The sequence below is a fragment of the Meles meles genome, chromosome 6 (assembly GCF_922984935.1).
Source record: "Meles meles chromosome 6, mMelMel3.1 paternal haplotype, whole genome shotgun sequence".
In the NCBI taxonomy this organism is placed as follows: Eukaryota; Metazoa; Chordata; class Mammalia; order Carnivora; family Mustelidae; genus Meles; species Meles meles.
In genome coordinates this window covers 52,170,893-52,432,586 of record NC_060071.1, presented here as the reverse complement: position 1 = coordinate 52,432,586, position 261,694 = coordinate 52,170,893, and the positions used below count along the sequence as shown (strand labels likewise).

At 49.8% G+C, this 261,694-nt stretch overlaps 1 protein-coding gene, 1 long non-coding RNA gene and 1 pseudogene across 5 annotated transcripts; 2 read left to right on the top strand and 1 right to left on the bottom strand.

Moving 5' to 3' along the window:
- Positions 1-30,442: 30,442 nt before the first annotated feature.
- CORO2B (coronin 2B) lies at positions 30,443-157,659 on the bottom strand. 4 transcript variants are annotated; one of them, XR_006818725.1, is made up of 13 exons: positions 156,494-157,128; positions 91,704-91,904; positions 52,910-53,026; positions 43,282-43,431; positions 42,477-42,641; positions 40,539-40,655; positions 40,305-40,409; positions 39,704-39,800; positions 36,367-36,479; positions 35,954-36,044; positions 35,609-35,748; positions 31,589-32,413; positions 30,443-31,055 (listed from the first exon to the last, which is right to left on the bottom strand). XR_006818725.1 is itself a non-coding variant. In XM_046008738.1 (12 exons), the coding sequence occupies exons 2-12, from the start codon at positions 91,902-91,904 to the stop codon at positions 32,282-32,284; spliced, it is 1,428 nt and encodes a 475-aa protein (XP_045864694.1). In that variant the 5' UTR covers positions 157,636-157,659; the 3' UTR covers positions 30,443-32,281. The 4 variants fall into 4 exon arrangements, 3 of the variants coding, with proteins under 3 accessions (XP_045864694.1, XP_045864692.1, XP_045864693.1); XM_046008738.1 differs by lacking the exon at positions 156,494-157,128 and adding an exon at positions 157,636-157,659 and having other exon boundaries at positions 30,443-32,413; XM_046008736.1 differs by having other exon boundaries at positions 30,443-32,413.
- LOC123944052 lies at positions 49,735-52,899 on the top strand. The gene is made up of 3 exons (XR_006818726.1): positions 49,735-49,858; positions 50,369-50,534; positions 51,473-52,899. It is a non-coding gene; the product is annotated as an uncharacterized LOC123944052 (long non-coding RNA).
- A 44,421-nt stretch (positions 157,660-202,080) lies between the features above and the next one.
- On the top strand, positions 202,081-209,892 carry LOC123943529 (annotated as a pseudogene).
- The last annotated feature ends 51,802 nt before the right edge of the window (positions 209,893-261,694 follow it).

Genomic DNA, 261,694 nt, shown 5'->3' with positions numbered 1-261,694 from the left:
TTTGCTGACTTGCAAAGGCTGTTTTTATCCTTGTTCAGAACCTCATTGTTCGTGGTTGGAAGGATTCCCACTGTGGGTCCCTAAGAAGCAGCTTTGCACAATGGTGGCCCTGAATCCTTGCACCAGCCCTTAGATAGGCCCCTGTGGTAGGCTGGGCCCCAGGATGAGTGAACAGGGCCAAGGAGAGGGTGGGAGATGGTGCCACGGAGGAGAGCAGGTCAGACCAAATCTGGCGGGCCATGTGTATGCAGGGGAGAGACGAGAAAGACTCCAACCTGAGGGGACATGTGTAGCCTTGCTACTAACAGTGACAGGAAACTGATGTAGGAGATATCTATAGAGTTGGGTCTGGCAACAACACTCTGGGGTCCCCCAGAGGGACTCACATGGATATGGAACCTGAGGTTCAGGTGGGACTACCCTCTCCAGTTCCCGGGATGACCCAGTCCTGGCCAATCAGTGTATTCTGAACTTAGACCACAGTGACCGGTACAAGGAAGGGCCTGGAACACAATCTGGTTAAATGAAGCTTGGTCCTTGGAATTTGGAAAGTGAGAAACTTCCTATTGGAGCTTTGGGGCTGGGAAGTCGGAGACCTGGAGTTGTAGAGGCACACACATCCCTTGGAGAGAGCCTCTGGATCATTCCGTCTCAGCCTGGAAAAGTCCTGACCCACTACGACGGAGTGAAGACACCAGCATATATTTCAAACTTGTCTGTTGGACATCATACATCGTTTTGCTTGTTTCTCATCAGGTAGAGTCATTCTTACCCCATTTTGAAGACTGAACACATACAAATTCTCGATAAATATTAGCCGCTTAGTGCCAGACGCAACAATAAATGCCTTCTAGAAATCAGCCTGGTGTTTTCCCGAATGTCCCTGATAAGAATCCCTGGGGCTGTTCAGACGGCCAGGCCTCACCCCCTGGGAATTTTAGTTCAGTAGCTCTGGATCGAGGCCGGGAATGTGTGTGTTAACAAGTACCCAGAGGATTCTCATCACTGGGGACCTTTGGGAAGTGCTGTGTCAAACTCACTTCCCACAATGGCCTGGTGAGGGAGGCGTGGCCATGCTCAGTTCACGCTGAAAAAGTGAGGATCAGAGTGAGATGAAGTAACCCACCCAAGCTACCACAGGGCAATGGGCAGAACTGGGATTCGAACCCGGGTCTCCGCGACTTTCACATGTGTTACAGAAAGAGGAGGACACTAACTCCTGTGTAGCTCACAGGTTGTGAGGTGACCGGAAAGATGGAAAGAACATTGCAAAGCTGGAGGCCGTCATTGCTATCGAGAAGAGAAGGAGGGGGGAGCCTGCCTGGCTCAGTGGGAAGAACCCGCACCTCTTGATGTCGGGGTTCATGATTTTGAGCCCCATGTTGGGTGTAGAGAGCACTAAAAAATAAATAAGCTTAAAAAAAGATAGAGAGAGAGATGCCAGTTTTATGAAAAAGAGGCCCAAGCAACCCAAATACTTTCTGTAATGAGCAGAAAACAAAGTCCTAAAAGCCACTTGGTAATTAAGATAATCTGTGTGGACGGTCGGGGTGCAGTTCATGCAAGGCGTTAGTTGTAAAAAGAAATGGATTTGTGTTCTCCGGGCAGCCTCCATCTTGCGGACCGCCTTCTGCGGTGTGAGGCGTCTTGGCCAGGCTCAGGAGGGTCAGGAGGCCTGGGTCCCCATCCTGGTTCTGCCCTGAGACTACCTGGCCCCGGGGATGGCAGACATGTGGCCTTTAGGAGCTATTGGAAGAGCAGGGCCGAGTAAGTGACCTCTGACAGCCATGGTCAAGGGTTTGTTGTGATTGTCTTTCCCTCTTGCCCTGAATCTCCCCCCGCCCCCAATCAACTATGCATCATGCCTCTTGGTCATGGCGTTGCCTGCCCAGACTCCGAGGCACCGACCGGAAGGTCACGGTGGGAGAACAGCCTTGCTGCTGAGACAGGTGCACTCTGATGAGCAATCAGCAAAACAAGTTTCTGAGGCCTCACCACACAGACAGATAGCCGGGTCTATACACTCCCAGTACTGCCCGGGTAGCCCAGCTGAGCCAATCAGGAGTTTGGGAGAAACACAATCTGTACTGAGGCCTCACTGTGTGCCCAGAGCCTACCACCTGTGACCTCACTCCATCCTCACAGCGTGATTGTCTTTGATGTGCTCTCCCCATTTTCCAGATGAAGAGACTGAGGTTCAAGGATATCTTGGAACTCGCTTGGGACCCCACAGCCAGGACGGCCCCCTCTGGTAGGAGAACCCGGTGGGCTTCCCGGCCCCAAGGCTGGAGATGTTTCCTCCGTACTCAGCCCCGTGCCGCTGACAAGAACTGCAGTAAGATTCGTCTGCTCCAAATCTTGCTTTGACTAATTTCACACCTTTCCTCAGGAATCTAGCTCTTGTGCCCAGCGCGGTCCTCCCACTCCACTCTGCAGTTCTCCAGACTCCCAAGTCTGTGACAAAACCAGTCTCTCCAGAGTCGCTGGGAACAGATGTCTACAACAAAAATGATCTGGACCTCAGGAACAAGGAGACTGGGTCTCTACCTCTGGAGAGAGGGACACGGGATGTCTTGAAGGAGCAACAGCAGCTCTTTCCCCTGCTTGAAAACCGAGGAAGAGGCAGAAGAGCCGAGGACCCCATCCCAGGCTGGAGCCGGGAGGCCCTGTGACCCGAGATGGGCCACCTCTCTGCATGACCTCCAGCCCAGAGTATCCAGAGGGGCCAAGCACATGTGTGTGTGTTGACAGGAATGATCCAGATGAGAAGGCACATGAAATGGAGAGTGTCTCAGAGAAAGTCAAGATGCAGGGAATCCTGGTTGGCCTCTGGTGGAGGAAAAGCCACTTCCTCCTCTGTAGCTGGGAGAGAAAGGAGAGAAGGGCTGTGATGCAGGAAGATGGGTAGATTGGGTGGAGGGAGGATGGCAGAGTTCCTGTCTGCTCTTGAAGGAAATAGGAAGCAAGCTGGTCAGTGGAGTTCGGGGGCAGAGGGGGCAGAATGGGAGTGAGGGTTTGCAGAGGGATGAGAAGGTGTGAGATGGTTGTCTGTTGTCGGAGAAGGTGGGAAAACTGCACCCCACCCCCCCACACTGTGAAGTCTGGGAGGAGCCGGTGCCCATTTACCTGCACCTGGGGACCCACGACTCTAAAGGGAGATTAGCCAACAGGCGTCAGGGTGGTAGACAGTTGGGTTTCATTAGCGGGATGATTATAATGTGTGAGGCGTGGGACACGGAAGATGGGGTGTTGGGGAGATTGTCAGGACCGACCAGAAATCCAAGTTGGCTAAGGAGGGAAGTGAGTCATGATTGATAGTGAGAAAGCAGGAGAAGCTCTGTGGATTGGAGAACTGCCAGGCTGGAAGGATTGTGGGGATGGGACCACCAAGGCAGGTGAGCTGCAGTGGGAGGGGGCAGCCATCAGAGGGAAGGTCAAGGACCGGGCCGTGGCGGGTGGGTGTCTGAGTCAGATGGAAGAGCAGATCTTCACTAGGGATGAGAAGATGGCAGAGCTGAGAGGCCACGGCATTGGAGGGTTTATTGGCGGGGTCACTGAAGTTACTAAGAATGGTAACAGGAGGGACGCCTGGGTGGTTCAGTTGGTTAAGCGTCTGCCTTTGGCTCAGGTCATGATCCCAAGGACCTGGGATCGAGTCCCACATCAGGGTCCCTGCTCTGCGGGGAGCCAGTTTCTCCGTCTGCCTGCTGCTCCCCCTGCTTGTACTCTCTCTGATAAATAAGTAAAATCTTAAAAAAAAAAAAAAAAAAGGAATGATAACAGGAATCATAAGAGGAAAAGAGATGTGGAACCACCTCCCTGACAAGGAGGCACACGACAGCAAGGAAGAGGCGGTCATAACTGTTTAAAGGAGGAGGAAGGAGAGACAGAGCGGTGATGGAGCACAAGGAAAAAGTCCCCAGTTCCAGGCTTGGGGACCCATCAAGGAGGGGGGTGGCCTCCTCGTGAGGAGATTGCAGGGGACCAGGACTCAGTGGGTTTGGACCAGGTTTGAGTTAGGACAAGGGAGGAGGTCCTTCAGCTGTTTACCGATGGACAGTACACGGTTGCAGAAGGTGTGCGGAGGTGAAAAAGGGGAAGACCAGCCCTCATCCTCCTCAGACCACTTCCGTGTATCTTCATGGCTGGAGCCAGCAAAAGGATCAGGTCTTTTCCATTCTGGTGCTTGTGGGCCACCATGATGGAAGCTTGAACATTCTGTTTGCTGCCTCAGACTCTTTGGAACATGCTGGCTTCTCCCCCCAGGCTGCCGACCCACCACGACCCCAAACACCCGACTTCTCTGTCCTACCCAAGTACAGGTGGTCAGCTCTGCCCCTTGGCTTAGGCCCACTCCCTTCCAGAACAGTCCCGGCAAGAGCTGGTGATAGAGTTTCCACTGGCCAAATATCTAAGCCAGATCTTACACGCCTTGGGCTGGCATTCCAGACTTCATCTCTGGGATTCCAATGGCAGGCAGGACAGCCGGAAGCGCCACCCGAGCCCAGCCCCTCTGGGTCCTAATCCCTCATGGACGACCTAAGAAACAATTCAGAGAATTACAGCAAAGACTTCTTTGTTACTTGGATATGATGGCAGCTCCGGGGCCTGGGCCGTTCAGTGGACTCTGCCGCTGTCTGGACATCACGCCTTCCCTTTCCAGGCAAAAATGTGCTGCCCCGGTGGGCTAGTCACCGGCACTAGGAGACCCCACTATAGGGCTGCTTCTGGCTTGGACCTGGCCTCAGTCATCGGGCCAGGGGACTCTAGCTGTGTGGAAAGAGCTGCCTGGGCCCCGTCTCTCAGGAGGGGCTGTGGGCAAGCAAAGCGCTTGAAGGTTTTAGAGTTGTCAGAGGAATCGAGTTTCCGAGTTTTGTCGCTCATGCTTCGTGCACCTCAGATCCTCCGTGGGCATCTGTCACAGAACCTGCCTTTGCCCACTTCCTTGGACCCTATCCAGATTCCACGAGTTCTCGGCTGCCTGGATTGGCCCCTGGAAGTCTCTTTGATCTCCATAATTTAGGTTCCTGACAGGCTTTTTCCTCCTGACCACCTCCAGGCTGTGCCATTCAATGTGTCTTAGAAGACACAGGGCCCTCATGGCAAGAGGCCTTAAGTAGGATAAACTGATGGTTCTGTTGATACTGGGGAGCCAAATTCTCCCCTACAGGTCAGTATTTCATGAAATGGTCCACACCACAGGAAATCATTGAAAAAGCAGGTATTGACCACCATGGCAGCCATGGTCGGAGCTGCTGACTGGGACTACAAAGTTTAGGGAGGCGCAACTTCTCCCTGATTTCAAGATGGCAGACAGAGGCACCATCCGAATTTGAGCTGTCCCTTGAGATTGTGTGGCGACAAATGAAATTTTGTCCAATTTGATCAGGAGCTACCCAAACTGATAATTCTTAAAACTGTATCAGCATGGTAAAAGGCTTGTGACAAACAGACCAAGTTTCCAGCTGACCAGGAGGAAAAAAGGAGAAATGTTCTATAATTGTTATACAACATTTTTAAAAGAAACCCCAGAAAACAAATCAATATGCATACAAATAAGAAAAATACGTTGTTTATTGCCATAATGAAAAAGATGATATGCTCCATAATTCAATAAGAACAAAAAAACCAATTAAAAAAATGAGTAAAATAAAGATCTCTGGACAGAGCATTTTTCAAAGGAAGAGACAAAGAGCCTATAAGCACACGAAAAATTACCCCATATCATTAGCTATCGGGGAAATGAGTTATCACTCACACCCCTCCGGACAGCTAAAATTAAAAAGACTGACAACAACAAAAGTTGGTGTGGAACAACCAGGCTCTCCTTTATGCTCGATGGTTGTCTAAGATGGTACAGCCTCTTCGGAAAAAGTTTTGCAACTTCTTTTTTTTTTTTTTTAATATTTTATTTATTTGACAGAGAGAAACCACAAGTAGGCAGAGAGGCAGGCAGAGAGAGAGGAGGAAGCAGGCTCCCTGTGGAGCAGAGAGCCCGATGTGGGGCTCAATCCCAGGACCCTGGGATCATGACCTGAGCCTAAGGCAGAGGCTTTAACTCACTGAGCCACCCAGGCGCCCCTGCAACTTCTTTTCGTTTTAAAATTGTATAGCTACCCTCGAATCCAGCAATTCCATCCTAGATAATTACCCAGCAGAAATGAAACATGCGCACAATCAGACTTGTTGACAGAATCTTTGCAATAGCCCCCAAATGGAAACAACTCTAATGTCCAATGAGAGGTGAATAAAGAAACAAACAAAAATAAAGAAACAAAGAATTAAAAAACAGTGTAATGGAATACTCCCCACCAATAAAAATAGATGAATTACTGATAAACACAACAACTCAGAAGAGTATCAGAGCTATCATGCTAACCAAAACCAAGCCAGACACAAAAGAGAACAGACTGTGTGAGGCCCCTTACATAAAATTTAGTAATAAGCAAAACTAATCTATAGGAATAGAAGTCAAACACTGGCTTGCCTCTGGGGCATGGAACTGGGGATTGATTGGAAAGGGGCATCAGGAACATCTGGGGTAATGGGATTATTCTGTATCTTGATTAGAGTGTGGGTTTCAAACATGTGCACATTTGTCAGAGTTCATCAAACAGAAGATTGGTGTATTTCACTGTACGTAAATTTTAACTGAAAAAATTAAGAACCGTAAGTAAATATTGAACTTTAGCTAATGATATGCATGCTGAAGTTTTCAGAAGTGAAGGGCACTGATTTCTGCAAGTTATTTTTAAACGCATAAAAAATTAAGATGGATTGATGGATATGTGATAAAGTAAATATAGCAAAAATGTTAATTATAGAAGCTAAGTAGTAAATATATGAGGTTTCGATGCACAATTTTTTCAGGTTATCTGTATGTAGAAAAATTTCAGGATGGAAAGAATGATGTGAAGATAGCATGCAAAACAAAGATATATTATAGAATTAACATTATGGATTATTTTTTAAATCACCTGAAACATTAACTTTGTATTTTGTATTCAACTAAAATGCTTTAACATAATTCTGTATTGCCAAAGTAAAAAAAAAAAAAAAAAAAAAAGCTTATTATAGTAACTTGGGACTATGCAGAATAGAAACAAAAATTTCTTTTTTTGGAACAAAAATTTTTAAATCTGTATTCCCATGACCCATAGAAAATCACTTAACAACCTATTAGTGTATTTTCTTACTAAACATATCTCCAGCATTTCCCTGTCATTAAATATCCTTGAAAACGTGATTTTTAGATAGTAGTACATTTCATTGTATGTATGTACTATATATAAATTCTTAATCATTCCCTATTGTTAAATGTCGGCTTGTTTCCAGGTTTTTCTACTGCAAACAAAGCAAGGGTGAACGTTATGGTACATACATCTCTGACCACACTTTGGTTTTTCTTTAGGATGGATTCCTTGCAGCTGGGTTACTAGGTCAAAAGTTAGGAATATTTTTTACATGTAATACTAGCAAATTGCTTTCCAGAAGGGTTATAACAATTTATATACATAAGTAGTATGTAAGACTGTTTTTTTCTCCTGCAACTTCATCACCTTTGAATATTTTTTTAATTTAGTTTTTTTTTCTTTGGCCAATTTCATGGAGATTGTATCTTATTATAATTTTAATTTGTAATCCTTTGAATACTATTAAACAATTTTTTCCCCAAATTTTTATTAGTGATTTGTATTTCTTCTCTGAATTAACATCTGCATCCTTTCCCTATTGTTCCGGGGAGATTTTTTACTATATTTAAATTTGTATATTAAAACTTTAAAAAAATATTGGTATTAAAGCTTTTTGTAAAGTGAGCTTATTAATCCCATACCTTATGTGTTTGCTACAGATATTTTTTCCAGGTTATTGAATATTTTTTAATTGAACTTTTTATTTTGAAATAATTGTGGATTTACATGTACTTGCAAAAAATAATGCAAAGAAATTCTGCACACCCTTCACCCAGTTTCCCCTGATGGGAAGATCTTGCAAAATTATAGCTCGATGCTCATCACAAAGATATTAACATGGACGGTCAATCCCCAGGACACTTCCAGCCACAAAGATCCCTCCTCTTACCTTTTTTATAGTTATACCTACTTCCCTCCTGACCCCAATCCCTCCTTAAATCCGGCAGCCGCGATTCTGTCCTCCATTTCTGTAATTCTGTTATTTGAAGAATGTTATGTGAATGAAATACTATAACACGTAACCGTTTGGGGTTGTCTCTTTTCACTCAGTGTAATTCTCTGGAGATCAGTCTCAGTTGTTGCCTTATCGATAACTTACTCCTTTTTAGTTCTCAGTAGTGTTCCACAAAGCAGAGAGATCACAGTTTAACCATTTCCCCCATTCTAGGACATCTGGGTTGTTTCCAGCTTCTGGCTATCATCAGTGAAGCACATACCACATACAGGTTTCTATTGGACATAAGTCTTAATTTCTTTGGGATAAATGCCTCGGAGTGCGTAACTGAATTGCTTGGTAGTTTGCATGGTTAGATCTCGGAGAAAGTGCCAAACTCTTTCCCAGAGAGGCCATCCCATTTTACATTCCCACCAGGATTGTATAAATAGTCCAGTTTCTTGAACTCTCGACTCTGAGATCAAGAGTCACATGATTAACCGACAGCCAGCCAAGCACCCTGGTTTTGTCCCTATTTTTTATTTTAGAAAATTCAGAGAGGTGTGACGAGGTACCTCCTGATGGATTTAATTCGCACTCCCCTAATAATTAGTGATGTTAATCATCTTCTTCCATGCTTGCTTGCCGTCACTTCAACCTCTTTGGTGGCGTATCTTTTCTAACTAGATTGCTTCTTTTTTCTATTTTTTAAGATCTTATTTATTTGGGAAAGACAGAGATAGCGAGAGAGAGCACAAGCAGGGAGGAGAGTGAGAAGGCGGCTTCCCGCTGAGCAGGGAGCCCGATGCGGGGCTCGACCCCAGGAGCCTGGTATCATGACCTGAGCCGAAGGCAGACACTTAATCAACTGAGCCACCCTGGTGCCCCAATTCCGTCAAACATTTAGAGAATTAACACCAAAGCTTCTCAAACTCGTCCAAAAAATAGAAGAGTAGAGAACACCCCCAAACTCATATTACCAGCACAGCACCACCCTGGTACCAAAGCCAGATAAAGACACCAGGAGAAGAGAAAACCATAGGCTATGATGAATATTATCTGAATAAAATTGGATAGAATTGGTGTTAATTCTTTAACATAGGAATTCAATTCCCTTGTAGTGTTGGGCTACTCAAGTTATCTATGCCATAGTAAGTGAATTGTGGCAGCTTGTGGTTTTTGAGGACTTGGTTTTTTCCATCTAAGTGGGCAAACTTATGTGTGTACATTTGTCCATAGTGGCACCTTGGTTTCTTTTTAAGCTCGACTGGGGTCTGCAGCCATATCCTCACATTCGTTCCTGATATTGGTCATTCCCGTGTTCTCTCACTTTTTCTTTTCTTCTTCTGTCTTCCTGATTTTGTCAATTTTACTGATCTTTTCAAAGACCCGGCTCTTTGTTTCATCGATTTTTCTGTTGTTTTTCTGCTTTCAATCTCGTTGGTTTCTCAACTCGTCTTTCTTACGTCCTTCTTCTTGCTTTGAGTTTGTTTTGTTCTTTTTCTAGGTTCTTGACATAAGGTTTTAGATCGCTCATCTGGGATTTTCCCTCTTTTCAAATGTATGCATGGAGTGCTTAAATTTCCCTCTCGGCGCTGCTTTACCTACATTCCACAAATTTTGGTTTGTTTTATTTTCATTTGAATTCAGTTCAATGTATTTTTTTTTAATCTCTCTCGAATGATCTTCTTTGACCGTAGATTTTTATAGTCGCGTGTTGTTTAGTTTCCAATTGTTTGAAAATTTCACCGGTACCTTTTCTTTATCTATTTTGATTCCGTTGTGTTCAAAGAGCAAACTCGGAATGCCTTTAATTCTTAGATTTGTGGAGGCTTGTTTGACCGCCCAGTATGTGGCCTATCCTGGTATATCTCGATATGGGCTCCATGAGTGCTTGAAAAGAATGTCTGCTCTGCTGTTTTTGGTGGAATGTTCTAAAAATGTCCGTGAGGTCCCCCTGCGTATTGTGTTTTTCTCTATCCTTGCTCATCTGCCGGCTCATTTGGTCAGTTGTTGAGAAAGGGGTATTGCTGTCTTCAACACCAAGGGTGAATACGTCTATTTCTCCACTACTTCTATCGATTTTTGCTTCACATATTTTGCAGTATTGTGGTTGGTGAGCACCCACTTAGGACTTCTATGCTTTCTTGGTAGATAGGTCCCATTATCATTGCGTAATGTTCCTGATAAAATTCTTAAACTCTGAGGTCCAGTTTATCTGATAAGAATATTGCCCCTCCTGCCTCTTTTTTTTAATTGATACTTGCACAGGAACTATATTTTATTTTTTCTAAATTAAGCTGTTTTAAAGATTTATTTATTTATTTATTTGAGAACGAGAGAGCACGAGCAGGCAGCGGAAGGGGGCAGAAGGAGAGAGAACCTCCTGCAGACTCTGCTGAGGGCAGATCTCACGTCCTCGAGATCATAGCCTTAGCTGAACTCAAGAGTCGGATGCTTAACTGACCAAGCCACCGAGGGCCTCTCCCCTTTTTTTTTTAATTAAGTTTTTTTTAAGATTTTATTTATTTATTTGACAGACAGAGAGATCACAAGTAGGCAGAGAGGGAGGCAGAGAGAGAGAGGAGGAAGCAGGCTCTCTGCCGAGCAGAGAGCCCACTGCGGGACTCGATCCCAGGATCCTGGGATCATGACCTGAGCTGAAGGCAGAGGCTTTAACCCACCAAGCCACCCAGGCGCCCCTTTTTTATTAAGTTTTAAATTTTAATTCCTGTATAGTTAACATACAGTATTATATTAGTTTCAAGTGTACAATATAGTGATTCCACAATTTCAGACAACACCCAGTCCTCTTCACAGCAAGCACCCTTCTTAATCCCCATCACCTATTTCATCCATCCCCTCCCCCCTCCACCTGCTCATAATCATCTGTTTTCTATAGTTAAGGGTCTGTTTCTTGGTTTGTCTCTCTCTTTTTTGCCTCCTTTGCTCATTTGTATTGTTTCTTAAATCCCACATATGAGTGAAGTCATATGGCCTTTGTCTTTCTCCATCTGGCTTATTTCACTTAGCATTATACACTCTAGCTCCACCCACGTTGTTGCGAATGGCAAGATTTTTTTGTAATGGCTGAGTAATAGTCCATGTATCCATATACCATAACTTCTTTGTCCATTCATCAGTCAATGGACACAGACTGTTTCCATAATTTGGCTATTGTACATAATGCTGCTATAAGCATGCATCACTCTGAATCAGTGCGTTGTATTGTATTTGTATTTTGGGGGGTAAATACCCAGTAGTGTGATTGTTGGATTGCAGGGTAATTCCATTTTTAACTTTTTGGGGAACCTCCATACTATCTCCCGCAGTGGCTGCACCAGCTTGCATTCCCACCAACAGTGCATGCGTGTTCCTTCTTCTCCACATCCTCTCCAACACCTGCCGTTTCTTGTATTTTTGATGTCAGCCCTTCCAACAGGTGCGAGGTGCTCTCTCATTGTAGCCGTGATTTGCATTTCCCTGGTGATGAATGATGCTGAGCATCTTCTCATGTGTCTTTCGGCCTTCTGGATGTCTTCTTTGGAGAAATGTCTGTTCATGTCTTCTGCCCAACAAATTGGATGATTTGTTTTGGGGGTGTTGAGTTCATAAGTTCTTCATATATTTTGGATACTAACCCTTTATCGGAGATGTTGTTTGCAAATATCTTCTCCCATTCAGTAGGTTGCCTTTTAGTTTTGTTGATTGTTTCCTTCTCTGTGCAGAAGCTTCTTATTTTGATATTTTTTTATAGTAGTTTATTTTTGCTTTTGTTTCCCTTGCTACAGGAGAACCCTCTAAGAGGGAAGTTGGCCAATGTCAATGTCAGAGAAATTATTGCCCGTGTTCTCTTCTGGGATTTTTATGATTTCAGGTCTCACATTTAGGTCCTTAATCCACTTTGAATTTACCTTTGTATACGATGTCAGCCAGTGGTCCTGCTCCATTCCTTTGCGCGTAGCCACTGCACGGGAGCCGTTCTTCCTAAAGAGCGTCTTTAAAATGGAAAATGGGTGGTGACATTTCTAATTAAATACTTATACAAAAATATGGTGAACTCTTAGTTGTCCATACCGCAAAAAAGAATCTAAAAGTGCAAAGACGAGGTAGCACTGCTGAATTCACTTACTTTACTCCCTACATGCCATCTTTTGGGCAAACAAATTAATACAAAAAATAGAAACGAATCCCAGAAACTCTGAAATGCCGATTCAAAGCTGGCTTATACCAATCCTTGCAGAACTTATGCCAAAGAGCAGAAGTACTGTCAGGACTCTTCTAATTTCTATTTTGTAGGACTAATTCTCTCCTGCCTCAAGAATTTCGCTGAATTCCCCCAGGCCTCACAGGAACAGACCATCGTAAATATAGAATTTTAATCTTATTTCCAAATGAGATTATACACAGAACCACAGAAACACACCAACAGACTGAGAGAAGATAGTCATCCGGTACCTTCAGAACCTGTGGCCCTTCCCTGGACCACACTGCTGATCATGTGCTATGAGTTAATATTTTTATAAACTCTGTAATTACCTTCAAATTAGTACAACTACATTTTGTTATTTCTGCTTTTTTTATATTCAAAGGACTGACTTAAAAATGTGTGTGTTTTGGGGCGCCTGGGTGGCTCAGTGGGTTAAGCCTCTGCCTTCGGCTCTGGTCATGGTCTCAGGGTTCTGGGATCGAGCCCCGTAATGGCCTCTCTGCTCGGCAGGGAGCCTGCTTCCTCCTCTCTCTCTACCTGCCTCTCTGCCTACTTGTGATCTTTCTCTGTCAAATAAATAAATAAATTCTTTTTTAAAAATGTGTATGTTTTAAATATGCCATAATTTTGTGGCCCCATCTGGGCATTTCTTCATTTTATAGCTTCACCAGGAATCCTAAAAAATGGCATTCGCTAGGTGCCTGGGTGGCTCAGTCAGTTAAACATCTGTCTACGGCTCAGGTCATGATGCCGGGGTCTTGGGATCGAGACCCACATCAGGCTCCCTGCTCAGCGGGGAGTCTGCTTCTCCCTCTCCCTCTGCACCCCCTGTTCTGCTCTCTCTCTTAAGAAAGGCATATGCTGAGGTCTCTTCTGATGGCTTAGGGAATCTACAGCAAGCCCTGAGTCCTTTGAGTACAGTATGCCCTGATCTAGGAATACTGGAATCATATTAACTCATTATTTAGGACTTTATCTAGAAAGAAACAGAATCCAGGTATTCTTGCCTCGAGCTAGAATAGCATGTGGAAAGACTGACATTGGAAGGATGGCTGTCTTCTACCCAGCCCCTGAAGCATCTGGGTGGGGTGCTGAACTACCAACTCCACTGTTTAACAAAACCAAAATGGGGGTGCCTGGGTGGCTCAATTGGTTACGCGACTGCCTTGGGCTCAGGTCATGATCCCGGGGTCCTTGGATAGAACCCCGTGTAGGGCTCCCTGCTAAGCAGGGAGTCTGCCTCTCCCTCTCCCTCTGCCTGCAGCTCCCCCTGCTTGTGTTCTCTCTCTCTCTCAAATAAATAAAAAAAGCTTTAAAAAAAACCCAAAATGTATCATATCATGTACTTATTTATTTGTATTTATTTATTTATTTTTAAATAGGCTCCATGTGCCACATGGGACTTGAACTCAGGACCCTGTGATTGAGAGTCACGTAATCTACTGTCTGAGCCAGCCAGGGACCCGCCCCCATCATGTCCTTCATGTAGGTAGTAGCAGGCAAGCTTCAAAAACTAAATACAAATTAAATGGAGACGTTTTATATCTTTGCTGGAAAGCCAAGGAGTTTGTAAAATTCACTTTACAGCTGAGGCCACAACTGTGTCATATCAATACACGGCAATCCAAGTCCCCATCCTTCAAGGTAGGATTTTGGGGGGAAACCTAGATATTCAAGAGATTCAGATTGTCTGAATTATGATGGAGAAAACTGTCAGGCGAGTCAAGGGCTCCGTACACTGGATGTCATATTGAGTGAAAAGACCTTAAGAAATCAATACACAACGCAGCTGATGTTTGCGTGACTCCATCGTTCATCAGCTGGAACAAAGTGGTCAAAGGGCGGGACGGTGCGTGGTTATGGGCCGCCATCTTGTATTGGCATGGTCTGGCAGAGCCATGGATGTATGTTAGGATAGGACACAAGCCATGAAATCACGGTATCTGTGATGAGGATTGATGGTTTTCCCTTGCTCCTTTAATAACAGTAAAACAAAAATCCTTCTGAGGCTTAAAAGATAGATATTAAAAGAGCAGATGGACAGCGAAATCTGATTCACAGGATACTTAGGACCATATCTCTCCCACCACGGTGTATTAATTTAAAGCAAAGGTAAAATTGTCATTGTGCTCAGTTTAAAGGGGGTAATACACTGCCAGGAGTCAAAAATCAAACAAAAAGGTAGAAGTAGGAAGTTTTGTTTCCCACCCCCTCCCCAGTTGCTCAGCTCCCGCCTACTACCCTACTAATACACTTGTAACTGCTTCTTTGAAGTCTTCTAAGACGCCAATTTGCAAATATGAGTAGAACATTATAACCCCGTCTTTTTATACAAAAGGCAGCATAAAGAGTGCTAAGAGCATGACTCCTGAAGCCAGAGCCCAGTTCCTCGACCCATTAGTTGTGGGGCTTTAAGCAGGTTTCATAACCTGTTAGTGCCTCAGTTTCCTCTTCTGTATAATGAAGACAATACTAGTATCTGTCTCATATGGTAACAGGATTAGATGAGCAAATACAGGTAAGAAGCATTTAGGGCAGGGCCTGGCTCTCGGGAGTCCTCTATATGGGACACGTGGTGCTGTCATCACAGGGAGGTGTGGTATCATGATTCTAAGATACTGGACTCTGGAGCAGGACGGCCCAAGGTCAAATCTCATCTCCTTACCTGTAAAGTGTAGAAAAGAATAGTACTTATTCTCCCAGAGTTGTGGTGAGGCTGAAACGAAGGATGACTTGGGCCTGGTAAGCACTACTATATTTCATCAGATCCAAGACTCCATGGATTGGGAGACATCGTTATTTCACGGGCTACAAAAGAAAAACCATTCCAATTAAATTATGACATGCCTTTGACTATAACGGATCCTTGTTTCAAAAATGTTTAACAAAGTGAACAAAATGCACATTTTAGAATTGATGAAATGTGGGCTCCAAGTGTTAGCTATTATACTCTTGTTTTCACCTAAAAATACATCTGGGATATTGTTCTTTATTGGTATAAAGACAGCTTCTCTCCTTTTAAAAAAGATGGCTGTATAGTAATCCATTGTGTGGGCGAGCCATCAATTACTTAACCGGTCTCCTGTTAGTTTCCCGTCTATTGCTGTTACAAACAATCCCGCAATGAATAACCTTGTAGACATGTCCTTTGGCAAGTCTGTTCGCATGTCTGTAGGATCAGTTCCCAGAATCAGCACTGCTGGATGAAGGAGCACAGGTATTTGAAATTTTGGCAGGTGTTCTAAGCTCCAGTTTAGATTTCCAGGCTGCTCCACACCAACTCAAACTCAGGAATATCTGAGAAGGATAGATCTGAATTCAAAGTCCGAGAGCGGAATTGGAAGAGTGTCACCACAGAGGTAAGGGAGGAAGGACATTCCTGTATATTCCTGGTGGCTGTGCAAATTGGTCAGGCTTCTCAAAAGGCATTTTGGTCAATCACTTAGATTCAACTTCCAGGAAGCTACCTTTCAGAAACACAAGCACCGGTTGCAAAGGTGCAGATAATACCAAGGGCAATTGGGATGTGCAGGTGAACTGACGTTAACGTGTCTGATGGGCAGAGCACTGCAAGGTAGGGCTCTGCTCGCCAGCTTTAAAGATACAAAGGCTTGAGACCCAGAGCTGGTAACTCCAACGGCTGAGACAGGGCTGGACCCAAGCAGTTCAGTACAACTCTTGCGCTCTTAAGCATCATACAAATACCCTATTTGGAAGTTGTAGAAACATATTTGAGAAGCCCGGAGTTCCCAAAGTAGTTAGTTTATATTGTTACAAACCCGCACTGTAGGAGACGGTGATAATGAATGAAGTAAATCTTCCTATATAACAACCTCAACCTATGTCCACCCTGTATTGCCTTGTTAAAAACAATGAAAAGGGAGACTGCTGGGCAGTTTGCATGGCACAAGTACATTTCGATATATGTGATTATGGGATGTATCGATCAGATGGCGGACGGATAGATATTAAAAGGTCTGGAAGGATAATTAAACAATTAAGGATATTCGCTCTAACCACCCCTGGGTGTGAGAAAGGAGAAGGGAAGGGGGACTTCGCTTTGTACACTTGCAAGTTATTTGAGTCTTTTCTACGAAGCCTGTGTTCTTATAGCAGATTTGTTACTGGTTTAGAAAGGAATTCCATTCCAGATTCCTGACATTTGACTTCATTCCCCCACCAACATCGTCAGAAACACCCAAAGTGACTGGATGTGAAGGGACGTGTGGCCACCGTGAGAAAGAAGAACCAACCCATATTCAGGGGTAAATAGCACTGAGCTGCATGACTGTATTCCTGGGCGATAATTGGGTACGATTGCTTACTAAAGTCACTTACCAAATATGAATGTTTTTAAATAATTAAGATATAGTTTAGTTTTCTTTTTAGCAAAGCTTCTAAGTTTTTACTCCCTAGAATCTTCTCAAGCCGATTTGAAACTCTTTAAAGGAAAGTTTAAGATACTTTTCACGAGGATGAGCAGGGTGTATCGATGAGGGATCTTTTTAAAGGGAATCCCTTTTCTGAAAGGTGCAGTCCTGGCTGAGATGGTGGAGGAGGCCTGGTGCACACTGGTGAGGGGGGAGTCATTGCTGAGGTCGGGAGAGCAAGGCGTGGCTGTCCCAGAGGGAGGCGGTCTGGCTCCAAGACAGCCCGGTGCCCCTGGGCACCTCTCTGAGGCTGGTGCAGGGTCAGCTCAGGCTTCTGGGAAGAGAGATGGGCTCTTGAGCTTTCCAGGAAGGAGGAGTGTCATGGAAAAATGATGGTTTGATCTTTGGAAAAAGAGCATTTGAGATGATGTAAAGGGAATGTCTAAGGAATCGGCTCTGTACCAGGAAAGCAGAGAAAGGAGTAAAGTTTCATCTTCTCATAAAGAAGTGTGCTCTGTTTAAAAAAAAAAAAAAAGAAGTGTGCTCTGATGTCTCAGCAGGAAGAATGTTTCAGGATACCTGACCCTCCGACCCCATAGCTTCAGACTCTGGATGGAGCGTCTGGCAGGGGATCCTAATTTTGCAAACCTGCCTTCTTCCTTCCTTTTCTCTCTCTCTCATTCTTCACCTGAGTTTTCTGGAATATTTGGAAATTTTTTTCAGGAGTGAAAGTTTGACCTCCTCCTTTATGGTTGATCTGAAAATGTGGTTTCCTGTATCTCGAGGACCCCATTTTACTGCCCTAAAATTTAGTCTCCTGTTTATTATTCCATGAGATAATTATGCAGTTAGTTTGCAGGTGACTGGAAGGGGTTTCTTGAAATTCCTGAACCTATGAACTCCCTTTGCATCCAGAAGCCAGAGGAATCTGCGGTCTCTGGCCATGGTCGGGGTCCCTCAGCTAGGAGTCAGACCCAGGGCTTTGCAGCAAGAAGGGACAGAATTTTTCATCTTCTTTGAGATTTTTTCCATCACTGCTCAGCCTCGTTGGTAGGATACTTGCTATTTGTGCTTCTTTTCCTTTTTCCTTTTTCCTTTTTCTTGTTTTCTTCATTTCCTTACTTAGTTAAAATATTGTCTATTTTACGGAAGTACTTAAACTATCTGTTCTTTTCAGCTGTTCTTCTCTCATGATGAAAATGGGCAAAGACAGAGCCTGGGAGAAGCCTACTTCCTGGTCCTATGTCATCCCATGAACGTGCTTGTTGGTGGGGAGTCCCGGGCTCGGAGTTTGCCACCTCCCTGGGGAGTGGTACATCCAGCCCCGTCTTCTTCCTCCAAAGCCCCTGCATCTCGTGCAAAGCTTTGCCTCTTACCCTGAGCTCTTTGCTTTGGTAGATCCCTATGCCGAGTCTCAGCAAGGATGTCTGCCTCCTACACTTTTGACTGGAACTCAAACACCACTTCCCGGTTTGCATCTTTCTGTGAAATATGTCACTTCCTGGATTACATCACTTCCTGGAATCTAGCATCTCATTGGGCCCCTGGGACCAAGAACTTCCCTATTTGATTTTGTTCTTGTCACCTACAGGTTGCTTGGAAGTCACTCTTGTGACTTTCAGTCAGGATTAGGGTGTTAAGTGTTCTTATCATTCACAAAGAAACAAACAGAGGGACATATAGGAAACTTAGGGAGGCGACAGATAAGTCTGTTACTTTGTGATAAATGTAGCACGAGTGTTTGCATGTGTCCAAACCCATAAAATTGTACGTATTAAATATGTATAATCCTCTGATATCAATTATGCCTCAATAGGGCTGTTTTACTTATTCATTTTTAAGATTTTATTTATTTATTTGTCAGAGGAGAGAGAGAACAAGGAGGAGGAGCAACAGGCAGAGGGAAAAGCAGGTTCCTGGCTGAGAAAGGACCCCGATGTGGGGCTGGATCCCAGGACCTGGCATCATGACCTGAGCCAAAGAAAGATGCTTAACCGACTGAGCCACCCAGGTATCCCCATAGAGCTGTTTTAAAATAAATAAACTCAACATTGAATAAGATGCAAGCAAACTTGGCCAACCTTTGCCCTGGAGGGACAAGTGACTTTATTTATTTGCCACGGTATCAGTCTTTCTTATTTTTTGCATTTTTCAACCACCTTCTCTTTTTTGAATATTGAATATTGGGGCTTTGGGCCCTCTCCCCCAAAACAGAAAGTCACCCTCAGGCCACCCAACCCTTTTCCCAGGAGTACCCAAAGTAAGTGCTGGACTGTAGGATTCTCTTGTCATCTTTCCACCTTCATTTGAGCTCTGTTTTTTTGAGAAATATTTTGAATATTGCATACATACACACTTGGGGCCAAAGAAATAATCTATATTTTGTCAGTGCTTTTTTTATCACTTAAATTTTTTTTTTTTTTTTTTTTTTTTTACTCTCTCCTAGTTCAATGCTCTGTCCTCCATACCGCAGCTGCCTCCTGGGATGGAAGAAGGAGCCATGGTTTGTCACTGATGTATCAGGTGGCTGCCGGAGCTTCTCCACTTGTCATTCAAGTCCTGGCCTACCTCTTTCCTGACCACCTCCAATTATACTGCTTTCTTTTCTTCCTGATTCCTACATCCATTCATTCATTTCAACCCAATACACTTAAGTGTCTACAACACACTAGGCACAGTGAGAAGTGCTGGAAATGATGAGAAGCTGGACAGACAGACAGACACAGCCCACTCATCAGTGAGTTACAGAGCTACCTTTGCTCTTGGAGAAGACAGTCATAGAAGGGGAAGTCAAAGGTGTTACGAAGGAGCAGGGTGTAGGTGCTTCGGTATGTAGTGATGGGAAGGACCTCTCTTGGGAGGGGGCATGGAAGGAAGACATGAAGGATGGAATGCAATTAGCCGGACCAGGAGTGTGGGCAGGAGTGATGCAGGCAGAAGGGATGACAGGTACAAAGGCCAGGAGGCTGTGGGCCTGGGGGCACAGCTCAGGAAACTGGGAAAGCAAAACAGAACCACCATCTGTCTAGGATGTTTTCTGACACTAACGGATTCTCCACCACCCGCTGCTGTCAATTCTGAAACTAACCACTCAGAGCTCGCACAAACCCCACAGCGGAAGGGCCCAGTCCTAAAAGACTGCCTCCACTTCCGATGCCAGTTACCAAGTCTCACATCACCCATACTTCTCACTAGCTATAAACTGGGAGTTCCCATCACCTTGGGCTCGATCATTTGTTAGATCAGTCCACAGAACTCAGGAAAGCACTTTACTTACCTTCCATGGTTTATTACACAAGAACTTCTATCTAAATGAAGTTGGGGCTGGGGGGAGGGCAGTGCGCCTGGGTGGCTTAGTCCGTTGGGCATCTGCCTTTGGCTCATGCCATGGTCCCAGGGTTCTGGGATGGAGCCTCACATCAGGTTCCCTGCTCAGTGGGGAGCCAGCTTCCTCCTCTCCCCCACTGCTCATACTTGCTCTCTCTCTCTGTTAAATAAATCAATAATCATTTTATTTAAAATAAAAAAGGAAGGAAGCAAGCTGGGGTGCACCACCCTTCCAACACCTGAGTGTGTTTACCCAACATAATCCTCCCAGGGTCTTATCCAGGTTTTTATAGACCTCAACTCCAGCCTCCCCTCCTCAGCTCCCAGGAAGTTGTGAGTGGGGCTGGAGGTGCCAGCCTTCTGATCTCTGGGTCTTTCCGGCGACCAGCCCCATCCTGAGGCAATCTAGCGGCAGCACTCTAAGTCACTTCATTAGCGTAAACTCAGGTGCGACAGGAAGGGACTTCTTACGAAGAAGAAAAGACACTCCTCTCACCCAGGAAATCCCAGATGTTTTAGGAGCTTTGTGCCAGGAAAAGAGACAAAGCCCAGATAATTTTCTTATTACACAGCAGGGTCTGAGGAGCAGAGGATCTCAGGCAACAACTGGCAAGAGAGGAGGCCTGGGAGATGAGAGGACCAGATCAAGACAGGTAGATGAGGCTGAAGAGTTCTACTTGAGATTAGGGCAGTGGGGAGCCCTCTGAAGAAGAGTAGGGAGGGGAGGGAAGGAGTGAATTTGCATGTTGTAAAGGTCATCCTGTTTGGAGTAAACAAAGAAAAGCCTGGAGGGACGCCTGGATGGCTCATGGGTTAAGCATCATCGGACTCTTGATTTGAGCTCAGGTCATGATCTTAGGGTTGTGAGATCAAGCTCCCAGTTGGGCTCCATGCTGAATGTGGAGCCTGCTTAAGACTCTCTGTCTCAAAAAAAAAAAAAAAAAGAAAGAAAAGAAAAAAAGACTCTCTGTCTCCCTCTCCCCATCCCTGACACCTTGTATACTCACTCTCTTAAAAAAAAAAAAAAAAAAAAAGCCTGGAGTCAGAGAGACTAGTGAGGAAGATATTATGGTGATCTTGATGGAGACAATGAAGTCCTTGGGAGGTCATGAAGTTGGCCAGAAATGGGTGGGGTCATGAGAAGGTTGAGCTGACCCCACCGTGATTTTGGATGATAATGACCTCTACCATTTTTCCAGCAATTGTGTTCTTCCTCACAACGTTTTTTAGTTTTAATTTTTTTTAAGATTTTTTTTAAAGTAATCTCTGCACTCATCGCAAAGCTCGAACTCACAACCCTGAGATCAAGAGTCACATGCTCTACCTAGCGAGCCAGCCAAGCCACCCCAACAACATTTATTTTTATATTTATTCCTACTTCTTTAATGCTGTTATTTGGCTTTTCATGCATTTATATTTTTTCAATCTGACATTCCTTAAGATTGGAATTGTTTCTCATACTTATTTAATTTTTTGATTCTTTTGGCTTCAGTGTTCCCATCGTTAACATGAAATTGATAATCCACGTCTTTCCTGCTTTGTACGGTTATTGTGAAGATCCAGTATTCAATGAGCTAAGATGGTGAAGAATTTTAGATAGCATGCAGATACACTGGGATATTATCATAAAGGAATCACCTACCTGCACTGAATTAATACTTCCCAGAGCATATACTGGTCAGGATACAGTCAGAAAAAAAGAAGATAAAAGCCACCGTACTCTCTTGCGTGGTTGATTCTTAAATTATGACTGAAGTTCAATCAATACTAGCCAAAGAATACTGACTTCAGCCTGGAAAAATGGTTCTTGTGATCAGAATCAGATGGCTGAGGGTTTCAGTTACCTACTGTGCTCATCCTAACACCTCCACTCTCCACGGGATTGGTCGGAAGGCCACCTCCCAGCGCAGGGAAAACCCAGGCCTTCTCCAAGATTTCTGTTAATTCCTTGGATTTAGATTTCTCGGTGTCACCTCTGACTCTCAATGTCTTCCTTTGCTGAATTGTGGCCATCCCGTTATTTCTATCCCAGAACCACCCCCGGAGTTGAACACAACCCCTTCTCTTTGACGCCCCCTGACCCTGCTCCCATGAGGTAGCTTTGTGGAATGGATATTCGTTAGTGATCTGGGGAATGGATTGCATTGGAGGGAGGGCTGGATTGCAGAATTGCAGTCAGAGATCTTGCTTTAAAAAATATATATCTATTTTTAATTTATTAAAAATTTATTTATATAATTTAATTTATTTAATATTTAATTTAATGTGTGTGTGGGTGTGTGTGTGTGTATGCACCTGGGGGGCACAGTTGGTTAAGCATCCGACTCTTGGTTTCCTGGGATCGAGCCCTGGGTCAGGCTCCACATGTAGCATAGAGTCTGCTTGAGATTCTCTCTCCCTCTCCCTCTGCCCCTCACCCTGCTTGTGCACATGCTGTCTCTCTCAAAAATAAATAAAAATTTTTAAAAAAGCTTAAAAATAAAAGCTTCCCCAACTTTCCTCTTTTAGTCTTTGACCATTTTGCTTAGTTTTCCTTTTTTTCTCTTTGTTCTTCCTCATCCTCAAATTCTTATTCACGGCCTGGGCGCAGTTATTTAGCTCTCTTTGTCTTTTCCCTTCCCACCCATGTCCTTAGAGCCTCACCTTCTACCCCCCCAAGGGGCCTATCAAGGTATTTTCCCAAACAAAGACATTTCCTTCCCTAAAAGGAACTCTGGTGTCAGCTGATAAAGTAATAGCTTCTCTTATCTGCTGCAACAATGACAAGTTCGCCAAATTGTGTTTACTCTTTGTGAGGTCTGACCTTAGGTTGGGCCTTCCGGCTGGTGGGAAAAGTAATCGGTCTGCCCTCCTGGTAAGTTAGGTGTGACCCCACTGTCATTCGATTTGGTGCTCACAGGTTTGGGAGAAGGGATGGGTGGTTCCGATGCGCTCACTTTATGATGGGCAAAAATGGAGTTTAGAAGTGGTCACTGACCAGATGAATGCATTTCTGAGCCCAAACTTGAACCCAGATCCCAGCTCATTCGGTTCTCTTCCCCTTGAGAGTTTTCCTGACCACGGAAAATGTCCCTTGTTTGTTAGTCAGGTGAACTGTTTGGAGAATGAACTTGATACTCCTGTGGACGAGGTCAAAAGAGACGTGGGTTATGTGCCAAAAGCTTTTGCGGAAGAGCAGGAGGAAAAGAGGAGCTGTCAGCAGATGCCTTTCTGGGTTGAGACCAACTGTCATCCCCCTGAGATAACCATCTCGAGGCTGTTAGAAGGGGCTGAGGCTGGGGAAGGCTCCAGCAGGATGGCTGTGGACCCACCGCTCACGGCCTTCTCTCCACCCTGGACGCTCCCTCCCCTGCTCCCATCCTTCCCCCAGTCTCCTCGGAGGCCCAGTCCCCACTCCACAACACCCTCTGGGGAGCCATCCCTGACAGCCACACACGGATTGAATCTCTCTCTCCTGGGAATCCCACTGGCAATTACTCTCTGCTTTGCACCATTAGCGTGTTCTAGATCAGTGGCTCGCAAATGTGGTTGATGGCGACCCACAGAGAAAAATCCGTCTTTTGCTTTGCATCTCAGTACACATGCCACGCCTCCCCCTCCTGTCTCACACGCACGTGGAGCGGTGCGCACATGTACGCTGCGGAACAGAGTTCCCTGGGCACTGAGCCTTATTTTGTGGGATGCATACCAATATTTCTTTTCTATTCTACTTAATTCTATTCTATTCTACTAAAACATGCTGGTTGCAACCCACTAAATTGATGTCACGACCCACCAAGAATAATTCCTTTAATCTAATTCTCCGCAACACAGCGTGGTGTGTTACTATACACGGCAGCCCACTTCCCTCCCGACCGCTCCTGATCTGCAAATTCACTTCCCCTTCATATCTCACCGGGAACTCCCAGAAGCTTCTTACCAGCCTCCTTGCCTTTAGTCTTTCTCTCTCTTCCACCCTCCCCACTGCTTTTTCTTAAATGTAGATTTCATCTGACTGATCATTCTGATGCTTAAAAACCTCCTGAGGCTTTCCATTGCTTAAAAGTGCACTTCATATAAGTAGCCTAGGCATAAGGCCCTCTGCAGACCGTCTACCCACCTGCCTTCTCCTTGGCTCCAGCAAAAAATCAAGGCCCTTTGTCATTCCCCTGCCAGATGCCAGCCCGTTCCCTTCTGTGACTTTGCACATGCTGTTCCCTGGCTGGAACGCCCCGTTCCCTTCTCTAGTGGCAACTGCTTTCACTTCAATAACTCAGGTTACTAGAAAAAGAAATCCTGTCATTTGTGACAACACAGGTGGACCTTGAGGGCCTTCTGCTAAGTGAGATAAGCCAGACAGAGAAAGACAAACATTATATGATACCACTTCTGTATGGAATCTAAAAATGCTGAACTCGTAGAAATGGAGAGTTACTGGAAGCTGGCAGGTAGGTGGGCTGTGGAGATGTTGGTCAAAGGGTACAAACTTACAACTGGTAGATAAGTCCTGGGGGTCTAAGGGCCATTTATTATACAGGGTAATTGTATATAATATTGCATTGCAATATATTGTAATATGATGCCATATTATATACTTCAAAACTGCTAACAGACTAGGTCTGAAATGTTCTTACCATGAAAAAGAATGACAATTCTGTGAAGGGGCGTAGGTATTAGCTAACGCGATGGTGTGTGTACTTTAAACTTACAGGATGCTCCAGGTAAATCATATCTCCATAAATAAAAAATCAAACTCAGGTTACCTATCACCATGAGGTCTGTCTTCTAGGCTTTGACAGCTCCTCTATACCTCTCTGAGATCCCCCTTACTACCCTGAATTGTGAATCCTCGTGCGCACATCCGCATCCCTCAATAAACCCAAGGCCAACGACTTGTATGTATCTCTGTGTTCTATCCCGGGCACCTAATGGAATGTCATTGTCCAGCAGATGCTGACGGAAAATTAGCAAAAGAGCACTGTTCTCCAGTCGCATGTCCTTGATGCCATTACTCCCTGGGCTGTACGATCTTCTTTCCGGCCACTTGTATGATCCAGTGACATACGTGTGTGTTTGCACGTGCGTGTGTATCGTACAGGGTAGAGCGGGTAGGTTTTGGAAATAACAGTGGTTGACTTGGTAGTCCCTGATGGGCGGAGGACTCTGATCAGATGGGGGGGGGTGGTCCCAAATATGGGGTATCCCAATTGGATGAGAGCTGGTGGCAGGGGCGGTGACTTCACCTAAGGCAGAACAAAAGGAAGTTTGTAGAATGCCCTGCAAGGGAGCAGTGGGCAGAATAGCAGAGGGGAGACTGTGATGAGGCGGTGGCAAGGGGCTCTAGTCATGGGGCAGAGTGAGGGAATATGGGGATCTATGGAATTTTCCCTTTTTTGGAAATCTTAGAAATGGTGCCTGGTTGTAATTGGTCAGTTAGAGCCTATGGGCCGCTTCATGAGCCTGTTTGCATTCAGCTCAGTGGTCGCTGCGGGCCCTTTGCCTTACTCAGGTGGCCTAGAAGTGGCCTCTACTCCATGGACCTCCCCTCCCCCCAACCCCAGCGAGAGGCATTCACTGCCTGCGGAAGATCAGGATTCTGATAGTTGGAAAGCATAAATAAACAGTCAATACTCCGGGCTTTGGGGTTTCCAAACAGATTTTCAAAAATTCATGACCGAGACCATAAATAGTCTTGAAAGCCAAGACTTCTGACTTGAAGGGAAAGGGTTCAATGGCGGGTCATGGGGTTTAGGCTGCAGCAGCAGAAGTTGGGTCAAAAGCCAGCCCAGCCCGCTCCTCCACAGGCAAGATTAGGGATTGGGGGCACTTAGGGTCAAGTGGGAGGAGGTCAGTGGGTGGCACTGGCCCTCAAGGGATCAAGAAAGGCCCAGTCAGCATCAAGAGGATCCAGAGAAGGCTGAGCCGGGGCCCAGGGAAAATCCGTCCCGCCCTTGCTTCTGGAGGCATCCATGTGAGCCTTGCATCTCAGGGGTAGGGAGCTGAGAACCTCTTGGAAAGGACCCTATTCGCCAAGTGGCTGACAGAAGTAACACCTGGCCGGACCTCAGGCCGCTCACCCTGTCCAGCGACTCACAGGGGCCATCTCTTCTGGGCCCCGGGGGCCGTGGTGATATAGTGGGAAAAGCCCCAGCACCCACACCTGGGAGACTGAACATTCAGAGTCTGGAGGTTTCATCCCAAGGCAAACAGTTGGTGGCAAATCCCAAGCTTTTACATGTGTTTAAAATAACCTGAAAAAAAAAAAAACCACCCTCCTCTTTTATTAAAAAAATTTTGTTTATTATGGAAAAATGCAGGTATTAAAAAAGAATTAATCCAAAGGACACTTGCTAAGCAGGGCGCAGCGGTCCTGCTGTTCTCAGTCCCCTACTGGGTGGCGCTAGTTTAACAGAGGTAGGAAGCGCCGTGCCCACCTCTGGGGCCGACCCTGTCTGTTGGCACCCCAGCTCGGGTTCCCCTCCTGGGGGCTCTTCTACCATGTCCCCCTCCCTAGCCCTTATCCCCCTCTTCTCGGCTGCAGCCCCCTGACCCCAGGTGTCCACTCTGAAGGCTGCCCTGACTGCTCTCTGGGCCCCCTACCCCCTACTCCCTGGAATGTCTCACCAGCCCCTGCCAGGCTCCCTGCTTCAGAGCTGCCCTCTGATTCTTTCCCCTCACAGCAGCTGGAAGAACGTGTCCATTCCGGCTTCTATTCCTTCCTTGGCTCCCGGTTGCAGTGAGTGGAGCCCAGACGCCCAGAGCAAGGATTTAGGGCTTCCGTAGTATGGCGGTGACCCCCTCTTCCTGTGCCCCAGGCCGCGCCTGTTACTCTCATCACTAACTTCCTGGACACCGGCAGGGTCGGCACTGGTGAGCCCCAGGGTTGGGCTGGGCTGTCACCAGCGGGCAGCAGAGGTCTGGCCTGGACCCCTGCTCCTCCCACCCCACCTTTTCTTCTTCCCCAGGCTTCCTGTCCCCAGATCTTCCTTCAGTCTCCTCCTCAGGCCCAAGCCTCCTGAAATTGCAGACTCTCCAGGTCCTCCTTGTCATTGTCCCTAAGGAAAGGGGGAGAGCAGGGAATGCTGCTCAAGGTCATAGAACAGGTCAGGTGCTGGGCCGGGACAAGAATCCAGATCCAGCCTCTTTCCAGCTCTGCAGGGCCGGTGGCCTTGGAGGAAGGAGGTGCGAGCGCCCTCCTCTGGCTGCTTCTTGGAGGCAAATGGGCTGGGGCAGTGAGAGGGCCTGGCTGCCCTTTTGAGCTTCCCTTCTTCTGTACTTGGTGCATTTCAGACTCTGGCTCATCCACGTGTCTGCTTTGTCATGGAGTCCTGGTGCCTACCATTGGATCCTTAATTCTGGGGTGGCATGGGAGGTGGCAGAAGGGACCCAGCTCAGGAAAAAATGGGCTTGATAGGAAGGCCATCAGCTGCCACCTGCTGGCTGGATTCAGGCTCCCAGCAAACTCTTCCTGGTCTTTGAATCTTGCCTTCATCACTGTGACCTTGAAATCCCAGATCTCAATCCAGGGTGCCCCCACTGCCCTCCTCCCACTTGAGCCCCACCCCTTTCCACTGCCCCATGTTTTCCTCACGAGGTGTGTTAACCCTGCTCATGCTATCATCCCAAACCCAGGGTCTATGAAGAGGGTACCAGCAAGGGCAGGGCTTAACCCAAAGGGGCTATCTACTAATGGGAAGTAGCTGGCGGTGTGACAGCCAGGTGTAAAGGAGGGGCTCAGAGCCAAGGAGCTTCTTAGGACTGCTCAGACCTGGCCCTGCTCACCTGTGCCAAGTAAGGCTGACCCATTTGTGTTCATGACCGAATTAAAATCCCAAGGCAAGACAGGCTGCAGGTGGTTTCCAAATAGAAACACATGTGCACAGAGAACAAGGAGCTTCTGCCAGCATCCCAGATAGGGCCCTCTTCCCCTCCCTGCTCCACACTCCTGCCGGGGAGGAAAGCAATCTGGTAATGCTTCCTGTGGTCAGGGTGAGTGTCTGCTCCTGCTCTGGGCAGCCCCTGTGAGTGCGTGTGGCCCTTCCAGACAGTAAGGCTGGGAAGCAGGGGCCTCATGGGGGGTGGGAGGTGGGGGGGTGTATTTTCACTATGACGCCATTTCCCAGAGTGAAGAAGCAGCCATATTCCACATGGTCCACGGGCAACTCAGGATATTTTGCTTAGCACCAGTCTAAAAAGAGTCTAGCACCAGTCTAAAAGGAGAGTCTAAAAATGCCTCAAGCCCATCTCAGAATCTCAGGAATCTGGCTGGAAGAACCCAGGTTACGACAAATCCCCAACCACTTACCCCACACTGAACCCAACAGAAGGGGAAGCTTATTCCAGCCTCCAGGGGTTCTGTGTCCCAGGGGGTGCCCATAGATGGACTCAGCCTGGCTGAGTCCAAGGGCAGGCCCGGTTCTTTCCCATTTCTGGGTTCCCAGTGCCCACTACTGAGGAGATCCAGCTACGCAGCATGGGTGGGACTCTGCTGAAAAATCACGTAGGTGCCTGGGGTGCAGAACAAGGAGTTCTAGGCATGCCCAGGAGGGACCTTTCCATAGAAGAGATGGATCTGGAGTTTAGCCTAAGACGTCCTCACCTGGAGCAAAGAAGGAGCAAGTATGTGGTGGGCAACATGGCAATAGAAGCAGGTTCAAAGAGCCATAAAAGGGGCTTGCTTTCCTAGGTTGTTACAGTCACCAAAGCAACATGGTAGGCTAGGCAGTCGTAGCTGGCAGAGGGATCGGCATCACAGACCAGGCTTGGAATGTTTTCTAGTATATGAGAACTAAAGGACCTAAAGACAACCAACGAGGGACTGATGGGTTATTCAACAATGCTGCTGGGGAAATGGGCTCCTTGGGGGAAATGACATTTGACCCTGACCTGGGATAATTTGCTATGATTTTGGTAGTGATTAAAGAGCTGCCCAGCTGGGCTCAGAATTGGGGATTCAGCAGGACAGAGGCATACAGGACACAGTTCTCCTTGTCCATCACCCGCTCCCCTGGACCCGGCGAGGAGGATGTTTCTGTCAAGGTAGAAGGCGTCTCTCTCAGCATCCCAGCCGGGAGCAGGAGCTCTCAACGAACGGACTCTCCGGGACATTAACATTTTTTTTTCAAGCTCAGGACTTGGTGCGTTGATCTAGAGCAGAAACTCTACAGGTGTCTTTGTTCGAACTCATCTTTGACCAAAGTCCTTTCCTGCAACCAAACCCTACAAGATGCCCTTCTGCTGTTTCCCTTCTGACATATTCTGGTTTGCACTAATTGAATTGGACACTGAGTGCTCTTGGTGATTTGTCCCATTCTCTCAACTGCTGGCCTAAAGGAAACTGAAGTGTTAGACCAGGGAGGGACCCTAGAATTGTCTTAGTCCTTCATTTTATAGATGGAGAAAGTGAGCGCCAGAGAGGAGTAGCGAGTTACTCAAGGTCACACAGCAGTCAGAGGCAGAACTGAGCCTGGACCACCCCTCCGGTCTCTGGCATCCTGCCCAATGCTCCTCTGCCCACCCTTTGCCATTTCCTCTCCAGCCCTCTTTTCTAAGACGGTCCTTGCTTTCCTCTGGCTCTGCTGAGCTTCCTGTGGTGTCCACCCTGCCACGTGCAGCCTGACCTCTGCTCCATGACGACCCTGTCTTGGTGAGAGAGGGAGTGTCTCCCGGTGGCCTGGCAGTCCCTGCCTACCATCCCTTGCCTCATGATGGGCCCCAGCCCTCCCTCTTGGACCAGATTCTGCCCAGCACTGAGTCTGGTGGGGGTGGGAGGGGTGGGGGGTGGGAACTGGGAGCATGTCGTCCTCCAGCTCCGGGCTCAGAAAATCTACGTCCTTGTGTGTCTTCCCCATCATGCCAGCTGAGTGACCTTGAGCATGTCATTGGTCTGGAGCTGACTACTCTTCTTGAACATGGAAATAATATTAGAACATAGCATGTAGAGCTGCTGCGAAGATCAGAAGAGCCAAGTAGATGGAAACAGGGAAGCGTCATTCCAGTGTCAAACACCAGTGTCCCCAGACCCCAAGCCAGGGCTGGATACAGAGCAGATGCTCATCGAATAACTGAAGCACAGTGGTCCCCAACTGGGGCAATTTTCATATCTTAGGGGATACTGGGTGATACCTGGAAACATTTTTATTTGTCACAGCTGGGGAGGGGTTGCTGTGGCATCTGATCAGCTGAACAACTTACAGTGACAGGACAGCCCCCACAGCAAAGACTTATCTGGCCCCAAACGTCGGTGGTGTTGGTTCCGAAGCCTTATTGTCGATGACCAAAAGTGTGAAGTGGTATCCATAGGTAGAGACATGATTTGTTGTTCTGGAAAGGCAAGAGTCGCGGCTGGGAGGCTGACCATCAGGATACCACAGTGACCAAGCGCCGCGGCCACCGGGGTTAAATGAGAGTGTCACGCCCACAGGTGGGATAAGTTGAAAACATTTTATTTCAATTCTATCCTTGGGAGGCAGCATAAATAATCACAGAAGACCACAAAGGTCAATGGGGGAAGAAAAAAAAGGTCCAGAAGTGTGAGGAGGGAATGAGAGCAGACACTGTCTAGCTGCAGGGGGCGGCGGGCCCGGAGACCCTGCTGTAGCTGGCCGAGAGGGTGGAGGGTTCTTGGAGGAAAAGTCTGAGGGCTGGGGCTTTCCCTACCCAGGTGACCTGGAGGGGCTGAGGGGGCCCCGGCCTCTGTGGAGGGATGTACTAGAGGGTGGCCACGGGAAAAGCAGGTGTGGGGTAAAATGCGTCTAGTAGTTCCTAGCTAATGAGTGAGGAGTGGACACCCATTTCTTGACCCCCAGGCCAGATCTCGCCCCCGGAACCGTGACTTTTCTGACAGCAGTGTTTACAGACTCTGTGGATAGTGGGAAATGACGGAAGTAAATAAGGAAACAAAAAAGAAAATGCGTAGAAGACCAGATGAAATATGGCGTCTCAGAGAGTCCCGTGACCTTGGGCCACGTCTGTGTCCTCATCGGCAACATGGAGAGAAGGCTCCCCACCTCTTGGAGCAGATGCGAGGCTTGAGTGAGGTCCTACGGGTCAAAGAACCGTGTAAACTTTAAAGTGCTATACGGGCATAAGGGGCTGTGGTCCTTCTACAAGTGTAAGGCTGAAAGTGGCTGAGACGGAAGTGGCGAGGGACAGGGGCGGAGCGGCCCCTGAAGTGATCAGACCCCTTCCGCCCTGCCTTCCCCAGGGCTGAGCCCCCCCTTCTCAGCCCTGGCTTCCAGGGGGAAGGGGCCTCATCGGGAGGGAGTCCCCTGGGGAGGGGGTGCACAGGGCGGGGGCCGGGAGCGCTGGGCGGGAAGGGCCTCAACTGGGCAGTGTGGCACGCTGGCACTACTGGTTTGGGCAGGCGGTAGCAGTGGCTTCCAGTTCTCATTCTCCACAGCGACGTGGGCACAGGGGATGTCCCCATGTGACTGGCATCTTGATGCGGGGGGAAGGGCCCGGGCCCGGAGTCTGGACACGTTGACCTTCTGGGTGACTTAGTAAGTCGCTTCCCCATTGCAATCCTCAGTTCTGGCCTTCGCGAAATGGGGACCCTATTCCCTACCCTGCCTACCTCACAAATTAAACGGGAAACGGGTGTTCCAAGAGCTTTGAAGAGAATCATGGGAAGGCAAGGGGTCCTTATGGCCTTGGTGAGCAATCCTCTTAATTCCCTGAAGACAAGAGAGAGGGGGCAAGAGACAGAAAGGAGCTGGGCTGCTTGCAACCCTTGTCAGGTGAGCCAGGCTTGCGGGGCTGTCAGGGAAGGGAGGGAGATGCGGGGAGGGGAGGCAGAACAGCCCAGGCCTGTAATCCAGCCCTTACTGGGCCAACGGCAAGGGTGCTGCGAGCCCCGGCAGGGAGAGCCGAGATGTCCCTGCAGTCCCTTGGCAGGGGAAAAGTTCAAGTTCTCCGTCTACTGGGGTCCTGGCTTCGCCCTCTGCTCCCTGATCCATTGAGGGTCACCCTGCAAGGAGTCCATGGTCTTCACCCCTCCAAGGGGCCTCTGAGGATCCTGGGGTGGCAGGGAAAAGGGGGGGGGTCTCCAGCAGTGGGTCTCCAGGAGAGGCTGGGGACTTTCCCAGCAGGAGGTCGAGAGGTCAAAGGGCAGCTTCCAGTCCTCAAGGTGGCAGGTGGGCGTCCTCAGGCGGTCCCCAGCTCCAGTCCCGGCTGTGCCTCTGGGGGCGCTGGAGAAGGGGAAGTTAAGGGGCGTGTGGAAACCGCGGAGAGATCAGAGGTCAGCTTAGAAGGCAGCCCTGCCGGGGAGCTAACAGTTCTTGGGACTGTTGCGCAAGTTTTTCAGCTCCAGCTGCAGCTGCCGAATGCGGATGTCCTTCTGGGCCAGCTCCTCTTTCAGCCGCCGGATCTCATCCTGCTGCCGGAAGAACATTCGGAGGAGCTGGGGAGGACGCAGAGGGGCGGCGGCAGACGGGAGAGAGCAGGTGAGAAGGCGATTTCATGAGTGGGTGTCGCGCCTGCCCTACCCCCGACCACCGCGGCCTCCGCCCTTGTCCCCCGGGGCCTGCTTTAGTGTCCCCAGAGGCTCTTGTCCCTGCAGCGTGCGCTTCTCCAGACCCAGCTCACGGCTCCTTCTTCCCCTGGGAGCCCAACACCGCCCACTTTCCCAAATATCTCGAGCTCACCCTTTAAGGGTGCAAACATAATACTCTTATTTACCATTGTGAATGGGAACCTTTCTAAAATGCTTTGTATCCTTCTCTTCTTAAGGAAGCTCAGATACAGAATGGAAGCCAGGTTTTCGTCTGCGGGGGGTGACTGTCACAGCCGCCAATGTGCGCGCTGCGCGGGGATTCCCGGGAGGGTTGGGCATGGGCAAAGCAGAGGGATCGGACAGCCCTTCACTGGGACAAGTCCCTGGATTAACCAGTCTCACCCCTTCCACCAGAAAACAGACTGCCAGATGCCTGCAAGACACTGAGCTCTGCAAGACAGTGGACCCCATGACAACCCCCCGCCTTGAACTAAATGTTCCTGATGCACACTTGTGGGGGTCCCCACACTCCTGGGTGTGAACTGCACGTGTTCTTGTAATTGTATACTTAAGTGAGATAGGATAGACACTGATGAAATGGTTTGAAAATGTCCCCATGAAAACTAAGTTGCACGCATTAGATAAAGGGGATGCTAAAGGAGTTGCTCCTGAGTTGGGTGCCGGTGGTGTAAACACAAGAGATCGGGAGCAGTGTATATCTTGCTTGTCCCATCGTGGTGACCCGGCTGTATGTGTTTGTCAAAACCCACGGAACTGGACACTACAAAGGATGACTTTTACCAGCGGGAAATTACACCCCAATAAATCTGTCTTAAAACAAGAAAAATCGGGGGTCAGCTCTGAAAAAAAAGGGGGTGATTTATTTGTGAATAACATAGCAGGTTCCCAGCCAGGAATCTCCTCAAAGAGAAGTCTTGGTACTGCATCAAAGTGGGATTTTTGTGTGTACGTATGTGTTTATTTTACTGTGTCAGTGTATGTGTGTCAAAGTGAGCACTATTTACTTAATGCATTAAAGGAAAATTAATGGTTTGAAGAATATCTCTATCATTTTGATGATTCTTTAACTGACTTTTTTTTTTTAACCAACAAATTGGTACTGGTTACATCTTTTTGGAGGGATGATGTACTCTTTGCCCCTGCACTCAATGATCCCACACACTCCTGTGACTTCCAAGTTCTGAAAATTCCTCTGCATAATCTTTTGGTCAGCTTTTGTTTAAAAAAGCAAAACAAAGCAGTGTTATTGAGGTATAATTCACATACCATAAATTCCACTCATTTTAAGTGCACAAGGAACTGATTTTTAGTAAGATTCAGCATTGTATTAAGTCTCCTCCCCTGTATCAGGCCACCAGTTTATCTTCCCATGTAGACAATTTCCCATGTAGACACCATTTACAATTTACACAATTTCCCATGTAGACACCATTTACAGTCCAGTTTTCTAACTGGTTGCTCCCAATCGGCTGTGTTCTTCCCAAGAACAAAGTGCATAAGCTTTAGTGCAGACAGATTGTGACATCTATGTTGCCTGCCCAGAGACCCTTGAAAATTTCCCTCTGGATCATTTCTGTTCATGGAAACAAGTGGTAGCAAAATGTTACTTGGTTTCAGTGCTGCTCAACCCTGCCTCCCCCACACTGGGTACTAGAATGGAGCTCAGTCTCTTGTTACGGCCCACCTGGGCTATCCCAGCAACTCACGTACCTTCTATCTTCTCAGGTGATTAAAAAAAATTTTTTTTAATGGAAAATGCCAAATAGATAATCGTAAATTGGTGTGATAAGAAACTTTTAAGATGGCCCCTGTGTTGCCCCTCCCCTCAAGGGTGGGCTGGACTCGGTAACTTGCTTCAAAGGAATAGAATATGGCAGAAGTGATGGGATGTCATTTTCAAGGTCAGGTTACAGAAAGACTGTGACTTCCATCTTGGACACCTTCTCTGGCTCATTCTGAGGGATGCCCAGCTGCTATGATGTGAGCTGTCCTACAGAGGGGTCCATACAGTAAGGACCTGAGGGAGGCCTCTGGCTGAAGTTCTGTGAGGAACTGAGACCCTCGGTCCAACAACCCATGAGAAAATGAGTGCTTTCTTGGCAGCAGATCCTTCCCCGGCTGAGCCTTCAGATGTGGCTGCAGCCCAGTTGCCAGTTTAACTACAAGGTCGCATAGAGACCTTGAACCACAGGCATCCATTCTGAGCTACTAGGAGATAATAGATGTTGGTGGGTTTAAGCCACTAAGTCTGGGGATGATGTTTTACACAGCAACAGATAACTAATATGGGAAGCCTCACTGAACACTTCGTATGGGCCAGGAAGAGTGCTAGACCCTTGGGAAATATCCTGTCTTATTCCTATGTGTTAATTCCTGTCCACACTTCACCATGAGAAAGGTCAGGAAACTTGCTTGGGCCCAGCCGGGAGATGGCAGAGCCCAGATTCAGATGCAGATGGGTCCATGTAGCCTTCTCTACTTCAGCTGCATCAGGCCAAGATCCTGGCCCAGGACATGCATCTGTGAACCCTGGCCTGAGCCAAACTCGGCCCCTGGTATTGGCACCAGGGTCTGGAGGTACGGTGCAAAGGAGACTTTGGGGGACCTGGGTAAGACCCAGCCATGGCTGCCCCTGAATGAGCTGCCCCCATTCTACAGGGTGCAAAGTACTTTCATAAACACAGCCTCTCCCCCAACAAACAGGGGACTGTCAGACCCCGTCCTTGCCACAATGCCAGGGAGGAAGGCAGTGCTGAAAGGCATGAGGCCAGGCTTCCCTCTGTTAGTCTGCAATTTAGAACTCTGGTAACAGCAAATGACAGCCCCTTTCTGGAATGAAACACGGGATTGTGTGGGTTAGTGAGGGCCTGGGTGGGTGTGGGACATCAATATCCCTGCGTATCCCAGCCTCTATTTATTGGGGTCAGAGGCAACGGAAACCAATAGCAGGCTACTTATGGTATTTGTCACAGAGAGAAAAATGCCCCAGATGCAGCTGGCTTAAAGGCCTGAAGCCCATAATTGAAATGTAAAGGTCTCGCTCTTCCAGGACCCGTGGAGGTAATAACTTATATTCCTTACCTCGTTCTCTGTCCTGGGCGGGACATTCTCTAATAAATCTATTCCATTGACCACAACACTCTTCTTTTCTTTGATGGGAGCCTTAAATACCATTTTTGAGGACTTCTTATAGCCTTCCTTCAAAGACATCAGCACGGGATCTACGGAAGGCAAGGGAAACGTTCATGCTGACAGTCTGGTGGCGTGTCAAGTGACGGCCTCTCTCATCACACCATGCTTGACAGCTGGCCGAGTGGGTGTGGGGGGGTCAAGTAGGAGGCTACACAAGGGGGCAAGGGGTGAACCAGACTGAAGGCAAAAGCTGCCATCTCGAAGCCTCTCCTGGGGAGCCCACCCCTGGCATACCTCGGTTGATGCCCCCCAGCCATTCATCGGGGGTCAGAGCTGGCTCCGTGCCTGGTGTCATGGGGTAAATGTCTTCCTGGTAGGAATCCGACTGCAGAGGGGGAGCAGAAGAGAACCAAGAGAACCCCTGCTCTTTGGCAGCCCCTCCTTGCTGACCTGCCCCCGTGCTCCTGCTGTTTTGGCCCCCAAGCCTTAGCACTAGGGCTTGGATTCCCCACCCTGCATTCATCAGCAAGGCAGACTGTCCCCACCCTAGAATGGTCCCCATCTGTTCCCCCGCCACCCCTAAATTGGGCCTGAAGACCCCAGTCCATAGGACTTTCTTCTTCTGGGTTCCTCAGGTTTTAGTCTGTGGCAAGCAAGCTAGGACTCAATGTGGGGGTCCCTCGGAAGCCCAGCGCGGCCTCACTCACCCTCCGGGGCACGATCATGGAGATGGGCTCGATCAGGCCCTTGAGAGTCACCAGCTTGTAGAAGCGGAACACCTCACAGGCCGACACGTCCAGCCCGTGCTTGGGCATGACCCCTGTGGACAGGCACACGCAGCTCCATGGAGTCCTGGGGTGCCCCCGGCAGCGCCCCTGAGCTCTTAGCTCTTAGGCTAAGCTTAGAGCTTAGGAGGCAATGACCTATGCACAGGGCAGCAGGGGGGCTAGGGGCTGGGCTCCGTCCTGGGTCTCAGAGAAGCCCCTCAGGCCAGACCTGCCTCACCAAAGTGCTTTAGAATTGGGGTCTTTTGTACCGGGAAGGAGCTATTGAAATAACTGAGTCTATTCCATTCTTTGGATAGATGGAGCTCCTGCTGGTTGAGGGGAAGGGGCTTGCCTCAGGTCACAGAGTATGGCTAGGGAGGGCCACAGAGCCTATCACCTTGTAAAATAAACCGGCTTCCCTAAGCCTCTGTGTCCTTAGAGAGAACAAAGGAGAGAGAAACCTTCCCAGTTCACCCTCGAGCCTGAGACCCTCAAGCCTGAGACTGCTGTTCCGTTGTACACCTGGGACTGACAGGGAGTGGGTGTGTGTGTGCGTGCGTGTACTACCTATCCACATGTGTGCACTAGCCACTGTTCCGGACAGTGGCGTCTACTGTATACCTACTGAGGAAACTGAGTGGTGTGGGGTTAGGAACGTAAGCTCTGGGGTCGGACACACCTGATTCTGAGTCCTGACTCTGCCCCTCCCTCTGGCTGGGAGATCTGGGGCAAACTACTAGGCCTCTTTGAGCCTTGGGCTCCCTGGCTGGTTAGAGGCAGACAGTATGACTCTTCATGAGTCGGTCAGGAGACTGAATGCGAAGACGCTCCTTGACTGCCCGGCATCATCGTGAGCACAGATAACGTGACCTTCTTTTTCCGGGAGGTGAACCTGAGTCAAGATTCCGGCTCTCCTTGACTGGAATGGAAGGCTGCCCTTCCAGATAAAGGAATTCTAGGAGCTGGAGGGAAGCACTGTAAAGGTACCCAAGCAGGATTTAGAGCCAGCAGACCTGGCTTTGGATTCTGGCTCTGCCACTTAGGATCTATGTGACCTGCCTGGGGTGAGTTACTCAGCCACACTGAACCTATGACATGTGCCTGGCCCTCGATGGATGCTCCACAGTGGCCAGAGGTGGCGGTGGGGGGAGGAGAAACAGTTTTCCTTGGTTCCTCCCTCCCCCATCTCTCTTCCTCAAGTATTGCTGACCCTAATTCCTAAACACCTGCCTTCATCTCCCCATCTTCCTGTTGCCTCTCCAGTTACCATCCTTTCTAGGCTTGAAGCTCCTAGGGGCCTCCGACCTGGTCTCTCGGCCTCCCTCTTGTCCTTTCCAAATCCGTTCTCCCTACCAAAGCCAGAGCAACCTTAGACTCACATTTCAGACCACATCATTCTGTCCCATCGCCCACCTGTCCACCTAAGACAAAGAAAACCCTCCAGAGCATTCCCAGGAAAACCCAAACTCCTTCCCCTGTGTGACAGTTAACTGTATGTGTCTGTGGGCTCAGGTCGCCCTCCCCAGGCTGGATGGCCATCATCCAATCTGCAGATGGCCTGAACAGAACACAGGCAGAGGAAGGAGGGAGTCACTCCTTTTTCTCCTGCCTCACCGTCTGAACTAGGACAGCTCATGTCATCTGCCCTTAGACTGAGGTTCACACCATCAACTCCTTTGCTTCTCGGGTCTTTGGTCTTGAACTGAATGATACCACCAGCTTTTCTGGGTCTCCAGGAAGCCAACAGATCATGGGACTTTTTTTTTTTTTTAAGATTTTATTTATTTATTTGAGAGAGAGAGCATGAGCAGGAGGAGAAGCAGAGGGAGAGGGAGAAGCAGATCCCCTGCTGAGAGGATCCTGGGATCATGACGTGAGTCAAAGGCAGACACTTAACCAACTGAGCCATCCAGGCACCCCAATCATGGGACTTCTCAGCCTTCATAATTGTGTGAACCAGTTCCTCATAAATCCATGTATATATATTTATATGTTTTATATATAAAATATGTTATATATATTTCTGTTTCTCTGGAGACCCCATCACGAATACATCCTTCTAATCCATCCCATGGCATCTGATCCCTGCCCTCAGCTCCAGATTCATGTCCCAACTCTCTCCCCATCTTCTGCTATATTAAAGAGTCTGTACTTAGTCACAGTGACCTCCATTCTGTTTCTAGAACATGCCAGGCTCATTCTTGCCACAGAGACTTTGCATTGACTGTTCCTCCTGCTGGCCCTACTCTTCCCTCTTCCCGCCTTTCAGATCGCGGCTTAAAAGGCCACACCCACAGCCAGGCCTTCCTGGACCACCAGGTCCCAAATAGCCCTAGTCACTCTCTGTTCTATTGCCTTATTTGAATCTCTGCCTAGAATTTATGACCATCCAGGATTTTCCTTCTTTATTTGTTTATTGTCTGTCTCCCTTTAGTGGAATATGAGCCCCACAAGAGAAAGGCTGGGTTCTGTATTATTTACCACTGTGTCTAGGGGCGGCGACCTGGTAAGTGTTTGTTGAATGACTGTGTGAAAGAGCAGGAGGAACAGGTGCTCTGCCAGGTGCTCTATCCAAGCTTTACAACAGCCTTACCTAACAGGCTGATTTTCCTTATTTTACAGATGGAGAAACTGAGCCTCAGTTGAATCCGAATGTAAACTTAGGTCTGACTCTGAAGTCCAGGCTGCTTTTTATTCTACTCGATGAAGAGGTGACGGTGAGGAGGTGGAGAAGACAGAGGTGGGGAAGGCTGAAGTCACTGGGACCTCAGGTATATCTCTGGGCCACCATCTTGCTGTCAGTCACTGAGGTGGGTTCTTGGGCCCTTCCAGCACTGATGACCTGGAAGCTGGCTCTCAGGTCCTATCCATAACACCACATCCCCGGAGGGAACAAGCCAGACTCGGGCTCCAAGGGAAGGAGGGAATGCAGAAGAAAGAAAAGGAAATTGGAAGAAACTTCTTCCAACTGGGTGATTCCGACCCCGAACAGGGAATTGCTGAATGATATGTGATGCCAGTGTTCGTTGACAGGAATGAACGTTTTGCTGCAAGACTTTAGTGGTGGTAGAATGTGGGGTGTGAGGAACATCTCACCCCTGACCTCACTCACTCACGATGTTCTGTCAGTCCCGGGCCCTCTGGGGAGACTGGGGGTGCAGTGATGGGGACCCATAGCTAAACGTCCAGTCTCTTGTTCTATGGTATCATAGCCCGGGAAACCTCCAGACCCCTGAGGTCCTGAAACCCTGGATCATAGCTCTGGACCCCTCCTTACCTAGGCCTTTCTGCGGGGCTGGGGAGCGGAACTCCATGAGGTAACTCAAGAAGGGCTTCTCAGTGCTGATCTCGTAGTACCGGATGTTTCCGTCTCCCTGGGGGGGAGGGAAGGAGGTGAGGAGAGTGAGGGGTGGTCTGAAGAAGCCTCTGATGTGTCTCGGGGGTGGTCAAAAGACCAGGGAGACCTGGCCTCTAGACCCGGGCCGGCCGCCACAGGGCGCTGACAGAGATGAGGGGGTTGGGGCGCCCGTGTGTGGAGACAGCACTTCTGATACATGAGGCCACATTTGCCAAAGGGCGCCTGTCAGGTGCCTCAGATGCTCCCCATGAGTCACTGTCCTCTACACTTCTGGCTCTGATCCTTATTCTGGTGTAAACCCCACCCCCGTGCTCCTCTGAAGTCATTCCCAGACGCTGACCCTTCAGTAGGAATGAATGGCAGACCCGAGGGCAGGTTTGGAAGGAAGGAAGGGAGAGCCTGAGGGGAAGACCAGAGAGGTTAGCCTGCTCTTCTTAGGGGGCAGGGCAGGAGCAGAGGCACAATGGGGGTGGGGTCTCCCACAGGCTGCCCGTGCCTTCCACCACCCATCTTCTACTACCTTTCCAGCCAGGTAGAGCATGTGGGTATCAGCATCGTAGAAGGGGAACAGGAGGCCTGACAGCCCATCAATTTCCTCCTCGATCAGGGGCATGGACAGGTCCTCCTGGGGGGATGGGTAAAGACCGGTATCAGCTTATGTCCAGGCAGGATGGCACCTTACCTTCCCCGACCCCAGCAAAGCCCCGAGAGTGACCACCCTTCCGTGTCACCATCCAATGTCCCCGTGGCTGACCTGGTCCCAGAGGGCGATTTGTCTTGTGTTCCACCTGGAGACCCCGGTTGTGAGAAGACGTTTCATGTTTCCCAGGAACACCACCCGGTTCACTCTGTGGTTTTTACAGTTTGCCTCCTGGTGGGGACAGAGAGAGCTGGTAAGTCAGGGCCCCAGATGCTGGGGAACTGCAGTGGGCTGAATGGGGCTCGCAAAAGATAGGTCCAGGCCTTCATCCCTGGAGCCCGTGAGGGGTCCTTAACTGCCTTGCATTAGACAAGTGGGCCCAAAAGGTCATCACGAGCATCCTTGTGAGAGGTAAGAAAAAGGGAGGCGCTGCCGACACACAGAGGAGGTGATGTGACTCCAGAAGCAGAGACTGGAGTGAATGCGGCTGCAGGCTGGAGGAGGCGGGGAAGAGTTCTCTCCAGGAGCCTCCAGAGGGAGTGCAGCCTTGACTTTGGACTTCTGGTCTCCGGAACTGCAAGGGAAGCACCTGCATTGCTGTAAGCCACTGATGGGGGAACTTCCTTACAGCGCAAGACTTATGCAGGTGCCGGGGAACAAAGGGGCCCTGGGGCCGGGAATCCAGTCCTCTCTGCGGCAGGGGTGGGGTGGGCGGGGTGGGAAGGGAGAGCAAACCAGGTGTTCCCAGCGAGGTCTCTCCTCCAAGCCTCACGACAGTAGCTGCTGGAGGGGACCTCTGAGGATGAGGGTGAGGCTCAGGAGCACAGGGGCCTCCCTGGGTCACTGCTCCACGACGTGCTTCACCTGGGGCTTCTTCTAACAGGGCCATCCTCCGCCTCCTTTCCCCGCTGCCTCTCAGTTCATGACCCTTCCTCCTCCTCCTAACACGTAACAGTCCTTTGCTGGGATGAGTCAGCATCAGGTCAGAAACCAGAGGCTGGTGGAGGAGCAGTGGGGAGACCCAGGCTGGCATCACTTCTGGTGCTGCCCAAGGAGGGTAGCACCCAGGAGGGCCACCTCCACGACCTGTGTCGTGTCTGTGAGGTGGAGCTTGGGTTCTCTGTTCCTCTGCTCAGCGCGGGCTCTGGGGGCCACTGGCTGGGCTTGAATTCTAGCCCCAGATGTAACTGAGCCTCCGTCTCGAACCCTCTCCAAGCCTCGGTTCACCCGTGGGAAGCTGGAAGAGTAGTTGTGCCCACCTTAGCAGGCTGGCAGGAGGATTCAGGGACACGGCGAGCTCGGAGTCAGTGCTGCTGGATACTAATGATGCTAATAACTCTGAGTGTTATTATCTATAATGGTAAGTAGTTGATGACTTTCTGCTCTTGCAATTTCTGACTCTTCCAAGATAAACAGCACCAGGTCAAGTATCAATCCTTTCTCGTGTAGGAGCTAAACCTCACATTTGGTTCAAATTTTCCACCCCATCTAGCCCCGTGACTAGCACACAGCAGGTGCTCAGGAAGTGTTTGTTTCTTACTCCCAGATGGCATCTAATCCCTTCTCCACAGTCAAGACCCAGGAGACCCAATGACCAAGCTGGAGCCAAATTCACCAGTAGCCTCCCCACTTGGAGCTGTCCCCTGGGGCCCGTGCCCTGAGCCATCTCCCTCAGGCTATTCCCATGCAGGGGACTGGGCAGCGAGTCCAAAGCCTCCTCTTCCTGGGCCCATGCTGGGGTTTGGGAAACACCCTGGGATTTGTGTGCTAAAGGGTGTCCCCTGTGCTGCCCCTGAAGGAGGCCAGAAGAATCCCATCTAGGAAGAGGGGTACATTGAGGATGAGAAAGGGTACCAAGGTCCCTCTCCACCCAGACCAAGGCAGGGTTTCTGTGAGTTGAGAAGAACCCAGAACACAGGGGCTGGTCCATGGAGGTGTAGGCCGGGTGCATGGGAGAAGGGGAGCCGGCACAGCCGTTTCCTCTAGGCCTGACCAAAAGCCAAAGCCCAGATCCGACACCTTCCCTTCCCCTCAAAGACTGTGGGGCTTCACCTGCAGGACACGGCCAGAGCGGGGCTCGATCACGCGAAGCTTCTTGTCCTTGCACGTGGTGGTGAGCAGACTGCCGTCTGTGTTGAAGGACATGCAGAGGATCACGTCCGAGTGGCAATCTATCATCTTCACGGGCTCACCCACGTCCAGGTTCCAGATGAGGACCTGCGAGGGTGGGCATGCCAGAGGCATCTGTCCCCGGTCTGCTCCCTAGGGTCCTGGGAGAGACGCCCCATGCTGGGTTGGGGTGTGCTGGGAGGCAGAAGGGGGGCATGAAACTCTGTATCGAAGGCTGAGGCTCCTCATCCAGCAAATCCTCTACCGTCCCTTGGCAGAGCCCAGCCCCAGCCTGGGGAGGAGCTCGGTTTCTGCTACTAGCAAGAAGGATGAATGTCGCTGCCCGGGGTCCCGTGGTTGGCACACCACTTGAGGGCACGCCATTCTCCTCCCTCCAGCAACTTTGATTGCTCCTTTTTCCTACCAAGAGGGCAGTAGCCACTTCTAGATTTAAGAAGTGGCTCTGGAGAGGGTCTGGGCATGGAGTGGGCATTCTCTTCTAATCTCTTAGGGCCAAAGGAGTCAGAGAGGTGGCCGCTGTGGACCCCAGGAATGACAGGGTGCCCCAAAGATGCCCCACTCTGTGGAATGAACGAATGGGTGAACAGACAGGATGATGTTGGTCTACACGTTCAGGAGAGTAACAGTGATCCTTATAGGTGGCTCCTAAAGAGATCCCTGCCAGCACCCCCCTCCCCGCAACCCTGCACTGAGCTGCTCTGGCCACAGTGGCTGCCGGGCTGCTCACCTTATAGTCATAGCCGGCACTGAACAGGATGTTGTTGGTGGTGGGGTGCCACTCAACCAGCCCCACGCGCCGGCTGTGCCCGTGCAGCTCCAGGAGAGCCTCAGTCATGTTCCGCTTCAAACCCCCCTCGGGGATCTCCCAGATCCGCACCTGCAGAGGGGGACGGGGAGCCGAGGCTGGGTGGGCAAAGGCCAGGGGAAGCCCCTGCCGGCCCTCTCCCTCAGACCCCAGGGTCCCCCAGATCTGCGCCATGGGGCACTCCCTGGCTGGTCCGGTGGGCAGAGCCTGACTGAGGCGGGGGGGAGGCTCCAAGGTGCCCGGCACACAGTAAGCAGCTTTTGGTGAGCGTTGTATTAAGTCTGCTTCCCTTCCCACACCCTCCTAAGAGCTCTGATCTCAGCCTCCGCAGCTCTGTTGGTTTCACACGGCCCTGTCACTCACTCTGCTCCTCACCAAGGTGGACTTGAGAGCCCAGGAAAACCCATCTGGGAGGCTGGGAGGCCCAGAGTCTCTCCCGAGAGGTGAGGCTCCAAGGGGTGGAGACCATCTGATGTTTGGAGCCTGTACTAGGAGGATGGGCAGAGCCTGGACACAGCCGCGATCTGCAGTCTTGTGGAAGCTGGGAAAGAAGCAGAGAGAGCAGGGCACCTGGGTGGCTCAGTGGATTAAAGCCTCTGCCTTCAGCTCAGCTCACGATCCCAGGGTCCTGGGATCGAGCTCCGCATTGGGCTCTCTGCTCAGCAGGAAGCCTGCTTCCTCCTCTCTCTCTGCCTGCCTCTCTGCCTACTTGTGATCTCTTTCTGTCAAATAAACGAATAAAATCTTAAAAGAAAATTAAAAAAAAGAAGAAGAAGCAGAGAGAGGGGCACCTGGGGGCTCAATCCGTTAAGCATCTGCCTTCGGCTCAGGGCCTGATCTCCAGGTCCTGGGATGGAGCCCCAAGTTGGGTTCCATGCTCAGTGGGGAGTTTGCTTCTCCCACAGCCTCTCCCTCTGCCTCTCCCCTTCACTTATGCTCTCGCAAATGAATAAGTAAAATCTTTTAAAAGGGGAGGGCAGCAGAAAGAGATGACGAGTTGAGAGGAAGTTGGGATATACGGAGGAGCAGAGAGCAGAGACCATGTGGCCCCAGAGAGAGAGTGAGCAGCCTCTCTGCCATCCTTGAGCACCTCCCGGATCACTGACATCAGCCCCGTGGGTTTCCACCTCCCAGAGGCCAAACGTACTCTGCCTAGTTGCAACTGTTTCATCCACAGATGGGAGAAGAACCCTCTTTGCCTAGCCTTGCCTCCTGGTGGAATAAAATGAGATGCTGGGTGCCCAGGTTTGTAAACGGTGAAGTGTTCGTGAGACCTAAGGAATTCTAATCCTTGTTATAATCGTTGTCATCACGAATGCTATTGATTGTGCCCTGACCAGAGAGGAAAGAGCGCGCGGCTCTACAGCGTAGGGCATCCTTGAAGCAAGTCGTTTGAAAATCTGAACTCCATCCTTGCCAGTAAGGAGAAAACCTGGAAAAACAGCTTTGAGATACCATTTATAATTTTCTAAAGTAGCCAACTGGGAGGTGGGGTGGGGGAGAGCCAGTGCTGGCAAGATCGTACTGGAACTGGTGGATGAAATGGGCGTTGGTAGCATTATAAATCAGAGTCACTCTTTTGGAAGCAATCTGGCAATCTTTAGCAGGAACCATGAAGACATTTATGTCGTATTCCTTGATGTGGTAATTTCACTCTGAAAATCCGATAGAAGCAAAAAATCCCCGTGCATGAAGGTGTTCACCGCCACACGGAAAATTTAGAAATACCAAAGTGACCAACATTAGGGCGACAATTTAATACGTCGTGTTATTATGCAATATTGGCTGGTCAGTGATAATTCTGAAGCCTATGAATAAACGTGGAACTCCAAGGGCAGTCCTTGGAACAGGGGGGATGGCTGGGAACTGGGGGTGCCCCCGAGGCGATTCCTGTGCTGGTTTCCCTTCTTCTTGTGTTCCCCGAAGACCCAGCTTTGCACATTGAGACACAGGAGGCGTCAGGGTGAGAAAGGCAAGTTCAATCAAAGTTTGGGGTTGCCCTTCAGTGAACCCTTCTCAATTTAAAAAACACGGCCATGGGGCGCCTTGGGTGGCTCAGTGGGTTAAAGCCTCTGCCTTCAGTTCAGGTCATGATCTCAAGGTCCTGGGATGGAGCCCCACATCGCATCGGGCTTTCTGCTTAGCGGGGAGCCTGCTTCCCTCTCTCTCTCTCTCTCTCTGCCTGCCTCTCTGCCTACTTGTCTCTGTCTGTCAAATAAGTAAAATCGTAGAAAAAAAAAACCCAAACACAGTCAAGAAAAAGTTTATAATCAGGGGGCAATTTAAAACATGTTTCCAACATTGCAGTCCCCTGTGGTTGCTGCAGTTCTCCACAGAGAGCTGGTGGCTGGGGGAGGGTTGGGGGACCGAGGTGACACAGAGGGGACCCAGCAGGACCCGTGGTTTTCCCCCAGCGGGCCCTGTACAATGGCATTTGAGGTGAGGTCTGATCTGGAAGTGGAGGAGAGGGTGGGACAGGGACCCGTGCAGATGACTGTGTGGTCACCAGCAGTCCTCTTGCTCCCATGCACTAGATGAAAATAACCCTTGAAGAGAGGAGACCAGTGCTCTGGTGGGACACACACACGAGGACACACGCCCGCGTGCACACCTTCCCCTGCCCCCACTTCTTTCTCTTCTACCCGAAGGGAAGCTGTTTGTTTACATGTATTCTCCTGGAACTTGCTTTTCTCCTGTAATAGGTAGCAAGCATCTTTCCCCCCTGGTACCCCTGGATTGACTTTCTCTTAGTGAGCGGCCAGAGGGACATCTGTGGCCTGACTCTGCCATGATGGCTTCACCACTCTCCATTTGCAGACACCCAGGCTCTGCCCACCTTTGTCCCTCTTCCAAGTCACTCTATGCAGAACAGCCCTGTAATACGTGTTTGGGTGCCAGTACTCCTGTAGGGCGTGTGCCTCCAAGTGGCTTCATTTTTTACCAGTTACTATGAGACTGTCCCCGAAGCCCTCCCAGTTTTCGCCAACAGAGTCTGAGAGTGCCTCTTTACCCCGGCTCCGACTATGCCTTCAGAAACAGACTTCTGCCCACCCGACAGGTGGACAGTGCCATCTCACTACCCGGGTTTGCGTTTCTTTGCTTCCCAGAACTACTCGGCATCATTTTCTGGGTTCCTTGTTGGCACGTGAGGAGGGAGCTCTAGAAGTCTTTGGACTCTCGAGGATGAGACTTTGCGGGTCAGAGTGACAGGCCGGTGTGGAAGCGTTTGGGGTTGAGGACACCTTCTACGGTAGCTCGAGGACAGCTGACAAGTGTGTACCCATGAGCACTGAAGCAGTCGGTGACGAAATGTTGACTGAGGCAGGAGAGCGGCCTCCGGACTTTGAGAAAGATCTCCGAAACAGAGAGGAGAGCCTGATTCGTTCCACACTGCCTTCTGTGAGCCAGACTCCTGCTAGCCACGGGGGTCTCGCTGAGCCGGCTCCGTGCCTGCTCTTGAGCAGGGAAGCCATGGACACAGAGCTGGAGGGGCCTTGAATCCAGTCTTGCGGGGGTAGGGGGCAGTCAAGGGTGGGAGGGTCCGGGGAGAGCAAGGCTAGAATACAGCATGTTGGCTTAAGTTTGAAAAGAGAGCTGGGGATGGGGGGAGGAGGAGGAAGGAGACGGAGAAACGAACAGCGCTTGGGTTTGGGCACGGTGGGTGGGGAAAGCGCAGGTGCGTCAGCCTGACAGGTGTGGAGCAGGCTGGCAGGTAGCAGAGGAGGCCGGAAGCCTCATTGACATTGTGTGTCACACCCGGTCACCGAGACCTGAGGAAGTTCTGCTTGGGCGAGTCTCAGGAAAAACCCTTCCCCCCACAACAGCCTAATTCCTGAGTGTCCAGCTAACTGAGGCACATCATCCCTGGGTAATGTCCCCATGCCAGAGAAGGCAGAGGCACAAGGGAAACTGAAGTGAGGGTCCACTCAGGCTCTAAGCCCCCTCACTGGCTGAATGACCTGGGAACACCAGGTGACCTCTCTGAGGCTCAGGCTCCTTGTCCAGATAAGGAACAGAGATATGCCCACCATTGAGAGGCGTGTGGGTTAAACTAAACTGGGCTTTGTGTCCTTGTGAGTGGGAGGCTTTCTAGCCAGATAAGCTGACTCGTTAGGAAGACAGTTCTGCCCAGGAACCCAAGGGCTAAGCTAAGGGGCTGGGGAGGGCGGGCTGCGTCTGTGCCCTGGTTTAGGCTCTGAACTGGATCCAAGTCTCAGGGAGCAGAGGCCCACAGCGGGAAGCCCAAAGAGCCGTTTTCACCAAGAACTGTTAAGATGTATGATCTACTGCTACAGCAAATAGTTGGCCATAGGCACTCCGAGGAGGAGCTGGAGTTCCTAGTGGGCCTAAGTAGCTGGAAAAGGAATTCCAGTCCCTCGGTATTCAAGGGATTTGTTTGAAGCAAAGAGAGGATGGGTGTGGGAGGAGCCCTGTGGATCTGCTCAGAGGCTGCTTCAACAGGAAACTTGATAGGGCCAGACAAACCGGATTTCTGGAAGGAAGGGGTGGAGAACTGTGGCAAAACGCTCCCTCTAGCAAGCCCACAGGGTCCCTTCTCAGGTCCCTGGGTCAAAGTCAATCCAACAAAATATGCTCCGTGTCTGCCTGGGTCCCACATACTAGATGCAGAGCAGCTCACAGTTTCGTGGGGGAGACAGCAGATTGTGCAGACAAGGCTAAGGCAAGATGGCCAATAAGAATGGTGAGTCAAACTACAAAACCAGGGACGCCTGGGTGGCTCAGTCGGCTGGGCGGCTGCCTTTGGCTCAGGTCATGATCCCAGTGTCCTGGGATCGAGTCCCACATCGGGCTCCTTCCTTGGCGGGGAGCCTGCTTCTCCCTCTGCCTCCGCCTACCACTCTGCCTGCCTGTGCGCTCGCTCGCTCCTCGCTGGCTCTCTCTGACAAATAAATAAATAATCCTAAAAAACAAAAAGCAAAAAACAAACCAAAAAAACCCCTAAAACTACAAAACCAAGTGTCTTTGCCCTTGGGGAGGGGTCAACAACCTGAGAGCTTTGCAGTCTGACAAGCTCTGTTCAAATCCAGGCCCCGACAGGCAGCCCAAAGCCTTCCTTCTCCCCTGGATTGAATCTGACACCTTGGAGAGGCCCTGTTATTCCTGCTTATCTATCCCCACAAAGAGAGCAGCTCCCCAGTGCGGGGTATCTAGACATCACCCTCTGCCAAGTCATCACACACTGAACGGCTGACTCCTCCATACAGGGGTGGGATCTTCTAAGTCCCACCTTGGCCTTCCATGCAAGGAACAGGGCCTGGCAAATCCCTTTGGAATTGGAGCCAATGGAAGAATCCTAGAAGCCCAGAAGCCTTGCCTTCACCTCAGCAGCCGGCTCGGCAGTGAATCAGCACCCCGACTTGGAGGGAGCCCACCAGTCCTGGCTCTGGCTGGTGGTGAGCTGGGTAGACGGGGATTCACCCCTGTACTCCTGGTTTAGAAGGGGTGGGGGATTTCTCTCTTGGATTTTGAGGTTCACCATTCAGCTTAGTCCGTCTTTTGGAAACCAGTGACTGAAGGCCTACGCAGGGGCTCAAAGAGCAAAGAATGAGAAGCAGTGGAAGGCGCCCCAGGTGTCTGACTTCAGCTTGCTGACTCCCCAGGGGCCCTAGAGTTCTCAGTAGACAAGAAACACGAACCATTGTGTCTTCGTTCCGCTCTGATGCTAAGTCCAATACGAGCTCCATTTGATGGGAGGGCAACCTGTGCCCAGAGAGGTAGAGAAACCGGTTCAAGGTCACAGGCCTGGGAAGTGGCAGAACCTATAGACCCGTGGACCCCTGAGCCCAGCAGCTGCTTAAGGACAAAGGCACACTGCCACTTGCTCTGCAGTCCCAGGTCTGTGGGTGAGGCCTTGTCAGGCCGTCGACCTCTCTCGGGCCACTGTCCTTCCATCTCTGAAAGGGCCATGGTGCTCCCTTCCAGTTCCAAGCAGTATCAGTTCTCTAGTGTGCATGCGTGTGTGTGTGTGTGTGTGTGCGTGTGTGTGTGTAGAAAAGAAGGGCAGGGTGGTGGGTGGTTTCTGGCTGCTTCCTGCAGGGCTGACATCCTGCCCCATCCCACTCCCAGCTCCTTGGGGAGGGGCATGCTCTCTGGGAGGTGGGGGTGGGCTGGGAGGGCAGCCTTTGGATAAAGAGTGGAGGAAAAACTGCTGAGCTCAGTCCACCAGAGAGAGGGACCTGCCTCCCTCTCGCCTCTGGGACCACTCGTTCCCTCTCCTTAGATGTCAGAAACTTCTCCCTTTCTCTGCAGCTGCTGGCCCTCTGGGAAGGCTAGGAGCACGCGGCTGGAAGCCCGTAGAGCCTTCCCTGCCGCCTGCCATCCACCCTCCCTAGCTGCCGCAGAAGCTATAAAAAGCACAGCCGTTCAACAATAGGTGACATCACCCAGTGGCGGAAAGAACTGGATTCTGCCAGATGCCAGGGAGAGTTATGGCCTCCACCTCTCCCGCGGGACAGGAGCCCACTGGGAAAGGGCCCGGGTATGTGCCCCTGGAGCCCTGGGGGGATGGGGTCAGACTTCTGAGGCCCTCCTCATGCTCTGAGGAGGAGAGGGCATGGGGCATGGATCTCCCTGGAGGTTTTTCAGGGGTGGGGGGGTATGGAAAAGGAGCTGGGGAGCAGGGAGGGCTGGCTGGCTCCCTTCAGTGTCCAGGCAGAGGGCAGTAGAGGGGTGGGGGGTGAGCAGAGACATGGAGACCTGCGCCAGACCCGCTTCAACAGCGACTCCCCAGCCCCCATGAGGAGCACGGTGCCTGGCACTTTGTTCTGCTGACTGACCTCAGCCTGGTTCTGGATGTCATGTCTGCCGGGCAGTAAGTTGACCATTTGGGCCAGCACGGGTTGAGGGAGGCCGTCCCAGGGGCTCGCCCCTCGAGGCGCTCTGATGGCAGCAGGGATGTCAGTCCCAACAGCGCTGGTGGTGTGGACAGGCCTCCTCACCTGAGCTGGGGAGCTGCAGGCTCCTTCCCCTTCCATGCCATCCCTCCCAGGCCCTGCGGAGGATGCCTGCCCCCGCCGTGTACCCTTGGTGGGTGTGCAGGCCAGGCCGAGCTCGGAGAAGCCTCAGAGACGTCGCTACCGGGTGGTTGCTGGACCCGAGCTGCCAGCCCTGGCGACTGCGCCTCAGTTCCCTCACCTGGAAACCCAGGACCGTTGGTAAGGAGCTGAGGGGGGCCGGCCCTGCCTGTGACCTGCCTCCCCATGGAACCGCAGGCCTCAAGGACCTTCTCCAGGAGGGGCTACTCCAGCCTGGGGGCCTGTTAGCTCCCCTGACCCTTGGGCCGGGTGAGACCTGATGGGGCTAAGCTGGGCTCCGAGCTGCTGCTTTAGGACCAGCTGGACCGGCGGCCAGAGCCACAGCTTGGTTCCTCTCTGGACCAAAGACTTAATCCCCTTCTCTATGGCTCGGTGGCCTCCAACCAGCCCTCCCTGCTGTGCCCTCAGGCCTGGGGTCCTCTCCCTTCATCTCCCACCCCTGCCAGCCACGCTCCTCCCCAGGTAACCCCCTCCTCTTGGCTGAGCCACATCCCAGAGCTGGTTTGGCTCAGGGCGCGGGGTGGTGGGGCCCTCCTCCACAAAGGCAGCTGTGACCCCCACCCTGGCCCATTAGCTTCCCTTCCCTTCCCCTTCCCCGGCGCATGCACTGTCCCTTACATATGTTGAGATCCTGCCCCCTAAGCTGCGAGTATTTGCTGGATGTCTGGGAGGTGACAAGGTCATGAGGTGGAACCCTCAGGAACAGGATTAGTGCCCTTATCAGAGAGTCTCCAGGGAGACCCCACACCCTCTTGCTGCCATGTGGACATAGGACAAAAACAGGCCCTCCCCGACCACACTGGCTCCTGATCTCGGACTTTTGCCTCCAGAACTGGGAACAGTGAACCCCTGCTGTTTACAAGCCCCCCAGCCTGGTGTTTTGTTACAGAGGCTGGGGGGCTGAGACCCTCCCCCAAGACCTATGCCCTCTCCCCTGGCCTCCTTCCACCCCTTCTCTGCCAGCAGCCCTGCTTCCCCAGGGCCCAGCTTTCTCACATTCCCTCCCCCCAACACGAACCCCACTTCCCCAAGCACTAGCCCTCATCTGACCTCCACAGCCACAGTGACTTCAGTCTGTGTGGACCTTCAGCACATGGCGTGTGACCCTACCCTCCTACCGGTGGTGTTTCTGGAGAAGGACAGAGACCAGCAGGCACAGTGTTAGGCACAGACCCCTTTTCCTCCTCATGGCAACTGCCAACAGCACATCTCACCACTGCTGTGACACGGAGGTGCAAAACTAAGGCCCAGAGAGGGGTCACCTTGGTCACCCAGCTGGCAAGTGGGTAAGCTGAGGTTTCATCCCAGTCCGTGAGATCCCACAGCTGAGATCCGTTTGAAGAAGGACACCCCCGGGAGCGTGGAGGGCACACTGCCGTCCTCCCGTCAGTGTGTGCAGACCTGAAGACAGCTGCTCGGCTAGCATGGTGGGCGCCGGGACCTAGCACTTTTCCTGAATCCACAGCGTGGACACCTGGTTTATGAGCCGAGTCCCTGGAGAAATAGGCACCTGACTCACTCCCGGGTGAAATAAGGTGCTGAGTGAGAACCAGGCAGGGCCGTCTTGGTGAGTGACCCTCCCGGCCTTGCCCTCAGTCAGGCAGAGATCTGGACCAGACCTGGAGCCTGGGCGGCCAGTGACTCTGAGAGGCCTGGTTTATCTGTCCCTCCCTTCATCGAGCTGCCCGCTGCTTACCTCCTTCCCAGCTGGCTGCCCTGGTGAGAGGGCCAGGAGCTTCTAGCCTGGACCGTGAGGTTTGATGTCCTGACGAGGGTGGGTGGAGCAGGGAGAGCAGGGGCTGGATGGCCGGCAGCCTTCCTGTACTTCCTAGCCTGGCCTTGCCTGACCCTCAGCGTGGGGGTGGCAGTGGCCGTGAGGACCAACGACACTCCAGCTCAGAGTGAGTGGAGGAGCTTGGTATGAGGCAGAGCGTGTCTGCTTCCTCATGGCTGGTGACAGGGGCCCAGCACCTCGGCAGGCAGAGACGGAGCCAGCTGTGGTCACCGCACACCTCCTTGAGCTCCCTGTGCCCCAAAGAGTAGGACTGGCCGCTCCTCCACCTGCCGTCTCTCCCGCTGGGCCCCTGTGCTCCCGGCCCTGACCGCTGCACCCTCCAGAGCCCGAGCTTCAGTGGCATCCTGCCCAGCCCAGGAAGGGCAGGAGGGAAAACATGGACAGGGAGGAAGGTCTTCTCTTGAGATGAGCGCTGAATCACATCCCTAAACTTCGTGTTTTAATCCTCACCTACAAAATCAACACCTCCAAACTGTGTCACACTAAAGGCACAAGATGTGTGAAATATTCATGGATCCGCTCTCTCGGTCCTTTTCCTAACTCCCTCCCCATCCTGGGCCTGGCTGGAAGGATGAAAAGAAGTCAGAAGTAGGGCAAAGGCAGGAGAAAGAGAGGAGGTTAGGAAGGGAGGCCTCCAGGAGAAAGCAGGGAGGAGCCCCCTGGGGGTCCACCCTCGTTGGGGATCACCCCTCCTGCTCACCGATGTGTCCTCTGAGCACGAGGCAATGATGTTGTCAATGAATGGGTTCCACTTGATGTCCAGCACGTTGCCTTGGTGACCACAGACCTTGGGGTAGTTGGGTTCAATCCTGCCCGTCTGCCAAGGAGAAAGAGAGGGAGAGAAGAGGATGAGTTTGATGGTCCTAGGGTGACCCTGAAACGAGAGCCTTTATTGTGGTCTTCTAAACTGGACTGGAAGGTCCCCAAGGACCTCCCATTGTCTTATTCACCTTTGCATCCTTGCCTCAGGCTGGTCCAAATTGTTCCGTGGCTGTGTCCCCCCCAACACCGAAAGGTAATGGGGAAGGGGACACACAGCAGAGCAATAAGGCAGGTCTGCTATTCGTCCACATGAGTTCTTTGTGCAAATCAGGAAAAGGTACCTCTTCCTCAAGTAAAAAAGTTTAAAAGATGCTCTTATTCGCCTGAACAACCAAAGCCTAGTGGGCAGCAGTCCTGGCAGCCTATATCTCCAGACACGGGGGCATATGTACTCTCCCCAGTGTCCATAGTGCCCCCTGCCCTCCAGGGGAGGATGTCCTTCCTGCTGCTCCAGGAGTCAGCGAAGAGGCCTAAGTCTCTGGGTCCACCTGAACACCGTCACATAAGTCACTCTGCCTACGATGTGAACAATGCTGCTGCTAGATATGGAGCCTTGTTCAGTGTGCATCTTAAACAGCTGTACACAGTGCCATGTGGTTCAAAGCATGGTCTACGGAGGCACACAGGCCTGTGTTTGAGTTACAGCTCAGCTACCTTTTAGCTGCATGGCCGTGAGAAAGTCAGTGAAGTTCTGTGAGCTTCAGTTTCCTCATTTTTTGAAATGAGGAGAGTAACACCAGCCTCTTAGTCTTCAGGTGAAGACTGAATGAGCTAACGCTTAGCAAAGTACTTTGTGTGGAGATTATCATTACCGTAAATGCTTAGTATGTGTTAGTAGTAGTATTATCATACAGATTAGATAATAACACCTCCTCCAGGAAGTCTTCCCTGATTTCTCAAGGAGGAGGAGCTCCTGCTCTGTGTGCTCAGAGCATTCTAGGCCTCCTTCTATTACAGACACCATCAGGTGCAATTGCAGCCTGTTTCCATTTGTCTTCGAGGAACTGAGGACAGAATCCGTCTCTTGTCTGATTACCCAGCTCCTCACAAGCCTGGCACATGCTTCGTGCTAGGTGCAGGGCCTGAAAGGCGATCTTCAAAGGGATGGATTCCACAAAAGATGAAACAAAGAATGTGGGGGAGGGGGAAAGGAATAGAGGTCCATGTTTAACAAAGGGAAGAGAATTATAGGCAGAAGCTGTGTTTCCATCCCCAGGACTTTTTAAATACTAGGTTTTGGGGAGCATCTGAGGAAATAGGGAGGATTTTCCCAGTCACAGCCCACCGGCTGATGGTGGTTAGGTCATTGGAGGCCCCTCAGGCAGGCCATACCTCACCCCCCTTTTTGGCCCCTCCATAGACTAATGAAGAAGAGAATTTTTGCAAAGCCTCTGCTTCATGTGCCTTACGCTTCACCAGCACGATGTGGCAAGAGTGATTTCAGAGTGTCCTGCTGTAACCTCTCCCCACCCAAGTCCTGCCCGCATCTTTAGCCACTCATTTCCAGATCCTCTGACTTTTTGTGACACAGCAATGGCGAGATGGGTGGAGAAGAAACAGACCCAAGAGCAAATGGCAACAGCACAGAGCGTGAGAGATGAAGTGGAGAAACGGGGGAGGGAGCATCGGAGGTGTACAAAGGGGAGTTTCGTGGATGCTATGCATTGTGGGAAAATTACAGAATGGAGGCGAAGGTCAGCTGGGGAGTACCACCAGCAGTTAGGAATGGGGCCCCCTTTGCCATTCTATGGGGGAAGCAGTTAGAATGGGGATACCTTTTCAGTTACCTTTGGGCTGTTGGACTCTTTCTTTAAATGAGACTCTGAGCAGAGACTGAGCCACATGTGCCCGTGGCATTTATCAGGGTTACACATGACCTTCTTCAACTCTCGCACATCCCGCGACTTAGGTCTGAAGAACTTAAGGCCCAGGAAGCTTCAGCCACTTGCCCCAAGGTTACCCAGCTGAAAGCAAATCAGGGGTTCCTGCCTAGGTGTGACCCTCAAGGCTGAGCTCTTTGAATCCCACTGGTCCTTTGGGCCAACTCCTCTCCTCCAGCCCTGACTCCCAAGGGTAGATAGGCCTTGCCTTGTCTGCTCCCACAGCTCACACACTCTCTGACGGCACCATCCCTTCCATTTGATCCCAAAGGCTGCAACTGCATGATCCCTGAGCAAAGCTGTGTGCATGATACTTTTGGCTCCCAGCCCAGCCCAGGCATATCTGAGGGGCACTGAATCAGCCAATAGGTGGCCATCAGCTAACAGCAGCTTCTGGCCCACAGCCTGTGTGGGTTATGCACTGGAAGGACAGGTTAAGCAACATCCCTGGAACCTATTCAGAATGGAGTGAGGTCAGAGCCCTGCACTGGGGAGGGAATAAATCTTTTTAAAGCCGAGAATGATCCTGATGTAATGTATACTCCCAGGCGGACCTTGCCTTACACAATGGAAGCATTCCCCAGTAGGGTGGAGAGTTATGATTGTCGTGACTGAATCACATTTTTGCTTACGTGAATGGTAACCCCTACCATTGTACAGTGTACAACCTACTTAGCTGTACATGGCAGCCCTCAGGGGAAGAACCCCCTTTCGATGTGGCAGCTCTGCTTTTCCTGTTTTATACTATAAGATTCCACATAACATTTTGTTTGAAAGAAAAGTTCTACTACTAAGAAAAAATGTCTGAAAACAACTGTTCTATGGAGAAATCAAGTAAATAAAAAAACACAATTATTAACTCCAGGAAAAAGGTTCTATAAGAAAGCAAATGTAAACCACAGTGATAATGATTTATGTACAATATTTGCATAGCTGTAATCATGTAAATCTTAAATATTTATTGAAACAGGAGTTATACTATAGGGGCACCTGGGAGGCTCAGTGGGTTGAAGCCTCTGCCTTCGACTCAGGTCATGATCCCAGGGTCCTGGGATCGAGCCCCGCATTGGGCTCTCTGCTCCGCGGGGAGCCTGCTTCCCCCTCTCTCTCTGCCTGCCTCTCTGCCTACTTGTGATCTCTGTCACATTAATAAATAAAATATTTTTTTTTTAAAAAAGAGTTATACTATAGCATCCTGGGAGCACAGAGGTAGGGAAAGTGTGTGTGTGTGTGTGTGTGTGTGTGTGTGTGTGTGTGTAGTAAGAGGGGAGACTGAGCTGGAAGAGAGCCAGATGCTCATTTTCCATAACAGGAAGTCAACATACAATGTCTAAGATTTAAAAATCTAGACATGGCGGTGAAAGCATGTAATTAAGAAATATGGGGATAAGTGCAAAAGGAAACAGCTAAAAGTCAGGAACAGAGCTCCCTTTTGGGGAATGTCGCGAAGTTGGGCGGGGGGATACTGAAGTTACAGGCAGTGGTGTGCTGGTAACTGTTTACCTGCTTTTCCAGGAAAAAAAAAAAGGCCCTATTTGGAGCATTTGCCAATTTCAGTGGTGTAAATATTCCCACCAGGCTAACTTTGATCTACCAAGTTGATGTCAGCAACAGTAGAGTCAGAGAGACTCGCAAGAGTCCACGGTCATGTGAACTTTCTACCACGGATATAATAGACAGCAGTCACCTGGAGAGCACAGAGAGCAATTAAATAACTAGGGAGTAACGAATTGTTAACACTCAGTACCTTTGTTTTTTGTTTTGTTTTTGTTTTTTTAAAGATTTTATTTATTTATTTGACAGAGAGAGAGACATCACAAGTAGGCAGAGAAGCAGGCAGAGAGAGAGGGGAGGAAGCAGGCTCCCTGCAGAGCAGAGAGCCCAATGCGGGGCTCAATCCCCGACCCTGGGATCATGACCTGAGCCGAAGGCAGAGGCTTTAACCCACTGAGCCACCCAGGCGCCCCAGTACCTTTGTTTTTGATGTCATTTATTTACTCGCAAGTTTGCAAAACTGAATTTTTAATAATGGCCACGTGTACCAATTGGCTTGCAGAGCTCCTAAAAATGCAGTGAGTGTTCTACAGCTCCTCACTTGAACTACAGGCCATTAGCGGCACTAGACCGTATGAACTCTGGACCATTATTGCTTTGAGAGGCATAAAAATGAAAGAACAAAGAAATAAAATGCAGGTACCAGACGTTCTAAAGGAAGCTTGTTCTGTATTTTTTTTTTTTTTTATGTGAACAATCCTCCCCCCAGACCTTCAAATGTCTCTGTTTTCTGTTCTAAGTTCTCTATGGGGGTGTGACTTGAGTCCAAATCCAGATCTGGTTATAACTGCTGCCCAACACCATCTTTTCTCACTCACTCCTCCTAATACACACACCGACACTAATAGCGATCATTAATGTAATCAGATTTAACTCTCATAACAGCTTCATCTTATAGCCGAGGGAGCAGGACAACTGCCGAGTTGTCCCTTGGCAGAAGGTGTCCAAGGAGAAGATTTGGGGTTTTTCAGTGTTTCATGATAATTGTTAGGATCACTGTGGAGATGGTCAGTTCCCAGTGTCCCAGTGGTAGGGTGTCAGGGGTTCCAGGGTCTAACCTACCAACTAGTCCTTGAACCTCAAAGACAGCTTCAGTCTCAGCAGAGCTGAGGCAGAGATCCTGCTGCCTGGGGTGGGGTGGGGAAGCCTATTGCTTTGTGTCTAGAATCCTAGAATCCCGACGGAAATCTTTGTGCTCTTGCTGTGGGCCTTATCCTGGAGGCCTCAAAGGACAAATCCGGCCCCCCTTCAGTGAGATAGACCTTCAGCTTCAAATGCTGGTCTGCAGCTGTTACATACCTTGAGCCTTCTCAAGGAGGAGCCCGGAGCTTGGGGTGGGGGGGTCCGGTCATATCTCAAGTACATCTGATCTCCCAGAAGGCAGAGTTTGTAGAAGCCCGGACACAGCTTCTCTACCTTCTTGCAGGTGCATTTGATCCTGGTGTCTCAAGGACTTTTGAAAGGCTCATAGCCTTTGGCTAATAATTCCACTTTGGGAACTTATCCCAGGGGAATCAACAGAGAAACACAGGAAGACATTCACTGCTGTGTCATTTACAATAGAGCACAGTATAATAAATGTCCAACAAGGGGGCACTGCCAAAATGAATTATAGTACACCGATATTACTGAATATTATGAGGTCACTGAAAATTGTATTTCAAAGAATATTTAATGACTTGAGAATTGCTCAAGAGCTTATGTTTAGTGAAAACAGTCAGATGCAAGCTATGTACATTAAATGATCCCTATCTGTTAAAAAAAACACATAGTTTGTGAGAAAATACATCCAGACGTTAGAAGCGGTGATCTCTGGCGAGCTGGATATTCGTGGTTTCCAATTCTTCCACGAAGAACATTTACAATTTGTGTCACAAAGATAGATGTTATTAAAAATACACACATACCCACTCCACAGCTCTGATGGAAAGATGTTCCTCTCTGGCTGTGGCTAAGTAGGTCCTAAAGAAGTGAGGGGCAGGCTGGCGTCCATTAGATTTACACGTTTCAGAAGCTTTGGGCGGGGGACGACATAAATACGTTTGCTCACACAAGTTCTCTATTCCCTTGTTACCCCATGAATGGTTTGGGGGGAAATAACCTCCCTGAAATGGTATAAAATCGTATAACAGACTGCAAGCGGGTTTCAGAGAGTGTGGCATGCATGCAGGCCGCCAAAGCCGGGCCCTCCCGGGAACAGCTGCCCCCGGGAGCCACGGGTGCTCTGGGCCTCCATCCAGGCTCTATCTGAACCCAGTGAACTGAGAGAGGACCAGATACTTTCAAAACAACCTACACTGAAGATGCAGCTTCTTAGAATTTCCCACCGCTGCAAAGCTGAATTCTGTACACAGAAGCATTTCTCACCTGGGGAGTCTGCTCAGCCCGGGCTGCAGGGACAGACCCTGAGTCAGAGGTAGTGTTGCCAGGCCCTGTTCCAGAAACTCACCTCAGTGGCTGAGTGACCTTGAACTTGGCCCCTGGTCTCTCTGGGCTTCCCAGATTCCCGTACCCTGGGCTCTTACTTTTTCTGTTTCTTTGTGGCTGTCCTTTTAACTGTAGGAAGCCAGACCAGGCTGCTGCCTCTCTGGTACCAGGACAGAATGTGGACAGTCACATTAAGTGAGTGATTGGAAAGACACGGAATGGCCAGACTCACGAAGACAGCAGCAATGATGATAACAACAGATCAGTGGACAAGTGCTCACCAACCCCTAAGCCTTGCGCTGAGCAATTAACTTATGTACGTTGTTTTATTTAATTCTTGTAATAACACTACAAAGCTTCATGAAATGCTTCTGTAACCTTCCAGGGACAATCCATTGTAAGGAGAGGAAGACTGAGCTCCCGGGCTCCTGTGCTGAAGGGGAGGAGTTGGGAGACAGGGAGCTGAAATTTGCACTTGGGGTCATCTGGGTGGAGGCTCCTCCACTCTGCCACCTCCTGTCCCACATCGGAGGGTGCTAAGGAGGGAGAAATGTGGTCATCGATCTCAAAGTAGGACCTCAGAAGTTCTCATGAGCTCCTCTGGACGGGCCGGCTGGTAAGTCTGTTGTGAAGCCCGTTGAACCTGCTCTCGGAGAACCCCCTCCCCTCACGCAGTCTCTCCCCTCTCCCTGGTGATTCTCACACTTGGCTACAGTTTAGAATTACCTGGGAAGTTTAAAAAAATCCCAGTGCCCAGGTTGCGCCCCTGTTGATTTAATCGCCATGACTGGGCCTGGGGAGTCAGACATCGGTATTTTTTCAGGATTCCCAAGTATTCCAATGGGCAACAGAGTTTGGGAGGTCTGAGGGTGGCATTCCGAGCTTTGGTGGGGCAGCCATTTTTGGCCACCCAGTCATGACACTTGTGCTCCGCGCTGTCCCACGCCTCCCAGACCACCCCATTCGGCTGCTTGCAGTCTTCTCTGCTGTCTCTCCTCCAGACGGAAGGTGACACTAACAGAGAGAGTCATCATGAAATGGGAAGCATGGTCCTTCTCCTCAAGGCCCCTGTGTCCTGGCCCTGGGCCTGAAGGACCTTGCCCCCAGCTCACAGCCCTTGACACTTCACAAAGCACTTCCAGCATGTGTTCCTAAAGAGTATCGCCTGGGGAAGGTGCGACTGGACACAGGAGGACAGTTGTCCCTCATCACCACACCTGAAATGAAGGCCAGGATGAGTCTGTGCAGGATGGGAGCCCTGGGCACCACCGTGGCCATCTCAGCAGGAGTGAAAGGGGCGTCCCATGCTCCTAAACATGGTGTGTCCCTCACCCAAAGTGCGGGTGCCCCCCAGAGTAGACCCGATTTGACAGGGACAATCCCCAACGCACGTGTGCATGCACAGACAGTTATACACACTTGCATGCACAACCCAGATGGCCGTTTGTGTCCAGGCCTCTGACGCTGCTCCCTCCCTCCGTCCCAATCAGAACGCACTGTTCTCATGTCCCATAGTTCAGGGCCCTGATCTTTCCGGCCAGTTAATCCAATACACGGAAACCTTCTAAGGAGGACACTGGGGGGTAATGGGTCAGTCCATTCCCACACGCAGGTAATCTATGCGGATACCAAAAGAGCCTTCAGAGAGAGCCTTCTGGGCCCCAGGTACTCTGCTGGGTTTTCAGACTCTCAGGCGGTCTGGGAGAAGATCTAATTTGGATGGAAGGCTTTCCTCATGCTAGAGCTTGCAGGATTGTTCTGCGGGATTCCCAAAGTGGGTCCCCAATTTGTCTGCTTGGCTCTAGCGTCCACCCTCTTCAACTCTCTCGCCAATTCATCTTCCATTCTGTCACTTAGAGACCACCTCTGCTGCAGTAACTCCCCCACTCCGTAAGATTCAATGGCTCCCTATTGCTTAGATTTGAAAAGCTAAACTCCTTATTCACACATCAGAGCCATTGTCGTCGCAGCTCAGTCTTGCTTGGGCAGAATCCCTTACCCATTGCTGGCGCCCCACCAAGGCTACACACACTTCCGTGCCCCTGCCTCCAATGCTCCCGCTACCTAGATGACTTTTGTTCCTGGTTCGTCCTTGCCACTGGGCTGGGAACACCACCATGTCAGTGACCCTGATAAAGGCATGTCTGGGGCCTCGTTCAGGGCCCAGCTCATAGCAAGAACTCAAGCTGGGTGAGCGGCTGCCACCCAGATTCCCACCTCTGGGCCTTTGCTCATGCTGTTCCCTCAGCCCGGACTCCCCTTCCCATTCTTGAGAGCTGGAAAATACCATCCAAGGACTAGACAAATGCGCTCTCCCATCTCTATGCTGGGAGAGAATTCTGGATCCTGTTCTTGTGACCTTGAGAAACTCTACATCTGGGGCAGAGCTTCTGGGGTAGATTCAGAGTCAAAGGGCAGAGTGTGGGAAAGGGGCCGTGAATGCTCTCAAGTTAGTCATCCGGACAGAGCCGGGCTCATGGCGGGACCTCAGAAAGCCTCCTAACCCCACCGCTTCCTGTTTTGATTTTCCCCCTCATTCTTTTATCTTTGTGTTTTTCAAGATGAAAAGGGTTTGCTGACTTTTCCAGTTAAGATCCCTGGTGTGTTTGTATGTGGGTATGTGTGCATGGACAGAGGGAGTGGGAAAAGGCTCGGGGGGGGGGGGGGGGGGGGGCGTGGGACGGTGGGGGGGGGGGTGGAGAGATGGTGTTGTTTGGGGAAGAGCAGTGAGGAATCCTGTTTTTCTGGGTGTTTCAGCTCTGGGAGACACACTTCTTCCAGGCTCCAGGAAGAACAGGAGATGGGGCCACCTTTGTCCACTGTCCTAGGGAGTATCCTTTTGCAGGCCCCATGAGAAGAGAGTAAGAGGCTCCTTCAGTCTGGGATAGGAAGATGTTGAGTGACTGTGTGTGTGTGTGCGTGTGTGTGTGTGTGTGTGCGTGTGCGTGTGTGTGTACCGGGGACGGGGGCTTCCTGGGACCTCAGAGTTCATGCCTGTCTCTGCAGTTTCTTGATAACTGGCCCCTTTTATAAAACTCTATGCTAAAATACATAAAGAAGATGAGAAAACTCCAAACTGACAAATCTGTTGGGATGTCCTGGGGGTGGGTTTGTGCCCTGGGTTGCTATTAGTCTACTGCAGGAAATAGAGAGCCAGACAATTGGTGGGCTGTGCTTTGGTAGAGGAAATATGGGGGAGAGGGGAAGTTATGGGAACCGGAGGAGGGAAAGTCCTGGAGAGTCTGAAATCAGGAAGGTCTTCCCAGAGGAGGTGCTGAAGATCCAAAGGATCGATAGTACACAGCTGGGGGATAGCATGAGGGATGCTTAAGACACAGAGGTCCAGCACCTGCAAAGGCCCAGGTATATTTGGAAAGCCAAGTAAGTGGAGAGAGAAAGACCACAGAGCCTAGACCAGATGGTTGAGGAAGTTGCTGGTCTTGAGAAGGAGTCTGGACTCTGCCCCACGGCAATGGGAGCCTTTGATGGTTCAACGCAAGAGAATGGGCCGCAGAGGGACCCAGGAGTGCCCAGCAATTCCTGCAGAGCAAGAACTATGTTATACACGCTTAGGGAACTGAGGGGCTGGGGGAGGGACTCCCAGCCCAGGGAGCTGGTTTCCGAGTATCCCAGGTCTTAAGTGTGATGGGGAAAAGGGTGTGGGGGAGAGACCGCAGAGGGAAGGATCCCAGGCCCAGCATCCCAGGCCCCCCATCCCTTCCCAATGTCCCACAGTAAGGAAGGGGTGTGTGGGCAGAAACCCCTAAACCGTAACCTGTTGGAACGGTGAAAGAACTGGCAAAAATACCAAAGCAAAAACAAAAACAAAAACAAAAAACAAAATACGACAAGAATGTAAAACATACAGAAATACAAAACACAAGACAGCTTCTATGCAAATTGTGGGGAAAGACTTATTTTGTTTTATGATGAATGGAAAGGCAAATTTCTAGTCCAGGCAGAAAATTGAAAGAAAAAGAGGGTGCTCACACACGCTCTCAAGGCAGTCAAGGGGAGCACAGAGCCCTGGCCTCTCCCCGCTGCCACAGAGCCTCGCTCTCCTGGAAGGAGGGGAGCCCTGGGGACACGAGGCCCGGAGCATTGTGGGGTCAGCCTCCGGCTGTGTAGTCTCTCCCCGTTTCTTGGCCCCAAGCAGGCCTCATCCTGTGCGCTCCTCCCAGAGCCTGGTTGGTGCCTCTCCCCAGGGGCCCTGCTACTGAGAGGGCCCTAGTGGGAACCCACCCCAAATGCGAGCATTCTGGGGAGGGATAGAGGTCTGGATGGGCCCAAGGAGCAATCTAGTCAAGGTCAGGAGCAGCTCTCGGGTCAGCCCTCTGCTTTTTGGCCCGAAGGCCTGAACGTCTGATATACAGGGGCCATCTCAACAGAGACCCCCTGGCCCCAGGCCTTCCTGTGTTTTCCAGGGACTACTGCCAAGAATATAAAGATCCCCTACATTTGCTGTCTGAGGCATGGAAGGAGAGAGAAAGGGACAGCCTCTGGCCCAAGGCCCTTGCTGAGACACCCCTGCATGTCTCCTGCAGTGTGAAGGGAAGAAACTTCGGGGTTATGGCTTTTTGTCCAGTCCTCCCCCCACCCCCGGGGTTTGGGGAACACTGCTGAACCTCCCTGTCCCAATCAGAAGGCCAGTAGCCTGGGGGTCAGAGCACTGGGGTTTATGACAGCTGCTTTGGCCTGGGGCTAGTTTCCGCCTCTGTGGGCCTCAGCCCCTCCTTCGGAACCGTGGAGGCGTGTGGTATACCTGCCGCCCGGGAGCTCCGGACAGAGCTGGGCTCATGGTGGGATCTCTCTATGGCCAGCATTGCTAATGGCTCCTTGCATCCTGCCTGAGCCCTGCGCCCCTTCTTGTTGAACAGCAAGGGGATGTCTGAATGTCTGCCGGGGGGCCATGTGACCTTCTGGAGCCCTGACAGCTGTTCACCAAGCCCCAGAGACATGGGGTGGCTCTCAGCATTCAGAGAGGATGCCCGAGGCCTCTGGTAAGTTAGTCCCGGCAAATACCTTTGCATCTGTCCCTTCCAGACCCCTGTGCCCACACCATCCCCAAGGTGCTCCAGCAGCCTTCCAATGAGTCTCCTGGGTGCGTGGCTCCTCTGCAATCCCAGTGTGAGATTGGCATTCCATAATTATCCCTTTCATTGTACAGCCCCTCTGGAACCTTCCACGGGTATAACCATTTGTAGGAATTTTGGCAGTTGGATATCCAAGTTCCTTTCCTGATTTGGGGGGACTGATGGGATGCAGCTCCTCACCTTCCATCACGAGAATTGAAGTGGGGCTCCTCCTACCCGGGGTCCTCTGGGGGCTGGGGAGGGATGCCTGACATGGTGTGGCCAATGAAACTTCCCACCCAGGATGGCCAACGACTGACCCAACTTCCTGCTCTGGGCCCTCAGGGGCTGACTTGGTGCTTCCCTGGGTTCCAAGTCTGGCCTTTAACTACCCCCAGCCCCTTGAATCCGTGAAGGGCCCCCAACCCCTGTCTGCTCACGAAGGCCACTGTGACCTCTGTTGCTAGCTACCAGGAATTCTGACTCAGTCATCTGCCTTTTTCAAGCTTATCTGCTTGGCCTTTGGGGGCCCACACCCTGATCCCACCTGCCCTTCCCTAACCTTACCTACCACTTTGACTGGTTCTTTGAGGGTCATACTTCTCAGATCTGTCAAGAGACAGACCCTATGTTGTGTTATATCTCAGGTCCTAATAAAACACAGAAATCTCCTTAAATCCCAGAAGTTTCTCAGACTGCTTCTCACATCTGAAAGAAACACAGAGCTTCTTTGCCGGATCATGTGTCCTGAGCCTTGGTTGGGGAAAATACAGTCCCCAAATCAGGGGCTCCCCACTGGCCTGTGGCTTCCTCACTGCCCATCCCCACATTCCTCAGGACACCCATCCTTAGAAGAACCTGCTCCTTTGGGCCCTTCAGGAGCCACCCTGACTCCTGCTCCGGCTAAGACATCTCGTCTAACCCCTCCACGACCTGTGATTTCCCTCTTCCATCAGCTTCACAAGGCGGTGCCCCCGATAACCCATCGTGGCTGCCACTTTCCGACACCCTTCCAAGTGTTATTTCAATTATTTATCACAATAACCTTATGAAGCACATATCGTCATTGTAACCATTTTACAGATGAGGAAACTGAAGCTCAGAGAGATTAAGTAATACAGTGGCAAGGCTGGGACTCAGGCCTCAGCCTGTGTGACTTCTGAATTAGGATGTAAGTTACATAAGGCGTGATGCTGGGGCTTGTTCTCTGCTGTAACTTGAAGGCCTGTAGTTGTGCCTGACCGATGGCAGGATCTCAGTAACTTTTTGTGGATTGCCATAAACTGTCTGCGTGAGAATAATACTACAAACTCTGGACCAGATCAGATCCCCTGGATGGTACCTGGGTTGTGCACTGCATAACTCAAAGGAGCTACCGTTCACAAGGTGCATCCCTTTTTTGCGGTTCTCTAACCATGATGCTGCCCTGCTTCTCAATTTAGCATTACCTTGTATTATTTGCTTTCTTTCATGGATGTTGGTTGTCTTCCCCAAGAGATTATCATTTTTTTTTTTTTTAATATAGGCTCCACACCCAGCGTGGAGCCCAACAAGGGCTTGAACTCACAACCCCGAGATCAAGACCCGAGCTGAGATGAGTGTTGGGTGCTCAACCAACTGAGCCACCCAGGGGCCCCCACCAGCACCTTCAACTTAGAGAAGATTAGCATGGATGGTTCTCAGCAGAGTATGGGGCCCAATGAAACCTACAAAGTATGAAACATGCTTCTTATGCCCCCTGGCCCGAAGCACAATGTCGGACTATATTCAGAATCAAATAATCCCCCCAACCACTGCGGCCAGTTGCCGGGTGCTGCTTTTGTCAGCTGTAGGAGCGGATCACAGGGCACTATTCACACCCCCCGGAGCTGGGCGACTCTTCTGCTTCATCTCTTTGGAATTATCCCCCGAGAGAGCCCACCATCCATCCGGAGCATGCAGACACTGCAGGGACCCAATGCCTGGCATCCTCCTGGCCAAGACTCAGCCCTGAGCTGGCACCCGTACACTGGGAAGCTGCGGAAACTGAGGGCAGGGCAGGGGACCCGGGGCTCACACCCTCCGCCTCCGTCCATCAGGGATATCTTTTTTTTTTTAAGATTTTATTTATTTATTTGACAGACAGAGATCACAAGTAGGCAGAGAGGCAGGCAAAAAGTGAGGAAGGGAAGCAGGCTTCCTGCTGAGCAAAGAACCTGATGTGGGGCTCGATCCCAGGACCCTGGGATCACGACCTGAGCCAAAGGCAGAGGTTTTAATCCACTGAGCCACCTGGGCATCTCCATCAGGGATACCTAAGATGCCAGAGGAGGGACTGCGCCATCTCAGAGGCAGTGGCCCTGGGACATCAATGACCTTGAAAGTCTCTTTTAAATGGAAGGTGAGCAGCTCACTTCTTAGATGCCCCACCCCATTCCAACCCTCCTCACACTGCATCTGCTGAGGCCCGGTGGTCCTCGGTGGCAGGGTGGTGGCTGAAGGGGCAAACGGCATGCACTCCAAGCTCCCGGAGCTGGTGTCTGGCTCTGGCTTTGTGCACGCTGAGTGAGCAAGTCCCTTCCTTCCCTGGACTTCAGTTCCTTTAGGAGACACTAAACATAATGTCCTTGGCACAGCCCTGGCACCAAATATGCGCTCAGTAAACCTCACTTATCCTTATTATCCACAAAATGAGGGTCCACATCCCCACCCTGCCCCTGTGTTCTGCAGCCGGGACCACTGCCACCCCCATCCTTCAACTGTGCTCAGTGCCTCTGGGCTGAGTCTCCCCCACCCATCGCCCATCGGTGAGCTGGTGAGCTCTCCACGGGTGGGGCCGGCGCCTAAGCCCAGCGGCAACCCCAGCCCAGCTCAGGCCCTGCACACGTGCTCAGAAGTGTCTGCGGGACTGAGCTGAGACATCGGGGCCTTCCCAGCTCTGACCGGCTGCGGTTATAAACTGAACCTCCACCTACGTCCTCATCCAACACAGACAGGAACCCTCCCTGGGCTTGGCACTGGCTGCCTAGAAAAGAAATCCCCCCTTTGAAGGCAAGCTCCATGACATTCTGTCTGTTTTGGTCATGGCTATAGCCCCAACACTGAGCATAGTGCTGGGAACGGGAGAGACTCTCAGTAAGTTTTTATTGAATGTATGAGTATGTATGAGGGATGTATGAGTGAGAAGCAGGTGACCTTCTGCAAAAGGTCCATACTCTCCCTTATCTGTACCCAGGGTCTGGGAAGGGACTGGCTGTTACTGTCCAGCGGGGCTGGGATGCCAGAGGGGGACGGGGTAAGGGACACATCCCCTAGTAGGCCTGCCACCTGGCTTCCAGCCAGATCCATTATCCTCCCAGGGACCTGGGGCCTCTCTAATTCTCGAACAGTAAGTGGGATGTGAGGCCCGGTCTGTGTTGAGCAGCAACAGATGCAGCCGTGAAGGCTGGGGGTGGGGAGCGCCGTGCCTGCAGGTCTGCCCCCCTCCCCCCAAAGGAGACAGTGTGGGCAGCTCCTCTGAGCTTGGCCCCGGCCGCCCACCCGCCAATCCCTGGAACACCCTCCATTGGTGTTCCCGGGGCCCCAAGGCTACCTTCTGGGGGCTCTGGGTAGGAGAGGGAAGAGAGGGCTCCCGTCATCACAGAAATGGGGGCTTCCTTGTCTGCCAGAGCCCACACCCTGAACTGCAGAGCCCTGGGTGGGAAGGGGCTCTAACCTACCCAGGGTTGCTCGATGAGCTAGCAGCCAGCAGCCTGCGTGCGGAGCAGCTCTCCTGGGGATCTCACATGTGCGCAAAGCCCTAATCAAAAAGGGACAGCAGCACCTGGGGTGCAAGAGGGCAGTGATCCTTGTTATTCAAGTGGCCCCCTTAACCTCGGTCTCCCTAATCCTGATAGCTGTGAAGAAAAAGACTTCAGCTAGATTGGTCCTAGTTGTCAAAAGCCAAGGCGGACCAGGAAAAGATGGAAAATGTTCTGCTTGAATTCAGGGGTCCTCCCTTGGAGTGTCTGTGCAGCTCACAATGACTCCCTAATTATGGCATTTATCTATAGATGGGGAGGCCTGCAGCCATGTTAGCCACTCCCGAAACACACACACACACACACACACACACACACACACACACACAGCTGATTGGGTCAGAATGAACATTAATTAAAGCTGAACCAATCAGATTTGGAGTCATACCCCCTCCTTCCTCTACAGCTGATTGGACGAGGATGAACATCTAATTCAAATTGAGCCAATGAGAGTACCTGACCACTGAATTTAAAGTTGTCACTACCCCTTCCCCTTCCCCCATTCCTGTCCCCTTCCCTAATTTCTCTTCCTAGCATTATCTTCTATTATATTCCTCAACTCACCCTATTGTCTGTCTCCTGCACTGGAATGTAAGCCCCAGGAAGGCCAGGATTTCTGTCTGTTTTATTTCTTGCTGGGTCCCTAATGTTTCCAACAGTGCCTGATACATAGTAGGTGCTCAGCAAAAATTGGCTGAATGATTGAATTCTCTCTTCCAGGAGATGCAGTCATAACTCACATTTACTGAACACCTACCTCGTTCATATTTTTGAAGCACTTCAAATATGTGTTAACTTGTTATTTCCCTTTTACAAATCACTAGTCTAAGGTGACATGGAGAGGCAAGACTCAAGCTGTCTTGCAGTGGCTGGCTGGATCTAGGCGTATTATTTTATTAGTGATATTGGTTTTAGGGTTTGCAAACACATTTATAAACAGGCCCCTGAGTTCTCCCCACGCCCCTGGGGAGGTACTAGCTCTCTAATTTTAGAGATGAGAGAGCTGAGGCCCAGAAAGCTTAATTAACTTGCTCAAGGTCACAAAGCAAAAAAGTAGCAGAGCTGAAGGCAGGACCTCGGACTTCATACCTTCCCCCGGAGCACCACCTCTTTTCAGACACCAAGGCATCTTTCCTGTGTCTAGAAAGTGCTATTCCTGTCCTCAGAAATGTACTCTTTCCCTGGGAAAAGCAGCTAGAGGAAGGGACGGATTTATAGGCCCAAGCAGAGGCTGAATGGACTGAGGAAGGAGAATTAACACAAGCTCGTCCCACAGCCCCCCCACCCCCACCCCAGGTACTGTGAAAGCCTCATAAAGGAATGACAGCAAAGCAGAAGGCAGACGTTGGAAGGCGAATCCAGAGCACATGGAGGGTGGGGGGGTGGTGGTACAAACGCTCCAGTTCCTGCTGGATCAGAAGTATTTCTGCCATTATGGCTGCCTTCTTCAGATTACCTTCTGCTCTATTTCCCAATTAAAGTATGGCTCATAGAGCAGAGAACAATACTGTACTTCCAGCCTGTGGTCTGACCAGCACAGAAGGAAAGGGGAAGCTTTCTTGACTCTAAAATCTTGCTAGTTTATAAAAGGATCACTGACTCTTCGGTTGACTCATACCTGAAACTCCACCATTAGGGATTCATTCCTTTGGTATTATACCTTGCTGCTTTTAACATATAGATATTCCTGAGGAGTACCTAGTGGTGGGAAATGTTCTTGGATACTGACAACTCCCGTGAGTGCGTTTTGGGGACTTTCCATGAGAGACATTTGATGGGAAAAAACTAAGGGTACTAGTTGGAAGGGTGGAAAGGGGGAGACGAGAATGAATAAAGTGGCCAGGGTCGGTATAAACTATTAACTTCAGACTTTGGCTGATGAGGTCATTGACCGTCAGTGAGTTCCGTGATCTTCATGCTGTGTCCAACAGAAGAGCTTCTACCAGTGAGCGTCTCTGGTGGTCAGAGCCCCTGCCCCTCCACCCCGCCACGAGTGTGAAACCCAGAGAAGAGGGCACTTGCTCAAGTCACTCAGGGAGTCCATGAACCGTGGCTATGCCCAGGGCCACACCCAGGCCTCATTCCCAGGTTACAGACTCTGGTGGGGGATTCTGCCTACCTCTCCTGCCTTCTGGCATGTATGTGCAGGGGATATCCCCCACCTCGTATGTGGAAGCTCCAGCAGGGAGCTCTCAGATCCCAAAGGGCTGCTTCCCATCTGGAAAGCCTGGCGGGGCGAGCCAGAGGACAGTGTGGTGGCCAAGCAGGGCGCGCTGCACTACTGCCATTCCACCAGCAGAGGGCGGTGGCGGCACTGCTCTCAGCCACATCCAGAACTCTGGATCTAGAGTGTGGGAGGAAATTTCACAGACCAGCTCTTTCTGAGGCTGGGGTTCCTGACTCACATTCCAGCCTTGACTTGAATGTTCCCAGTCAACTGTAGCTCACTATTGTGCCAATTCACTAGAAAATTCTTTATACTGAGATGAAAATCTACTTCCTTGTGTGTGTTGCCATAAGGGCCTAGCTCTGTTTCTGGAGCCACACAAAGTCAACCACTTTTTTATTTGCCAGCTCTTGGGAGTTGGAGTCTCTGTCCTAGTTGGCCATCCACAGTGCTGTGTGATTTTGGGCGAGACACTTATCCTTCTCTGGGTCTTTATTCCTTACCTATAAGACAAGGGTATGGACCCTGATGAATCCCAAGGCTCCTTCCAGTTCTGACATTCCCAATGACATCCCTTTCATGGTGGCTGCTGAAGGGCAAGAGAGGGGACACTGCACCCCCCACCTCTCCTTGGGTTTTCAGAACTCACAATGGCTCCCAGGTACTCCTTCACCACCCTCCAAGCCACGCCTGTTCTTAGTCCCTTTCCTTTGGAGTTTGTGTTCTCCTAGCTGTTCCTCTCCTCCACCTCTACCTGAGCTCATCAACAGCTGGGTGACCCCGCCACCTTCCCCTAGATGCATCTGACCCCAAGCCACAGGTCCCTGAGCTCACATTCCACCTGTGGTCCCAGAATGCCTGGCCACGTGGTGGGGAGCAGGGAGGACAGGTTCATGGGTGGCAGGTTCCCACCTCAGAACCCGCTGTGATGCCTTGATCAATCTTATTCCCTTTCCACCCCTCCCCAGGCCACTCTTCCCAGACCAGCATTCTTTCTGGTTCTAGTGCTGCCTTTTCTTCTCACTTCCAAACCTGAGCCACTGAGACATTCGTGGCTTCTCTTGAGAGTCAGATGGTTATACATACTCAAAGAAGACAACTTGAAGACGTTCAAAAAGTATACACAACACACACCCACACACACACAACTCCAAATTACCAAATCATTTTGTTATCCCTGGGGATAATCCTATTATTTTTGGTGTAAGTCTTCCCCAAGCTGCGCTCAGTAAAAAAGTAGAGTAGGGTCCTTTCATTCCTCCCTATTTGCTATCCCTGTGGACCCCCCCCATCACATTTTTTCCCTGCACTTCCGAAAGAGTAGGGCATACTCAGAATTCTGTGAGTGAGCCTCATCACCACCCCCCCGCCCTGCCCATTCCCACTCAGAACACTACTTGCTTTGGTCCCCTGTGATCTCTACCTCCTGGCAGGCGCACCCCGTGTAGTCCTCTCCCAAGTTTTACAGGGCCTGGTCTGTGACGCTGATGGGATGTGATGAGAGCTATAAAAGCTTGTGGTCTCTGCCTGGGGCCCTTCCACTCTTGGATCACCACTCAGGGGAAGCCAGCTGTCCAGGTGGCAAGGAATTAGGGCCTCCAGCCAAGAGCTCTGTGAGAGAGCTTGGAAGACTGCGTGGCCCCCCAATCGAGCCTTCAGATGACTGCAGCCCAGCTGGCAAATTATCTGCAACCTCGTGAGAGATCCTGAGTGAGGTCTCCCCAGTGGAGTTTTGGGGGTAATTTCTTATGCAACAGTAGAAAACGAATACCAAAAACTAATGATTCTAAATATTTTTACTTCACCTTCTTGGTCCCTATCCAGCTCCCTGTAATGGTCAGTTATCTGTAATAAACACAAACTTTTTATTAGGAAAAGTGTCAGGGATTTCTTTATTGAGCCCTCCAAACACCCTGGAATGATCTCTCCAGTGGGTTCACGTTTTTTTCTGGCCTGGAAGCATCAAATTATAGCTAGCTCAGAGACAGCCTTGCTCGTTGCTCTCAGGGGATGTGGGGCCACCCAGCGATACACCAGAAGTAGGGGCAACCACAGGACTGCATTTCTTGTTAGTGCTCCTGGCTCTGGTCCCCACCCGCCTTTACGCAAAGTGCTGCAATTTCTTTCAGAGAACATATCCTCCCCCCGCCCCCAAGCTGGGTGAGACAAATTTACCACACTCTTCACAGCCACCCCCACTTTGCCCCGACCAGAGGGAGGCACGGTCGCCCATTTGCAGATAAGCAAATAGGTCAGCAAATGAGCTGTGGTCCAAATGTGGGCATCTTGTCAAGGTCAAATCCTGTCTCAGGTTTTCTAAGGGATGTGTTATTATGTGTATTTCTTTACTTAGCTCAATTAAGAGGCAACTTTGACCTTGAATGGCTCCCACTGCATGTAGGTAAAAACTCACACTCCTTAGTATGATCTCCAGGATCTGGGTCATCTAGCCCTTGCCTACCTGTCCATCTCTCCTGCACCTCTGCTCTCCTGCTTACATACGATGCCCATGCCCTACATTGGCTTTCTTTGCTGCCTTGGGCTTTAGCACATGCTGTTCCCTCTTGTGAAGACACTCTTCCTTGTGGTCTTTACATAACTGGATCCTTCCCATCCAAGTTTTCAGAGAGGTCTTTCTTGAGCATCTCATCTAATGTATCCCCCTCAAGTCTATCACATCACTGAGCTGGGCTTTTTTCACAGCCCTTATTGCCCGAAATAATCTTGACCAGTTTGTTCTCTTGTTTATTGTTGGTCTCCTTGACTGGCCCACACAGACCCTGAGAACAGGAACCTTGTCTGTATACCTGTCTGCATTGTTTGCATGATCCAGAACCTTCTCTGGTCTCCAGTCGCTCCCTTTGCAGCTCTCCCACCCTGCCCAGCCCCCCACGCCTGTGTCTGCCAATTGCCAAGGCTGGGTACCCAGTGGGGCAGATGACTGAGGCCCTATCGTTGACCAAGGCATGGCATATGCCAGGGACTGTTGACCTCTTGGCCCACATCATCCCTGTTTCTCCTGGTTCTATCACTTTCCAGCTGTGTGACTTTGGGTAAATTACCTAATTGTTCTATGACTCAGTTTCCTCATCTGTAGCACAGGATGGCCCCTGTTTCATAAGTTTGCGTGAGCATCCCATTAAGACACGGGACAGTCCCTGGCCCATCGTACGGGCTTAACAGCTGTAAGAAATTGTTCTTATAACACCCCTGTCAGGTAGGATTTATTACCTCTAGTTTATAAACAAGAAAACCAAGGCTTTAGGGTCTAATAGCTTAGCTAGGAAGTAGCTGAGTCAGGATTCTAAGCCCCAAGCCCATGACTTCACGGCCCCATATTCCAGTTCTTTTTACAGAGATGGAACTCACTGGTCTGAATTCTCTCCCCTTCCCCAGCAACTGCGTGCTAACACATATAGGACGAGCTTTCTCTGTGATCCTCCAGCACAAGGCAGCAGCCACATTACCACAGTCTCCAGGGTGCTCTCCCTTCTCACAGGTGGGGTGAACTGAGGCTGAGAAGGGACTTGTGGGTGAGCAGAGAAGCCCAGGGCCAACCCAGTTTCCTGATGTCAAGGTCACTGGATACTGCTGCTCCCAGACACTCATTCAGGCTGGGGTTAGGATGGGGGGATGGCGGCAAGTGGCTGGGCTGGGATCTGCCAGAAACCTTGGTCTTGTCCTCAGAGCCTCACCCATCACGCCCCTCAGCCAGGGCCTTAAATTCAAAGCTCGTAGTCCAGCAGACATAGGGCTTTGGCCAAAACTTGTCACCATCCTGAGCCTCAAAATGTTTCCTGGTCCCCAAAGATCCTGGTCCAGTGTCCTCGCCGAACCCTGGGTGTTGGGAATAGAAGGATGAGTGGACATTGTCCCCGGCCCTGAGGAGCCCAGCGAGTGTAGCAGGAACAGGTGTGACCACAGAGCGAGGTCACACGTGTGTGAACAGCCTCTGTTGGCCCACCAGAGCAAGAAGCATGGTGGCTCTCGAGGGGGCTACCCCTAGATGGTGCCCCGAAGCTGTGTGGCAAGGAGGGAGAAGGGCACGGGGGTAGGAAAGACCAAGATCAGCTCAGGAGTGGGATCAGGGTTGGACCTGGAGGGTGGGGGAGATTCTGTGGAGCCAGGACAGGTGTTGGTTTTACCGGGAAAGGGAGGAGAGGCCTGGGGAGATTTCAGAGGGGAGACGGCCCCCAAGTGAGGGAGAGTCGGGAGGGGCAGGGCTGGGGAGAGGAACACTCAGTGCCCACTTGCCAAGGGCCTCCCTCTGGCAGGTGCAGACTAGCCCTTCCCCTGGGACTGCAAGTCCTCTCTCTGCCCCGAGGAGGAGTGAGAATTGTAAGTGGCCCAAGGTCCCACAGCTAGGTTCTGGCAGTGACAAGATTTGAACTCAAGTCTATCTGACTGGACACCTGTGTGTGTATACATATATATGTATATGTATGTGTATATTTATATATATATAAATTACATATAGAAAAGATAAATTTATACATAAATTTTATTCATTTATTTATTTACTTACTTATACTCAAGGAGGGGACTGCAATATTATAAATAAAAATGACAATGCAGAAGCCCCCTTTCCACCAGCCTGGGCCAGCACAAGGCTCCCTGGGTCTCTTCCTTACCGTTCCCCAGCCCCCAGCGCCCTCACCTTGCTGCCCACTCCAGCTGTCCAGCAAGAGGTCATTCAGAGAAGGAGGGAAGTCACTTCACAGCCACTTCCCTTTCTTTGTCTGGAGCTCTGCTAAGAGGGGTAAGCTAGGCAGGAGTAGGAGACAGAGAAAGGAAGGAAGAAAGGAAATCCCTACCAGCTGTCAGGAAAGAGGGTGTCTCTTGGGAATGCTGTCTGCACTCCCTGGGTCCTGCAGAAGTTCAGAATGCTGGGGGGCACGGGCAGGTGGGAGAGGCCGTCATCCTTCGCCTGCTCTCAACTGAGCACCAACTCACCCACTTCGTGTCCTGACATCTGGGCTCCCCTCTTCTTCCTCTTCTTCTTTTTTTTTTTTAAGATTTATTTATTTATTTTAGAGAGAGAGTGAGCGAGCAGGAGGAGGGGCAGAGGTAGAGGGAAGAGAGAGAATCTCAAGCAGACTCCCTGCTGAGTGTGGAGCCCAACGCAGGGCTCGGTCCCATGATCCTGAGATCATGACCTGAGCCAAAGCCAAGAGTTAGACACTTAACTAAAGGAGCCACCAAGATGGCCTTCCCCTCTACTTCTGAGGCTTGTGTGATGCCCTGGGCAGAGCACTAAGTGGTCTGGTACCTCATTGTCAGTATTTGTACATCAGAGCATCACGTGATGGCATAGGACACGCCAGGTCCTGGTCCGGCCACACAGAATGTCTCTGAGAAATTCTCTTGTCTGAAGTCCCTTCTCTGCTTCAAACAAATAGGCCCCCAGCATTGGCAAGCACAGTACGCTGTTGACAGTACAAGCTGGGGGCTCTTCTCTGCAAAACTAGTTAAACTTTAAGGTCTGTTTACAAAGTTTCATAATAAAATGTTGATGGAAGGAAGTTATCTTTCTCAACTCCATGTACTTACTGGGTAAACAGGTGAGGTAGGGCCATCAAAGTTAGAAATAAAACACCACTATTGCTGAACACTTACCGAGAGGTGGTATCCAATGCAATCAGAAAAGAAAAGGTACCAGAAAATTGTAAGTAAAGAGGTGAAACTGGAACTACTTGCAAATGATAAGATAGTATCCCCAGAATGCCTAACAGAAAACACTGAAAAAGTACTAGCAACAATTAGTGAATTCAGTAACATAGTGACATAAAAAATTAACATAGAACGACCAATGGCTTTCCAATATATAGTCGCCAATTCACATATATAATGGAAAGAGGGCCCTGTATACGATAGCCCCAGCAAAGCACAAATACAGATAACAAGAAACACGTAAGATCTACATGGAGGAAATTTTTAACTTCCTACAAAAGGACATAAAGGACCAGAATAAGTAAACTGTAATCACAGACTCAACATCATAGGCTTGTCCACTCTCTTTAATTTATTCTATGCATTCGACATAATCCCAATAAAAACAAGAGGGTCTCGTTTCATATCTATATAAGCAGATTCTTTAAAATTAAATATTAAAATAACAAGCAAGAAGAGGCAGCTAATGTTTGAGAAAAATGGTGAGTCATATAACCAGCCTTATAGATATTATAACACATTATAAAGCCTTCGTGACACGGCATTGTTGTACTGGTAACTGAATAGAGAGATCAGTAGAAAAGATCCATAAATAAACCCAAATACATACAGAAATGCTGAATGTAGCAAAGACTGCCTCTCCAATCAGATGATTTGAAAGACAGAGGACTCACTAAGTGGTATTAAGACAACCAGATAGCCATATAGAAAAAAAAAAAAAAAGATGAGTCTATACATCATACTTTTTACCAAGGTAAATTTAAATGTATCAAAGATTTGAATATAAAGATGAAATTATAAAAGTACAGGAAGGCATAGTGAGAAAACTACTGTCTAATCTCAGAGAAAGAAAGACTTTTCTAACCATGGTCCAAGATCTAGAGGGACAGACTGGTAAATTAGACTTCTTGAGATTTAAAAGAAGAAATCTGCATTGAAAAAAACACCGTTTGAAAAGTATAGTTGCAACTTATATCCCAAATAAAGGGCTAATTTCCCTAATACATGAAGAATTTTTTCAACCAGTAAAACAATCAGTGATTCTGGAGAAAAACAGATGAAGGAAATGGATAGACAATTCACACAGAACGGAAATGCAGGTAGACTTTAAACACATAAAGATATCCCAGTTTCATTTTTAATAGAAATGCTACTTAAAACCACTCCGAGAAAGTTTCCCACACACCATCTTAGCCAAAAATTTAAAAGCACGGCAAGACTCCATCTTTAAGGGGTCAAGAAAACAGGCACATTTATACTTTGCTGGTGAGAATGTACATTGTTACAACCTCAGTGGAAGACGGTTGTGTCAATATCTATGGAAATTTCAAAAGCACATCACCTTTCTTCCTAATTTGTGAATTTTAACTAAGGAATACTTACACCCAATAAAATACAGAAACCTTAGCTATACAAATCATGGAATTTCTACATATGTGTACTACCATGAAACTACCACCACAATCAAGAACTAGAACATTTTCATCACTCTAAAAGTTTTTTCCTGCCAACCCAAAATGCAATCGCTATTCTCACTTCCATCATCATAAATCATTTTGCCTGTTCTTGAGCTTCCAATAAGCAGAATCATACAATGTGTACCATTTGTGTCTGGCTTCTTTGGCTCAATGTGTTTTATTTATTATTATTATTTTTTAAGATTTTATTTACTTGATTGTCATAGAAAGAGAGAACACAAGCAGGGGGACCAGCAGGTAGAAAGAGAAGCAGGCTCCCCACTGAGCAGGGAGCTCAATGTGGGACCCGATCCCAGGACCCTGGGATCATGACCTGAGCCCAAGGCAGACACTTAACAGACTGAGCCCGCCCCCCCTCCCCTGCCCTCAGGCACCCCTGGCTCAATGTGTTTTAAAGATTCACATGTTGCTGTGGGTATCAGTAGTCACTCCTTTTTATTGCTGCATACTATTCCATTTTATGAATCTACCACAGTTTGTTTATCCTGCTGATGGACATTTGGGCTGTTTCTAGTTTGGGGTTATTATGAATAAAGCTGCTTAGAACATTCCTTGACAAGTCTTCCCTTGTGGACATAAGTAGTCATTTTTCTTGGATATAAAGGTATGAGTGGGATGGCTTGGGTAGACATTTGTTCCACTGTACTAGAGACTAGGAACAGTCTTCTAAAGTGGCTGGAACATCTTACATCCCCACCAGCAAAGCAGGACGGTTCCAGCTCCTCCCCATCCTCATCAACACTTGAGGTTATCAGTCTTTTAAATTTTGCCCGTTCTAGTGAGTGTATGGGAAGAACACCTGTTTTAATCTGTATTTTCCTGGTGAGTCGGGACCCAAAGAAGCACAAATAGGTCTAAACATGTAAAGAGATTTTCAGCCTCAGTCTTAATAAAAATGCTAATCGAAACTACCCCCAAAGTAGCACGTCTTCATAGGCTGGTTGGCTTTTTTGGATATTTACTTTTATACAATGCTCCTCTAAGTTTTGCCTCTTTATTTGCTGCCGACACGAACGCTGTCATATACTGTGGACACCAATCCTCTGTCAGGAATATACACAAACATATTGCCCTCATGTCTGTGGTCCGCCTTTTTGCTTTCTTAATGGTTTCTTTTGATGAGCAAGTTTTTGATTTTGATAAAGTCCAGTTGGTCAGTGGTTTTTATGATTATTGCTTTCTGTGCCCTGTTAAACAACCTCTGCCTACTACATCAGGAAGAAATTCTCGTGTGTGTGTGTGCGTGCGTGTGTGTGCATGTGTGTGTGTGTGTGTGTGTGTGTACATGCATGTGCCTTTCCTGAGAGAAATCACAAATCTCTTGTACCATCAATTCAATTTCTGGGCATTTATTCAGGAAAGACACCAGGTACCTCCCAGTAAAAGCACGCGAAAACTAGAAGCTAGGGGGCGCCTGGGTGGCTCAGTCGGTTACGTGTCTGACCATTGATCTTGGTTCAGGTCATGATCTCAGGGTCTTGGGATCGAGCCCCACGGTGTCATGGAGCCCACGGTGTCATGGGGTTATCGGCGCTCAACAGGGAATCTGTTTGAGATTCTCTCCCCCTCAGACCCTCCCCTCCCCGCTCCTCTGCACACACACACACACACACACACACACATACTCAAATAAATATATAGATCTTAAAAAAAAAAAAAAAGACAACCAGAAGCTAGGTGTGAGACACATATCCTTCACTGTATGTCCCTTGATTGTTTTTGAAGTTTAAACTATGTGAAGGTTTTACTACCTGGAAATAAACATTTACATATAGAGAGATGTTATTCTAAATGGGTAAGACGTTCTGTCTGCAAATACAGGTGAGTAGGGTAGTCCAGAGGGGGAAAGAACCAGAGTGAAGGTGTAAATGATCTCTAGCTCACTCCTAGGCTGCTAAGTCCCAAGTGCCTGGGGACAAGGAGAGTGTGTCATACACCTTTGCCCAGGGCCTCATCCTAGCCTCCCGGTTGCATTCCAAGCAGCAGGCACTTTCCAGTCTCAGGTATAAGCCCTCTCAGGATGGCCTACAGCACTGAGCTCCCAGGGCCTCTCTGACAGCGCTGTTTTGGGGTACTTTACCTATCCCATGTCATTTAAATCTCCTTCAGATCCCAAGGGGCAGTTTTAGGAATGATGTCTGTCGCACAAAGGAGGAGCATGAAGCTCAGAGAGGTCAAGGAACTTGTCAGAAGTCACACAGCCATGAAGTAACCTAATTGGACCCAGGACTGCCTATCTTCCCTTCCCCAGAACACTCTCTAAGACCAGGGTGGAAAAGGGAGGGTGGAAAGAGTTAAGCACCCAACAGTAAGCAACTGTGCTCTTCCCTGGCTCTTTCTCAGGCAGCCCCCTCCCCCTCCCACCCAGGTTGCTGCCTGGCCTCGGGCCCCATGCGCACCCCCATCCGCCCCCCACTGGCGGACTGCAGGAAGGAGGCACAGATGGCAGGCGAGGATGAGGCCCCCAGCCAGGCTCACCCAGCTGTCGCTTTGGAGAGCACCACGCATCTCCTCCTCCTCCTACTTTGAACAATTGGGAGCTGGCCAGCCTGGCCCCAGCTGTTCCCTCTCTCTGGTCCAGGGCTCCTGCAGACCCACACTTCTGAGGCCTTTGTCTCTGGGGGGCCCTTGGGGGGAGGGAAGACGCATGACTCCTAGAATGTCAGAGCTGGACAAGATCTTAGAAGACAACGGGTCTAACATCTCATTTTACAGATGGGGATGGGGAAACTGAGGCTCAGAAAGGCAAAAGGATGTGTCCAAGCCCACAGAGAACCAGGCAGAGAAGTCAGGTTTCCTCACTGCCAGCAAAGCTAAGGATTTAAGGGGAAGTACTCAGGTGGGTCCACTGGTCCTCAGGACCACGCTTTCAGCAGAGCAGTACTCCTCGTCCTGATCGTGTATAATGATCGTCCACTTGTGACTCTGGGGGTCCTGATCTGGGTTTACAGACCCTTTAGGTCTGTGAGCTTGGATAGGAGAGAGATTTCACTAGCTTCTGACTGAAATTTAATATTTCTTTTGTTTATAAATGTAGGCCACAAATCCTAGTAAGATTAGCTGAACCTGTGACTTTTTCATCAATAATCACAGATATTTCCAGATCACATTATTCAGTTACTGCTGTCCAGAAATAACGTTTACACTCAGCACTACTTGGAAATTATGGAACTTATTAGGCCCTCTACTTTAATCACGTTATTTAATGTGTTAATATAAAAGCACAGAGAATACTATATCACAGTTCTGGTCTACATTTCATAACTGTATTTCAACGTAATTGGTTCTTTTCTAATCCTATTTATCTTATTTTACGTAATTAAAATTGGTATTCTCTGAAGGGGTTCATGGGCTTACCCAGATTGCCCCCCCTTACAGTTAAGAACCTGTTTTATTTGGATGCCTGGGTGGCTCCTTTGGTTGAGTGTCTGTCTCTTGGTTTCAGCTCAGGTCATGATCTCACGGGTCATGAGATCGAGTCCCATCTCGGGCTCTGAGCTCAGAGTGGAGTCTGCTTCTCTCCTTCTCCCTCTTCCCCCCCCCCACATAAATAAATAAATCTTAAAAAAAGAACCTGTTTTATTTGGACAAAATGTTCCAGTGTTAAAAACCAAAGTTTGACAACTTTCGTGTCATATCTGTTACCTCAGAAGACAAAGATTGTGGCTGAATTCACTGGAGACAAAGGTAAGCTGGAGGGTAGGGGGCTGGTACCAAGCATGGGGAGCCCATGGGCACGCCTCACTCCATGTGCCCTTTCAGACTTTATGTGACACCTCACTGAAGCCTTGCAATGGCCTTGGGGTTGAGACTTAACATTTCTTCCATTTTGCTGCTGAGGAAACTGAGGAAACTGAAAATATGAGGTATTAGCCCAAAGCCCACAGCTAGTGAATGGCGGAGCTGGGCTTGGAATCCAAGACATGATCCCAGCCTTCCTCCCTCATCACTGGGCCTCTGCCTTCCTGTCTGGGTAGATGGAAGCTTCTCACAGAAAGTCCCTAAGGTGTTGCTGCTGCCTGGGTGCTTCTCTTGGTGGGGGGAGGGGCATAGGGAAATGAGATTCTGAAGGATTTATGGCCCCAGCTGATCCTGTGACACATGGGGCACCAACTAGCTGTGCAGCCTTCACCAAGTCCCTAGCCCTCTCTGGGCCTCATCTATAAAATGCAGGGTTCTAAGCACAGTTGTCCCTACCTGTCCCCTCCTGTGTTCACCTGACAGATGACCCACTTGGAAACTTAGGCATGGGTTGCTTAGCAACTAAAATCAAGGTCTTGGCTGAGTGGAATAGAAAGGGGGGGAAGGACAGGCTAACACCATGTGATGCCGATGCCAAAAAGCCACCTCTTGGATTTTTTTTTTAAAATTTTATTTATTTGAGAGAGAAAGAATGAGCTGGAGGAGGGGCTGAGGGAGACGGAGAAGTAGACTCCCCACTGAGCAGGGAGCCTAATGTGGGGCTCAATCCAGGACCTGAGATCATGACCTGAGCTGAAGGCAGATGCTTAACCAACTAAGCCACCCAGGTGTCCCTACCTTGTGTTTTAAGAGGTTGAGTGCTATGACCTATCCCTGCACCTTAAGGTGACCTGGCCCTTTAAGAGCGTTGGGATGGAGGCTGGGGCGGGGGGGGGGGGGGGGGGGTGGTGGGGGGCGGTGAGGGGGTGGCCAGGGACTTTAGGAAGGCCGTCCTAAACAGAAAACTTCCCAGAGGACTAAATCGGGTTTGGGGACTTGGAGTTTCTCAGGCACGGCAAACACACACTCATTGTTCTGGAAGCTGCCATGGGAAGGGCCAGTTAGGAAGGGTCTTGCCCAAGGCCTCAGGACCCCATTGGCCCTCAGGGAGATGCCCTGTTTCCAGCCAGGCCACCTTAGTTCCACTCCCAACCCTGTCCCTCCTGTACCTTGCATCAGTTTTGCTCCCTGAAGTGTCGGGAGCCCATGGAGGGACTCCAGATGCTGCAGCCTCACCGCCCCAGACCTCAGAGAACAGGCAAGTTTCTCTCCAGAGTGTGGGGATGGCTGCCCTGGGTGAGCTGATCTCAGAGGCTGAAATTCTCCTACTAGTCACACTTCCCTTTGGGTCTCAAGGTTTGGTCTCCTTAAATCTCACCCTCACCTTAACCAAAGGCAAATTCCCTTGGTGAAGGGAAGCAACTGTCCCCACCTCAGTAGGTCTGATATTGGACAAGGGACCTGGCAAGGACCCCTGGGAAAGGGCGCCAAGGGCGTCTAGGGGCACCCTGCAGCCTCAGTAAGTCGCTTCTCTTCGGGGCCAGGATTTCTTATGAGTACGGCTCGGTGCTGAGAACATGTGATCACTGGAGGCTGGTCCGACCTGGCATCCTTTCAAAGTGAGGCTGGAACTGGGGCGCTGGGAAGGTGGGCAGGGGTGGGGGGGCAAGGGCTATGGGGACTCTGAGGCCTCAGGCAGCCTCAGAGCACAGAATCTCAAACGCGCACCCGCCCAGCGGTCCTGAGCTCGGATTCGAGCCGGCTGGACTCCAGAGAGCCCCTGTCCCGATCCCGATCCCGACCCCATCCCCATCCCCAGTGCCTCCTCTCCCGGTGATGTGAAGTGGAAGATAGAGGTTCTGATAGAACTCTAAGTTAGCTAGAAGGGGATTAGAGCCGTTTACTCAGTTTACTGAGCCCCGGCTGTACCTTTCCATGCCTTGTCTCATTTATCCCTTGCAGACAGGTGGATTCTCGGTAAGCAGCAGGCTACAAAGTTCACGATTGATCGGTCACCAAAGTGTGCCCAGAATCCTCCCCAAGTTCCCCCCTCCCACGGGCAATCCCATCCGTCCCATCAGCGGGCCCCTGCATTGCCAGCCCCAGCCCCAGACCCTTTGGGACACAAGTGACGGCTGTGAGTGCTTTCCTATCTACAGCGCTCAGAGACTAGCCAGCCAGACAGTTCTAAGAAGGCCAGAGACAAGCCTCCTCCTTGTTGGCTGCAGGCTGGGGAGCCCACAGGCTATTTCTGGGCCCAGGTGGACCATGGAAGAGGAGGGAGGGTGCAAAACCCCTTGTCCCCACCAAGCTCCTACTTCCTGGACATACACCGTGTGCTCAGCTATGTGCTCAGTGCTGTTTAACCATCGTGACCCCAGGAGCCATGAGAATCATTATGATTTTGCAAATGGAGAAAGCAAGGCACGAGAGGGTGCACCCCCAGGGGATCACAGCCAAGGGATGGAGCTATGACTTCTAAAGATGCGGGAGGCTCCAGGCCTGAGAAAGAAAGTGGAGAGCAGATCCTGCAATCTGTCCTACTGGTCTGGCCTATAGGCCAGTGCCTGGGGAGGGGGGTGGAGGTTGGGCCCAAGGCCCAAGTTCACAGCCTCACTGGCTGTGCTAGGAATGGAGCTCAGGAGACAACTCCGCAGAGGCCCTGACCCAAGGCAGAGGGATGGATTCTTTGATCTCTCAGGATATCTACCAGTTCAGCTGCCTCCCCGGCCGCCTGTACCTCAAATCCAGAGGATTCCATCCCATAACCGTGAACTAAAATAAGGGAGCGACACTTCCATGTCTGCTGAAGAGCGTGCCTTCACTTTTCTCAAAAATAAGCACCCATTCTTCCAAAAAAGGGAAAAGCACAAAGCAAGGCTGTCAATCTCGGCCCTCAGACAAATGGAACGAAGTTGTGACTTCTCTCTCGGAGCACAGTTCTCCCCCCTTTCCCAAAGTCACTTACTGTACATTCCGGCTGTCACAGGCTTTGAGATGCAAATTGCACCAAGCGGAAGGCAGCTTGAAGAACAAAGAACGATTGAGGAAAGATCTGAAAAATGGATGTGGAAAAGACTCTGAATTCCCCCCAGAGAGGGGGAGACCTGCCTGCAGAGGGGAGCAGGGATGGAGATTTGGGGCTTTTCCATGGGAGCCAGCAGGCTTGAGGAGCTCAGGGCTGAGGCAGGGAGCGATAGAGAGGGAGTGTTCCAGAAATCTGGAATGGAAGCAAAGGCTTCAGCGGAGCAGGAAGTCTGATCTTATTACAGTCTTCAGCGCTGAGCTGGGCACTCGTTACTGGTCCTTTTATTATCAGGCCTCAAATGTACAGTGAGTCATGGAGCTAACTGGTCTGCCAACTTCTGGGGTCGATTCCAGAATGAGAGCAGCTGGGCGGGCAATGCGGTTCTGAGGGCTTACAGGGGAGGGTACAGCCTCCCCTCCACCCAGTTTGAGGCTGGGAAGCCCCCCACAGGACACCGCACTGTCCCTGGGGCCTGCAGGTAAGGGGATCCCAGGACCAGCAAAAAGAAAACTGCAGCTGGGGAGATGGGGCATGGGAACCTCGGGAGCTGGCCTCGAGTCAGCCCAATGTCCCCCCTTAACGAGCACCTACTGTGTGCAGGCGCAAGTCAGACATGTTCCCCACCCTCAGGGCTCTCAGTCCAATCAAAGCAACTCCCTGAACTGCAAACTCCTGAAGTTTTGGTCTTGTTTGCACTTGGTCTTGTTTATTGCTGTATTCCTGGTCTTGGAACTGGGACTGCGACATAGTAGGTGCTCAATAAACGTCTGTTGAATGGTTGGGTGGGTGGATGGATGGATGGATACACTAACCACTTAGGAGACAATGAAACCTTTAGGGAGTAGCCTAATAGCGTCAGTCACAGACTGCCTCTGGATGGGTACTGGAATAGGGGAAGATATGGGAAGCTGGTCTTGTCTGAGGTGGGCATTGAGGGATGAGAAGGAGCCATTCTTGTATTCTGTATAGTGCCTAGCAGAAACCACGAGAGCTAAACTGAACCGGGGAGAGCATGTGGCCCAATCCCATCATTTTGCAGAAGGGAAAACTAAGGCACGGGAAGGTTAAGTGACTCACCTAAGGTCACACAGCAACTTAGTGGCAAGGCAGAGATTCAAGCAAGGTCTGTTGGCATCTAGAGCCTGATCTCTTAGCCCCGGTCCTGTGATGCTCTCCTGCTCCAGGGCTCTGCTGTCTTCACTGAGACGCCTTGTAGAGTTTTGCTCCCATTCCCCTCTACCACCCACCCTTGCAGGGCTGGGGAGAACAGGGAGCACCTGCCCAACTCCGGTTAGGTCTCCCAACCTTGAACACGGAAGACAGGCCAAAAAGCAAGAGAGGCCACCCTGATTGGGTTGGGGGAGAGAATGCAGCATCTCAGACCCAAGTCCAAGGGGGAAATGTTTTGCCACCAGGTCACGGAGACTCTGCGGGAATGGGAGGGGGAGAGGGAGGCCATAGGGCTTGCACAAGGGGTTAGAAGTGCCTGGGACTGGGTCCTCGTCCATGCCCGCTGACTGAAGGAAGGACGCCATCTTCTCTGGTTTCCTGCTCCAAAACACCTCTCCCATCTCTTCCTGCCGACTGAAATTGCTGCTTCAGGCCTTCAGAGCGGAAGCTTCCTACAGGCTTTAGGAAATACCCACTCTCCTGGCTTTCGGCAGGGATGGACGAAGGGTGTTGGCATATCAGAGGAGCTCATAAAGTACTGTGGAATTTACATCCAAGGAAGTCCTTGGAGATATTCAAACAACTGTAGTGACAATACAAGGCGTATCTCCAGACATGCCTCTGCCTAATACTCCGTGGGCAGACCTGCTGCTGGGAGAGCCCTGGGTTTAAATTCTGCCACGTGTATTCTGTGCAGTCTTGAAGGAGTCCCTTGACTCCTCCGAGCCTCTGTTTCTTCATCTGTAAAATGCGGAGAACAACTCTACATCTTCATCATGGGACTGGAGGTGAGATTCAAAAGCGGCACGTACATTAGACTTCAAAATCTATCCCGCTGATTCTAGTGCGCAGCCAGGACTGAGAACCGCTGGGTCACAGGGACAAGCCAGCCTCCTGATGTCCAAGCCAGGTCTCATTCCTCTGGGAATGAGACCCACTGGGGCTACCGGGTAGCTGTCTAAAGCTTCGGCGGGCAAGACCCGGCTTCCAGCCTCTGGCCTTCCTGCGGCCCGCCCGGATCTGGAGGCGGCAGGCAGCCTGGGCGGAGTGCGTGCGGCAGGAAAGGGGCGGTGCACCTGGGGAGGCCCAAGTGGTTAATCAGGCCTCTGGGCACCGTGCCTGGTCTCTGGAATATTCATAAGGCTCCTCCAGCTGTGCCAGGCAATCAGGGTGATGATTGCTCCCCCATCTGCAGCTTAACATTCCACTCCAGAGAGGAGAGAGCTGGCGGCTGAATGTTAACTAGGGGAACAACAGGCTCGGGCCTTCCCCACAGCAGCCGGAGCAAGAGCCCCAGGGAAGGCCAGAGCAGATCCGCTCACCGGGGCGGCAGGGGTGGTGGAAAGAGCCGCGGCTTCGGAAAGCAGGAAGCTGGCCTCAAGTCCGGCTCCCACACTGACCCAGGGGAGGTCGGTCTCCCCAGCCTCGGTTTCCCCAACTGTGAAATGCGGATGGCTCCCCCTGCCACCCAAGAGGACTGACTCTCAGATTTTGGTTGGATTTGAGCACTGTGCAGAGAAAGCATCAGCACGGCCGTTGTTGGGAGTCGCTGCGGACGGACGGGCCTCCTGGCCTGGAGAAAACTTTTCCAGCACAGATATTGAAATCTTAGGCAAAGCCGGCTTTGAGGGAACTTGAGCAAAGGGGTAGCTGGAGCCCCCTTCAGAAGGCTCGGTCTCGGGGCAGGGATCTGGGGGTCCCGGGTAGTGTTATTCTCATTTGGGCCCAACCTCTCAGAGAAGCAGGAAGGGAAACGGGAAGGACACCTGATAGCAGATGGAAAACATTCGGAAAAGAACAATAAAGGCAGACGATTCCGGTTGCTCAGGGAAAACAGCCTAGAGTCATTTAGTGTAGGGACAAATTGTGTCCCCAGGATCCACAGCTCATAACGAGTGCTCAAAGCAGTGATTAGGATCTGCTAAGAAAGGGCCAAAATCTTTTTGGTGTTTGTACTGAGAAACATGGGAAGCTGTTTGTAGAAAGATTTCTTTCGAACTGAGGGAAAAGAACCTGGCACTAAAATAAGAGAACCTTCTTCCTAGAAAACTGGTCAACGTGGAACAGCTCATCTCTACTGCTGACCGATAATGGGAGGGTTCTGAATTTGGTGTTACTGTTCTAGTTAGTAAGCCCTGTCCCCAGACCAGCCGGGCTGTGCCTGCAGGCTCGATGTGGCCACCGGGGGCAGGACACTTACAGCCATGGCCGGTGCAGCAGGGGACGGCGGGCGTTTGCTCTGATTCCTAAGGAGCCACTCTCTGGGTGTGGAACCTTGCCCCACATGGCCTCAGACACCCAAACTAAGTGAACACCACAACAAAGAGTTGTCTCACCCACCCACCCACTGCCAGCCTTCGCCCTCACTGTCTTGTTAGCCTTTTCTCCAGCAAGCTCCTAAGCATGTGTAACTCTTCGAGAAAACATTTGCAACAAACGTAATGGAGGGCTGAACTGAGCTCCTCCCTACAGCCTCTCAAACCTCAGGGACTCCATCTTTACGTCAACAAATTGCTTTTATTGTTGTTTTTTTTTTTTTTCTGAAAAATGAAACCTCCAGGGTTCACCTAAAAAAAAACTGAGAAGCTATAGCTATGGAAAAAGAAGAAAACAAAAGAACCTGCTTGATCCTAATAATACTCAGAGATAACCATTATTATCCTTAGGTGTATATCGACCAGTCTTTTCCGGATAGGTAGATGGATAGATAGAAATTCCCTTTTTTTCTTTTTTAAAGATTTACTTATTTGAGAGAGAGAGAGGGAGAGAGAGAGCGAGAGAGCAAGCACGTGTGAACAGGGGAGGGGCAGAGGAAAAGAAAAGAATCTTAAGCCAGCTCTTAGCTGAGCCTGGAGCCCAACACAGGGCTCGACCTCATGACTCCAGAGCTCATGACCTGAGCCGAAACCAAGAGTCTGACACGTAACCCACTGAGCCACCCAGGCGCCCCAGATAGAAATTTCCTGATGGGATTAATTATATTTTTCTTTTTGTTTCACTTAACAGTATGTCATAAAATTTTCTCTCATGAAATACTCCCCAGTATCAGTGGTTCTCAAAGTGTGTTTGGGGATCCCTGGGGATTCCTAAGACTTTCAAGGATTCTGTTGGGTTGAAACAATTTTTCTAATAATACAAGGATGTTATTTGCCTTTTCACTGCCATTCTCTCAGGAGCATAGAGTGGAGTTTCCAGAGGCTACGTGCCTGGTATTAAAAGAGGCCGAATGCAAAAGTAAGCAGGCAAGTCTTCCAATATACACATATATAACATGCAAATCTTCTATTAAGCCAGACTAACTTAAAGAGACTTGCAAAAGGGTAAAGCAATGCCTTTCTTCTCATTAATTCTTTTGTGTTTTGAAAATAGTTATTTTTCATAAAAATGTTTCTTGGGAGAACATGAAATGGGTTCATTAATTTTTTTAAGATATTATGATATTATTTATTTATTTACTTATTTGAGAGACAGAGAGAGCAGTGGGAGGGCCACAGGGAGAGGGAGAGAATCTCAAACAGGATCCGTGCTAAGTGCAAAGCCCAAAGTGGGGCCAGATCCCGCAATCCCAAGACCATGACCTGAGCCAAGATCAAGAGTGGGAGGCTCAACTAACTGAGCCACCCAGGTGCCCCTAATGTTATTTTAAATGAATTAACAAATAGATATTTTTGACATTCCTTCTTTTTTATTTTGAATATGCCAAATATTGATATTGATATGCCAAATATTGATATCCAAGTAGCCGAGCACTTGGGAACAATCATTGTACATCACCAATTTTGATGACTGCTTAGTATCCCTTTATGTGGATGTTCCCTAATGCTTTCCTCATTTCCTTATTGGTAGACCTGCAGGTTGCTTCCAATTTTCATCATTATAAAAGGGCTGCACAAGCCATCACGCACTTATGTAAAGTGAAAACCTACTGGATTCAGAGAAACTGACAGTAACCAATTGGTAGAATGAGCCATTACTACTGTTCCTTAGCAATCAAATCAAACACATTGTGTCACAATATATGAACAAATAAAGTTGAAAGGCTCTGTGCGCCTTGGCTTTATACGTATGTTTGGATACATTGTTTATCTCCATGCAGAGTCTCACACTCTGTAAAAAATACCTTTTTCCCTGCTGTCCCTAAAGTGTTTACAAAATCTGATCACATTTTAGGCTAGTGCTACTGATAATATAAAACTCTCTGGTACAATTACAGAAAACGAAGAGAAGAGTTTAGAAACTTTTAAGCAACTTGAGAGAGAAATTTGATCTCTGTAGAAAATAAATTGGAAAAAAATGGAGTGCTGAAAAATGGTACAAACATTCTGGGTATCCTTGAGAACATTTCTGTTGGATAGAGTCTTAGAAGTGGAATCGCTAGGCCCGTGGACATGTACATTTACATGGTAATAGCTATTTCCAAGTTACCTATAACTTTGATGTAAATACATCAAATAAAATACATCAATGTAAATCAAATGTACATCAAATACATCAAATCTAAATACCTCAAATATGCCAAGAACATATTTGGACACCTGTTCTCTCACACACTCAGCAATACCAAAGATAATTAGTCTTTTAAATCTTTTCCTATTTTAGTAGGCTAAAAGACTTATTTTCATCTTCTATGACTGTTTATTCATATCATTTACCTGTTTGTTTGTTTGTTTGTTTTTTAAATTTATTTGACAGACAGAGATCACAAGTAGGTAAAGAGGTAGGCAGAGAGGGAGGGGGAAGCTGGATCCCTGCCGAGCAGAGAGCCTGATGCGGGGCTCTATCCCAGGACCCTGAGATCATGACCTGAGTCGAAGGCAGAGGCTTAACCCACTGAGCCACCCAGGCGCCCCTCCTTTACCTGTTTTTTACAGGGTTCTTTTGCTCATAGATTTTTCTGGAATACTTATCTATTTTGGACATGGATCTTTTGTCTGTATCAGTTATGGGGTTTGCTTTTAAGTTTCCTTACATGTATAGTAGTATACACGTTGTATAGTAGTCCTATAGTAATAGTATAGTAGTATAGAAACTTTACTTTTAAAAAAAATTTTGTTGTAATCTATTACTCATTTCCTTTATGGTTCTGGGATTCTTGTCTTGTTTACAAAGACTTTCCTCACTGCATGATTTAAAAAATCCTCTCTTTTCCTATAATATACATGCAACTTTCCTTTTTCTTTTCTTCTCTCCTTTTTTCTCCTTTTCTTTCTCTTTTCTTTCAATGGTTAGACCTTTAACACATCTGGAATTAATTGTTACAGCATGAGGTACTGCCTATCGACCCTGGAAAGCCACACAGTGGAGTGTGTGCCGGCACTGGTCTTGAACCCCTGTAAGGACCAAGCCACACTTGGCTGCGGACCTGACGTGGGTTGGAGCTTAGTTAGTCCCCAAGGTAGACAGGTGTCTGAGCCCCTCTGGTTTGAGAAGGGAGACAAGCTATATTTCAGAATCCTTCCAAATGTGTTAGAGCTGCTGTGGGCATCTGTAAGCAAAGTCCATGAGCAGAGCTAATAGATGTTTCCAGGAAAATACCCAAACATCTTTAACGTCGTTTGTGGTTCACAAGGAGCTTCCATGTCTATCATCCCACTCCATGCCAACATGGTGCATGTAGACGGAGGACGATTCAGCATCCTCGTTTTACCATTACAGGAGGATAAGGGGCAGAGAGGTTAAGTGACTCGCCTGAGATCACAGTGGCTGGCAGGTGGCAGAGCCAGCTGGAACCCTGCCACCGAGGCCATGGCTCCTCAGACCTCTCTGTCCATCGGGTTCTGTCCTCACACCTCTCAGTGTCACTGCGGCTGTGCCCCCTTTGGTGGGAGGGAGGCTATGGCCTGAGGCTTTCCCAAATCTGTGTTCCCCCACTGTGGGCAGGAGAGACTGGAAAAATCCATCCTCCACCACCAGCTGACAGGAGATTTCGAGAATGAAGGCTTCCTTCCGCTTGTACCTCCTCCTCCCCTGAGCGGTTTGGTTTGGCGGAGGGTGGGAGTGGAGATGAGTCAGGCGGGGAAGGGAGAGCTCAGCCATAAACAAGCGAGACTGACAGCGAGCACTTTCCCTGAGGCGCGTGACCTCCCACGGGCCTCCAGGGACTGCCTGAACACAGAGCTTCAAAATTTCATGATCTAGGCTTTGCAAATTTAATTTGCTATATTCACAAAGGCAGCCACAGAAGGGGGAAAACCTTTATCTAGGAAGTGGGGATGAGAGTGAAGGTGAATTATTTCTAGCCTCTCAGTGGAGAGACCTCACACTGGTTTTTAATGAGGGTGTCATTTCTGCAGATGCCCCATGTGCCTACGGCTGGGTCTTCAACCCTTCCAGCTCCACACCAAAAAGGACAACCCAGGACACAAAATTGTGGAGCAGGACCTGGTCTTGGAGATCACCTGGAGATCAGATGTTCCAATCCCTAGTGTTAACGGGAACCCCATGTATCCGAAGGGAAGTGACTTGTTCAAGTGCAATCTTTGGAGAAGTTTTGGGAACAGATCTCAGGTCTCCTGGATTCTGGCCTGCTCTTCTTCTGGCAAATCTCGGGAAAACCTGGGGGAGGGCACAGCCACCGGACGCATGATGAGACGGTAAAAGGGCGGGGGGGGGGGGCGGGCACAGAGAGAAATGGAGGCAAGAGTGACCAAAGAGGGCTTCTCCCTGCTCCGGACAGCAGCCAGGGCTAGGGAGCTGCGGGTCCTACCTGCTCCAGAGGGATGACCAGGAAGGAGCCACCTCCCGCGCTCTCGGTGACAATGGCCAGGAAGCGGGCGTTGACAGCACAGAAGTGGTTATCGTGCACATTTTTGGTGATGGGGATACCATCAAAGCAGTGCTCCCGGTTGGCCACCTTCCCGTAGACGTTCCGGAACTTGGAGCTGCGGTATTGTGGACGCCAGGACATCTGTGAGGGACCAGGAGAGACAAGCGTCAGGCAGGTCACTGCTTCCAGAAGGTCCTGGGCTGGGCACGGGGTGGGGGGTGGGGAGAAAGTGGAGAGAGGGGAAGAAGTTTCCAGGAATGCGGGGCCCTCTGTGTGCCCGGCCCTGTGCTAGCGGACTTCGTCTCTTACTAAAGTCCTACAAGAGCAGAGACTGGCATGCGGGCACTCGTACAGGAATTTCCTGCCTTTGGTGCACAATCCCATCCCACCTTCCAGAAATGATGTAAGGTCCTTTCACTTCCTAGGGACATGGCATGTGACAGAGCCGACCGTCCCCCCAACAACACGTATGGGCTGCCTCCTGCCTCTCAAAGGTTGTACTCAATTCAGTATGGGAGGTACAGACAGAGGAGGCTGGTGACCCCAAAGACAAAGAAAACTGCTGTTGGTGAGAATGGGGGGAGACGTCCCCCTTTATGGTGAGGATGGGGGGAGATGTCCCCCTTTATGTGCAAAGAGACAAATGACCACCCATTATCATCCCCTTCTCTGGTTCTCTCAAAAGCCTCTAATCCACAAATGCACCCTCAGAAATCATCATTTTCATCATCAGGCACAGAGAGGTTAAGTGACTTGTCCAAGACCACACAGCTAATAAGTAGAGCCCTGAACACAGGCCTCCTAACTGGAAAACTGAGACTCTTTCCTACTCCAGAATATTCTTCGGAGCAAGATTTTTCAGTGTGTGGTCTAAGGCTCATCTGAGCCTCGCACATTCTTTGTGAGAAATGCTGATCCCTGGGTCCCAGTCCAGACCTACTGAACCCAGTATCTGGGAGATGGGCCCAGAAATCAGATTTTAATTCCGCTTTTCTCCCACCTGCAGGAAACACCCAGTGAGAAAGACAAACATTAAAGTCTGAGAGCCCAACCGTTCTCTACCCACCATCAATAACACCCATTCCAACCAAGCCACCAGTTGTCCCCTACTGCATGCGTGTCCCATGCCATGCAGCCTAGATTACAGATGTGCACAAGGGGGGGACTGGAGGACCGAGTGGGCAGCCCACGGTGGAGTCCAGCTTCGCTGAAGGATGGATTCTCTTAGAGGGAAGCCCTACAAATGGTCACCTTCACAGACAGAACCCGAATAGGTGTTCTCCCAGTAGATGTGCCTCTGAGTGCAACAGGCCACGGCCAGTACCCAGCAGCCTGGCACACAGCTAGAGCTCAAGAGTCCTTTGTTTTTGTTTTTTTGTTGTTGTTGTTTGTTTTTTTAAATAGTAGTTATTTATTTGAGAGAGAGAGAGAGCAAGAGTGAGCACAAGCAGGTAGAGGAGCAGAGGGAGAGGGAGAAGCAGGTTTCCCGCAGAGCAGGGAGCCCAATGTGGGACTCGATCCCAGGACCCTGGGATCATGACCTAAGCTGAAGGCAGACGCTTAACCAACTGAGCCACCCAGGCGCCCCTCTAGAGCCCTTTGTATATGGATATGCTGCTGGCCCAACTTTGCCATGATCCATGCCTTCCCCTTCCTGCCAACTCTTCTGTTATCTCCGATTGCATCTGGGGACAGATCAGGCAAGGGTGATTTCCCTACAGGAAATTTCCATGGGAAGGAAAAACAAAAGGAAGCACCACCATAGAATCAGGACACCAACTCTGGGAATCTGAAAACAAAACTTTGCATTTGCTTTAAATAAAGCCAGGAGCCCAGCTTCGAAGTTCTCTTGAGGGGGGTGTCGCCCCCTACTTCCATCTTCTCCACTGCCTAGGTCACTGTGCACCCTGCGGGGATGGGGGTGGGGGCTTCTCCCTGCTCATTACTCCTCCTCCCTCCCCGCCTCAGCCCACACTGCCACCCACTCCAATCTGCCTGCTCCGGTCCCCGCCCAGGTCTGTCAGGACTGTTCAGGACAAAGTGCTGTGGGACATGGACCACAGCCCGATGGGCACTGCTATCTGCAAGACCTCACTTGCTCGCTCAGGACATCAGCTCCAAATCAGGATTACATCAGCGATGCCCAGGCTGGGGTCCCAGGTGCTCACTCTCCATCCCCGTACACGGTGCAGAGATGAAGTGTTTAATTTTAGTAGTTACGGGTTTATTTTAATTTGCATTAGAAATAATATAACTTGCATGCCAAATCCATAATTTCACAGATATCACTGCTAATAAGGCTAAGTTAAAAAATAATGAATCAATTACAAAAATATAGCATGAAAAATATAGCAGAGACCTGGCAAAAATTCAATCTGGTAGGGGAGTGCTAAGAATTTCTCTGTCCCTTCCAGGTAGAACATTCTAGATTCCACAGCTCCCGTGAAAGAAAAAGAGAAATTTATCTCCTGTTCTTTGCTGGTGCATCCCTGGCCTGGAAGGTCTTCACCACTGTTCCCTGCCCAGCCCATTAGCCTTCAGGGCACTACTCCACTTGGACTCCTCAGCCCGACTCCTCAGAGCCCCTGAACAGCCAGCACCTCTCCCTCAGGGACTAGTCTCCACTGTGTCACACCGGCTCTCTCTTCCCCGGAAGACTGTCTCAGCATCGTCATGGAAGATGCTGACCCCATGGCCTCTAAGCCGGACTGCAGACTGGTGTCTGCTCTTCCTGGGCAGCCTGCACGAGTCCCAGATGCCGGGGGGAGGGGAAGACCTGCTGGGCTTCCGGCCCCTCCCCAATGGGACCCCCCCAACCGTGGGGAGACAGCCGGTGTGACTCAGCCTCCCCAGCACAAGAGGCTCAGGGAGCCACTTCTTAGCCCACATCTGGTGAGCAGGACAACAGTTTCTCTTTCTGCTCCAAGCACAGCCCCTGGCCTGGCACCTGGGATGGGCTGACCCAGGCCCGCTGATAACGGCTCAGCACCACACTCCTCCCAGTGCGGGCTCCACTGCACGGTCTGTTGGAGGCTTGAGGGGAAGGGTAACAAGAGCCAGACTAGAGCCACATAGAGCCACGTTTGCTGCTGCCTCAGCGTGGGACTTGGGAGAAACACTTAACCTCTCTGTGCTACCTCTGTCTGCTCTCACATGAAGGAGGCCAACAATCCCCACTGCCTCCAAGAGGCCGGAGGAGTCAATGAAAGATGCTGTGATATGCCTGGCACAGGCCTGGCCCCATCTGGATGCCCACTTCACAGAGCAGAATAGAAAGCAGGAGAGGAAGGGCCAGGCTCCCACTCCCCCTTATTATGAATGTCCCAGAGCCCTGCGGGTTCAGGGGTGGGAACTGCGCCCAGGTCCTCAGGGCCCCCAGCCTGGGTCTGCCATGGCTGGGGGCATCCCACGGGCCCCCTAAGAAACGCCTTGTTCCAGAGCTCTGGTGACACTGAGGCGGGCTGACCTGATGGGCTCCAGGGAGCCCTCCCGTGACACCCATGTTTCCCTGGGTGGAGCCCGCAGCGGCTGGGTACACCTGGGTATTTTCCCATCTGACTTCACCTCTTCCTCCTCCAACTCTTTCCCTACTCTCTCCCCCATTTTCTGCACTGCCCCCCTTCTCTGCCCTTTCTCCCCCCATCCCATCTCCCCATTGCCCCATTCCCCAGGGCATATGTGCCCAAAGAAGCATTTGTGATCAAGGCTCCTGGTGGAGGCACCTGTATTCTCCTTGAACGTATCCCACTGGTGCCCCTCACAGCCCAGCATCCTGCGGGGGGCGGGAGGGGGAGCGGGGGTCCTGCCCTGAGCCCAGCCCTCGGGCTTGGGACCTGCACTCAGCAGGCCCATTCTTCCAATGAGCCTGCCTCCTTGGGCTGGGCTCCAGCGAACCCTAGAATAATGCCAGCCTTCTTCCTGGGAAAATGGAGAGCATCTTTCCAAGGGTTTGTTCTCAGCAAGCCCACTGCTGGCTTTCCCTATTGGCCAGCAGGCTGGGGCTGGATCTCTCAGCTGGGTCTTCAGAAGGGCCCTGGTCGACCAAAATGGTTGTTCACAATAGGGTGAAGGCGGGGTGCGCCCATGGGTTTCATGTGGCCAACCATGGTCCTCATCACTGGGTCTGCACCCTCACTGCACATAGGCCCACACCGAGAGCACGGCAGAGTGCTAGACCCTGGGCTTCCCCTCCCCTCTCTGACTCCTGCTAACCTTGGAAAAGACACTTTGCCTCTCTGAGCATCAGGAGCTCCATTTCTCCAATGAGATAACGTAGGTGCAGGTCCCATGCACCATGCCACTGCTGCTCCCACGGGCCCCGGCAGTCGAGGGGGCTTGGGAAAGCCCCCGCACAGATCCTGCTTTCAAATACAGAGAAGACAAAGCCTGTACCTGCCTGACACTTTCATGGTGGTTAGTCACTTTGTGGCAAACAGACTGCGGGAAGGAAATGCTGTGGAGATGGGAGGTCAGGGAAGAAGAGCATCAGGGTGGGCTTCCTGGGGGCGGAAGCCCACAAATGCTTCCCTGTCCCAGGCACCGCGAGAGCCCGGGGCTGCCCATGATGCCCATGGGGGAGCTCCGGCTGTCCTTGTACAGGGTGGGAAACACCCAGTCAAACTTCAGATAGTTAGCGAGCACAGGGGCGACTGGAACCTGGTCTTTCAGACTGCAGGGTCCAGATTTTTATTTTATTTTATATTTATATTCATTTTATTTTTATTAGGTAAGATTTCAATGCATAAAAATAGTTGGGGGAATAGTAAAAAAACCACCCACACCTAGGTTGTCATTAACATTTTGCCATGTTTCTCTCTCTCTCCGTGTGTGTGTGTGTGTATGTGTGTGTGCACACACATGTGCGTGTCTTTTTTTTTTTCCTCTTGTGGAATCATTTGAAAGGAGGCTGCACACGTGACTCTTAGCCTCTATGACGTCGGCATGCACTTCCTACAAAGGAGGACAATTTCCTACATATTACCACGTCTAAGAAAATCAACAAGTCCTCAATTCTGTCGAAGACCCAGCCCATATGCAGAATGCTCCAAAATCCCTTTTACATCCATTCCCTATTGTGAACAACCAGGACAGGGGCCACTGGGTGCTCCCATGGGTTTCATTTGGCGGTGATCTCTCTTTTGCCTCCTTTCAATCTAGAACATTCCCATCATCTTTTTGTTTTGTTTTCTTTCCTTTTTTTTTTTTTTATAAGTGATATTGACTTTCTGAGCACACACAGTCAGCTGTTTGATAAAACGTTCCAGCGATCTGTCCCATATTGCTTTGTGACAGCTTCAAAGTCATCCCTGTGTTCCCTGTAAACTTTAGGAGTCAAGTGTAAGGCTTTGATTCGATTCAGGTGAAAGATGGCCCTGTTATTCTTCGCTCGGCTTTGGTTGGGGCCAGGATGGAGAGGAGAAGACAGATAGAACGAGTCACACGCACCTGGTCTGACTGGTGGCAGGGAGGGACCGGCTGGGTGTGTTGAGGGTCTGTTCTTGGAGGGCGGTGGACAGAAGGCTGGAGGGCCTGGGAAGCCGGATGAGGCCCCGACACGTTCTGTGGACCCAAGCAGGGCGACCACGGGCCCCAGAGGGCTGACCTTTCCACCCACAGTTCCTAAGGGGCTGACTTCACTCTGAGATCCGCTGGCTGCGTGTGCAGGCAGAGAACAGAAAGCATTCCTCCCCCTTCTGCCAGAGGAGGAGGCCCTGCCGAGGCTGGGATGGAGCCGCTGCCCAGACCTCAAAGGGAAGGCAGTGTGGCAGCCAAGAGATGACCTAGACAGTGTGGCAGCCAAGAGATGACCTAGAACCTGGCCCTTTGTCTTTTACCCCATGCCCCCAAGCACAGCCTGGATCCTGGTGGGTTGCCCCAGCTCATCTAGTGAGGGTGGGACACACACACACTCCCTCTCTGTCTCTGAACCTTTCAGGAGCAATCAGCACAGACTGAGCGAAATTGAGCTCCCTACAAGGGAAGACTTTCTTAATGGTTAATGCTGTCTGAGGTGGGAAAGGAAGCTGCCTTTAGAGGTAATGAACTTCCCATCCCTGGAAGGGTTCAAGATTCTGGTGGATGACCTCTGATCAGGGTGGTTTGGAACAATGAATGGGACTAGCTGTGTTCCAGCCCCAAGATGAGATCACAGAGCTCCTCTATGAAAGGTGCTGTGTTGTAATAGAAAGGGGCGCGGGGTCAGAGTGCCCAGCAGGGGTCCTAGTTCTGTCACCCTGGCTCTTCCTCTTCTGTGAAACAGGGAGCCTGATGCCGCAGAGCTGGGCTGTGGTGACCCTGAATGACAACCGCTCTTGTGGCGACTGCCCTTTCTCCCACGGTGTCCCAAGGGCTGCTTACTGCTACTCATTCTAAGCTCTAGGTATGTGTTTTCTCTCTCCTGTTACTAGCTTGGGGTTTACCTGGTCATCCAACCACTTCCGTGCACCCCACACTGGCCTGGTCCTGGACTCCCGTCTAGCAGGACCCTCACAGTGACTATGGTTGAATAAAGTGTCAGTACAGTGGCCGGGCGCAGGCCGAGGTCAGGCACAGCTGCTCGGCTCCCCAAATGGAAGAGGGAGGAGTCCCTCAGGAACCTCACCCCAAGGCTGTGACTTCAGCTTCCTGAAGTTTCGAGTTGCCTTCTCAAGCTGACGTCCCACTCCTGCCCACAGGATGAGGGTCTGGTCCTTACCCTCCCGCACCAGTGCTTCTGGGTCCACGCCCTTCCACGCAGTGTTTGGCCTAGCGGTCATGCAGCCCCATGTCCTTGGGGCTCCTTGTCACCGGAAAGCCAAGGGCTCTGCATTCACCACAGCTCTCCTTGCTGCGGACAGCACAGTATCAGCAAGGGACCAGTGTCTGCAGAGCCACGCCAAGAAGTTCACCGACGTCATAGCCATGACCCAGGCTAGACACCACCTTGTTCACCTCCCTCCACCCTAGTGGACCAATGGACAGAGCTGGGCAGATGCCATAACCTCACTGAAAACATGCAGTACCTCTGTGACTCATTCGAGGCTCCGAGGTGTTAAGAGACCAGCCCAAAGTCACAAGCTATGAACATGGCAGAGCCAAGGCCAGCCAAGTCTACTGTTCTTTCCAATACAATACACATCTTCTCTTCCTTTGGCCTCTCCCTAAACTTCCGTCCCTTCACACTTGCTCCATAGACTCCAAGATACTCATGATACAGAAGTGTCAAGAAACTATACAGTAGGCAGCGTCCAGGAGTCAGGAAGGATCCCAAAGGTTACTGTCTTGTTATTTGTTAGCTGTGTGACTTTAGACTAGTTACTCAACCTCTCTGGGCATTTGTTTATCTACCCATAAAAGGCAAATAATGCCACCTGGCTCACTGGATGCGGTGAAGGGACCAAATCCAAAGACACCCGATGAGATGTCCGCCAAACATTAGCTCCGCCCTCTCCCCTTGTCCTGCAAGAGACAATCTCTGACCTCAATTACGTGTTTACTCGGGGAGGCCAGGATCTGCCAGGAGCACGAGGGGGCTGGGCTGAGCTGATGGTCGGAGGAGGGAGGGAGAGGCTCTGGCTTCCAGATGTGCACAGCTGCTGGGCCAGCTCCCTAGCGGCCTCTCCCCGGGCCCGCGCCATCCTGGTCTCCCTCCGAGAGGGGGAGGGCCCGGAAGGAAGAAGCATTCATTTCGCAGCTGAATGGCCCTTATAGCCTCTTAAGAAATGGAGGCTGCCTTTTTTCTCCTCTGAGATAATCACTATGTACACTCCACATGGAAGCAAATTGTATCCTGTCCTCCGATCCTAAAAATGATTTACTGTGGCCAGCGGGCGCATTTTCTAGATGATAATGACTAAAATTCAGTCCTTTAACTGGAACACAAAAATGTACCAGGGCAGTTTTGTTTTTTTTTTCCTTGCCTCTGACTCAGGTGACGGCGGAGCTCATGGCTACATCCTTGGTGGAGAGCCCAGAGCCCAGGACCCCTCTGGAATTCAACCTGACAGCAGCTGGGCAACCCATCGGGGTCTGTGGGAGAGCCACTTTCTGTCCACGTGCTGCCAGAGGAAGGCTGACCTTTTCCTTCTGGTGGGGATCACTAGCTGCATGATGTGGATCAAGTCACCTTCCTTCCCCGCCGACTCAGTGTCCTCCTCGGTGTCCCAAATCACTGTGAGGATGGGACAGGAGAACACAGGGGTGCTTTGCAAATGGTGTGCCACTGTCCCAAAGGGCACATCTGTTATCACTATTCTTGTCTCATTCGACCACGACGATCAGGGTCCCTGAGCGACAGCCAGTCACCTGGCCCTCCTCTGTCTCTGAGCCCAGGGCAGGATGCATGGGAGGGACCCGAAACTGGAGAGGGCAGAAGTGACCACCAGTTGGGGGCCTGAGAAGTCCACTAGGCTGGGTGGCTGGACTGACGAACTCTAGGCCTCAGTTTCCTTCTCTGTGAAATGAAGGGCTATGGTCTCTTCCTTTCAGCAGGAGTGTCCTTTCTCTCAATAGAGCATTGCTCAGACCTCCAAAGTGTACACAGGCCAAGTTGGAGACGCTTGTGTTCCTCGAGAAGGAAGCTGGGAGCACCTTTATGCAGTGGCCTGCAAACACACTGTGGAACCCTGGGCCTTTGTGGAACCCAATTTGAGAACCTCTAGTATGAGGAAAGTGCCAGAAACCTGCATTCCAGCCGGCTCAACTCCTCATGTGCTGGGGGCCTTCAAGCAATCCCTCCTTCTGCCATAGGAGATGTTTGGGCCAAATGGTTCACCACCCAGCTCTGTCATTTTGTAGTCTAGCCCAGGACACGGGGTTCCCACTGGCTTTTAGGACTCCTGAGAAGATGCGGTGGCCACTCAAGCAGTTACCAGCATGCCACACCAGACGTGTTCTCTCTGACTTGCTCTCTGACTCCTGGATCTGCTGGGTCTGGGCCTCCAGAGCGTTTCTGAGGGCCTGTCCCTGAATCTTTGGCTCCCCACAGCACACCCAGTGTCAGCAGAGGCCCGGGGGCAGGCAGAGGGGGGGAAGCTGGCTCACTGCCCCTGCCCCACCCTCCGCCGGAGCTCCCAGCTCCACAGCACACGTGTAGTCAAGGACACCCACGTTCGCACCCTGGCTACACCCCAACCTGGCGTTTGGCTCCGAGCCCATCGGAGACCCGGTTTCCTTTGTCTGTGATGTGACCTGCTCAGGAGGACACCACTCCCCCTCCTTGCATTGCTTCTCTCACCTCCTTTCGCAAAGGCGATCTCTCAGTGAGACCTGCCCCAGGCACGTGTCATTATCAAACACACGACGCCTCTGACACGTCTGGTGGGACCCTTGTCCTCTCGAAGTCAGCTTCAGGACGGCAGGCATTTCCGTCTCTCCCGTTCACTGTGGCATCGGCAATGCCTAAAACCGTGCTAGGTACATGGTCACGACTCAGAGAACGTGCCTGCCAGGGGATCTGGGGCAGGAGCATGCTGGTAAATGGTTACCAACCAGCTCGTTGAGGGACGGGGTGCCCTGGTTTTTAGTATTTTCCAGTTTCCGTGGCCTAAATGCTCTCACCATGACTGTGGCATCACTGAATGTGTAGCTGGTCCGGAATTAAACAGCAGTGGAAATCAGATGTTGGAGAAAGAGGTAGAGGCTACAAGGCAGACAGACCAATGGATGGACGGTGTAAAGCTCCGTACACTGCGGGATGTTGACCACTTCTCTTAGTGCAGTGGCTCTCAGAGCCCTGGTCCGCTGATCTCCTAACCCTACTGCATACGGGGAATCATCCAAGGGGCGTGTTACGAAGATGTGGATCTGTGGACGCCCGCTTTTGAGGATACTTGCTCTAGCCCCTATACCTAACAATTGCCCAAAGCTATACCATCCCATGGGGTAGCTATTTGCTATGTGTGCCTGATGAATTAAAATGAAATTGAATGCAAAATCCAGTTCCTTATTTAGACGAAACACATTGGTAGTGCTCACTGGCCATACGTGGCTAGGGCCTGCCATCTTGAACAGTACAGATTACAGAGCGTTTTCATCCCTGCAAAATATTCTACTGGACAGTGCCGGTAGACTATTGATTAGTCCCTGAAAGTCACATCCTAGAAGAGACTGATCAGACTGAACCTCCATACCCCATAGTTCCCGGCCAGGATGCAGGGGAACCAAGGAAGGCCAAGGTCTGGAGTCACCCCAATGACCTGCCCTTCACCCCCAGCAAACGTGGAATGCCTGGGTCCCAGGCCGGCATGCCCACCAATTCCCAGAGCCTCTTGCGCAAGCCCTTCTCCGCCATGAAATGGGATCCCTCCCAGCTCTGTCCCGTCTCCCTCATGCTATCAGAGCAGATCGACGTGGGAACGAACGTGGCTGGGATGGCACTTTCTCAACAGCCTACAGATGGGAGGATCCAGCTTTGGCTCCCGAGGATGCTGCCCGCTGCCCATCACCCAACACACGTCCAGCCAGACACGAAGTCTATTCCTGGAGCAGGCTTCTGCCCTGAATCCCTGCATCTTTTCTGTTCCACTGAGCAGGACTGGACACGTGAGGAGAAGGCTGCCGGCCTGCGCTGCTCCGAGCTTTTCAGGAGAGCTTCCCACCTACCGCAAGATGGCTGCCGGGCAGAGAAGTCTTTCCAGAAGCCCCCAGGTTCCTTCCTGCACTCTCCTTTTCCTGGCTTAGCACACTCATGACAATAGCTGATGTTGAGGTGCTCGTTGTGAGCCAAGCATTTTATGTTCATTATCCCCTAATCCTGATAACAACCCTAGGAAAAGATACAACAATAATCCCCATGGACAGAATCACCTGGGCTTCTAAGCTCACAGGAGTGGAGGAGCTGGAGCTGAACTCAGGTCTGACACCTGGTCTCTACCCGGCATCTTGGCTCCCCAGTCAAGCTGGATGTGATTGAGGGAGGGGACTGGGTCTCAGTCTCCCTCATTTTTCCAGGACTTACCATTAGACTGAATATAGTGTTGCTGCATGTTTAGCAAATGCACAAGTGAGTGGAGGAATGAGGACAGGAATAAGGAAAAGGAACCCCGTCACTTCCCCTCAAAGCCTCCAAAAGCCCCCTCGGCCCTCCCAGATCACAAACCATACCCCTTTCCTTCTGGAGATCTGCAGGATCAGCTCTCAACTTGTAAGATCCGACCTGGGCAGAAAGCTGGGAGAAGGAAATGTCTGCCTCTCTGGGGGCCCGACTTTTCCTACATGTGGGTTCTGACACCAAAAGGCTCTTATGCAACCCACCAGAGCTTGTCAGAGCAGAAAAGCACCCTTGGGTCCACTAAAATCCAGCCTCTCGTTTCATAGAAGAAGGCCCAGAGAGGGGTAGTGATTTGTCCAAGGTCACACAGCAAGGTTATGTGATAACCAATGCACACTGCCAGATACCTGTTGCTGCAGGGTGAGGAGGGGTGAAAGGATGGGGGTGTGTGCAACACAGGGTTACCCATTTCCTCCACAGGCATGCCCAGTGGGAAGGTCTGGGGTGGGCGAGCCCAGCCCAGAGAAGCGCCCACTCACCTTGGGGGTTCTGAGTTCTATATTCCTCTGCCCAGTGAGGGAGGAGCAAGGGAGCTCAAAGCAGAGGCCCAACAGATGGTTTCTATTTGCAGCCACTGAGCCTGGTCTGTGCCAGACTTCTGACCTATTTTGAGGAACTGAGGACCCACTGGCTCAGGGATGGCCTCCCACTCACACCCCTTAACCCAGTTTGGCAGGAGATCAGATGGGTGGTTCAAAGCTAGTGGAAATGGAGAGTGGAAGAGGAAAGCCTTTGAAAATGAGGCCGGGGTGGATGTCTACAAGCCTGAGCTCTAGAGAAGCCATCCTCAGAGGCTGAGCCCCAGGCCACCTGTCTCAGAGTCATCCCCGGGGGTTGTCTGTGGAAAGTCACAGGGTTGGGCTCCACTTCCGGCCTGTAGGATCATGCTCTCTGGGAGTAGACCAGGGAATCTGCATTTGAACAGAGTTCCCTCCCACCCCACCCCCGCCCCCCCGGTGATTCTTGCTCTTTGGTTCTTGCTCTTTGGTGTACTGTCCGTGGGCCAACAGCACTGGCACCCTGGGGGCGGGGGGGGGGGGGGTCGATCAGAAATGCAGAGTCCCAGGCCCCACGCAGGGCTGAAGCAGAAGCCAGTTCTGCAAGATCCCAGGTGATCTGCAGAGATGTCAAAGTCGAGAAACAGGGCTTTAGTTCAGTGTTTCCCAAACCTGAGTGAGGGCCTGGTAAAACACAGACCACAGGACCCCGCCTCCACAGTGTCTGATTCAAGAAGTCTGGGGTGGGGAGGGGGCAAGTCTCTGCATCTCTAACAAGCTGCCAGGTGATCTGAGGGGATGTAAGTCCTGGAGCTATGGTGCAAGGAGCACCTAGTTCTGTGACCTTTCATAAATCCCTTTGCTTTGCTGAGTCTCGGTTTCTCCATCCGTGAAACGGACAGCATTCATACCTTCCCCTTAGGATAATTGTGAGGTCCCTGTGAAATAGTGACGTGTGCGGAGCACTGTGAGAACTACTATATGAGGGTTATTATATAAATCCATTCGTTCCTTAAAACGATTGCAATGATCTCATTTGTCCTTGACAGCCATCCTGTCCTAGGGTGAGTCAATCAAAGAGAGGGCCTAACACGTTCTTCCAGGGCTTTACCCTCATTCCTAGACTGCACAGCTGCAAGGCCAGGCATACAGTAAGTGCTTAATAAGGGCTGGCAGCATTCCACCCCAGACTTCTGGTTCTTGGTCCGATTTTCTTTTCCCCACAATCTCAACTTCTCACACCCTCCTCCGTGGCTCTCTGGTCTCTTGCTAGGCGAGACTAAGCAAATTCTTTTTTTTTTTTTTTTAAATTTTATTTATTTGACAGACAGAGATCACAGGTAAGCAGAAAGGCAGGCAGAGAGTGGGGGGGGGGGGTGGGGGAAGCAGGCTCCCTGCTGAGCAGAGAGCCCGATGTGGGGCTCGATCCCAGGATCCTGAGATCATGACCTGAGCCGAAGGCAGAAGCTTTAACCCACTGAGCCACCCAGGCAACTTTTTTTCAAGGTTGTTTTGTAGTTGAGGCTAAAGCCTGGGCTGGAGAGACCCTCCAGGTTCTTCACCTGTGAAACACCCTGCCTGATGCTTAGGATGATTGGGAATCCCACGTGCGGGTGCCTGGTCCTGCCCCTTGTTGCAGGGCTCCTTCCCCACGGCGGGACCGGCCCACCCAGGCATCCCCAAACCTTCGGGACTCAGCCCTGGGTGGTTAGACCTCGCATATGCGGATGCCGCTTCTGTCAAGGAGACCTTCTAAAACAGTGTGTCAGGGGTGATTCTCTGGAAGGGGGCATTCAGGGCCCTGCCGGGGAGCCCTTCCATGTGTTGGTCCCTGGGGCTCGGGGTCCTAGGACCACCTACTACACAGAGTAAGACCTTGCCTCCCTGTCACCTGACAGCGCAGACAAAGATGGGCGGATAAACTGTTGTGGGGCTGGGGGAGGGGGAAGAGGAGAGAGGAGCGGGACGCTCTGCATGCCTCGTAGTAGGGTCTCCATTAGAGCAGAGGAAGCCCACCCATCTCTCAGCACCCCAATGGAGAAAGGGAAAGCTGAAGACCTTGCTTTTTTTTATTTTATTTTATTTATTTGGCAGAGACAGAGATCACAAGTAGGCAGAGAGGCAGGCAGAGAGAGAGGAGGAAGCAGGCTCCCCGCGGAGCAGAGAGCCCGACGCGGGGCTCGATCCCAGGACCCTGAGATCATGACCTGAGCCGAAGGCAGCGGCTTTAACCCACTGAGCCACCCAGGCGCCCCGACCTTGCTATTTTTTTAAAGATTTAATTTATTTGGGAGAGAGAGAGTGATAGGAAGTGCTTGCACAAGCATGAGCCCCGGGAGGGGCAGAGGGGGAGAGGGAGAAGCAGACGCCCCACTGAGCACAGAGCCTGACACGGGGCTCGATCCCAGGATCACCGAGATCCTGACCTGAGCCGAAGTCTTGTGCTTAGCCGAGGGAGACACTCAGGCGCCCCGAAAGCTTGAAGGCCTTTATGTTACAGTTAATTATCTTGGGCACAGACAAGGTGGGCCGTCCGCTTGCCCATAGAGAAGCAGACACCAGGCCCCATGCACACAGCTAATTTGGAGATAAACTCTCTGTGTTGCTCGCCCTCTACTATCCCCTAGGGATGTGTGTGTGTAAGTGTGGTATGTGTGTGCGTGTGTGTGTGTGTGGTAGGCACCATTTCCTCCAAGACACTGGAAAAACTTCATCAGCTGAAGGTCTAGAAACGAGAGTGGAAACTTTGTGATGAAAATGTCACTGAGAAAATAAAAAGGTTTTTGTTTAAAAGAACCATCTGACTGATGACTGTCTCATGATGTCTTCCACTTTTCACTCACTCATTGCCTTGTAAAAAGAACCTACTAATTAATTTAAAAACTGGCAAGGAAAGGGGAATCTTCTTGGATCTTTGGCCAATTCCCCTATGACAGCCACTGTTGCCCAAACTCACGAGGGACACTGCCTCATCGAGGTGGTAGCCGTGTTGTGTCCCACAGGGACCTCCAGCCCAGCTCCAGAGCTCTGCGTGGTAGGGGAGACCCACGCTCAACGGTGATTGGCTCAACCACTCGGGGAGCCAGTAGTTGGTGGCAGAGACAGGAGCCACAGGCACAGTAAAGGGGGATGGGGAAGAGGACACGGAGAAGCATGAAGAGGGTCAGTTTTACTTTTCAGATATGTAAGCGGGCTTCACTCCTGTGCATTGGCTAATTGTGACCTTCTCCTTCTTCCTCTTATTGGCATCCATTTATTCAGAGAGACTTAGGACGGTTAAAGCAGGAATCAAAAAAAAAAAAAAAAGAAAAAAAAGCAGGTTCTGACTTCTAAAATGGGATTTTGCACAGCTACATGACCATCTTAAGAGCCAGACCTAAGAGGCTTTTCTGGACTCCCATCTCCCCCTGTTAGCAAGGGAAGAGTCTTCCTTGGCTGACTCTGGTGAGACACCAGGGGAAGAGGAAAGCCCACTCCTGGCAGATGGAGACGGAGAATGCGAAATCAGAAATCAGAACGGAAGTTCATGTTCAGGTATGTGTCCTGATTTTCCACCTCGGGGGCAATATGCTTGGTAGGCAGACGGGTTTCCCTCCAACTTCTTGGTTAGGATTCTGGAAAGAAGGGTGCCTGGGTGGCTCAGTGGGTTGAGCATCCGACTCTTGATCTCAGCTCAGGTCTTGATCTCAGGGTCATGAGTTCCAACCCTGCGCTGGGCTCCACGCTGGGCATGGAGCCTACTTTAAAAAAGAACAAAGGATTCTGGAAGGAGAACACTATTCAAACAAGATGTGGTTTCACAGGATTAAGATGGCCAAGGGGAATGGCCAAACAGAGGGGGCTGGGTGTGCAAATCTGAGCTCCCTTCAGCTCCTGGGTGTTGGAGAGAACCCCACCGTCAGCCCCTGTACACCTCTGAGGGAGGATATGGAAGGTCTAAGAGCCACAGGCCACCAAGAAGTTGCTGTTGAGAGGGGCAAACCAATAGCAAGGCCAGGGCAAGATGGATATGAGACAAAGGCCTAGCTGGGAACAGACCCTGTCATTAGGGCCAAGAAAAAAAATGGACCATGAGTCTGTCAGTTGGAGAATTCAGTGGTAGGTGCCCAAAGAATGCTCTGGGATAGGACAGACCAGACACACTTTAGTGGACATCAGCCAGGACATGTCTAAGGACCAGCATGGAACTGGGGGTCCCCTTCCCCCTGACATCTGAGGTCATATAAGTCTCAGCCGTCTATATCCACAGATATCATTTTGAAAAAGAGCCAGAGGAGGAGGAGATCTGAAAGATGAGCCCTTAAGAATCATTCAAGTAGAAGCCAAATTATCCCCAAAGAGGCTGAGCCTTTACCCTACAAGACGATTTACATGACTGAATCAGACCGACCCCGCTGGACTGGGCTAGATGTGTTTTATCCCCGTGACTCTGTGAGGCAAGACTTCTGAATTAGATTAGATCAGCTTTGGCGAAAATAAAGGATCTGTATCTTCTCTGTGCCTCCAAGTTGTCAGGGCCGCCGTGGAAGGCCATGCAGGATGTGCACTGCACACTTGACCATGTGAATAGCGCCCCCTGGGGTTACAGAGCTCAGGTTGGCGGCGGGGAGGGTACAGCCAGTCCCTTCCCAATGAGGAAGAGGCTGCAGAGGCAAGCGGCAGAGTAAGAAAGCTCTCATCAGTATCCCAGAGGCCAGGCTTGAGCAGACAAGAAAAACCTCGGAATCCGGAGCACTTGCCGATCAGAAACGTCATTCCAGGCTTCCGATGCCTGGTCACGTGGCTGCCCCTGGGAGCCCGTGAGGCCTGCCTGCCGCTTACTCTCTTGCCTCCTATTACTGACTGTGAAAGGGTCTGCTTCTAGCCACCAACATAGACCCCATTCCAGCAACGCGGAGTGACAAGCATCATCTCTGGCAGCTCAAGAGAAGGGGTTCTCCTCATGTGGGCACATCAGGACTTCCTCCAGTGTGGGGTGCTGGCTTCGAGATGGGAATGAATTGGCCCCAGTGGGTCCCTGGCCACCCTGTCCCCAGGGACTCACCCTCCCTGAGCACCTGGAGCACTGCCTGGCTGCAGCCCCCACTTGACCTTTGATCTTTCTCACCCCCCAGACCTCTTGTTTGATAAAATAGAAACGTGCCTACAGCTTGAATCTTTCTTGGTTGGCCTTTTTTGCTACTTGTAGCCCAAAGCATTGCAGCTGATAGAAGAAAGGGCAGGGGGTAAACGATGTCTCAGTCTTCGGACACTGCCCGTGACAGGTCTCCATGAGGTCTCTGTCTCAGCGGCCCGACCCCCAGAGTCAAAAACCTAGAGATGGCGAGGATGCCCAGACCCCACCCAGCCCAGCCCACACCCAGCCTAGGCCTCTGACAGAGGGCGAAGAACCAGGACCAAGACTCCCTCCCTTCCCCTTCCGGGTTTTCTCTCCTCTCCCAGCAGAGCTCCTTGGGGTGGGCTGAGGCAGCTGCCTCTTCTTCCTGTGTGCTTGCTGGGAAAGTCGCATGGATGGGGGGGTTGGGGGAGAGCAAAAATCAGATTCATGCTGCCCTTGGCTACACAGCTACCCCCCACGGCACATTCCAGGCCCAGCACTGCTATGGAGACTTGAAAGGAGATCCCGCCACCTTTTTTTTTTTTCATTCTACTAAAAGCTGTCATTGCTACAGAAAGCATGAGGAAGGGGGTGGAGAAGAAAATGAGGTCATGTGTCTAAAACATCTGGCACGGGCCTGGTGAGTGACGAGCAAACAAACACCAGCACCCTTCTTCCCCTCTTCCATCATGGCAGCAAAGCGGATGACAAAGCGTGGCCACGGTGCCTCGGGGAGGATACCCTGCCACTGTCTGTTGGGATTCGTGCTGTTTTGAGGTTCTCTTTCTCCTTTCCCTCATGGTAGTGACACACACATACACACACACACATACACACACACTGCTGGTTCAAGAGCCTAGCCTCTCTGACTGCACTGTGAGTTGGATTCAGGGTCATGGGGTTACCATCTTCTTCAGCCCCATTCAAACCTCCCAGAGCTGGTCCACTCACAGGGGCTACTCCCATCACAAACGCTTCTGCTGGTCCCCATTCACTTCGTGAGCACGTTAGGAAGACCCAGAAATTGCTCAGCCTTCCATCGACATGGTCCCAGGCTGTGTTCTTTGCTTCAGGGCCTCCCAATCACTATGAAACCAAAGCCATGGTTCCCCAGGTGCCAGCCCACTGGCAACATCTGACCTCTGCAGAATCATCTCTGCAGATAAAGTCTCTCTACTCCCCCCTCGCCTGGAGTCAAGACCACTCCAGTCTGTAGGGCACTTTAGTGAAAATAGAAAATGGTGCCCCTTCCTCTAGGCAGATGTGGACCCAGATCAGAGCCCATGACATGGTGAGTGAACGTGAGCTGGACTTGTTCCTCTGCCAGGTGCCTTTGTGCAGGCCACAACTTGCACAACTGTACATGGTGGCCATGCATGGAGCCTTTCCAATTACCCTCCTGTGTTTCTGACCTAAATGCTATTCTCAGACATTGACTACTCCAGAATTTCCAATGTGGGCCAGACCAGCTCAGGGGGCAACAACTTCACAAAACATCAAGACCTATTTAGTACTCCTCAGCACAATCCTGTGGCTCACCCAGCACCACCTGCTAGGTCTGCTCCCTGGACTCCTCCCTGGTCATGCTCGTTAATGTCATAGCACCTCTATCACCCCCAATGCCAATTCACTCCTCCCTGCCCCTTTTGGAGGTGAACCACACAGTTATCTCAGGAGACATGGCGGTGGCGGGGGGTTGGGGGGGTCCTTCCCTCTGGTGTTCTCATCCCGCTCTGATTGGACGTCTTTCTCTATCACTAACTGGCTACTGTCACAAGTTGTCTGAGAAATCGGGGCTATTCGTGGTGCTTCCTCAAGCCACAGGAGGTGGTTTGATGGGAGATTAAGTGAGGAAATGTGCGTAGAATGCTCCTGACATTACCTGGCACCTACTGTGTGCTCAATTCACTTAGCCACAGTCCCTTGACTCAGCTGTTCCTGATTCCTTGTTTTAACCCGGATGAAGCAAGGTAATGCACTGGGTAATGTATCTGACATTGCGTTGTGTTTACCAAGTGTCAGGTACTAGTCCAAGCATTTTGCCAGTATTAACTTAATCCTCAGAGCAATTCAGGGGTATGGCAGGTGCTATTATCTTCCCCTTATTACAGGGGAGGAAACTGAGGCACAGATGTCCAGTAACTTGCCCAAGATCCCATATAGATGAAGTGGTGGAGGGTCTGAACCCAAGCCTTCCAGCTCCACTGGGTGTATTGCTCAACATGCAGGCCATAGGGCTTCTTGCTGGCTGGGGTGGGAACTGAATGAGATAATGCAGGCAACATGCTTGGCACATGGAAGAAACTTGATATTGGTCGTTCTGTTAATGTATCGTTATTGTCGCACATTTATCACTGGTATTACTAAAACGTGCAAAGCACCCACCGGAATCAACCTGCCCCTTCTCGCCCTTTCTCCCTCCTCCAGCGCTGATGTTGCTACATTTTGGTGGGGGTGGGCAGGAGTCTTGGCACTCTTTGTAGAAGGTCTCCTGCTGGGTTTCCAGTTTGGGGGCGGGGAGAGAAGACTGCGGGTATCAAGGGGAAGATGAATAAAGCCCCCCAGCACAGAGCCCTCTGGAACTTGGGGATGCATAGCAAATAAAGTGGGCTCCAATACAGAGGCTGGAAGTGAACAGGGCTAAGGAAGCAGACGAAGGGGACCAGGCTTCCCCCAACAAGGTCCAACTCAGAAAATAATAACTGACTTGGCTAACAGCATCCCCAAGGCTGGTTCCTCCAGGAAGCCTTCCTAGATATCCCAGGCAGATCAACGCCTTCCTTCCCTGTGCCATCAGAACACTTTATATATCTAGCCCTGCCCTGCCCATATTATGCCAGCTTTATGCGAGAGCCACAGCCAAGCAAGGTCAATGTGTCTTGGACTTGAGTCTTCTGGAGTGCAAGGACCAGGGCTGTCATGGTGGCATCCCCTGTGGGGCCTTCCGTGCAGGTACAACAGAGGCTCAGTGAACACTTGCTGAGTGAATGAGTGAATGAAGGGGACACATCTCCCGCCCACCTCCTGCCTCTCTTTTCTGTGACCTCCCCGTTGCCGAGCAACCGCTAAGATGCCAGGGTTGGCAGGAGGTGAACCATGTGAGATCCCAGCTGGCTGTGGAGGGCGACGGGGGACACTGCCACCCCTTCCTCCCATGATGGGGGCTCTGCCCCAGCCGGAGGGGGACTGCCGTATGCCCTGAGCCCCCCGTCCTTCCACAGCCCCGAGCGAAGGTCCTGCAGTTAAGTGATGAGACTGGGAGTGGGCCCCAGGCAGCTGGTCCCAGGGCCTGGGCATCTGTATTTTTAAAACCCTGCACAGTGAGGAGGAGGAGCCACCAGTCTAAAGGTGGTGATTCCTGGGGTGTCCCTGACTCTATCTTGCCTCCTCCTCACCCCACTTAAAGGCCAGGAGTCCTGCGTCCATGTCATCCAGCCGCCATCTTCCCTTCTCTGTTGATGTCACTCCTCCCCAGGGGCACAGGGGAGGTGAAAAGAGCAGAACTCAACCCGCTCGTGCCGGCTCATACCAGCGCCGGGCCCCACATGCAGCTGGAGCAGCCTCAGAATAGGAATGTGAGTCTGGACTCGCCTGGAGTTTGTTTTTCACTTTCTCCAGGACACTGAACGTCTCCCCTTGGTGTTTTCTGACCTTAAGACTTAACAACATCGTTCCAACTTCTGACCACTGGTTCTGTCTTTCAGCTATTTACATGGTCATGCAATTTGGTCTTCAATCCCTCCTGGGAGGTGGCTTTGGTCCTCCAAGCATACCTGGTAGAAAGGGCCAGAAAGCCCCAGAGCCCCGGGCTTCCAAGGGAAAGGGGCGAGATGCTGGACATAGCACCACAACGTGTCCACTAAAGGGCGTGGCAAGACTTCCAGTATGAGGGACAGTTAGGTCTTTCGTAGAATATGTTACAAGAACAAACAGTCAGGGGCTGTGCTGACTTCCTGATTTGAAAAACCAGTATTTCAAGGTCAAGTCCATGAAGGAAATTTATAATAAATCAACCTCTGTGCCAAAGGGCTCACTCACACCTGCTGACCCGTCATTCTCTGGGGGGGACCCAGCCTCTTCCGTGTTCTCAGTCCTTGCCCAGGCTAATCCTTCTGATTGACGTGTCCCTTCTATGGACAAACGCCTACTCCTTCCTCAAGGCTCACCTCAAGGTCACCTTATCTGGGGAGCCTTTAGGGACAGTGATGGGTACAAGGTACAATACTGAGTTCTCAAAATATCTTTTTACATGGCTCCTGGGACCTTCCCCCAGTGAGTAATTACTGCTCTACAAGTCCCATTTCTCCCACTGGTGTGTGATCAACTCGGAGGCCAGAATCCTTTCTCTTTGCATCCCGAGCACTTAGCACAGCAAGAGCCCCAGGCCAGGAGGCAGAGACCCACAGACTCAATCTGGTCTGCAGATGTGGGACTTAAGGGCTAGCACAGTGATTATAATCATTCTGAATTACTTGCCAACATTAAAAAAATCAGGACACTTCATAAAAAATCCAGACTCCTTCCTCTTCTGGAAAAACCGGAAGTCAGAAGTCCTGGCCCACTCTGGGTCCACATTGCCAGAGCTGCTCCTTCTGAAGGGAAGCGGGGTCTTCCAGTTATTCCCAAGCCGCCCCTCTTTATGAACGAGGTGCCCTCGTAAGGCATGTAGTAGCTAACTTAAAAAACATTGCTGAAGAATGAGTCTACTTTGACTTTTGAAGCAGCCGGAGCAGAACGATCAGCATGGGAACCAAACACATTGCATTTCTTGCTAGATCATATCTCTGCATGACATCTGGGAACAGTGAAGTTACCCCAGGAAGGTGAACTGCAGCGCATCTACACCGTAGAATCCGACTTGGGATAAGAAGGGACAAACGACTGATTCCTGCATATGTCATGACCGAATCTCAAATACATTATGCTGAGCCAAGCATGCCAGACACGAACGCTGCATTTATACGATATTCCGGAAAAGACAAAACGATAAAGATAGAACACAGATCGGTGGTAAGTGGGAAGAGGGGTTGACTACAGGCAGCTGGAGGGGATTTGGGGGAGGGGGAGACAGAAATGTTCTAGGTCATAACTGATAGTGGCTATACAGCTTGTATGTCATTGTTGAAACACACGGAACGGAACACGGTAAAGGATTTTTATTGCATGGAAAGGATACCTCAATAAACCTGACTTAAAAAAAAATTTCTCGAAGAAATGTTTGTCCTGGTCCTCGATACAAAAAAATTTGCATACAAGAAATGACGAGAACAACTCGAGTTTAAGGACTCCTAAGCCCAGTGTGGTGCGCCAAGGAGACGGGGTCCCTTTTCTCCTGCGATATCACACTCTGGACACCCGGTGCTGGCAGTCTAGGTCGTGTAGCACAGAGTGGAGGTGTCCCCGGGCACCCTGCCACCTGTCCGGCAGTGTCCCCCGCTCCGGGCAGGTGTGGCCTTCAGCCACTAACACTGGAGGAGAAACAGAGCCCCCAGCTACACCCCACATCCACTGAATTAAAATCCGGAGGCCAGACCCAGGCTGATGTTTAAAAAGCCCCTTGGGTAATTCCAGTGTAACCCTAATATTTGAGATGTGCGGTATATGGGCTCTGGGCCTTGGAGACAGTGGTTCCTGATAGGAGTTCGGGCTGGGGAAAAGTCTGTGAATGGTACTTTTCGAAGATTCTGATGATCTGTGCATCCCCATTACTGTTCGTGTTGGTGATCCCATTCTCTGTTGATTCTGTCTAACCTTGGTAGGGCACCGGGATATGGATTACCTCGTCTAAACCAGGCAGCCGGCTTCCTTAATCCCCATTTATCGGATGAGATAAGAGAATCAGAGAGCAAGGGGAGGTCGCCTGCCAGGGTGGGGCAGGGGCAGGACCTGAGATCTGGTCTTTGGGTCCATCTCTCCTGCCTTCCACCACCCCTCCTTCTCAGTGGAGGCGGAGCTGAGGAGGGGTTGGGCACAGAGGGAGGGCTCAGCAAGGGCTTCCTCTCCAGCCAGCGACTCAGAAGCCCATTTGCACTCCCTATGCCTGACTGCAGAGAAGCTGCTGACATCTTTGCTCCAGGCTCCTGGAGCCCAGGATGGAGAAGTCCAACGGGACTTCCGGAGCAAAGAAATCTGCAGGCTGCCCTTGGCATCCCCCATCAGAGTCCATCCCGCTGCCAGCAACGATGACTCCCGGACATCATCAGGGATGGTCTCAGTGCACATCCCTGCTGGGAGAGGCTGATCTCACCCGTTTCTGTCCTCTTGAGCTAAGGCAGGGCAGGGCTGAAGATGCAGGGCAAATATGGCTGTGGGTGGGGAGGGCCAGAGGTCACACGTGTCAACTTGCACAAGCTGGACACCGCCAGGGTTCCCGAATGACCTTCCCATGGTGTGCAAAGGGCCCAGGGTCTCAGTCCAGCTGCTTCAGTTCTGCAGGCACTCCATAGGGGTGACATTTTATTTCTACTGAGTAGCCAGAGAAGTTCAACGACAGAATGGATTATTTACAAGTGGTAAGTTTCCCATCTCTGGAGGCAATTAATGACATTGGAAGGTCCTTTGGTACAAGTGTCAGAGATGGGACTCCCACATCAGGTTCAGGTTGAACTGAATGACACCTCAAGGGTCTTTTCCATCTCAGAGAATGACAGACTCACTCATCTCATCCTTCCAGCCACCAGCAGCCCTCAGTAAAATGTTGTCTAGTGGACTCACACTCAAGTGCCTGTAAAACCAGCCCTTGCCTCCTCACGCTGTGGTCACAGACTCCACCTGGACAGACAGTCTCAAAAATACCCTCAAGTCCACACTTACACACACTCAAGTCCGTCTTACACACCCACTCACTGAGCAGTTGCCCCATCATTGCCAACAGCAGTAGCACCCAACACACTGAGCACTCACTACGAATCAGGCTTTGGGCTAAGTCCTCCTCTCCCTTGATCTCCTTGAATTCTCCTAAGAGGAAGGGCTTTCTATTCCCATTTTAAAGATGGAAAACCAAGGCTGAGATGGTAAAACGACATGTTCAAGGTCACGTGGTTGGCAGGAGCGAAGCTGGGCTTTGAACCTCGTTCTTTCTGGCTCCAAAGCCTGGCCTCGTGAGCCACACTGCATTCCTAACACAAACCAACAACCAAACCAAAGTGAGCCCCACTTGTCCTCAAAAGGCTGCTTCCAGCCCAGCCGTCACCCGACCTTGACACATTCTCCCTTCAGTTGCACTCGTGCTGGTCTCCAGGTCCACGGGAGTGTGGAATCCTTGCCAGCAGTGGGCTCCTGCTTGGGCCTGAGCAGCACAGGGACCCCAGCTTGTGAATGGTTTCAACCCACCTTTGTAGCTTCTCTCCTCGAAGGCCTCACTCAGCTGGGTATCCCAGCCAAACAGGTCCCTTCCCAGTCACCTTCAGGCGTTTGCTCTGACTGGCCCTCATTGGGAATGCCTTCTCCTCTTCTCCTGGCAAACCCCATTCAAGGGCACAGTTCAGTTCGGGTGTCTCCTGCTCCATGGAGCCTCTCTGATCCCCGGCAGGCAGAGCTGGTCCTTCCCTCCCTGACACTTGGTCCATTCCCCCGTTCCAGCTTTTATGGGATTGTTCTCTGGCTAGTTGTTTATGTGTCTGCCTCGCTCACTAGGCTGTGAGTCCCCAGGGTCCACGGCTGTGTCTCATTCATTGTGAGCTTCCGTCTGTGAGCACAGGGGCTGGCAGGGCAAAGAGCCCAGTAAATGCCGTGGTCTCATTACTCGTGGCCAGGAGAGTCCCACATAGGGTGCCCACAGGTGGCCAGAGCAGAGTCCGTTCATGGCTGATGTCATCCGTCCCCACAGAGCGGAGCACCAAGCCCATCAGTATGCCAGCGGGAACATCTGGGCTCCTTCGGAAAGCTGTGTCTTCCCGGAAGTGGATCAGAGGAGGGGCAGCGTGGACTGGGCAGCGATGTCCGGGTCAGGCTGCTTCCAAGTGGAGACGGGCCAGCGGATTGCTTGATTTCACCCAGCCGACTTTCTACCACTGGTTGGGGGATTTCAACACAGAAACTGGCTCCCCGCCCGACTCCGTCTGACACCCAGTGGGAAGGCCTGGAACTGTTCTAACCAGGGTCAGTCCTTAGCTGGCTGGGTGATGGCAGCCTGCCCCCACCTCGGGGCTCAGTTTGTCCATCCACGAAATGGGAGAAACAATAACTCCTGCTCTGGGAGTATTTACTGGGGTAAAAGGAGTAAGTAAGCAAAAGACAGAAATGTAAGAAAGGGTTCAGAAACACAATGCTGAAAGCGGAAGGCTCTCTTTACTTCTGTAGATTAAGAATAACCTGCAGGACCCAAGGACAAGGGTTTATTGGGCTTCGGTTTTGTCATTTGTCAGATGAGGGCTTAATATGAATTCCTGTTTGCCAAACTTCATAATTTATGGACCACTGCCAACACAGTTTTGCCATCTCTATAAATCATCTGAGCCATATTTATTTAAGGATTTTGTTTAGGGGTATCTGGCTGGCTCAGTCTTGATCTCTGGGTTGTGTGTTCAAGCCTCACGTGGGGTGTAGAGATTACTTAAAAATTAAAAAAAAAATGTTTAAAGAATATTGTTTAAGTTGACCCTCTCTAAAATTTAAATATATGCCTGACCCTCATTCTAAGGAATTTTATCCATGATGGAACTGGTTCAATGTGTTAGCTACATTTTTCTACTACACATTAAATAAATATGTCACAATTAAACCAAACCATATTTATACAGACCCCAGTGAAAACATCTTGTACATCACTGGTGGCTTGTGTCAGTACTTTGAGAAACAGAGGGAGATGGTAAGCCAATCCCTACTCTCCAGGAGCTCCAAAATTGCCTGCAAAACAAAAACAAAACAAAACAAAACAAAACAAAAAGCAAAACCTCTCCAGTTGCCTCAGCGTGTTTCCCTTATGTTTCATTTAAAGCCTGCTCAAAGGCATACCAAAATGCATACGTTATGGTGGGGCAAAAAAATCAAGTAGTGATGAAATTCAGTTTAAAGGAAAGTGAGGGTAGGAGAACTAAAGCAAGGCAAAATGAGTACATAAAAGGCTCACTGGAATCCATGAATGTTCCATGAAAGAGTGCCACGGATTGGAACTCTGAGCTTCCTAGCAGCCAAGGTAAAAAGGGAAACATGATTTATTCTCCTTTCATATGATATACGAGCCAAGTCCTTAACTGCAATGAGATAAATGTGACATAATGGTCTCTGGGGCGGCTAACCTGAGCAGAAAGATGCTGCTCCCGTCTCCTGACAGATGTCCTTGTCTTTCTTTGAGCCCATCTCCTATGCTGGTGATCTTTCCCCATGTGATCCTATCACTTTCCTTTTTGAAAAATGTGTAACTTTTTTTTTCTCTTATCTCCAGAATGAAATTAAACATTCTCAGGCTTGTATGCAAGCATCCCAATGAATTAGTCCCCAAATATCTTGAGGGTCACATCTCTAGGAACTTCATTTAGGTCTCTGTGGAACTGCCTGAGTGCAAATCTGGACTCTATCACTTTTAGCTATGTGATCCTTGGCAAGTTACATAACTTCTCTGAGTCTCAATTCCACATCCATGACATGAAGGTACAAGGAGTTCTTGTCTCCTAGAATTATTATGGGAACTGAGTATGGCATGCCAGGTAAAGTGTTTGCTTTCAAACCTCATTGTGAGCTCTGCCCAGAGCACTACTGTCTCCTGGCCTGTGCTAGGGCTGTTGCCTCGGGTTAGCTGGCTTTCCCCTTTCTCTGCGGACCAAAATCCTATCCTTCATCCGCTCAAGTGCCATTGGAGCCAGGGGCCTTCCCTGATTGTCCCCATCAAAAGAACCCATGCCTTCCTCTCATTTCCCACAGCACGCAATTTATATGCAATTTCATATACACACCAGATGCAACATTCAACCCATGTTTCTCACACTGGAGGGTCACCTCCTACCAGCAGGTTATGAAATCAAAGTGGCAGGATGATACCAGCAATGAAGAAAAAAAAAATGAGACAGAGTAGAAAAGACTAAAAAATATCAGAGTGCATGGCCTGCCTTGTGATTTGGTTTTATATATGTAATATAAGTATTTGTGTGTGTGTGTGTGCTTGTGGCCAAAACATAAGGTGATTTTCCATCCAGGAGTCATAGCTACAAAACTGTCTGAGTGCTACAGCACTAATTGTGGGTTCCTGGAGGGCGGGGACCAAGTCAGGTTCACTTCTGTGTCCCCAGTACTTAGCACGGAGCTTGGCACATAGTAGACACTCAGTAAACATTATTATTTTTGTTTTTGTTTTTCAGTAAACTTTACTGAAGTGAACTGAAAATCCAGTAATTCAGAATAACGTACTGAGCCTGAGATTCAAGTATAAGCCCCCATGTTCAGCCACAGGACCCACCCAGCTGGATGGGGGCCACACAGGATGGATTTCAGAATTGAGGTTGTCAGGTGTGGGTGGAAAAGAATGATACGGCTTAGTCCCCACTTACTCAGCAACCCCTTCCCAAGACTCGACGTTCATCTTCCAGGAGACGGGAGCGATGATGCTGGCATTGTCCACCCCGCGGGGAGTGGTAAAGAAAGGCCTCAAGTCCGTCTGGGTGGCCGAGAACGAACACACAGAGGCACAGGCTCACACCCCTGCACACAGACACACAGACTCACAGACATGTGCGCACTCTGCTCTTCATTTCAGAACTGAGAATGTGGAGGCCCAGTGAGGGCAAGTGACTTGCTCAAGGTCACCCAGCAGGCTAATGGCAGGACTGGGACTAGAACCAAGTCCCTTGGTTCCCAGACCAAGAGAGAAGACAGGACAAATAGCGCATTAGACAGAAGAGAGCCTGGAAAGGCACGAAGGTCCTTTCGAGACTGAGAGGTGATGCTGGGCCACGTGCAGACACAAGAGGTCACTGTGGCCCACCTGCCTCTCCTCCTCGTCCACCTCCAGGTTCCTACCCATTTCTGATGCCAGTCCCCAGGACCACCTGAGCTGGGATAGAGACCTGTCCTGCTTTCCTGAGCGGGAGGGAGCTGATTGTCATGGGAAAACAGAGGCCAGCTGTGACTCAGTCCCAACAATTCCTGGCCCATTTTCTTAACCCCTCAGAGCCCTGGAGCCTCAACTGGTAACCATGGTTACTGCTCTCCAGGTTGGTGGTGGTTGGGAGGAGTAAATGAGAAGGTAAGTAAGTCCGCGCATACATTCATCCCTCCATCCCTCCCCTTCCCCTCTCCCTGAAACCCTTTATTTCATCCTCCGAGATTTCTTCTGAGTAAAAACAAAACACCTCTGACCATGAATCTGCTCTAACACTTTCAATGTCCCTCCACTAGGAGAAGAATGTCCACACTCCCCAACCCTACACTCAAATCCTTCAAGGATTTGATCCTATTTCCTTTGTCCATCAATGAGATGGGCCAGGCACCTGTCACCCGGGATCACAGAATTTGCTGTGAATGCACACACACACACACACACACACACACACACACACTTCTGCACAGGAGCATGCAGGCCTGCACGCAGATGTATGTACACACGTCTACAGATATGCACACATACACTCCCATGCGCACACACAGCGCTCTCCCCTCAGGCTGGCCTTTCCCACGTCCTCCTTCCAGAACCACCATTCTGAAAGCCTCCTTGGATCCATGCCATTGGAACGGGTCTGCCTGCATGTTTGGTTCCAGAACTGAAAGCACGTCAGCGCACCATAATCCTCCCTCGTCCACAGTGTCTGCCGTGACTCCGCCACCAGTGCCCAGGAGGCAGGACCCGGATCTCGGGCTCTGGGGGGTGCCAGACCCTGACACAGGGACTCTCACAGACGGCTGCGGCATGGGATTCCCGGAGCGAGTTGAGGCCCACGTGCTGACACGGCCATGCTCACAGCTACTCAGGATCCTCCCAGCCATGGCCTCGGAGACTCACCCAGTCGCCCACAGATTCCAGCGGGGGGGTCTGAATCTGATCGAGGGCAGCCACCTGCTTCTAAGGGAGTGAGGCAGGGCAGAGAGGCCAGCAGGCTAGGCAGCGAGCAAGCCCCCTCCCCACACTTGGGGGCTGGGTGACCTTGAGCAAAGCCTTGTTCTTTTGTTGGAGTCACGATAAAATTCTAAAATCTATAAATAAGACTAAAAATAAGGCTAAATATCTGTCTGGGAAGGAACTAGGGCAACGGGGGAGCTTTTTCGAGCTTTATACATCCTGCCCAAGATTCGTAGCCCGCCCCCCCCCCCCCTTATAAATGCACACCAGCATCTGGGTGCTGGAGAAGAAGCAAGCTTATTTTTTTGCAAAGTCTTCTGAGAGAATTCTGATTAGTCCTGGCTCCCAGAGCAATCCAGGTACCCCCAAAGCACACACTTTGGAGACGCTCTGGGCTGTCTCAGCACTGGGACAGTGCTTAACCGATCTCAGCTCTCACGATGCGCTCCGATCAGAGCCCCGGGCAGGGGACAACGGGTCCTTCCAGCCCAGAATGGAGGAAAGGTCTCCCTTGGGCAGGGCTGCAGACGGGAGGGAACGATCCCTGTGTGTTAACCTCCTGGCAGGTCTGGCTCTCAGTGGGAGCTCTGAAATGCCAGTCTCTCGGGGCACCTGGGTGGCATAGTCAGGTGAAGCGTCAGGCTTGGTTTCGGCTCAGGTGATCTCAGGATCATGCAATGGAGCCCCTTTCGGGCTCTGTGCTCAGAGTGGAGTCTGCTTAAGACCCTCTCTCCCTCTCCCTGTGCCCCTCCCCCTTCCCAAATAAATAAATCAATCTTCCAAAAGAAATAAATAAAATGCCAGTCTCATCTCCCTCCTCATCTAGGTCAGGTCTGTATCTCCCATCGGGCGGTAAGTGGAAGAGGGAGGCTATGCATCTTCTTTCTGCTTCCCCTCTGAGCGCTAGGCTTTGGGTCCACCCCAAAGGCTCAAAAACCCTTTTTCATTCCATAAACATCTGCTGTGTTGTTGCCATGCTCCAGGCCCCCAAGTTCGGTGGCACAGAGAGGAGCCACACCTGTCTGAGCCCCTCAAGAGGCTCCCCTTTCTGATCAGGGAGGTTGGCATTAGTCCTGTCTCCTGTGGGCCTGAGGCCCTCGGGCACCCCCACAGGGGACCCCAGAAATTACTGGCTAGCTAGGGCCCGTGTTAGCCAGACAGCCTCTGCTCATGACCCAGCAGTGTATTCAGAGCAAGCCTGGGAGCCCTGGGAGGTGGAGGGACTACTTCCCTGGCTGCCGTGAACTTGAAGTAGGCCATCCCTCCTGTTTCAGCCCGGAAGGCCCGTATTGCCATCCATGACACCACACCTCTCTCCTCTCATCGACCTCACTGCGAATCTCATCTCCTCTATTGGCGGCGCCCGCCACCATCCCACCCTCCGGGCCTCCCGTGCCTGGTAAACAGAACTCTGCGGGGGGCCAAGCCCCCACCCTACCGGGCTCCCACACACAGAAGCTTTGTCTGAGCTGTTGATGCATAATACATGGGCGCAGGCCCGGACCAGCCGCGGGCCCATCTTGGACAACAAGCCCGTCACTAAGAGGCTGTGAGGGACACAAGCAGGACACAATGCTCCAGTCAGAGCTGAGGGCAGCGGATAAAGGGCCTGCTGGGGCCCTGGAACCAGCCCCTCCCCCAACACACAGTGTAAGGGTAGAGGAAGGCCGTCCCCAGACAGCCCCTGGAGTTCTGAAATCCTCCCAGCCGCTTTCCAAGTGCAACCTCCAGCCCCATCCTTGGCTCACAGGCTTAGCTGCTTCTCCCTTGTGACCTGTGAAGGTCCTCTAGGACCCGTCCTTGTCTTGGTCCTCATGCTCCTTCTTTAAAAGAGTTTCTCCATCAGCTGTTACCGCCCATCAGGGTCTAGGGTGCTCCTTGGGGTCTTGGGCAATGGTTTCTGATTTGGGCTGGCACACAGACCCCTCACATACTCGTGCCCCTATTATCAGCAGAAGAGCAACGTGGGGGTAACAGAGACTAAGAGACTAGGAATCAACTACAACATTCTTAAAAGAAGCTATGCACAATTTTATGTGATGAAACAGCACCCTTTCTCTTGCAGAGTATTTAAGTCGGTAAACCCACACACCGCCCAACTCGGATAAGCAGAATTGGGCGATGACTATATGGGTGCTTTGACAATAAGGGTCCGTGAGACGTTGAACCACTTGGCAAATGCGTTAAAAATGTGTTCAGAGGTTCTCCCTGGCATGGAGATGTTTATTCTGCCGGCTCCCAGAGACCGATTTAGGAGGTCTGGGTGAGAGCCCGGGAATCTGCATTTTAACATGTACTTAAGGGATTCCAGCGCAGGTGGTCCACAGATGACAGACACTTCAAGACGCAGTGGCTAATGAAACATTCTAGGTTTCAAGTATGCATATAAGTGCCACTCACAGGTGGTTGACGAAACAACCCACCACAAACGAAACAATAGCCATGGAACTAAACTCACAGCAGTTCGTCGTTAAAAAGCAGGGACAGCAGCAATTGGACATCGGAGCCCGCTCAAAGAGGAACCCCAAGCTAACTTCAACTTTGTCTATGCCACTTTGAGTCTTTAAAGAGCAGCCCTAACCAAAATCCTGTTTCTAACCTCCGTTTCTCACTCTTTCCTGACCCTGGTGGAGAGGGGAGTGTCTGACTTGTGAATCAGAGAGGCGGGTGAGGATAAGGCACACAAGCCAGGACTTAAGGTTTCTGTCACGCCCACCGCCTCTCCTGGAACTTCTGGGCCAAAGGAGAAGACTGGTGGGTTTCTCAGGAGTCTTCTGTTTTGGTGGACTTAGGGAGGGGACTGGCCATACCAATTCCCTGTGCAGTCTCAGGTTAATGGCTCTAACGTTCTGCCTAGGTAAGGGACGCCCAGAAACTTGTACTAGGACCCAAAGAAAAAGTGCGTTCCTTGTTGGGGTGGGGAGGGCTGAGGTGAGGGATAAATCAGCCACTGCCATCTGTCTCTCCCCATAGGCTGGGCATGCCCAAGCTATAGATCTTCACACTGGAGGTTTCCCAAAGATCATCCAATCTCACTCCGTCATTTACAAAGGGGGAAACTGAGGCATGAGGGGGGCAAGTCATTTGTTCAAGGTCAGGTAGAAAGCAAGTTACCAGCAGCCTGAGGCTGGAATCCAGGTCTCCCGGCCCCACCCTGCTCAATGTGCTTTCTGGATGTTGTTACCAACTGGTGGAACAGCCCAGCTCCCAGAAACTTAGAAGTATGCAAATAAAGACCTCCCGTCACCCCAACAGCTCTCCTGCCCAACTCAGACCTCAGATCAGAGCACTCACTCCTACATCATCCATTCCAGTATTTGCGGGCTCCCCGGCAGTGCTGGGCATTTCTCAGTCTCCTAGTCTCTTGCATTCCCTCTCCCTCTTCCCTGCACGCTGCCCCCCATAAATAAATGGAGCACTCACTGCTGATTTGTCCTTATGATCATCATTTTGATGTCTACACACAAAGAACTGCAAAGAGAATAAGAAGAACTCGCTAAATGCAATAATGCCCATCTTCATCCCTCTATATTCACTTCTGGTCCTTGTCAACATGTACATGGAAAAGCCATCAAGAGCCTTTAAAAAGCTTCATTCATTTTGCCTCATTGTATCTATTCTTAAGAACCTACCCCAAAAAACAATGAGCAGTGCGGACACATTTCACATATTGGATGTTTCTTAAGAGTAGAAAGTTGGACCCACCTAAATGTTCAATAATAAAAGGCTGATAAAATCAAGTATATTGGGGCACCTGGGGTGGCTCAGTTGGTTAAGTGTCTGCCTTTGACTCAGGTCATGGTCCCAGAGTCCTGAGATGGAGCCCAGCATTGGGTTCTCTGCTCAGCAGGGAGTCTGCTCTTCCCTCTCCCTCTACCTTATCTCCTGCTTGTGTGCTCTCTTTCAAATGAATAAATTTAAATAATCTTAACAAAAAATCCAGTATGTTCATATTTGTAGGATAGACTGTTATACAAGCATAAATCCATGCTTTCAAAGCATTTAACCATATTTCATCAAACCCAATTCAACTGCTTCTAGGACCGACCCTTATTTTATGTTTTCAGAGGAAAAAAAATAATTTACTATAACATGCTATCAATTAAAAATACATTGCAATTTCGAGGATCATAAAATGTAAAATATTATAATCAATGAAATATGGTGTAAATAATACCATGGAGAAATTCTCCTGATATAATGTTATAATAGTAAATGCACAGCGTAAGATATACTCATATACAGTCACAGGAAAAAGAAAACCTAAGTAAAAGAAGTACTAAAATGCAAAGAGTAGTACCTTGAGAAGGTAGGATAAAGGGTGATATTTTACTTCCATTTTTACAGTGTTCTGATTTTCCGGATTTCCAGAATGATCATCTATCATTTTTATCATCTAAGAAAAATATTGTAATTCAAAAAATAAATATAAAAATGAATACAACGGAATAGGTAAAATCACAGTGAACTCATATGCGTCTATATATGGACAGCTGGTCCCATGAGTCATGCTCATGGCTGGGGCACGTATCCTCGTGTTAATGAACGGCAGTTGGCTTAGCTTAGTCGTTGTTCCATGACATGTTCATGGAATGTACATGGAATGTTTCCCGATTTTTTGCTAACACAAATAAAGCTTTGTGCAAAGTGCTTCTTTTGTTCTCCCTCTTGGGTCCTTTCCTTGGCCCCTTCCAGGATGTGGCGTGAAAAGGTGCTGCCCGGCATCTCTGGGTGTTCGTTGGCGACTCAGAGTTGCAGTCAAGGGACAGAATGGTCCGTCTAAGGTCCGTTTTCACTCTGACACACTGTTTCTAGATGTGAAATTCTGGACTGGCCTGATGCCACACTGACCTCCCAAACCTGCCTCACAGAAGCTGGAGCTCTTCTACTGGGGAGTAGAGGATCGTACTCTGCCAGGTGATATGCCATTGGAATAAGGAAAATGAAAACATCAGTTTCTTGATGGATGGGACCCTGGGAGAGACGTACCCTCAGGTACAGAAGATGGACAGATCTAGCCTGAGATCAGGTGTCTACCAATAGAACTTAAAGGCACAGGGTGTTTGTGGGGAGGGGGAAAGAGGGTAGGGAGGGATGGGAAATTAGGGGGGATGTATGACCTTCAGTACATCATGTGCTCTCCAATGGTCAGTTTCAGGAAATAAGAAATGGAGGGCATACACCAAGTCTGATCTGGACACCTTATGGTTCCTAAACAGATGCAACTCAATCAAGCAGCTCATTTAAAATGTTATTTTATTTTATTTTAAAATAATAATTGTATACATTTAAGGTGTACAACATAATGATCTGATATACATATAGGTAGTGAAATGATCACCATAGCCAAGTTAATTAACGTACCCATCTTTCTACAGTTACCTTGTGTGTGTGCGTGTGTGATGAGAGCACCTGAAATCTATTCTCTTAGCAAATTTCCAGTATCCGATACAATACGATTAACTATGGTCAACATGCTGTCTTTAGACTTACTCATCATCCTACAGAACTGCCACTCTGTACCCATTGACCGTCTCTCCATCCCCCCACCCCACCCCTGGAAACCACTATTCTGCCCTCTGCTTTTATGAATTTGGCTCTTTTAGACTCTACATGTAAGTGAGATCGTGCATTTTTTTTCTCCCTGTGCCTGGCTCGTTTCACTTCACGTAATGCCCTCCAGGTTTATCCACATTGTCACAAGTGGCAGGATCTCCTTCTTTAAGGTGGAGTCACGCTCCATTCCACATATACAAACACACATCACAAGCATATCACAGTTTCTGTTTCTGTTCACCCGACGGACACTTAGGATGCTTCCGTATTTTGGCTATTGTGTATCATGCTGTAAGCATGATGGTTGCAAATTTATCTATTCAAGGTACTGACTTCATTTCCTCTGGCTGTGTATCCAGAGGAGAAATTGCTGGATCATATGGGATTCTTTTTTTTTAAGATTTTAATTATATGACAGACAGAGACACAGTGAGAGAGGGCACACAAGCAAGGCGAGTGGGAGAGGGAGAAGCAGGCTTCTGGCCAAGCAGGGAACCCAATGCAGACCTTGATCCCAGGACCTTGGGATTATGACCTGAGCCAAAGACAGACGCTGAATGACTGAGCCACCCAGGCCCCTCCCATACGGGATTTCTATTTTTAGTTTTTTGAGGAAATTCCACACTTTTTTTCATAATAGCTGCCCCCATTTACATTCCCACCAATAGTGCCTGAGGGTTTCCTCTTCTCTACATCCAAGCCAATACTTGTTATCTTTTATTATTTGACACTAGCCATCTGAACAGGTGTGAGGTGGTGTCTTATGGTTCTGATTTGCATTTCTCTGATGTTGAGCGATGGTAAGCACCTTTTCGTGTATCTGTTGGTCATTTGTATGCTGTTCTTGGAAAAAATGTCTATTCAAATTCTTTGCTCACTTACAAATGAGGTTGTTTGTCTTTCTGTTGTTGAGTTGTGTATTTTTTTAATATATTTCAGATATTAACCTCCTATCAGATATATGGCTTGAAAATATTTTCTCCCAATCCATAAGCCGCCTTTTCACCTTGTAGATGGTTTCCTTCACTGTGCAGAACTTTTTAGTCTGATGTGATCCCACTTGTTTATTTTTGCTTTGGTTGCCTGAGCGTTGGTATCATATCCAAAAAATCATTGCCAAGGCCAAGGTAGAAGAGCTATTTCCCTATGTTTTTTTTTTGTTGTTGTTGTTGTTTCCAGATTGTTTACAGCTTCGTGTCTTACATTTAAGTCTTTAATCCATTTTGAGTTGATTTTTATGTGTGCTTTAAGATAAGGGTCCAACTTCACCGTTTGGCATGTGGATATCCAGTTTTCCCAACCCTACTGAAGAGACTGTCTTTCCCACTGTATACATTCTTGGCGTTCTTATCAAAAATTAGCTGATTATATATGCTTTGGGTTTATTTCTGATCTCGAGTCACTCATTTTATTCATCAAACAATCACTGAACAAATTATGGGTCCGAGCCACAGCATGAGGACCATAGGACTGCAAAGCAGAAGAGAAGGGGGAACACACTTCGAGAATAAACAATAGTTGTTAGGCGTGGAGCTACTCTGATCATTAGTGACCATCCTAGGAGCCAGGCATTATTTTCCCCGTTCTACAGACAGCAAAACTGAGGCTCAGACCTATTAGGTCATCTGCCTAAGGTCATAAAATGGTAAGTAGTTGAGCTGACAGCCTAACCCCAGTTAACCCACTATGTCTCATCTTCCCTGTAAGGAAAAAAGCACTACTTTTGCCTTCAAGGAACTCAAATTCCAGTAAGTGCCTGAGTTAGACAGCAATGCTGGGCCGGAAGCAGGACAATGCCTGATTGATTCTGACAGAAAGATGGGGAAGGAGTCGAGGAAAAGTTGGCATGGGAACCCGCCCGAAGCTTAACTCGGATTCCAGATTCAGACTGCAGAATCCGGGGCAAGGAGGGAGGGGTGGCCTTGGCATTGTGGGTAGAGGAAACAGCACAAAAGCATGAGTGGACAGAGGGTAAAGTTCATGGGCCGTTTGGGAAAGAGCCTGTTGTTGCCAGAACAGGGGGTCTGGAGATCAGGGCAGGAGACCAGTCCGGGCAGATGGGAGGGGCCAGGCATCGAGGAGTCTTGGAAGTCAAATCTAGGGTAGGCAGAGAAGAGGTACACCCAGGACCTAAGCCTGCTGCCAGCCCATCCCCCGGGGTCAGGGAGTGGCTCACTTCTTGTCTCATAAACCAGGCACTGGAGGCCCCATGCGTTCCTGGGGGGCCCTGGCTCCTCTTCTGGGCTGTACACATTCATGTTTACTGAGGGCCGCTGGGTCCCTGCAGACAGGGTTCGTTTCTGACAGATCTCCAGTGCTCACCTTGTAGGAGGGGCTCAGTAAATAGTCACCTAGTTAGTTCTGAATAACAGACGAGATAACCACCCTACCCATTTTCTTTCTGCGCCTGAGTCTCTGGCTGGGTTTCCACTAAGAAAAGTGGGGGGTGGAGGAGAGAAGTTGATTGCACAATTATGGGGCCCCTTGGGGCTGGGCTAGGGGGCCAGTATGGATGATTCATGCGGATTCCAGGTCAAGGCAGTGTACCGAACAGGACCTCTTCGCACTCCCCCACCCCATTCCATCCTGTCTGCCATCACGGCCAGTGATGAGGCCCAGAAGGCCCATCCACACCGCGTGCGGTGAAAAGCCGCTCTCAGTCCCGTGTCCTCACCGAATGACCCCAGCTCACCCCTGGGCAGGCTGAGCAGCAGCCTTCCATCAGTAGCTCTCAGGCCTTTGGTGAAATCTTACGCTCTGGGTAAGGAATGGTAGTGAGGAAGCCAAGGTCAGCACAAGAAGGAGCTGGAGGCCAGGAGCAAAGAGAAGCTGGAGACTTGGATACTCCCTGACCCCACACTGACTTTTCCTCCCCGTCGACGCTACTCTGGTTCAGACTCTTGTAACCACCTACTAGATGTTCCGTATGGGCCACAAAAGGATCCCCTGTCCCAGAGCTCACACAGCCAGGGCTCCCTTAAACAGCCCTCGCCAGGAGAGAGATGGAAGTCCATTCCTACTGGCCTGCTGTGTGGGACTCAGGTCAACAGATCCTCTTCCCCTCTACCCGAAAAGCCCTAAGAGCTGGAACGCTGGCGGATAAGGACTAATTCTCTCAATGCAGCAAATGTGGCCCTGCAGGGTGGCAACCCCCTGGTACCAGGCCCCACACTCAGGACATTCCTGTCCCATATTTCTTCCCCCTCTCTTGCCCTACCTGCCAGAGCCAAATCTCAGGCCCTCTAGAGGCGCAGGACAACGCTTCTTATCCCTGCTCCCTTCCCTGCTCTGCACCTTCCCACTGCTGTCGCTTGAGGACAGGGTCAGAGTCGGAGTTGTCTCTCCCCCAGTTTCAGTAAGTACATGTTGCAACCCTTGTTGAATGGATGGGTGGAGGGCTGGGGCCGTGCGCACAGGAATGATGGAGATGGGGACGACAACTGGAAGAATTCCAAGTCCCCTCCTGCGGTCCCATCACTCCTGAGAAAGGGCCATCGGGAGTCGGGGAGGGTGGTGCAGAGAACGAAGCCTTGAGGCTCCAACTACTTAGGGTTCGGGGTTCTGGTTCGGGGGGTGGTCCCTCTCTAGGAGAGAAGGAATTAGGAAGAATAAGGAGGGTATTTCCCTGAACTTGGTCCTCACAGCATTCTTTTTTTTTTTTTTAATATTTTATTTATTTGACAGAGAGAAATCACAACTAGGCAGAGAGGCAGGCAGAGAGAGAGGAGGAAGCAGGCTCCCTGCAGAGCAGAAAGCCCGATGCGGGGCTCGATCCCAGGACCCTGGGATCATGACCTGAGCCGAAGGCAGAGGCTTTAACCCACTGAGCCACCCAGGTGCCCGGTCCTCACAGCATTCTTTAAAAAAAATCACTTCACTGCACAAAGAACCAAATCCTTGAAAAACAGAAATGTCCTCCCAACACACACACACACACACACACACACACGCACGCACACACGAAGGTGGAGAGGGCCAGGCTCCCGGCCAGCCAGCTGGCCAGCCAGAAGGTCAGGCTGCACCCATTGGCCTGACCAGGGGAACGGAGCATGGGGAGGAAGACCTGCCTTGCTGGCCCTTTCCTCAGGAGGCCTGGAAATTGTGACCACCAGTGCTGGGGTCGGGCCATGGCAGCCAGCCATAGGAGGCCAAACCTGGTTTGCTCACCCTGGGGACTGTGCAGTCCACATCACACAGGACAGCCTCCAGCTTCTGGCTCTGGGCCTGTGGTGGCTCCGGGGAGGCTGCCAGGTCTGATGGGGGTCCAGGGGTGTAAGTCCACTCAGCAAGGCAGCCTTTCAGTCCAGAAAACTCTCTGTGGAGCTGTGGAGAAGCTGCAGCCGAGCCCCGGAATCCCGCATTCCCCAGAACTCCCCTTCATGAAGTGCACACCCAAGTTTTGACCGGAAGATGATAAAGACCATGAGGGTCTCAGGAAAGCTGGTGATATGAACACGGGGTGGTGTCTGCTCCTGGAGATCTAGTCGGACTCACCTTCGAGAAAGCCAGAGAAGCACATCTTAGAGGGGACTTTGAGATGGCTTGCACGTCCCCTCCCATTTAATCTAGGTGTGGAAGTGACACTGTGTGGTTCTGAGGCTAGGTCACAAAAGGGCATGGGTCTTCTGTGTTGTTTGCTGGGACACTTGCCTCTGAAGCCCCGAGTCATGAGGTAAAAAAAAATCGGACAACTCTAAGGCCGCCATGTCATGAAGCAGCCCAAGCCACACGGAGCTGCCCGTGTAGATGCTCCAGTCCCAAGCCCCGGATGGGCCCACCGTCAAGTCACCCTCATTCAGGCACCAGATATGAGACTGAAGAAACTTCCAGATGATTCCAGCCCCTGACATGTTCAAGTCACCCCTCGTCCTCTGCATTATCCTAGCTGGGACCCCAGATGTTGTGGAAGAGAGCTATTGTCTCTGTGCTGTGTCTGAAAAAGCCTGAATGAGGCTCCTTGTTAACCCTTCCCTTGACTCCAAAAAAAAAACCCGGTATCTGTCTTAATACTGGTAAGCGAGAGAGAAAGCCAGGAGACACTCAGAACATGGGAGAAGACCCCCTTTTGTAGTGCTCTGCAGTTTGGGACACCCTTTCCCCAGCTCTGAATCATGCCCAGTTCATGAAGCTTGAGGGGATCCCAAAAATGTCTCCCGTGCCCACCTCTCTGCTCAAGAAACCACCCTTTTTCTGGAACCAGCAGGGGCTAACCAGAGATACTGGGAGATATGTAACTCCACATTATGCTCCAGATTTCTCTGTCCCGGTTTCAAATATTCTACCTGCCCTCTGTACCCGTGAGCTAGCAAAACATCCCCATCGTTTTGGTGTTCCTACATCCAGCCTGCATTTTCTTTAAGATTTTATTTATTTATTTGACAGAGAGAGAGAGATCACAAGTAGGCAGAGAGGCAGGCAGAGAAAGAGGGGGAAGCAGGTTCCCTGTTGAGCAGAGAGCCCCATGCAATGCGAGTGGGAGAGGGAGAAGCAGGCTTCTGGCCTAGCAGGGAGCCCAATGCAGGACTCAATCCCAGGACCCTGAGGTCATGACCTGAGCTGAAGGCAGAGGCTTTAGCCCACTGAGCCACCCAGGGGCCCCAACCTGCATTTTCTACATGGCCTCTTCCACCCAGAATCAGCTCAGAAGTCCTGCAGACTGTGTGCCAGAATTTGGGGTATGAAAAATATTTCCTTTAAGGAAAGTGACTGACCCACAACTCTTCTATCCTGTTTCACAGGATGGATGCCTCAGCCTGCTGCTTTTGTGCTAGGCCCTGTGCTGGGTACTGCAGGGCCTCAAGGCAGTTCTAGAACCAGGAACCCTAGCGCTGGAAGAGCCTCATCTGCACAGCTCAATCCAGAGGCCAGGCCTCCACATGCCAACCTCTGGATGGCAGTTGGCACCAATGACCACTCCTCTCCTTGACTTTCCCTTGGCCACACCTTCTCAGTCACCTCTGGGGACTTTTCCTGTCCCCAGTCTCAACAAGGTTCAAACCCAGCCTGTCTTCTTTCACCTTGACCCAGATGACCTGCCCCTGGATTGCCTGGGAGCTCTGAACCAACGCTGGTGGGACCCCACCCAGAGACTCTGACTCAGCTGCCAGGAGGGACCTCTGCTGATGCTAACCTTGTCACAGGTGAGACCCGCTGTCCCGACTCAGGTCACCCACAGTCCGGGATTACACACCATCGACAAGCTGATGGCTCTGCAACTTCTACCCGGGGCCTGGGCCGCATTCCTGACCTTCCGACCCATCCATTCGGATTCTCCCAGGTGTGCTTGACCCGACACGTGGGGACAAACCATGGATCGTCTCCCCACCTCTCTCTGCTCGTCTTCTGCCACCGTGACTCCCAGTAACAGGAACTTCTGTCCACTTGGCAGGTCAGCCCACAAACCCCAGAGCATCTCTGAATCCCCCACCCCCCTTCTCCCCGTCCACTCTTCCTCTCTTTGGTTTTCCCCAGCGATAATCACGGTGTGCAGAAAAACTCTGGATCCTTCCTTTTTCACTTCGCATGAACATTATTCCACATTGCTGTATCATTTTGATATTCTAATTTTTAATGGCTGCAAAATGTTCTATTGAATAAATGCTGCCTAATTTACTTAGCCAGTCTCATATTGCGAAGACTTTATTTTGTTTCCAATCTTTTGTTGTTATAAATAATGCCATGATGAGCACTCTGATGCATAGAGCCTTTCCCTGCCTTGGGATTATTTCTTTTGGACGGGTTCCCAGAAGTGGGATTACTAGGTCACAGGATATGGACATTTTTATGGCTTGTGATGCATGTTGCCAAACGGCTTTTCAAAAGGCTGACACTCCTTTACTTTTATGTGCCTTTGATAATGGCTTCTACAGCGCTGGAGGACAGTGCCATAGGACCTAGGACAGCCCAGGGCAGCTCCAAGTCTGGAGTTTCTCTCTTTTTCAGAGGACTTCTTAAAAGCTTGCTTAATTTTCTCCAAATGTTAAAATAATAAATATACAGTATAGAGTGCCTGGGTGGCTCAGTAGGTTAAGCATCTGCCTTTGGCTCAGGTCATAATCCTAGGGTCCTGGGTTCGAGTCCCGCATCCGGCTCTCTGCTCGGTGGGGAGTCTGCTTCTCCCTCCACTCTTTCCCCCTGCTTCTGCTGTCACTCTCTCTCATGCTCTCTCTCAAAGAAAATCTTAAAATAAATAAATAAATATATGGTACAGAAAGGCAAACAGAGACGTACAACCAAACAGAACAAAAACACCTACAATCCCACTTTTGTGTAGGTTCTCGGGACCTCTGATTTTGAAATGCTGGCACAAGGAACTCCCTGAATTTACAGAGAAATGAAATGGTGCTTTTAAGTCAAGGCTTATACACACAGAGAGGGTTGGCCTTCCTGGAGTAGCCCCCTGGGAAGGACAGGCACATATTCTAACGACATCGTTGAGAGCAAATCACCACTTTTTTTTTTTTTTTTTAAAGAAAGAAACAAACAAAAATCACTTTTTAAATTCCTGGAGTGAAATCCTGCTTAGGACTGGCTAGGAATAGCTTCAGTGAGGGCATATCTTTGCCCTCATTAATAGGGTTCCTCTCCTTAGCCACAGTCAGAGTCATTCAGACACAAGCTTGGTCCTTTCAAGGTGGGGAAGACGGTTTGCAGGGGGAAGTAGGGGGAGGCTGGACCCCCTTAGAAGCTGGTCCTGTAAGCTGCTCCCAAGTAGGTCCCAGCATGTTCTGAACAACGGCTTGAGCTCCTACATGCGTGTGACATGTGGGGACACCCGAGTGACATCACTGACAAGAAGACACGGTGAGGATGAAGGGGGCAGCTGTGTTTGCGGGGGACTCACATGTGCCAGGTTCAGTGCTCACCGCTTCAGTACGTAAAAAACTCCACGTTCACAATGCTACTTGTACAACAAGGGGTTAACCATAGCGACAATGGTTACTATCCCCATTCACAGATGGGAAAACTGAGAGCTAAAACCTGTCTTGGACCTCCCAGCTGGAGGATGGGAGGGGCCAGGATGTGGACCCCAGCAGTCTGACCTCATAGCCGGGCCCCTTGCCCTGAAGGTCCAGGGTGCGCATGTTCTCCTATGAGCCCCCGAAGAAGACCCCGGCCCCTTCGGAATTCCTCCCCCCATGTTCCGTCCACCTTGACCTCCCACCTGAGTTCCCACATCCCCGTGCATGCTCATCGGCTAGCAGTGCCGAAACAGAGGGCCACAGGCCAGCTGGCTCCGGAGGTTGGAGTCTGGTGGAGCTGGTGGGCTCACACAGCTTTTCCTCTGGGCGCCACACACTCCCTCCTTCCCATAGAACAGCAGTCCTACAGGATCTGGGTCCCACCCTTCACACCTGCTTCAATCTTAAGCATTTCCTTGAAGGTCCCACCTCCAAATACAGTCCCACCGAGGGTTAGGGTTTCCACATATGAATGGGGGGTAATCCCTTCGATACAATACATGCCCCTGGATGTGCTCAGGGAGACACAGAATGCTGACATCCAGGGGACCCTACACCATCCCCGTGGCTCATTCAGTCCTGCCTCCCATTAACTTCCTCCTCAAGCATGCCTTTGTGTAACTGCTTTATGACTATCAGGAGGCCAGGCCAACAGTCACTGCTCTGCGCTATGCTCCCATTCATTCATTCAACTCATTCATTCCTTCAGTCAGTCACTCAGCCACCAGGCAGCTAGTTTAGTAACCCATCACCTGCTAGAAGCTAGATACTTGTTGGCCCTGGGACTTTGATGGGGGCACCACTGTCCAAGACAGAGCGACAGTTCTGCCTCCAAAAGCCGCCGACCTGTCTCCTCTCTCCCTAAGCCCGGGCCACCTGACATCTGTCATCTCCCATCCCAAACCCACACTGGGCAGGGGGCTCTCCAGCACCTTCCCGCTCAAGGGAAATGGGTGTTAGTCCAACGGGCTGGCTGTTTCTAGGCAAGAGACGCCAAGCTCCGTGTCCCTTCCCTGAAAATAAAATTACACGCATCCCAACAAGAGAAATAACTGTGTGTATGCAAGATTTGCACAGGCAGGCCCTCCTTGTCCAAGAAACAAGTCTGCTTCGGTGAAATATTCCCACTAGAAAACAGAAAGGAATGGCTTCTTTGTGTTCTTGAGGAGGAAGAAGGTGGGCGTTGCTTATCTCGCTGAACCTCCGTTCGCTGAAGTGGAGAAGCTGTGAAACTCATAGCTATGGTCCTTCCCCCACCAGGGGCAATAAAAGGAGGAGACACCCTAGAGCAGGCAAACCACGGGACCCCCACCAACCAGGGCAGTAAGAGCCCCGGGGAACATGGAGATGACGGCTGGATCCTGTTTAACTTGGGACAGACGGGGACAGGCAGAAGGAAAAGGCACATATGACACGGGGCAGTGAGAGCCCTTAACACTCATCTCTCTCTTGAGTGGCCTGGAATGTCTGTATGAAACCAGGTAGGCAAAGTGTGTGTGCGTCCCGAGGCAGAGCCTACTGTGGGCCACACACCCCAGTCACTACAATTCCCGGCTGGCCTCTCCCTGGTTTCCCTTCACAGCACCGACGGTGACTTGACATGAAAAACTGGGGATCTTTTTTTATTTTTAATCATAAAGGAATACACCCCTGAGTGGCCCTTTTAAACCTAAATCTGATGTCATTCCCCTGCGTAAAGCCAGTAAATTGTCCCCTCCTCCGCCCTCAAGATCAAGTCTGTGGTCTTTATGAACTGGATTATGGTGGTCCTCTGTGGCCTGGGCCCCCAGCACGGCCCATCTAGGCCCCGGATGCACTCAGTTTCTTCCTGTTCTGCAAGGCCTCTGCTTCTCTTCTCCGGGCCTTTGCACATGCTGATTTCCTCTCTCTTGATCCTGTTGCCCAGTGATCACTGGGCCAAATCCCCCTCCTTTTTGGAGTTCTCTGCTCCAAAACCATTTCCTCAGGGCAGCCTTCCGATCTCCTACAACAGTGTTAGCTCCTACAACAGTGTTAGCGGCTCCTCCTCCTCTGGGCTCCTCTGCTTCCCTCAGCCTACGTGCCTCACCCCATGCTGTGAGGGTGAGACCCTGCCCTCTTCACCCCCCTCCTGCCCTTGACTGTCAGCTGCCACGTTCGCCACTTTACCCTCGGGACTCACCAAAAGGCACAGCTCACAGGCAGCGCTCAGGGGATGTTGGCTGAAGGAAGGCCCAGCAATAGGCGGGCTCCACCACTGTCCCTGCAGCCCTGGAGGCCAGGGACGCCCCTCATCCGTCACTGCATCCCTAGGGCCCAGGGCTCGGCACCCAGCAGGTGCTCAAGGACAGTTTGCGGCCTTGAGGGGAGTGGGTACGGAGAGGCAAGCAGAAGACTCTGCTTTCTGGGTGGATTTCCAAATCTCCACTCCTGTCAGCTATTTGCACCCCCAGAAACTTGCCCGCCACCCCATCCCTCGAGGGAGACACACATCACAGATTGCCAGTGCCCGAGAGGCTAGCTGGGAAGTGTCCTAGGCCTTTTGATTAAAAGACAGACAGGCAGCCTCCTCCCTTCTCATTCCTCTGTCTCCAGGTCATTTCTGGAAACTGAGAGTCAGCAGGACAGAGGAGAAGGAAGTGCGGTGGCTGTGGAGAAATTGCTGGGTTTGCATCCCCCCCCCCCACAGCCCTCCTCCCACACTAATCTTCCCCTGTGGGGGACCAGGCGCAGAAGGGCCCAGCAGCTAGGAGGCTGGGCGCTGGGCCAGGCTGTCCCCCGCTCGCTATCTTCATTTCTTCTAGTCTCCTTTTCATTCCCACTCTTTCCCCGAAGGCCTGGGCGTCCCTCCCTCCTCAGGTGGGAAAGGCAGAGGGCTGTCCCCTGGCTGTCACCCACAGTCACAGAAGGGGAGGTCTCCAAAGGCCCTGGGGGCCACATCAACAGAGAAGCTTAGGGTGGACTGAGGGCAGAGAGAGGCTGCTAGCAAAGACCCCTTTTTCTGTCTGAGCCCTCTGGGGGCATCATATCTGAAGCTCCAGAGAGGAAAGCAGAGGGTTACTTATGTTAGAGGAACTTGTCACCTGGTATGAAGCGAACCTGATGTATACTGGGCGAAGTCCACTCCTGGGCAACTGTGCTGAAAAACATGCATGAGGTGCAGACCAAGCACGGGGGGCAAAGGGGGCTGGCAGAGAGACAAGTTCCAGGAAGGCTTCCTGGAGGAGGTGGCTTTTGAGTCAGGCCTTCAAGGAGGAGTGCCACTTCCACATTTTAGAAAGTTTGCAAAACAGATGACAGTCAAAGCAGTGGAATTTGGGGTACATTCTTATGTTTTAGATGAAGAGGTGTTTATTTGATTGTGGGACAAGGACAACCCCCTGACCTGCAATGAGGCTGAGATTGAAATCATCTGAGTGCCTTTTATCCCTGCGCCATGGGTGAGAGGAATTGTGGACCCAACCCAGGAGTCTGCAGAGGTTGCCTCCATCCTTGCTCCCCAGCCCCAGGTCCCGGGTTGGGGGGGGGGCCTCCACAAAGTAGCAGGGACAGTCTACATGGAGGGACAGGCAGGTCCCCCTAGCCAGTCTCCAAGGACGCAGCTCATTACCACGCATCCCTTGTTGCCATGGAAACTCCCGGCCCACAGAGCCTGGGTAAGAGTTCCTGAATTCACTCCAGCCTGGAGCACAATTAGACAAGATGAATTTTTGAGTTGGAGCATAATGAGACCCGGACATCCGGAAAGCATATGGCAGTCTCCCAGGGGACGGCAGAGCCCCCAGGGTAGCGTGCTACTCTTAGGAGGTCACCAGGCCACCGCCTCTCTTGGGCGGGAGGTCTGGGAGGCCCTGGGGAGCACTTCCCTCCTTTAGAATTCTTCAAGGGCAGCAAAGCTGATAGGAGTGCTGGGGGGATGGGAGAAAGAAGAATAAGCTCCCTCTATCTGTCCCAGGCCCTTCCGAGGTCAGGGTTGGGAAGCTTTATTCTGCACCCTTTAATAGGTTCACCAACAAATGCATCTCACATGGCTGAAGTCTCACATGCACAGAATAGAGTCCTCATCAAGCAAAATACAAAAATGTCATTCAAAAATCTCCACTCCAACATATCCAGGGCCAGGCACGAGAAACGCGTCATGGGATCCGTGGCATTGCGTACTCCCTCCCACTCGGGACATGGGGCTCGCCCTCTGGCGGAGAAGGTAGGGGGTCTCAGCACAGCAGTGACAGGAGAAGGACAGTTTGGAGTTGAGGAGAGATCAGAGAAGGCTCCCTGAAGGAGGTGGCATTTTGGCTGGGCCGTGAAATCGGGGATCAGGAGGCCTTTGGAGAACCGGGAGCAGAAAAGCACGAGCTGAATGTGGGGGCAGCAAGCACACCAATGTGGCTAGAGGGCAGGGTCTGGGCAGGAGCCAAGGAGGGCAATGTGGTCAGTGAGGGAAGGCTTTGAACACCCAGCTAAGCAGCCTGGGTGGTGGGAAGCCAAAGAATCCTGCCACTCAGGTGGACAACGGACTCCAGGAGTACAGGCTGGTAGAACTTTCCTCCTTCCCCCATCCCCTTCATCTGGGGAAGCCCAGGCCAGCTTAGGCCTAAAGCCAGAACAGGCTCAGAGTAGGGCCGACACAGCTTCCGTCCCCCTAGCTCCCGACTCCTAGCATCCCTCAAATAGTGCCACCCTTCCAAGGCTTCCAGAAGTTCTAGGCAGAATGGGAGCTTGCTCCCAGCAAGCCTCCTGCATAAAACCCCAGCGTTCTAGACATAGACCAGGTGACAGATGAGCCCCTGGGTGCCCAGCGAGGAGCCTGGCATCGAGAGGGCGAAGGGAGTGAGAGGGATAAGGTCTGCAGCGGGAGTTGGGGAGAAAAGGCAGAAAGGCCCCCGAGCCTGGTGGGCTCCAGGGAGGGACACTTGCCAGGGACTTGCCTCCACCTGACTTCTCTAAGGTCCAGGCTTTTAAAAAAAAAAAAAAAAAAAGAAAAGAAAAAAAAATCAGGCCTCTTATCCTGAGAAAATTGGATCAATTTTTTACCAGGAGGTTGCTATTAGCAAAATCACTGAACCATTAAGATAGAGAAGCAGAGATGGTAAAACTTCCTGTTTATTCTCTCTCCCTCCCTCCCTCCCAGCTCCCTCCCCCATTGCTCTCTCTGGCCAGGGAACCAGCTCGGTTCCCGGGAGCCAGGACACCCCAATTCTAGCTTGCTGTCGTCCCTTTCCTCCCGAGCTTCAGCCTCTGGGGGATCTGATTTTCTGAAACTGAAATGCTCTCAGAGCCCACTCTGTGGAATACGTAGATGGTCTGGCTGAGGGGGACTGGATGGGGAACATGGCCACTGATGGGAGCTGGCCCCTCTCAGGATCCCCAGTACCCTATTGACTTCCACGTCGTACCCGCTTCCACCTCCAAAACGTCATCCCCATGTACCGTTTCCTCTCCAGCCCTCCCCGGCTCAGGGCCCCTGGCACACCACCACGACCACCCCCCCCCCACAGGTCTGCTGCCCACCCCCCCCCCCCGGCCCACCCAGAGCAGTGGGTGTAACTGGAGGCCTCCGGGAGTGGGGCAAGATTGGAGCCACAACCGAGAGCTTTTTGTTTATTTGGTCCTTTTTTTCCCCCTTGATGGGAGGGAAACAGAAATCAGGGAGAAGCTGTGGGTTAAATATACTATTTTTGAGGGACAAAATGGCAACCAGCTAAAGGGCCAGTGCTTTGGGGATGGGTAGAACGCTGGCTCCATCAGCTTAGCAGCTGTGTGGGCTGGGACACGCAACTCTCCAAGCCTCAGTTTTCTCATCCATAAAATGGACATAACAGCAGCCCATGCCAACCACCGCCCCCCCCCCCCCCCGACAACCCCTCCATCTCACAGGCTGTTGAAAGAACGTTAATGAGAGGCACAGAGAGCAACTAGCATAGTCTGGAACATGCTCAGAACCAAGTAAACAGTGATCATTAGTATTTTGTTACTAGTGAACATGCTCAGAACCAAGTAAACACTGACCGTTAGTATTTTGTTACTAGTGAATTCAAATGCTATAGCACCACCCGCCTTGCCTCCCCAGCCCTGGCCAACCCGGAGCAGAGCACAGCAGCCCACAAGGCAGCTGCCTCACTTTCTTCCTCCCTTCTCCTTGACCTGAGACGGCTGAGCCTCTTAATTGCTCTTTGGTTTTCCTCCATTTGAAATGAGCAGGGCACCAATTCCCCGCAGGAAAAAATAAATATGCTTCTGCTCAAAATACTAATGAGGTTGGACGCCAGGTGAGGCGGGCAGGGGAGGCCGGCCCCGAGGACTTTGCGCGAGCCCAGCGGGCCCTGCGGGAGACCACAGCCCAGTTTGGAGCATCCCCAAGAGGCCAAGAGGGATGTGAGGTTCTGGTTTTGCTTCACGGGCCCCAGGCCAGGGGCAGGGTGGCTCGGGGGACCCGTCGTGGCAGGGGGGGTGCGAGCCCCCGTGGTCATGTCCCATGGATGCGTGGAGACAGCCCTCCTCTGAGCAGCTCCAAGAAGAGCTGACGACCGTCTCCCCCTCCTCCCACTCAGTCACCAAGCCTGAAGAGTCCTCTTCCCCCGGCCACTGCCTCTGCCCTGGCTTAGACCCTCATCAGCTCTATGGGGCTGCTGGGCTCCAGACCTCCAGCCTTTCCTGCCTCCTTTCCTGCCTTCCCGAAGTGGTCATTCTCAAGCAGTCAATCAACAAACATGACTGAGCAGGAGGCACCCTGTGGGAGGAGGAAGGCTCAGTGTGACCCAGACCCAGCCTCAGCCTCCTTCTGACCCTCTCCCCTCACCGTGCCCCAGACTAGGGCCTCTGTCCGTGGCTCAGCTACAGGCGGCCTTCTCCTCAGAGCCTTGAGCTTGCTGCTTTCGGCCAGAAAGTTCTTCCCAGATTCCATGGGCGTCCATCCTTCCCCTCATTCCACTCTGGGTCTCCACATCCCCTTTCAGAGCCACCCTATTTACAATAGCCCTCTGCCCCCCACTGCTCCGCCCCTGACCCCAAAGCATTTTTCTTAATGGCGTTTACCATCCCCTGACATTTCTGTTCTGTCCAGTCTCCCAAGCCTCCAGGGCCAGTCCCCTGAGGGCGGGACGTTTTCTCTTTTGCTCACTGATGTTGCTGTGGGCTGTCATCTGGACCGTCTTTTGTATTCAGATTCAGATTGTCCTAATCTGTTCTAATCCTAATGTTGTTATTGACTATGACTTCTTATAAGGCCCCCCATGAGACACAGGAAAAGCAAGCCAGTGATGAAGCTGGGAACAGAACCCCGGCCCTGGGAGAAGCCTTGGAAGCCCTGCCCCTGGGGCCAAACTGGGGACAGGGCTGCTGGCCCCTGGAGTGTGCACAGCAGATGACCTGGGGCCTGCCTGGTCCGGGCACAGAGCTGCAGAATTTCACAGCAGATGACCTGGGGCCTGCCAGAACCCGCGCACAGAGCTGCAGAATTTTACATCTGAAGACAAGGCCAGTCCCATGGTCAGGGGAAGTGCAGCCTGGCTCTTTGGTGCCTGCAACTCCCAGGGGATAGAAACCGGACAGCCGTGTCCCCTTCCTGTGAGGAAATCCTGCCAGAATTCTCAGGGACACATGCGTGGGACTCAGCTGGAGGAGGAAGGAGGGAAGGGGTCCCAGGGTGGGCCTTGGTCCTGGGAGCATTCCTTCTGGCCTGGTCCCGCAGGCCACAGCTGATGCTGCCGGCTGGGCTGGCCCTCCTGTCAGTTCTCTGGCTTTGAACACTGCATAGCTGGGACTTTCGCAGGGTGAAATGCTCCGTCCACCCCTTCTTATCCATTCCACAGCTCATCTGACTCTCCAAATACTGGCAAGAGACAGACAGAACTAGATTGACACCTCTCCCTTTTCAGAGCTGGAAACAAAGACCCAGAGAGTTTGCAACTTGCCCGAGGGCACACAGCATGGTAGAGGCAGAGCCCAGAACAGAAATTAGGCTGAGATTTCAGTTGTTATTATTATTTGGAGTCACCAAGAAAGCATGTGCTGAATGGCTTTCTTGGGACCAGAAGCAGGAGGTTGACAGGGCTTTCTGTCCCCTCCAGAAATCCCCGCCCCCTTCCTTTTGCAAGCACACAGGCTCTATCTGGCTTCAAATCCAAAGAAATTCCTTTCTCCGCTCATTGGCTCTCAGACACGGGAAGCAGCCCATTCCCTGCGGCTTCTTCCCTGGAGGATACGTTCAATAAACAGAACCCCTTTCTCATCTTCCTGCTTAAATATTTCAGGAGGCGGAGAAACAAACAGATCTGCATTTGGTCTGCTTCTGGTCATTCGGAAATGGGGGCTCCTCTGACTCAGGCAGGATCCTCACCGCCCCTACCCCTGCAGTGTCTCCCAGAGGCCACGGGAAATACAGGATGGCAGGGACAGCCACCATCCTGCACAGGGTGCTCACCTGGGTTGGGGAACCTGTTGGGAGCGGGAGAATATAGACCCGTTTTTTGTTTTTTGGTTTTTTACCAGAAGCACCACCCCCGCCCCCACCTACCACTTGCTGTCCCTAGATATGGGAGAACATAGTCTGTTCAGCATCTGTTGTTCTTGTGGACACTTTAGTCACTGCTGCCCGAGACCACAGCGCAGGGGACCTGAGGTTGCTGCTCAGACAGGCACCACCTACAGGGCAGGAGTACAGAGCCTCCAGGCACAGGTGGACCAGAGCTCTGACTGGAGACCACGGCCATTTAGTGGGCCAGTCCCCCTAGGGCTCCCCCATACCCTCCTTTTGTTTATTCCTTCAGTCGTTCATGGAGCACATTATTCTTGGGCAGGGAACATTCAGCAGCTCCCCTTTGCCGCCAGGATTCTGACTTCTCAGACTGTCATTTCCTGTGCTTCCCATTCCGGCCCCAATCCCATCCCAGCCACACCTCCCTCCACTCAAGTCACAGGGCACGCTGCAGTGCTCCTGCGTGCTCCCTTCCCCTAGACGAGTCCTTCCCTTTCCTTATTGCTACCCGCCTCTGCCTTTTCTCCTCTCTCATTCTTTGCTCTCACCATTTGCAGGATGGTGAGTGAGACACCGCCTCCTTGAAGCCTTCCTTGACCATCCTCCCCCCCCCCATGCAATGATCCCCCTGCCTCCCTCCTCCTGGATCACTGTCCCTGCAGCCACCTGGAAACTGCTCCTGGGACACCCTCACGTGTGAGGTCTTAGCTTTCCAACTCAGTTACAAGCATCTAGAGAGTCAGGTGCCAGCTTCTGTTTCAGCCAGCTGTCTGAGGATAAGGGCTGCCCCTGGACATTACTCCAGAAGGAAATACAGCTGTAAAGACATCTTCATGCCTGTGCCTTACCTCCCAGAGATTTTGATTCTACTGTTCTGGGCAAAGGTGGGGTGGGGAGGGGAGAAAGGACCAACTACATCATTTGTAGGGGACCTTGATCAAAAAGAATACAGGGTTTCAAGAAAGTATCAGCAGAACATTAAACCAAGTGTCCCATGGGTCATATAATCCTGCAAAGCCGGCTCTGGGGGCAAGCATTTAAATGTCCCCAGGGGATGTGTAGCCAAGCCTGGAGAACCACTGCTCCTGACAACATGGGGACACCGAAGTTTCTTGTACCCCTGAGCCCCTGTGGCAGTGCATGCACCCCTGCACGCCTGGGCCGCCCGGAGCACAAATATTTGTAGTGGGAATGAATATATGAGCAGATGGAGAGAGATGAAGCTTACACCAGAAAGCTGGGAAGGATCCTTTTTCCACTTGCTTTAAAAATCAAATATAAATATATTAAAAATTAATATCATATTATTAACAAGTAAATACAATAAGTCAATAATTATTTTGTCTAAGAAAATAAAATATTCATATTTTAACATTAATATATTAAAATATATCCACCATGCCCATAGTGCACAAACTTTAAGTGTTCCGTTTGAAAAATGTTTACCCATGCATACATTCACCTGACGGCCATCACTCCAGAAGGTTCTTTTGTGCCCTCTCCTAGTTAATACACCCCACCCCACCCCAGGTCACCAATAAAGAGTGGATAGAATTTTCATCGAAGAAGGGCTCTCGGGCTGAGCAAGGCAGCATCAGCACAAGCGGGGTATAGGAAAAGGTGGAGAAGGTTGACCCATAGAATTGCCCGGCGTGGGAGGGGCTGATGTTTACACCAAATAACGGGGAATAAGCACAAAGTTTCCGACCGGCTAAGCGACTTGCTCAAAGTCACAGCCAGCTGTGGCAGAGCCAGGACTCGAACTCTGATCCTCAAACCCCAAGTTTTTGGTTTTGTTTTTTTTTTTTAAGATTTATTTATTTGAGAGAGAGAGAGTGAGAGAGAGCACAAGCAGGGGGAGCAGCAGAGGGAGAGGGAGCAGGGAGCCCAATGCGGGGCTCGATTCCAGGACCCCGGGATTATGACCTGAGCCGAAGGCAGTCAGTAAACGGCTGAGCTACCCAGGCGCCCCATCGATGCCCGAGTGTTGTTAGCTGTTCACGACCCTGGCCGTCTGGAGTGTGTATGCACGCACACGTGTGCATGCACTGGTGGACGTGGCTCAGAGGGAGGAAGATGGGCCAGGGCCTGAGGCTGGACAGCAACAGGAAGTAAGTACATCCATGAGCTCCCTCCTCCACCCAGCCTGGGACCAGGGGATGTCATCTAGCTGGGGAAACTGAGTCTCAATCAGAGTTGGGGGATGACTAACCCAAGGTCACACAGCATCTGAGCTGAGCTTTAGGTGGGAGCTGCAAGAAGCCCCCTATAGTGGTCTTCTCTCCATGCTGGAACCATGTCTTCCAGCAGGAGAATTATGGCCCTCTGCCCCCTCCTTCTGTCTCCTCAACTCCCAGAGCCAACCTTTCCAGTAGCCCCAGGCATATGGGAAAGGCCAGTACCATGGTGTGGTCCCACCCACCAGGGGTATCCCCTTGGTGGGGAGAGGGGCACTAGCAGTGCTCCCTCCCAGCCCCGCAGGAGCTACCTGCAGGGGACCTGGGCTGGGGGCCCAAACCCCTTACCCCCACCTGGCTACACCCAGGTTTTGGGAATGTCCACTCACTCTCCGCCTCTAGGGTCCAGCTGGAAAAGACCACCGAAGGGCAAGTCGGATCAGGTCCCTCCCGTTACAGCCGGGCCAGGGCACCTGACATTTCTATAGGGTACAGCCCAAACCCCACCTGGCTCCCGCGTGCCCCTCCAGCTTTGTTTCACCACCCCTTACCTACCCTTTCCACCCAGCCACATCCAACTCTCCCCAAATAAGCCAAACCCGTGTCCCCCCTTCCATGTCTTTGTTCATGCCGCCCCCTCTCCCCGGAATGCCCTTCCCTCCTCTTCCTACGCTTCTGCCTACTCGGCCTCCTCTGGAGACCTTGCCTGGCCTCCGGGATCCATCCCCATGGCTTCAAGGGCTCGGTGCACACATCCCTGCCCTCCCGCACTGCTGCTCACCTGCCTCCCTTTGCCACATCCCTGTAGCACGTGTCCTTCTGGGCAGCCCGTCTCCAGCACCGGATGGGGGTTTCCCTGATGAGAGGATGGCCTGGGTGCACCCCTTCATGCTTGGTGCCACATGCTTCGGGCCTGGCCCACAAGTGCTCAGCAAATGCTTTTCGAATTTATCTAGTGCCTCATTTTATTTAGAGGCAAGGAAGCGGGGTTGGTCAGTGGTCGGGAGACCAAGGCAGCTAGGGTGGAGAGGTACACAGAACCACAGCCGTCCTCACTGCCCCCACTCCCTTGGCAACTCTGGCTCCCCGCTCCCTCACTCCTGCTTCACTCTCCTTCTCAGGAACCTCTCCCAAGTAAAGTCTAATTATTCGGGTCTCACCATCTGCAGGCGGGTTCCAGTGGGTGACAGCTGCCTAAGTCAGGTATTACCCCTCTTGGGGGAATTTATATTTTAATAACATCTAAAAGGCCCAGAGGAACAAAATCCTGGGTACGGTGCTGGAAGGGTGATCTTGAAAAAAGCAATCACGATCGGCCCCCACTGTCCGGCCAGCGGGCCCACGCGGGTGGTGCAGTCAGACACCCTGGGGCAGGTCCAGGTCCACCCTCCCCAACTGTGGTGCCCAGGGCTAGTGCCGCCCTCTTTGAGGCTGGGGTGACGCTCGAGTTGTGGGGTGACGATCGAGACGCTCAGATGTGACACACGTGGCATGGGGACAGGCTTGGGGGAGAGCATCACTCCTGCTGCTCTTCAGAAGCAAAGGTCCACTGGTTCCCGGGGGCGGGGGGCGGCAAAGGGGTGGCTTCGTTTGCGGCCCCTGAGCCCCCCCTCTCTTCCTTCCGCCCACTCTGCCTCTCTCCCTCTCTCCCTCCCTCCTTCCCTCCAAGTTCCAGGGAAAACTTTGCCTTTGCCGAGAGACTTCTCAAGCCCTGATAAGGTCTGGCCAGAGGAAAGCTCTTAGCAACCCAGGCTCCCAACACAGAGGCCCTTCTAATGGTTTCAGAGAAACAAAGGAGGGAAAGATTGGCTGCAGCCCAACATGCCAGGAGGGCTGGCTTCCAGGAGGGAGAGTGGGGTTTGTGGGCCTCTGCGGTGGCAGAGTGGCAGCCTGATACACAGGGTACAGGGCTGCCAGATCTCGGGGACCACAGCCCCGTGGCCAAGAAGGAGCCTCAGAACGCACTCCTCCTGCCTCTGCCAGACCAAGGCCACGACTAGGCGTGGTGCTCCTGGATGATTACCTGGGGAGCTAAGCCTCTCCGTTCGGGTGCTCGCTGCCAGCCAGGCGAAGTTCTCCAAGTCTCCTTTCTAGAACTTTCCCCCGCCACCCACCTCTGAATCAGTCCTTGGCCCGATTTCTATCAGAAGCGGAGAAAAACCCATGGAACTGAAATTCACGCAGCCTGAGCCTGCCATCAACCAAAGGGAGCCCCACTTCCTGCTCTGCCGCTTGTGCCCCCTTCAGGAAAACCTTCTGGGGTCTCGATTTCCTCCTTTGCAAAACAGAGGTCCCATTATGTCTCTATTTAGAGATCCTTCCAGCTCCAGTGGTCCACGGACGTACAGGAGTAAGGACTAAGCCCAGGCAGGAGCAACGTTTAGGGAATAGCTTCGGCTTCTCAGACATCCTGTCCAACCTTGCACTTCACACCGGCTACCCCAAAGTCTACACCGCACCTTTGACGAGCACTGTGAAAGACATCCCAAAACATCAGACATCATCCCCCGCCTCAGCGAGCTCACGGTCAAGTCAAGGAATCAAGGTCAATCCCCATAACAACATAACTTTGTTGGGACTTTACCTGCGGCTGGTGTCGTAGAGGCTGGGCAGGACAGGAGCTCGGAGAACGGGGGAATTAACTTGGATCCGGACCCTCAAAGGCCAATTTAACAGGATATTTTGGGCCCTGAAATGGCCTCAATCCATAACAACCTGAGTTTGTTCTCACATGCTATCATGACGATGGCAGGAAAGCAGCCCTGGGGTCTTTAGAGGACACACTGGTGATACTACGAAGTTATCAGACAGACCCTCAGGTACACCGAAATCCCCTTTCCCAGAATTCCAAACTTGTCGGAATCCTAAATTTCCCCCACGCATTCCTGCGAAGTTATCTCTACCGGGAGGTCAGCAAGGCAGGCGTGGACAGCATTTTCTTCACCAAGCTACACCCGAACTGCAGGAATTAAATCCCCTTGTCCCCCTCCCCCAGCACCTTCCTTTTCCATCAGCTGTTTCACGTCCTGGAAACTCCCCTAGATCCCGGATCATCATGCCGCTGAAACCATTCTCAAAAAAAATGTTTTGCTGCAAATCCCTCAAGCTAGCAGAGGCTATAGCTTCCCATAAACTCAAAAGAAAAGCAGGTCTGAGCTTGGGGGCACCAGGATGTATCTGGAGCAAAGGTCAAAGTCATTTGCCAGCGGGGACTCAGTCTCTCTGCCCAGAGACTTGGGCAACACTGGGCTTTGAGACCAACTTTCCCCCACCTTCTGCAGGGCGCTGGGGCCTGCCGGGGTTCCAGGACGATACAGATCAAGGGTTGGATGCTTTATTTGTCTCACTTTTCAAATGAAAGCAGGACATCTGATTCTTATTCCGATTATTTGTCCCAAGCATATTAAAACAGGAAGAGGGAAAAGCAACTTTTCATCTGCCCCATACCAGCCTGACCAAGTACAAACAGACAGAGGCTGTTTGGGAGAGATGACCTAGTCTCTTCTGCCGATGCAGTGTGAAAGAGGGCTGCTGGCGCGACCACAGCAGGGGGGAAGCTCTTGGACGGACTGCCTAACTCCCAAGGCCGAGGGACACTGGTGGTGGGAGGGGGCAGGAGGGGTGTGAGATCCCTAGAGATCCCAGTGCCCTAGTGAGGCAGAACACTAACTCCCTTTTCACAGATGAGAAAACAGGCTCAGAGACATTGAGGGGACTAGCCCAATGTCATGCAGGGAGGAGCAGAGGTTAAGAGCAAAGCCTGAGTCTTTTTGCCTCCAGACACCCCCGCTCTGGCCACAGGTCTCAGGGTCATTCCTACCAGACTGATTGAGGGGGAAGAAAGGCCTGAAAGGCAGGCTCAGCCCCTCACCAGCTTTGTGACCTTAGTAAGTGACCTCCCTTCCCTCTCTGGGCCTCTGTTTCTGCACCGAGCAGAGGAGGAGCAGTAAAGGTACATGAAGACTGAAGGAGGAAATACGTGTGAAACACTTTTTGTGAGTCTGGTATAGGCGCGCTCTAGAAAGGTCAGCTCCTTCTGCTGGTGATCTTTATTTCCCAGCCAGCTTCCTAAAAGCAGGGACCGAACACCTCCTAACGCCTCCTAAGAAACTAGCATTTATTAAGTGGATCTAAATTCAGATTAGGAGTCATACTTGTGTTCCTAGAAAGTGTGGAGTGCCACAGAGGCAGAGGACTGGACCAGATGACCTCAGACAGCTCTGGAGTTGAACCCTGAGCACGGGGTTCCTTCCGAGGGCTGAGTGTGAACAGCCCCCCCCCCCCCCCCCCCCCCCCCCCCCCCGCCAAGAGAGTCTCTCCACATCCCTCTGTCTGGGCAGCTGGATCCTGCATGGGTGTTCTCCTTGGTCTCACGCATGGGCCAGTAAGTTCACTCTATATATCCTTATAGTTTTATTTTATTTTAAAGATTTTATTTACTTATTTGACAGAAAGATAGTACAAACAGAAGAAGCAGCAGAGAGAGAGGGAGAAGCAGGCTCCCGGCTGAGCAGGGAGCCCCCAACTTGGGATCTACCCCAGGACCCTGGATCCATGACCTGAGCCGAAGGCCGATGCTTAACCACCCAGGCACTCTACAATTTTATTTTAAAGACTGAGGCCCGATCCAAGTAATCGGAAAGACTACAGATGGTTATAACTGGGCCCGGTAAAAATATAAGGTGGAAATTTCCCTGCCAGAGCAAAGTTTCTCTTTGGAAAAATAAATGACCCTTGCCTGCCAGCCATGAAGGGTCCTGTCCTCCCAAACACAGCCCAAGGAGGCTCTGTGAGGGACAACAGAACATCATACCTTATACCCCACTGGCTCAGGTCGAGTCTAAGAAGTGGCCAACGGAAAAGCCATCCTCCTGTGATCAGGAAGCCACAGAGAGGAGGAGGAGGAGAGTGCCAGAGTCAGGAGGCCTGGGTTTGGACCAGCCTCTAATCTGCCCGCTGCGCAACTTTTTGCAGCTTACTTGGCCTCTTTGTGCCCATTTCCTCATTCTTGAAGTGGGGGTAGCACCGTAAAGCATACAATGACCTAATACACGTGCGAGCTCTCAGACACCCTCGAGCTCTGAGACACCTACGTGCAGCGGGCCTTCCTGTGGACCGGCTTCTGACTCCGGGCCTCTGCTTATGCTGTTCCCTCTGCCTCCTACCCTCTCCTCAGCTCCTCTCCTTCCACCTGCTACCGTCTGCCCTCATCCTTCGTGAATCAGCTTAGAAGTCCCCTCCACACCCCTCTGACTAGGTCAGGCCCTCTGCTGTGATTCCCAGAGTTCCTCAGTACTTCTCATTTCATGAGCCCCAGGACGCTCATTGTAAGCATTTGTTTAATTTTCTGTCTTCCCGACGTGAATAGCGAACACTCAGGCATGTGGTAAGTGCTTCACACGGATCAGCTCGTTTAATCTTTATAATAATCCTTTTAAGTGCTACTATTATCAATCCCAATTAATGGATGGGAAAAGCGATGTTCAGAGAGGTTAGGCAATTTGCCCAAGAACAAACAGCAAATAAATGATACAGTGCCATCTGTCTGGCTCTAAGTTGGCATTCTTAAGCCAGTACCACCCACCCTGGTCATCAGGGGCCATCCCAGAGGGCCGCCCACCCCAGGCTGAGAGGGGATTTGTGCATTCAAGTGGGAAAGGGCTGCAGGCCTGGACCACAGACCTGGGTTCCCTATGCAAAGGTAGCTTTGTGGAAATGGAGGTGTTGTAAGAGTTCACCCTCCGGGGCTGATCGCCCTACCTTAGAGGCCCTGTCTGACCTCAAACACCGCGGGCTGGGTGCCCTCCTCCTCACTAACTCAGCTTACATTTTTTTCCCAAAGGATTTACAGGGCTCCCAGTTCCAGCGGAAGCCTAAGCAGAACACAGCCATGGGTGTCCCCCTGACGCAAATAGCCTTTGCCAAGCACCCTTGGTGCCGGGACCCCAGACCCACAGAAAAGAGCCCTCTGCCTTGGGGGGTGGGGGCAGAAGAGAGTCCTGGAAATGAGATGCCCATGTGCTCTGGGGTCTGACGGCCCACCTACTCCCCCATCCACTAAATCTGTGCCCCAGAGCAGGTCACTCACCCTCCCTGCGCCTCTGGAAAACGGGAGTGTCTGCTAACAGAACCAAGCTCCCAGAGCCCGTGCGACCGTGTGTGCCCGATGGCGGCTTCATAACTTATTCTTGAGAGCCCGGTGATTAATGTCCACAGGCTGTGGACCATTAGCGATTGGATTGAGAAGGTTCTGGCTCCATGTCAGAAGATCTGGGTGTGCAACCCGGCTCTGACCCATATTAGCTCTGGGATTAGGGTGTGGCCATGTTTTCACTGGGAGACTCTGTTTATTCATCTGTAAGTAGGGGGCTCCCTCCCTGTCCTGGGACCCTCCAAGGGATTCGTGTTTGTTTTCTGTAGAAGGGACTGTCCTGACCAGAGCTGGGTGCCTCCCCTTGCTGTGTTAATTAATTGGAAGGGGGGGTGCCAGCCAGAAACCAATTAGGAGGTCCCTCTAGGGGCCTCTTGGGGGAGGGGAGGCAGTGGGCAAGAAGGGGCGGGTGACAGCTCCTTCCTCATTGTCGCAACCTCCCCTCCCCCTCCCCTCGCCTCCCAGGCAGCTGGTCCCACACTCCAGGCCCACAAAGGAGAGGCTCATTCAAAACAGCTTCTTTTCATGCGGCAGCCGCTGGATTTGCATCTGTCCTCGCCCAGTGGGCTCTGCTCCATGTCAGCTGCCCAGCCTGAGCCTGCAGGGTCCACAGGCCAGGAGAGGAAGGGGAACAGAACTAGCTGATCAGGAGAAGAGGGACGGAGAGGGGGGCTGGGCGCAGAGGGAATTTGCACATTCTCTCATCTCCTGGACACCAGACAAATTCTGTGGCTAGCGTATCCAGATCAGAATCAGCCCCGTTGCCAGGAGCCGGCGGTGGCTGAGGCCATGTCTGCTCCAGGCTGGCCAACCCGGGAGAGAAATGGAAAAACTCACTCCATCTCGGAGTTGCCAGGGACGGAAACTGCCAGGCCGTGGGTCTAGCCAGTGTCCACACTCCCAAACCCGCCAAGCTCAAGTCTGTGCCGATTCCACAGGGCCGGCTCGCTGTGGGGCTTTGGGGGGCCCCGGGGCTCCTCACCGTCCTTCCCAGATGCCTCTGCGTACTGTCATAGGGGCAAAGGTGGCAATGACCCGGGGGCCAGAGAACACAGGCCCTAGGGGCCCAGGTGGGAAGAAAGTAACCCATGGGAGCTCTGGAGGGAGAGACAGTCCGGAAGGAGAGAGGCTGAGGTTTTGAGCACTTACAGTATGCAGGAGACAGACCTGGCTTGTGCCCGAGGGGCCCTGAGATCCTAACTCAGTGCTCTGCACAACTCCTCCCATATCCATCTCCTCAGAGGTCCTGGACAGCAGGGGCCGTGGCTTCGGTGTCCTATGACCCTAATGCCTAACACATAGCCTGGTCCAGACTAAGATCTCCCAGGGTGCTGGCCCTAGGAACAAGTGAACGCTAGCACATACCTTCTGCATGAGAATGCTGGGTATCTGCAAGAACTGAGGGGAGGGAGGAGGTATGATGGGCGCACGGGGCAGGGGAGGCAGAACTTCCCGCTTCAGGTTTCTGGGAGCTGGGTCTCTGTGGGGAACGGTGAACATCTCTGCCCTTAAACTGGCTCTGTCACAGGCCTGCTCTCTCCTCTCTTCTCCCAGTAAGAGCCAGACAGGGGACAGGTGCTGGGAAGTGGAATGTCTGGGAGTCCAGGCATCTTTTGAACTGGCCAGACCCTGGTTTGGGAGTTGGAAGCAGAAGGCTTCATACCCCTTCCTTCTCCTTTGTCCTGGCCCAGAAGGTCGCAAGGGACCCCAGATGCTTTTTCAAGAGAAGAGAGTGACTCTGACACGAGAGGTCCAGGCTGGGGTGGCGCAGTGGGATCATTGGAGTGGGGCCAAACCCCCTGTCCCTGAGTGGGCTGCCTGCCCCCCTCGCACCGCAGCCAGGAATCAGGAGCCCTCGGGTTCTGACTTCTCCAGCCACAAACCCGCTGAGTGACCTGACGCAACTTAGGATGCGTTCCCTGGGTCTCTGTTCTGTTATTTGTCAGGGGAGAGATTTGGATGGTTTGACTCACACATCCTATTCTGTGAGGCCTCTCTTCAGGGGTCCTAAGGACACACGACCTGGCCAAAACCAAGGTTTGTTAGTAGCTTCCTGGAAAAGGCCACACTGTCCTTGGTCCCAGCACATCCAGCAGGAGCCAGGGGCTCCCCTCTGTGAACTAGGCTGTGCTGGGACAGGGGCAGGAGAGAAAGGGCTGACGTGCAGAATGAAGAGCCCGACCATGGCCAAGGATGTCACTTCTGAACCTGGAACTGGCTGCTCAGAGGGGGGGATACTGGCATCTAGAATAGTCTGTCTGCCCACACTCCTTCTCCTAAGACCTTCTGAGGTGCAGCAGGCATCCCAGCTGCTTGGGGTACTCTGTTCTTGGACTGCTGACCCCCCGGAGGTGGCCTTGGGGACCAGGAAAGTGCTGAGCACCTGGCATCTCTTGTGACAAGCCACACCCAGGAACAAGGAAGCCCAGTCACCTTCCTTACCTACAAGCCTGAGCTCTGGCCACAGCCAGACAAAAGCCAGGAAAATCACTCCAAAGGACCTCAAGGCAGCAAAAGGCGTTTGCAAAGTCCTGCCTTACAGATGGTGGACTTTTCTTATAGCCTATTGACTTGTACTCTATGCACAATTTTAATGTGTTTTGTTCTGTTTTTCCAGCTGATGGGAGTTTAGAAACATATTTAAGACCAGAGAAGCACAGTCAGGCTGGTACATGACTGAAACAGCATCGAGACAGAAAACGTATAGAGAGCAGGCAGAAAAGGGCAAAGAATAAAATCATCCCATTACTGGGAAAGCAGCCTTCGTTCCCTCCGCCCTCACCTGCCCTCTGGACTGATACGGGACTGAACCTGGGAGGAGATGGGCCCTTAACCTTCTGGGGATGTTTATGGTCTGACAGGCTGCATCCCTTTTTTTTTTTTTTTTTTATCTTCCTTCTCCTCATCATTGCATAAAGAACCTAAGACAGCTTATGAAATTCCACACAATAAAATAAGAGTTTAAAACGTCATAACCAGGAATCACGCCATCAGCCTGGAAGGTCCCACTCTGGAGACTTGCTCTTTATCTCTCGTGCCATCTGGGGCAGGGGTCCCTCCAAGCCACCTGGACTTCATGGGCAACATTAGCGGCTGCAACTCACCAGGAAGGGGGCCAGAGTGCACATGAGAGGGGGATGGTAGATGGAACTGGAGGCCCATCAGACTCAGGACGTTCTCCTGAAGACTAACAGCTTGTCATTGGTTTCCTCTCCTCCACTTTCCAGCCGTCTAAGCTAAAGAGACCTCCTTCGAAATCCACGCCTTACCCCTGGCCCAGAGGACTCCAAGGGGCAGGCAGCCGGGGCTCACCAGAAAGGGGTGACCTTTGCCTTAAGGAGCAGCCAGGGCTGGGTGGGTCTCACCCTCCAGCCCAGTCATCCCCTGCCTTTCACTCCAGTTGGTAAGGAGAGATTCCACCTCTCAGACCCCCTCAAGGGTTCCTCTTCTTATCTGTCTTGTGACTAGACCAACCCCCCAAAAGAGAGAGCTCCCCCTGTCGCCATCAGAGCCCACTTCCTCGTAGAAGACGTGCCAACGCCCAACAGAAGGGATCCAAGACATCCAAGAAACCAACTGCTGCACCTCACAGATGGAAAAGACAGAGGCTTAGAGATGGCAGTGACTAGCCCAAAGTCACACAGCCTTTCTGTGGTTGACTGAGCACTAGAGGCCAGGCCTTCAGACTCCCAGAGCACTGTGGTTCTTCTAGAACTCATGGGGAAGCCTCTTCTGGCAGGTTTTCAGGCAGCAGGAGGGCCCCTAGGCCCTCTCTGCTTCTCTTTTGCTCTCCTAGGCCTCCCCACGTGAACACTGCTGGTCTGCGAAGGGCTGGCAAGGGGAGAGAAGCTAGGGTTAAGGTGGGGATTTTATCTAATCCTCTGAGCTGGCTTAAACTGATGCCACATTGGTTAGGGCAGGAGAACATCCAGGAGGGTTTGGTGGGGGCTGTGCAGAAAGGGGAGGGCATCAGTGAATAATCACTAGATCCAAGAGGCTAGGCCTGCCACTGAGTTTAGCAGACAAGTACCCACTTTTGTGGGCTCCATGCCCCAGGGCCTGAGGCTCCGAGTATAACCCAGCCTCCGTGTACTCAACAGTGCAGAGCAAGACAAAGATCACAGGCTATAGGTTGTGATAGAGCTGACGGCAAATCCCAGCTTTGCTACTTACTTGCTGTGTGAACTTAAGCAAGTCCCTTTTCCTCTCTGAGCCTCAGCCTCTTCCACTTCTAAGGGGGCTGAACACACCTTCCTTGCAGGCCTCCTGGGAAGGAAGGCTGCCTGAGCTCATGTACATAAAGAGACGCAGGGGAGGCACTGAGTTAAATTTCAGTGCTATTATTACAAATCTCATATGCTTTATCTCTCATCCAGGCCCATCCATTACTCTTTGCCTCGGCCTGCTTGCGTCTTTGACATGAATAACCTTAATGATAATAATCCTTCCCAGGCAAACAGCATTTGCATCATGTCCAAACACGAAGCATCCTACCCACCGTGGTCCACAGCAGCCCTGTCAGGAGTAGTCAAAACTGAGGCAGACCCTTAGCCCCCAGACACATCCCCCCACCCCCAGCAACGTTTCTAAGTCCCAGTTTTGGGACTGAGCCCAAAGACCCTGGACAGACATGCTGTCTCTGGGCAGGCAGATCTCCTGGAGGCACTGGTAACTCCTGGCTTAGCAGAAGGAGCCAGAAGTACCCTTCCCATCACCTCCACAGCTGACCCTCCATCTGGTCCACTGCTCTGACCTCCTCTCCACACTGGCCTCCAGCTCTCCAGTCCTGAGAGCCAGGTGGGTAGCTACTGGAATCTGGCCTTGGTGTGGGGATGCCAATCCTAAAGGCCAAGGCCAGGCTGTGAGCTCCTTACCCTGACAGGGCCCTCTGAAAAGTCTGGGTTCACACCTCTGATCTTCTTACTAATTCTTCAACTGTCTGTCACCACCCCCAGGACCCACAGTATCATCCTCACATCACACAAGAGGAAACTGAGGCTCGGAGCAGAAGGGCCCGGCCAAGGTCATCCATGGGGTTTGGGGCAGAGGGAGGAGTGAACTCAGTTCTCCTCTGGTCTCCTGATGCTGGGCACTTTCCACAACTACCTTGGTCTGCTTTCCATAATGGGGAGGCCGCAAAGTCTCTCCAATAAACCTGGGCGGCTGTAGCAGAGTCAGAACTCTCCTCCAATATGGGGGCTGTCAGAACGCGCATCTCTCCGCTCCCTGTCACATTCCCTCCCCGCATCTTCAAGAGGGTCATCAGGGAACCTGTCCTACCCCTGGCGGCAACTCCTGGGGCTGGAGGAGTGCCTTCTCCACTGAGTAGCTCCGGAGTGAGGCCAGAGTTCGCGGGACCGGCAGCAGCGGCCGGCAGGTGGGGTGGATTTGCCCGTCGGATGGTCTCCCCAGGGCGACAAGCCCATTCCCACACCCACTCCTGCCAGCGTCGCTCCCCGCGGCGCGCTCTAACGGGAGACACCAAGCAGCTGCCCAACACTGCTCTCCAGGGGTTAAAAATGCAGCATCCTAAATAAGGGTTAAAAATGCAGTCGCGGGGCGGGCCGGTGCGGGGGGGGGGGGGGGGGGGATGGTGTCCAAAGCACTGCGGCTGCCAAAGCGGCATCCTCCCCCTTCCCTCCGCAGTCCCTGGGGGCCAGGGCGACTGGAGGGACCGGGGGAGCAGAGGAGGCGCGCGCCGCACCTCCCCGGCACCAGTGCCCCCTCCCCACGCCCACACCCCCGCGCCCCCAGCAGCCGAGGCCGGGGGCTGCAGGCGCCGGCGGGTCCCGGGCGCGGCGGGCGAGCGGCGCTTACCTTTGTGACAGTCATGCAGAAACTCCCGGGCGGTGCGGGGGCGCGGGCGCGGCGTGCGGGGGCGGTGGCCGGGGTCCACCGCGGGCCCCAGGCGGCGGCGGGAAGCGGGCGGGCGCGGCGCGGGCAGCTCTGGGCGCGCTCGCCGCTCCCCGCGCCCCGCGGGCAGTTCGCAGGAGCCTGGGGCCGCGCTCCGGGCGGGCAGCGCGCAGGGACCGCTCGTCGGCGCTCGCCCGCCGCTCGCCGCTGATGTCAGCCCCGAATGTGCATTTATAATAGATGAGCCTCCTTCGCCGCAGGAAGGCGAGGCAGGAAGAAAGGGAGAGGGGGAGAGGGCCCAGGCTGGGGGGCGGGGGGAGGAAGAGGGGCCGGGAACTCGCTACAAAGGAGGAGGCGGAGGGGAGGAGGAGGAGGAGGAGGAGGAGGAGGAAGCGCACGCCCGCCCGCTGCCCTGCCCTGCGCCTGGGGCTTGCTAGCCCGCCGCGGGGCACCGCCGCTCCCCTGGCCCCGGCCAGGCGCCCAGGCCCGCGGCCTTAACCCCTTCGCGCCCGCGGACGCCACGCGTCCAGGCGAGGCCAGGTCCTGGCACCTGCTGGCTGCGGGCGCGCACGGCCACCCCCGCGCTCGGGGGCCCCCGTTGGCCCGGGGACGCTGCTGAAGTCACACGCTAGACGGCCGAGACGCCGCGTGGGCCGGGAAGCCCGCCAGGCTCGCCCCCTGGAGGTTGGCGAAGTCCTTCCCGGGCCTAGAGTGCCGCGCGGCAGCGGAGAGGGGCGTGGCGGCCGCAGGCCTTGCCTCGCTCGACCTCGCGCTGCGTCGCGGGACAAGCGGTCTTTTGAATTTAATTCCCCGCAGCGATTGGCTGGCCCAGCGGGCAATGTAGCCAGTTTCACAGAGAAGGAAACTGAGGACCAGACTGGGAAGTGACTTAGACAAGGGCAAACAGCCATCCTTGGCTCCAGGCGGTCGTCCTGGCGCCCGCTCTTTCCACGTCGCCACAAGCTCTCTACGGAACCCCTTGTTAAAAAAGCTAGACTCCTCTCGAGATCGGACGGTCCCTGTCCTAGGTGTGTCTACCCTGCGCTTGGGTGCAGCGCTGCTCTGGCGGAGCACAGGCGCGACCTGTGTGGTGCATGAATCCTGACCTGGGTCACGCCACATCCAGCCGCTGACGGACTTGAGGGACAACCACCTGAAGGTAACCGGGCAAGTCTCCTCCTTCCCGAGCACCTGAGCAGAACCGGTTTCGGCAGATACTGAACCTCCGAGACTCAGAAGAGGAGGGGTTAGTGGAGATGGAGGCGGAGGGATCTTCGCGCCCCACTGCCTGCCTTAAGCCGGGAAGTGCTGGCTTCCTGCTCCACCGCGACTGTGCAAAGCAATTAACTAGACCAAGTGGACCAGGTGGTGTCTGGGCACCTGCTCTGGGGAGACCAGGTGCCTGCCTTCAAGGAGCCCGCCTTCAAGGAGCTGGCTGAGTAGACAACAACAGTAGTCATCAGGATCTGCTGAGCGCTCAGTGGATCGGCCTGCTATATTTTTATTTTAATTTCTTTTCCTGTAACCCTACCTGCAAGAGTATGAGGAAGGAATTACCATCTTCATTTTGCTGATGAGTGAACACACTCAGAGAGGGAAGGGGACTTGCCCAAGATCACACACCACACTGACAGCCAGGACTTGAACAGAAGTCTTTCTAATAGAGATCTTTTATTTGATTATTTTATTTTATTTTATTTTACAGAGAGAGACATAGTGAGAGAGAGGGAACACAAAGAGGGGGAATGGGAGAGATAGAAGCAGGGTTCCTGCCCAGCAAGGAGCTCCATGCGGGGCTTGATCCCAGGACCCTGGGACCAGGACCTGAACCAAAGGTAGACGCTTAAGGACTGAGCCACCCAGGTTCCCCAGAAGTCTTTTTAAATGGTGCCTAGCATTCCCAGCATTGCACCGTGGCTCTGCGGGTTCCACAGTGCACACTCACACCTGTTGTCCTATGTGATCTTCACACTTGCCCTGGGAGGTAGATGGACAGCTACTAGCCCTACTTCAACATGTTTGAATGACTTGCTAATTCTCTTGGGGAGCAAATGTTGCTGCATTTCCTCTGTGCACACCCTTCCTGTTCCTATGTTGGACCACATGCTTTTGACCACAGTGCTCCCCTGCCAAGAATGCCCTCCTGATTATGCACTAATTCAAACATTCCCCACCTCTTGCGGCCCTACCTCTTTGGTGCACCCGGACTCCAGCCCCCATGCTCATTTGGGTCTGAGTGCCTGGTGTTTTCATGAGCTTCCCGACATGAGCCGACAAGCGTCCTGAGCACAAGGCCATGGCTTCTCTTGCTGTGTGCCTCTGGGCAAACAGTAGGTGCTCAGTGAATATTTAACGCTGTTAACAATGAATCAAGTGAAATAAACCTTTGACACACAGCAGAGGAAATTTAAATTAGACCCACAAAAGCATTTTCCCTAGGCGAGCTGTCCTGCATCAGAAGTGGGTCACATTCCCTGTCTGGATTGTCTTGGGTAAGATCAGCCTTCGAGACTGGAGGCTGGACTTTCAGACCTTTCCAGGGCCCCTCCAACCATTCTTGAAAGACACTGAAGGCCAACTCAAAAACACCGGTCACCCTCCCCCCATGGCTGTGACTTGTCCATTTTATCCCTCACGGATATTTCAGATCCCAGATTGTTAGCCTCAGCTAGCCAGCATGCCTCTTGGCACCTTCCCCACCATCCGCCGGTATTGTGGGCTCTGGGAATGAGACAAATACTTAATATCAGCTTGAGCCAAATGTAATTAGGAACATCAATCTTCTGCCCACAACCCATGTGACAAGCTCCAAAGGCAGACAGAAAATGTTCCCGATCCCTCACGGGCTGGTGGCTCACCCCTCTCGTCTCATCTCCCCCTCGGAATGGAGGTCTGGGAGAGAGTGAAGAGCCTCTCAAAGAACTCTGCCTCCCCTTGTCAAATCCGAAGAAGATGCTCAGAAATGCCTGTTCGGTGGTGCAGTTGTCTATACCACAACACCGCCTGCCCTGAGTTCCAGCAACACGGCCCATCTCACTTCGCATTCTCCCCCAAAGCATAGCCTGAGAAAAGGAGCTGTCTCCACTATTACTGCCCTCGCAGCATTTTCTTTTGCTTGGGTCACACCATCTGGTCCTCCTGCCTCCTACTTGTGCCCACCCATCCATTCTCTACCCAGCAGCTCATGCACTCCTGAGCAAACACACACAGATCTGCCTCCATGAAACTGGTCAGGGGCTCCCTGATGCCTTCAGGATGAAGCCCAAACAGGATCCTCCAAGACCCACTCAGTCTCTTTCACCTTCAGGCTTCTTGTCTCATCATACTCTTACCCATATCTTCCGCCTCAGTACCTGTCAGAGTCTTCCTCATTCTTTCCTCAGATGTTGCCTCCTCCAGGAGGCCTTCCTGGATTATGACGAGGATGGCGTAGCTGCCCAGCCTCTGTGCTACTTTCTACACTCCCCGAGTTTCTTTCTGTGCCTGTGCATTGTTTTGACATTTCCTGTTTGTGTGTTTGGCATCCTGCAGTAGAACAAGCTGCTTGAAGACAGGAACTACTCCTTTTCTTGGCGGTTCCAGCACACAGCAATTCTAGAGCGTTCCTTCATCCCCTTCCCTCTATACAATCCTCATGGTTTCTATTTCTCCCTTCCTGGCTCTTCTTCATGTTTTTCCAAGTCTCACTCCTTGGCTACATGTCTTAGTCCCTGGGTTCTTTCCAGCCCCTGTCTCTGTCACCCCCACCTCTCCACGCTTCAAATCTACAAGTCTGTGTCCTCCCCATATCTGTGCGTGCCTGTATGCATGCCGTGCATATGTGGGATGTATGGAAATGGATGAAGAAGGGAGGAGATGCATAAGTGAGGGAAGCTCCGTGAGGGAAGCCAGGATTCAGCTGCCCCTGCCCTTGTCTGCTCTCCCAGCTCTCTCTGGGGCCATGGTGGCAAACAGGCATGTTCAGCCACTGGCAAGGAAGATGGCAGACACCGCAGGTGCAGCCGAGAGATAGATGTGCTCCAGAGACTCTGCCCACTCTTATACAGTACAAGGCTTCAGTGCTGTGGTCTGGAATCCTAATGCCTGGGCTCAAATCCTGGCTCTCCCACACTTATCTGTGGGATCAGGACAGGTGTTTGATCTCCTTGTACCCGTCTCCTCTTTTCCAGTGGAGGTAATACCACTGGTCCAGAGAGCTGTTATGGGATCTCAGTGAGAGGGCACTGGGGGCCGTGTATCTGCGCAAGTAGCCTGTGGATTCAGACTCCTCCAGGGTACAGACAGGGAAGGGAATCAGAAGCCTGAGTTCTAGTTCAAGCCTTACCATATGTGAGCATGTGGTATACCAAAGCCCCGTAGCCTAGCCAGGCCATGGTTTGCTCCGTTATAGAATGAGATGACAGAAATCCATCGACTCTAGTAGTAGGAATTGGCAAACGTGTATTAAAGATAAAAAAATGTTTGAAAGAAAAAAACGGAAGGGAAAGAAAAGCCAGCCATGCCACCAACCACCAACAGAGGGCGCGAGTGGTCCCTGGTATCTGGCCACCTGGGACCCGGGAACCAGATTCCCAGCTTGGAGCTCCTTTTGCATCTCAACTTTGGGAACACCTCCACCTGTGCCTCTCAAAGCCTGGGTCCCAGAGCAGCAGCAGGTGGCTCTGGGAGCTTGTTCTAAACACAGATTCTTGGGCCCCACACCAGGCTTACTGGCTCTGGAACTCTGAAAGTGGGTCCAGCGTTGTGTTTAAGTAAGTCCTCCTGGGATTCTGAAGAGCACCGATTTTCAGCATACAGTACAGCAGGCATCCTGTGGGCCAGCGGCTGGAAGGTGCTTCACAAACCACACAGAACCAGGAGGAAGGGGCTGTTTCACCTCCCGTCTCTCAGGCAACAGCCCGGAATTTTAACCTGTGCTTCAAAATCGTAGCTGGAGGCTTTTAAGATATTTCCACCAAGGATGAGGAGGTTACAGGCATGGCAGAACCAGAAAAGGGCCCTGGCTCTGGGTGTTCACGCTTTGGCTTGAAATCGTGTACAGCCTCCGGAGCTGCAGGTACTGCCCACGGTTAGTCCCCCTCGGCCCTTCCAGGCCAATCCTGAAGATGCCCCCAGGAGCGGGAAGGGCCTGGGTATCCTGATTGCCTTGTGGGAGAGAAGGTCCTCAAGGCTCAGAGACTTGGAGAAGGGTCTCAGAGATATACTTATGGGGTGACTACCCTTCCCAGATGCCTTCAGTCAGACCAGTCCCTGACAGTCCCCAGCCCCGCAGGTCCCTCTCCCTCTGTGTCTCCAGGGACAGACTCCTCCAGGAGGAGTCTGGGGCTTCTTTATAGAATGAGAAGATCCTGGATCCCCCACTGCCACCCCAGGAATGCTCTGTGCCATCCTCCTCCAGCCTGGCTCAGCAGAAAGTCCTTCCATTCTGAGGATCCCCCTCCCCAACACCCAGACACTCTGTCCTCTCCCTCCACGGAGCCCCTAGCACTTACCAGCTTGTCCCTGTTAAATACCCGGAGGTGTCACTGTTGCATTTCAATCCCCCGTCACTTGTAAAGAGCAGGCTTTAGACCAGATGGTTCCCCGGGTCTCCCCCTGCTGTAAGACATTCTGACTCCAGTCCACAAGAATCAGGCTTATCTCCCCCTCCTTAGGACTGCTCTTAGTGTGGGCAGGGCCTTATGGAAATCTGTGTGTGTGTGGCGGGGGATCCATGTCTATATAAACAATTTGATTTTTAAATGTACTACAAAATTCTTGGCCCATATGTGGTGTTGTGATTTATCAATAAAGATTTATAATAATGTGTAGAGAAAAGAAACTAACTAACTTGTTTATTGTCCAGACAGGGCTTATGAAGATTCTTTGTAGAATCTAGGAAATATCTTTTCTTTTTTTAGTTTTTTTGTTGGTTTTTTTTTTTTTTTTTGAGAGAGATCGGGAGTAGGGGAAGGGCAGAGGCAGAGGGACAAGGAGACTTCCCACTGAGCCTCAAGCCCAACGTGGGACTCAATCCCAGGACCCTGAGATCATGACCAGAGCTGAAGGCACACATTTGATCAACTGAGCCACCCAGGCACCCCAAGAACCATCTTTTCTTATTCAACCGTCTCTCTCTATTCTTTATTGTCAAATATGTCATTCCTAGTTAATTCCTCATCTTCCGCTAGGAGAAAAAGGCAAGAACACTGCTATCATTCACAATGTCATGCTTCTTAGGAACCTGTTTGTAGCCAGACAATACGGGTCCCCTTGCCTCTGCTGGTCCCTGCTACTGTCTCTTTCATGCCAGTTGCATCATCACGGATGACGCTGTACCACCCACTGTGACATCCAGAAATCCTGGCTTCCAATGAACTCTTCAAAGGGTCTTCATCTGCTTCATCGGTGATGCCCCTCCATGCGAGTCGTACCCGACGTGTGGGGAAATGAGAAGGATCACTTGTTTTCTGGGCATAAATTGAGCGTTCAGAATGCCAGGGTGTTGTAAATGACCAATGTTTTAAGCCATGGAAGCCTGCAGTGGGGTGGAGAACTGTCCTGGGGGCTCAGGAAGGTCAGTACCAGGGTGAAGGATGCTTGCAGCCACCCCTGCCACTCTAGGCTATTGGCCAGAGGCGACACTGTGGTCAGATCATAGATGAGGGGAAGCCCCAGCCCAGACTTACGCACAGGGTCAGCGGGAGACCGATGGTAGCCCAGAGGCCTGAACTTGTCTTGAGTCTGACATGGGAATCACTCCTAATCAGCATGTCAGCCCCATTTCAGGAACCTCCGTCCCACAAAAGCCTGAGCACCAGCCACACGGTGGGAACTACCTACCCACCAGACCACCCTCTCGGAAGGGAGGCCTGATTTCAGAGCTCTAGGACAACTCCCCAAGTGTGAGTCCCGGAGCTCTTGGTGGGGGGGTCATCAAGCCAACCCCACGCCTGGGATAAATGTCAGAGGGTATCCTGACAAGAGAAATGGGGCACCAAGCCCTAGGCAGGGTCCAGGCCAGGCACCCAGGCATCTTGCATTGGTGGCAGCTTAGGCCCTGACTGGTTCTCCCCCTTCCCCCACCCTCGCTGGGCTAGGCTGCTCTCCAAGACAGTGGCACCTGCTTTCAGAGAGACCAGCGAAGGAGACTTGTTTGGAGGGGAGGGTGCTGGGCTGTGGATCTGGGGACCTGAGCCTCATCTCTTACAGCAGCCCTGTGTGTTTGTGTAAGAGGATACCCCCACGGTCAGCCCCGGGAGTGCTTCTTACAAGTGGGAGCTGGTGTCTGCATCTTGGTCTCCTTGTGGTCCGGGCTCCTCTCCCCCAAGTCTTACCTTCCCATCGGTTATGTCTCCATTCCATGACTGCTTCTCCCATCAGGAAAGTGGTATTAATTTGACAATTCATTTGGCAAATATTTAACAGGAACCTACTCTGTACCATCTGTGGTGCGGGGGGCTGAGGACAGGGGTGGGACCAAAGCCAAATTCCTTGCCCCTATAAACTTGTGTTCTGTGAGTGTGGGGCCAGGGATAGAGACAATGAACAAATGCCCCGGTAAATACATGGCCGGGGCTGAAGGGTGTGATGCAAGAAGGGGTCGGGGAGACCTAAGGAGCACAGCAACACTCGGGCAGAACCTCGAGGGACCAGGACGGGAGTGCTGTGTGTCTGGGCACGAGAAGCCCAGGCAGAGGGGAGAGTGAGCTGCCTTTCCTGGTGTGGTGGCCCACAGAGCTGGATGGAAGGAGAGAAGGATACTGCGCTGGTGTGGAGCCGATCCTCTAGGACAGGACACAGAAGGCAGTGCCCGCGTTCTTGGGCAATTGTTTAGAGGGATGTCTGCCATCAGATCTCTATCCCCAAATTCTTCCGCACCCTGCACCCTGGGGCATGGCTACCGCTGCTGCTGCTGCTGCTGCTGCTGCTTCTCCTCCTCCTTCTTCTTTTTAAGAGTCTATGTATTTGAAAGAGAGAGAAAGAGAGCACAAGCGGGGGGAGCAGTAGAGGGAGAGAGACAAGCATACTCTCCACTGAGCTCAAGTCCGGAATGGGATTCTATCCCAGGACCCTGACATTATGACCTGAGCCAAAGTCAGACACTTAATCGACTGAGCCACCCAAGTGTGGGCATGGATATTTATTTATTTACTTATTTATTTATTTATTTATTTATTTGAAAGAGGGTGTGGGGGGAGGGGCAGAGGGAGAGAGAGAGAATCCCAAGCAGGCTCCATGACCACCAGCGCAGACATGGGGCTCGATTTCACGACCCTGAGATAATGATTCGAACTGAAAGCAAGAGCTGGACACTCTGTGGACTGAGCCCCCCATCCCCTACCTACCCAGGTCATGGCTTGTAGGTGCCCACAGCCAGGGACACCATCCATTACTTCTTCCTCTTCCTCCAGACTTCCTTCCAAAAGGACAGAATCCTGCCGGGGGACCTCTGCAGGCGGGAAGATTCATGGTTTCTGCCATCATCAGACATGGGGACCCAAGATCAAGAATCTGAAGATGACCAGTCCCTGGAGCCTTCCCTGGGCTGGTGTCTCAATCTGTCTTTACTGCAGTCCTAGAGGGGTTTATGTCCATTTTGCAGATGAAGAGATAGAGTTTCAGTGAATTGGAGCCCAAGGTTGTTGGAAGAGGCAGGGATGGAGACAAGAGTCACCGTGGGTCAGCCTGCCTCCAAGCTGGGCTCTTTCTGCTGCACCATTTGGATCTCTGCCCTTTTGGATAGTTCCTTCCCTATGCTCTCCGCTACTTAGGTAGGGACTGGCTCGGCTTCCACGGTCTCCATCAAACCCCAGGGGATACTGAAAGGAGAGCATGGTAGCACCCCTACTTTTGTACTTGGGGTTTCCTGACTCTCAAACCAGCCCACCTTTGTGGTCACTTGGCTTGTTCCCGGTTATTTTAGCCCCTGGACTCTTCTCATTGTGAGGACACCGGCTTATGAGTCACCACCCAGAAGTTTCTTCCAATGTCGTTAAAATTTCATGATCAAGACCTTCAGTAGCCCCCAACTCATTCTATAAGGCCAGGATTACCCTGACACCAAATCCAGACAAAGACATCACAAGAAAAGAAGACCCTAGAACAATATCCCTTATGAATATAGATGGTATAAGGTCTGAGTCATTGCTGTATTACCTGTAGGCACTTAACACACGCAGAGACCTCTCTGATCCTGCCAAAAACCCCAGGGAGTGGCCCCCATTTTTCAGGTGGGGAAACGAAGTCTTAGAGGGTAGGTGACTTGGACACAGCCGCACAGCTCGTGAGTGGCAAAGAGGGACACCAACTCATGTCCAACTGTCAGCAAGCCGGCTCTTCGGACAGCACCATCTAGCCATCCGCAGAGGGGAAGAGAAACAGCCACCCCGCAGGTTTGCCCTTTGTTCCAGAATCCCCTCTGCAGGGATGCTTGCTCAGGTGACTCACCAGAGAAGCTTCTCCCAGCAGGTGAGATGCTCCCCCCAGCCTGCTGGGCAGGGCACAGGGCCCGTTGGAAAATGACTCCGTAGCCTACGCACTGTGAGAGCTAGGTGCGCAGGGAGAAGGTGGAGTGGGAGGACGATCTGTCACTGCTGGGACGAAGCCTTTGCCTCTCTGCTCCTCAGCCCCCCTGACTGCAAAATGGGGGCAAAGCTCCCAAATAAGGACAACAGCAAACACTGGTGAAGATGTAGAGCGACAGGGACTCTTGTTCGTTGCTGGTGGGCACACAAGAGACACAGCCACTTCGGAAGACAGTTTGGCGGTTTCTTACAGAACTAAACATACTCATACCATACGATCCAGCACTGATACTCCTTGGCGTTTACCCAAACGAGTTGAAAACTGACATCTATGCTAGGCAGCTGGGGGGCTCAGTTGGTTAAGAATGTGCCTGCGGCTCAGGTCATGATCCCAGGGTCCTGAGATCAAGTCCTGCACCAGTCTTTCTCCTCAGCAGGAAGCCTGCTTCTCCCTCTCCCTCTGCCCTTCTCCCGCAACTCCCACTGCTCATGCTCTCTTTCTTTCTATGAAATAAATAAATGAAATATTTTAAAAAACTGTAACGTCTACACAAAATCTACACATGGGGTTTATAACAGTAAAGAGCCTTATTCATAACTGCCCAAACTTGGAAGCAACAATGACCTCCAGCAGGTGAATGGATAAACAATGGAATAGTATTCAGCACTAAAAAGAAATGAACTACCAAGCCATGAAAAGACATGGAGGAAGCTTAAATGCATATTACTGAGTGAAAAAAGATGATCTGAGAAGGCTACGTACTGTATGATTCCAACTATAGGAACTTCTGAAAAAGGCAAAACTATGGAGACAGTAACAAGAGCAGAGGTTGCCAGGGGCTAAGGGAGAGAAGGGATGAGTAAGCAGAGTACAGAGGATTTCAGAGCAGTGAGACCGTTCTGAATGCTCCTGTAGATGGTGGACACATGACATGACACGTTTGTCGAAACCCACAGAATGGACGACACCAAGCAGGAACCCTGATGTAACTTACAGACTTCGGGTGACAATGCCATGTCAGTGCCGGTTTGTGAACTGTGACAAATGTCCCACTCGGTGCATGTTGGAACTTGAAAAGGAGACTATGTCTGTGGAGGAGAGGGATATGCGGGAATTCCGTATTTTCTTTTCTTTTTTTAAAAAAAGATTTTATTTATTTATTTGACACAGAAAGAGAGATCAGAAGTAGGCAGAGAGGCAGGCAGAGAGAGAGGGGGAAGCAGGCTCCCTGCTGAGCAGAGAGCCCGATGCGGGGCTCGATCCCAGGATGCTGGGATCATGACCTGAGCCAAAAGCAGAGGCTTAACCCACTGAGCCACCCAGGCGTCCCGGGAATTCTGTATTTTCTGCTGTATTTTGCTGTGAACCTAAAACTGGCTTAAAAAATAAAAATCTATTTTTAAGGACAGAAGCAAAATGACCCAGGTTTCAAGCTAGGATAAACAAGCTTGTGCCCATGGAGACTGTCTGTAGACAGCAAGTTGGTTTATTGGTATGAAGGACCAGTGATATTATGTTCTTAAATTCCAGCTTGCCAGAGATCAGCGCTGGTGTTCAGGTCAGTCATTTTGACTTTTTGGGTCCCAATTTCCTTCTTTACAAACCAAGAGGAAAACACATGTTCTTTGTTCCCATCCCCATGACAACCCCTCAGAGAATGAGTAGTGATAATGATGGTAATAGGCACCTTTATGTCTAGACCCTGCATTAAGCAATCTATACACATGACTTCATTTAATCCCTACAACCATCCTGATTTTACAGATGAGAAACAGAAGCATGGAATTAGGGTAGGAGGGGGAGCAGCAGGTGGGGAACAGGTAATGTGCCCTGGGTCGCCCGGCCGGTCAATGGCAAAGAAGATTCTGGAAGGCCCAATGTTTGTATTCAACCTCCTGTTTTACCCCCATGCCCTCCAGAGCCAGCCAGGGGTTGGCCCCATTGCCTGATCGCTGGGGAGTGGCTTCATAATAACAGGTGACGGTCACAGCCAACATTTCTGCAGGACTTACTGTGAGCCGGGACCATCCTTAAGGACGTGACATGCACCGTTTCACTGATTTCTTACCAAAATTCCGTGGAATAGCTCCTGTTTTGATGCCCAAGGGAAGGTGAGAAAATTGCAGCATAGACGTCAAAGAGCAGAACATGTCAGACCCAAGGAGGATCATGGGGGTCAGCTGGTCGAGTGTTTTATTGGACATTTGGCACCAAACCCCTCAGGTCCCTGAGCTGCTGCAAGGTCAGTTGAGTCAGGCATGAGTGAGCAAGCGAGTGTGTGTGTGTGTGTGTGTGTGTGTGTGTGTGTTATGCACATTGTGCTGTGCTGTTGCAATCCTTCCTTTTGGGACTCAGCAAATCAAGAGCCAAGAGAGGCCAAACCTGGGCCCCGGGAGCCTTGGCTCCCACCATGTTCACCCTAGGAGCTTCTGGTCATACAGGCTCCTTCCCCCATGTGACATCTGTGCTCACACTCCAAGCCAGGAAAGGAGATCCAGGAGCAGTGAGGTCTCATTTGCCCTTTAAACACAGAGGAGGACAGGGAGCAGGGAGAGGTCACCATGCAGGGAGGGGGCAGGTGATAGCCCAGGGAAGCCACACCCCTAGGGCCCGAAGAAGCCAGTCCTGCAGTGCCTTGACTCCCTGCAGGGGTGACCCAAGGCTGGAGGGGAGGGGCCGGTGTCCCTACAGGTACTCTCCTATTCACAGGACGGAGACAGGACTTTCAGTGGGAGCCCCTCCACGAGGATGTTTTGTGTGGCGATCAGGAACCTAAGGGAGAATCAGCCCGGTCTGAGTCCAAATCCTGTCTCTGCTATTTGCTGGCTCTGTGATCTTGGTTGAATTACCTAGCCTCTCTGGGCCCTAGTTTCTTTCTCTATCAAATGGGAATAATGACTGACAGGAGCTACTTACCGAGGCAAAGTCTGTACCTGGGCTGGGACCGGGACTGGACAGAGTAGGGGCTTATCAGCTGTGTAGTAGGTTTCCTGATAATATCTGCCTTGTCATGAAGATTAAGGGAGAAACATACATGCAAAGTGCTCTGGAAGGATCCCGGCACAGAGAAGGCATTGACTATTTTTAATATTAACGCCCTCTTTCCTCCTACCCCTTCTCACATGTGCAGGGCACCTAGGGCAGTGGGGAGGGGCTGCTTGACTTTAGGATGCAACGTGCAAAGCTAGCAGTGGGTCCTGCTGCCTCCCCACAGTAGTGGAGGAAAGACAGGGCTGCAGGAATTCGTTAGCACCAATTAACACCGTGAGGCTCCCTTCTGCTCTCACCCTGGTCTGCCTCCCTGCTGGCTCAGGGCCTAGAACCACATGGCAGAGGAAGCTGCCAGGCTTGGGAGTGGGGAGGGGGGAGGGGGGCGAGGGATGTTGTGGTACTATCAGCGAAGTCTGGGTACCCCAGCAGGTATTATTCCTAGTTGAGCAGGAAGGTTCCAGAAAGGGGTGTGGCGGGCATGGAATAATGGGCAGGCCTTGTCTTGGGGCCATAGACAAATGCTCTTCCAGGCAGGAATGCTTTCTAGGGCATCTGACACCAGGAGTGGGGGCCATCCCTTCCCCTGTACAATGAACTTAACTGGAGCTATGATCTTGCAATGAAAGAAATAATCAAAATGGCTGGGAAAGAAGTATAGACAGCGAAAATGGTGTGTGTGTGTGAGTGTGTGTATAAGGGGGCATATTGTAAGTTAGTGTTTTTTACTTACTTGCAATGAAAAAAATAATCAAACTATAATACACAATTGTGTAGAATAATACACAACTTTATATATATAAATTCATTATATATGGACTTTATATAATATGCTTGCCAATAAGAAATTTAAAAATAAAAGTCCTAAAAAGGAAAATAGCAATGCTTAATACTTTTAATTTACCTTAATATGTTTTTGAAAATAGAGAAAAACTTCTCTCTCTTTATTAGACTGTTAGAGTGGCAAATAATCACATGACAGCTCCTGCAAATAATGTAAATACGTCCAAGTGAATCTTCCTAAATCACATTCAATCCATGATACCACAGCCATACTTGCCCATCCGAATTTGCTCCTAACTCATGAAAGAACAATTTTTTTTAAGGTTTTATTTATCAATTTGACAGACAGAGATCACAAGTAGGCAGAGAGGCAGGCAGAGAGAGAGAAGGGGGATGCAGGCTCCCTGCTGAGCAGAGAGCCCGATGCGGGGCTCGATCCCAGGACCCTGAGATCGTGACCTGAGCAGAGGGTGAGGCTTTAACCCACTGAGCCACCCAGGCGCCCCATGAAAGAACAATTATTGATTTTAACCTTGAAAACTTTCCTCCACATGAAGCAGCAGGTATACAAATAAGAAGTCTTAAATAGAAGGATAAATTTGTTGGAGATGATTTCACAACAGAATCTAGAAATTGCAATGTGTTTGTATCTTTGTTTCTTTAGTATTGATTATAGTGGTTCTCAAATGTTTCCATAGGCAAAAATTTCCAGTAAAATATCTTTGCCAGAAAATTCTCACCCTATTTGGTAAAACCTAAAGTTTTCCTTCTCCAAAAACCAGAGAAAAGGGCAGAGAGAAAGACTAGTGACATGATTTTGATCCATTGTTTTAGAATACGACAGTAACTGAGTGACTCATGTTCTATTTCTTCATTTTTATATCTTTTAAAGATTTTATTTATTTATTTGATGCAGAGAGAGAGAGAGAGAGAGAGAGAGAGAGAAAGAGAGAAGCAGGCCTCCCATCTGGGCAGAGAGCCTGATGTGGGGCTCCATCCCAGGACCCTGAGATCATGACCTGAGCCGAAGGCAGACGCTTAACGACTAAGCCACCCAGGCACCCCTATTTCTTCATCTGTAGCCACTGATGATTTTGAATCTACAGAGACAAAAACAATGCCTGAAGGCTTGAAGGACTTCCCCATAATTAAAGTGTTCTCCAAACAATCCTGTGTAGAAGCTTAGTTTAGGTGTGTCAAGGGTCAGTGTATGATTGTGAGTTCTCTGAATTGACTCACATGTTGAAATCACTATTAATTAAAGGGTAAGTAAGTAAAAACCACTAACTTATAATACGCCCCTGTCCACACACACACATACACATACACCTACACACACACACACACACACACTAACAATACAGTAGTTATTTAGAGCTTAGACCATTTAACATTCTCAAGGGATATTGGCCCGTAGCTCTCTTAGAACATCTTTGTTGGGATTGGTATGAGGGTAATTCTGGCCTCCCAGAACGATTTAGGTGTTCCCTCCTCTTCTGTTTTCTGTAAGAATTTAGGAAAGATGGGTGTCGATTTCTCCTTAAATGCTTGGTAGAATTCACCAGGGAAGCCATCAGGTTCTGGGCCTTGCTTTCTTGGGAGATTTTTCATTATTGACTCAAGCTCTTTATTTCTTACAGTTCAGTTCAGATTTTCATTTCTATTTTGTTCATCTCTGCTCTAATCATTATTATGTCCCTCCTTCTGCTTGCTTTGGGCTCAGGTTTCTCTTTTTACTAATTTCTTAAAGAATTTATTTTTAAATAAACTCTGTACCCAACGTGGGGAACTCATAGCCCCAAGATTAGAGTCACACGTTCTACCAACTGAGCCCGCCGAGTGCTTCTCTTTTCTCTGGTTTCTCAAGGTGTAAAGTTACACTACTGATTTGAGAACTTTCTCCTTTTATGATGTAGGCATTTACAGCTACAAATTTCCCTCCCAGCACTGCTTTCCCTGAATCCTGAAAGTTCTGGTGTTTTGTGTTTGTGTTTTTATTGTATCAAAGTATTTTCTAATTTTTTCATTTCCCTTGTGATTTCTTCTTGGACTCATCGGTTTCTTAAGACTGTGCTGTTTAATCCCACAGGTTTGTGAATTTTCCAGTTTTCCTTCTTTGTTGGTTTCCAGTCTCTTCCCATCGTGGTCGGAGAAAATAGTTCGGATGATTCAGATTTCCAGGATCCATTGAGACTTGTTTTGTGACCTAACATGTGGTCTCTCCTGGAGAACCTTCCATGTGCGCTGGAGAAGAATGTATATTCTTCTGTTGTTGGATGGAAGGCTCTGGATATGCCTGTCGGGTCTATTTGGTTTATAACTATTCACATCCTTTATTTCCTTATTGATCTTCTCCCTAGTTGTTCTCTGCATTATGGAAAGTGGGGTATTAAAGTCTTCTGTTTTTGTAGAACTGTGTGTTTCCCTTTTCAGTTCTGTCCCTGATTGCTTCATATATTTTGGGACTCTGTTGTTAAACGCACATTTGTTTATATCCTTATCTCTTCTCACTGGATTGACCCTTCCATGAATATATAATATCCTTGTCTCCGGTAACAATTTTGGAGTTAAAGTCTCTTTTGTCTGATATTAGTACTTATAGTCCATCTGCTTTATTTTGGTCTGCCCTTGCATAGAATATCTTTTTCTGTCCTTTCATTTCAACCTGTTTGTGTCTTTGGGGGTTTCCAGTATAGGGTTGCCAGATTTAGCAAATAAAAATATAGGACATCCAGTTAAATTTGAATTTTGAGACACAATGAGTAATTCTTTTAGTATAAGTATATTCCATGTACTCTTTGGGATGCATTTATACTAAAAAAATTATTCACTTTTTATCTGAAATTCAAATTTAACTGAGCATTCTGTATTTTATCTGAGAACTTTATTCCAATAAGAATGTAAAGACACAGCCCTACACTCTGGAAATTTCTGATTTAAGGGAAAAATCAGGACCTGGCTTGACAGGCATCCACTTCAAGTGGGGAGACAGTGCGATCTTCCCATGAAGGCGGGGGCTGGGGCCAAGTCAGGCCTTGGCACCACGGTCTCTGCTCCTTCTTGGTTCTTCCCCCACCCACACTTCATTGTCCACCCAGTGCCCAGCACCCAAAGGCCACCTTTTCACCCAGTGGGTTGAAGCAGGGGAGTCCCAGCCAACCTGCTTTTGGGGGACAAGTTACGTGGGAGACCAGGGCTCTCCCAACCCCTACAACACATGCATCCTCCTAGTCACGTGCTCACAGTCCCCACTGCCCACGTACATGCTCCCCAGCTCTCTGGCCCTAGATACACCTTCCCAGGCACTGTACACACAGGACTGCCCAACACAGCCCCAGAGAAACATGTTCCCATCTGCTCAGACCCCCGAAACATGTTCTGCTCACACAGACGCTGGCCTTGCACACATTCACATACGTGTTCACACTCTGTCGACCCTGTACCCAATCATAGATCCATCACAACAAACCTCATATACTCTGCCTGTCCTTTCTCAGGCTTGTGTGTGTGTGTGTGTGTGTGTGTGTGTGTTGGGGCGTGGATTATCTCTATCTGGATATCTGTCCAACTTCCGCTCTCCTACCCCAGCCGTCTTCTCCCTCCCCGCAGCGAAGGCTGAGGGAGGGTGGGCAGGCCTGGTCTCCATGGCAACCAAGGACCCTCCACCTGGGAAGGAGAGGTGCTGGGAAGCAGTGTTGGCTTTTGCCCAGGCCCTGGCACTGAGTGGGGCTGGGGGTGGGGGGGGGGGCGAAGGCAGTGGGGAGAATGGGGGAGGAAGGCCTGGGATGACCATCTGGACCCAGGAGAGGGGAGCTACAGGCCCGGCCCAAGGACTCTGCAATGGCAGATGGGCATCATGGCGCCTGAGCAGCATGGGGAGGAGGGAGACAGCCCCGCAGAGCACCTGCAGCCTGGTCCTCCACAGCCTTACCGCTTTCAGCACCCTCAGACCTCACTGATTCTGGAAAAACCCCTTTCACAGCTCCCCTTCCTGGGACCCCACCAGCACGAGAGGTGGAGCTGTGAGGGAGTGGGGGTGGGGAACCCACATGGCCCTTAAAACCACCAGGGCTCTTGCGCCCTTTGTGTGCCACTCTCTTGGGGGACCCGTGGCCCCTTCCTGCATTCCTATTTTGGATCCTCTCCCTGGGAGCTGGTGGGGAAGACTATCCTGATGGTGCCGTACGAAACCCAAAGAGTGGGGGCCAATTTGTGCACACCTCACAACAGGGTGAGGAGGCCCAGGCTCTGGTTTCTCTGGGCGGGTGCCTCTGGTGGGCCCTGCTGTCTGCTCTCACCCTGAGCGCATGAGTCAGAAGCCTGGCAGGCTGGCCCCAAGCCCCTGAAAATCGTGCCTGAAAGGGAGGGCCTACTGTGAGCAGCTAGAGGGGACCGACTGGCAAGCGCTGATGGAGGGAATGTGTTGTTTGTGGGGCAGCGCGCTTTGAGAGAGAGGAGGCTGCAACTTCTCCTGTCCCTCTGTGAGAAAGAACTTGCAGACCCCTCCAGGGAATACAGCCGGGTGACCGCCTGCAGCACCTTCCATTAGCTGAATGACAAGGCCTATCTTGCCAAGCAGCCCTCAGCTAATGTGTGAGCACAGCGAGTTTCAGGGACCCGCCTGTGTGCCTGTGAAAGACCCCTCAGACTGGCAGTCTGGGCTCCAGCGTCCCTGTTGGGTGGGGGCTGGGGGGTGGTTTTGTGAGGCTTGTGTCAGGGGCTGCTGCTCTCCCTGCCAATCCCGTTTCTTCCCTCCCCGTCTGCCACAGATTTAAGCCTCGACAACTTCCTGCACCTCTAACTCCTACCATAGGACCCAAAGTGACACAGAGGCCAAGAGCCACAATCGTGAACGCACACGCACGTGGAAACACAGGGTGGTCTGGAAGCCCTGGAGTTAAGAAGGCTGTGGGCCGCTCCGCCCTCTGGTGGACACCCTTGGGAACTACAGCTCCAGGAGGGGAGCCGGGTGGGAAGCATGGAATGGTCTCTTTGTGGCCTCAGGTTTACTGACTGTTTGCTCTGAGACCATCACAGATCACCTTACCAATGGGGAAAGTGAGGCCCAGAGAGAAAAAGGATTAAATACAGAAAAGGCCTTGGGGCTGACAACATCTTGTCACCACCAAACCTGTTTTCTCTACCCCCTCACCCCCATCTTGTCCCTTCCCCTCTTCTTGTGGGCGCCAGCTTCGGTTCTGTCAACCATGCCCTCTTCCTCGGTTGGTAGCCAATCCCACACATGCATCCTTCCTTCCTTCCTTCTTCTCTTTCTTTCTTTCTCTTTCTTTTTAAGATTTTATGTATTTACTTGAGAGAGAGAGCCCAAGCTGGGAGAGTGGCAGGCAGAGGGAGAAGCAGGCTCCCCACTGAGCAGGGAGCCCGATGCGGGGCTCATTCCCAGGACTCTGGGATCATGAGCTGAGCCGAAGGCAGACACTTAACCAGCTGAGTCACCCAGGCGTCCCACGTGCATTCCTTTCTTACACTGTCCTGCTCCCTAGACCATGGTGACTTCCTCCCCCGAGGTCCCCGTGGCCCATCCACCTCTCTGCAGCAGACCTTCCTGAAACAAGCCTCCCGTGGCATCCCGGCTTCTGAGACCCTCTGCCCTGTGGTCCTACATGGCTACTCCCCACCCTCCACCAATCGTCACCGAGCACCTGAGAACAGCAGAAGTCCCATGTCCCCCAGCCCATGCGCGGCTGTTTCTTCCACGTGAACTGAGCGCCCTGCACCCAGGAGCCTTTAATCCCATATGGCGGGTGTAATAGTCCCTCACGGCTCCCGTAACACATTACCGCAAACTTAGTGGCCTAACAACAGCACATGGTTGTTCTCTTAGAGCAAGACCTAAGTTCAAAATCAGCCTCCCTGCGCTGAAGTCAAGATGTCAGGAGAGCTGACTCCTTCTGGAGGCTTGTCTTTCTGCCGACCTCATCAGGCCACCACCACTCAGGAAGCAGAGTTCAATCCATGCTTTCAAAATGTAAGAAAGGGGACAGGTCTTCATTTTCCTAAGCCACACTGACCTCCAGTGTATATATTTTTCTCTCATACCACCAAACGGTTCTGCAATTATCCATGGACGAGAAATGCGCTCACTCCATGGCCTTTCCGGGCCACTTCCTCATCGTTATCTCATTTTACTCCCCACAGGACCGGGAGATGAGGGACCTGAGGCTCAGAGAGGGGAGTTGACTGGCCCAGTGTCACACAGCAAGTCAATGTAGGCCTGAATCTGCCCCAAGGTCTATCCAGCTCCTCACACCTACCTCTCCTGGGCCCCCAAGCAAGGAGCTAGTAGGGGGGCTGTGGCCCCATAGCCTCCTTCTCCTTTCTTTTTGCAGACCACATCCTGTCTGGAGTCTGGGGGAAGGCAGTTACTTTCTCCTCCCCACCCCCCCACCTTCCCAGACATCTGGAGTTGAAGCAGAACCCCTGGGCCTGCCAGGCAGTGCAAGCAGGAGCCAGCTTCCAGAGAGGCTGGGGTTAGCCGAGGGAGGCATTATGCATGGGGGGGGGGGGTTCCCACCAACCCCTTGGGTGGATCCCCAAAGTGGATCAGGCCAGCCTCACCTGTCAGCTTCTCCCGCCTGCCCGTGCCCTCCCCTAGGCCATTGCCAGCCCCAGCGCACTCACTGGTCCCTGTGGGAGGCCCTGTGCTTCCTCTACCCTCCCTGTCATCCCCTTCTGGAAGGTTCCCCCAAGTACCTATTGAGCTGCCTGGGACCATCGCCAGCCCCTCTCCCCCGCACCCCTGCAACCCGGTCCGAAAACTCATTTGTTTGTTTCCAAGTTCGCAGTGCAGACTTGGGGGGCAGATGGCCCAGGCTCAAGCCCCAGCTTTGCCACCCACCAGCTCTGTGACCTTGGACATTCCCCTATCCTGTCTATGCTCCCAAGTGATCATGAAAACAAAGGTATCCACCTCCCAGGGTCATGTGTGAGGCACTCAGACCAGTGGCTGGTTTCCAGTAAGCCCTCGGAGAAGACGCTGCTATGGTGTGAAGTTGCCTTATTTCTGAAAAGCTGGGTGTGCAAAGCAACAGTTCTGGGTTCCCCTCCCTGCTCTGACATTTTCCAGATGTACAACCTCGGTTGGACCCACCCAGAGGTTCAGCTTCCTTGTCTGCAACCGTCCCAGAGTCCACGGCAGATTGAACTCCATATTGTAATTCTCTACGTGTCCCCTTTGGAGCCCTGGTGAGCACGTAAGTGGGACAGATCCTGTGTGGAGCCCCATGTCCCTGTCATCTCCCTTCTGTGAGGGAGCCAAGCTTTGCTTTCCCTTCCCTAGGGACGTTCACAGCCAACAAGACTCATTTGTTTGTTTCCAAGAGCTTCCAAAAGCTGGATGCCTGACTCGGATGCCAAGAGTCCTTGAGAAAGGTCTGCAGGGGACAGATCCTGAGAAGCAGGGAGGAGGCCCACGGGTCCCACGAGCGGGTTCTGGGAAGCAGTCAGATCTCTGGGAGGTTGGTCAAGCCAAGGGTCACAGGGGCTTGGACGGTGAGCATTTGGGCAACCCGTTCAGTGTGATTCTGGGTGGGGGAGAAGACCCCTCGTAAAAACCAAAGGGACTCCTCCCCAGCCTGGTGGCAGGTCTATCTGCCAAACGAACACGGTCTCATGGAAATAAAGACCAACTGGCCTTGCTCCACACGCAAAACACTTTGGCTCTTGGTGGTGGCCCTTGGGGGTCTGTTGGACTCAACATCTCTAGCCACGCAGGTCTGGGCTTGATAAACCTTCCATCTGCAGGCTTTGGGAACATGGCAGCCTTCTAGATTCGAGGCCAACTCCCCTCTATACTTATGTTTACATCACAAAAGGTAACAACCCATTGAGTATGGAAGGCCAGGGTCGGGGGACAGTGCTTAGTCTGGGAAAGGGGAGACGCGCCTCCCAGCGATGACCCCCACCGCCGACAGCAAGCCTGGGCGAGGCCTGCCAGCTTGGTTCCCTGCGGCAATCAGGAGGCGAGTGTTCTGCTCTTTCCCTGGGGGGCCTCCGCATTTGTCACCCCACTTTTCCTCCTGCCATGCATCTCTATTATCAGTAAGCATCATGGGAAGGTGGTAAAAATGAGTAGGTTTCCCTTCTTCTGAACTTCCCTCCTTTTTGGCCCCTGAACCTCGTCTCATCTTTTGGGGCCCCCAGCCAGGAGCTACCAGGGAACAGGGGGCAGATGGGCCGTCTCTTCTCTCCTCTGCGGAACCTGCCCTCCTCCTTACCTTCTGGTCCTAACATGCCCAGGTCAAGGAGGGAGGGCCGGATGTTGCTCTGTGACCTTGAGACTGACATGATGGATGGAACTTGACCCCTGACCCTCAGCACAGATTCTCGTGAGGGAACCCAGCCCCTGCTCCCCTCCTTCCAGACTCTGCCACACATCATCACAGGAGCATGGGAGAGAGGAGGGGTCCGTGTCTCAGCTGCCTGACTTCGCAGAGCTGGGGAACCCATCAGCTGGGAGCAAAGTCCTTCTCTTCTCATCTGTGAGGTTGGAATATCATACAAATTTCAATATGGAAAACAAGAACCCACCAGTACCGCCGGGGAAACTGGGCCCCTCTCCCGACATTGTGCATACAGATTCCTGAGCTCAGACGCGGGAGGGGAACCAGGGTGAGAGGTGGGTGAGTCCCAGCACCCTGGGCTGCCACTGCCTGCCCTGTCCACCGGCCGCCCCTCCCCCTGGGGGGGGGCGGGGAGGAGAGCCCTGACTGGGGAGGTAGGGCTGTGAGTTCTGACTCAGAGGGCTGGGTTACCTTCAGTAGGAAGCTTGTTTGTTCTCCCAGTCCCTCTGTTTGCTCATTGGCAGAAAGGGGATGGGGGGGAGCCTGGCCTAGAACCGGCTTCAGTTTCGGGGGGAGGGGAAAAAGCCGTTTGTGGAGAGCCACCTGCTGTGGTTCCAGATGGGAGGACCCATCCCCTACTGGCCCTGACTTCCTGGCCACCTGGGCTGGAGGAATTAGTGCCCCTGGGTGTCTGAAGTCACCCAGCGTGAAGACCATGTCCCTGGGTGTCATGCACTCTGACCCTCCCAGCACCCCAGGAGGAGGCAGGAGGTCGGAGGGCGCAGGTTTGTATGCAGCAGACTCAGGGGCTTAGGGGTCCCGTGGCTGGCTCAGGAAGGGGAGCAGAAAGTGAAGAGCAAGGCCTTGCTGGAGCTCCAGCAGGGGACAGGCTGCGAGGACCACGACCCCGGGGCAGGTGGGGAAGAGGCAGCTAGCTTCTCGCCCATCCATCTGCCAACGAATTTGCTCTGCGAGCTCTTGGGGAAGCCACAGACTGCTCCCAGGGACACTGGCCACACCACAGGGCCTTGCTGACAGAACGTCTTTAGTGACAAAGAGGGCACGTACCCGTGAAGATGGACAGCTTGGCCTGCCCGAGGCTGGGCAGTGTGGGAAGGGACCTCCCGCCCCAAGTGCCCCCCACCACTGTGGAGCAGGGTGGGGTGTGCGGTGGGCTGGGCCCGAGGCCCAGGAAGGAGGCCTTGGAGAAGCAGAAGGCTTCTTTATTATTTAAAAATGGTCTTAATTAGTTAGTTTTTTTTAAAGTAACTTTATCCACATCACAGGGCTCAAACTCAGGACCCTGAGATCAAGGGTCCCTTGCTCTACCTACCAAGCCAGCCGGGTGCCCCACTAGCATTTGTATTTTTTTTTAGAAGATTTTTTATTTATTTACTGGCAAGTGAGAGAGAGAGAGAGAGAGAGAGAAAGCGAGCGAGCGCAGAGTCAGTGAGAACATAAGCAGGGGGAAGGGCAGAGGGAGAGGGAGAAGCAGACTCCCGGCTGAGCAAGGAGCCCGTTCCGCGGATGGGGAGACTTGATCCCAGGACCCTGGGATCATGACCCGAGCCGAAGGCAGACGCTTAACCGACTGAGTCACCCAGGCGCCCCAGCATTTATAACTAATCAATGTTTCACCTCAGCACACTGCTTTCAAATTTCTTTCTTTGCAATTTCCTTGGTGGAGTTGTTCATACCATTAAGACAGTTGTGCATGAGGTAAATATTTTATATTATGTGTATTTTCCCATATCATTAGGGTTTACTTTATTTTATTTTATTTTAAAGATTTTATTTATTTATTTGACAGAGAAAGAGAGAGATCACAAGTAGGCAGAGAGGCAGGCAGAGAGAGAGGAGGAAGCAGGCTCCCTGCTGAGCAGAGAGCCCGATGTGGGGCTCGATCCCAGGACCCCAAGATCATGATCTGAGCCGAAGGCAGAGGCTTTAACCCACTGAGCCACCCAGGAGCTCCTAGGGTTTATTTTTTTTTAAACATCTTTTTCTAAGGACTCATAATTTTCTTACCAGGGACCCTGAATTCCATAGCCATTGCCCCGTTGTTCATTAGATTGTTTTCATTTCTGCCACGATAACACGGCCACAAGATACAGCTCTGTACATGAGTCCTTTCCCCCACATCTCTGCTTGTTTCCTTAGGACCCGTTCCCAGAAGGGAAATTACCGAGTAAAAGCAAACAAGCATTTTTCAAGCTACGGTTTCCGAAGCTGCTTTCCGAAAACAGCACGTCACTCCCGCAGTGTCTCCGTCAACCTGGCCACCTTGGGCTCGAGGATGTTCTCCCGCCGAACAACCATTCTGTGATTTCTCATGAAGGTGAGCGCCTTTTTCCATCGTTTCCTAGTCATTAGCGGATGGAGACTTCATAGGCCCTAACCCGAGACTGGGGTCATGCAGGGTGCAGAGGGGGCACTGTAGCCCCCAACTCTCATTGACTGCGGGGGACGTCAGCCATGCCACAGCCCACCGCTTGCCAAGACCAGGGCTGACTCTGCCTGTGGTTTATCAGGGAATTTCAAATGAAGGCGGTGAAAGGCCAGGAATGGAGACAAATACCCCAGCCCAACGAATGGCCATCATAGGGTCTTAGAACTGATATGCTTCTTTTACTAGGTCTACAAAGAGGAAGGGGCCTGGGCTGGAGGGCTGCCTGAAGGAGGAGGCAACGTCTGTTCAGGCTCTGGCAGGCACAGCGTCTCCAGATGGCTGTCCCGGGCCTCCCAATAGCCGTCTCCAGGCCTCCTGAGGGTTTGGCTTTGCATGAAGCTCTCAGCAGAGCCCAGATGAGACTGTGCTCAGGAGTCCACCCACTTGCTCCCGGTCCTTACTCTCCTCTAGTTCTGGAGGTCGGGAGCCCAACAAGAGTCTCAGGGGATTCAAGGTGTCAGCAGGGCTCGATTCCTTCCAGAGGGCTCAGTGGTGACTCTGATCTTTGCTTTTTTCGGCTTCTGAGACCACCTGCCTTCCCTGCCTCCCATCACTCCAGCCTCTCATGCTCCTGCCTCCCGCCCATAAGGACCATCGTGATTACATTGGGCTCAGATAATCCAGGACAATCCCCCATCCCACGATCCTTAATTTAACCATGTCCGTAAACATTTGCAACACCAGGTAACATTAGCAGGTTCTGGGATTTAGAACATGGATGTCTCTCAGGTCGAGGGGAGGGCGCTGCCTCAGCCTACCACAGCTCCCTCTCCCGCAGCCATGGATGAGATGCCTTTCTTTGTGCCAAAAAACTCCCTGAGGTCTCTTCTTTATAAGGACACCCACCTGTATGACTCTGTTTCCTTGTCTGACTCCCTTGCGAGGCTGAGCTCCTGGGCTCCCGGGCCTGGCACAGTGCCTCGAATGTAGGCAGCTCTCACTGGATGTCTGTGAAGTGTATGAAGGGCTACCTGTCTGGCTTCTTCGGTCCCTGAAGGTCAACGGCAGGGAACCCAGCCACAGGCAACCTCTGCAACCACCAAGCGTCCTTGGGAGGGAGCAGCAAGTATCCCTCTTCCCCACCCCGCTCTGCTCCCACGAGGCAGCGGCCCAGCCACTGGGTGGGGAGAACTGCTTAACTGAGGTCTAGAGGCAAGATCAAAGATGCTGTTGTAATTTGTGAGGCTGGCAATTTGGGGTGGCTGAAGCAGGAGACTCTGTGATGAGCAGGGAGCAGCAGGCAGGAAATGAGGCAGGACAGGGTCTTATTCGTGTTGGGGGGAGCTCAGATATGTGCAGGAGAGAGTCTGCCATGGGGGAGGACGTGGTTCCAGCCAGCTGGTGTTGAGAAGCCTGGAGACTCACAGGCACACACTCGCACACAGCCTCCCTCTGATGGGGCTGTCACCGAGGCAACAGATGAAGCCAGTTGCCTAGCAACGAGGCCCACCTCCCCCATCCCTCTTATGGCCTTTTCTGCCCCTTGGGAGCTTCTTGCCCTTTCTAGATTACCCCAGTGTTGAGATGGAACCAGATTCCCTCTGTGTCCAAATACCAAGTGTAGGAGAGGAAAGGGGATGGTTTTGTGATTGACGAGCTCGGGGTTCTGGAATTGGAGACATCAGGAGAAAGGTGAGCTGAGACTGCCTAGGGGAGGAGAGGTGAATAGGGGGCGTTTCAGCCTCAGTCTTTCCTGGGTGTTTTTCCTTTTCTCTTTTTACTAAAATGAAGCAGGGAGAACACCAGCCTGGGAGTCAGGAGACCTGGTGTCATGGCCTGGATGCATTTCCCACTTGTCGAGTGTTTTGAGGAAGGGACTTGTCCTTGGGTCTCAGTTTTTCCACCTGTAAGAGAAGAGTTTAAGCCACTGAATCCCCAAGGCCCTTTCTGGGCCCGATATTCTATGATTCCAGAACCTCCAGAGATAGAGCGGACCCCAAGCCCCACATTCCAGCCAGGTCTCTGCACTGCTCTCCCCTCCCTCAACCTACCCAAGTCCACAGCAGCCCGTCTCGGTCTATGGGAGGGAGAAGAAAAGGGAGCCACTTGGCTCTGGGCCTTGCATTCACAAAGGGCCCCAAATCTAGACTTTCGATGTCGTACCAGAGAAGTTTTAGTCCCTGTCATGTTTTATAAGTAGAAACGTTCATCTGGAATGGTAAGTATTTAAAATAAGCTTCAGTCTTTGTAACTCTGGTCGCCACTCTTCATTTCTCAAATAGACCACGGTCTGAAGAAATGGAAATGGCCCAGGCCTCCATTCCCACTGTGAGGGCCCTGGCTCCCTGGTTCCAAGGGCTCAGCCACTCAGCATCCCTCCTAGGGGCTCTAGGAGTCTGGGCTGCTTGGAGATGAGGCAAGACCTTCAGAGGGAGTGGGGTGGCAGGTCAAGGTCTGTTAGGGGATGCAGTAGGGGGAGAAAAAGAGACTGGGGGGGCAGAGCTGGGAGGAGTTATCTCTGTAAACAAGAACCGGGGGCAGCAAGCGGTGTGCACAGCCCGTGAGGGGACTGGGACTGAGGTCTCCACAGGGAGATGAGCCACTTCTAGGAGCCAGGCTGTGCCTTGAGCCTGCAGGGAGAGCCCCTGGGGGTCATCTGCTGGGTGTCTCAGCTCCCAGACCCTGAGAGTGAGATACTTGCTTGCTTGGGCTAAGGATCAGGCACTCACAAGGAAGGGGTCCCTAGAGGGCAGAGGGCAACCCAGCTCTGTGCCCTCTGAGCTGCCTCCTTCAGGTCATGCCACAGTTTCTCCAAGCTGCACCCCTCTCCACTCACCGTTAGCCAAGGACCCTTGAGAGAGGCTGAGTGGGGAATTCTGTGCAAGGTCATCCAAGGGTTGGGCAGCCTGGGTCCTCCTCCCCTGGAGAGTCAGACACCACTTCCCCATCCAGACAGACACCCAGCAAGGCTTGGGGAAGCCAATCATCCCAACCTCTCCAGCAGGTTCTACCACACCTCTGTGGAGGGCCAGGGGTGGCCCATAGGTGGCAGGGAGACTGGAGGTCGGGGGAGAGTAAGGAGGCTCCCTCTGGCCTCAGGGGCCCTGGGGTGGAGCTCTGGTTGTTGTGACTACAGCGGCATGCTTTCTTTAGCTTCACAGCCTCTCTCTGGAAGATTAGGGTGCTGGACTCTCCAGAACCCCTTCAATCACAATGTACTCTGGCTCCAAAGGGACCTCCCCACAAGCTGGAGAAAACCTTCCCACCAGCCGTTGGGAGATTTGCTCTGAGACAGCACCACCTGCTGGCCCTTCTGGGTATGACATACATCCCTTCTTGGGAGACCCCGGAATCCTAGAATTCTGTCTTTATAATAAAATGGACATGTTGAGCCTTACCTTGCCTGCATCAATAAATTATTTGGTGCTATCAGGTTCCAGTTTTATAGATTATGAAACTGAGCTTCAGAAAGGTTAAATAAGTTGCGTAAGTCGCCCAGGGGTGGGAGAAAATCAATGCTGCTCCTAATATCACTACCTACTTCTCCCGAAGGGGAGTTTCCAGAAGGGGTCTTAGGCCCAGGCAGAGTGACTTGCCAAAGCCTCCGGGCAAGTCAGTGACAAAGTTGGGAAGGAACCTAAATCAACAAGAAGGCGCTTAGGAGGACAAGCTCATTTGGGGCTTGTCTGAGCAACTCTGCATTTTCATACTGGCAAGAAAGAAGTAGCTTAAATCTACCTGAGGCAAGCAGTGTTCTTCATAGAGAACTCCCAGCTCCAAGCACACCCGGGTCTGGAAGCTCTCCTATCCACCTCCTGCTGACTCTACCTGCTCTCAGGTGTGGAAAACCTAGCAAGTGCAGTCTGCCCCCGCCCCAGCCCCCCCAGGAAGCAGGGAGCAGGGACTGACCAAGACTGAGAGAAGCTAAGTGACCTGCCCCCGACTTGTCCCCAGAAACTCCACAGTAGTGGCCCAATTGACAGCTCAGGGCTTTTCCCCTTCCTTCCTCCCAGTGACCCCATCACCCCCGCCCTCCACCCCAAGATGGGCCGGGCTTGTTCAGCTGGAGGCTGGCCAAGGGCCAGAATGGGAACAGAATGAAGGAACTGAAAGTCCTTGTCCCGCACAGCTAGAGGCTTTGCTGCCACAAGGGCAGGCACATTGAAACAACCTGCTAACCAACAACAAACCTACTTAAAAAAAGACCAAAACCCAAGCATGGGGGGTCCAGATTTTAAAAAATGCTAGAAAGGAAGACTGACTGATTAAAGAGTGCAACCAAACTCTCAGGGGGTTCACACTGCCCAGAGCAAGGTGCCCTGGGTAGGGTGACATCACAGGGACAGACCTATGTATATATATCTGGTATATATATATCTGGTGTATATATATATCCCAGGCCAACATACTGAAAGTGGTTATTTCTGGGCAGGAGGATTGTAAGTGATTTTTCTTCTCCTGGATTTTGTGTATTTTCTAATTTTTCTGCAAAGAATTCATATTGCTCATGTAACAAGACAAAAAGATGATTTGTAAAAAGGAAGCATGGAGGAGAATGTCTTTATGATTTGCAGGAGAGGAAGAATTTCTTAAACAAACGACTAAAAGCATAAACCAATAAAGGAAAGATTAGTAAGGCAGACTGAAAATATTTGCCAATCACATATAACAGACAGGGGATTAGGATATGCTATAGGAAGAACTCCCGGCCGTCATTAAGAAAAAGATAAATAATCGGGGATGAAAATGGGCTAAGAATATGAAAGGCGTTTTGCAGACAGGGACATCCAAGTCACCAAAAAACACATGAAAAGGTGTTCAGCCTCACTGGTTGGAATGTCTCTCATTCATCACAGTGGCAGAAGTGTAAGTCGGAATGTACTGAGCCCGGTGGAGATGGCGAGGCATGAATACTGTCATTGGCGGCTGGAAGGTGTATAAATTAGGAAGGCCACGTCGGACAGCAGTTGGGCAGTCAGTGGTAAATCAGAGCGTGCAGCTTCGTACTGAGATATATTGCTAGGGAAACGTTCACATAGACGCACAGGGAGGTATGTACATGGTGGTGTCCTGCAGCCAACTCATACCAGCTCACAGGACCCCAGGATGTCCAGTTCCCTCCAACTCTATGTTCGATGCCATCATGCCAATAGTCTGAATTCGGTCGTGGTCAGAGTATTTACAACATGGAAATTAACAAACATTACAAAGCAAGGCTCTCGCTCTCTCTCCTTATTATTATTATTATTATTTTTTTGAGAGCTGATGGTTAAACATTTAACAACACGCCACCACAAATATGTTCTCTGCAGCTTTGATTTCAATAGAATAAACACTGGCTAATTTGCATGTCCATTAACAGAAGAATAGATAAATAAAATGTGGTATATTTATCCTATGGAATAATGTACAGAAATGAAAAGAATCAGATTTATGTATCAACATGGACTGATCTCAGAAACATACGGTTACGCTGAAAACAACAGGTGACTGAATGTAATGTTTCATAGTACACGGCTCTGGAGATTAAAAACAATAATCAATATTATGCAAGGGACATATGGGGACTCTAGTTAGATGTACAGAAGGCTGCTGGGGCTGCCTTACAGATCACTGAGGGTCTGTTCATTTATTTTTTCTTTTATTCTCCATTCATTCAGTTTCTATTATTATGCCTGGCAAAGGTATTATTATTATGTTTTCTGTTATTATGGCTTGCAAATTCACAAGTCCTTTTCTTCTGCAGTATCTAGTCTGCTGTTAATCCCATTGAGCGTATATTTCATCTTTAGAAATTTGGTTTGTCCCTGGGGCACCTGGCTTACCCAGTAGGTTAAGCAGCTGACTCTTGGTTTAGGCTCAGGTCATTATCTCAGGGTGGTGAGATCAAGCCCTGCCCCAGGCTCCCCTGTCAGCGTGAAGTCTGCTTGGGATTCTCTCTCTCTCCCTCTCTTTCTCTGCCTCTCTTTCTCTCCCCCAAATAAATAAATAAATGAATAATACAATCTTAAAAAAAAAAAAAAGAAGCATGGTTTGTCCCTTTTTGTACCTTCCACATCTCTACTTAACATACTTGATTTTTTTCTTTGCCATCTTGAACATACGGAATACAGATATAATAACTCTTCTACTGTCCTTGTCTGCTATATTGATCACCTGTGTCATTTCTGGATCTGTTTCTATTGACTGGTCTTTCTTCTCATTATGGGTCATATTTTCCTGCTTCTTTGTATGCCTGTTAATTTTTCACTGGATTCCAGATATTCTGAATTTTACCTTGTTGGTTGCTAGATATTTTTGTATGACTATGGATAGGCTTAAGCTTTGTCCTAGGAAGTAACATGGAAACAATTTGATATTTTGAAAATTCAGTTTATTTAAACTAAAAAAATAAAAAAACAACAAAACATCCAGTTCAACCATATCTCATTTTCAACATTTCTTTCTTTCTTTCTTTCTACCATTACTTTCCCTTTGCTGTAAGTTTGACATCTGGTTTATAATTTACTTCATTTTGTGTTGTATTTAAGCTTATGAAGTGATTTGAGTCTTTTTTGGAATAAGACAGGTTATAAATTAATGCCTTTTTAAAATCTATCAGATAAAGAAATGTGATCCAGCAAGAGAGGAAGAAGCTATCCTGAGTGGTTGCTGGAAATATTAGCTTATTTTTATAGCTTTTTTTGGTCCCAGCATAAAGGATTGGGTGATGGAGTGGACAGGAGACAAACAGTAGCTGAGGTCAAGGCCAAGGTCGGTGGAAGGCCTAACACCAGAAAGGGGCAGGAACAAGATCAAGGACAAAACAAGGCAACATCCATTTGTTCACTCTTTCAATCATTCATTCAATAATTATTAAGCACCAGGCCCCGGATCAGAAGCAGGCAGTTGGCAGGGGAGGAAGAAAATGCACGCCCCAGGCCCTGAAGGCAGGCCACGGTGGGGGCAGCAAGGGCTCCTGGGGGCCCATCTAAATACCCCAAGCTCTAAAATTACTAAAACACAGCTTGGGAAACCACCACATAGCAGCCAGGGAGTCTGCACTGGGAATGGTCCATTGTTCCCATCTTGACAGGACTCCTCCATGTCCCTGGAAACACGGGAAGTCCTGGGAGGGGGAGCTGAGCTGGGATTCGATCTATGGAAACTCCTTCCACATAAAACCCAAATCAGTGCAGGGTGTCGGACAAGGGAGGAAAGGGGAAAATTGCAGTTGGGTGGCAAAATCTCAAAGCCAAGTCCTGGGAGGTCTTGAAGCAAACAGCTCAATGTCTCTGAGATGGGTTTCTTCATCTGCAAGATGAACGCCACAGTTCCTGGTGCGGCCAACCTCCTGGCAGGAAACTCGGAGGGGGAGAGGACTGGAAAATAAGGGACAATCAACAAGAGAATGGCTCTGTATTCAGAAAAGAGCCTCAAGTCCATGATCTGCCCCAGGGAAATGGAGGGCGGCATGAACAATTTGCTGCTGGCATCGTGCACTGGAAAATGAGTGACATGAGTTGGCAGGAAAGGGGAGAGCAAGTGGGCCAAGGCCGGGGGTGTGGGAGACCCTGTGCTGAGGAAGTGAGACCTTGTTGGAGGGGATGCCAAGTCTCTGGGTGGCCACTGACCCTGACAGACTTTCTGAACCCCTGCATGGCCAGGCACCGCCCCTAACCACAGCCTTGGGGCTGAGGCCTGGGGACGTCTGGAACTGAGCTGGGGAGGAGACCTCGGCTCCTGCCTCCCTCATGGGATGTCCACAGCCTCCCAGACAGGCCTCATTTACCTTGGCTCCTTACCCTCCTGAACTGGATGGAGGGGATGTCTCTCTCCTGCGAAAGGAATGTTTGGGCCAGAGCCCAAGGGCGGTAGAGCCTCTTTGCCTCCTTCGAATGAGGCCCTGGATGTTGCTCTGTTCCCCTCCCCCAGTATCACTACCTCCTTGCCCTGTTCCAGCAGGTTCCAAAGGGAGAAGGGCACAAGCCTGGTCAGGAGCACTGAACCTTCATCTCACGGAATTTGGGGATGGTAGGAAAGGCCAGTGGGAAAACCCCATCCTCTAGCTCAAGAACTTTAGTATTTTATTTACTTATTTTTAAAAAGATTTATTTATTTATGAAAGAGAGAGAACATGAGTAGGTGGAGGGGCAGAGGGAGAGGGAGACAAGCAGATTCCCCTCTGAGAGGGGGTCTGGAGCCAGGGCTCAATCCCAGGACCCCGAGATCGTGACCTGAGCTGAAATCAATGTCAGACGCTTAATCGACTGAGCCCCCCAGGTGCACCATCTCAAGAACTTTACAATACAGAGAGGAGCCTTCCCCACACCGGCTTGCAGTTTTATCCTATTCTAGTTGTGTTCAAAGGACTGAATTTACTACGTTATGTGTGTCAGGGGTGCAGGTGGGGAGGGTAGGCAGGCCACAAACTTGGGAGTCAGGCAAACCTGACGTAACACTTAGAACCACAAATATTCCCCATCGAAACAGTGAAAAAGTGGAAACAAGGGACTTGACCCCCCAGATTGAAAAGTTAGGTGGGAACCCGCTAAGGCTTCCAGGCCTAGAGGTTTTCACTTCTCCCGGCCTTCCTCCCTGACTGAATAACCCGCTATGTGTCAGGCGTCATAAGTTCCATATATCGGACTCCCTCAATCCCCACAAGAGGTCTCTCATGTCGTCCAGGTGGAAGGACCCCTCCCTCTCTCTGTTCGCGTGGCCTGGACACAGCTCTGTACACACATCACACTGTGTCTAGTCATTTGTTTCCCTGGTTCCCTCCCCTACTTGAAAGAGGGCTTCTGGAGGGGCATGGCCTGAGTCCTAGGAGTCTGTGTGTGTCCCCAGCAGCGAGCTCAGAGCCTGGCCATCATGAGGGGCTCAGGGCGTGAGTGCTGGGGGGACGGGTCAGCCGGTGGATTCAATGATAACTAGCGTGCGGATCGCAAGCGACACATGCCCATGCCCACACACTGCACCTCTTTCGGTGCTCTCTCTCAATTACTCTTCCCAGTAGTCTTCCGAGGAAGGCACCATCATTATCTACCCTCTACAGATGGGGAAACTGAGTCACGCAGTGGTCCAGCCGCTTCCTCAGGAAGGGTAGAGCCAGGGTGTGGACCCCACCTCTGCTCTTAACCACTTGCCTCCACAGGTGGCTGTCCCCTGTAGGGGCTGTAAGCACTTGGCTGGGCTGGCAAGGTGGACAAGGTGGGGGATGGGGAGCCCCGCAGACAGGCAGAGGAAGGGATGGGAAGGATATTGCAGGGGGAGAGCAGATGACTCGTTGGTGGGCTGGCTCTTCAGGTAGACGGTCAGGGAGAAGGAAGGGAAAGGACTCGGAGTTGCAGGGGCGCTTTGTCCCCTCACCTGGACGGCTGCTGAAGGAGAAGGCAAAGGCAGAGCTGGGAACCTCGGGTTGGCAACCCAAGCTGGACGGCTGTGGAGGGTTGGGGAGAGGCTGGGGTGGGACTGAGGGGGAGACCCCACAGTTGTCCCGGGGAAGAGGGATGGACGTCCTGAGCTCAGAGACAGGGACAGGAGCTGGAAGGCAGGCAGAGAGTCAAGAGTCAGTGCAAGGGAAGGCTCCTTGGAAGCAGGGCAGAAAGTCTCCATGGGAACCATGGACTGCACCTCTGGGAAACTGGCCTTGCTGGCCTTCCAGTTGCATTTTTAGTCACTCCCATAAGGCCCTGGGGTGGAAAGGTGGGGGTGGGGATCCACCAGCCCTTGGATGCTTTCAGTCTCTGTGTGTCTGCGATGTCAGGAATGGTCTCAGACACCAAGATAAACAGCTCGTTGACCTGGCCGAGGACTGAGAATGGTGCTGATAGAGCCTGTGAATCAGCTCCAGGCTCCGGTCCAGGACAGAGATGTTTCCCAGCCAGCGGGAAGGGAACAAGCCAGCCACTGTTCTAGAAATTTCCACTCACATTATCTTCCTTTTAGAGGGGAGAGAGCTGAGGGCTACCGAGAGGACAGGACTTATTCGAGGTCACACAGCCAGTACGTGTAGAGCCAGTGTCGGAGAAGGCCTCCGCAGGAACTAAGCCCAGCACCATGGCCATTTCCAGCTCACCATTTCCTCTCCCACTTCTGGAAGATGCCTGAGTTATCTCCACCAGCCCAGCGGGATGCTTTCCGGATTTGCACCGCCTTGGAAGTTAGGCGTTTCCCTTGATCTACAATAAATTATGACAACCCAGGAGAAGTTTGCAACAAGCACTTTCTCGTTCAATATGCCAGTGGGTGAATTGTCACTTAACACGTCACATACTGACCACTGATGATCGAAGAGGGAGCGAGCACACACAGTATGCCAGCCGGGTTAGGACTGGTCAACGGTATTCCCATTTCCCTCTTCCCTGGCATGTGGCAGGCAGGATTGCACGTCTGTGGTGTCTCTGGAGGTTAAGGAAGGCATCCATCTTGCCCTAGCCTATGAAATGTGAACAGAGTGACTAGGACCCTTCTGGGAGGCTCTATGTACAAAAGAGTGCACAATTTCGGCCAGGTGATCTTCTGGCTTGGCAACCACCAGAGCAGGTGTTGAGATAGATGGGCTGGGTTGCTGAGCGATGACCCCAAGGAAGGCCCTTTCCTTCGGCCCCCCACCCAAAGGATGTGTACTGTGAGCCAGAAGTAAACTCTTGTTCATTTGGGGCTTGTTGCTAGCATAGTGTGGACTAGCCCATTCTAATTGTCATGGACATTTGTACTTGGAAGTGGGCTGGCATTGAAACAAACAAAAAATTGAAAAGACTTGGCATTCCCTTAGAGGGTCAGGGGCAGGCAAGGAGAAAACCCATGGAGGTTTCTTGGAAGCTGGCCAGATGGCAATCCTTGTAGTGGGGAAACATTTGGTGAAACTATCACCTGTGGTCACTTGGAATTGTACTCCAGGGAAAGAAGTTTGCAGACAGCATGTTAATAGTGTGATCTTCCTAGTGTGGGCTTCAAAAAAGGAATGAGCTCAGAAATTATGGGGTTAGGGATGGGTCAGGTTAATACATGGGTGCCGACGGGAGGGTGAGTTGTGGAACACTTGGGGTCTTCCAATTCCAGCCAAAAAGGGTTAAGGGACTGGATTTACTGGCCCACCTGAAACAACTAAAAATATGAACCAATGGATTTTAAGACACTGGACCTCAAGCAACACAGAACAATGATCCCCAGGACCCAAGGAACAAATGAGATGAGCACTGGGATTGCCCCATCTCATTGTCTCGAGAGAGTTTCCAGACCACAGCACAGGCAGAAGGAACATAGGAGGATCCCAGCAGACTCCCCAAGTTGAGAAGACAAAACTAGATTTAGGGAGCCCAAGGCAGGTAGAATTCACAGGGCACAGATGACAGCTAAGGGAGCCACAGAGAGAAAGAACTCCAGCGATCCAGAGGGTCCCCATCAAGTCATCACAGAGCACTGAGAAGCCCACCCATGGAGGAAACAACATGGGGACAATGGAGGAGAACGATCTGGAAGGATTAGAGAGAACAGTGGAACTCCCCCAGGGCCAGGAAGAACGTCTGTTTTCCAACCAGACCGAACAATGCCGTAACTTACAGGGCACTGGGCAAAGCACTCAGAAGGGTCTTGCTTCAGTATTCGGGGGTCGTTAGCTCTAAAAGATGTTATCTTGATAAAACGAAATCACGCTCTGCACTCCGACTATGGTACTGACTGCAGTGATGTGGGTTCTTCTGGGTTTGGCGTATTAGGATCTTGTGTGATGACTCAAGCCTTCTGTCACTTTTCCCCTCTATCCAAAGTACTTGAAAATCTCTGTTCACACAACCTGCCAGCACTGGGTATATAAACCTGTTGCCCCCGTGCTATGCCTCTTCCTAGCCTCGGGAGTCCTTGAAAATAAAATAGTACTACTTGGTGCCAACAGGACTCTCAATTCAAATGAAAATTAGGGCCCTAAAAGCACACAATGGTACTTAGTTATCAAGTGTTTAAATAGATCCATGATTTTCAAGGTATCGGCCACTTTGGAGATTCCTGAGAACTCTCAGGCCCCTACAACGTCAAAAACTATTCTCACTATAATACAAAGACATTATTTTCCTTTTCCTGGTTTGGAATTTTCACGAATGGAGCAAAAGCAAGGGGACACTTTAGCATAAGCGGGCATAGTAGCCCTGGGAGGGGCCAGCGGTCATCGAAGTTGTTTTTCACCACTCCACACTTGCACTGGAAAACAAAGAAGTCAGATTGGCTTTAGGATATCCTTGATAAAGCAGTAAAAATTATTCATTTGATTAAATATCAAACCTTGAGGACATGCCTTTTTAATATTCTGGTTCCGTGTGACAAAATGGGAAAAATGCATAGAGCACTTCAGCTGCATAGAAAAGCATGAGGGTTATCTAGAGGACAAGGGCTCGTGTGATTGATTGAATTTGAGCTAAACTTAGACCCTTTTTCATGCTACACCATTTTTACTTCAAAGACAGATAAAGTATAGTTACCCAGACTTGTGTATTTGGCAGACACAATCTTGAAAAATCAGTGAAATAAGCCCACCACTTCAAGGAAAAGAAATTGACATTAATTGTTGCCAATTATAAAATTCAAGGTTTCATGCGCAAATCAGAGTTTTGGAAAATTTGTGTTTGCCACTGTGAGATCGACAGCTTCCCAATACGTTGTGATTGGCCATTATATTAAGGAATGTTCTTTTTTTAATATTATATAATGAAATGTATCAACATTTGGAAGATCTAAATAACTCAGTGAACCAATATTTTCCAAATGCTTGGTGCATGATGTTTTAAGACCGGGCATAGGCAAAAGATGCATTTAAACGGCAAGATTGACAAGTGGATTTTAATGAAACCAGAGTATGAAAAGTTCACTGATAGGATTTCAGATTCCTCACTGCAATTCAGCTGTTTTTTTTTTTTTGTTTTTTTTTTTTTAAGTAAGCTCTAGGCCCAATGTGGGGCTCAAACTCACGACCGTGAAATCAAGAGTCTTATGCTCTGGTGACTGAGTCAGCCAGGTATCCCTCATTGTAATTACCCTTTAAGAAACTATCACTAGCTAAGCTTTGCTGCATATAAGCAGAATATTCACGATCATCTTAAAAATTTAAAATACTCCTCCCTTTCCAACTACATGTTTATATGAAACCAGTATTTAAAAAAAAAAGCTTTTAAAACCAGCTTTATTGAGATATTACTAACATATAAAAATTGTATATATTTAAGGTGCACAACTGGATGGCTTTTGTTGTTTTTTAACTTTTTTACTTTTTAGAAAAAGATTTTATTTATTCATTTGACAGAGAGAGTGGGCACAAGGAGGGGGCAGAGGCAGAGGGAGAAGCAGGCTCCCCACTGAGCAGGGAGCCCCATGCGGGGCTCGATTCCAGGACGCTGGAGTCATGACCAGAGCTGAAGACAGACACTTAACTGACTGAGCCACCCAGGCACCCCTGGATGTTTTGATATGCATATTCATTGTGGAAAGATCACCACAATCTAACTTATCTATCACTTTACATAGTTACCATAGTGTGTGTGTGTGTGTGTGTGTGTGTGTGTGTGTGGTAGAAGCAGATTTTCTTTAGATACAGCAACCAAAACAACATATCAAAATAGATTGACTGCAGAAGCCGATACAGGAGTCCATCTGTCTTTCATTAAGTCAAACATCAAAGAGAGTTCAAAAAATTTCAAATAATGCCACTCTTTCACTAATTTTGTTTTAGAGAATTTATTTTCTTAAAATGTGTATGTTGATCATTGTTATTTTAAAATAAATCCGTATTGCAAATGTGTCTCCGTTTTTCTAGAATGGAATTACAGAGAGACATAACCCAATATATGTCAGTTATCAATTTATTGACTCTCAGTTCTAAATTCATCCTTCACTGTCAACTCTGCAAAAATGGGGCCGAGCCCTTTAAATTTTTTTTTTTTTCTTTGCCAGGGAGCACAAGGCTAAGCTTTGCCAGTAGAGGGTGCTAGAGACACTGCAGAAGGACAAGGCTTTCCTTTCTGGTTCACACGCTCCCCTGCAGCTTGGCTCCTGTCCTGCCTGATTCTGTTACTCTGTGACTACATTTGTTCTTGGTCCCTGAGCTATCCCCCATGCTTGAGCAGCCTATGGATGTTAAGTAGCATAATGAAATTCAAATGTAATGCAAATGCTTGAATTTAGGCACAAAAACGGAAACAGAAGAGTAGGATTGCCATGGGGTGCCTGGGTCACACAGTCGGTTTAGCGTCTGACCCTTGATTTTGGCTCATGATCTCAGGGTTGTGAGATTGAGCCCCATGGCAGGTCTCGTGCTGGGCATGGAGCCTGCTAAAGATTATCTCACCCTCTCCCTCTGCCCCTCTCCCTGCTCACGCAGGTGCTCTCTCTCTCTCCCTCTCTCAAATAAATAAATAATTAAATATTTTTTTAAAAAAGAGCGTGATTGCCATTCTATGATATAATAATTAAAAAAAATTAATGGTTTTCTTAACCATCAATGTCTCAGGACCTTAGTGAGCACACCCGACAGAAATGAGGACCCCCCCCAACCCCCGCTATGTGTCCTTCTCTGACAGGGACAGAGGGAGACCCAGGTCTGTGAGAACTTACAGGCTGCTGTAATGACACGTGGTCCCCTCTTCAGGGGTCCTAGTGCCTCGCCCAGAGTTCAAGAAGTCCCCAAAGTCCCGGGAATCCTCTTTTTTCTCCCACTGGGTCTAAGGAGGTTGGGAGGTGACAACGAAGCTGACTTTTTGTTGTTGTATTCACAACATTAGGAGCTTCGTTTCTAGGGAAGTACCGATTTGCTTAGAGTGGACTTGAAGACCAGGCTTCAATCAAAACAACAGCCAGAACCGAAGTGGGGCCAAATCAGTTGGGGCGACCTGACCATGCAGAGGAAGGGGGGGTGCATTTGTGAGTTACATCAGCCACGGACTCCAGCAGCAGATGCCAGGCACACCCCTGGGACCTCCTCAGGGCCACCAGCCTGAGGAACACTCACGACCAGCCCCTCTGCAGCTGGACTTGGCATTTGCATGAATCCAAAGACCCATCTCTCTCCCGGCTGCCACACCCTGTGCATTTAGCATTGCTATAAAAAGACTAAGTTATTGTATGCACTTTAAAATTCCTGGGGTAGATTAAACTGTAACATTTGTTGCCTCTGCTATCCAATGGTAGTGACTGGAAGGAGATGTGATCAATTATTGGGAAACAAAAATAAAATTGTATATTTCTCTGAACATCTGAAGATGGCATAAGCAAGTTTGAGACCCTGCTCCCTGGATATACCTTATCTTGCCCCCCTAACTCGTACCCCCCCCCCCGCCCCCCGATGCATAAGACTCTCCCCTTCCCCTATAGCAGACATCTGATACTCAATACATACTTCTTAAAATAAAGTTATGGAACCCTGATGATGTATTCTACAGAAGGAATGAGCAAGGCCTTTCTGTGCTGGGCCAGGTATTCAAGGCTTTGTAGGTCACACATGGTCCCTGTAGCAACTACTCAGCTTTGCTGTTGTAGTGTGAAAGCAAATGTAGACACAAGTAAACATAATTGTGTTTCAATAAAACTTTATTAACAAAAAAAAAATACGCTATGCTAGCTTTGCCTATGGGCTATCGTTTGTTAACTTCTGTTCTAAGATGTAGCAGCCAGAGTCTGCCCAGCATGCTGTCTATCACTGTCTTTGGAGACAGAAGGCCTCTCTTTCCTCTTCTGCCTTCTAAGCCTCACATGCAAGGCTCCCTTAGGCAAACTCTTCCAGAACCATTATGAAGGGAATTCTGGGACATGTGGTTCTTGGTTTCTCCTCTTCAAGAGGGTGGCAGTGTGCTTGGTTGGCAATAAATAACAGCATACCAAGGTAACGAATCACAGAATATTTATAGGCCATGGTGCCAGAATGACAGAAACCCAGTCTTTAGAATCATCTAGTGTTCTTTGAATTAAAATAGTGAATTCAGCTTGCTTAAATGAGGCAGCTGAATCCTCTTTCATGTTTCATAGGGTTGGGATAGTACTCCCCAGTGTCGGGAGCTCAGACTCCTTTGATTTCAAGGTCCCATCAGTCATGACTTCCCTGCCAAGGTCACATTACGGTTCAGGGTGGCTGCTGGACCCAGGTCCAGATTCCAGCCAACAGGAAGCAGGAGGAGTAGAGGAAGGCCGCAGCCCTTGGTCTAGGGGCATTTCCTGGAAAGTGTCTATGCTTCTTCTGTTCATGAGTCATTGACCAAAGTTTAGTTACAAGGACAACACACACCTGCAAGACAGGATGAGAAATTTCACTTTTATTTCAGGTGGCCATGTGGCCAGCTAAAAATCAGGTGGCTTGTAACCAAGGAAGGAAGGAAGAACAGGTAGTAAGGGACAATTAGCAATCTTTGATACACCAAGCTTCCATAATCACACTTCATAAAGATGAAGCTTCTGAAATCATGCCGTGTTACTACAGGCCAGTTTACTTGTATCACATTTTTACTGGTCAAAGTGCTGACCTGCTGTGCTATTATATCCCAGGATTCTGAATCACGTAAAATTTTCATTGGCCAAGATTCTGACTTAGATGAAATTTGCTCAGGCTAAAATTCCAGACTCGCCTAAACTTCTTACAAGCCAAGCTTCAGAAACAAAATCCAAGAAACCAAACTTCCCAAATCACATGGAATTCTCTTGATCAGGCATTTAGAATTATCTGAGGTTCCTACAAAAAGAGTTTTCAGACTCATGCAAGAGTCATATAGGCTAAGGTACATGGAGACCAGGAATCCAGCTTTACACTGAATTTCTTATAGACCAAGCTTCCAAGTCACATGTTCTTGTATAGCAAGTTTCTGCAACAACACAGTGTTATTACAGTAATGTTGTCATAGCCGGGATGCTGGCATCAAGCATAGTCATTCTTTCAGGCCAAGTTTTGAGAATTACATAATGTTTTAATAAATGAAGTTTTCAGAATCATGTAAGTTTATTGCAGGTCAAGTTTCACACAAGGTTATGAAATGGCATAACATTATCATAACCCCAAATTGTAAATCATGTAACGTTCTTTCAGGTTAATGTTTCGGAATCACCCAAAGTTCTTTAAAGCCATTCGATCTGGAATCACACAGCATTCCGAGAACCTGATGTTCCATAAACCCATACAATTCTCCCAGACCAAGTTTCCAGAATCACACAGGTTGCTTTAACCACCTGTGTTCTGGAATCCCACTCAATGCTTGTAGATGACATTCTGGGTCTCTTGTCCCTAAGTCTCCACTGAGCTGGAATTTAAAATTGTGTGGGCTCTCAAGTTAGGATTTATACAACATCACCCCCTCTGATGCAAGTGGCAGGCACTCTTCCTCTTGCTAGTCTTCTCCAACCGTTGCATAACCCATAACAGATCCTAGAAGTGTTTATGTATTTGTAAGAGGCGGGAGGGCCAGAGTGAGAGGAGGCATCTCTGTGTATGATGCATTAATAATAACAAGAACATCTACTTAATGTCTGTTATGTGCATCATACTAGTTCTTGACACATTTGATTTCATTTCAGCGTCCCAGCAACCCTGTGATTGAATTTCACCATGATAAACATCATTAATAATTATCATGAGTATCCTCATTTTATACATGATCAAACTCAGTTAAGTAACTCATCTAAGGTCCTACAACTATGAAATAGACTCAAAACTGTAGATCTGGTTCTTGGTCCCAGAGGCATAGGGAGGTGCCTCCAGCTTTAGGGCAGAGCCCAGTAAAAGACCACCCCATTCTTGAGATCAAAACTACTAAATTTCAACAGCAAGGTGATAAAAAGAGCCATCTATAGAAATGATCCTTCCTCGGAGTGGGTAGAAAGTGAAGACTCGGGAAGACTTAGGGAAGCATAAATCTACGTACGGTGACCAAGGGGAAGCCTTGAATGCATGCCCACATGACTAAGGACCATGAAACCAGACTTACTGTGCTGGTACATGCAGAGAGAACAGATGTATTGGCAAAGGGATTGTAGCCATCAGTGTGTTTTCACAAGGTAAATTAGCAGTCTTTCATCAGCAGCGAGTGGGGAACAAGGGAAGCCTGGATTGGCTGACATGAGTATCCTGGTCCATTTGGCAGGTAAATTTCTAAGGTGGAAGCGAGTATGCCATTTAGCATCATTCGCTGAGCTTCTACCATGTTCCTTGGTTTAGAGATAAAACACTATAAAAATGTATAAGGCAAAATCTCTCTTTTTAAGAAGTTACACTTTAATAAGAGGAACAGGTGAACAAAGATCAAATATAATTGAGGGGGCCATACACTCATGCACAGAGAGGTGATGGGAAAAGTTTTCATGGAGAGGACATGGTGGGCTAGATCTATAAGGACAAGAAAGAAGAAGTCAGCTAGATGGGGTAGAACTGGCAGAAGTTGTGTGGGCCTTCCCATCTCAGAGGACCCACCAGATGCAGGTTCTTGGGGAAAAAGGGCACCCGTGTGCATGGGAAACCATGAGGAACTCTGCCTGCCTTGGACATAGAGCTCATGGTAGGAAGCTTAAGGAGCGGGGAGATTAGGGCCAGACTGGGCCTTTTTGGGACCTATTGGTGGCTGTAGAAACCTATAGAACATGAGGATCCAGGATGGGGGCCTGTGGACAAGCATGTGTGGGGTGTAGTGGGAAAACAATCACAAAAATGTCCCCACTTTTTTATTACTGTCCCCAGACTCCGTATTTGGGGCCCAGGTATTTCAATGGAGTATCCCATATTGCTTACCTTAACAAATTTTTGTTACTATTTTGATGACTGTCATGCCAAATGTAACCTTTGAAAATGTTGAAGACACTGGTCTTTGAGAGGGTGCTTGGGGAGCTGTGACTACTTATCTCCCTGACTGCATCCTGTCATGGCCCTTGCCCAGGGAGGCCCCACCCTAGGTTTGATTCCCTTCTCATACCACAGGGAGTGGAAGTTATCCGTCATCGGTGGGCACCAGACGATCCTGCCCCACTGGTTCCAGCTCTAGTCTACTTACTCTGTTGGTGAGTCTACCCCAGGTCCCTCTTGGTCAGGTTTTTCTGTCTATTTGTTCATACTGTCACCAATATTTTTGCATACATATGACATGTCTGTTTAATCTGGAAAGCTGTTAACCCACCTCTGCTTTCCCCAGTCCGGCTGAGAGTTTCTGAATTAAAATTCAGTACCTGAGATCTCCATTTCTGTCCATGCTAGAGTAGCAGAGTTCAGACTTATTTTCCCACCATAACAAACTAGGAAACTGATCAGAATATGGTAAACAACTGCTTTCAGACATTGGTTAACAGGCTGCCTGGGCGTTTGATCCTGAGAGAAGGGAAACAAATAAGAGGAACCCAGTGATCTCTATGGATTTGTGTCCAGAGGCACATTCTGGACTGTGATACAGAGAAGATATTTCAAGCAGAGCACAGAGGCCTCACCAAATAGAGGAGACAGAGCTCAATGTCAAGGGACACATAAAATAGTTGGAAAGACAGCTAGAGTTCTGGAGAGAAGAATCTAGGCAGAAGAAGAAATCCCCCAAATGGCACAGGGGTTCCCTGGAATGCTTGCTGAATGATAAGCCCCATATGCGAAGACTGAAATGCCATGACTTCAGGCAAAAAACAACGGGATTCGTCAGTTGCACAGTTCTCGAGATTCGTACAGGTGAGAAGATGTTTAGGCTATAACCAGACAGAGTGGAAATTTTGTATTGATCATCCAGGTCATTCAGCTCCAGACCTGCCCCAACAGAGGTTTAAACAAACCTTGAGAGGGGTAAACTAATCCTTGGCAATTTAATTTCCTGATATAAAAATTCCAATACTTTCTACTGGAAGACAACAAAATAGTCCACAGCATCATACTCACAGTGAAATAAAAACTGAACTAAAATTGTTGAACACACCAAGAAACAGGATAATGTGACTCAAAATGAGGAGAAAAATCAGTCAGTTGAAGCAGAAACAGAAATGACAGGATTAGCAAACAAGGTCTTTAAAAAGGCTATTATAAATATGCTCAAGAGGCATCTGGCTAGCTCAGTCAGTAGCATGTGTGTGTGACTCTTGACCTTGGGATCATGAGTTCAAACCCCAGATTGGGTGTAGATATTACTAAGGAAAACAAATAAACTTAAAAAATATGCTCAGTATGTTCAAGGCCTAAAGAAAAATACAAATATAATGATGTAAAATAGAAGATACAAAAGTCCTTGTGAAAAGAACTACTTGGAATTTTAGAGCAAAATACAGTATGTGAAAAAGTCCAACTGGATGGGATTAAGAGTAAATCAGAAGAAATGTAAAGCATCAGTGAACTTAAAGACATAGCAATAGAAACTGTCTAAACTCAAGCACAGAAAGTTTTTAAAAGGCTGAACAATAAATAAAGAGCCACAGTGATCTAAGGGACAGCATAAACAATCTAACATAAAAATTGCTAAAGTCCCAGAGGAGAGGAAAAAGGACAGAAAAATATTTAATGTGCTATTGGCAAAACTTTTCCATATTTGGTGAAAAATGTAAACTCATAGACCCAAGAACTTCAATAAATCCCAAGCAGAATAAAAATAAAGAAAACCAGACAAAGGGATATCATGATCAAATTGTTGAAAACCAATAATGAAACTATTTAAAGTGTCTAAAGAAAAAAGGCACTTTATGTCAGAGAATGAAAGATAACACCACAGGCTTTTGGTCACAAGCTGTGCAAACCAGAAAACAAGAAAAGACACCTTGGAGATACTGAAAGGAAGCAAAGACACTCTGTCAATAAAGAATTCTATAGTCAGAGAAAATATTCTTTAAAAATGAAAACAAACTAAAGACTTTTTCAGGCAACAAAAGCTGGTAGATTTCATTACTGGCAGAACCACACAACAAGAAAGATTAAAGGAAATTCTTCAGGAGTTAAAAAAAAATGATACCAGCTGTAAACTTGGATCTACTGAAAGAAGCAAAGAGCTTCAAAAATAGTATAAATATGTCAGGAAATTTTCCCTCCTCATTTTGTAAGTTCTCTAAAAGATTATTGAGTAAAGGTATGATGGCAATAATATAAAGGATAGGAGGCAGAAATGAATGTATGGTGTTGTAAGGGTCAAAAACTACACATGCAAGGATATAATTTTACTTAAAGGAGAACTGTCATGAACTAAAGATATCTATTGAAAGCTGTGGAAAAACCACTAAAAAAAATGAAGACAGGGAAAGAAGAAAAAAGGAGCAAAGAACAGATGGAACAAATAGGACACAAGAAACAAGATGGAAGATTCAAACCAAGAATTATATTAAATATAAATGGTCTAAACCCCAATTTAAAAATCAGGTACTATTGGATAGAATAAAAAGGCAGATCCAACTATATGCTGTCTACAAGAAACCCACGTTAAACATAAATGCACAGGTAGTTTGCAAATAAAAGGGTGGAATCAAATACACCATGAAAAGAATAATGATAAGAAGACGTGTGTGACTGTATTATAATCAGAAAAAGTAGCTGAGTGACTTTGGACATTAGTCATCCTTGGTGTAGGATTGCTTAGTGCTGGGCCTGGTAGACTTGATCTTTTCTTCTTCCATACTGGAGGCATGCCACAACCATGTTATGCCAGATCCTGCATCAGGCCAAGAAGCATTCGAGTTTGATCCTCATCTTCCTATGTTATTGGAGCAGCCCTGTATGTCTTGTGCGTGGCATTGTTCAATCCTGATGTCAGTTGGGAAAGGAAGAATAATACAGAACCCTGGAAAAACTGGGTCTCAATGATCAATACAAGTTCTACCCAGTGAATGTAGATTGCAGCAAACTGAAGAAAGAAGGTTCAGACTTACAAGTGAAATGTTTCACTATAATGCTGCTTAGAATGTAGTTCTCGTAGAATCCATCTGCACAGTTTTCCACTTATCCAGGGAATATTTCCTCTCTAAATGCATGAAATCATTTTGATATATTGTGTTGGGATTTACACTGATTAATAAATATCTGAAACTTGAAAAAGAAAAGAAAAAGTGGTATTGGGAGAAATATGATCAGAGATAAAATGAATATTTAATTACAATAAAACATAATTCATCAAGAGACACAAAATCCTAAATGTGTATGCTTTTACTAAGATAATTTCTGAGTGTATGAAGCAAAATTTATAAAACTGTGAATGGACCTGCAATTATTCTTGGAGGTTTCAATACGTTTCTCTCAATTACTGATAAAAATAAACAAACAAAATTCAGTAAAGATAAGAAACACCTGAACAACACTTTGAGCCAATTTGACCTGACATTTACTGACCATCCACTTAATGACTGCTTACACAATTTTTTAAAGTGCATGCGGAACATGTACCAAAATGCCATAAATACCAATCTTAGTATATCTAAAGGACTGAAAACAAAGTCTCTTTAATTCCAACATAATGGAATTAATCTAAAAACCAGCAACAGAAAGATATCTAAAACCCCCAAATATGGAGGAATTAAACAAAGCAGTTGATTTTTTTAAAAAGATTTTATTTATTTATTTGACACAGAGAGAGAGATTGCAAGTAGGCCGAGAGAGAGAGGGAAGCAGGCTCTCTGCTGGCAGAGAGCCCGATGCAGGGCTTGATCCCAGGACCCTGAGATCATGACCTGAGCCGAAGGCAGAAGCTTAACCCACTGAGTCAACCAGGTGCCCCAAAACACTTAATTTTTTTAAAGATTTATTTATTTATTTTAGAGAGAGAGAAAGAGAGCAAGCAAACATGGGGAGGAGCAGAGGGAAAGAATGCCAAGCAGACTCGCTGTTGAGTGCAGAGCCCCCTGGGGGCCTCAATCTCACAGCTCCCAGATCATGACCTGTGTTGAAATCAAGAGTCAGATGCTCAACTGACTGAGCCACCCAGGCACCCAAACAACACACTTCTTAAAAAACCTTGATTCAAAAAGTAAATCACAAGAGATATTAACAAAGACATCTTAACTGATGATTCTGAAAACTGAACACACAATTTGTGGGATACAGCTCAATGAAAAATCTTTGCCTTTAATTGTCTATTTTTAGAAAGTTGTTTTGTCAATATTTTTAGTTTCTTTCTGAAAAAAAAAAAAAAAAAAAAAGCTAGGAAAAGAAGAGCAAATGAGACCCAAATTAAATGGAAAGAAATATAAGGAGCAGAAATAGAAAATGGACAAATAATTGAGAGCTTCAACAACACCAAAAGAGGCTTCTGAAAAGACCAATACATTGAAAAACTTGTGGCGAGATTCATCAGAGAGTAAGAAAGAGAGAGAGAGAGAGATACAAATTACTAATGTAATGAACCAAAAAGAAGAGCTAACCACAGACTCTAGAGACAATAAATAACAGCATAATGAGGGAGTGTGATGAACAACTTCATGCCAATAAAATCAACAAGTTGGATGAAATGACCAATTGCTTAAAGACACAACTTACTCAAGAAGAAAAAAAAAATACCCCACAGTAGCCTGACATGTGTTATGAATGTGTCTGGAGTTCGTGAGCGACATCTCTCATCCTTAGAGCTATTTGTGTGACCTATGATGACCTTGACTAATGTGACTGGCATCATGTGAAGGAACGTGAGGAAATAAAATGCTTTGGCTACTTCCCCTTAAATTGACAAGCACATACAGCGCAAAAAGCAGTAAATAGAGTTATGTTTACCAAGACGCTAACTATGGAAGCATACTGACGAAAAATGCTGTTATCTCCTGACCAGGGAGAGCTGGGGACTAAGACACCAGTTGGTCAAACAATCATCAAGCCATTTTCCACTGAACAACCCATGTGCTTGGCTACCTGTGTCTCTCCAAGAGACACTGGAATGTCAGAGATCAAAGGACACCTGATCTTGATTTAGGGAGAGAAAAAGATGGATTCAGGGATTCAGATGGTCTACCCCATTATACCTTTTAAGTTTGCTTTTGCCATTTAGCTTTTTAAAGGAATAATTGTTTGTATATATAATGTTTAATTAAGTCACTTGGGGGTTTCTTAGTTCTGCTTCTGCATATCGTTTTTGCTAAAATCTGAGTAATGTTGAAATTAAGACTGAAATTGGAAACTCAAGCATGACACATAATTCATTTAAAAAATTGGATTAATAATTTAAAAGCTTCCTCTCAAAACAAAACAAAACATTCCAGATCCAGATGGTTTCACTAGTGAATTCCAACAAACACTTAAGAAAGAGATAGTATCAATTTTAAATGAATTCTCTCAGAAAAAGGAGGCGAGAACATGTCCCAACTCTTTATGAGGTCATTATATTCTAAAACTAAAACTACGTAAGGACATTATTAAAAAAAAACAAACAACTATAGACCAGTATCTCTCATGAACATAGTTTCAAAAATCCTTACAAAATATGAAGAAAATGAAACTTAGAAGAGTAGATCATTAATCCTTAAATAAATCCTAAATAAGTCCTTACAAAGTAGAACTAATGATATCTTTTTTTAAAAAAAATATTTTATTTATTTATTTGACAGAGGGAGAGAGAGATCACAAGTAGGCAGAGAGGCAGTCAGAGAGAGAGAGGGGGGAAGCAGGCTCCCTGCTGAGCAGAGAGCCCGATGAGGGGCTGGTTCCCAGGATCCTGGGATCATGACCTGAGCTGAAGGCAGAGGCTTAACCCACTGAGCCACCCAGGGGCCCCGAACTAGTGATATCTTACGGGATAATACACAAGGCAAAAGTAGTTTATCTCAGGAACGCAGTCATTAACAATAATATTGTTACATTAAAAATCAATCAATGTAATTTACCACTGTAATAGAATGAAGATTGAAAGTTGTATAACCATCTCAATAGATGCAGAGAAAGTATTTGAGAAAATTCAACAGTAATTTGTGATAAAAATTCTCAACAAACTAGGAATAGAAAGGAACTTTTTACTTTTTAAAAGATTTTATTTTATTACTTATTTGACAGACAGAGATCACAAGTAGGCAGAGAGGCGGGCAGAGAGAGAGAGGAGGAAGCAGGCTCCCCGTGGAGCAGAGAGCCCAATGCGGGGCTCGATCCCAGAACCCCGAGACCATGACCTGAGCTGAAGGAAGAGGCTTTAACCCACTGAGCCACCCACACACCCCAGGAACTTTCTGTTTTGATAAAGAGGATCAGATAAAAATAAAAGTCAGTGTGTTTTCCTTATAATGTGAGAAATAAGACAATGTCTGCTTTTACCACTTCTATTCAGCATTGTCCTAGAGATCCTATGTAGCACAGTAATTCAGGAGACAGAACAAAGGTCACCTGAGTTGGAAAGGAAGAAGTAAAACCACCTTCATTTGTAGACATGATGTGTACATAGAAAATCACAAGGAATCTTTTTAAGAAAGAACTAGACCTACTAGAACCCTGAGTGACTTTAGCAAGGTGAGGGGATGCAAGGCCAATATGTAAAAACCAACCATTTTTCTCGATCAACAACAACTAGAGAACGCAATTTGACAAAATAATACTTCTAATATTATCAAATAATGGGAAATACTTAGGGATAAATTTAACAAAATCTATGCAAGACTTGTATTCTAAAAACTACAAATCATCACTGAGAGAAATCAAAGAGGACCCAAATGAGCAGAGAACTATATTCTGTTGGTGGATTGGAATACTCTTAAAATATTAACCCACCCCACATCGGCCAACAGATTCAAAGCAATCCTGATGAAATCCCAGCAGCCCCCACTTCTTTTTAAAACGTCGACAAATTTATTCTCGAATGGGTATGGAATGTACATGAACTATATGGAGTTTATATGAAATATATAAAAGACTTGGGCTAGATGAAACAACTTTGGAAAAAAAAAAAGTTGGAGGACTCTGATTACTGGATTTCGGTGCTTACTCTAAAGCTCAAGAGAGTCGTGATGCCAATACCAAAAAAGAGTCCCAGATCAGTGGAACAGAATAAAGAGTGACAATAACTCAGATACACACTCCATTGATTTTTGACATATTCCAATCAAGGGAAGGACAGTCTTTTAACACATGGTGCTGGAGTAACCAGATGTCTGTTAGGGGTGGGGATGACAAGTGAACCTGGGTCTCTACTGAGCACCATACAGAAAAATGAACTCAAAACAGGTAAGAAGACCTCAAGGTAAAATTGTAAAACTTACAGAAAAAGAAAAATAGGCAAAATTTGCAACTTACAAGGCAAAGATTTCTTAGCTAGAGAATAAAAAGCATGAATCATGAAAGAAAAAAATGAATCGCTTGGTCTGCGTATTGGTTGGTGAAGGCTTTCCCCACAAGCTGGGGGTGCTGAAGGAACAGAAATGTATTTTCTCAGGGTTCTGGAGGTTGGAAGTCCAAGATCAGGGTTCCAGCAGGTTGTTTGCCTTTTCTTTGCATACCCACATCTCTGGTGTCTCTTTCTCTTTTCTAAGGGACGAGTTCTACCAGATTCCAGCCTCAGCCTCCTGACCTCATTTAACCTCATGTACCATCTTAAAGGACTTCTCTCCAAATTTCGGGACCTAGGGTTTTGCGTGGGGCTTCAACCTGTGAATTTTAGGGGAAATAGAATCTGGTTCATGACAGTCCTCATCAGAAATAAGTATTTCTGCTCTTTGAAAGACATCTCCAATAAATAAAAGGATAAGACATAGGCTGGGAGAAAATATTCACTTTTCCTATCCTATATCTGACAAAGGGCTTATACCCTGAATATATGAAGAACTACCAGGATACAAGAGTAACAGAAAACTCAACTAAAAACTGTTCACTGGATTGGGAGAGACATTTTACAAAAGACAAGGTGGGAGTGGCCAGTGAGCACGTGAAAGGACGCCTGACATCCTTTGTCATCAGGGATGGGAAAATTAAAAACCACTATAAGTTATAACCACACAGTCATTAGAGTGGTTAATACAAAAAACCTGACAATTTCAGGAACTGGAAGGATGTGGAGCTTGGGGAATAGTGGGGCTGGTGTAAAATGGTGTAACCTCTTCAGAAAATTTTGACCGTTTTTCTGAAATTGAGCATGCATTTAACATATGACCCCAAAATTCTACTTCTAGGCATTTCCCAAGAGATATGAAGACTTGAGTCCACTCACCCATAAATGTTTATGAGTCACTTAATAAAAGCCCCAAACTAAAAATAACCAAAATGTCCATAAACTAGTGAGTGGATAAATAAATTGTAGTTCATGCATATAATGAGCTATTAATCAGCAATAAAAAGGAATGTCATACACCCACATGGATGGATGCCAACGTAATTATGCTGCGTGAAAGAAACCAGTTATAAAAGAAGACATACTCAGAATTCTATTCATTTGAAATGCTAGGAAGTCTAGAAACAGCAAATCTTGGCTCTAGGGACAAAAAGCTGATCAGTGGTTGCCTGGGGCTGGTTGTCAATCGCTCTGATGGACTGGGAGGGCACAAGCACACTTTTGGGGGAAATGAGAAAAGGCCTTCATTTTGATTTGGGTGTTGTTTACCTGAATGTATGCATTTGCTAAAACTCTCCGTACTATATACTTTAAATAGGTTCATTTTACTGTACAGACACACAGACACATATGTAGTCTGTATCACTCATATACATATAAATAATACCCCAATAAAGTTGATTAAAACAATTTTGAAAATCCAGTGAACCGAGCCTGACTCTCTGCCCAGCAGCCCATTCTCTCAACAATGCTGACAATTCTGACCTCCCTCGTGGACTGCAGTTTCTGTGCTGGGGACAGATATGAATTAGGCTGATTCTGAGACAGGAGCTTACAGATGTTCATTGAGTGAGCAAGTAACAGAAATGGCATTTCTACTTTTTAACAAATGATGAATATTTTCCCCAAACCCTGTAAAAGCTTCTGTCCAGAGTTGATTTAGTCTCCATTTGCTAACTCATAAAGTCTTGTTGAATCCCATGACCCAGACTGAGGGGACACGATCTCTTCCCACATTTGGACTAGCAGACCGGTAATCTGCTTGAAGACATCTGTGGTCTTTCCTGACTTGTTCGTCAATGTGTCACAGAAAAGCTCTTTTTTTCTTTTCAAAATGCTTCAGAATTGACGTTGAAACTAAAGATCGTATTCTCTCCACCCCTGGAATTCTGAATGACTTATTTCAGAAATGGCTTCAATTTCTATGCTTGTCATTTTAGACCAGACCAGACCCCATTAATGGTTAAGTGATGTCAGTTGGCTTTATCTGGGGGTGGTTTATTGGGTTTTTTTGCTGGGTTAAGCTGTCTTTCTGCGAGGGGCAGATTTAACGGATTTAGTTATCCCCAGATGTGCCTAAATATAAGACAGAGAAGAACAAATACTGAGTAGGAATGTTAGTGAGTTTGTTGTATTTCTCTCAAATTCCTGTGGGTTTCTTTTGGCACTAGAAATTAATTTATTATTCTCAGTTCCTTTTAAATAAAAATCTGATGCAATAGTTAGAGCCCGTGTCAGGCTGGGAGCCTCCTGTTCTAATCAGTTGCTGCAACCTGGCATAAATCAATTCAGCAAACATCCCTAGAGCATCTGTCTTGTACTCCGACCCTCGGTGAGCCTGACGGAACATGCCGAAGAAGGTTCTGGCTTCAGGGAGCCCCCGATAAAAAAGAAGCATGAATGGTGGCTGGACTTAGAGCTAAAAATAACTAAATTTTAGTTAGAATTTCTCCACCTTCTTAGTAGCCTTCATTCAAGAATGCTCCTTAACGTCCCTGCTAAATCAATCTTATGAGTTATGGCGTCATGATTTTCAAAATGGGAAATTTTATCCCCATGTACTTGACCAGATTAAGGTGAAGTTCAAAGAGGTCATGCTGAGGATGCCAGTTTATAAACACCATGTAATAAAGTTGTAAAGTCCGTTTATTAGGATATGATGCTGGAATTGGCCAAGGCTGCACAGCGGTAACCATTTTGCTGTATGTTAAGTGTGTCAGATCAGCACGGTCTACACCTTGAACTTACACTGTGTCCTGTGTCCATTATATCTCAATAAATCTGGACGAAAGTGAGCTAGAATAGAATTATCCATATAGAGTTCAACAGTGGAGAATAAACCTGACAGTTTTGGAAAATTCTTGCCATACATGGCTTTTGCCCTACTTCCCGATTTTTCTCCTTCTAGGATTCCAATTACACATGCTTATGGATGTTGCTTCTGTGTGTTTGTACACCTTCCTAAAGTCAGACCTCCTGGGGCCCGGTCTGTCCTGGCCACTCTCTCTGTAGGCTGCTGGCCCCGGGTTTCTCCTGGGGAGTCCTCTGCAGGATACTTCTGTCTTGGAGTGGTAGGGGGCACCACCACCCAGTGGCAGGCCCCATGCACACATGTGTGATGCCCAGCTGTGGGCATCCCCAAGTGTGAGGAGCCCCCGAGACTCCGCGTGTTCTGCTTTTGCCCCTATAGATGCAGGTTGGGGCCTGGAGCTGGACAGCTGAGGCATGCTATCTGGGATAAGTGACCAGAGAGCCTAGGCCTGGCCTAAGTTCCTCCTCTTAGACTGGAGGTCATTCCAGGACGTTGATCGAAGGGTCTGGAGACCCATGGTCTGAGGGACCAAGCCCATCTGGCTTGCTTTCTGTCTTTTAAGGCCCCTTGACTTCTCAGTGTTTACAGCCATAAAGAGAAGAGACCTGTTTTTCCCTCCAGCCGGCCCCCACCTCCCGCCTCCCCTGGCTCCATCTGAAAGGAGCAGGAAAGGTCATCATGGGGTTACCAGGGAGCCCCTGGGAAAGCCCTAGGGTGGAGACCAGTCCGGACTGTGTTTCTCCAGCTGCAGCTAAAGTGTGTTCTCTGATGGTTCTTGATGGTTCAGCAAGACTGCATGGAAGAAAGGGTCTAGAGGCTTCTTCCTGGGAGGAAGACAGGAGAGCTCCCTTCACCCCCTCCCCCTGCACCCCCCAACAGAAGAGAGGAGACAAGGAAATTGGGAGGGAGCAGAAAAGAAGGTAGGGAGACAAGACAGAGGGGAGGGAGTGGAGCCTGGAGAGGGGAGAAGCAGAGGGCGTGCAGAAGAGGACAGAGAGCAGAGGGACGGGGAGGAGAGGAGCCTGTCCCTACATCACGGCCACCTGCACTTTCCAAATGCTGGCTACAGAGGATGCGCATTTTGCCTGAGCCGGTCCCACAGTGAGAAGCGCTAAGGGTGGGATTTCAGGCCCGAGGCTCTCCAGTGTTGGGGACTGCCCTCTGTCTGCGAGGCTCTGGCTCCCCTGCCTGGATTTAGGATTCACCCTGGGAAGCTGGAACCTCACCCTGGCAACCGGGAGCTGGAGATGGGAGAAGGCCTTTCTTGTGTGTTTTCAAAAAGCCTCTGCTCTTTCCAAACAACTTTTCAGCAAGAAGCCCAAAAAACAGAATCTCTCCCAAAGCCGAATCCGGCTTCTCTCCAAGCCCATGTTCTAGATCCCAGAAGCTTCTCTGTCACCCTGGGATCGGGTGCTCAGACTTTCTGTAGCCTCGTGAGCCCATGACCAGGGTGAGGGATGTAATTTCAAAGCGGGGATGGCCAGATCGATCATAAATCACCGTTCCCCATGTATGGTTTGGCTCCGTGACCCTTCTGGGAATGGGGATTCAGGGCAGAAGAATCTTCCTGATGGATTTTCCAAAGGCCCGGTCCTGTGCTTCCACGAGTCTGGCCCTCGGAGGCCCCCCTTTACCTCGGCCCGGCCCGTAGCCAGGACCATCTCTTCCCTGGGCCCCCAGACTCTGGAACCAAAGGCAGCTTGTGGCCTGAGAGATGGATGGAGAAGGCGGTCTGTCCGGTCGGTGGGGAGAAGGAACAGCTGTACCAGCTGTGAAACAGAACCCGTACGCCGGGCCACTGCTGGCAGGGGAGGCTGCTTTCCAAGTGGAAAGTGGTGAGAAGTGTGTTGGAATCTGCCTCCAGAGTCATGGAATTTTTTTTTTTAATGTCCTTTCAAACACATACTTTGAAAAAAAAAATATTTAAAGGCAGGGGAAATTAATTAGGGCCCTTTGTGCTGGAATCGCCTTCCCAGAGCTCCTCTGGCTGGAGAAGTAAAAATAGAACCTGTGAGGAGCTGGAAATGGACTGCAAACAAAGATCACATTTAAGAGCCCAGCTAAGCATGGCCATCCAAATAGGAAGAAAGGGGCTAATTATTTCCATTGCCACGGAGGGAAATGGTGGCAGTTTTCCTGGGGTCCCTGGGAACAGCCCCCAAACTGGAAAACCCCCAGGAGGCTGGGAGGAGAGGCATTCCCAAGGGACAGACCCTGATTATGCCCCTCAAAGAATCATAACTTTTGTCCTAGCTCAGTGACTGAGCAGGAGCGAGGAAGTCAGGAGGGAAAAGTGGAGAAAAGCAGAGTTTGGGGGGCCTTACAAAGCTCTTCCGCTTAAACAACATTTTGACCTTTTTAATATATTCTGCCACTGGTTTGACTCTCCATTACCCCCGGGAAGCCGGCCTGGTAGGAGGTTACATAGTCTCCAAACCAAGTCTAAGATGCCTAAAAGGTGTTGCTGGAGGGTCACTTAAGGCCCGGAGGGCTCATGTCGGAGTCGCAGCTTGGCTGGATTTCAGTACAACATGGGGGATGAGAGCTTGCTTCAGAGCCAGAGAAGCCCCAGAGAAGTCTGGGCTCCGCCACTTACCAGCAAGTGGGAGGGTAGGATGCCACTCTGAGCCTCAGTTTCCCCGTCTGCAGCATTGTCTCCTGGGATCTTCAGGCATCAATAGGCCTCGCTTTTAAAGGTGGTCATGAGGGGGCACCTGGGTGGCTCAGTCAGCCGAGTGTTGGACTCTTGGTTTTGGCTCAGGTCGTGATCTCAGGGTCGCTCTCCGTCTGCCCCTTCCCTCACTCACGCATGTGTGCCTGCACACTCTCTCTCTCGCCTAAATAAATAAAATCTTAAAAAAAAAATAAAGGTTGTCCTCACCTGAGGTGAGGGAGAGGAAAGGATTTGCTGTGAAAAGTCACAGAGATTAGGGGATTGTTTGTTGCCTAAGCATGTCAAATTTAACCTGGCTCACATACCTTCCACCACAGGGGGCCATGAGGATCGAATGAAATCTTGTGTGTGAGAGGGCTTTGTCAAGTGCGGATGGCTGCCCTTCTAGCTCCGGGACAGGTTCCGTGCCACGAACACTTTAGCGCGGATCCCCAGTGCGACCCTGTGACGGAGGGAGTGGGTGTCCCTGGAGCGTCGGCAGAGCGTGGTGGTCATGAGTGAGGACCTGGGCAGCCGACCAAGGTGTGACTCCTGACTGCACGCACAGTGTGACTTTGGGTGCTTTCCTTGACCTCTTTGTGCCTCAGTCTCCCCACCTGCACAATGTCACAAGATTTAAATGAGTTATTTCATGAAAAGCCCTTAGCACAAAATAAATTGTCCAAAACGTTGGCTATTCTGGCAGCTGAGGTGGTTCAGAGGGGTAACGTGCTGTGCCCGTGGACACATGTCTCATAAGAGGCTGAGCTGGACTGAAGCTTGCATGACCCCAAAGCTGGCCTTCACCGCTCTGCGCCTGAAGAAGGAACTCTGTGCCCCGCCGGGAGGCTCCAGGAGAAGAAGCCATTGTCAGCCTCTGGTGTCACCATCATCAAGCCATCAAGACCACATCGCATCCTTCGTGATAGCTCTTTGTAGTTTGAACTCTAAATGTCTACAATCCATCTTATTCCATCAGAAATTCCGAATCCCACTTTGCCAACAAAAACCCTGAAGTTTGGAGCAAGTAATGACTTACCCAAGATGGCTCACTCCACAGCAGGCGAAGCAGGATTCGAACCCAGGACATTCTCCTCCACCCGGCAGGGCGACTGGGTAGCACATCCGGGCACCTTCCGGCTTGCCCAAGGCAGCCACCTTTTCCTCGATGGCCAGTTCTTCTCTTTCTAGGTTAGCCACCAGCTTCTCTGGGGGAGGGTGAGCTGGGGGGGTTGGGGCTCTGGGGGACCAGGACAGTGCCATCTCCCAGCAACGCCACCCAGCTGTGCTGAAAGCAGAGGGACGGGCCATCCCCAGGGCGGAGGGGAATCCCTGTGAGGGGCAAGGGCAAGGTTTGCCATGGCCCAGGTTGCTAAGGAGGATCTGGCCAGAGCACACGCTGTACGGATGCCCAGATCAGGGGCTGTCCGGCCCAAGAGATAAGGTCTGGGGCTCTCGACAGTGCAGAGGGTAGTGGGAGCTGCTCGTGGAGCCAAGGTCAGCCTCAGGCCCCATGGGGACCACTCTCTGGCCCACGGCTCCTGCCACACACGGACTTCTAACCCTAGCCAGGACTGACCTCCACCCTGGCCACACAGAAAGCCTTCAAACCAGGCACATCTGGCTGCAAACCCAGTCATGGGCTGACCATGAACTCAGTCATAGTTACCCCACCTGGAGACTAACTGTAAACATGAACTGTACTTGAATATTGACCCCAAACCTCAAGGGCTGCTCCCAACTGCAGCGAATTAGTTACTCACTGGTCACGGGCTGACTTTAATCCCGGTTCCAGACTGACCTACTGCACGGCGGCCAGCCTGAGCCTAGCACAGCCTCATGGATCACACAAGGGAGGGAGAGGTGGGTCCGCCCAGCACATCTTCACGGTAGAATCCTTAGATCCCCATGAGGTTGGGGAAAGGGGAGGACAGAACCCCTCTCTATAAGCACATATGGGATCAGTATTCTCCAGGGAAAACCTTGATTTCAGGAAAACACGTGGCGAGATGATCCAGGTCTCGGCAACACGAGAGCCCAGCCAGAAAGAAATCCTGATAGAGAGAGAGAGGCCCCTATTATATTGTTCTCAAAACCGGGCAAGGACAGGTCAGGCAGAAACTTAACAGACAATTCCACTGATTGACATAGTTGTAACTCTTCATGAAACAGCAAATGGGGTGCCTAGGTGGCTTCATCGGTTATGCATCCGCCTCTTGGTTTGGGCTTAGTTATGATCTCAGGGTCGTGGGATTGAGCCCCACGTGGGCTCCACGCTCAGCATGGGGTCTACTGGGGATTCTCTCTCTTTGTCTCCCTCTCCCCCTACCCCCACACACAGGCCCAGTACCCATGCCTGCCCTCTCTCTCAGATAAGCAAATAAATCTTTAAAAAAAAATTAAGCAAATTATTTAAAAATAGCACATCATGACTAAGAATGTTTTATCTCAGGAATGTAAGGATGCTCCAGAATCAGGAGATCTATCCATGAATTTTACCACATTAATAAACCAAGGGAGAAAAATCACAGAAGGTTGCAACAGAAACATACGAAATATTTGAAAAGTGCATCATCTCTTTATAATAAACATTCTTAGAGGCTAAACAAAGAAGGGAACTTATTTAACTTTAGAAAGTTCCTCTACTTAAGTCCTACAGTGAATATACTCAACATGATTTTTTTTTTTTAGTTCAAATACCTTCCTCTTATTGAAGGTACAAGGCAGGGATGACCACTGTGCCTAGTGTTATTCAATATAGTGCAGGAGGGCCTAGCCTAGGCAATCAAGGGAGAAAAGGAAATAAAAATTATAACTTTTGTAATGGAAGACATGAAACTGCGATTGTTTTCAAATAAAAACTAACACTCAGCAGGCAAACTAACAGAAGTAAAATAAATATCTTTAAGATGGCTGGAGACAGGGGCACCTGGGTGGCTCAGTGGGTTAAGCCTCTGCCTTCAGCTTAGGTCATGATCTCAGGGTCCTGGGATCGAGCCCCGCATCGGGCTCTCTGCTTGGTGGGGATCCTACTTCCCCCTCTCTCTCTGCCTGCCTCTCTGCCTACTTGTGATCTCTCTGTCAAATAAATAAACAAAATCTTTTTTAAAAAAAGATGGCTGGATATACGATCAAACTACAAAATTCATTAGCATCCCTTTAAAATACCAATAATCAGACGCTAAGTAGAAAATAAACTCCTATTACCATAGCAATGAACTTACGAATCATCTAGGGATACACCAAGTGAAATATTAGTAAGACATTCATGGATCAGATTGTCAAACTTGGTAAAAAAGGTTAAAAAAAAAAAGCAAAAGCTAAACAGCAGGTGGACGGAAGAGCTAATTCTAAAAACTTCTAGGGACATCTGGCTGGTACAGTTGGTGGCTTTTACCCCTCTTCCTCTTGGGACTGGGAGTTCAAGCCCCACGCCGGGTGTAGAGATTACTTAAAAATAAAAATCTGAAACAAAGCAAACCCCCCAGCAAACTTCAAGAAGACATACTTTGTTTATCTGGAGAGAGTTGTTCCCGCACACAGCACTCACCCCCTCCCAGGCCACCACAATCTCCCCCCACCTCTCGTAATGAAATGGCTTTTGCTAAGATCATCAGCGACCTCCTTGCCAACCAATATTTCTTTTCTCGTCTTACTTGGCATTTGACTCTGCTGCCGTTTCCACCTTGTCCCCTCCTCTTTGCGTGACGTCTGTGAAACCTCTCCTACGGTTCTCTTCCGTCCTCTCTGGTCACTGCCTCCCTTTCCACTCTGCAGCTTTCTTTCCTCTAGTCACTCCTTACAGTCGAATGCTTCTCGGGTCTCCATCCCTGGCCACGTTCTCATTTCTCTCCACGCATATGCTCTCTGGGAGCCCTGTCCACGACTTCTATTACTCTTTCCAGGTAAACGACATCTCACTTGGAATCTCCAGATGGGTGACATCTACTTTTCTAGAGCTGCTGTAACCACGTACCACAAACCACACAGCTTTAAAGAACAGGAAAGTACCCTTCTACTGTTTTGAAGTCCAAGATCACGGTGTCGGCCGGGCCACGCTCTCTCTGAAGGCTCTGGAGAGAATGTGTGCCATGTCTTTCTCTTAGCTTCTGGTGTTGCCAAGCAATTCTTGGTCTGTAGAAGCATCACTCCAAGGTCTGCCTTCCTTACCCCCTGGTGTCCTCTCTGGGTGTCTATGACTGTCTCTTCTCCTCTTCTCAGAACACCAATCATCACGGACTAGGTCCCACCCTAATGACCTCGACTTGATCACATCTGCAAAGACCTTATTCCCAAACAGAGTCACATTTTCACAGTTCCCAGGTGTTAGGAGTTCAACATAATTTTTATTTTGGTGGGGGGGGCATGATTCAACCCATCGCAGCACCCCTGTCATGGGCTCCCGTGGCACAGTAGTGCTGGGTGGCCATCGCGGGCCCACCTGCAGTCAAACTCACCATCACCCCAGGGCCTGGCACGCAGCACATAGCACGTTTTTTGAGTGCACAAATGTTGATCTCATGAGTAAACGGACTCCAACACCTACCACACCTGCCCGCTCCTTCTCGCTCCAGTGGCCCACCTGGGTTTGACCGTACCCGCCAGACCACCCCCAGTTAGTGCCACAGAGGAGTCCTAGTCAGAAAGGAACAGACAGTAGCCGTCCCAGAGCCACTCCTGAGACCTCAGTCCCACCCAGCCACCACCCAGGAGCAGAGGATGCAAAGGTGAGGGCTGCACGGCCTTTCCCAAATCGGACAAATTTACCTGGAGGCTGCAGCCAGTGTTAGGGGCCAGCTTCCAGGACCCCCCTGCACAGACTCACCGTTCAGAGGGGAGGGAAGTGCCATGCTACCAGCACCCCGAAACCGTCCTCTGATTCCTCATCTGACAGCTTCCTCCCCAGCGTCAGAGAGGGGATGGGCGGGAGGAGGCGGGAGGGGTAAGTGGGCAAAAGCCAATCCTTTGGCCTGGTTCTCCTTGCGAAATTGTGTTATGCTCATTGCTGTCACCTGGGGGGCGTAAAAGGGGCCTTCAGAGCAAGGGAGAAGCCGGCCTGCCCCACATGAACTTGCTACATGGGTTCTTAGGAGGGGATCTGGGCCTCTTCCACGGCACCACAAATAGCATAACCATGATTATCCCTCCTAATCTAGAAGTATCACTCCCTTTAAATTCCAGGGTGGGAGGTGCTGAGGGGGTGGCCTGAATGGAATTCTGTACCAAGGAGAAAAAAAACCTCAAACCAGAGAAGGGCAAACTCCTGCAAAGAAGGGGAGAAGCAGCTCCTGACCCTTTGCAGTTACATCATTCCTTTGCTCAGCAGCCTTGTGATGTGGGAGGGTTGGAGCGCCCCCCCCCCCGGGGGGGGAGCCCCAAGGGCAGAAGGCAGAGGGATACACTGGCCATGCTGGAGACTCAGGTCTGAGGCTGGGCTGCATTTTCCAGGGCCTGAGCCTGTGACCCTCCCTGGTCCCTCCTGGCTGGATGTCTACTTTATAGTGGTTGGATTCTGTCCCATCCAATATGATCCCAGGCTCTGGAGTTTTCTAGGAGGGTGGAAAGGGCATCCAGAATTCTAGGACCCAAAGTGAGAGATGCTGGGAGGCAGAGAGCTTGCCCTTCCCAGGAGCTGGAAGTCAGGCCTGGGGGCCTGCAAATATCATTACCCAAAAGAGACATGTTTAGCTGTCCAGAACATTCAAATCTTTAATGAAAACCAACCTGTTAACACTTCAGGAATTTTCTGGCTGGCTCTGGAGCAGCCCAGTTCCCCCCTGCTTCCTTGGGGATGGAGTTTCCAGCAGAACCAGGCCAGATGTGTGCAGCTGGAGATGAACCTGAGACAGTGAGAAGATAGTTCAAGGTGAGTGGGCCAGAGGGGGTTGGGGTGAACCCTCTGAGCTGCAGACAAGCTCCAGGGGCTCAGAGCAGACATTAACATCCAGGGAAAGAGCCCCACCTGGCCAGCTAAAGAACTCTAAAATGTGGTGGGGCGACATGAGGAGGAGAGGTGAATGGAGGCGAAGAGGCAAGCATGGGCCCCGGGGGACAGCCATGGCAGCCGGGTTCAGAGCTCCCAGCTGACTGCTGGGTCCCTTTCTCCAGCCCTTCCTTCTGCTCCGATGTCCTCGCTGCCTCTGCCAGATGACATCCTTCCCTTCCTTGAAGGCACTGCTCAGAAGCTTCCCCTCCCAAAGGAGACCCGTCTCTTCCCCAGACTCTCCCTGGGGCCACTCTGAGTGGGTCCCCGTGCGAGCAGATGGACAGCCCATGGCTCTGTGCACAGCCCAGGAAATGCCTGCCCAGACTCACGAGGAACCTCAGGTACAAACCCCCTTTCTTCCCAGATCCACGATTCTGTCTGTTTGAATCCCCAGACCTGTACCCTCCCCACCCTGCCCTCCTCCCTCCACTGCTCAGGGGGGGATCCCACCTTTTTCCTGTCCCTGCCGGGACATCAGCACAGGCCACTGGCACTGTGATCCATCACTGATCCTTATTACGACCAAAGTCCCTCGAGTGAGCGCCTAGTGCAATTCACATATTACCATCACCGTTCACAGTTCAAACTTGTATTTAACTCTGAATTGTACTCTTCCCCGACCCTCTTTTCTGATTCCAAAACCTCCTTGGGGGCCGTGGCAACTTCTCTCCAAGATGGCGCCCATGGCTCACCTCCTGGTGTTCACGCTCTGTGTCGTGTCCTCCTCCTCGAAGCCAGGATTGATCCGTGTGAGCCGTGGAATATGGCAGAAGCAGGGGTGTGCCACTTTTGGGATTCAGTCATAAAAGACACGGCAGCTTCTGTCTTGCTGGCTTTTCCCTCTTTCTCTCTCTCGCCCACCCCTATCTTCCTTTCTCTCTCTCATCCCTGACTCTGGGGGAAGACAGCTGCCAGTCATGAGCAGTTCCAAGGAACTGAGGCTTCCTGTCAACAGCCACACGAGTGAGGCTATGGGAAGCAGCCCCAGGCGAGCCTTCAGAGGGCCGCAGCCCTCTAACATGATGAGAGGTCCCGAGCGGGGCCACACAGGTAAGTCACTCCCGGATTCCTGCCCCTCAGAATCTGTGGGAGACAAGAAGTGTTTGTTGTTGAAGCTGCCAAGCTCTGGGGTCATTTTTATGCAGCTATAGCTAGCCAAAACAGGGCAGCTCGGGCCCAGCTGTGGCTAGCAACCCGCCAGGGCAGCAGCAACAGTGGGGATATGTACTCCTAGGACCAAGGCATGACCCGGGAGAGAAGAGACCCCCATCTGGGCTTGTTTCTGTCTAATGGCAGCAGCCCATGCAGACAGAGGCCCCCGTCTGAAACGGGGAGTCCTGCCCAGGATACATCTCCATGTCACCCCTCTGTTATCAAGGAACCCTGTCCCGTGTTCAATAAATAGTGGCTGTTGCAGTAACTGACTATGTCATGCTCTTGCTATGGGCCCCGCTGGGGATTTCCTTCTGTTGGCAGGTGTCAGGTTTTTGCAGCTTCCAGGAGATCCGGCTGATTGGAGCTAGCCTAGTCTGCGCAGACAGAATCCATTGCTGAGCATGAGGGTGTCCCAGGCTGAGCAAGGCAGGTGCTGGTTGTGCAGGGTACTGTGGGGACAGCCAGGACAGTGGGTCAGTGGTCTGTCTTCCAAGTGACAATGGGTCCGGGAAGAAAGAGGATGTGGCCTGGTCAATGGGCACACCTGGCTCACCGGGTCCCCAAATGTCCATGGTGGTTGGTTCCCATCCTCAGGACACACTGCCTGGTCAGAACTGGCTCACGCTACAGGTAAAGGGACCTAAGGGGCAGTGGGGGTGGGGGCCGAGAGGGGAAGCAATCACCATAGTATCCAGCCCCATGGATAGTTCTCTGGGGCAGGGCCCATCCTCCAGCCTTCCTCCACGCCCACCATAGGAAACATTTCCCACTCCTGGCACCGTGAAGCAGTAAGCACCCTTCCAGCGCAAGGCAGAAACCCAGCTCGATGCTGCCGATAAGCACTCGTATTTACAGATTATATTTGCTCTATGCATAACTCACTAGTCCCCACCACAACCTAGAGGTATGTATTTTTTTTTTCCCATTTATGGATGAGGAATAAGAGGCAGACAATGGACTCAACCAACGTCCCTCTCCTGGCAAGCGGTTGAGCCAAGATTTGCCCTCAGCAGGCTGTCTCCAAAGCCTGTGTCCTAACCCCACACCAAGAGGAAAATCCTAGAAGAGATCTTCCTTGAAGTATGCCTGCCTTTGGAAGTTCAATGTCACCTGTCCCCACTGTCCTTGCTGTCCCTCAGCCAGCTCTTGGTGTTGCCTTCAGTCTCATACCTCTTCATGTGGCCGCCAGCAGCTAAGGCCTACACTCCCCCAACTGTTCTAACGAAAGTCCCAGAAATGAGTCTCCTGTGTTCACTTCTGAGCCAAGCTATGTGGCCCAAGGCATCCGATGCTCTAAAAATCTAGAGTTGGGTCACAGGTCCAACCTGGGAGTCAGTCCCTGGAATCAGACCCTGAGGACCCCGGGACCTGGGAGCTGGGAGAGAGTATACTTGCCCAGAAGACAGGGGAACAGGTGCTCTATAGGCAAACACAACAAATGTGTCTGAAACAACTTACTCCCAATGTTTTTTAGTTGGGGGGAGGGGATATAACAATACCATTAAAGAATGTTCTAGAAACACCCACCCATGCCACACCTAATGATACAACTCTTTTTACTCTTGCTTATTACCTCCAGGTATTGGTGTTCTTGTCCACACACATACATCTTTTGAAATAGTATGACCCTCCTGTGTGCAGGGAAGACCTTGAGAGACAATAGTTAGCCTGGAGATGGTGTGCCTGGTTCCTTTCATTAAAGATATAAGGAAATCCTATCACTCTGGTCCTTTAACCTCAATCCTATCATCCCTGGGTGTTTTGGGTTGGCTGATGGGTTGTTTTTCTGATGTTGGAATTTTGCCTTTGTGGCTCTGTGGAAATGAGGGTGGCTTGTTTCTGGGGTACTGTGCAGCAAGCCTGGGAAGTGCCTGGTGGCAGGGCCAGCCCTGACCGCCCCCTGCCCCATGCCACATGGGTAGGCCTTGCCAGGGTCCTGGCAGGGCCGGTCCTTACACTTGGGCTCATCCCAGGAGTCCTTGGCCAAGTGCTTGCTTGGGGCGGCTCTCAGTGCCTGGGCCTACGAGTAGATGGCCAGGATCCTTCTTTAAGCTAGGGGATAGTAAGCTCAGAGTACTTTCTGGAGCATGCCCTCTCTATGTCAAGTCCTGTGCAAAGCCCTTCTGCACACCTTCTTTCACTGAACTCTTATACCAACATTGTGATATAGACACTATCTTTGCTTTGTTTCCCACATGAAGTTATGTAAGTGATCTCATCAAGGTCACCCAGAGAGGGAAGGTGCAGCCCTGATCTAAAGCCACCAGTCAGACCCCATGCTCACAAGCACCTTGAGAGGGGAAGCAGGAGGTGAAGGGGCATGGATTCTGGACCCAGACTTCCTGGGCTTGTGGCTCTGAGCAGGTTACACAATGTTTCTGTGCCTTAGCTTCCTCATCTGTACAATGGGATGATTTCAGTACCTACCTCATAGGCTGTTGTTATAAGGGTACATGAGTTAATGCTCATAAAATCCATAGACTTTAGCCAAGCACAGAGTAAGTGCTCAGTAAACACTAGCTATTAGTATTACCCTGAAGTGGTCTTGAAAAACAGTAAATCTTTGACAAAGGGGCTGAGGACCCAGTTCAAACGGACACTGCTCGGCACTGGGTGGGGTGCAGGAAGGAGAGATAGACCCAGAGATATGCGGATAAGATAACAGTCATGTAGAGTGAACACTAAAGTAAGGCAGACTCTGATTCATTCTACCATACTTGACAAACATGTGGTCAGAGGGGAAATTGTTCAATGCTCAACGGAAATCTGAGAGGGCTTCAAGGAAGGGACAGCTTTTGATTTAGACCTTGATAGAAGCCCAGGACCAGGTAGGCAGATGAGGAGGAGACATTTTAAACAGAGGCAAGGAGATAAGGAGGGTTTGGGGTCCCGGCATGCAGCTAGAGGGTCAGTACTGCAACAGAAGGAGGGTAGGAGGAATGGACGGAGGAGTAGGAGTGAGGCAGGGCCCCAAGAACTTGGGCGTTTTTGCTTAGAGAGGTGGTCTGCCTCGCAGCCGAAGAGTGTTTTTAAGAAAGCCCTACAGCCGGGCCATACTCCTCACCCCCCCATCTCTGCATTCAGGGCCCAGGCGGGTCACAGTTCCGTCCACCACCACCTGGGTGGGCCGCGCTGCTCGGCAGAGGGGTGCTGGCGTTCCCCACCCACACAGACCCCAGGAGGGAAAGCAATCACTGCATTCAGACTTGATCCCTCTCCCAGGCCCCTTCCCTGAACAAAGCCAGCATTTACAGAGCGGCCACTATGGGGTAGGGTTACCCAGGCTGTTTATGACTTGGGATAGAGGATTTTCCTGGAGAGCAGAAGCCCCTTTCTGTCCCATTCGAAAGCCATTTTGGGCCTTTTGAAAGGGTCTGGGTGATGGCATTTTGCCCTTAAAAATACGGCGAAGACCAGAAACTGGAAAGAAATCTGGTGGAATCGTCCCTCCTTCCAGAGAGCTGCTTAGGCCTGGACAGGACTCTTAGCTTTTAGAAATAGGGGGAGCCCTCTGAGAGTAGTGGTCTCAGTCAGGAGTAGCAGCCATCCAGGACAAGGGGGAACCCAGGGCACCCAGCACCAGGCCAGGTTCCAGCTTGCTGGAAACAGGGAGAGAGTCTCTAGGTCCCAGCCCACGTAGCCTGGGGCCTGTCTCTCCCATCTGGCCCGGATGCTCCAGCTGCTGAAGGAGTCGGGCCTCCAGGCCAGCTGAGCTCGTGTTCCCGTTGTGCCCCCACCTGCTGAAACCGCTGCAGGCCAGCAAAGGGTGGGGGCCATGGAGGAGAGTTTCGAGCTGCTTCCACCCTCCTTACAAAGATCCGTGCCTGGCCTTTTGACTCCCAGGCCCAGATTGAAGGCCCTACCTCATCTCACACCCCCGAGGGGTGTCCAAGAATCCTGGGCCATGCAGAAAGAGGGGTTATCTCTATCTAGCAACCGGGCCCTCGCTGGAGTGTGCCCCAAGCCGTCCCCCATTTCCTACTGCACTCTGAATGAGGGCCTCCAGAAAGCCTCTTTCCTTTTCTAAGTTGCTCCTCCGGTACTGCCGTGGTCCTGCCCTGGGGCTCAGGCATTTCCAAGGTCAGATTCGTTGCTTGGGGTTAGGGACTGTATATGCAGGAGGCTCCTCTTCCAAAGTGAGCGGCACATGCTAGGAAAGGCCCCAGTGAATAAGAAGGGCAGGGAGCTGGGCAAAGGAGACGGGATGGGCAAGACTTGGAAAATCCGGGAACGAGAAGGGGTTTGGGGAAACTCTTTGACAAGAGTTTAAAACCTGGTGGGCTGACGAGACACAAAGGAGAGGGAGAGGGGGTAAGAAAGAGAGAAGGGAAAGAGATGGAGGAGAGAAGAGGCAGAGGGATGGGAAGGGGAGGGGGAGGAGGGAGAAGGAGGGTGGGAACGGGGGTGGGGGTGGGGGCGGCAGAAGGGAGAACAGAGAGGGCGATGGAGGGGAGCCAGAAAGCACGTGAGGAGGGCAGGGCACGGTACCTCTGCCCTCTGTCTGGGGTGTCCTGGTGGCAGGCCCTACGGGGGAATCCCATGCTGCTCAGTGGGGGCTCCTCCTCCGAGGTTCTAAGGCCCTCACCTGGGGAGGCTGCTAGGCGTTTCTCCTTTTCCACCTCTACTCACCAGTTTACGACCTGCAATGAGCCTCTCTTTCCCTTTTAGTGGAAGGAGAATATAAGTATTCCTGGGAAAGCTCATTAACTCTGCAGCAGACTCTTGGCTACCTATCCAACAGACAGACACACACGCGTGCCCACCCACACACTCATATACACCGTCTAGACCTGCCAAGTCCCAGATGGTAGGCACGTGATGTCGTATTGGACAGCACCGACGCAGAACACTTCCACTATTGCAGAAAGTCCTACTGCCCAGCTCAGCTCTAGGTCCTTGCCAGAACCCTGATTTTGCTTAGGGGCTCACCTGCCCATGTGTTCTGGAAGGTGACCCCCAAGGGCGGATGCTGATTAGCCTGAGCCAGTCTTGGCAATTCCCTGTTTTTTGTCAGTGATGGGCTTAGTCCTGGCCTGTGATGTCACTTTGGCCAATGAGATACAAGGGGAGTGCTACTTGGTCACAGGGGTTGCTTCTGGAACATCTTCCTCACTAATAACAACACCGGTGAGGAAACACCCTGCCTTCTTCCGTGAGCTCCATCCTACCTGTGAAGCCCCTGAAAATGTCTCAGCCATCCTGCCGATTGCTGGCCCTGTTAGCATTCCTTCTGCGGATAGGGAGAAGGCTGGATCCCTCCTAGAAAAGCTGTGGCATCTATGGTTGTTACAATTACACCTGGTATTAATCATCCTTTTCCTTTGTACTTGGTACGTTATTTTAGTTGTCTGGTCTGTCCGTTCCTATTGAGATAAGAATTACTGCCTCCGTCTCAGAGACGAGGACACTGAGGCCCAGGATGCCTTAAGCTTTGCCCAAGGCTACAGCTGTCCAGTGACAGAGCTGGGACTGCCACCTACCATCACATCCTGACACAGTCTTCTCTGACCTGGGAGGGCCTGAGTGGCATTCTTCACCTTCTAGAGGGAGTTAGCTTTGGACTGTCTGGCTGGTGGTCACAGCTGAAATCCAGGCCCTAGGCTAAAGAGGCTGTGGTTGGGGAGGGGACAGGAACTGGAGAGGCCTGGAGACCTAGCTGCATCTGACACAGGCCGGCAGGTGAGCCAGCCCCCGCACTGCACCTTGGGGAGGGTGAATGGTCAGCCCCATTGGAGTTGGGGGCTGGCAGGTTTGCAGGTGCCTGGCATCAGGCAAAGTCCTGGCAGAGGCCTCAGGAGACCCCAGGTTCAATTCCCAACTCTGCCTTGTTAGCTGTGTGATCCGGGCAAGTCTCTTCACTGATTTGGGCCTCAGTTTCCCCACCTGTAAAATGGAAACAATAATCCTTGCTCATCCCATGTTGATAGAACATAGATCAGCTAAGGTGCTGAGCACCTTAGCTCAGCAAAGCATTAGAGAAGTCAAAAGTATTGTTTTAAGGGGGAAAAGAACATCCAGAAGGGAAACCTAGGTACACTGTCAAAGTACAAGATCCCTCGTATGGGATCCCTCTTTGGGGTCATTGGAGACTTGTCCCAGCACCAGGAGACACAGCAGTTTGCCTGGAAAATGCTGACCAAAAACCAAAGCACACAGGAGGGGCAGCTTGTTAAAAACCGACCTGGGGCAGCTGGGGACCATAATGAGGTGTGATCCCCAACGTGCAAGACCTGCGTGGGTTCTGCAGAAAGCGTGCTGCCTTTGATCCCCCTTCTCTCATAAAATGTTATTTCTGCTCTTGGCTCCTCAAATTCCTAGACGGACGAATCAGTCTGGGCTGCCCATGGAATTTGAAAAGAATAAGTTTTCAAAAAACCACACTTGGGAACAATGGTTACCAGAAGTGTCTGGGTCTCAGAGGAAAAACAAACACCCTGTCCCCAGTTTGCAAGTGTTTCCCAAAACACCCTTCCACCTAATGGCTCCTGCCGTGAGCCCCACCCAACAGGAGACAGCCCGGTAAGAGGGGAGGTTTACCCCATGCTTCTGAGGCATGACAAGTAAATACAACCAGACACAGCAGCTGGGTCCCAGCAGATTCCCCCCACACCCCTCCCTATGGAGCCCGCTGCCTTGGGGGCTGAAGGCTGAGGGCTCACTCCCTGCAGACCACCCCCCCACCCTCCTCCACCCCCTCTCCCCGCTCCCCCGCTATTTCCCCAGAGTGATGGGGACAGATGTCAGGTCTGCTATGGGGGAGTGGTAGCAGTCAACACGTCTTTCACCTGCATTTAAACTGTTTAATTGAAATTTGAATTCTAACCGGAGCAATGTATGTGCCTAGGTTTACAAAGTCAAATAGTTCCATCAAATTGATAGCAAAAACAGCAGCACCTTGATTTTGAAAACGGGGCAACCATTTTGAACACTTTCTGGGGTGCTTGTACCTTCCTATTTTTTTTTTAAGATTTTAATTTATTTATTTGACACAGAGACAGAGAGAGACAGTGAGAAAACGAACACAAGCAGGGGGAGCGGGTGAGGAACAGGCAGACGTCCTGCTGAACAGGGAGTCCGAGGCAGGGCTCGATCCCAGGACCCTGGGATCATGACCTGAGCCGAAGGTAGACGCTTAATGACTGAGCCACCCAGGCACCCTTCCCTTCCTATTTCTATATAAAAGACTTACAATTCCAATTCTTGATTTTTCCATTGTGGACATTAGCTATTAACAAAAATGACAACTCAGCTCTCTTAGTCCAGCCTCCCGGCTCTGACACACACACGTCTGTTCACACTCACGCATGCAGTAACAGACACACACATTTCCCAAACTCCTGTCCTTTCAGTATAGTTGTATCACCATTTTTACTTAAATCTCTGTTCAGTACTGACATGATTACGATTATATAAATAATACACAGAGTGTACCATGATTACGTTTTCTCTCAAATAGCTTTTGTCCTTTTCAGGAGTCGGTAATTGCTTTTCCCCTTTCGTTTGTTTGCTTCCAGTGAACCTATGAGTAACTCAGCCCCTAACCTTCAAAACAAGGGATGTTCCTCCAGCCAGTTCAATAGACCTCATAACCTGAGGCTCTCCCTGGGCCATCCCCTTCGGAGCCTGTGTGCTCCTGCTTGGCGTCTGAACTGCATGCTCGCTGAGCCTTTGCACACCTGTTATCCAGGCGATAACAAGCACAAGGGGGCTGCGCGGACTCGAGGACAATGTCTACGGTCGGCACACTCCAGCATGGACCAGCTGGAGAGTGGCAGAGAGCAGTGTGCTGTGCAGAAGAAACACAGTGTCGGCTGGAAAGTGAGGAGGGTATGAGGAGTACTGTGAGTCGGGCTGGCTGGGGACTGGGAGTAGTAAGCATTCATCCTGACCAGGGAAATCAGAGAAGGCTTCCCAGTGGAGGTGACATGGGAGCCGGGTCTCAGGCTAGGTTCGTAAGATTTCAATATGATGAGGAACAGGAAATCCAAACATCACTTGGGGCAGAGGAAACAGAATAAGGATGGGAGCAGAGACTTGCAAGTGAATTGTAAGGATGGGCTGTGTGTTGCCAGAGCCCAAAACACATGGGAAGGATGTACTGGGGCTGAATGAGCCCAGATATGGAGGGTGAGGGGTGGGGACCAAGGGTGTGTGCAAGCGGGAGGTCACACGCTGGTCTAGTTTATTCCATTCTAATGGCTTGGCGTGCTCTGGCGAGGAACGTGCACTTTCTATCCTTTGCCGAGACAGAGCCACGGAATATCGGAGTTTTGAGCAAGAGTGTCCTGCTGCGGGACAGGACAAGCAAACAGAAGCTGGAGGATGATCACAGCCACGGACTGGAGGAGAGACTCCTACTGTGTTAAATGAGCTTATTGTTATTTTCCTGAAGTCTGTCTTATTTGCATGGGAACCTAGACGGGTACGTGCCCAGAACCTAGACAGGTGCACGCGCAGGTAGGTTTTCGGTGAATATTTGCTGAATGAATGAATCTCCCTAAGTCCACAAATCAGTCGCTGCCCCAGGAATTGGATCTCGGCTTCCCCTCCCCACAAACCCACTGGCTTCCAGCCCCTCTCCCGAGAACTTGGAATCTTTCGCTGTCTGTGGCCACCTCACCTGCCCCAGGGGCACTGCCTGCCCCCTTTTCCGGCACCAGCTCCTTGTGAGTGCAGCCTTTCTCAGGAAAGGAGAATGTTCCAAATCCATTCTCTATTGTCTCTGCAAATATCCCCGAGGAGAGGAAGCCTGTCAGCCCGGCCTTGGTCTCAGAGTGGGAAAGAACTGGATACAGTAAAGGAAAAAAACCCAAGCTTGCATCCTCTCGATCTTTCCACAGAGCAAAAGTAAACACAAATGAATGTCTTCACACTTCGCCCTTTGCCTGGCAGGTGCTCCAATGTTCTGTTGTTGCTAGCAGCTGCTGCTAAGTGCCACTTGGGGTCATGAAAGGGACTGTCTTTGGGCAGGATGCCATGGGACCGTCCTCCTTTCCTTCCCAGCCTGTGTTAGCAGCAGAGCCCTAGGAATGATGCCTGGGTCAGGGTCAGTGCTCCGGGCCGGCCATGTTGGCAAGGTCCACTGGCTCTGAGCTCTTTGCATACTCCCGCCGCTGCGCCCTGGGGACGTGGGCTGTGAGGTCACCTCTGGTAAAGGCTCTCCCCCCTGCATCCTTCTTTTCTTGAGTCAAAGTAACACATGATTAGGCCTCCTGGGAAAAGGCATGAAGAGCACTGAAAACAACCTGAAGGGCACGAGAAGAGGTCAAGCCACAAGGCTGCCTGACGGGGTTGTATGACTTGCGTGGAGACAGATGAAATCTCCGCTCACTTCAATTTACTAGTTCCGAGTGACCTCAGATGGCAATAAATCTCTTTGAGTCTCAGTTTTCTCATCTGTACAATGAGAATCATAGATCCTAATGCTTGTGCGGTCATGAGGGTTTAAGTGGACAGTACGGCCCACAAGCTGTGTTTGCACTGACGAAGGAAAAATAGCACACGGAGGGAAAGCATTCGGAAACGTGTAGAGTGCTTTGATACTGCCTGACGGCCAAGCACATGATCCGTGGACTTGTTCCCTGAACAGGGTGCAGATCAAAATACTGATCTTCACTGGACTGGATGTATATTTTTAAAACCAAAAAAACAAAAACCTGATCCTTTTCCACCAGCAGTTTGGGAAGCAGTGTTGCAAAGAGTCTGGGTACCCGGGACACGCCGTCATGATCCGAGTGGGGCGGTGCTGAGAGTGGTGGGGTGCTGGGGGCTCTCCTTGCCCCCGCTGCCCGGATCGGTCGATTGCAACCTACCCTCTTTCTCAGGCCTCCTCCAGGCCTGGCCCTGGGCTGGATTATCACCTCTGATATAATCTGATATAATCAGGTTGGATTATCACCTCTGACCCAAGCCCCCAGCTCAGTTCCCACATCCAGCCAGCTGTCCAGCCCTGGCCCCCCACTGTCCTGTGCCACCTGCAGAGCTCAGGTCTTCACGACCATGACCATGGGGATACCCCATTTAACTCCACCCTCCATGCTGCCTGCAGAGGGAATTGTTTTCAATTTATTTAAATAAGCTTTCTTTCTGAGAATAGGTTCAGACTTGCAGAAAGTTTGCAAATGTTGCATAGAGAATTTTCTTATACCATCTCCTAGCTCCCCGTATTGCTAACATCCTAGGAGATATTTGTGAAACCAATGAGTGGACACTGGTGCATTCCTTACTAGTCACTAACCTCCATACCTGTCTGGATGTCTTCAGTTGTTCACTGACATCCTTTTTCTGTTCCAGGTGCCTGTCTACAGTGCCCTGTTCCATTTAGGCATGGGATCTTCTTAGCCACTTCTGGTCTCTGTCATTTTCTTAGCAGAGAGAGTATTTGAAAACAAACTTCATGGGATCTCACCATGCAATAACCTTCAATGGCTCCCCATTGCCAAATTCCGTGGCCTTCTGTGGTCTAATCCACTTGACTAACCCTCTTCTTCCATCTGCTGCATTCTCCAAACATCCTATTGCCAACACCACCAGACAGCTCTAAGTGTGGTGGTCGGAATCCAAAGGCCTGAGGGCCAGGAGAGCCTGAGGACAGGAGAAGTCCTACGTCCTAGCAAACCCGTCAGGCAGAGTGGCCTGGCAATTCTCTAGGGCTTTACTGTGTTCTTTTCTTCTCAGTCTACGAAAACCCTTCCCAACCCTCAAGAATGAGCTTGAATAAAAATCTTAGCCTTTCCGGGTCCCCGGTGCATGGGTCCCCCGCCATGGCCTGCTGTTTTATGCATCTATTTAGCACTGATTCTTTTCAACTTCCAGATCTTTCCCCCATTACCTATAACCCCCCACAACCAACAGCTTTGTAGTGTAGCGGTTAAACTGGAAGGACTGACTCAGTGATGTTACATTAGACAAATGTCTTAGCTTCTCCGTGACTCAGTCTCCTGATCTTTAAAATAAGGCCCAAAATTGGTATTACAGGATTGTAGTTGGGGCTTAAGTGAGCCATATATGCAGAGCACATCGCATAGTAAATGCTCAATAAACAGTGATCAATAAATGATAAGTGTATTGTCTTCATTATCACCTTTGGATCTGGCCCCCACCGTCCCCTCGCCCCTAGAGGCACAGGCACATAAAAGACAATTAAGCATGGAATTTTGTGTAAAAGCTCCATCCCTCTGTTGAAGTTTTTAGCACTTATAAAGAGGGCTCACCGAAACCAAACCAAACCAAAACAACACAATGCTGACCCCAATGGAATAAATCACAAATGGTGGAATTTCAGGCACTAGCAGAAGAGGTATTTGGGGAAAGACATTTCCTGTCTCTGCTTCTAGAGTCACACCCGTCTGACTGTGAGCCCTGGCTGCAGAGCCCAGAGTCCGGCTCCCCTAGCCTCCCTCAACCACGCCACAGTGACGTCATGGGAATGCCACGGCGACGATGCAGGGGCTCATCCCCATGCAGTTGTGGGAGCAGTTGTCTCTGGGCGATATTGCCCCACAGCCAGCAATGGGGACTGACACAAAGGCCCCGTTGGGGTGAGAAGGCCTTCCCCCCACCCAGACATGCTACTGTCACATCAGTCACCAGATGCCAGCACTTGGGAGCCCTTAGACAACATCTCTGTGAACAGATGAGGAGCCCGAGGCCCAGAGAATGGGAATGGCTTTACCCACTGAGGGGTCATCACTCATTCATTCAATAACCATTTGGGGAGCGTTTTCTCTAAAGCAGATTCCAGGCTGCTGGAGACAAAATGATGAATGTGTTTCCATAGCTGGAAAAAAAAAAACCCAATTAGCTGAGGCTCAGCAACACAAGGACGATCCCTAGAATTCTTTCTGGGCAGCCATATCCCCCACGCTGGAGACGCAGTGGCTTGGTTTGCTATGGAAATCTCGAGGATAGCTCTGGCTCGTGGGTACGGTGCCTGCATCCCTGGTGCTGTTCTGTCCATGAGGTTTGTCTCCAGGACAGCCTTGGATCCAGTTACCCTCTCTTTACCACCCCCAATCCATTCCCTCCCCTTGCCTGTGCCCTGCATTGATTTTATTCACTGCTTGAACCCTAACACCTGAAATGGTCCCCGGCCCATGGGAGGTGCTCAGAAATAGTCACCAAATGAATGAAAATGTTGTGTAAACTTGGGAGCCTAATTCAGACCCCGGGACTAGTGGCATCGTGGGTGGGAGGGTTGTGTGGGGTTGGCTTTGGTTGCTGTAGCTACTGGGGTCTGCTTGGGTTTAAACCCCAGCCCAGCTTCTGGCTCTTCAACCACCTGGGTGGCTACGGGCCTCAGTTTCCTCCTGTGCTTCACAAGATCAAATGAGACAGCAGTTCTGAAGACACCTGATTCTTTCTGTGCCCGCCGCACAGAGGATAAGCTGATAAAACGGTGTGGTTGGGTTTGTCTTTTGTTGTTCAGCATGTCTTCACATAGATGGGCAGCTGGGTGTTAGGGAAGGAGAATCGGAACAGGAGATAGACTCTAACAAGGCTCTTTGAACATGCAGTGTTGCCATCAGCCACTGAGGTCTTGTGATTCTTTGTTACTGCAGCGTTGCACAGTCTATCCTGACTAACACAGTCCCCTCTCTTTGAGAATCTGCTGAAAACCGAGACTGCAAGAAAAATCACATTCACACAAAACTAAGAAGCTTTCTAAATTAATGTTGTGAGATTTCACCTGTGTCACCAAGATCCTCGGTGCCCCCATGGCCTCCCCTTTTCAGCCTTGGAAGTGGGGCCACCTGGGTGTGAGTAAGGCTGGGTTGGGAGTTGCGATGTGGCAGAGGAGGACGGACGCTGTCACCAAGAGGCAAGGCCTAGGGCTGTGCACATGCTTGAGCCCAAGTGTGGTGCTTTGGGGATGCTTTCTTGATGCTGAGCTTGTTTTCCAGAGCTTTCAGGAGTCCAGGCTTGTTGTCTGGATGCTTTCTGCTGCCAAGCTACTTTATAGCCCCTCCTAGTGTGACTGCATTTTATGATCAAAGGGCAGCAGAAGGAAGAAGGGGTTTGTTGCTATTGTGAGCAAACACTGTATAAACACTCAGCTCACGCTGTCCCAGAGCATGTGACCCAGGGCCTGGTGGGAGGGGAGGGGGTGTTCTGAGATCTACAGTAGCCCCATTTGGGGGGCATCTCTGTAGGTGGGAGCCAGGAATCATTGCCAAGGCCACATGCCCAGGCCAGAGGGTCCCCACCACGGATGGCACTAAGAACAGGAAAGGTTTCAGTACCCCCAAAGAGTCCACATTCTCAGCGTGAGTCACACTTGGAGCCTCTCCTGGGTCACACATTCCCCTCTGGCTGAAAGGCCGAGCTCCGGGCCAACTGATGAGTTCAGGCGGCTGCCCAGGGATGTCTCTGTCCACTCAAGGGTGTGTACTTTTTTTTTTTTTAAATATTTTATTTATTTGACAGAGAGAAATCACAACTAGGCAGAGAGGCAGGCAGAGAGAAAGGAGGAAGCAGGCTTCCTGCTGAGCAGAGAGCCCGACGTGGGGCTCGATCCCAGGACCCTGGGACCATGACCTGAGCCGAAGGCAGCGGCTTTAACCCACTGAGCCACCCAGGCGCCCCTCAAGGGTGTGTACTTTAAGAGTGGATGGTGCAGGGTGAAGGAAGGACCATGGCCTTGGGATCAGGACTCTTGGCTTAAATCCTGGCCTCACCATTGGTCTCCTAGGTGACAAGGCTAGGTCCCCACTCTCTGGGCCCCTCTCTCTCTGGCTGCTGCAGGTGCTCTCCCCAGCTTCGAAGGCAAGGGCCTCATTCAAAGGGCTCTGCCAGCTCAGGGTCCAGGCTGGCTTTCCGGGAGCTGGCAAGGGTCCAACCAGTGCAGTTTGACCTCCTCCTCCTGTCAGATGCTCCTAGCTCAGTCCCTGGGCAGGGGCCGCAGGAAGTCTGCCTTCACCCCAATCCCCTTTCTCTATCTCCCTGCTGGTTGTTATTATTCAGCATAGGATGGATGAGGAGGCCACTCACGATCACATCAGCTACAGAAGACCAGGGGTTCGGAGTTAGAGCCTTACACGCAGGTGAAGGCAGTGCGTTCTGTTAACAAGCAAATGCCTCCAGGCCAAGGTAAGTGCACAGGCCTACCAGCTGTGCACCCCTAGTGTGGGTACTATGGGGTGACAGATTTGGGTGAAAGGGGGAAAGGAAATTTGGGTGCCTAGAGGACGGGAACCCATTTGGTAGGAACGTGGTACGGACAAGGCTAACGGCAAACACTTCACATCACGTACTCTGTGCCGGGCCCTGTTCTGAGCCACAGGTCAAGATCCAGACACTGGCTGATTCATTGAATCCTGACAACAGCCCTATGGCACAGGTGTTATCACCACCATTTTACGGATGAGGGAGCTGAGGCCCGGAAATGTCCCCTGTGCTAGCCTTTGCCCTCCAGATCCCCCTTCCACCTTTCTCTCTGCTGCTCTGTGCCCTGAGAGCCTCATCTCCAGTGGAACAAGCCCTCGGCAGGAGCCCCTGCGGCTGCCCCGTCCTCTGTGAGCTCCCCTCCCGCTGCACACATCTCCAGAAGTCGCCCCTTCCACATGAGCTCTGCTCATGAAACCCTGTGAGGAGCTGTCCGTTCCCTGCACCCAAGATCACTGCTCTAGTTAGAGGCAGGGGCTGTGGGCGAGAGGAGTGTCTCGTCAGCAAAGGCCGGCAGCACATAGGGGTCTGTAGGATAGTGTGCTGCCAGGGGGCCAGGAGGTCCTCGTCCAGGTAAACACAGCATATTAGGTAAACCGAGCTCAGAAAGAGCCTCTCACCCAGCGTGGCTCACAGCCACCAGACTGACCAAGGGTCCAGAACATTGCCACCCCTCCTCTAGCGCTCAGCCCTGCAGACGGAAAGGAGAGCCCTGCACTACTTAGCTTCTCTCTTCCCACCAGCCCCCCAAGCATGCATGTATCACCCTTGGGAAAGAGGAAGGCCTGCTGCATAGAGGAGGAGCACGTGCTGATGCTGCAAGGGGTACAGACCCAGAAGGGGAAGAAAGGGGACCTCTGAGCTTGCCCAGAAGTCAGGCACGGGGCAGGGAGTTCCGTGGAAGTCATCGGGTCCACTGCTCTGCCCCTGGCTCCCTTTCCTGAACCAGCCTGAGAGTGCAGTTCTGCCATCTGACTCTCCAAACTTGAAACCACGTCAAGAAGCCTCCCTGGCCAGCCCAGGTGGGCCCACACAGAGTACTCTCTTCCTCCTCCAGCCTCAGAGCAGGGACGGGTTTTCCCCCCAAAGCTGCGCCCCGTCTTCTGCATGGGAGCCCCCTGCCAGGGATCGGGGTTGTCTCACAGTCCGTAGACGAGATGATACACCCCTGAAATATACTGGCACGGTCTGAGCACCAGGGGTACAGCCACGGTGAACCCTGCGGCTCCCGCCTCACCTGGAGCACGGCAGGTGGCGTGGAAACCAGACAGGCCTTCACGCCATTCAGCCCAGCCTCCTCGCTGGCAGGGGGGAAATTGAGGCCTCGAGAGGGACACAAGTTGCACCAGGCCCCCGGCTCCCAGGCCACCGGTCTTTCTCTGGCACCCAGCAGCCAGGGGAGACATTCGGCTCCAGGCAGGCAGGCTGACGGCTTCCACTGCAAAGAGCCCAACGTGAGGTTGGCAGGAGGGGTCGGAGCTCTGCGTCCTCACCACCACCCGCATTCCGAGGCTCCTCTGTCGGAAGCTTTCTTTGGAAGCTAAAAACTGGTAATTGGGAGAAGTTGGGGTGACTCATGTACCAAATGCTGTTTTTGTTTTTCCTTTTTCTTAAAAATCTCAACTATTGGCTATTTTTATTTCAGGGCCAGATTCGATTTCATCATTTTCCTTCTCCTTTCCCCGGATTCTTTGTCCTCCCCCTCCCCGCCGGCCGTAGGAACGTCGGGCCCCCTCCCAAGCTGTCGTGAAGATGCCGGCTGGACAACCAGGGGGGTGACAGAGGGGCTCGCGGGCCACCACAGTGGCCGCAGCCAGGGCAAGGCTGAACTCTTCCACACCCCATGCCTCACTCCCAGGCCAGCCCGGGACGCCTGCCTCGCCTGCCCCATGCTGTTTCTGTCCTCAGCTGACCGCTTGATCCCCAACACTGGGTCTTCTGGGGACCCAGACCTGCAGTTCCTTCCTCGGGCCCTGCCGGTGCCCCTCCCCTGGAAAGCTTCCCCGACGGGCCCTGTCCTGTGCCCCCTCCCCAAGGCCCGGCCTCCCCTAGCTCTCTGCCTTGAGTCTCACCCTGTGTGTCCCACTCCACAGGGCTACCAAAGCCCCTCCTTTAATTTTTCAGTGTTTATCTAATTGACGTACCCCCCCCCCCACACACACACATATAAAGTAGCACAAGACCCCAAACACAGCGGCCCTCTGCCCCTGCCCTGGGCTGCTCTCCCTCGGGCACAGCTTGTCATCCTTTCACCTCTTCCGGTTTTGACCGTCAGATTTTAAAGGGATATAGACGTGGGTTTATCATGCAACTTCTTGATTTCTTGTTTGTTTTCTACAGAATCTCTTGGCTTCCTACCGCGGGAGCTGGGGATTTAACCCTTTTACCTGCGACTCTCCCACTTCCTTGCTCCGTATTTTCAAATGCACAGTTTTTTAGTCAAATCCGTAGGCAATGCTCCCAATGTGACCCCTCTGTAGACGTTGTTCCTGATGGGTGAGGTAGTGACTGCGTTTACTTCCTTTGGCATCTAGCTGTTTCTCCCTGGAGTTCATCCCTGAGCCCCAGGCCTGGGGGTGCCTGCTCTGGGCTTCGAGTTGGCTTCCCTCTGACTGCCTTCCTCCAGACCATGTTTTGGATTCCTGGGAGTGCTGAATTCTCTGGTTCAATGGCCCCATGCGCATTTTCAGGGAGTCTTCTCTGGAGCTCTCTCTTCAAGGAGGGTCCATACTGCTGCGCACATGCCCCTAGCCCCTGGGGGTGGCCAAGAGCTAGAGGCTTTCTGGAGCTGCAGATGGAACTTGGACATGAAGGCTGCTTGTCCACCCACACACGAACTCACGTGGCAGGATGTGGGGGCAGGGCTCAGCCAGGGGCAGGATTAGATTTAATAATGACTTTCTTCCTGTCCTCCCCAACCCCGGTTTACTTAGTTTTCCCATATTCCCATAGCCATTTCTCCATAGTGTTCCATCCAAGGTTCATCAATAATTTTACCAAATGCTCCAAGACTTCCAATCATTGAATCTATCCATTTTCGCCCCCTCTTGAGTGAAGAACTAAAGAAGAAACACTTAACCACCACCTTCTGGGTGCAGGCCCTGTGTCGGGTGCTGAGGGAAGGCACAATGAGCAAGGCACAGTGCCTGTCCTCCAGGAGCCTACGATCTGGAAGTGTGGGCTTTGAGGCAGATATGCTCTGCGGGTCCAGGCACACTTGGTGACAGAGGGACCCAGATAGCCAGACAGAGACAGGCAGGTGGGGCCCAGGGTGTGATGTTTCCATCTAACAGATCTGTAAACTTCTTATTGGGAGACTCATTCAAAGAAATTGAATGAGAGAAACATAAAACCAATGAGAGATAGAAAACCAAGTTGTTTATGGAACCCTGGGGGTGACTCAGAACACAGTTTGAACACCACCTCTCTAGGCTACTATACCAACAGTGTTTATAGTCAGATGCCGTTTTGCAACTGTAGGTACCAAACGGGACCTCACTTGCTACTTGCTCCATACGTGAGCTGAAATTAAGCCAATGACTTTATTAATTAATTAATTAATTATTATAAATAAATAAATTATTTATTTATTTATTATTTATTTATTTATTTATGAAATTAGCCAATGACTTTATATAGGTGGGGCAAGCAGCGGGGGTGGGGGGGGAGTAACCAAAGGTCTCCTACCTCTACCTTAATTCAAAGCTTTGTTTTTTAAAAAGATTACTTATTTATCTATTTACTTAGAGAGAGTGAATCCATGTGCAAGTAGGAAGAGGGGTAGAGGGAAGGAGACAGAATCTCAAGCAGGATCCATACTGAGCACGGAGCCCCATGCCGGGCTTGATCCCACCACCCTGAGATCATGACCTGAGCTGAAATCGACAGTCGGACGCTTAATTGACTGAGCCACCCATGCGCCCCCTGGGTCCTAATTCAAAGCAGTGTATGTTTCACAGTCCATGTGAGGGGCAGCACCACACTGAGGAATGTTGGAGTGAAGGGAGCTGGGTCCTCGGCTCCCTGAATCACATCGGGGAGACAACTGCCTGCTCTGAAGCCGTCAGGCACCCCTGTCATCCAGTACCCACCTCCACATCCATTTGACACTTGTCACACCCTTAGGGAGCTTCAGTGTGTGCAGTTTCTTTGTCAAGTGTTTGGAACTACAGTGGTGACCCTGACGCTCGTCTTAGAGATCAGTAAAGGAGAGAAGTCTGCTACAAGAAAGGGGCCGGTCAGGTGCTAATGGGAACTCAGGGGTGGGAGAAACCCCTTCCAGCCAAAGGGATCAGCAGGGGCGTCCTGTAGGAGATGGTACTCAGACTGATCTGTGACAGCTGGTGGGACTGGGGACACTGAAGGAGCCTATTTCAGACCAAGGCCCTGGTTGGGAAAGCATGAGGACTAGCTCCTCGTGGCCAGAGCACAGGTGGGGCTGGAGGCGGTAGGGCAGTAGTGAAATACACACCCCTTCCCCCAAAACTGCCCTGAACCCAGCCCCATCTGCACAACACTAGCTCCTATGCATCTCTGTCACCTAGACCCCCTTTCCAGCATTTTCCATGTACATATCTCATCCTATCAACTCTAGCATGAGCACGCCAAGGGATGGTGCTATTTCCTTTCAGGAAGCAGGTAGCTCTGTGAAGAAGGTGTGCACTAAAGTCTTTCTCACCTCAACCCACTCATCCAATGGATATTTACTGAGCATCTACAGGCCCTGTTCTAGGTAGTGGGATATGGAAGTAAAGAGAAGGGATGGTACCCTGCCCTGTGGCACTTGAGTTAGAAGCGGCAGACACAGGTTCTTTTGTGGCTGGCTAGAAAATCATTCTCCAACTTACTCTGAAGATTAAGAAAAACAGAGGTGGGCCTGGGTTCAAATTCCAGCTCCCTGAAGAGCTGTAAGGTTTGGGAAATTCTCTGTTACCTCCCTGAGCTTGTATCCTTGTATGGTGTTCCTAATTCTACCCCACAGTGCCACTGTGGAGCTAAAATGAAACAATCTGGAAAAGGGTCCAACATGGCGTCTGGGCCAAGTCATGGCTCTGTTTGGGTATGAGTCCCTTTCTCTTCCCCACTTCGAGGCCTCAGCTTTCTCATCTTTATGATGACCAGTTCGGGCCAGAGGATCTCCTTGCAAAGGCTCCAGTTGTAATAGGTTCTGATTCCAAAAACCCGAAAAGGCAGGGGCAGTGGGAGGGCGTGTGTAGTCTTCTCTGCAGTAAATCAGTGTCTGTATGAAGTCACCTTGCCTCCCTGGCATTCGTCAGGTTTCCCTTTATGTGCCGAGAGGCTCGGGACCTGCCAAGCCCCTAAGCCACACCGGCTGCTTCTCCACGTGTAAATGGCTTTACCATCCTTGTGCAATTTAACCATCCCCTTGTGATCTCACGGGGAAGAAAACAGCCCCTTCTTATGCAATCCTGTCTGGAGAGACAGACAGCAAATGAGCACAGCTAAAAATAATTCATTTTAAAGTTTGTTGGGGGGCTGAGAAGGAGGGGCGGAGGGAAGGTGGGTCACATTCCCAAATGCTCTGGATTCTTCAAGAAATAAGAACAAGAGTGGCAGCTCTGGCCACAGAATCCATCCTGTGGTGCTTTCAGTGCAGGATTCTGACATATCCTCCTTCTTCTCCTTCTTAGGTCCTGCATCCAGTGTTGAGATGCTCAAGGGGCTGTGCCAGGCCTGGGGGATGGTCACAGGCAATGCCCCGCCCAGATTCTCCCAGCTTCTCCAGCTTCTCCCTGCTATTGGCTGGCACCCATGACCTCCAGTGAGTTGCTCTTAGACCCAGGAACAGCCTCCCCACAGGAGCAGCTGGAAGGGGCCAAGTGGATCCTCACCCTCTGGCCCCACAGCCAATGACTGGTCATGTGGGAGGACAGAGGTGTAATTCACACTTCAGAGCCCCCCTGCGACCAGGTTTCCACCTGCAACTGAGCCAACTTTGTCTCTTCCCCTGGTCCACTGCCTTACCAGTTCTCCATGGGAGCACACCCTTGACCAGCCCATGGCACTGACTCTTTGCTTTGGAGTCTGCTTCTGGGAGAAGCCCCCTTTGAAGCCCTGCTTCCAGGAGCCCATCCTGGATTCAGATGAGCTCTGTCTTCTGCACTTTCCTACAGACCCCTTCTCTGGTGATCAGCAGCAAGCATTTAAATGTTCCCTTTCATCATGCTCTCATCCTCTTCTCTAGTCACTGGCACAAAGATCTCAGACCAGGACACCAGAATGACCCGAGGTTCGTAAGGAGGAAAAGGTCGGCACACCCTACTCCTCAGGTTATTCTCGTGCACACTGTGTTCTCAGAACCTCTGCCTAGAAGATGCTTGGAGTATTCCTTATCTCTGTTGCCAGACCACAAGTTCCTTGTAAGATAATGACAATTTTCTTCCATTTTGTGCAAAATGCTTCGATATGTATCAAGCTATTTTATCCTCCCAACTAGACCATGTGCTAAAAAAAAAATAAATAAAAAGTGGTTATATCATCCTCATTGTAAAACAAACAAACAAGAGCTAGGAAATCAAAAGGAGGGCTAAAAAAAATTAAAGTTTGAAATGATTGTTCTGGATGACCTCTAAGGCCCCTTTAATTATGACTTTTTAGCGTATTCTGTTTTAAATTTCTCTAGGGCTCTATCCAAGTTAATCAACTGCTTAAGGATGGAGAAGAGGGACAAAGACTTATGTACACGATCTCTTTAAGTACATTGGTGAGATTTTATTATTATTATTACATCTACTTGTAAAATAGATAAATAAATATATTTATCTATACATAGATAATAAAACAGGCTCCAAGTAGCTAAATGAAATTATAATCGTGGTCCTTTTTCAAGTGCCAGTGATAGAAACCTCATTCCAATTAGCATAAGTAAAAAAGGATATTTATTGCATCTGGCTTCAGGTCTGGCTGGATCTAGGAACTCTAACAATATCAGGTTATTGCTTCTCCCAGGTGCACTTCCTGTGTCATTCTTAGAGTCATGGTCCCAGAGGAAGGAAAGTGCCCTTTTTCATAGCTCTTAGGGAAAAAAAGAAAGAAAAAGAAAGTGTAAGGAAGACTCTGATAGGTCCTGCCTTGGTCACAGCCTGACACCACAAGCAATTGTTTTGGCTCCGGTGATGAGTCCTTGAACCGCCAGACCTCACCTATGTGCCCACTTTCGGCCAGCAAGGACGGGTTAGCCCTATCTGAAGCACAGGGAGTGAGGGGAGGATCAGGGCAGAGTAAAGGGCTGAGCCACAAATGACCTGCCAGAGGTCAAGGGCTTAGTAAGTGGTAAAGTTGAGATTTGAACCCAGGTCTTTTGTCTTGATGCCAAGGGTTGGTTCCTTTACACCAGAGCCTTTGCGATCCACAGTATTTAGCAAGTACCAGAGGCACTGTCACGGTCAACATCAGCAGCCATGGCAACTGTGAAATCTGTAGGGCACCTTTAACTTTTCTAATTACTTTGACCAATACTTCTTTTCCCCTGGCCCCAGAAAACTGCAAGACATGTAGACTAATTGCAGATTCATTTGCTAGTGTGAGAACCAGTGTACCCAGTTTCCCCCATGCAACACCTTCTAAAACCATTTGACAGTATCACAGCCAGGATACTGACATTGATACAGTATCACAACCAGGATACTGACATTGATACAATCTAAAGACAGATCATTCCCACAAGGATCTTCCATGGTGCCCTTGACAGCCACATACTCCTCTTTCCTGTCCCCATTTCCTCCTTAACTCTGGCAACCACTGGAGAGCCGCAAGTTCTCTCTTTCCATAATTTTGTCATTTAAAGAATGTCATAGAAATGCAATCTTACAGCATGTAACCTTTGGGGATTGGCTTTTCTCACTCAGCTCGATTTCTGGAGATTAGACACAGTGTCTGCTCACATCAATAGCTCATTTCCTTTTATTGCTGGGTAGCATGCTAGGGTGTGGACGTAGCACCGTTTGCTTAACCATTCACCTGTCAAAGGGCGGCTCTGCTGGTTCCAGGTTTGGGCTATTACAAATAAAACTCTTCTTAAGGTTCATGTGCAGGTTTCTATGGGAACATAAAAGTCTTCATTTCTCTGGCCAGGAGATGTGATTGCTGGGTCCTATGGTAGTTGCATGTTTGGTCTTTAAAGAAATTGCCGAACTTCTTTCCCCAGTAGCTGTACCTTCCTCCATCCCCACCAGCAATGAGAGTGACCTAGTCTCTGCGCACTGACACCATTTTTTAATTAAACCATCCTGAGTCCCGTGACATCTCATCATAAATTTCAATTTGCTTTCCCTTAACGGCTAATCATGATGAACATCTCTTTGCATGCTTATTTATCATCAGCATATCCTTCGTGTGAAATGTCTGGGCACATCTCTCACCCTTTCCCTAATTGGATTGTCTGAATTTTTTACTGTTGAGTTTTGGGAACTCATTAGATATTCTAAATACTAGCCCTTTGTCAGTTATGCGGTTTGCAAATATTTTCCTTCTGTCTGTAGCTTGTTTTCTATCCACAGGGTGCAACAAGGTATTTGTCAAAATAAAAATTTTTAATTTTGATGAGGCCCAACTTACAAATTTTTCCTTTTATGGCTTGTTCCCTTGGTGTCACGTCTAAGAACTCTGTCTAGCCTTACATCATGAAGATTTTTCCTCTCTGTTTTTTTTTTCTGAAAGTTTTATAGTTTTGTGCTTTATATTAAAGTCTCTCATTCATTTTGGATTAATTTTGTACAAGGTGTGAGATTTGGATCAGGTTCATTTTTCTGCCTATGGTTGTACAATTATACCAGCACCGTTTGCTGAAAAAGCCACTTTTTTCTGTTAAATTGCTTTTGCACCTTTGTGAAAAATAGGTTAGATACATTGCGTGGGTCTATTTCTGAGTTTTCTGGTTTTTTTAAAAAGATTTTATTTATTTATTTGACAGACAGAGATCACAAGTAGGCAGAGAGGCAGGCAGAGAGAGAGCGGGGGCGGGGGAGCAGGCTCCCTGCTGAGCAGAGAGCCCTATGTGGGTCTTGATCCCATATCGATCCCTGGGATCATGACCTGAGCTAAAGGCAGAGGCTTTAACCCACTGAGCCACCCAGGCGCCCCCTATCTGTTTTATTGATCTAAGTGTCTAACCCTGTACCAATACCACACGATCCTGATTGCTGTGGCTATTTAGTAAGTCTTGACATTATATAGACTGATTTCTCCCAATTTATTTTTCCTTCTTTTTTCTTCTTCTTCTTCTTTTAAAGTAGGCTCCATACTCAGCGTGGAGCCCAATATGGGGCTTGAACTCATGACCCTGAGATCAAGACCTGAGCTGAGATCAAGAGTCGGACGCTTAGAGGACTGAGTCACCCAGGTGCCCCTTATTTTTCTTTTTAAAATTATTTAAGCTTTTCTAGTTCTTTTGTCTTTCTATATGATCTACATCTACAAAGTACCTACCTGAGCTTTTGGTAGGAATTGCATTAAAACTCTATATTAATTTCGGGAGAACTGACCTCTTTACTCTATCGACACTTTAATCCACAAACACAAACAGAAATACAGAAACAGCACTTTAATAAAGCTTTTTAAAAAAGCCACACTAAAGCTAAACACATATATTGGGTAAATACATTTTTTAAGTAAGAAAATCATGAATACAAATTTCAGAACACTGATTATCTCAGCAGGGGGAGGCAGAAAAATGGGATGGGGGAAATAATTCACCAGTCCTCTATTTTCTGGTATTGGGTGGTAGGTTCGAGGGTGTTTATTAAACACCTACATTTAAAGAACAGACAATGACTACAGCAATGATAATGAGCATATGTCAAGAACCATACAGACGTATCCGCGTTGTGCGGATCCTGAATCTTACACAATTTGGGCCGGGGGAGACCCTCCAAGAAAAAAACACACGAAATACAAATATAAAATCAGGCATAAAAGTGAATTTTTTCAGAATTAGAAATCACAAATGAGAAATTTTAAAATATGGCAAATAACATAAACATCACCAGATCTGGAAGAATATCACAACGTTTTGTTACTGCTAATAACTGGCAACCTTCCACTCCTCAAGGATGGGGATACTTTTTTCCCTGGTATTTTAACATTTCTGACTGCATCCTCTTTGATTACCTCCTTACATAAAAAGGATTTTATAAAATCCTTTTCTAAAGAGAGGAAAGAAAGGTAATTCAGTTCTCCCTCTGACATAGGTTATCAAAATGTGTTCGAGCTATTGATCATTTGGAAAAGTTGGCTTCGTAGCTTTTTACTATAATATCACACATAAAACTTCCCCTTAAGTTTCTTGCCCATCTTTCCCTGAAATTTCTTGCTTACCTGCTGCTTCATGCCCAAGGGTCATGCCTGGGCACCTGGCCCAGCTCAGCCCATTCATCACCATCACCCCTACCTGCTGGACAGGTATCCACGGAGCAGGGTAATGGTAAAGTCTGCAGCTTAGTGCTCCATGGGCTTTCAGAATGGGGTTCACACTCCCAATGGCACCTCCCAGGGGAGCTCTAAGGCTGGGGGACGGAGCTGACACAGGCTTACAGACAACCTGCACCCCTAGCAAAGAACACCGAGCCTTGGAAGTGCCCAGTGGGGGCCCTGAAGCTTCACCTGCATTAGCTCCACTGTCCACCCCCCTTGAGAGTAATCCGCTCTGCCAGTCAGCAGTCACTAATAACGTGATCCTCCAGCCCTGAAGCAGTGGAAGAGGAGGGGGAACTACAGCTTGACCATATAAGCTAGGGCACTAGAGAGGCAAGACCTCCCCCCATGTTTAGTGCTTGGCTGTAGTTGGTTATTTACTCAACAAAAATTAAGCGAGCAGCTACTATGCGCCAGGCTCTGTACTAGGCTCTGGGATACTGTGGTGGGCCTGTACTGGGGACTTCCCTAAGGAGAAGATGGAATCAGTTTAGGTCTGGGCACATCTCCTTCAGGGTTTGGTGTCCCCAGCTCCGGCCTCCTAGGGCCCCTGCTCTAACTCCGTCAAACGACCATGTGTCTGCTCCACGCATACTGGGTATGTTGGTTCCTCTGTTTCTGTGTCCCCAGTGCCCAGCGCGCTGCTCAGCACATGGCTGGAGGCATCAATGAATGGAATTGGCTGACCAGATTTCCCAGGCTGGGCAGACTGGAAGGCAGCCGGGGACGGGAGCGGGGAACGGGAAGTGGAGTTAGGGCGTGAGCGCTGCCTTACACACAGACCCAGACCCATGGGATTGCATTGATGTCTCCCCAGGAAGTTGGCCACAGCCCAAAGTGGAGCTCCCTCCCGTCTATCCTGTGGAGTACCGGGAATCGCAGTGCAGGAAGCAGGGAGAAGTCTCCTGAGGGAAGGAGGGTGCAGGAAGTAGCAGCATCTGGTCTTTGAGAACAGACAGTGCGGGACTCAGCTCTCTGCACACTCATGACTTCATTCTCTCTGGGTGACGGTGGCAACAGCCCAGCAGCCTCTTATGCGTGAGTGGAGGAAACGCTGCACATCCAGAAAGTTCAGTATGGACTCCCAGCCCTTTTGGCCCCTGCAAAATCTCCATGCTGGCCAGGCCTGATCTTACATTAGAGCATGAGCTCCAAGAGGGCCCGGGCCCGTCCTCTTTCCCTCTGAGCATCTAGGACAGTTCCTGGGACATAGCGCTACAAGATAAATATTTATCGAAGCATGGAGGGAAAGATGACACTAAGAACATATAATGAACATGAAACTATATTGTCAAAATGACACAGCCCTAGGCTAGTTGCTTTGGTTAAAATGACTTCCCGACTATAAAAAATCTGACCTCAAAAACGTGTTTCCCATTCTGCAGGAGGACCAACGCCAACTGGGTGCTATTTGAAGAGCTCTTGCCTTCGTTGATACTATTATTACTACCTCACTCTGAAAAGTTCAGTTGCGGACTGGGAGACGTGGAGAGCTGAACCAGCAGCACAAGACTGTCACAGATCTTTGGCTCAGATGGCAGAAAGCAGCCCATCTTCTCCCCTCTTTTAACTGCTATGCTTTGGATGCCATAACCAACGCCCCCCACAGCCTTTGTAGCACAGACCTCACCCCCACCCAACACTGAACAATCTTGGTGTAACAAAGGAAGGAGGGTGACTATTTGCACGTGTGTGAGTGTGTACGTGCATGTGTGTGTGTGCACGTATATATGTGAGTCTGCACCTTATATCCCTTGCCCTGGTCAGATGCTCAGTACACAAGTTTCACTTGTGTCTCTGGGGAGCACTGGAGCCAGGCCCTCCACTCTGTCATGTCCCATTTGTCAGGAGAAGGGCCAGTTCCCCATGTTCAGAGACATGGAATCACATAGGGATGAGCCAAACCTACAAATTTTCTGCTCAGAGGCTTCCCAGCCCTGTCTAGTTTGCCTGGACCCACATTGAAACTTCAACTCTCTGTATACCCAGCATTATAGCTCACTTTCCAAATTATCAGGCTCATATTTCCTCACCTTGATATTCACTTCCCTCTTCTTCTTCCCATATATCCAGTCTATAGCTACTATCTGTCTACAGGCTGTCAGTCTACTGCATGGGTCCTGGCCCCCTCTAGTCTGACCCAAGATCCAATCTGATCTTGACACTGTCCCTAAACATCTTCAGAGTCCCCATATCCTCCATCCATCTTCAACCCTTGGGCATCCCCTTTATGACCCCTTCATGGGTCATCTTTATCTGTTATGTCTCCAGCCCACATCTCGCTGCATATTGTCCCTTCAAAAGAGAGAGAACATCACTCACCAGCTGCTGTTGTCCCCTTTCTTCTGTGTTCCTGTGAACTTATTCCTTTCCTGGGAGAAAGTAAGTTTATGAGGACAGGGTGTTGGTCTGTTTTCTTCACCAAAGTATTCCCAGTGTCAGGCACAAGTAGGCACTCAATAAATACTATTGAACACAAAGAAATGCATAGTATGTTTGAGCAACGGGCCAGTGAATTTGGAGCTAGCTCAGTTCATCAGTTTCTGAGGCAGTTTTGGAAACCTTAGTAGCTCCAGAAATTGTATTACTAAAGCCCCAGGAAAGGAACGTTCTATTACATGCTAAACAGCATTCTCTCGTCAAAGAAAAAAAAAACAACAACACTTCTGTCCTCCCCAGCACAAACCCTATTGAGAATCCCACCCTTTTTTAGATAAATCCACTTGGGGAGTGAGAGCATTAGAATGTGCAAGGCATCCCACTTCTGCTCGCTGGTTGTCCATTTTCCTCAGAACTGTGCTTTTTAATTTTAACTGTGCATCCTAATTCCAGAGAAGTTTGCTTAAAATGTTATTCCTGAACCCTTTACTCGGGGGCTTGGTTTTAGTAGGTCTGGGATGAAGCCCAGAATCTGCATTTTTCACAATCTCCTGGGACAACTTAGAGGCAATTGGCTCTCACATCTCACAAAATATGAGAGACTACATCGTAGAGTTTATTATAGCAAATGAAAATTCAGCTGAGTGCAGTCAGATAAGATCTGACACAAAAGAGATTGGGGGTGTTGATTGATAAACCCAATATGGCGGCCTCAGACAGAGCCACAGCTGGGAAAGGGCATATATGAAATCTGAAAGGACAGACAGACACATAGCCAGGAACGTGAGGTTGTTGACAAAGCTGAAGACCAGGATAGGCTGAGGGATAATTTTTAAAGGAAACTGATGTTAATATTTGAGGACTTGTCTTATGAAGGACAGCATGGGCTTCAGAGGTAGGAGGGACTTCTGTGCTGACAGCAGTTTGGGCCATGGGATTATGTCTGCACATAACTACATTGGATTCGATTACAGGCATGTGCACACATACACACACACACACTTTCTGAGAACACACATCTGTGTCTTTCCCATGTTTACAAATGGACTGAACCATCCAGAGGCCTCAAATCGATCATAAGTTTCTCTGAACCTTTTGAGACTTCCACCCAGAGCTCCTGGGCTATAGGAGTTTGGCACCAGGAAAATTTAGTTGTTGCTTCCCCCACTCTACAAATACTGTGGACACTTGCCCTGTGCCAAGCAGGGCACTAGGCACTGAGGAGGATACAGGGGTGAGTGAAATCAGACAAGCTCCCCACTCTCATGGAGGAGAGACATTTGGTTAAAGTCTATTAACCAAATAGCCACAAAGACAAACGTACCATGCACCATGACTCTGCTGTGATGGGGAAGTCTGCAGAGCTAGGAGGGGGTACTCTGACTGGATTGAGCTGGGCCTGGAGACACAGGGACTGAGGTATGAGGATAAGCAAGAGTTGTCAGGAAACAGACAAAGAACAGCACTCCAGAACAGCATACACAAAGGTCCTGCAGTGGGAGGGTGTGTGGCCACCAGGGAATTGAAGGCTGGCTGGTGTGGCCTGGGCAATGACAAAAGTGAAAAACCAGAGGGTAAGTGGGAAGACCAGAGAAGGCTTTGGAGTGTGAAAATGGCAATTCCCCAAAAGCAGTAAGGAACCATTGACTGGTTTTAAAGAGGGGGGACCCAGAGGAGTTTAGCACATTTACATTTCAGAGAGGGGACTCTGGCTTCCTGTGGGAATGAGACAAGACCTGCAGCGATGCAGATAGTCCTGTCTGGAGATGACTGCGTGGCCCAGAGCCCTCATGAGCAGAGATAAAGGGAACAAACACTAAGGTCTTTTAAGAATGAATACCAGCCCTTCACCAGCCCACATCCTCAACCTCCGCTGCAGGGCCCTGGGGTTCAGGAAAGGATGCTCAGCTCACTGGCCCAATTGAGAACAAAATGGGCCCTGGAAGTTGCAAGCAGTCCCCTGCTTTCCCTTTCTAAGAGCCATACCCTCTTTGGCTGAGCTCAGGCATTTTGCAAAATGGAGAGGGATGGAGGAGGGTGAAGAAGGGAGGCAAGTTCTTTAATTTCTGGGCCATTTTCCCATTTTTTGTGGGAAAGTCCCCTGCACTTATCTGCATGGATTTTCAGATTGTCTGGCAGAAACCCCAGCTGGGGCCCTTTGGGGAGAAGAAATGCATGATTCAGCCAGAAGGGTGGAGTCAGAAAGGTCTGCAATTGATGAGGGAGGCTGGGGGTGAGGGGTGAGGAGTGAGAGGCCCGGGTTCCTCCCCACGAGAGCTGCGGGGAGCCAGACAGCGTCGGTGAGGAGGCTAGAAGGAAGCCAGCCAGCATCCCCAGGTGTGCCAGGCAGAAGGCTGGCTCCCGTGCGCCACTTCCTGGAGGCAAAGCCTCCCAGCCAGAAAGCCAAGAAATAAGATAGGACCGATTGAGTGACTGATTCAGCAGTGGGGTTGCTCTTGGTCCAGGCCCAACCTGGAAATTACAGCCCTGGCTTGCAGCTTCCGGGACAGCTACTGGAATCGGGGGCCTGCTGGTGATTGTGGTCAACAGCCACAGGGCCTTGCCTTGCCTTCCTGTGCCATGGTCATTGATGGCGGGGGTGGGGAGTGGGGGTGGGGGGCTCTTGCGCCCAGCCCCGGCTGGAGAGCTGCAACCAGGAGGGCCCTCCAGGGGTTTCCCAGCAGCACAGATAACCCAGAATAGCCCACTGTGAAGACGAGCCTGGCCTCACCCAAGGCCTCTGAGTCAAGGATGGTTAAATTCTGTCCCCATTCACAGTGGTCGCGGAGGCGCAGGTTCACACAGGCGCCATTGTAGTCCAAAGGAGACGAGCTGTGGCTTTCTTATCCCAGCTTTGCCACTGCTATGTGGCTTTGGTAGATTCACTTCCCCTTTCTGAGCCTCAGTTTCCCAACCTGGAAACGGAGACACAGAGACAGTAGTAACTGCTTTGGCTGACAAGACTGTTGTGGTGGCCAAGTTCAACACTTTGATGAAAAGTGAGACAAGAAAGAAGATCATCATGGTGCTGACACCCCATATGCCCTTCACTTTGCCCTCTAAGGAACCTCAACCTTATCTCAGGCCCCAGGAAGTGGAGGCTCAGGGAGCTGAAGGATCCCACTCAGATCAGGTTGGATGGTGAGTGGCTGAGCCAGCATTCCAGCCACATCCACCTACTGGAAGACCAAGGCTTCCTCCCAGCCCCACAGCAGCCTGTGGGTTCCTCAGGAGCCATTTGCATTTAAAGAGGTTTAAAAAAAAAAACACCAGAAGCCTTGGAATTCAGAACTGACAACAACAACGGTAGCCTTGTTAATTTTCCGATGTAAAAAGTAAGCAAGATTGCAAGGATCCGCTCATAGCAACCTCTCCGTGAACTCCAAGCAAATAAAATACCTGGAGATTTGTCCCCACAAATCCTTGAAACAGGAGCAGCGAGCTTAGGAGCTGGGTGGGTTTTGCAGAGCTCACCAAGCTGCAGGAGCTTGAAAGACGAGGTATTGCCGCACTCCCATGTTACAGATAAGGAGAGTGGGTCCCAGGAACCAAGGGTAGGACGGTGTCATCACTAGTCCAGTTAGAGGCCGAGCTAGGACCAGAACTTGAGTCTCCCTTAGACTCCACGCAATGATCTTTCCAAAACAGCAGCTCTCTGTGAATTCATCAGAAGGAGCTGGGTGATCTCAGGAAGTGAGAGGTAACACTTTCAAGGAGCCCTTCAGCAAATCATCCGGACCTTATCCTTGCTGAGGTGCTTAAGCGCTGTGTAGACAGAGGTTCAAGGCCCAAGTTCACTCCCCATCAACTACCTAGCCTCATCCCTCATCTCCTCTTGGATGACCTTCGTCTCCCCAGCCCCATCTTTGTGCTCTAGCCAGGTGGGCTTCTCGTCTCCAGCTACCACATCCACCCACCCATCCTGAACTCCTGCCTCAGTTTCCCCCACTCCTACCATCTTTTCCATGGATGCAAGTTTTACTCTTCTCTTAAGGGCCTCGTTCTGTCTGTTCCACAAAACTTCCCCCAGGTTCTCTCTCTCTCTTCTCTGAATCAGGGTAATAATCGTTCTTATAGAAGCCAACACTTTCTGAGGTTTTGTACCTGCCCAGTGCTGGGCTGATCACCTCATGTAAATCCTCAGGCATTATGGCTCATTTTTATCCCCATTTTGAAGAGAGAGAAGATACAGGCATCTGGAGAGTTGAAGTAATGGCTCATAGTCACACAGCTTGTCCGTGAGAGAGCTGGGGCACTAGGCCGGGCTAAGCTCTCACCACCAGGCCCTCCAGCTCAGAGGATGGGACTGCAACTCATTCTGTCTCTTCACCCCCCCCCCCCCCCAGCCCTGGGGCAGCTGCTTCAACCCCATCTTAGTGCTATCCATTTCCTGTGAGTAGCCTTGTCTGACCAGCTAGGCGGGGACCTCTCAAGGCAAGAACAGACAGATGCCTGCCCATTTCACTCTCTGGGGGAAATAGACAGAGTTGGCTCTCAGAAAAGACTGTTCTTATTTGAATCACCTTCCCAAGAAGGACTTTGGGCTGCTGAGAGACAGACAGACTTAGGTCAGCCGGGCCCCTCTACTAGATGGTTCCCTGTGTTCCCAGAAGATGGGGTGCTTTTCGTAGTAGCAGAGTAAGTAGGCTCCTTCTTTCCAGCATAGCAAAAGTGTCCCTGGTCGGCTGTCCGGGAATCCCCTCCTTGTGGTTCCTCCTTTCTTGTCTTCCCACTCTCTGATGCCCTTCCAAGCACTTCCATGGACCTCGCCCTGCTGTCTTCTCTGAAATCGCCAGCTCCTCACCACTGGTGACCCAGGATTCTCACTTCTGTCTGTGAGTCTGGATGCCACTCGGAACAGGCTCGTGTCAGCCATGGAGAGAAGGGGGAGGCCTCTTCCAGCCCCCTGAGTATTTCCCTGGGACGGGATGTGATCAGCATCTCACCATCGCATTACGGGATTGTAAGTGCGGAGGGTGCTGGTTGCCTCAAGGACGTGCTCCCTGAGAACTTAGAGCAAAGTTACCCTCAGAGACAGAAGGGCACCCCATCAGCAAGACTGAGCCAACATCCGAGGGCAAGATTGAAAGAAAGATGGCAGTGGTCCAGTGGGGAGGGCCTGGCCAGTGACCGAGAACAGGCCCAGAACAATCCCGCAGTGCCTGAGAACACAGGGAAAGGCATCCCTGGCCTTTGGACCAGGAGCACGTTCACACTTTTCATTCAATCTCTCTGGTCATTCCCCTGAATATGAGTTTCTGTGGCATTTATCACAATTTATAACTTTATTTCTAGTAGCATACTTAACTGTTTATGTCCTGCTTCCACAGTGAGGTGGTCAGCTCTGTTATGTTCCATGCTGTAGCTCTGTTCTGTTCCATGCTGTGTCCCCAGCGCTCACCATAGCACTTGACAAGTGTCTATTGGCTGAAGGTAAGACATGTCATCGCTGGTGAGACAAGGAATGCAGGGAGTTTTGTCAATACACAGTGACGATGCGAACCTCACTGGCAAGGCCATCCAGGCTTGAGAGGGATGGTCCCCCTGAACTCACTAGTGAGCGTCCTGAGTTGCGTCTTGTGGGAGACGAGAGTCCCCTTTCAGGAAGAGAACGTGGGCACACTGACGTGAGGACTTAGTTCTACTTACAAATTAACAATGTAGTATTCAGGTGTATCCATGAAGTTGGTATGTTTTATTCACGAGAACATGCCCCTCCCCACTAAAGCAGAGTGGGTAGGAGCACAGCCAAAGCCAACAGTTGTGGGTGTCCTGTGTTCCTGGCCCAGGGTTGATATCGTGAGCGCCCCCTGGAGGCCTTGAGGAGATGGCCAGCCTGGGCTCCTTCAGGGTCAGCCTGGGAGATCTCCTTTCCACTCTAAAGTCGTCCACATCCAGGTGCCCGCGTTCTGAAGTGTCATCGAATCTGTGCCCAAGAGCTGCTTCTAGCCTTCTGTCACGCCCACAGAGCTGGTGACCACCTGGGCAAAGAGGTCTCTGGGAGATTCCCCTCATCCAACTCCTTCAGTGTAGTTGTCTTTGTGATGCCATATATCATCTGTCCAAGAGTGCACAAGAGATATGTGTTTGTTTACAGAATCATGAAAATGAACACCGTGTACTCCACCACCCAAATTAAGGAATGACCATTACCAACGTTTTCAAACTGCCCACCCCCATTTCCTGTAATAACCACCCCCGCCGGACACACACACCAGAGGCAGGCATGTCTTGATTTGGGGTTAGCCGGTTTTGACTTTTGAAACTGGTTTTACCACCTAATGTGTATTTTCATTATTGAGTTGTAATTCAAATAGCATCAAGTTTACCCTTTTAACGTTAACAATATAGTTCAGTATATTTACATGGTTGGGCAACTGTCACCCCTATTTTCATCATCCCCGAAAGAAACCCTGTACCTGTCAGCAGTCACTCCCCATCACCCCTAGAAACCATTAATCTGCTTTCTGTCTCTAGATTTTTTCTATTCTGGATATTTTGTCTAAATGAAATCATACCATAAGTGACGTTTTATGCCTGGCTTTTCTCACTCAGCGTGACATTCTCAAGGCTTACCCGTGTTGTAGCCTATATTAGTGCTTCACTCCTTTTTATGGGCGAACAATGTTCCGTTGTATGGATATGGATATAAACATTCTGTTATCCGTTCATCAGGTGGTGATGAATATTTGTGTCGTTTCCTCTTTACGGCTCTTACGAGTGATGCTGCCCTGAACACGTGTGTACAAGCTTTTGTGTGAACATCTGTTTTCAATTCTCTTTGATACACACCTAGCACTGGGATTTCTGGGTCACATGGTAACCCTCCGTTTAATCATTTGAGGATCTGCCAGACTGTCTTTCAAAGTGGCTGTGGCATCATACCTTCAACAGCGTCCTTCTCCATCTCCTCTAAGACTTACTATTGTCTGTCTTTTTCATTACAGATGTCCTAGGACATGTGAAGTAGTGTCTTATTATGACCTTGATCTGCATTCCCTTAATAACTAGTGATGTCGAGCATCTTTACATGTCCTTACCGGTCATGTGTGTATCTTCTTTGGAGAAATGTCTACTCCAACCCTGTGCTCCTTTTTTATTTGGGCAATATGCAGTTTCCTTTTTCTTTTCTTCTTTTTTTAGAGAGAGTAAGGGAGAGCAGTGGGGGGTGGGGGATGTGTGAGGCAGAGGGCAGTGCAGAGCCTGTTGCAGGGCTCGATCTCATGACCTTGAGATCATGACCTGAGCCAAAACCAAGAGTTGGATGCCTAACTGACTGAGCCACCTAGGAATCCTGGGTGATATGCATTTTTAAAGAATGAATTTCCACATGTGAATGAATAAAGTTAGACTCTTGTCTCATGCTGCATGCAGAAATTAACTCAAAATGAGTCAAAGCCCTAAGAGTTCAAGCTATAGAACTCTTAGAAGAAAACCTGTGTAGATCTTCATGACCTTGGGATGACCGTAGACAATTTCTTAGATGTGACACCAAAAGTACAGGCAACAAAGAAAGAATATAGAAACTGAGAATAATCAAGATGAAAACATATTATGTTTGCCAGGACACCATCAAGAAAGTGAAAAAGCAAACTACATATGGGAGAAAACTTTTACAAATTCTGTATTTAAGAAAGAACTTGTATCTAAAAGATGTAAAGACCTATTGTAGTTCAATAATAAAAAGACAAATAACAATTAAATCAAGCCAAGTTGTGGTACCTGGGTGGCTCAGTCCATTGAACGTCCAACTCTTGGTTTTGGCTTAGGTCATGATCTCAAGGTAGTGAGATTGAGCCCCAAGTTCGGCTCTATGCTCAGTGTGGAGTCTGCTTGCTTTTCTCTCTCCCTCTGCCCTCTGCCCCTCTCCCCCAACCTGCACATACTCTGTCTCTTAAATAAATAAATCTTTAAAAAATAAAAATAAAAAGGGGCAAAGGATCTGAATCTTCTACTGAGAGACATCTGAGTTGTTTGAATTTGGGACTGTTACAAAGACTTCTGCCATGAACTTTCTTTAAAGTGTACCCTGGTGCACAGGCACAAAAATGTCTTTATTTAACAGTGGAATTCGAGTCATAGGTTTTCCACATGTTCAACCGTACTAGGTAATGGTAAACTGTTTTCAAAAAGTTTCATAAACTCATATGCCCACCAGCAGCAGAAGAGGGCTTCTTGACTCTGTATCCTTACCAATACTTGGTGCAATCAGACTTTTTACTTTTTGCCTATCTTGTGAATGTATAATCGTATCTTGCGGTAACTTGTGGTTCTTTGATGATGGTTGAGTTTGAGCCTCTTTTCCTATACTCATACGCTATTTATATTTCTCTGTCTATGGCATGCCAGTTCACATTTTTTTTTTGCCTAGTTTTCAATCTTTTGTCATTTTGTACTTGATTCATAATAATATATTCTGGATGCCACTCAATACCTTGTTGGTTTTATAACTAACTTGTTTTACTTGTTGCAATTACCCTCTGCTGGTTTGTGGGTTTGTCTTTTAACTCCCTTTATGGTGTCTTGTGATGAACAAAAAATCTTAATTTTAATGTAGCTAAATTTATCAATCTTTGTCTTTCTGGTTTGTACTTATGGTGTCTTGCTGGAGAAATCTTGCCCTACTCTGAGGTCATAAACATATTCTCTTATATTATCTTCCAATAGCTTTATAGTTTTTTCATTTTACATCTAAGCCTTTATTCCATCTGGAGTTGATTTTTGTGTATTGTGTAAGTTGGGGGATTTAGTTTCATTTTTTTCCATATGGATAACCAATTGTCCTTGTGCCAGAGACCTGCAATGTCTGGTCTGTCATAAATCAAGTTTCCGCATATGTGAGAGCTTATTTCTGGACTCTCTTCTGTTTCATCCCTATGCTAATATCACATTGTCTTAATTATTGTATCATTATGATAAATCCTGATATCTGGCATAATAAGTCCACCATCTGGTTTGTTGGAGATTTTAAGATCAGAGTGTCTTGGCTACTCTTAACGATTTTGCCTTTCTATACATTTGAGAATTTGACTGTTAAATTCTAAAAAAAAAATACTTTTGGAATTTGAATTAGAATTATATTGAATTTACACACCAACTTAAAAAAACTTGACATCATGAAATTATGATTTGTTATTGTTTCTTTTGTAGCTAATGCTGTTTGTATCCTGTTTAAGAAACTGTTGCCTCTTTCAAGGTCATGAAAATGTTCTCTAGTGTTTTCTTCTATTATTTTGTCATTATTTTTAAACTTTTTTTGCTTTTCACATTTAGATCTGCAATCCCTCTGGATTCGGTTTTTGCATTTCAGCTAATGGAACGAATTCATTTTTTTACATGTGAATGGCCCACCAACCGACCACCATTTATGAAAAACAAATCATTCTAATACTACATTCTTATACTACATTATATTACATCTACACTCTACATTAGAGTGTCGCTGTTGCATAAATCCAGGGACAGAATGTGTGTGGATCAGTTAATAGATTCTAATCCATTTCATTATTCTGTTTGTATGTGAGCCGTGCTGTTTTAACCACAATAGCTTTATGAATGGTTTTGTTAGCTAATAGTGAAAGTGCTCCAGCTTAGTTTTTTTTGAAGATTGTTTTTAATATTTTAGAACTTTTACATTTTCATATGAATTTTAAAATTAACTTGTCTATGCTTGTTAAATACACACACATGCATGCATGAACACACATATACATACAGATTTTTTTCTTTTTTTTAAAGATTTTATTTATTAGTTTTTTTATTTTTTAAGATTTTATTTATTTATTTGACAGAGATCTCAAGTAGGCAGAGAGGCAGGCAGAGAGAGAAAGGGGAGGAAGCAGGCTCCCTGCTGAGCAGAGAGCCCGATGCAGGGCTCGATCCCAGGACCCTGGGATCATGACCTGAGCTGAAGGCAGAGGCTTTAACTCACGGAGCCACCCAGGCGCCGCAAAATTTTATTTATTTATTTTACAGAGAGAGAGAGAGAGCACAAGCAGGGAGAGTGGCAGGCAGAAGCAGAGGGAGAAGCAAGCTGAGCAAGAAGCCCAATGAGGGACTCTATTCCAGGACCCTGGGATCATGACCTGAGCGGAAGGCAGCTGCTTAACTGACCAAGCCACCCAGGCATCCCTAGAAGCTTTTTATCTTGAAGTCCCAATAGTTCTTTTGCTTTTGTTTCCTTGCCTCTGGAGATGCATCTAGTGAGAAGTTGCTGCAGCAGAGGTCCAAGAGGTTACATAGAGATTTTTTAAAATAAAGTCAATGTAATTCCATTGACTTTATAGATTAATTTGAGGAAATTCACATTTTCACAATATTAAGCCTCTCAATCAACATATTTTATTCCTCCCCCTTTTTATATGAGGAGTATATTCTTTTTAAACATTTTCCTCATCAAAAAGTTGAAAATAGAGCTACTCTACGACCCAGCAATCGCGCTACTGGGTATTTACCCCTAAGGATACAAATGTAGTGATCTGAAGGGGCACGTGCACCCGAATGTTTATAGCAGCAATGTCCACAATAGCCGAACTATGGAAAGAACTTAGATGTCCCTCAACAGATGAGTGGATAAAGAAGATGTGAGATATATATAATGGAATACTATACAGCTATCAAAAGAAATGTAATCTTGCCATTTGTGATGATGTGGATGGAACTAGAGGATATTATGCTTAGTGAAATAAGTCAAGAGAGAAATTATCATTTCTCAAGAGAGAAAAAATTTTCTCAAGAGAGAAAAATCATCAAATAAGTCAAGAGAGAAAGACAATTATCATATGATCTCCCTGATATGAGGAATTTGAGAGGCAAAGTTGGGGGTTAGGTGGGTAGGGAAAGAAAAAAATGAAACAAGATGGGATTGGGAGGGAGATAAACTATAAGAGACTCTTAATCTCACAAAACAAACTGAGGGTGGCTTGGGGGGGGTATGGAGAGAGTGGTTGGGTTATGGACATTGGGGAGGGTATGTGCTATGGTGAGTGCTGTGAAAATTGTATAAGCCTGATGATTCAAAGACCTGTACCCCTGGGGCAAATAATACATTATATGTTAATAAACATTACCCTCAGTGATATTTTGTAGTTTTTGCCACAGGAAACTTGAATGTATTTTGTGAGGTTTATTCCTAGGTGCTCAATGTTTCTTGATGTTATTATAAATTGTCTTTTAAAATTCTATTTCCCACTTATTTCTGGCATGGAAAAGAAACACAAAATTTTAGTACTAACTTTATAAACAATGACCTAGTGGAACTCACTTATTAATTCTAGTAGTTTGTAGATTATTTTTGGGTTTTGTCTTTTTTTGTCTTTTATTTGTCTTTTTTCTGTCTTTTATTTCTTTTTCTTGCCTCATTGCACTGGTTAGAAACTCCAGTACAATGTGGAAGACATGAAATAGCAGTCATCCTTGTCTTCTTCCTATCTCAGGTGGAAAGGTGTCATTATTTTATACTGGTATTATAATATCAATATTAGAAATTATATTAAACAATTATATAATAGCAAAATATTAAGCATGATGTTTCTTATAGATTTTTTGTAGATACTTTTAATGGTTTAATAATATTCCCTTCTACTTATAGCTTGATACGAGATTTTATTATAAACAGATTTTAACTTTTACCAAATGCATTTTCTGAATCTATCAAGATGATCATATTATTTTTTCCTTTCTTTTGTTAATATTGTGAATTACCTTAATTGATTTTCTAATGCTAACCCAAACTTGCATTCCTAGAATAAATCCCAAATATAATAATGTGTTGGCTGGGGCACCTGGGTGGCTCAGTGGGTTAACGCCTCTGCCTTCGGCTCAGGTCATGATCCCAGGGTCCTTGGATCCAGCCCCACATCTGGCTCTTTGCTCAGTGGGGAGCCTGCTTCCCCCTCTCTCTCTGCCTGCCTCTCTGCCTACTTGTGATCTCTGTCAAATAAATAAACAAAATCTTAAAAAAAAAAAGAAAAAGAAAAAAAATGTGTTGGCTTTTTAAATACGTTGCCAGATTTTATTGAGTAGCATTTTGATAAGGATTTTTGCAACTATATTCACGAGAGATACTGATTTTTCTTTTCATTTTTTGCAGTCTTTGCCAGGTCACAATATCAAAGTGATGCTGGCTTTATGAAAAGTGTTAGGAAAGATTCCTTATTTTGATGTTTTCTGGAGGAAATTGTGAAATTGGTACTCTTTCTTCCTTAAGTGTTTGGAAGAGTCCATTAGTAAATCCATTTATTCTTAGAGTTTTCTTTCTAGGGAAGTTTTTGACAATCAGTTAAATGTCTTTAATAGAGGGGTGCCTGGGTGGCTCAGTTGGTTAAGTGTCTGCCTTTGGCTCAGGTCATGATTCTGGGGTCCTGGGATTGAGCCCTAAGTTGAGTTCCCTGCTCAGCAGGGAGTCCACTTCTCCTTCTCCCTCTGCTCCTCCCCACGCCCCCCACTCCCTATGTGGGTGCTGTTGCTCTCTCTCACATAAATAAATAAAATCTTTTAAAAACATTTTTAACAGATATTAGACTATTCTGATTTTCCATATCTTCCAGCAGTGTTGATAAATTATATTTAAAAAAATTTTTGTTCTCTCAATTTTCTAATTTATTCAAAAAAATTATTCATACTCTATTATTTTTCACTATCTATAGGATCCATGGGGGTGTCTATCTTTTCATTTCTGATATTGGCAGTTGTGTTTTCTCTTTTTTCTTGGTCAGACTTGCTAAGGAGTTATCAATATATTAATCTTTTCAAAAAACAAAGTTTAGGGTCTGTTGTTTTTTCCCATTGTCCAGTTACTTTCTATTTCATTAACTTCTGCCTCTATCTTTAGTCTTTCCATCTGCTTTATTTAGTATCATCCTGTTGAACTTTTTTTTTTTTAAGATTTTATTTTATTTATTTGACAGACAGAGACCACAAGTAGGCAGAGAGGCAGGCGGGGGCGGGGGGAGGCGGGGAGGGCGCGGGGAGGGGAGCAGGCTCCTTGCTGAGCGGAAAGCCTGACGCGGGGCTCGATCCCAGGACCCTGAGATCATGACCTGAGCCGAAGGCAGAGGCTTTAACTCACTAAGCCACCCAGGCGCCCCGCTGTTGAACTTCTTAATATCTACATTAGCCACAGTATATTAAATTTGAACTTTGTTTTTCTTTTCTAAGGAAAGAGTTTAAAGCTAAAAATTATAAATTTTGTACATAAGAGTTTCATTATTGTTCAATTATAAGCATTTTCTTTTCTGTTGTGATTTTGTCATTGACCTATGAATTATTTAGCAGTATGGTATACTTAGATTTAAACTCAATGTGTGGGTTTTTTTTTTCTAATAATCTTTTGGTTATTTATTTCTAACTCCATTGCACTGTGTTTAGAGAATATGACCTATCTGATACCAATCTTTTTGAAACTTTTTGAGATGAGTTTTGCAACCTCCTATAAATTTATCATAAATGTTTCTCCTATGTGTGTTTGACAATTCCTATGTTCTTTATTGTTGTGTAATGTTTTATCTATGCCCATTAGATCAAAATTTGCATATTGTGCTATCACTGAGTCTTAATATTTTATTACTCTAGGTAATAGAAAAAGTCTGTTTGTCTATTTTTTCACTATAGATCTATGAATTTTAGTTTTTATCTTTTGAGGATGTTATTATAGGCATACAGAGTTAGAATGTCATAGTCTATTGGTAAATTTTTCCACTTATCATTATGTACTGCCCTCTGTAATTGTAAAATATTTTGGATCTTTAAGTTCATTTTTTGTCTCTTATTGAAATAAACATTCTAGATTTAGTTTGATTAGTATGTGCCCAGCACATATTTTTTCCCATGCTGAGAATTCCAATCTTCCATTGTTCTTTGTTTTAAACATGACTGTAGTAAACACCTTATGATTGACATTTTCCTTTGTAACCCAGTCTAACAACTCTTCTCTTTTACCCTAAGTTTTGTCTATTTACCCTTTTTGTGCTTACTTATGTATTTGTATATATCACTAATATTTCATTACATACTATATCTTTTTTCTTGCTTTTTTGGTCTCCTTTTCCCACTGCCTTTTTTTTTTTTTTTGCCATCTTTCTTCTTTATTGGGTTTTTCCTCTTTCTCATTACTTTATTAGAAGTTGTAAGTTCTTTGCCTGTTTAGTGACTGTCCTAGTTATCATGAAATGCAGACTGAGCTCAACACAGACAGAAGATATTATCCGCCTTCCTACCAGGTAATATAAAGATCTTAGAATGCCTTAATTTCAATGATCTCTGCAATTCATTTTCTATTATTTTTAATATTCTAGTTTTACCTTGTTTCTTCCGCTACATAAATTAGTCAATATTATGCTATTTTATGCAGACAATAATTTTCCTATTTGCCTTCATCTTTACAATTATCTTTGCCCATCATTGCCTCTTGTACCTTCAGTCTTCCATCTGGGGCTATTTTCCTTTCTGCCTGAAGCACGTACTTTATCGTTGCCTTTAGGGAAGATTTTTGGGGATAAACTCAGTTTTTGTCAGAAAATGTCTTATTTAACTCTAATTCTTCAAGGATAGTTTTGCTAGGTATAGAATTCTATATTGGTGGTTATTTTCTCTCAACTCATGCTTTTCCATTAAAACATCAGGAATCCATCTAACTTTGTTTTTGTCTCTGGCTGTTTTGAAATATTTACTGTATGTCCAGGTATGTACATGCATGTATGTGTATGTGTTTACTCTTGGAATCTGCTAGATTTTCTGGATCCATAGTTTAGAAGCTTTTAACAATTCTGGGAAATTATTAGTATTTATTTCCAAAACTATGTCCTCTGTGTTTTCTCTTTGCCTCTTTCTGGAAATCAATTCAAAATATATTAAAACATTTCACTCTGTCTTCCATGTCTCTTAACACCTCCCTCTCTTTCATGTTTTCTAGCTCTTTGTGTCCACATTTGGCTAGTTCTTTGAAACTATTTTCCAATTTACAAATTTTCCTCTCAGTGTCCAATGTGCTCATTAACCAATTCATTTGAGTTTTTATTTTAGTTCTTATATTTTTCAATTCTCAATATACTTGACTCTATTCCAAACCTGCTTATTTCTTCCTCGTGTTTATAAGATGTTTTTTTAATTTCTTTCAGTATGTGAAACCTAGTTATCCATCTGCTAATTCCATAATATGAAGTCTTTGTAGATCTGCTTTTTGTTGCTTCCATTGACCCTCCCTTTTGGTATCTTATTTCCTTGTGTATTTTTTTTTTCATTTTGTTTTTCCTGTGAGTTGCTCCTTTTCCTTGGAAGTTTATTCGTGGAGTTCTTTGAAGGTTGGATTTAAGTTTAGTTTCTCCAGAAATTATTTATATTTGTTTCTTCTAATTTAGAGCCACTTAAAATTAAATTCTCCACTTGAGGTTTTTGGGCCACACCGAGTATGAACTTGGACTGGAAACACACGAAGGTCAGCTTACAG

Coding starts and splice junctions, on each gene's coding strand:
- CORO2B (XM_046008736.1), bottom strand. Junction 43,432..52,909: donor CGTGCTCAGAGGACACATCG/GTGAGCAGGAGG, acceptor CCCCCTCTGCAG/GTGCGGATCTGGGAGATCCC. Junction 42,642..43,281: donor GTGCCGGCTATGACTATAAG/GTGAGCAGCCCG, acceptor CCACCCTCGCAG/GTCCTCATCTGGAACCTGGA.